Consider the following 227,531-nt stretch of genomic DNA (forward strand, 5'->3'; position numbering starts at 1 on the left):
CACTCCCACCCTCCCCCCCCCCCCCCACTCCCACCCTCCCCCCCCACCCTCCCCCCCCCCACAACCCCCACCCTCCCCCCCCCACACCCCCACCCTCCCCACATCCCACCCCCCCACCACCTCTCATGCTGCACTTGCTCAGTCTCCCTTCACCCGCTGTGCCTCGTTATTGTGATCAGACCATCAGCGGATCCCGTTTGTTCCCCTTTCCTTATCTCACCGGGAATGAAATAGACAAGGGGGGGTGGGGTTCCTGAAATTGACGGGTGTCGGTTTTAATTGAAACTGACTGAAGGTCTCGGCACAGAGGCAGCGATTGGAGGTGGTGATCAGGAGAGGGGGACAGGGTTCGCATCTCACTCATCTCTGAACTTACTCCTCAGCTCCGAACAAACTGGGTGTTTATTGAGACACTGCCTCTGTTCATTATACATTTCAAACACTCCCCCTGCCAGGAAAGCTGTCCTTTCCCCACTCTCGGGCTCCCGCTGACCCCATCCACAGTGATAGGTGAATGCAAGGCACATTCTCCCTCCCTCTCACATTCCCTCCCTCCCTTCATCTCACCCTTCTTCCTTCCTCACTCCCTCCATCTCTCCCTCCATATCTCACTCCCTCCCTGTCTCCATCTCTCCTTCCCTCCCCCTCCCTCCATCTCTCCTTCCCTCCCCCTCCCTCCATCTCTCCTTCCCCCTCCTTCTCTCCCCCTCTCTCCCCCCTCCCTCCCTCCCTTCATTCCACCCTTCTTCCTTCCTCACTCCCTCCCTCTATCCCTCCCTCCATATCTCACTCCCTCCCTGTCTCCATCTCTCCTTCCCTCCCCCCTCCATCTCTCCTTCCCTCTCTCACTCCCTCCCCCTCCCTCCATCTCTCCTTCCCTCCCTCCCTCTCCCCCTCCCTCCATCTCTCATTCCCTCCCTCCCTCTCCCCCTCCCTCCCTCTCTCCCCCTCTCTCCTCCCTCCCCCCTCCCTCCCTCCCCCTCCCTCCCTCTCTCCCCCTCCCTCCCTCTCTCCCCCCCCTCTCTCTCTCCCTCCCTCTCTCACTCCCTCTCTAATAGAAACATAGAAAATAGAAGCTGGAGTAGGTCATTCAGCCCTTCGAGCCTCCTCTGCCATTCAATATGATCATGGCTGATCCTCTATCTCAATGCAGTACTCCCGGTCTCTCCGCAAACCCCTTGACGCCTTTAGAGTTCAGAAATCTGTCCATTTCCTTCATAAATATTCAGTGACTTGGCCTCCACAGCTTTCTGTGGTAGAGAATTCCACAGGTTCGCCACCCTTTGAGTGAAGAAGTTTCTCCTCATCTCAGTCCTAAATGGTCTACCCTGTATCCTGAGACTGTGACCTGTGGAAAGCATTTGAACAGTTGGGAGCTAAATTATAAAGCAGAACCTCCAAGGTAATAATCTCGGGATTTCCACCTGAGCCATGGGCAAACTGGCACAGGGTAAATAAAGTCAAGGAGTTAAATGCGTGGCGCAGAGATGGGTGTGGGAGGAAGGGGTTTCAGTTCACGGGGCACTGGCACCAGTGCTGGGGTAGAAGGGAGCTGTTCCAGCGGGATGGGCTTCACTTGAACTATGCTGGGACCAATGACCTGGCGAATCGAATAACTAGGAGTGTAGAGAGGGCTTTAAATGAAAAAAAGGGGGGTATGGTTCTGGAGAGGGGGTACATACGCTCACAAAGCAAAAGGAAATGGCAGCCTTGCAGGGCAGCTATTTAGGTAATGATACCCAGAGTGTGACAGGAAGGGACAGAGTGTACAAACAAAAAAAAACAGCAGCAAATAGGGTCAAAGGGGGAAAATATGGTAAAAAGGCAAAATGAATGGCTCTTTACTTAAATGCACGTGGTATTCAGAACAAAATAAATGAATTAACGGCACAAATAGAGGTTAATGGGCGTGATCTTATAGCCATTACGGAGACATGGTTACAAGGAGATCGAAGCTGGGAACTAAATATTCAGGGGTATGTAACTTTTCAAAAGGACAGTCAGGAAGGAAAGGGTGGTGGGGTAGCTTTGTTAGTATGAGATGGAATAAGTACGATAGCAAGAAATGATCTTGGATCGGAAGATGTAGAATCCGTATGGGTGGAGGTAAGAAATAACAAGGGGAAGCAGACACTGGGGGGAGGATTCTATAGGCCCCTTGACAGTAGCTATACTGTTGGACAGAGAATAAATCAGGAGATAATGAGGGCGTGTGAAAAAGGCAGTACATTAATCATGGGTGACTTTAATCTTCATGTAGATTGGGAAAATCAAATTGGCAGAGGTAGACATGAGCAAAAATTCATAGAGAGAGTTTGGGACAGTTTCCTAGAACAATATATTGTGAATCCAACCAGGGATCAGGCTATTCTGGGTCTGGTAATGTGTAATGAGCAGGTTTAATAAATGATCTCAGAGTAAAGGATCCCCTAGGAAACAGTGACCAAAACATGGTAGAATTTAGCATTCAGTTTGAGAGTGAGAAACTTGGGTCAGAAACAACTGTGCTAAACTTCTTTAGAGCTTCTTTAAATATATAAAAAGGAAGAGAGAGGCCAAAGTGAACATAAGCCCCTTAGAAAATGAGGCTGGGGAAATAATAATGGGGAACCAGGAAATGGCAAAGGAGTTGAATAAATACTTTGCTTCAGTCTTCACGGTAGAAGATGTTAATAGCATTCCAAAAATACTAAATAATCAAGGGGCAAAAGTGGGGGGGAGGAAATAAATACAATAACTATCACTAGAGAAAAAATACTAAGGAAACTAATGGGGCTAAAGGCTGATAAGTCCCCTGGACCTGACGGGTTGCATCTTTAGGATATTAAAGAAAGTAGCTACAGAGATAGTGGATGCACTGGTAGTAATCTTCCAAGAATCCTCAGGTTCTGGAAACGTCCAGAGGATTGGAGAACAGCCAATGAAACACCCTTATTCAAAAAGGGAGGGAGACAAACAACAGGTAACTATAGGCCAGTTAGCTTAACATCTGTCATTGGGAAATTGTTGGAGTCCATTATAAAGGATGTAATAGCAGAGCATTTAGAAATGCATAATCTAATCAAGCAGAGTCAGCTTGGCTTCATGAAGGGGAAATCATGACTAACAAACTTATTAGAATTCTTTGAGGAGGTAACAAGCAGGATAGATAAAGGGGAACCAGTAGATGTAATATATTTGGATTTACAAAAGGTGTTTGATAAGATACTGCACATAAGGCTACTTAATAATGTAAGAGCCCATGGTCTTGCGGGTAGTATGTTAGCATGGAGAAAGGATTGGCTAACTAATAGAAGACAGAGTTGGGATAAGGGGGGCATTTTCAGGATGGCAACCTGTAACTAGTGGAGTGCCACAGGGATCAGTGCTGGGGCCACAATTATTTATAATATATATTAATGACTTGGATGAGGGAAGTGAATGTACTATTACCAAGTTTGCAGATGACACAAAAATAGGTGAAAAGGCAAATGGTGAGGATGACACAAAGAGTCTATAGAGGGATATAGACAGGTTAAGTGAGTGGGCAAAATCTTGGCAGATGGAATATAATGTGGGAAAATGTGAGGTTATGCACTTTGGCAGAAGAATAGAGGAGCTGAATATTATTTAAATGGAGAAAGGCTGCAGAAGGCTGCAGCACAGAGGGATTTGGGAGTCCTTGTGCATGAATCCCAAAAAGCTACCATACAAATTCAACATGTAATAGGGAAGGCAAATGGAATGTTGGCCTTTATTTCAAAGGGAATAGAGTATAAAAATAGGGAAGTCTTGCTAAAACTATACAAGGCACTAGTTAGACCACACCTAGAATGTTGTGAACAATTTTGGTCCCCTTATCTAAGGGAAGATATACTGTCGTTGGAGGCAGCCCAGAGAAGGTTCACTAGGTTGACCCTGCAGATGTAGGGATGTTTTTGTGAGAAGAGGTTGGGCCTGTACTCATTGAAGTTTAGAAGAATGAGAGGCGACCTTATTGAAACATATAAGATTCTTAGGGGGCTTGACAGGGTAGATGCTGAGAGGTTGTTTCCCTTGGTGGGGGAGTCTAGGACCAGAGGGCATAATCTCAGAGTAAGGGGTCGCCCATTTAAGACAGAGATAAGGAGGAATTTCTTCTCAGAGGGTAGTCAATCTGTGGAATTCTTTACTGCAGAGGGCTGTAGAGGCTGGGTCGTTAAGTATATTCAAGGCTGAGATGGACAGATTTTTAATCAGTAAGGGAATCAAGGGTTATGGGGAAAAGGCAGGAAAGTGGAGTTGAGGATTATCAGATCAGCCATGATCTCATTGAATGGCGGAGCAGACTCGATGGGCCGAATGGCCTACCTCTGCTCCTATGTCTTATATGTCTCCCTTGTTCCAGAGCCCCTGCCAGAGGAAATAACATCCCTGCATCCAGTCTGTCCAGCCCTGTCAGAATTATATATGTTTCAATGAGATTCTGAACTCCAGCCGATACAGGCCTAGTCGGCCCGATCTCTCCTCATACAACAATCCTGCCATCCCAGGAATCAGTCTGGTGAACCTTCGCTGCACTCCCTCTATGGCAAGTATATCCTTTCTTAGGTAAGGAGACCAAAACTGCACACAGTACTCCAGGATAAAAGCAAAATATCATGGATGCTGGAAATCTGAAACAAAAACAAAAATTGCTGGAAAAACTCAGCAGGTCTGACAGCATCTGTGGAGAGAAAGACAGAGTTAACGTTTCGAGTCCGTATGACTCTTCTTCAGAGCTAAAGGGGAGTAGAAATGTGGTGAAATATATACTGTTTAAGGGGGGTTGGAATAGGTAATGCTGAATAGAAGACCAGCGATAGGTGGAGGCAAAGGAGAGATTGCGAAAGATATCATAAACAAAAGGTCAAAGGGTTGTTAATAGTGGTGGTACTGGCTAAAGGAGGTTCTAATGGTGACATTGAGAATGGAAAGCAAAATGTGATAATGTCAGGACCAGGGTAAGCACTCTGGAAAGTGACAGATGGCCCTAGTGGGGATGGGGTGGGGGGAGGGGACGGTGGTGGGGAAAAGGATTGGAAAGGCTAAAAGCTGGGGTTAAACAATGAATAAAGATGGAAATAAATTTTAAAAATAATGAAAATAAGCAGGTCCAACCCTGACTTTGTTATCAAAGCTACCGACAAGGGTGGTGCTGTTGTTACCTGGTGTACTGACCTCTACCTCGCAGAGACTGAGCGCCAACTCTCAGACACTTCTTCCTACCTCCCACTGGACCATGACCCCACCACCAAAAATCAAGCCATTGTTTCCAGGACTGTCACTGACCTCATCTCCTCTGGAGATCTTCCCTCCATGGTTTCCAACCTCATAGTCTCCCAAACTCGGATAGCCCGCTTCTACCTCCTTCCCAAAATCCACAAACAGGACTGTCCCAGTAGACCCATCATGTCAGCCTGTTCCTGCCCCACGGAACTCATTTCTTCCTATCTTGACTCCATTTTCTCTCCCCTTGTCCAGTCTCTTCCTACCTATATCCCCAATTCCTCTGATGCCCTACGTCATATCAACAATTTCCCAGTGAGACCAATTTGTTCTCTCACTGAACAATTTCTCCTTAAACTCCTCTCACTTCCTCCAAATAAAAGGTGTGGCTATGGGTACCCACATGGGCCCCAGTTATGCCTGTCTCTTTATGGGGTATCTGGAACATTCCTTGTTCCAGTCCTACTCAGGCCACCTCCCACAACTCTTTTCTCCGGTACATCGATGATTGTTTCGGTGCCGCTTCATGCTCTCGTCTGGACCTGGAAAGATTGATCAATTTTGCTTCCAATTTCCACCCCTCCATCACTTTGACATGGTCCATCACTGACACTTCCCTTCCTTAACCTGTCTCCGTTTCTGGTGATAGACTGTCCACCAATATTCATTACAAGCCCACCGACTCCCACAGCTACCTCGACTACAGCTCCTCACATCCTGCTTCCTGTAAGGACTCCATCCCGTTCTCTCAGTTCCTTTGCCTCTGTTGCATCTGTTCTGATGATGCCACTTTCCAAAACAGTTCTTCTGACATGTCGTCCTTCTTCCTTAACTGGTGTTTCCCACCCATGGTGGTTGACAGGGCCCTCAACTGCGTCCAGCCCATCTCCCGCGCATCCGCCCTCACACCTTCCTCTCTCTCCCAGAACCATGTTGGGTCCCCCTTGTCTGCACTTATCACCCCACCAGCCTCCACAATCAAAGGATCATCCTCCGCCATTTCTGCCAACTCCAGCATGATGCCACCACCAAACACATCTTCCCTTCACCACCCCTACTGTCGGCATTCCGCAGGGACCATTCCCTCTGGGACACCCTGGTCCACTCCTCCATCATCCCTAACACCTCAACCCCTCCCCACGGCACCTTCCCATTTATTGCAGAAGGTGCAACACCTGCCCCTTTACTTGCCCCCTCCTCACCGTCCAAGGGCCCAAACACTCATTTCAAATGAAGCAGCATTTCACTTGCACTTCCCTCAATTTAGTGTACTGCATTCGCTGCTCCCAATGCGGTCTCCTCTACATTGGAGACACCAAACACAGACTGGGTTACCGCTTTGCGGAACACCTTCGGTCTGTCTGCAAGCATTACCCAGAGCTTCCTGTCGCTTGCCATTTTAACACTCAACCCTGCTCTCATGCCCACATGTCCATCCTTGGCTTGCTGCATTGTTCCAGTGAAGCTCAACACAAACTTGGAGGAACAGCACCTCATCTTCTGACCAGGTACTTTACAGCCTTCTGGACTGAATATTGAGTTCAACAACTTCAGACCATGAACTCTCTCCTTCATCCCCACCCTCTTTCCGATCCCCTTCTTTTCTCTATATTCATTTTTATTTATAAATTTTTATTTATTTTTTCTCACTTATTTTCACTATTATTATTTTTTAAATTCATTTCCATTTTTATTCATTGTTTTATCCCCAGTTTTTAGCCTTTTAGATCTTTTTTCTCACCTCCATCCCCGCCCCATGCCCCACCCCCACTAGGACCATCTGTCACTTGCTCATTCTGCTTTCCACTCTTAATGTCACCATTAGCACTTCCTTTAGCCACTATTAACAACCCTTTGACCTTTTTGTTTATGACATCTTTCGCAATCTCTCCTTTGCTTCCGCCTATCACTGGCCTTCTATCCAGTATCACCTGTTCCGCCCACCTTAAACAGTATATATTTCACCACATTTCTACTTCTCTTTAGCTCTGAAGAAGAGTCATACGGACTCGAAATGTTAACTCTGTTTCTCTCTCCACAGATGCTGTCAGACCTGCTGAGTTTTTCTAGCATTTTTTGCTTTTGTTTCACAATCCTCCAGTTGTGGTCTCACCAAGGCCCTGTACAGCTGCAGTAAGACATCCTTGCTCCTGTACTCAAGTCCTCTCACAATGAAGGCCAACATACTATTTGCCTTCCTAACTGCTTGCTGCACCTGCATGCTTGCTTTCAGTGATTGGTGCACAAGGACACCCAGGTCCCTTTGTATATCAACATTTCCCAATCTATCACCATTTAAATAATACTCTACCATTCTGTTTTTCCTACCAAAAGTGGATAACTTCACACTTATCCATGTTATACTGCATCTGCCATGTATTTTCCCACTCACTCCAACTTGTCTAAATCGCCTTGGGGCCTCTGAACATCCTCCTCACCACTCACATTCCCACCAAGTTTCGTGTTGTCAGCAAACTTGGAAATATTACATTTAGTTCCCTCATCCAAATCATTGATATATATTGTGAATAGCTGGGGCCCAAGCACTGATTCCTGCGGTACCCCACTAGTCACCGCTGTCTACCCCCTCTTTTCTCTATCCCTCCTCCCCTCTCTCTCCATTCTCCCATTACTCTCTCTCCCCCTGCCCTCTCCCTCCCTCCTCTCCCCCCTCCCTTCAAACCTCTTTCCCCTCTGCCCCTTGTCCCTCTCCCCCTTTCTCCCTACTCTGTTTCCTGTCTGTTAACCAATTCTCAATCCATGCCAATATATTACCTCCAATCCCGTGTGCTTTAATCTTACACACTAACCTCTTATGTGGGACTTCATCAAAAGCTCTCACTCTCTTGCTCCATCTCTCTCTCCCCCTCCCTCCCACTCTCCTTCCCTCCCCCCTCCTCCCCACCCTCTCCCTCCCCTACCCTGCTCCCTCCATCCTCCCTCGCCCTCTTCCCCCAACCTCCCTGCCCTCTCCCTCCCACCTCCCTCCCCCACCCTGTCCTTCCCTCCCCACATCTCTCCCTCCCTCCCCTCCTTCATTTGGTTTTGTGGAACCAGACAGTTAAAGTTGGGACATTAATAATCATGCATTCGGCTTCATTATCTTCAATAATCGGAGATTTTGTGACAATCTTTGGGTCAGAATTATTGGTTGATTTTTTCATTTGTTAAATTGAAAGAAACACACCTGTAATTTTTGTCACCCCAACAGGTGGGGATGATAAACACGGCATTAAACATGGGCCATTTCAAATCGGGACTAAATTAAACTCCTGGAAACCATCTACAATTTCACCTGACTCATCCCTGCAGTTTCAACTCCAGAGAAACAAACTCCAGTATCTCATCATCTTTGACAGCTTCACGTCTCACTCCTGTCCTATCCCTTACATTATCTCCCTCTCCCTTCCCCCCTTCTCCTCTTCATCCCTCCTCCCCTCTCTCTCTATTCTCCCATTACTCTCTCTCTCTCCCCCTGCCCTCTCCCTCCCTCCTCTCTCCCCCTCCCTTCAAACCTCTTTCCTCTCTGCCCCATGTCCCTCTCCCCCTTTCTCCCCCCTCCTCACCTCTTACTTCATTTCCTCTCCCTCCCTCACCTCTTACTTGCTCTGTCTCCTCTCCCTCCTTCAGTCACATCCTCCCCCACCTCTATATCCCTCTCCCTCACTCCCCTCTCCTCACACCTCTCTTTTTTCCCTCCCTCTTGGTCCTCTCCAATCTTCCCTCCTCTCTCTGTCCCCATCCCTTTCTCTCCTCCCTCCTTTCCCTGCTCTCACACCCCCCCTTTCCCGCTGTTGAAGTGAGTGTAGCTGCTTCTTGTCATTTACAGCCTGCATTTCACCACCAGTCAAGAATCTCTGTCCTTGATGATGTAAAGAGGTGAACATTGCAGAGGCCAAGGGCTGGGGGACAAAAATGGCAAGAAATGAGGTAAGTCAACAGTTAACAATGGTGATTTAGAGACTGCACAGGGAGGCGGCAGTTAAAATATAGGCAGAGGTTGCACAGATTGAGAGGTGAGATAAATGGAGCACAAACTGGTAACTAAGTGTAAATCTGGCAGGTGTTTGTCTCTGTCTACTGTTGCTAGGACTTGCATCTAATGATAGGAATCAAAAAAGCTTATCATAGTTCAGCAGCTTCACTGGGTGAGCAAGTTAATAGAGCTTTATTTATTAATTCTCAACATATGGGCATCACTGGCATTTATTGCCCATCCCTAATTACCCTTGAGTCTTCTTTTGAACCGCTGCAGTCCATGTGGTGTAGGTACACCCACAGTGCTGTTAGGAAGGGAGTTCCAGGATTTTGACCCAGTGACAGTGAAGGAACGGCCGATATATTTCCAAGTCAGGATGGTGAGTGACTTGGAGGGGAACTTCCAGGTGGTGGTGTTCCCATCTATCTGCTGCCCTTGTCTATCTGGGTGGTAGAGGTTGCAGGTTGGAAGGTGCTGTTGAAGGAGGCGTCGCGAGTTGCTGCAGTGCATCCTGCAGATGGTACACATGAGCTGCCACCATGCACCGGTGTTATTTTAACTCTGCAATTCACAGCTTTGGCTGCACAATCCTCTAAGATATCTGCGCTCCTCCAATTCTGGCCTCTTAGTTTTAATCGCTCTGTTATGAAGTTGTCATTTTGGTACAAAAGGATTGAAAAGTGTTTCATACTGTTACTCTGTATGGACCTTCTCATGCCTCCCCCTCAACACCGCCCCCCCTCCCCCCCAATACTGTACGTGATTGAGCATTGGCTCAGTGGATGGCACTTTTGGTTCTGGGTCTGAAGTTTGTGGGTTCAAACCCCACTCCAGCAACAGAAATTCTCAGCTGACACTCTAGTCCAGTACCGAGAGAGAGCTGCACTGCCAGAGGTGCTGTCTTTCCAAAGGGATATTAAACTAACTGACTAAACTCCCCCGACTGCCCCCTCAGGTGGGACACAGTGTTCCCTGTCCTCCTATGTTGTACCCTATATAAAGTTGGATTCATCCAAATCTCTGCTGCGCTTATCCTAACTCGCGCCGAGTCCTGTTCACCCATCGCCCCCGTGGTCACTGACTGTCTCTCATTATTTTTTTACCCCCAATGATCGCGTGGCCTCCGAGTGGGGAAATGTCTGCATTGTGACACACAAGACATCGCAGCGGTGTGGATCAGGCTGAATGGAGCGGAGGGTATTTTCTTGTCTTGCCATTGTTCATAAATCCAACCTGTGTTTGTGTGAAAGCCAAACAGGATTCCGACAAAAATAGCCCTCACTTTAAGGAGCACGAAAATTCACCACAAGAAAGAAAACTTCTTACAGAACGAACGCACTGTCGGCAACAAGAGGAAAGAGGGGGGGCTGCGGAAATGGAGACCGAAGCTGAAATGTGCGAGCTTGATTCGAAAACTTTATTCTGCAAAAACACACGGACGACCTACATTAGAAACACCAAGCGCTGAAATACTCAGCAAGTCGGAATATAAACTGCACGGCTGATTTAAAAATCCAGTTCGTTCAGTGCTTCCCTCTGGGGAACAATTAATAAACACGCCACCAAGGACCAGAAGTTAGGAAGGGGCCCAAACGTTTCCATTGGTGTCAGGAGCATGAAGGTATGGAATGTTCCAGATCCATGGCCGATCTATAAGAGAGAGAGAGAAAGTACAACCTCAGGGAGAGACCTTTATACAGGTCACAACGGACAAACAATTGGTGAAAAGATCCAATCTACTATTATCTGACCTGTTTCACACTCATCACTTAAAACTAAAGCACAATTATTGCTGGTAAATCTGAAATAAAAACAGCCAATGTTGGAAACACTCAACTGTGTGTTGACAGGAAAACCAACGTTTTGAGGTCAGTGACCTTTCACTAAAAATGGAAAAAGTTAGACAGGTCTGAGAGTTTATAAGCAGTGAAAAAGAGGAGGAGGAAATGGCAGGTCTGTGATAGGGTAGAAGGGATTAAATGACTAAAGGAATGATGGTGCAAGGCAAAAGGGGCTAGTAATGGGACAAGTAAAGAAATAGAGGATGTATCTAGAGGAGGTGTAAATGGCAACAGTAGAATAGTAGAATCATCACCAACAGCTGCTGTCCAAAAAATACGAAATCAATTGCTATGAGCGGAAGTTGTTGAAATCAATCAGCTCTGCCAAAAGGTCATGGTTCTGAAACATTAACTCGGTTTCTCTCCTCACAGAGGCTACCTGACCTGCTGAGTATTTCCAGCATTTTCTGTTTTGATTACACTTGTTACTTGTTTAGTTGGTAGCAGAGTCTGGGTCTCTGGGTCACTAATTAATGAGTTTGAGCCTCTTAACTAATGTTTGAACACCAGAATATAGAGTGCAGTACCGTGGGCATTGCTACATTGTCAGAGGTGCAGTGCCAACTGTGGTTCAATGGGTGGCATTCATGCATCACTGGGTTATAAGATCATGGGATCAGATACCTCCACAGCTTTGGGCACAGAATCTAGGCTGACACTCCCAGTGACACTCACACTGAGGAAGTGTTGCACTGTCTGAGGTGCTGTCTTTCGGATGGGACATTAAACTATGTAAAAGGTCCCATGGCACTATTTTGATGAACACAAGAGGAGAATTCTCCCTGGTGTCCTGGCCAACATTTATCCCTCAACCAATGTCACTGAAAAAGAAAGACTGTTCGATCATTCAAACCATTGCTGTTTGTGGGATCTTGCTGTGTGCAAATTGGCTGCTGCATTTCCTACAATTACAGCAGTGACCGCACTTCCAAAATATGCAATTGGCTGTAAATGTCGTCAAAGTGAAAGGTGCTACATAAACGCAAGTTCTTTCTTGGTGCTAAACTCTCACCAGAGAAGGACTTGGCAATGACATAGGGGAAAGCCTGAAATGGGTTTAGGGTTCGATTCCCCAGAGCTGTACCCGATGAACTCAAAATGCAGAAATAAAGCCTAAAGAAAGAAAAAAATCGAGGGTTCTTGCCCAGCAAAGTGGCAGCACAAAGCAAATTGCATGAAAATTATCAATTCCCACTTAAATGAACAGCTTCTGTTATTGTGGGTGGAAATGGAAATCTGTGCATGCAAATGGGTAATTGTGAATGATCTGTTGCCATGAGAATTAGAATGTTTTGTAATAAAGATGGAAGAATAACAATTTTCTCAAACACATTTATCAGGGTATGTGTCTGCCGAAAGTCAGCCATTCCCACCCACTCTCTATGACCTAGTTTAACGCTCTTCCACAAAAAAGGAAAGTATTTTTAAGCTAGATCTGAAGCGAGGATACATGTCCACACACATTGCAACAGACCCATTTTTGAACCAATCACTTGATGCAACTCGCGGACTGAGGAATGGAGTGGGAAACTACCAAGCTCCTTCAAACAGAGCTACCAATAAGGCCAGGGAATTCCCGTCTACTTCAATCAGACAGGGCTACAGAGAAAAAAAAAACGACTGTACCCCATCTCTCAGGAAACCTCTCCCTGCTCCTTTTAAGATATTACTTAAAACCTACCACTTTTTTTGATCATCTGACCTAATACCTCCTTAAGGTGACCAAATTCTGCCTGGCAACAAGGATGCTTTGGGATGTTTTTACTATGTTAAATGAGGAATGAGGAACTTACAGAATCATGGACATGGAATGTTGGACTAGGCACGACTGCTCTTTCAAACAGCTAGCACAGGCATGTTGGGCTGAATGGCTTCCTCTTGAGCTGTAAGTGTAATGCTGTGATTCTATCTATAATTCCACATTAACACAAGTTGCTGTTGTTTTACTGCAGCCAACCTCAACACTTGTCAATCCTCTAACCTCGCTATATTCCCACAGGCAACTGGACACCATTTAGCGTTGCTGGGTATTGTATGAGGGATTGGCCTCAGTCCCACAGACTGGCTTCGCAAGGTCAAGGCCCACAAATCAAAGAACGCAATGAGGATAGGAACACCAATGAAATTTCAAACATAACTGAATGGGGCTGAGTGTGCTAATACAAAAGCAAAATACTGCGGATGCTGGAAATCTGGATTAAAGAGCGCTGGGACTATTCAGCAGGTCTGGCAGCATCTGTGTAGAGAAACAGAGTTAACGTTTCATCAGAACTGAAGGAAGATAGTAACGCAAGAGTTCTTAAGGCAATGCAAGGGGGTAGAGGGGGCAGGAGGAACAAAAGGGAAGCTCTGTGATAGGGTGGAGACCAGGGGAGATTAAAAACAAAAGATTTCATGATGCAACAGCCAACGAGACTGGTAATGAGTTAAGAAACAAAGGTTGTGTCCAAGTGAGGCATGAATGGCTACATAAAAACCACCTGAATGCAACACGAAGGATGAAGAAACAACAAACAAAAAAAAAACCCACAGAACAAGATGGAGGCTGAGGTTATGATCTAAAGTTGTTGACAAAAGGTGCTGCTCCTCGAGCTTGTGTTGGGCTTCACTAGAGCACAGTAGCAGGCCAAGGACAGAGAGGTCAGGGTGGGAGCAAGGTGGAGAATTAAAATGACAAGCGACAGGAAACTTGGGGTCACGCTTATGGACTGAACGGAGATGTTCTGCAAGGCTGCGTTTGCTGCCAATGCTGTGCATACACAGTTGTATCCTGATGGTAGGCCTGGGTTAAAGGCCGCCATCTTTATAGGAGGCAATGTGCAGTAGGGTGTATGTGCAGCCGCCATCTTTATAGGGGGCAATGTGCAATAGGGTGTATATGCAGCTGCCATTTTTATAGGGGGCAATGTGCAGCAGGGCTCATGCATGGTCATAAAAACAAAAAACTACTGCGGATGCTGGAAATCCAAAACAAAAACAGAATTACCTGGTAAAACTCAGCAGGTCTGGCAGCATCGGCGGAGAAGAAAAGAGTTGACATTTCGAGTCCTCGTGACCCTTCAAAAAACTGCAAGGTTTTGATAAGAGTAGATAACGTTTCAACAGACAGGGGGGTTGATAATCAGAGGGAACTGATTGAAAATAATTGGCAAAACAAGTTAGTGGGGCATCTGAGCAGATTTTTTTTCCTGCAGCGAGTTGTTGTGATCTGGAAGACGCTGCCTGAAAGGACGGTGGAAGCAGATTCAATCAGAACTTTCAAAGGGGAACTGGATAAATATTGAAGGGGAGAAACATTGTAGGACAATGGGGAAAGAGTAGGACCATAAGATGTAGGAGCAGAAGGAGGCCATTCAGCCCATCGAGTCTGCTCCGCCATTCAATGAGGTCATGGCTGATCTGATAACCCTCAACTCCACTTTCCTGCCTTTTCCCCTTAACTCTTGATTCCCTCGGCTAGCTCTTTTGGGTAGCTCTACTAATTGGGTAGCTCTTTTAGAAAACCCAGCACAGGCATGACGGGCCAAATGGCCTCCTTATGTGCTGTAAGATTCTATGAGGCTTCTCCAACCCACACAAAGGGTATAAAAAACCCCACTCACAGAGGAGTATTCCAGCCCTTTCTCATTCAACTCAGAATTCAGTGGTTGTTGTCAGAGGGTGGGGTCAAACCATCCAATTTAAATACAAGGGAGGGCAGGAAAATTGTGCGTACAAAACCCGACACTATCTCAGGACGTCCCAAAGTGCTTCACAGCCCATGAACTCCTCGCCAGTAAATCTGTCTGTCAGCTATTGCCCAAGTTAAGTTTAATGTGCGTGACTCAGCAGCCTTCTGAAAAAGAGCAAGTTCTTAAAAGGGAGGGCACAGGATCGAGCCAGCAGCCCGAATAAGCTCCAGAATGTTCCGTGGATAAACATCAACTGCAGCTGGAGGACCATCAACGTGGTGAAAGAAGCTCTTTGGTCAGCCCAAAACTTGCTGGTCTCCCAGCGCAAAGAGTTGTTGCAGACGGGCGCATTCCAAGGTCCTGGACTACGTGCTGAGGGACGCACTAAAGCTTGGGGCAGCCAAGCAGTGGGGCCACTGTCTAAGGCCTCTCAGTCATGGTATACTGGAAACTAGGTAAAACCCCTCGGGATGTATGTTAGACATTGTGAGCTGTATTACTAAACATAATGAGTAACATACAGCAATGGAAGAAACCAATTTGGTTTTGCGCCTTCTGTAATGTCAACTTTGAACGGTCATGTAATGTACTTTTAGAGATTTTATGAATAAAGTATATTTTTGGAGAGGAGCGTTTCATGGACATGCGACCATTTTACTGAGACACTTGGACATGCTCTCTTGTATATATAAAGCTAAAATTATTCAGAGCAACAGAGTAAAGAAACAATAAAATGGAGCACAGGCCTATTGTTCACCCAGGATACATGGCTTCAGGTTGTCTTGTACACTGAGTTATCTTTTGGACAATTGGTCGGGAAAGAACACTGATTTTTTATGTTAAATACAAGAAAAGTATCCTGTCAAAGCACACAAAACACCGTCACTCATTGCCAAGTCCCAACTGACCCGATAAGGTGGCGCTGGCTACCTTCCTGTTTAAATACAACTAAGAGTCTTGCTGGGCCACTTCAGAGGGTAGTTAAGGTTTAACCACGTTGGTGTGAGATTGGAGTCACATATAGGCCAGACCGAGCAAGGACAGAGCATTTCCATCCCTTAAAGGAAGGACATCAGTGAACCAGATGGAATTTTTATAATACAACAGCAGGATGGGATGGAGTGGACTGGGTTAGCGTGGGCTGACGGTGGGTGGGGCTGAGTGGATGTGAGAGTGGGGTGGGGGGGGCGAGATCAGGGTTGGGGGAGGGGTGAGTTGTTGTGGGGAGCGTTGAGGCTGGGGTTAACATGTGTTAGGCTAGGATGGGGCTGGGAGTGGAATGAGACAATAGCTGGATTCACAGATCAGCCAATGAATGATTTCAAAAGGCAATTGGACGAGCATTTGAGAGAAATGGATGTGCAGGGTTACGGAGATAGAGTGGAGAAACGGGACTGACTGCATTGTTGAACAGAAAGCCGGAAGGAACTCGATGGGAGGAATGGCCTCCTGTGCTGTAATGACTCCATCAGAGACATTTGCTCGCACTGTTTCCATCTCCTTCTCGACTACATCCGACAGCAGCAGACATTTCATTGAATAAGTCATATTTCTTTAATTCTAGCCAACGCATGTGTGAGACAAAATTAATCTCCATTAAGACTCATGTGTACGGTTCTTCAGTCATTAATAGTTGTAATTATTGGAGCCTGAAGTGTGTAATTTCTTTGTCATTTAGTGAATGAATGGGCCATTAAGCAGCATCACCACACAATAGCTGCTGATGCTTTGTTTAAATGGAAGGCAATCCTGCCCACCTTTATCTATGTTAACTACCATTCCAAAGTGATGATTTGATGTGATTTTTCAAATTAGACACCGACCCCAATTTTAACTTGCGGAAGCCAGTCCCAGGGAAGGACAGGGAGCAGTTGAAACAGAGCGGGTCATAACTCCTCCCCGATCCAATTGACTGCAACCTTAAGGGAGAAGGGGGGCAGACAGTGAGAACAGGGAGGAGGAGGAGTGAGTGGAGAGGGGAAAGGGATTGGGAGGGTATGGAAGGAATTGGGTGAGGGACGAGAGAGAGAGAGAAAAAGGGAAATGGGGAGAGGGGAGAGATAGGAAGTGAGAGAGGGGTATGACAGGGGGAGGGGGAAAGTGAATGAGAGGAACAAGAGATGAGAAGGAAGAGCAGTGGTAGAGTTGGGGAAGAGGGGGTGGACAGGAGGAGTGAGAAATAGGTGATCGAGGGAGTGGGGAAGAAGTGAAAGAAAGAGAGAGAGATGATTAAGAGAGAAAGAGGGGAGAGAAATGATTGGGTGAAAGGATGGAGCGGTGAGAGGAGTGTGAGAGAGGGGGAGTAAAAGAGAGAGGTGGGGCATGTGGCAGAAGTTAGAAGGGGCAGTAATAAGATAGATTCATCAAAAAAGAGGGATGAGCAACACAAAGACAGAGCAGGCGCTATTCTGCTATAGAGAGCCAAGCGGTTATCAAACTCGTGATAATTGACACCATAAACCAATCAGTGCATCAGAACACTATGGCCAGGATTTTAGGGTCCCGCTGCAGCGTCTCTCTACCTGGCAGATGTGGTGAGCCATTTAAATCTCCATTCAGTTCAGTGGGACTGTAATATCCCACTGGGTGGGAGGGGCCATAAGATCCTGGCCTATGGGAACACCGATTATTATAACTACTACAAAAAGTCAGAATCTCAAACCATTTGGAAGATCGGACGTTTTAGGGTTTTTGGCAGGTGGGTCTAATTTTAACATAAATACCAGCCCATTGGTTGCTGTTATGCCAACAGGAATTCTGATTGACGTCACTCCAGTTGTGTGTCTGACTTAAAGCAGTAAAGGCGTTAAGATCATTCCATTTATATTAAATACTTCATAATAATTACCTAAATTTAATTTGTTACCTTATAAGAATGTTTTACTTTAAAAATATCGCTCTGTTTTCATTTAGAAATAAGTACAAGGTCCTGGGTTCTACCAGGGCCACTCAGCTCCAGACCTCATTATAGCCTTGGCCCAAACATGGACAAAAGAGTTGAATTCAGGAGGTGAGGTGAAAGTGGCTGCCCTTGATATCAAGGCAACATTTGGACAATTGTGGCATGAAGGAGCCCTGGCATTATTGAAGCAAATGGAAATCAGGGGGAAAACTCTCCACTGGTTGGAGTCATACCGAGCACAAAGGAAGATGGTTGTGGTTGTTGGAGGTCAATCATCTCAGTCGCAGGACTCCGATGCGGAGTTCCTCAGGGTAGTGTCCTAGACCAAACCATCTTCAGATGCTTCATCAATGACCTTCCTTGAATCGTACGGTCAGAAGTGGGGATATTGGTATAGAGCTCAGTACCATTCGCAACTCCTCAGATACTGAACCAGTCCATGTCCATGTGCAGTATGACTTGGACAACATTCAGACCAGGGCTGATTACATGGTACGAATATCACTTGCCTCTTAAGAGCCATGTAATGACCATCCACAACAAGGGAGAATCTAAACATCTCCCCTTGCCATTCAATGGCATTACCATCACTGATACCCCCATTACCAACATCCTGGGGATTCCCATTGACCAAGGACTTTACTGGACCAGCCATATAAATACTGTGGCTACAAGAGCAGGTCAGAGGCTGGAAATTCTGTGGTGAGCAAATTACCTCCTGACTCCCCAAAGCCTGTCCACCATCTACAAGGTCAGGAGTGTGATGGAATACTCCCCACTTGCCTGGATGTGTGCAGCTCCCACAACACTCAAGAAGCTCAACACCATCAGGACAAAACAGCCCATGTGACCAGCAGTCCCTCCACCACCGACAAACAGTGGCAGCAGTGTGTACCATCTACAAGCCATTCTGCAGCAGCTCACCAAGGCTCCTTTAGTAACACTTCCCAAGCCCACAAATTTTACCACCTCGAAGGACAAGGGCAGCAGATGCATGGGAACACCAGAACCTGTAAGTTCCCCTCCAAGTCCCACACCATCCTGACTTGAAAATATATCGCCGTTCCTTCACTGTCGCTGGGTCAAAATCCTGGAACTCCCTCCCTAACAGCGCCGTGGGTGTACCTACACCACAGGGACTGCAGCGATTGAAGACGACTCACCACCACCCTCTCAAGGGCAATTAGAGACGGGTAACAAATGCTGGCCTAGCCAGCGATGCCCATATCCTTCAACTGAATTAACAAAACAGCATATGAAAATGCAGAGTACTGTTTGCAGTTTTGATGAGCCCTTATAATGGATAGAACATCAGAGCCATGGGGAGTTGACATTCACTGGGGTGACAGAAAACCACAGCTACGAAGAGAGACTTAGGAACAAAAGAACAGGAAGCCATTCAGCCCCTCAAGTCTGTTTTGCCATTAAATGAGATCATGCTAATCTGTGACCTAACTCCATATGCCCGCCCGTCTCCATATCCCTTAATACCCAAAAACATACTGATCTCAGATTTAAAATTATTCATTAAGCTAGCACCTACTGCCATTTGGGAGACAGAGAGTTCCACATTTCTCCCACTCTTTGTGTGAAGATGACTTTCTGATTTCTCTCCCGATTGACCTGACTCTGATTTTAAGGTTATGTTTTGTTGTCCTGGACCCTCCCCAGTGGGAAATGTTTCTCTATATTTACCCTGTCAATTCCTTTCAGAATCCCAACAACCTCAATCAAATCATCCCTCAATCTTCTATATTCCAGGATATACAAACCTCGTTTGCATAATCTCTCCTCATAATTCAAATTGAGCTCCCAAAAGAATTGCATTTACATAGCGCCTTTCACAACCTCCGAATGCCCCAAAGTGCCTTACGGTCAATGAAGTACTTCTCGAAGAGTAGGCACTGCCGTAATGTAGGAAACTGGGCTGCTAGTTTACACACAGCAAGATCCCACAAATAGCAAAGAGATAAATGACCAGATAATCTTTTTTTTCTGATGTTGATTGAAGGATAAATATGGGGGTAACACTAGGGGTAACTCCCCTGCTCTTCTTCAAAACAGCACCATGGGATACTTTACATCCACCTGAAAGGGCAGCAGGCCCTCTGTTTAATGTTGCATCCTGGCAGTGCAGCACTCGCTCAGTACTGCATTGGAATGTCAGCCTCGATTTTAGTGTCCCTGCAGCTGGACTCGAACCCACAGCCTCTGACTCAGAAACAAAAGGTGGGTCCTCAGGCGGATGTAAAAAAAATCCCGTGGCGCTATTCAAAGAAAATCAGGAGAGTGCTCCCCAGCGTCCTGGCCAATATTTATCCCTCAACCAACATTGCGAAATATTACTGGTTCTGGTGAAAGGTCATCGACCTGAAATGTTAACTCCTCTTATTAATGCCTCAAGGAAGCCGTGGCTAAACCTTGGCGCTGCCGTCTTCTTCTTCTGCTGTGTGACCATAAGACATAGGAGCAGAAATTAGGCCATTTGGCCCATCGAGCCTGCTCCGCCATTCAATCATGGCTGATAAGTTTCTCAACCCCATTCTCCCGCCTTCTCCCCGTAACCTTTGATCCCCTTACCAATCAAGAACCACAGGTCTCCTGGAAGGCAGCTGGACTGGAGAGAGTGAAATGTGTGCGCTCGGGTGGTGTTTAAAGATGGCGCCCGGACCTTCGACCCCCATTAGGTAACGAGGGGGGGAAGCGGAGGACGAATCAGTTCCTCACCCGCCCTGTGACCCGGAGAGCTACTCGCCCATGCCTTATTAACGAGCTCCTGAGCGCAAAAATCAGGCGCGATTTCCCGCCAGTCCGGCCAATCAGAAAGACGCAGTGGAACTCTTTCAAAAATGGAGAATTCCGCCGTGTTGACTAACTAAACGGAAATAAAACCAGAAAATGCCGGAAACACTCAGCGGGTCTCTGACGGCCTCTGTGGAGAGGGAAACGCAGTTAATAGGAGAGCATCCACAGACGCTGTCAGACCCACTGAGTTTTTCCGGCGTTCCCTGTTTTTATTTCATACTTCCAGCATCCGCAGTATTTTGCGTTCGAGGAATGGAAAGTCTGCCTTTCGATGCTCGCAGGACATTCCTACTGCTTTTCGTACACATTCCTGCTGGGCTCTTTAATCCAACCTATGAGGCAAGAAATACCCGAATAAGCTAAACTTTGTATGTATTAGAAATAAAACTAGAAAAGGCTGGAAATGTTCAGCCGATCAGGCAGGGTCTGTGGACAGATGAAAGGTTATCAACCCGAAACGTTAACTCTGTTTTCTCTCTCCACAGATGCTGCCTGGACCCGCTGAGTATTTCCAGCATTTTCAGTTTTTATGTCAGATTTCCGGCCTCCGCAGTGTTCTTGCTCTTCAATCGCTGGAAATTACCTGGTTATTGTCACATTGCTGTTTGTGGGATCTTGCTGTGCGCAAACTGGCTGCCACCTTTCCTACGTCACAACAGTGACTACTCTTCAAAAAGTTCTTCGTTGGCTGTAAAGGCGCTATACAAATGAACGTTGTTCTTTTCGTGGGCGTGGCCAGGGAAGCTAGGACATGATCGCCAACCCGAGAGGGGAGGTCTCACCTTCAAATGTAAATACATTCAAAACACAAAAAAAAATCTTTTTGTAAAGGAAAATGAAAGGGTGTCATTGCTCTTTGACAAGTCTTTATTTTAAAAGCTTTGGGTAAGTAACGGATCAAGGGAAATAACAAACAGGAAATAAAAACAGCTGCGTGGTGATTAAAAGTGGCGTTCATAGATAAAAGGGACCAGTTGCTCCTGCAGCTCATTTGAGAGGGGGGCACGGGCCAGTACGCAGGCCTGTCATTGGCAGGGCAGAGTTCCAAACTTTTACCACCTTTTGCACGTAGAAGTGTTTCCCAATTTCACTCCTGAAAGACCGGACTCTTCTTCGGCTCTGTCCCCTAGTCCTAGACTCCCCCGACCAGCGATCTACTCTACTCGTCCTCCTTAATATTTTGGAAATTTCAATCAAATCGGCCCTTAACCAGAAAATACAACCCTAGTCCGTATTTTAGTCATTTAATCCTTGGATTCCAGCTGCTATTGTGTTTTTTAAATTCTTTCACGGGGTGAGGGCCTTGCTGGCAAGACTGGCGTTTTTATTGCCCACATCTAATTACCCTCGAGAAGGTGGTGGTGAGCTGCCTTCTTGAGCCGATGCAGTCCATGTGGTGTAGGTACACCCACTCCCTAAGTCCCCCTTAGGGAGGGAGTTCCAGGAATTTGACCCAGCGGCAGTGAAGGAACGGCGATATATTTTCATCTCAAGACGTCTTGTCGCTTGGAGGGGAACAAGATCATTTTAAAGTTTTATTTCCCCCTCTTAAGTATTATCGCCATTGCTATCCAGGCCCAGCTGAGTTCAAATCAGGGCATGCAAATCCACTAGTAAGCATTATTTTTATTCATTTAAGGGATGTGGGTGTTGCTGGCCAGTTTTAAAAGTTTATATCTATGGAAAGAAAGATTTTAAAAAATTATGCTCCAGCTGTGAATGATTCGATTTGTAAATGACAACTACTAAATCATTGCTTTTTGCTGAATACCAATTACGTTGAGGGGATGATGCAAAGGATGTTCAGCATCAGTTAAAATACATTATGAATGGACTAGTTTCCTCTATTCTAGTGTATTCATTCACTTCACAGTCAAATTATACCTCTCTAAACCGACAGTGTGTCAACTGTTGCATTTAATTCACACTGAAGCCTTTTGATCATTTCAGAATTTGTATTTTTCTATACAGTAATGTGTAAAGATATCTCTCATCATTGACACTGGCTGCATGCAGTGTTCAATGTTAAAAAAAAAATTACACTTTGATTTTGGAGTGAGCAGAGCCTTGAACAAATGTTCGGTTAGAGGGATATGGGAACATAGTGAACTTGCCTCTGATTCAGAAGATTGTGGATTCAAGTCCCCCTCCAGGATGTAAACACAGAAATTAAGACTGACATTCCACTAGCAGGGGAATGCTGGGTTGTCAGAGGGTGTTCACATGAACCAGAAACTGAACTGGACTAGCCATATAAATACTGTGGTTACAAGTGCAGGTCAGACGCTGGGAAATTAACGGCAAGTATCTCATCTCCTGACTCCCTAAAGCCTGTCCACCATCTACAAGGTACAAGTCAGGAGTGTGATGGAATACTCCCCACTTGCCTGGATGAGTGCAGCTCCTACAACACTGAAGGAGCTGGACACTGTCCAGGACAAAGCAGCCCGCTTGATTGGCACCACATCCCCAAACATTCACTCCCTCCACCACCGATGCACAGTAGCAGCAGTGTGTACCATCTACAAGATGCACTGCAGGAACTCATCAAGGCTCCTTAGACAGCACCTTCCAAACCCACAACCTCTACCATCTAGAAGGACAAGGGCAGCAGATGCATGGGAACACCACCACCTGGAACTTCCTCTCCAAGTCACTCACCATCCTGACTTGGAAATATATCGCCGTTCCTTCACTGTCGCTGGGTCAAAATCCTGGAACTCCCTCCCTAACAGCACTGTGGGTGTACCTACACCACATGGGCTGCAGCAGTTCAAGAAGGCAGCTCACCACCTCTTCTGAAGGGCAATTAGGGATGGGCAATAAATGCTGGCCCAGCCAGCAAAGCCCACTTTCCATGAATGAAAAATTAATAAAAATAAGATGAGATTATAAACCAAGGCCTTGTCTGTCTTCTCAAGTGTTCTTTAAAAACCCCATGGCACTATTTTGAAAAAGAGCAGGTGATCTCTCCTTGGTGTCCTGGCCAATATTTATCCCTCAATCTACATTACAAAAAGTAGATTATTTAGTCATTATTTGATTGCTGTCTTGGGAGTTTGCTGGGTGAAATTTGGCTATCACATTTCCTACTTTACAGCAGTGACTACATTGCAAATGTACTTCATTAATTGTAAAGCATTTTGGGATGTCCTGTGGTTGTTAAAGATGCTATATAAATGCAAATCTTTCTTGGACAAAAAAACGACTAAGGTCCATCCAAGGGTGGAGAGAACAGGAGGTTTCTTTTTATGCAGCGAGTGGCTATGATCTGGAATGCATTGCCTGAAAGGACAGCGGAAGCAGATTCAATAGTAACTTTCGGAAGGGAACCGGATAAATGGAACCGTTTGCAGAGCTGTGGGGAAAGGGGGTGGGGAGTGAGTAGGACTAATTGGATAACTCGAAAAGCTGGCACAGGCATGATGGGCCAAATGGCCTTCCCCTGTGATTTGATAGTTTGTCTTCTACCATCCTGGTGATGCGGCTGCATAACACAACGATAATGCAGTTCTTGACTAATCACGGTAATTAATTAGTTACAAAACAGGGTGACTTTTATTCCCCGACTTATGTTCCTGTCATGTGCCCAGAGTACTGCTCCTTCCGGGAACAAGCACTGACTGACCTGCCCTGGGTTGCGTGTGTCTTTTTGGATGAATTGGCAGCACACTCTGGTTCAGAAGGTTGTGGGTTCAAGTCCCACTCCCAGTTTAAGTGCTGGGTGGGCGGGGCTGTTCCTCTGGCTGGGGAATCTAGAACACAGGGTCACAGGCCTGGAGTAAGGGGTCGGCCATTTAGGAATGTCTTCACTTAGGGGGTTGTGAATCTTTGGAAATCTCTACCCCAGTGAGCCATGGATGCTCAGTCATCGAGTGCGTTCAAGGCTGAGATGGATAGATTGTTGGACACAAAGAGAAGCAAGGGGTATGAGGATAGGGTGAGAACGTGCAGAGTTAAGATAGAAGATCAGCCATGATCTTACTGAACCGGGGAGTTCTCCCTGGTGTCCTGGCCAATGTTTATCCTACAACCAACATCATTAAATCTGATTATCTAGCTATTATCACATTGCTGTTTGTGGGAGTTTGCTGCATGCAAATTGGCACCATGTTTCCTACATTACAACGCGATCACACTTCTAAAGTACTTCACCATCTAGGAAATGCTTGGAGGTATCCGGCTGTGGTGAAAGGTGCCATATACACGCAAGTACTTTTTTCCTTCTTTGTAAAGATCTCGAGGCACTTTACAGGATCATATTCTGACACAAAATCTGCCACCATCAACACACAGAGATATTAGGACAGTTGAGCAAATCTAGCGGAAGAGCTAGATTTTAAGGAGAGTTTTAAAGGAGGAGAGAGAGGTGGAGAGATATTGGGAGGGTAGGTGGGCTTGCAGCCTAGATGGCTGAAGGCACAGTTATCCATCACCTACCTTTACTGCTGTAACGTTGTGGTGGAAGGTCATATGGGACGGGGAATGACATCTCTGATACCTGGCAGTCTGGCAATCGACCTTGGTGTACTGAGAATCGACCAGTTTCTATCCCCTGGTGATTAAGACAGACAATGATATGAAGTGGCAACAGGCAATGTGTATATAATGGACAGTTAACCATGTCTTCACTGATCTTTCTGCAGTCCATCAGCAGCACTTTCCTACAACCATAACAACCCTCCTTGCATTTTTTGTCATTTATTTTCCACACACACACACATCTGGAGATAAAATACACAACAGCAGCAAAAGAATAAATTTGTTCCAAAAATATTTGGTCAAATAATTACAAAATCACATAAGGACAGGCTGGAAAATACTCAGCAGGTCGGGCAGCACTTGTGCATGGAGGAGCAGAGTTAATGGGCAGGGTTTTTATTTTGGGTTCAGGATCATTAAGAATTAGGAGCAGGAAAAGGCCACTCAGCCCCTCGAGCCTGCTCTGTCATTCAATAAGATCTGATCGTGGCTGCAACTCCACTTTACCGAGCACCTCCCCCACCATTGACTCCCTTGTCGATCAAAAATCTGTCGAACTCAATCTTGAATATCCTCAAATGACCCAGCCCCCATTGCTCTCGGGGAAGAGAATTCCAAAGGTTAATGACCCTCAGAGAAGAAATTCCTCCTCATCTCCTTCTTTAATGGGTGTACCTTTATTTTTAAACTGTGCCCCCTAGTTCCAGATTCCCCAAAAGGGGAAACATCCTCTCAGCCTCCAGTCTGTCAAGCCCCTTCGGAATCTTATATGTTTCAATAAGATCACCTCTCCTTCTTCTAAACTCCAATGAGCACAGGCCCAACCTGCTCAACCTTTCCTCATAAGACAATCCCTTCATCCCAGGGATCAGCCTAGTGAACCTTCTCTGAACTGTTTTCAAATCAAATATATCCCTCCTTAAGCAGGAAGACCAAAACTGGACACAGTATTCTAAATGTGGTCTCACTGATGCCCTTTGCTGTTGTAGCATAACTTCCCTAATTGTATACTCCATTCCCCTTGCAATAATGGCCAACATTCCATTTGCCTTTCCTAATTCCGACGATCCCTAATACCGAGATTACTTCCAGGTGCTGACCCCTTATGGTGGGTCACACCCATGGTGAATTTTGTTCGATTAGCCAATCAGAGGCCAGAGGGCACGCTCGCCGTCCAATTAAGGATGGCAGACGGGCTCCAAATGCTGGAGGCCTTCCATGGTCAGAGGTGGGAGCTGCTGAAATATGTAGAGCACATAACCATTCCCGATGTCAATCTTGCTTCTCCGTCATCCCTTGGAGCTGGTCAGCCTGGATTTTATTGGGTAATAAAGTTTACCAGACCAATACCTGGAATGGGCGGGCTGTTTTATGAGGAAAGGCTGGACAGGCTAGGCTTGTATCTGCTGGAGTTTAGAAGAGTAAGAGGCGACTTGTTTGTAATATATAAGATCGTGAGGGGTCTTGACAGGATGGATGTGGAAAGGTTTCCTCTTGTGGGAGAATCTAGAACTCGGGGTCACTGTTTCAAAGGGCCACCTACTTAGGACAGAGATGAGGGGGGGGAAAAATTTCTCTCAGAGGGTTGTGAGACTTTGGAATTCTCTTCCTCAAAAGGTGGTTGAGGCAGAGTCCTTGAATATCTTTAAGGCAGAGGTAGACAGGTTCTTGATAAACAAGGGGGTGAAAGGTTATCAAGGAAGGCGGCAATGTGAAGTTGAGGTTAAAATCGGATCAGCGATGATCTTATTGAATGGCGGAGCAGGCTCGAGGGGCCGAGTGGCCTACTCCTGCTCCTAATTTGTTCGTCCATACGTTCATATATTTCCTTCCCCGTTTTGACAAAGACAATTGATTCGTGTAGACAAACTAGCAATCAGTGTCCGACACTCAATCAGTCACAGGGAATTCACTGCATCATTCTGAATTACTAAATCTTTGGTCCTTTACATTATGACAGTGACTACATCTCACTGGCTGTAAAACACTTGGGCCAGGATATTTCGGATGGCGGGGTTTCCCGCCACCCACCCGAAGAGTCGGTGGGCGGAGCCATTTCACGCTCGAACGAGCGTCAATTGGCTGCAGACAGGGCTTCTGCGCCTCACTTGGGTGGAAGTCCCGCCTTAGGGAGCTGCTGCAGTGGACAGAAGAGGAACTTCATGAAGAAGACGCAGCCTGAGCCCCTGGACTGGACGGGAAGGTTAGTTTTCGGGGTCTCAGAGCGGGGAGGGCAGGGAAGGCCTGGGGATGTGGAAAGTGGGCGATTGGGGGGCCAGGGGGAGGGAGGCCCAGCAGCCACTGGACTTTAAAGAGGGGGCGCCCAAAGATAGAAAGGGGTTTTTGACGGAGACACCCCCCCACCTCCTTCCCACCTGAGGGCTAAACCTGGTCATTTTCGGTCTTCCCCCACGCCAAGTAAATCCTCCCGCCTGCCTAAAAATTGAGATTGGACGGGAAACGGGGCTCAACTGGGGCAAGGGCAGCCCTGTCCAATGCCCCAACATAAAATCGCTGAAAGATTGGGGTGGGCAGGAGCCCTGTGGGAAGCCCATTCATGCTATTTCATGCTCACCCCCCCTCCCCCCCCACCTCCCCCCCTAAAAACCCGCCGGCGGGACAGCACGAAATTCAGGCCTTGGGGGGGGACATTCAGACCGTGAAAGATGCTATATCAATGCAAGTCTTGCAATTTTTTTGGGGTAAAGATAGTTTCTTAACGCCACTGGGAGATTGACCATGAAGAGAATAAAGATTTAATGGCAAGCCATGAACTCATGCCACAATATCTTAAACATCAAACACCCATTTGTAAATGACTGGGCTTTGCAAAGACAGGTAACAATGACAGTGGTAGCGCAGGGTGGATTGATGCAGAGCAACCTTTTCTCATCTGAGGAATCAAAGCCCTCTTTTTCTCCTTTAAACATCCTAGTTTTTTTAGAAAACGTGTTGGGACGCTGGAGGTGAAAAAGTATCCCATTCAAATGATATGAAGTTTCCTTTGAGAACAATGGGAAAAACAAACTTCAAATCTGAAATGCAAGAAATGGCTTAATTTGCTCCAAATTGGTTGTGCCTCTGTTTTACCCACAGCGTTGAGGCTGTTTCAAACCCACTGGGGCCTTTGGGTTAAAAACCGTTGCCAAGCTTCCTACGAAGCAAGGCTGAAAGATAAGAGGGCACTTTCGTTGAGCGGTAGAGTTTACATTGCAGGAAAGCAGAGGCCAACTCCCACATGGTGATTACGCTCACTATCCCCATGAAGATGAGGGCCAATGATTTCCTTTCCCACCTCTCTAATCAAGGCAACGTTCGTCATCTTAATTTGCAAGGCAAAGCCGCATAAGTCTTCCATTTCCTGCTCTCATTCAGGGACCCTCTCCCCCAGTGATAGCCACTTTAATTGGTTCTGGTCAGCATGCTCCGAGTCACCCATTTAAGTTTCAGGGCTAGAGAAAGCAGGGTTGCCAATGGAAGGCAAACTGTCAAAACGGACTAAGATTTCGATCCGAGGACAAATCTGGGACTAGATTTTATACTAGCTCTACTCATCTCCCCCAGTAAGTTAGAGGTCTCAAAAAAAATACCAAGGCATCGTTAAATTGATATTTTAAAAATAAGAGGTTGTCCAATTAAAACGGAGATGAGGCAAAAATTTTTTCACTCAGAGGGTCGTGAGGCTTTGGAACTCTCTTCCTGAAAAGGCGGTGGAAGCAGAGCCTTTGAATATTTTTAAGGCAGAGGTGGATAGATTCTTGGTAAGCAAGGAGCGGGGGGTAATAGGTTATCGGGGGTAGGCGGGATGCAGATTTCAGGTTACCATCAGGTCAGCCATGACCTTATTAAATGGCGGAGCAGGTTCGAGGGGCTGAATGGCCTACTCCCGCTCCTTGTTCGTACGTAAAGACTGCTCCACCAGCACCACGTGAAGGAATCCTCGTGATCTGGACCTGGTAGCAATTCAGAGGAATGACACTCCGCTTTTAAAAACGGATTTCGCGAGCCACAGGCTTCATTGTTTAACACCAGTCCCTTTCAAAGATGACCAGGCTGCCATTTTAAGTCATGGCCACAAATCTACAGAATCAGCACGAGAGACTCTTCTGTTGGGAGTGCCCCACATTGGTCACGTTAAAACAGGAACGGGGTGGTGCAGCGCTTATGTCAGTTCAGTGATCCCAAAGCTGGGCCAAAGACCCGAAAAATGTGAGTTCAAATCTCGCTGGGGTAGTTTGAGAAACTGAACTCGGTTAAAAAACAAAAAAATCTGGAAATATATATTAAAAAAATCAGGTGTCCGTAAAAGTGATCATCGAGTGGTCGGATTGTTGTAAAAGCCCCAACTGGTTCACTAACGTCCTCTAGAAAACCTGCTTTCCTTACTCGGCCTGTCCTAGATGTGACTCCAGGCCCCACATGTTAAGAACATAAGGATGAGGAGCAGGAGTTGTCATACTGCGAGCATGCTCCATCGTTCAATACGATTCTGACTGACTCCACACTGAGCTGGGCTTCTGGGTGGTCAGGGGCATGCTGTGGTCAAGAGGGTGTAAGATCAGACAAATTGAAAAATATATTAGAAAAAAACAACTTTGAGGTAAAGACTTCAGGCGTTAATGTTTCTGGAAGGTGAAACTTTCTGAGAAAAGGTTAAGAGAATACATGTTTCACCTCACAGGTAATCCCCGTGTTTTATTTCTGCTCCCCCTCTCTCCGTTTTGCGGTCAGCAGTTTTGCCTTGCCCTGCTCTGGACTGGCAGCCGCTGGTGGATGTGGCGTAGGACCTGCCTTCTCAGGCGGGATTTTCCAGCTCCCGCTCGCTGCCGGGAACGTCCGGTCCCACCGACGGTCAATGGGCTTTTGGCCGGGCCCCCACAGCCCCTCCCCCGCCCCCATCGCCACCTCCTCCCCCACCCCGGGCGGGGCCAGAAAATCCAAACCTCGGTCTTAAACTCTGTGCAAAGGAAAAGGTGTGTGAGTGTGAAGCAAGAGCTGCTAGCTTTATACATGTTGGTCAGTGTTCAGCGTGGCCAGTCTGTGTGTTACTGTGTCCTCGTGCAGTCCAAACACTCCTGGTGAACAAAGCCTTCTTTATTTGCTGTTGTTATTCATTAGTTTAGTGGCTGATTTAGTATCACATTTACCTGTCTCTCAGCCACAATGTTTTATTTTTATGGCTTATATCATTTCATTTACGTTATAAACATTTTTTTTGAGATTACAGCTTTATTTCTAAAACCTTCACTAATACCATCGCTTTCTTAAGCTCCAAGGGATCAAAGCACAAGCAGACCCATGGCACTATTTTCCCTGACACCACTTTCCCGCCATATCCCCATATCCCTTGATTTCCTTGGCACCTTAATGATCTTTGTCCTTAGGCTTGAATACATATTTATCGACTGACCATCTACAGCCTCTTGAGTAAAAAATTCCAAGGATTCACAACCCTCTGAGTGAAGAAATTTCTCCCCATCTCAGTCCTAAATGGCTGACTCCTAATCTTGAAACTTTGACTGTCCAGTCAGGGGAAACAGCCTGTCAGTATCTACCCTGTCAAGCTAAGAGTTTTATACTTTTAGCGAAGGTACTCCCAGTGTTGTTTGATATGGAGTTCGAGGATTTAGCCTCAGTAACGATAAAGGAATGGCAATTATAGTTCCAAGTCTGGATGGTGTACGACTTGGAGGGGAACTTAAGGGTGGTGGTGTTACCATGTGCCCTTGTCCTTCTAGTTGGTGGTGGTAGAGGTCAGGAGTTTGGGAGGTGCTGTTGAAACCTTGGCAATGTGCTGCCCTTCGATCACCATGTTGGAGGGAGTGAACGTTTAAGGTGGTGGATGGGCTGCCAATGAAACTGGCTGCTTTGTCCTGGATGGTGTCCACTCTCGAGTGTTGTTGGGAGATGCATCCATCCAGGTAAGTGGACAGTATTCCATCACACTCAGCACACTGGGGTCCCCCCTGCTGTACTTCAAACGAGTGCCACGGGATCTTTTACATCCACCTGAGAAGGCAGATAGGGCCTCAGTTTGATGTTTCATCTAGAAAGGTGGCACCTCTGACAGTGCAGCACTCCCTCCGTACTGCCTGAGAAGTGTGAGCTTAGACTTTTAAAATTCTTTGATGGGATGTGGGTGTCGCTGGCAAGGCCAGCATTTGTTCCCCATCCTTAATTGCCCTTAAACCGAGTGGCTTGCTAGGCCATTTCAGAGGGTCAGTTAGGAGTCAACCACATTGCTGTGGGCCTGGAGTCACATGTAGGCTAGAGCAGGTAAGGACGGCAAATTTCCTTCGCTAAAGGGCATTAGTGAACCAGATGGGTTTTTACGACAATTGATGATAGTTTCAGGGTGGCCATTACCGAGATTGGCTTTCAATTTTAGATTTCATTAACTGAATTTAAATTCCATCGGCTGCCACGGTGAGATTTGAACCCAGGTCCCCAGTTCATTAGCCTGAACCTCTGGGTTACTAGTCCAGTGACATTATGACTACGTCACCGTAGCTGTGCTCTAGTCTCTGGGAAGGGGTGTGAGGGGGCTTTTGAACCTATAAACTTCTTACTCAGACAGCGGAGAATGCAATCCACCAAGCCAAGGCTGGCAACTGACATAAAATCATAGAATATTGCTTCAAAATGAAACATTCTGAATACAAAAAGGTGGGGGGGGGAATTCATTCTTCTCTTAAAGCAAAATTTGCCCCCCCCACTCATCCTCCTCCTCGGTCTCCAACGATACTGTAACAACAGGAGCGGAACCGAACTCCGGACGATCTGACAATTGAGGCACGGGCCATTATCTTCTGCAGACACAAAAGCATCTAACCCCGATCAGGCACAGGATACGATGCAGCCTGACAGCTGCAGCTTGAGGTAATACTTAGAGGAGCTGCACTGACAGTTAAGCAGAAGAACCTACGAACGGTGGTGGGCCAACAACATTCATTGCAAAAAAAAGGGTCTCCACTCTTTCAGTGGGGAACTGTGAGCTCTTTCTCGTTCATCCCTCAGCAAAACGAGCGGCAGCATTTTGAAGGTTGTTTTTTCTTAAGGTCCCTTGGAAACAATCCCCATTGGAACTGTAACTAAGAAGTATATTTTCTAACTTTTAGTATAAAAATTGTTTTAAAAAAAATTAAGACCAACTGGCACATGAGCCACCTTCCACTCTACTTCATCTCACCCCATCAACAGGTCTTTCCATTCCTTTCTCCCTCATGTGCTTATCTAGCTTCCCCTTAAATACACACATCTATACTATTCATCTCAACTACCCCATGTGGTAGCGAGTTCCACAATCTAACCATTCCCTGGCGACCAAGTTTCTCCTGAATTTCCAATTGGGTTTATTGGTGACCGTCTCTTTTACTTATGGCTAGTTTTGGTATCCCCCACAATTGGGAATAATTTCCCTATGTCTATCTTATCAAATCCTATCATAAGCTTATAGGCCTCTATCAAGTCTTCTCTTTTCTAGAGGAAAGGGCCCCCGGTCTGTTCAATCATTCCTGATAGTTATAACTATAACCTCAGTTCTGGTCTCATGCTCGTAAATCCTTTTTTTGCACCTTCTCCAGTCCCTCTATATTCTTTTTTTTGTGTGTCCTCGGTCTTCCCCTGACTCTACTCCGCTCCGGCAGAGTTCTCTGAGGGAATCATGTGCTGCGTATTCCTGTGAAAGCCGGGATAGGAAGACCCCGGTAGAAATACGCAGCAGGGTGGAGTCCGGGAACTTACACGCACAGCGGCGATCTGACAATCCCTGCCGCTGCTCAGAAGATCCAGGCCATCGAGGCAGCCAATTCGCACACAGAAAGCTCCCACAAACAGCAATGAGGTAACAACCAGAGCAATTTGTTTCATTTTTTTTAGTGATGTTGGTAGTAAGTTAAATACTGGCCAGGACACAGTGATAACAGCACTGCCCTTCTTTGAAACAGTGGCCATGTGATCTTTAGTACCTACCCTGGGAGCGCAGATGAGGACTTGGTTCAACGTTTCACACGAAAGATGGCACCTCTGGCAATGTGGCACTCCCTCAGCACTGCATTGGGGAGTATCAGCCTAGATTTTGACCTCAAATTTCTGGAGTGGGGCTGGAACCTGTAACCTTCTGATTCAGAGGTGAGATTGCTGCCCACTGAGCCATGTGACCCCTTCACCCACCCCTCGTTCTGCCTGGTCGACTTGACCCATCAACACCCACCTTCTGGTTTCACTCACAATAAATGGTCACTTGGCCAAGCATCGCGGCGCCTTCTGGGGGGGCTATCTTAAAGATGGTCAGTGCCTTCCGGTGAGGAGAGGGGAATTTGTGGTTTAAAAGAAAAACACAATATATAAAGAAAAGGGGAGCCAGTTTGTTAAATTGCAACTGAAACCTGGAAAGATGGTTCAAATCAGCCATATTTAGTCCCGAGATAATTTAAAAGACAAGTGGACAAACAGCTTAACGGAATGAACTTACAAAAGCCTTGGGCAGGTACAGGACTCCCAGTTCATACGAGCGGATCATCAGTTGAAAGCCATTTTTCTCCAGCATTCCCCAGGCAGCCTTTGACAGATTGGCACTAACACACAGGAAGAGACAGAAGAGCTATCAGAGATGGGACTCACTCAAAGTTGTGCTTATTAATAACTCATTACAAATGCAAACTCTTCAGAAAAACCGTCAAATTCCTTCAGAACTTGGGAATATAAATTCTACTTTGTCCCTTTCTCATCTAATCATTGTTAGGCTTTGCAAGCATCACTTCTGCGTCTTTAATCTATTGATATACTTAAAATCTTACGTAAGCTACACGTCCGGTCTGTGCCACCTCACTCCCTACCATCATATTTTTGTCACACTTCTTGCATCTGCTTTTTCCATCAACAGTTCCGAAGTCCTACTGGAGAACATCTCTGTAAACCCATCATGGCGACCGTGCAATCTGCTCATTGCGTTCCCACGATCCTCTCAAAATCGTAAAATCTTACAGCAAAGAGGGGGCCATTCGGCCTATTGTCTGTGTGTTGGCTCTCTGAAACAGCTATCCAATTAGTTCCACTTCCCTACCCACCACTCCCCCCATCCTTTCCCCATAATCTATTCTTATCTCTCATCTATTTATCTAATTCCCTTTCGAAGTTACTATTGAATCTGCTCCCACCCCCCTTCCAGGCCGTGAGCTCCAGATCATATCTTGCTGCGTATAAAGATTTCTCTTGATGTTGCCTCTGGTTACAGGCCCTTAATGCCAATAGAAACGGCTTCTTCTGCTTATCAAAGGGCTTCATGGCTTTGAAGGCTTTCTGAAAGTGTTGCCATTGTCTTGCCCTCAGTAATTGAACGGAAAGAAGTAAAATGAGCTCCACCAACCCTGCAGGGAGAATGAAAAGAGAGGTTCTCACCGAGACAAGACGGGTCTGCAAAATTCAGGTCAAAAGCTGATCAAAGGCATGAAGAGTGCCCTGGAGAGAACAAAGCAGCAGAAGCTAAAGGCAACAGTGAAAAATTATTTCAGTACCACAAGAGCAAGAAAGAAGCTGAAAATCACAAGAGTGCAGGAGATGGTGAGGTAGTGGTAGTGTCACTGGACTAGTAACCCAGAGGCCCCAGGCTAATCCTCTGGGGACATGTGTTCAAATCCCACCACGGCAGCGGGCGGGATTTAAATTCCATTAATAAATCTGGAATATAAAGCTAGTCTCGGTCACAGTGACCGTGACGGCTCTATCACTGATAGGTGAAAAAGCCCATCTGGTTCACTGATGCCCTTTCGGGAAGGAAATTTGCCGCCCTTACCCGGCCTGGCCCACGTATGGCTCCAGACCCACAGCAATGTGGCTGACTCTTAACTGCCCTCTGAAGTGGCCCAGCAGGCCACTCAGTTCGAGGGCAATTAGGGATGGGCAACAAATGCTGGGCTTCCCAGCGACACCCACATCCCGTGAAGGAATGAAAAAGAAAAAAAAGAACAGAAATCGAGGATGACGAAAATGATTATCGGCGTTGGGTATTGACAAGGCACAAACAAAATAATTGAGCCTTTAAGGTAGTAAAAACTCCCACAGTTTTAAGGAGAGAGAGAGGGATAGAATGGTTTTGGAAGAGAATTCCAGAGCTTTCAGCTGCCTGGGCCCTGATGACGGAGCAATTAAAATCAGGGATGCTCAAGAGGCCGGAATTAGAGGAACACCAAGATCTTGGCGTGTTTGTGGCTGCAGGAGGTTACAGAGATAGAGAGCGGACGAGGCCATGGAGGGATCTGAAAACATGGTTAAGAAATTCAAAACTCAAAACAGCTTTAAAGTCAGAAAAGTAGATATTGTGCGCGAGAAACGTGTGATTTAACTGAACAGGAATCCGATTTCTGGGATGAAAGAGTTTGCCTATGAGAGGAGATGAGTAGAAAAAGGCTTATATTCTCCAGAGTTTAGAAGAATAAGAAGTGATCTCATTGAAACATATAAATCCAAGCATATCATTCTTAGATGGCTTGACAGGGTAGATGCCGTGAGGTTTTTTGCCCTGGCTGGGGAGTCTAGATCACAGTTTTTGGCTATGGGGTCAGTCATTTTGGACTGAGACGAGGAGAAATTTCATCACTAAGAGGATTGTGAATAATTGGAATTCTCTACCCCAGAGGATGCAGATACTCAGCCATTGAGTATACTTAAGACTAAGAGCAATAAGTTTTTGGACGCCAAGAGAATCAAGGGATATGGAAACAGATGGAAAGTGGGGTTGAGGCTGAAGATCTTACTGAATGGTGGAGGAGGCTTGAGGGGCCGAATGGTCTACTCCTGCTTCTATTTCTTACGTTCTTATGTATGGAGCTCTGATCAGTTCCGACCTTGAGCGCTGGGTCCAGTTCTGGATGCCAAGGCTCTAGTGAGATATTGGACAATGTGTGCAAAGCAGAAAAACCTGGCTGGTCCCTCGAGTCAGAAGATTGATTCAAGAGAAAAGATGATGGGACTTATCAGTCCGGAATGACGGGCTGCACAGAGGGATATAAAAAACATAGAAGGAGGAAATTGCAGGGCACGAGTTCAAAGAAAACGTGACTGCAAGGCACAAGTTTAAACTGATGAGAGGCAGTGTTACAAAGGTTTTCTTCACACAAGGGATGGTTAACATTCCATCGGTGAGTTTACTCAAAGCCAAGACTTTGGAGTTGGCGACAAGGCATTTTACATTACTGCAACACACCAAGAAATAGATGATATCACAAAGCAATTTCCACACCAATAAATAAACAGTTTCAACAACAGGTCACCTGTCAGAAATCAAAACTAATTACAAGATGTGCTGATTCATTCTAATATACTTTTGTTCTGTTATGCTATTGTGGAGGAGTTTGTTAAAAGTAGAAATTGAGAGGTTGGTAACCAGAGGACTCAGATTTAAGCTAATCGGCAAAAGGAACTGGAGGTGAGATGAAGAGAATTTACATTACACTGTGAGTTGGTACGATCAGAATGCACTGGCCAAAAGCGCAGAGGAACCCAATTCAATTAGTGACTTTCAAACTGGATAAATACTTGAAAAGGAAAAAATTGCAGAGCTCTGGGGAGTGGGGCTAATTGAATAGCTCTTTGAAGGAGGCAGCTCTGCCACGATGGGCTGAATGGCCTCTTTCTGTGCTGCATCATTCGAGGATTTCCTTTTGTTTGAAATATTTTTGTCCATGAGGAAAAACTTCTCTGTAAAACTATATCGAGTTGGTAGATCGATGGGTGCTATTGTCCGCAGTCTGAGGGTGTTGACTGAGGAAAAACTTGAGGGAATTTTTTTTCACCCAGAGGGTGGTTGGAGTCTGGAACAAACTTCGTGAAAGGGTGGTGGAGGCTGGTTCAATCGAGGTATTGAAAAGATTGCTACCTGAAAAGAGAGAATGCGCAAGTTATGGGGATAAGGCAGGGGAGTGGGGGTAGGTGGAATGCCCTTTCAGAGAGCCAGTGCAGACTCAATGGGCCGAATGGCCTCCTTCTGCACTGTAAAGATTCTGTGGCACTGTGACTGATGAACTGAATTGTTTTCAATCGCTTCTCAACTGTAATGCAGTACATCATTTAAAACAGAGTAGGGGCAATTGATAGGAAATGTGACCAATCTCATTTAAACCCTAACCTCATTTAATTAGGTTTGATACCATCAAATGACTCAGTCTTTTACACAATATAACCAGCCTCTCATTGAATGCACTAAACCTAAGTCATATCACTTCACCACATTTAATATGATGCAGACACACTCTCACGGTACAAGCTGTTGCATCAGCACTCAGCTGTACTCTGGGTCCCTTACAGGTAGTAAATAACAGGGAGACCATTTGACAGTCATTCTTAAAGAGTGATACATGTTTATGGAGCTCAGAAACAAGATTACCTATTAAATTGGGGACCGTAAAATTGTGATTATGTGCGGGACTAGTAATCCAGAAAGCTGATCTAGAATTATGAGTTCCAACCCCAATACTGCACGGTGCAGAATTTCAATTCAATTAAATCCGGCACAAAAAGCTAGCATCAGTAATGGTAACTAAGTACTGTTGTAAAAACCCACCAGGAAAGGAAATCTGCCATCTCCCTCCCTGGTCTGGCCTGTACCACTCCAGATCTACAGCAACCTGGTTCACTCTTAGCTGCCCTCTGAAATGGCCCAGCAGGACACTCAGTTTTATTCATCAACATGACTCATCAACACCTTCTCAAGGGAAATTAGGCTTGGGCAATAAATGCTGCCGGCAACACCCGCATCCTTTGAGTGAACATATATATATATTTTTTAAAAACCCTCCTCTCCTAACGCTTCTGGGTTTTATTTCTTCCAGGGCGTACAGAGAGACAATCACAGAACAATACCAGCAGAGAAGGGGGAGATGGTAGCGTCATGGGAATGTTACTGGGTGAGAAATCCATTGACCCAGGCTAATTCTCTGGGGACATGGGTTCAAATCCCACCACAGCATCTGGTGGAATTTAAATTCAATTAATAAATCTGGAATTGAAGGTTAGCCTCAATAATGGTGACCATGAAACCAATGACGATTGTCGTAAAAACCCATCTGGTTCACTAATGCCCTTTAGGGAAGGAAATCTGCCGTCCTTACCCAGTCTGGCCTACATGTGACTCCAGACCCACAGCAATGTGGTTGACTCTTAACTGCCCTCTGCAATGGCCTAGCAAGCCGGTTCATGGGCAATTAGAGATGGGTAACAAATGCTAGCCTTGCCAGCAACGCCCACATCCTATGAAGGAATAAATAAATGAGGCCATTCAGGCCATCGTATGCGTGCTGCCTCTTTGAAAGAGCAATCCCAGTAGTTCTGCTACCGCCCCCTTCCTGCTCTTTCCTTGTACACTTGTTAATGTTCCCCTCCAATTATTTAACTAATTCCCTTTTGAATGCTTCCCTGCTTTCACCATCATTTCAGGCAATTGCATTCTAGATTTTCATTCTGGAGCATAACGGGTTTTTTCTGCCAGTATCCAGCCCTTCACAGAACATGCATAAGCTGCTGTATCAGAGACTCTAACCCAACCATTTCATCATCTGAGGCAAACGTCTGAAAAGAAACCAAAGGCGTCCAGATCACCATTACAGCTCACCTTATTCTTTAGCTTAACGTGCAAGTTATCTCTACAAAACCTGAGAAATGTCATTTATATAACACCTTTCACAACCTCAAGACATCCGAAAATGCCTCATTGGCAACAAAGTACTCTCAAAGTGCAGTCAGCCGTTGTGATCAAGGGAAATGCGGTAGCCAATTTGCGCACAGCAAGTTCCTACAGGGAGCAGTGAGCTAAATGGCCAGATAATCATTTTAGGGATGTTGGATTAAATATTTTACTTGCCTCACAAAGCCTCAGGCCGCTTTTGGTGTATTGTGAACAGCTCTGGTCTCCATATTTTAAAAAGAATATAATGGCACTGGAGAAGGTGCAGAGAAGATTTACAAGGATGATGCTAGAAATGAAAGGATATACCTAGCAGAAAAAGATAAACAGGCTCCATTCTCTAGAAGGGATGCACTGTCAGAAGTGCCGTTTTCTTCATATGAAACGTTAAATTGTGAGCCCCCATTCACCCCATCTGGTGGACGCGGGAAGAAAGATAGGAACAGGAGGAGGCCATTCAGTGCCATTCATTCAACAAAAGCATGGCTGAATTTTATCTCAACTCCATTCATGCATCTTAACAGGAGCACATCAGACACAAAATGATACTGAGTGTGAGAATGGATGTTATTTAAAAAATATTTTGGGGAATATTGTGTTATTCTGTAAAGAAGGCTGGATGTCTGTGTGTGTGTGTTTTAACTAAGATGGGCAAGAGTTTGATAGGAGTTGGGTTGTCTGGGGCTTTGGAAACATGAAAAGGACAGAGGTGTTAAGTTGAGGTACAAGTAAATAGGTTAGATCTAACATTTGCATTTTTAGATAAGTTGAGAGTTTGGTTGAATATCAAAGGGGAGTCAGAGGCGCAAAGGAAAATGTTTGCATCTTGCAATAGGTAAACATGTAGTGGGGATATAGGAACATAGGAATAGGGGAAGACCACTCAGCCATCGAGCCTGCTCCGCCATTCAATACAATCATGGCTGATCCAACACTTCAATGCCTTTTACCCACACTATCCCCATAACCCTTTACTTTATTGTTAATCAGAAATCTATCAATCTCTACCTTAAACATGCTCAATGAATGAGCTTCTGGTGTAGAGAATTCCAAAGATTCACAACCCTCTGAGCAAAGATATGATATGATATTTTATTGACCCAAAAGCAAAGACAAGATGGAAGCATGAAAGATCTTATGTTTGGAAGAGTTTGAGTTTCAAAGAAGTGTGTGAGAACAATGGAACGAAGATGAAAGGGGAAAAATGTATATTAGAGTTACTGTGGATAGCTGTTGAGCTGGAGACGGCTGGAGCTGTCTGAGCTGTTGAGGTAGCTGGAGCACTGGGCTCGAGGAGGATGCAGTTTAGATCGCCTATCTAGTCAAGCCAGAAAAGTCTTGGGCTGCAGCAAGCAGATTTATTCTGAAGTGGGCTACACCGCAGAGTGGAAGAGGGTAAAGGTCATGTGGTACACCTTTAGTGATGCTACAGCAGTTTGCCTTGTGTAATATTACTGGATTTCACAGTTAACATCTATAAGGAAGTGTTGCCTGTAAACTGGTTACTTGTGGGTCTGACCAAGTACAGAGTCGATTTGGGGAATTTTTTGTAAGACTAACCTTAGTAACCGTAATTGTAATCTTGTGTGCTTAAGTTTTCATTTAATTTTGGTTAAAAAAAACTTTTTGTTTCAATTTTTTAAATCCCAAAAGTGTTACTGGACCACTTGCTGCTGGGATCGATAAGTCGGTTTCGGAATACAACAAAAAAAGGGGTATGGCCCGCAAGCCAAGTTTCCCTCTGGGATTTGGTTGGCGCAGCAACTAACACCGGCTGTGGTCATAACGCCGGCTGTGGTCATAACACCGAGACACATCCTAAAGGAGGAGAGACAGGAGGGAGAGGTTTATGGAGGGGGTTTCGGAGCCGAGGGCCCAGACAGCCGAAAGCACGGCTGCCGACGCTAGAGTGAAGGAGGAAGGAGATGGACGAGAGATTCAAGGAACGCACAGGTACAAGGTACAAGGGAGGTGGCCTTTGACTGTCGCTTGCAGTTCTGGTGATCAACAAGAGATTTTTGTAATTTTAAAAGAAAGCGTTGCACAACTACAGGTTTTCTCGTGGGGTTTAGAAAATTGGCCAGTTAAAAGCCACTCAATGTTCAGATGTTTACTGACATGCTCTCAGCCCTCTGATAAGATGCGGATTTAGGTGAGCGCACGAGGGCTGGGGGACAAATAAACACTCGTTTGCTGGGGCTGCAGCAGAAAATTATAGTCCTTTGGTCTTGAGGTTAAGGTCAAAAAGCTCTCAGGTCTCCTTCTGCCCTGTCAAACAGCACTCCACACCTCAACGTCATAGTGAGCATTTGTACAGGGCTGTCAACTGGCAGGTTAATGACTGCTGAGGCAGGAGGAGTCTCCAGGATAATAAAAGTGAAAATCAAACAGCAACATCTTTGCAGTTCTCTATCAAGGTCAACATGCCACTGAGAATTGGATGTAAAGAATACTACACATTCCTTTGTACCAGCTCTGGTAGTTCCAGCATTTAGTTAAATCATATCAGCTGCAAGATACCATCTAATATTTTGTTTGGCGTGCGTGAGCCCTTTAATTTCTTTTGTGCAACTACACACACATGGAAACTTAATGGAGACAATGGGTGCATACACACTCCATGTGCAGTACTGAGGGAGTGCTATACTGTCAGATGTGCTGCCTTTTGAATGAGACATTAACCTGTGATCCTTTCTGTCTTCCTAGGTGTATATAAAAGATCAGGTGATATTACTTTGAATAATTCTCCCCGATCTCCTGGATCATTACCCCTCAACTAACATCACCCAAACAGATGACCTTGTGGGAGCTTGCTGTGCGCAGATGGTCTGCCTCATTTCCTACATTACAACAGTGACTACACTTCAAAAAATACGTCATTGGCTGTAAATTGCTTTGGGATGTCCTGAGGTTGTGAAAGATGCTACAGAAATGTAAACCTTTTTATTCAACAGCACATTTGGCACAGATGATGTAACTGCTTGCTCCATGATCGATTACTGTCCCTTCAGAGATTTTAATTAGTTTCTTTATTGAACAACTTTGAGCATTTAAGTTGAATAGATATACTGCCTGTCCACATGAATATAATCTACAGATGTCTTAATTATCACCTTCCAGTTAACAGATTCTTTTACAAAGGCAAACTGCTTAATGTAATTCATATTTGTAGCATCCTTTTGAATCTCTCACTGATGGTTTTTGACTTTTACATGGCAATTTCCATTATTCTATCTCAGAAAGGAGGTTCGTGGGATTAGCTAAACATTTAATTAAAAATTTGAAACAAAGTCAGCTGACATTAAATATTCAAAACCCTTAAGCGAAGAACTGCCATATGAATCGCAAACTGTTTCAGGCTTCATTGAAACTGAGACAAAGGAATATAGGATTAGGAGGAGGCCATTCAGCCCCTTGAACCTGTTCCACCATTCAATTAGAAAATGGCAGATTGGCATCTCAATTTCACGGAAATCATAGAATGGTCACAGCACAGGAGGAGGCTATTCGGCCTGTTGTGTCCCTGCTGACTCTCTGCAAGAGCACGTTATCTAGTCCCACTCCCCCCGCCTTTTCCCCATAGCCCTGCAATTTTTTCCTCTTCAGATAATTATCCAATTCTCTTTTGAAAGCCACGATTGAATCTGCCGCTACCACACTCTCAGACAGTGTATTTCAGATCCTAACCACTCGCTGCATAACCTTGTTCAGAGGAGGTTCACTAGATTGATTCCGGAGATGCGGGGCTTGTCTTATGAGGAGAGATTGAGCAGTTTAGGCCTATACTTGCTAGAGCTTAGAAGGATGAGAGGAGATCTAATTGAGGCATATAAGATGCTAAAGGGGATAGACAAAGTAGACGTGGAGCGGATGTTTCCCCTTCTGGGGCATTCTAGGCCATAGTTTTAGGCTAAGGGGTAGTAGATTTAAATCAGAGATGAGGAGGAATTACTTTTCTCAAAGGGTTGTGAATCTGTGGAATTCACTACCTCAGAGTGCAGTGGATACCGGGACGCTAAATAAATTTAAGAAGATAGACAGATTTTTAATTAGTAACAGGTTGAAAGGTTATGGGGAGAGGGCGGGAAATTGGAGTTGAGGCCGAAATGAGATCAACCATGATCGTATTGAATGGTGGGGCAGGCTCGAGGGGCTGAATTGCCTACTCCTGCTCCTAGTTCTAATGGTCTTAAAAGGTTTTCCTCACGTTGCCATTGATTCTTTTGCCAATCACCTTAAATCTGTGCCCGCTAGCTCTCGATCCTTTTGCCAATGGAAACAATTTCTCTCTTTCTAGTCCAGCCCTCTCCTGATTTTGAACACCTCTATCAAATCTCCTCTTAAATCTTCTCCATGGGAACAGTCCCAGCTTCTCCAATCTATCTACATAACTGAAGTCATCTGCCTGCATCGGTCTCTGTTATGTCGACAATTACAACAGACAGCTTGCACACAGGAAGGAGACAGCTTGCACACAGTAAGGTCCCAGGTAGCATGTTTTTCTGATACAAAGGACATGTTTTTCTGAAATAAAAACAAAAAAATGCTGGAAAAACTCAGCAGATCTGACAGCATCTGTGGAGAGAAAGAGAGAGTTAATATTTCGAGTCCATATGACTCTTCTTCAGATAAAGGAGGTCTGAAGCAGTTCTGGAGAAGAGTCATCCGGACTCGAAACGTTAACTCTGTCTTTCTCTCCACAGATGCTGTCAGACCTGCTGAGTTTTTCCAGCATTTTCTGTTTTTGTTTCAGATTTCCAGCATCTACAGTATTTTGCCTTTCCCCACATGTTTTTCTGATGTTGATCGAGGGACAAATATTGGCCAGGACACCAGAGAGAACTCCCCTACTCTGAAACAGTGCCATGGGATCTTTTACATCTACCTGAGGGGGCAGAGGGGGCCTTGGTTCAACACTTAATTCGAAATATGGTACCTCCGGCACTGCGGCACTCCCTCAAGTACTGCATTGTACTGTCAGCCGAGATTATGTGCTCAAGTCCTACAGTGGGGCCTGAACCCATTTTTTTGCCACCATTAAAATAAAAATGGACCCCTCTGCTTCAATAGCTGTTAAGAACAGGAGGAAGCCATTCAGCCCCTCAAGTCTGTTCTGCCACTCAATGATTTCATGGCTGATACATACCTTAACTTCACTTATCTGCCTTGGTTCTGTAGCCCAGTGACGGTTACACATATAAGAAAAATCTCTAAATCTCAGTTTTGACGTTTTTGCACTGACCCCAGCCTCGACAGCTTTTGTTGTAGGGGGTTGGCAGGGGGAAAGAGCTCCGGATTTTCACTGCCCTTTGTGTGAAGAATTGTTTCCTTACAGGGCTCAACCAGGATTAAGGGTCAGAAAAATAACAAGGACGAGGAAGGGGCCCTGTGCAGGTCACCTGTTGGGGCGGTTCTGGTTGATTCACAGGCCAGTTGGGGACACAGGTGAGTCCTGGATGGGGGGGATGGGGCAGAAGTGATGGGTGGGTTTTCAGAGCGAGCACACACAGACCCCACCCCCCCACCAGTTTTAATGTGCTCTTCCCAGCTTGCCATTGAGACCGTGTTACCCGCAGGTCTCGAGCTTCTTCCACACGATTCAGGAGCAGCCGCCTGTACCTCCTTTACCCAACACGCTTCCCTTTCTTAAGCTGAGAAACCTCGATGAAAGGCCAAGGTTCACCGTTCAAGACCTCACTGAAAGAGTTGGGAGGGGAGACAGGGGACTGGATTTTACGCTGCTCTCTCTCCTCCTCCTCCCCAGTTCAGGCGTATTTTCAGCAGGGTGGGAGGCAGGGCACGTAAAATACGAGGGATGCCCAGCCCATCACCTTCTCACCCACCCCCAAGCTGTCCCCCATAATACGTTGGGTGGGTGGGCACAGAAATCAGCGGCCCATATTTAAATAAATAATTAAAGGCCAATTGAGCTTGCGATCAAACCAATTAACTGGAATATTGTACTGCTCACGCCGCGATATGGTTGGCGTGGGCAGGCAGTTATTTGAGGCCTGTTTGTGAAGGGCAGGAAGAAAGGGGGGGGCACATCGTTCAGGTGGTGCCCCGTGTGCATTGGGGGCCCTCCCCCACCACAAGATGTCAACCCCCACTTCGTTCCTCACTGCCTACCCTCCAAGACCCGGCCCCCTCCCACCACCACTCCCTCTTTCCCCCTCTCTGGGCCCGCGGAACCCTCCTGTCTCTGGCAGCCATTGCTCTTCTTCCTGCACCCCCTTGTGATCTCAGCAATGTCTGCTGCTGGAGCTCTGGTGCTGGAGCTGCAGTCTAGGAGCACTCAGTGAGGGCGCGGAAGTCCCACTCTCGGCTAGTTTAGCCGGCGGCAGCGCTTTACGGTTGTGGGGCCGGCTTCTTTTCGGAGTGTGTTGGCTATCGGCCGATTTTCATTCCGGGTGAGGGGGATCGAGCAGTCCACCCCAACCACATCCCCCACTTCCTCAGCCCCCAAACCCCCACCCCGTAAAATCCAAGCCAAGGTAAACGGAGAGCTGGTGATCAAGCTGAGATTCACGAGCTTTCCGAAGAAAGGAAATTGGAGGGAGCTGAAGATTTTCACAGTTTTGAGCTCCCGGGAAAGAATGAAATATAGGCGGAGACGCATTATTACTTATTATATCAATACAGTGGAGATTCAGAGATGACACAGGAGATCAGGACAGTGTAACTCTTTTGAGTTAAAACAATTAAACTAAATTAACAAAATAAGGGATAAATCAAGCACAGCCCCTAAGTAAAATCAAGGAAAATTTTAAAGGAAACTTAAAAACATCAAACCAAATCAGGACAGTGTAGTTGGAGCTTGCGGTGTTATAGACTAAGCGAGATTGATGGCAACGACTAGTTAACACCTCCATTATAGCATCAGTGTATCATGTGATGACTAAGAGGTAACTCTTTCGAGTACATTCACAGTTCTTGACTTTTTTTTTTGTTCAAAGTTCTGGAGTGGGACATGAACCCACAACCTTCTGACTCAAAGGTGAGGGTGCTATGAACTGAGCCACAGCTGACACCTCTATGACTAAGAGGTAGGTGAACGAGATAGACTTTGGTTTTTCAAAGTTGAGTAATTCCTATGTTCCTAAGTGATTTATTTATTACTCTGACAAGGTCACAATGCACAATAAGGAAGGCCATTCCACCCATCACGGCTCATTCATCTGAAATATCCAAAGGTTCTCCATTCACAGAGGCGAATCCATTCAGAAGCGATTCCAGGACATTTCCCTTCACTCCTTTCCCTGGATGACCCCAGTGCTCCCACATCATTACTACCATCCTGTATTCCCAGATTCCCCGGTACTCCTATGTCATGCCCAGCCCCACTCCCAGATTCTCCAATACTCCCTATGCCATTACTCACGTCATACTCCCAGACTCCGACCCTCTTGCCATTCCGTCCATGGACACACGCCTCCCGCTTCTCTCATATACCAAAGCCCTCTCCACAATTCCCTTCGAATCTATTGTGCTCCTGTGGTACTTCCACGTTCCGAGATCTCCTCTCACCATCTTGTCACTCCATTACCCCATCCCCATTCCTAAACGTCAGGGGCAGGCTTTGGGTCAGGACCCCATTGTTGGGGTCAAATTGGGAAGGGCGGGGTCACTGTGTGTGTGAATCTGTCACCTGGCAATGGTTTTCCCAGAGTTGGCCAATTAATGGCCAGCGAGTGTGCTCACTGTCCAATTAAGGACAGCGGGTGGTCTCTCAAAACTGAAGGGCCAATAGGAGGCCCTGCAGCTCAGATGGAGCAACAAACCACAGTTCAGGTTAAGACCAGGGGAGGGTGCCTCCATCTTGAGGCACTCCCTCAGCACTTTTAAGACTTTTTAAGTTAAAAAAAAGTGGCTTCAGCAGCTAGACCACCATTGCGGAGGGGTGATCCTGTAGTGAGGCAGGGAGGGTCTGAAAGCCTGCCTACAGCACTGATCCCCTGCAGTGCTCTGCTATTGCAGAAGGACAGTCAGACCTAGTTCAGTGCCCTGGGTCTTACAATCACCGGACAAAAACCATCTAAACTCATCCCTTTCAGGATCAATCCAGCCAAACACACCGGACAGGATTTTATCCCATTAGTCTGGGCTGGATTTCAACATAGGAATTAGGAGCAGGAGTAGGCCACTCAGCCCCTCGAGACTGCCCCGCCGTAAGATCATGGCCGGTCTGACTGTATCCTCCTGCCTACCCCTGATGACCTTTCACCCCCTTGTTTATCAAGAATATAAAGCTTTCGCAAAGGCTTCGCACGCAACAGCTTCCATTAAAAGAAGATCAACAGATAAACTGAGATAAATTCAGGCGACCTTCAAAAAAGTACCCCGGTTAATTATCATATCTCGCTTTATAACATGACTGGGCCTACGTTTCTCCGAGTTAGCGCTTTTAATGATGATGCCATGAGCTGTCATGAAGAGGTCCTCGGGGTACAGTGGGTAATGTCCCTGCCTGGGGTACAGTGGGTAATGTCCCTGCCTGGGGTACAGTGGGTAATGTCCCTGCCTGGGGTACAGTGGGTAATGTCCCTGCCTGGGGTACAGTGGGTAATGTCCCTGCCTGGGGTACAGTGGGTAATGTCCCTGCCTGGGGTACAGTGGGTAATGTCCCTGCCTGGGGTACAGTGGGTAATGTCCCTGCCTGGGGTACAGTGGGTAATGTCCCTGCCTGGGGTACAGTGGGTAATGTCCCTGCCTGGGGTACAGTGGGTAATGTCCCTGCCTGGGGTACAGTGGGTAATGTCCCTGCCTGGGGTACAGTGGGTAATGTCCCTGCCTGGGGTACAGTGGGTAATGTCCCTGCCTGGGGTACAGTGGGTAATGTCCCTGCCTGGGGTACAGTGGGTAATGTCCCTGCCTGGGGTACAGTGGGTAATGTGCCTGCCTGGGGTACAGTGGGTAATGTCCCTGCCTGGGGTACAGTGGGTGATGTCCCTGCCTGGGGTACAGTGGGTGATGTCCCTGCCTGGGGTACAGTGGGTAATGTGCCTGCCTGGGGTACAGTGGGTAATGTGCCTGCCTGGGGTACAGTGGGTAATGTCCCTGCCTGGGGTACAGTGGGTAATGTCCCTGCCTGGGGTACAGTGGGTAATGTCCCTGCCTGGGGTACAGTGGGTAATGTCCCTGCCTGGGGTACAGTGGGTAATGTCCCTGCCTGGGGTACAGTGGGTAATGTCCCTGCCTGGGGTACAGTGGGTAATGTCCCTGCCTGGGGTACAGTGGGTAATGCCCCTGCCTGGGGTACAGTGGGTAATGCCCCTGCCTGGGGTACAGTGGGTAATGTCCCTGCCTGGGGTACAGTGGGTAATGTCCCTGCCTGGGGTACAGTGGGTAATGTCCCTGCCTCCGAGTCTGACCCTCTGGGTTTGAGACCCACTCCAGGACTTGATGGCCGCGGAAGGCGTCAACCGTAGGACCATAAAAGTTTAAAGAGCTTGAGGAGGCCATTTGGCCCATCCCACCTGTGCTTTGCTAGAGCAATTTTAAAACTAATCTCACTGCCCCGTTCTCTCCCCGTTTCCCCTCTGATAGGGAGGTGTCACTTCAAAGACGCAGTGGTTTCTGCCTCAGCCACTTCCCAGTGGCAAAGCGTTCTATATCCCGACAACCTCGAGGATATTTTCTGTTGTTGCCTTCAGTAACGGGAGTGGGGTGAGACTCATGCGGCGATATCGAGACAAGGATGAGGATTTAGGAGTTGGCATCTTTGGGGTTGGACTGGCACCGTCAGCCGCGGATCATTCCGGAAAAAGTCTTTTCTTTGAACTCCTCACACACGAGCCATAGACCATCTTTGGTGGGGGTGTCACTTGTCACTCCGGGCAGCACGCTTGCCTGTGTCAGGAGGTTGTGGGTTCAAATTCCATTCCAGGCCTTGGGCACAGAGTCCAGGCCGACACTCCCAGTGCAGCACTGAGAGGGTGCTGTACCATCAGGGGTGCCATCTTTCAGCTGGCGCGTCAAACTGAGGCCCCTTCTACTCTCTCAGGTGGGCATAAAACGTCCCATGATCATTATTTCGAAGGGGAGTACATCCTGGTCAATATTTATCCCTCAACCAACATCACTAAAAATGAGTTCTGACGAAGGGTCAGAAACGTTAACTGTTTCGCTCTCCACAGATGCTGCCAGCCCTGCTGGGTATTTCTAGTATTTTCCGCTTATATTGCAGACTTCCAGCAACCATAGCATAATTAAACCTGATTATCTGGTTGTCATCACATCGCTGTTGTGGAATCTTGCTGTGCGCAAATTGACTGCTGCGTTTCTTACATAACAAGAGTGACTAAAGTTCAAATGTACATTATTAGATGTAAAACAATGTGGAATCCACTAAAGCTGTGAAAGGCGCTACCTAAATACAAATACAATCCATTTTTTGACTTTTGTTTTCCCTTTGTCGAGTTACCTGGTCTAAGTTGACCGATTCCTGGGATGAAGGAAACTTATGAGGAAAAGTTGGACAAGTTGGGCCTTTATCCATTGGAGCTTTGAAGAATGGGAAGTGATCGTATTGAAACGTAAGATCCTGAGGGGACTTGGTAGGGTGGATCCCGGGAGGATGTTTCCTCTTGTGGGGGTGGGGGGAGACTAGAACTAGGGGGTTACAGTTTGAAAGTGAGGCTTCTCCCATTTAAAATGGAGATGAGGAGAAATTTTTTTCTCTGAGGGTCATTAGTCTGTGGAATTCTCTTCCTCAGAGAGTGGTGGGGGCTGGGTCATTAAATATTTTTGAGGCTGAGCTGGGGGAAAGATTCTTGATTGACAAGGGAGTCAAAGGGTTACAGGGGCTAGACGGGAAAGTGGAGTTGAGGCCACAATCAAGTCTTATCAAATGGTGGAGCAAACTCAAGGGGCCGAATGGCCTAGCCCTGCTCCTAATTCCTATGTATGATGTATACTGTAATAGGTTCCAGTGCCCTGGAGGACTTTTTTTAGCAGGTTGAGTCAGCCAGGTTTCCTGAAGCCAACTCGACATTGGGGTGAATGCCGCTGCTCCAGATGGTCAGGGTCTGGCTCAGATTCTGGTACAGTCAAAAAAGACAAACCATGGAAGAATTGGAGGGGAGTTCGGAGAACCATGGAACCGTGTTTAAACCGACCGGGCGCCTGAGGTGAGGGGTGGGGGGAGAGAAAGAATGGGGAAGGGGTGGAGATTCCTCCATTTTCAAATCTCTCTGGTCATCACGTTCTGAATATTAATCTCCCCCCCCACCCCGCCAACCGCCCCCCCGGAGTTGGCTGCACAATTTCCTTTCTTTTCACAAAACATAGTCTCTCCTGCAGTTTATTACTTTTTGATCGGTCATCATGAAACAATCGCTTCACCAACAGGTCGATGCTCTATTTCCAAGCGCTTTAAGTTGCCGTTGCTCAGCAACCAGTAGGAGCTTGCACTATGACCCCGACACAGTGCTGCAAGGTCGCACAGAGTCTGCTGAGCCGTGTGCACCGACACATCCACCCCCCGCCCCACCAATCTGAATGCAACCATTACAAACTCAAACATCTCTCCCTGTGTTGTGATGGCAGCTCAGAAATATTACCGTTTTCTATTTACAAAACATCCAACATACACAAGTTAAAAACAGCTCGCGTTAGCTCCACATTCTCTCCATCTCTAAGATCATCCAATTTTATCTCCCTAACATCACCCATAGCCATCTCTGCCTCGGCTGTCCCGCTCCCGAAATCCTCACCCACGGCTTTTTAACCTCCAGACTCGACTATTCCAAAACTGCCCTCGCCGACCATTAACTCCGCAACCCTCTGCAAACATGAGCTCGTTCAAAACTCTGCCGCCTGTACCTCATACCAGTGCTGCTGACCCCGTAACCAGCACCAGGAGTTTGCAACCATCTTCAGCCAGCAGTGCCGAGCGGATGATCAATCCCAACTCCTCCCTCGGACCCCAGCATCACAGATGCCGGTCTTCAGCCAATTCGATTTGCTCCATGTGATGTCAAGACATGGCTGAATGCAGCGGATACAGCAAAGGTTAGGGGCTCTGATAACATCCTGGCTGTAGTATTGAAGGTTGGTGCTCCAAAATTAGCCGCTCCCTTGGCCAAACTCTTCCAGAGCAGCTACAACACAGGCATCTTACCTGACAACGTGGCCAGACATGTCCTGTCCGCAAAAGGCAGGAGAAATCCAATCCGGCCAATCAGTGCCCCATCAGTCCACTCAATCATCAGCAAAGTGATGGAAGGGGGTCATTGACAGTGTTAACAAGTGGCACCTGCCCAGCAATAACCTGCTCATTGATAATCAAGGCCAAGGACTGGGTATTCTGCTGCGAGTAACTCACCTCCTGGCTTCCCAAAAGCATTTGCACCATCTACAAGATGGAATACTCTCCACTTGCCTGGATGAGTGCAGCTCCAACAACACTCAAGAAGCTGGACACCATCTAGGACAAAACAACCCATTGAGTTGCCACCCAGCCACCACATTGGATATTTAAATCCCTTCATGGCCTTGTCCCTCCCTGTCTCTGTAACCTCCTCCAGCCCTAACGTTGACGCTCCTCCGATCCTGGCCTCTTCGATGTCCCCGATTTGCATCTCTCCACCATTGGCGGCTGTACCTTCAGCTGCCTGGCCCCCTAATCTGTACAATTCTTTCATCCACCACCTCCACCTCCCTCTCCTCCTTTAGGATACGTCTTAAAACTTGCTTCTTTGACCGAGGTTTTGCTCATCTCTTCTAACACCTCCTTATGTGGCTCAGTGTCAAATTTTGTCTGGAAACGCTCTGTCGCAGCACCTTGGGACGTCTTACCATGTTTAGGTGTAAGGTAAAAGCAAGTTGTTGTTGCTTAGGAGCTTGTTGTGTGCAGCCTGGCTGCCACGTTTCCTACACACTACCACTGTGACAGACTTCAAAAGGGCTGAAAGATGACTGGAGGTTGTGGAAGATGCTTTATGAATGCAAATTCCTCCTTTCAAGGGGTCGTTCTGCGTGCAATGGGTCCTCATCAACTGACAACTGCCCCCAAACTAATTTCACACAAAGACTGCGGTCAAAAGCGGGATTCCATCCCGTCAGTCTGAGTTGCAATTGAAGCCAGGTCACAAATTTGATTTCTGACTAACTATAAAATAAATCAGTTAGAAGGCGCTACAGTGGAATGTTTAATATTCTATCATCATCCCCGCGTTCCAATAAATTCCTCCCAGCAGAGGGAAAGCTGACAGATCGTTCAATCATGCTTTCGTGGAAACAAACCACGCTGATGTGATTTGGAATTATTATTATTGCACATTAATTTACCACAGACGGCTGTTAGCAAGTTACAGTTTACTAATTTGATTGCCAGCTTCTGGTAATCTCATAGACAACAGGAGGAAAGTTGAAGGAGTTTCTGGGCAATCACACAACCCAGGAAGACTGGGGATTGCACTGCCTGTGAGAGCAATCCAATTAGTCCCCACTCCCTCTTTCCCCAGGGTCTGTAACCTTCCTCCCTTAAGAGCATATATCAAATTCCCTTTCGAAAGTCACTACCGAATCTGCCTCCACCACGTTTTCACGTGGGGCGTGCATTCCTGAACAAGCCACCCAGTTGTATAAAAAACCCATACAACCCGTTCACAAAGGCACCTACGCCAATCTCTATGGGCGCCCAGGGATGGACAATAAGTGCGATCATTTTTTAACTAGTGATGACCACATTCCAAGACTGAATTAGATTATTATATGAAAGGGAAGAATGTGCAGAGCCATGTGGAAAAGGCGGGAGAGTGGCACGGGGTGAATTGCTCCTTCAGAAAGGTCAGCACGGACATAATGGGCTGAATGGCTTCCTGTGCCGTAACCATTCAGTGAATAAATATTAACTTTTTTCCAATTGGCATCTGTGTGCACCACTGGACTAAAAGTAACTGTACCCAATACTTTGAAAAATGTTTAAAATGTGAAGGACAGTAAATGCCAGAGGGAAGGTGAAAGAGATGGAGAGAAAAGAGAAAGGGGAGAAGGGCTGGGAAAAAGGAGAGAAAGAAGAGCGGATAGAATAAAAAGGGAGAGGGGGATATCCTCTCACACGTACAGACAGCGTGAGGGAGCAGATAGAATTAAATCTTTTATTCATGGTTTCAAATTTAATTCTAGGAATGAGAGTTCTATTTTCACACTAGGACACCCACTCAAAAATCATGAGCACCTCTTCACATTCTTCCCACCAATTTCCCTTCCTCTCAACAGGGAAGGTGCTTTCCTCCCCCTGTCCCCCAACATGAGTTTCTGAACTAAAACATGATCTGTACTTTTAATTAGATCTGATTCCATTATACCAAAAAGATGCAACACTTCCCAATGTTCAGGAGCTGTCAGACATTCTCAATCTCATTTTCTCACCTCAACAGAATTGAGGCTTATATTTTAAGTGATCTGGTTTCCATTGATTTTTCAAGTGTGTCAAACAAATACATATTAACTCTGAGTTCTACCAAAAAATGTCACCAACTCCAAACTGGCCTGAAGCCTAAGAGTCAACATGATGGGTCTTCACTATAGACCTATAGAGTCTTTACAAGATATTGGAGTAGTTTGGCACATGACATGTGGTTAAGTGCAGCATGGTTGAGAGAAAAAAAATGACTCTGGACCTAAAGCTCTCCACCACTAAGAGTTTCCATCATCTCATGTCTGGGTTTGTTAGAGACTCATTGATGGAGGTTGATAGCTGAGATGAGTCAACAGCTCTGTTATTGTTGCCATCTGACTACCAGGATGGCATAAGGTGAACTGGATTTACCCTGGTCTTTGATCCAATGATCACCACCTCAGCTATGCCACAACAAAGTCAAGTGCAGTGGTCTTCAACTTCTTTTTTTAAGTTAATGATCTCTGTAATTTGTGAAATTCTGTAGAACCACAAACCTCTCTCTCTCCTTCCCTCCCACTGTATCCGAGCCTGCTCTGTTGTTCAATAAGGTCATGGCTGATCTGATTATCTCCTCAGCTCCACATTCCCGCCTACCCCGATCCCCATAGCCTCCCTTGTTAGTCAAGAATCTATCTACCTCTGCCTTAAAAATATTCATTGACTCTGCTTCCACTGCTCTCTGGGGAAGTGTGTTCCACAGGCCCATGACCCTCAGGGAAAAAACTTTCCTCATCTCCGTCTTAAATGGGAGACCATTTATTTTTAAACTGTGTCCCCTTGATGTCCCCTGAACATTAAGGAGCGATGGTTAGATCCTCTCTTGTTGGAGATGGTCTTGCCTGGCACTTGTGTGGCATGAATGTTACTTGCTTCATGTCAGCCCAAGCCAGGATATTGTCCAGGTCTTGCTGCATTTGGACATAGACTGCTTCAGTATCTGAGGAGTCATGAATGGTGCTGAACATAGTGCAATCATCAGCGAACATCCCCACTTCTGACCTTATGATGGAAGGAAGGTCATTGATGAAGCAGCTAAAGGTGGTTGGGCCTAGGACACTACCCTGAGGAACTCATACAATGATGTCCTGGAGCTGAGATGACTGACCCCCAACAACCAGAACCATCTTCCTTTGTGCTAGGTATGACTCTAACCAGCGGAGAGTTTTCCCTCTGATTCCCATTGACTCCTGTTTTGCTAGGGCTCCTTGATGCCACACTCGGTCAAATAATGCCTTGACGTTAAGGGCAGTCACTCTCACCTCACCTCTTGTGGAACACAAACTGAGAGTCAGTGAGCAGGTTATTGCTAAGCAAGTGCCACTTGATAGCACTGTTGATGACCCCTTCCATCACTTTACTGATGATCGAGAGTAGGCTGATGGGGCAGTAATTGGCCCAGTGGAATCTATCCTGCTTTTTGTGTTCAGGACATACCTGGGCAGTTTTCCACACTGTTGTGTATATGTCAGTGTTGTAGCTGTACTGGAACAGCTTGGCCAGGGGCACAGCAAGTTCTGGAGCACAAGTGTTCAGTACTATTGCCGGAATATTGTCAGAACCCAGAGCCTTTGCAGTATCCAGTGCCTTCAGCCATTTCTTGATATCACGTAGAGTGAATTGAATTGGCTGAAGACTGGCATCTGTGATGCTGGGGACCTCCGGAGGAGGCCGAGATGGATCATCCACTCAGCACTTCTGGCTGAAGATTGTTGTGAATGTTTCAGCCTTACCTTCACAACAATCGCAACAAACTGCTCCTAATGCAGTTATGTTCTTTCTTAAATAAGGAATTGAATGAATTAATGATTATCTTTCATTAAATGTAAGGACAACATATCTTGAAAAATTTGGTACCATTTTAAATGACCTGAAAATTTCGCAGTACCCTTTGGGGATGCTCGGGGAACCCTTTGGGGTTCCAGTAAACCCTGGTTGAAAAACTCTGGCTGAGTGCTTGCTTGTGCGTTTCTGGCCCTTCACAACACAACTAGTGATGAGGCAGGCGAGTGGGATCATCCTAGCTCATTCCTCTGGAACAGGAATGTTCGATCAGTTGGGTCCACCCAGCCCGTGTGCCCTGACAAGATGGCGGAGGAACATCAGGTTCTGATTACATTTACATTTCGATGGGCCAGAAGGCCAGTACGTCGCTCTCTCTCTTCATTGTTGGATAAAGCAGAACTTTAACATCCCTATTTCGAACCACAGAATCACAAAACGTTTACGGCACAGAGGGAGGTCACTCGGCCCGTCATGTCTGCACCAGCCCAAAAAACCCAGCCTAATCCCACTTGGTCCATAGCCCTGCAGGTTACGGCAATTCAGGTGCACATCCAGACACCTTTTAAATGAGCTGAGGTTTTCTGCCTCTACTACCCTTTCAGGCAGTGAGTGCCAGACCCTTACCACCCTCTGGGTGAAAAGTAAATGTCCTCATCTCCCCTCTAATCCTTCTACCAATCACTTTCAATCTATGCCCCCCTAGTCATTGACCTCTCTAATGGAAGCAGGTCCTTCCCATCCACTCTATCCAGGCCCCTCACAATTTTGTACATCTCAATCAAATCTCCCCTCAGCCTCCTCTGTTCCAAGGAGAACAACCCCAGCCTCTCCAACCTTTCCTCATAGCTGCAATTTTCCAGTCCTGGCAACACCCTAATAAATCCCGGCTGTACACTCTCGAATGCAATTACACCCTTTCTGTAACGAGGTGACCAGAACTGCACACAGTACTCAAGATGTGGTCTAACTCAATGTTGTATATAGCAATACGATAGAATGCAAATTAATGGGTCCATGTGAACTCCTCAAGGCTCCAACACACACTTTCCCAGCCACAATGTTTCCAACTGGAAGACCCCACCATTTGCATTAATACAGCTGTAAAAGGCCAGGTTAAAATTCAAATTTCCTGTTTTATAAATGATATAAAGTTAGATTACTCATGCTGAAACTTTGTGTCACCTTTAAATGACACATGTCCCTCAGTTGTGAAACTCCTGTTCTCTCTGCTAGACGGAAACCCGTCACAATAACCAACCATATATTTCAGGCTAAGCAACCACTCTATTTTATTGTTAAGATCTTAATTGCTACAGAAGCAAGAATAAATCCAGAGGTAAAGTGGTGACGAGGTGTTCAAGTCCCATCAACTGAGTAAATTATTTTTGCTTTGAGTCCAATTTAACACACCAGTTTGAGAAAACAAATCGATTTATGATTCCTTGTCTTGGATGAAGCAGATTATGGGTTCCAGTCCTCATGGAGACCTGCCGCTCTGCATTGACTTGATGTGGGAGTCCAACAAGTGAGCTCAAGAACCTAGAGCAGGCACTCAGACATTCCTGGCCCTGGGAACTTCTCACAACTCGGGGAACTAAAGAGAACTTGCTCCTCACGAGGCAAGTTCCTTTGAAGAGGCCACAAATCCCGCCTAATGTATAGGCCCAAACTGCTCACCCTTTCCTCACTAGCCAATCAATCCCTTCATTCCAGGAATTCCAGTTTGCTACCAGAGCCCAGTATAAATGCCTGGGTGTATAATGCCTCCAGACATGGGCGTATATTTACTTTGTATGCGGGATCGAAAGCTGCAAAACCAAAAACTAATTCAAAACAAGCCCCTGCCTTCCTGCGGTGAAGTCTCTGAACCTGTGCCTTGCTGGAATTTAACTGAAGATAACAAAGGGTATCACCTTGGCACAGTGACTTCAACTGCTACTCCAGGGGCTTGAGGGGACAACCTAGGCTGATGTTTTAGTGCCGTGCTGAGCAGCATCACCTGTGGAGATCTGGTTTTTTTTCAGTGCTCAGTACCTTTAACATTTCTTTTGTGTGGCTGTGCAAACTCGATATCTAACACAGAATGAGGCGTGCGCGGGATCTTCCAGGCCGCTGTGGGGCCAGCCGCACATGCGCACAGCTCAGCGGGAACACTGGTACTGAGGGAGTGCTGCACTGTCGGAGGTGCGAATGGGACATTAAACCACGGCCCCCTTGGGTGGATGTGAAAGATTCTGTGACATTATTTTGAAGAGAAGCAGGTGTCTTGCTCAGCATTTACCCCTCAAATAACATCACTAAATACAGATCATCCGATGATTTACTCTCGTTGCTGTTTGTGGGACCTTGCTGTGCGCAAATTGGCTTCTGCTTGTTTCTGCATTTCAACCGTGACTCATCAAAAGTACCTCATTTAAGTGTAACACGTTTTGGGATACTATGAAATGCTGATAGGGCAGAATTTTCTGCCTGTCAGGCGGGCTGCGGACCCGATCGCCCCCCCTCTGCTATTGAGTCTGTGCCGCCATTTTACGTGGGTGGGCCAATTAAGGCCCGCCCAGTGTGAATCGCAGCTCCCGAGGACAGTGGGAGCGGGCGGCAGGACTGCAGTGACCACCAGGTCCAATGGTGACCCGGGCGGCCTATTTTAAAAAGTTGCTGTGGCCTTTCCCAGGCTGTGAATCGTGGCCAGTGGAAGGGCTCCCCAGAACGCTGCTGGTGAGCAGGCCAGGCAGGAGAGTAGGGTAGGGGGGGCACTGTGCCCCTCATTTTTCTGATGATTGTCTCGCTGCCTTCCTCGAGGAGGTGACAGCACAGTGGGAGGTGATCGTACCCCAGGACGGGAGGAGGAGGCCCCCGTTGCCCCCCTCACATGACCAAACGTGCCTGGGAGGAGGTGGCGGAGATCGTGAGCTCCCTCGATGTGGTGCGATGCACCTGGATCCAGTGTCGTAAGCGCTTCAACGACCTGTTGCGCTCTGGAAGGGTGAGGGCAGTGTTGACATTGGTCACTTAACCCAGCAGGTCAGTTTTCCCCCCTGCTGCCCCCACCCCCCCCAACCCCCAAGTCTGAGTGAAGTGACTGCATTGAATCATTGACAGCATGTGTCCTTTGCTGGGTGGGCCAGCAGATATTGCCCATGCTGAGGTCAGCCTGAGAGGGTGGTGAAGAGGTGGGTTCTGCCCCCGCAGCATGTGGTACACTGAGACCCACATGACTGTTTTGGGGGCAACCTGGAGGAGCTGCACCTAGGCACTGTGCTGGAACTCCAGGACATGTCCACGTCAGGGTGATGACGTGCTGGGAGGGGAGCTTCAAGTTGGCGTGGCAACGAACCATCTGCTGCCCTCTGCGCTCCATGTCCTTGCACCTCCTTGCTATGGAAGGATATACCGTGTGGTGCCTAATGTGATGTAGGCAGCATGTGGCCGGGGGGGGTGGGGAACAGGCCTAGCATCTTTGTGTGAGTGTTTGGCAGCAGCGGGGTGAGGAGGCACTGGAGCCCTGCAATGTCCCACTCTGGTTGGGGTCTGCTGTGCGCGAAGAGAGTCCAGGTACAAATAGCGCTACTCAATGCTCTTCTCTCCTTCTCAGGAGAAGAATGCACATAATGCCGCCGAGCGGGTGAGGTCTGGCGGAGGGCCGGCCCAGGTGGCGATGCTTACCTGGTTTGAACAGGAGGCGCCATGCGTCTAGGCCCACCGGTGTCGGTGAGGATGGGGTGCCACGGGCAGGTATGTGTGTCCAGCAGTGAGGTCAGCATTGTTCTCCCAACAGCCCTGGCAGTGCTGAATGTTCAGTGATTGAAGTTTGCAACATGGCTTGACCATTGCTTATGGAAGGACGAGCACATAATGATCCGGGGGACAGGGATGCACTTTGACATTGTCTCCATGTTAACTAATTGAATGTCCTTGTTCTTCCTCTCAGCATCATCAGAGCAGGGCCGGGAGGAGGAGCAGCAGTGGCCCCCCTCTCACACCTGATGGGTCCTGAAGTCTCACCAGTGTCACACCACCTCTGCCAGGCAGGCACCAGCGCCGATACTAGCACCTTGGTGGGAATTAGAACATCGGCTAGTGTCCCGGGGCACAGCGGTGAGGGCACTTCACAGTCGCTGGAGGAGTTGGCAGAGACAGAGAGTGCCCATGGCGCCAGCAGTCAGAGGACTGCAGGGGAGCAGGCACATGCTCAGTCAGTGCCTGATGATGTGCCTCTGGAGTTGTCCACGATGCAGCAGCTGCAGGAAATGTGGCCGGGTGTGCGGGAGCATCTGGGGGAAGATACATGAGGCTATGTTTGGCTTGGTCTCTGTGGTGGAGGAGTCTACACGGACCATCGCCGATGCAATAAGCCTCATGTCCAAGCGCCACGCGTCCTCTATGGAGAGAGTGGTGACTCTCATGGAGAGGCTCCTCCAAGAGACCCATCAGGGCTTCCTGGGGATGCGCTCTGACCAGCGAGCCCTCACATCGGCATTGACCTCAGCTGGTCAATGCTAGTATAGGAGATGGTCTGGGCACCAAGTTTCCCAGCTTGGTGCCTATCCATCCACAGTGAGCAGGGAGGACCGAAGCGACCTCACATCGGCACAGCAGCTGCCCGTCGTCTCTATGGGCACCTCTCAGGGCGCTCCGGATGAGGGCGGCAGCTCCTCCGTCCCTCTCCCAGTGACCATAGCATCTGGTGAGGCTGCGATGACTGGGGAGATGCCAGCTGTGGAACTGGCAGATCCCTCCCAGGCGGGGCCAGCACAGGCTCCACAGGCCAGAGGACGACCGCCAAGGTTATCGAGGCCAACAGGACAGCAGAGTCAGCAGGCTATCTCAGATACCACTCCCAGCGATGGGGCAACACCAAGACATAGCACCCGGAAACGTAAACATAAGGCACCTTAGGCACACCACGGGTGCTTTTGTGCTGGCCTGAGATGAGGTCTTTATGAGTTGGTGTGATGTTTAACACCTTTGTCATTTTGTTTTCTTAAGTTCCTTTTGTTATGTCATTAAATTCAGACATGTCACCATGGCTGAGGGTGCATCTTTTCTTCTGCAGGTGGATGGTTACCAATAATATTATGAGTGCTTTGTGGGACATTCAGCTTTATTAACAAGGCCCTTAGTTACTGTTCCTAACCTGGCAAATTTTGCACTTAGGTATCGAGTATGGAGCCTACAGCCCAGGCTTGTCCTGGAGGTCCATATGTGCTAGCTGAAGGTTCATTGGGTTAAAGCCTCCCGGGTGTCCCTGCCTCCCTGCAGTATGCCCGGGTCAGCGTCTACCCCCTCAGCATTTCCCTGTGTGTGCTTATCCTCGGACTCACTGCTGGACTCATCATGTGCAGCCGCAGACACTGCGTCCGCCCTTTCCAGCGCAAGATTGTGGAGAGCGCAGCATGCAACCATTATCACCGACACACGATCTGGGGGGTACTGGAATGTGCCCCCTGAACGGTCCAGGCATCGGAAGTGCATCTTGAGAAGACTGATGGCTCTTTCCACCACAGCCCTCGTGGTGCCGTGGCTCCTATTGTACCGCTGCTCAGCTTCTGTTCTTGGATGGCAGAGAGGTTTCATGAGCCACCTTCTGAGGGGATAGCCCTTGTCACCCAGCAGCCATCCATCCAGCCGAGCCAGAGCACTGAAGAGCCCCGGCACCTGGGAGTGTCTGAGGATGTAAGCATCATGGGAGCTGCCTGGGTACCTTGCACAGACTTGTAGAATCTGCATCCTGTGATCACACACTATCTGCACGTTCATGGAGTGGAAGCCCTTCCTGTTGACGAAGGCACCGGGCTCACCTGCTGGCACCTTGATGGCCACATGTGTACAGTCTATTGCACCCTGGACACAGGGGAAGCCAGCAATGGCCGCGAAGCCTCTGGTTCGCTGTGCCTGACTTGCCTGGTCCTAACGGTAGAGGATGAAGGTCAATGCCCGCCTGAACAGAGCGTCTGTAACCTGCTTGACACAAGTGTGGACAGCTGATTGGAAGATGCCGCAAAGATCACCCACTGACCCCTGGAAGGAGCCAGAGGCATAGAAGTTGAGGGCAGCTATGACCTTCAGAGCCACTGGCATGGGGTGACCACCCACACAGTTAGCAGAGATCTCAGGTCCAATCATTTTTAGTTTAGTTGTCTGTCTCCCTTGAGAGATGGAGCCTCCTTCGGCACTGCACCTCAGACATATTGAGGTAGCTGCTTCGCCGCCTGTATACCCTGGCAGCAGGATAGTGGCATCTTCTGCGTCCCCTTCCACCTTGGACAACCTCTTGGCCCGGCGCCCCTTGTGCCTGCGCCTGTCCTCCCAAAGGTGGCTCCCGCGGAGGCCGAATGTGTACTCCTGGCCTCCTCCCCCCTTCTAGCCCTCCCTTCCTCCTCAGAGGAGGCGCCTTCAGTGGAGAATTCAACTCCAATTCTCGTGTTAACGGAAGGCTCCCTGAAACCTGCAGGCCCCAAAAAGATTCCTCACTGTAGAGTGCTGACCGGAAGGTTGAGAGTCCAGACCAAGCAGGGGGTATGCGTTTTGAAGTATTGCAGCTCACACAGGCAAGTATCAGTTACTTTCCAAATTAAATATTTGACAAAGCACACTCGCGACCCCACTGAGCCCTCTTATCCCGCCCGTGGATGAGGTTTATACAAATGTGTCCTAACCGCCTGCCCGTTGCGCCCGTGTGCCAACCCAAAGATTGCACAGGCCCCGAAAAATCGCCATTGATTGGTGCCTCAAGGGCCTTAAGTGGCCTGTTAATTAATGGCGGGCACGCATCGGAGATCATTGTGCGCCCGCCCAACGAAATATTGCGATGACGCGCGGGTGACATCGGGACGCTCGCCCAACATCACCGCGCGTCATTTTACACATCAGCGTGCGGGACCCACCCCTGCTCGCCAAGGGAAAATTCTGCCTACAGGTACTATGGAAGTTCTTTTTCTCCCCATTCCCTAGGCAGGTAAACTCTTATGCCTGACTGGACCTGACTCTCCTATCCTCTGCTAAGCACTTCCAATGTCATCCATATCCTTTCCCAACTGTAAGCCGGCTATAGGAGGAATGGGATTTCCCGGTGTTGCACATCACTCCTCTTACCATTTGGAAGCACATCCCCTAGACTGGAAATCCTTATCCTATTCTGACAGCATGAATAAAAAAAATTGCATTTATATAGCGCCTTTCACGACCACTTGGACATCTCAAAGCATTTTATAATCAATGATGTACTTTTGAGGTGTAATCACTGTTTATAATGTAGGAAACGTGGCAGCCAATTTACACACAGCAAGTTCCCACAAACAGCATTATGATAATGAACAAATAATCTGTTCTTGTGGGGTTGAGGGATAAATATTGGCCAAGATCGCAGGGTTAACTCCCTTGCTGTTCTTCAAAATACCGTCATGGGATTTTTTTTACATCTACCCGAGCAGGCAGAAGGGGCCTCGGTTTAATGTCTCATCCAAAAGATGGTACCTCTGACAGTGGCGCACTCCTTCAATATAGCACTGGAGTGTCAGCCCTGGTATTTGCGCTCAAGTCCTGGAGTGGGACTTGAACACACACCCTTCCAATTTAGAAGCGAGGGAGATATCATTTGAGTCATGGCCAGAAAATACAGGATAATAACGTTGGGATCAAATGTGCTGCCACAAGACAGGAGGAATTCTGGATAAAGGGAACGGATTAACAAGAAGTTAATGGAGGCAACGGGAGGAAAAAAGCAGAATTGTTCTTGCATTACATTTACACATTTTATAAATGAGATTTAAATTACCTTTGATTTCAGACTATAATAAATCTTTAGGGTGTTTAATGCTATGAATTTAGTTACTGTCCCAGAGATCAGGCTGTCAGTCAAACTAGACACAGACAGACAGACACAGACAGACACAGACAGACAGACACAGACAGACAGACACAGACAGACAGACACAGACAGACAGACACAGACAGACAGACACAGACAGACAGACAGACACAGACAGACAGACAGACACAGACAGACAGACACAGACAGACAGACAGACACAGACAGACAGACACAGACAGACAGACACAGACAGACAGACACAGACAGACAGACACAGACAGACAGACACAGACAGACACTCTGATGGTTGTAATGGAGTTCAGTCTCACAGAGCAGTAAATGAATAAGAGAGTTAATATGCTGAGTTCCCTGTTCAGCTGTCCTTCTCAGCAATCTCATTTCGCTTCCCATTGCTTCAAGCATCTGCTTGAATAGCGAGAACCGTCAGTTTGATTAGATTTGCATTGCGACTCAGCAATTCAACACCTACCAGAAGGTAGTGCCATACTGTGCTCAAATGACAGTGTGCAGCCTGAAAGGGGGAGAAATTTAAAGGTGCACTGAGGAGTCCAGGAAATATAAGTGGCTGGCTCTCCTTTCCCAGCAGCTGGGTACAAAATTTAAGGCTTATGCTTTGGGACCCCTGTTTCTCCGTGTTGTTTAGCTGATATGTTTCTTACACAGCCAGTTTTTTACTTTAAGCTATTTCGAAATGATCTCAACCACAGCAACAAGGGGTATAGTTCAGTGCCAAACACTTAAAATCCATCTTCATGCAGCCAGTTAAGATAAACCATCTAGTCACTCAGGCCGCCATAAAAGATCCCACGGCACTATTTCGAAGAACAGCTGTTGTCCTGGGCAATACCTATCCTTCAACCAACATCGCTAAAAACAGCTTCTCTGGTCATTTATCTCATGGCTGTTTGGTTGGGAGTTGGCTGTGTGCAAATTGGATGCCGGGTTTCCTACGTTACAACAGTGAGTGTTATACGTCAAAAAAGTACATCATTGGCTATAAAGCACTTTGGGATGTCCTCAGGTTGTGGAAGAGGTCACAGAAATGCCCAATCTTTCTTTCTCTTTTTAGCTTTAGAAAGCTGAATGACAAAAGAACAGAGAAACATGAACTATTCTGTCCTGAGAGGAGGCAAGGACATCCCTCAGAGAGGTGTGAAAATAAATGATATGGACTGAGTAAATCTACAACATTACTTGGAGGAAATGGTGGCGTAGTGCTAAAGCCACTGGATTAGTACTCCAGGGGGCCAGGCTAATCCTCTGGGGACATGGGTTCAAATCCCACCACAGCAGCTGGTGGAATTTAAATTCAATGAATGAAATCTGGAATTGAAATCAGTGATGGTGACCACAAAACCATCACTGATTGTTTGGTTCATTCATGGAATTCCTTTAGGGAAAGAAGGAAATCTGCCGGCCTTACCTGGTCTGTGACTCCAGACCCACAGCAATGTGGTTGACTCCTAACTGCCCTCCGAAATGGCCTAGCAAGGCACTCAGTTTAAGGGCAGTTAGGGATGGGCAACAAATGCTGGCCTTGCCAGTGATGCCCACATCCCATGAAAGATTTTTAAAAATTCAACAGTGACAGCAGGACAAAGGTCAACAAATTGAAACAAGTAAAAGACAGAAACTTAGAATGGAAGAGCATTCCATGGAATGGACTTCTAGCTAGGGTACTGGAGGCAAACACTTCAGGCTAATAATAACTTGCATTTATGTAACACCATTAATGTGGTAAAATGCTCCAAGACACACCATGGGAGCATTATCAAACAAAATTTGATGTGAGCCGCATATTGAGGGATCGGGGCAATTAACCAAAACCTTGGTTGAAGACTTTTAAGGAGCATCTTTAAGAAGAAAGCGATAGACAGGGTTCAGGGGGACAATCCCAGATCTTAAGGTCTTGGCAGCTGAAGGCATGACCGCCCATGCTGGAGCGACTGAAATCAGGGATGCTCAAGAGGCCGGGGTTGGAGGAGCACAGAGATCTCGGAGGGTTGTAGGGCTTGGAAGAGGTTACAAAAATAGGGAGAGGCAAAGCCATGGGGGTGGTGGAGGGGGGAGATAGCAATTCTCAGTGCAAAGGCCTGTCTGAGACAAAAGCACCACGATCAGTAACAATGTTTTCTGTTGATCAAAACAAAAGCTCCCTGGCCCCCTCCCAGTTCCTTTTTGGAGCAAAGTGAAAACAAAATCCTTTCCCCACAAAATATCACAACCACAAAGGGTCTTACATAGCGGGCTGTCCAGAGGCTCTTGTGGGCCCTCAGTGTATGTGTGGTGCGGCAATAACTTTTCTGCTCCTTATTGTGTCGGGTGAGTGAGTGATGTAAGCTTTACCCGCTCTTCGAGCTTTAAATTATAATTCAGCCCCACACCCGCGCTCTTCTACACGCAAAATGAAATCAGCTTCAGACAATCAGAAGCGATCGCTGTTTATGGTGCTTGTGACCTGCAATCTAAGAAATGTGTCATTTTCTCCAACATGTCAATAGTGCAGACAGAGGGAATAATAATATCAAGTGCTCCCGACCTAATCAACACTTGGAGATTTCACAACAACAGAAGCAGTCGGAATTATTGGCCCCTCCATCACACGCAGCTCGCACACAATCAATCTCCTGAGCCTTGCTGCTGTCTGCTGATTTCTTTTGTGCATTCTAAAAAGGTCATTATGGAACAGCCATAGGAACAGGAAGAGGACATTCGTAAGAACATAAGAAATAGGCCATTCAGCCCCTCAAGCCTGCCCTGCCATTCAATAAGATCGTGGCTGATCTGCCCCAGGCCTCAACTCCTCTTTCCTGCCAGCTCCTCATAGCCCGTAACTCCCTGATATTTCAAAAAACCTCCTCTTGAAATACTTTCAGTGATCTAGCCTCTCTGGGGTAGAGAATTCCAGACATTCACTACCCTCTGAGAGAAGAAATTCCTTCACATCACAGTTTTAAATGAGTGTCTCCTTATTCTGTGAATATGTCCCCTAGTTTGAGATTCCTCCACTAGTGGAAACATCTTCTCAACATCTACCCTGTCAAGCCCCCTCAGAATCTTATACGTTTTAATAAGATCACCCCTCACTCTTCTAAACTCTAATGAATAAAGGCCTAACCTGTTTAGCCATTCTTGATAAATTAATCCCTTCATCCCAGGAATCAGCCTAGTGAATCTCTTTTGAACTGCCTCCAATGCCTGTATATCCTTTCTTAAATACGGGAACCAAAACTGTACAAGTACTCCAGGTGCAGCCTCACCAACACCCTGTACAGTTGTAGCAAGACTTACCTATTTTTAACCCCCTAGCAATACAGGCCAAAATTCCATTTGCCTTCTTAATTACTTGCTGTACCTGCATGGTAGCTTTTTGTGTTTCATGCACAAGAACACCCAGATCCCTCTGTGCTGTATTTTTTTTGGAGTCTCTCTCCATTTAAATAATAGTCTGCCTTTTGATTCTTCCTACCAAAGTGCATGACCTCACACTTTCCTACATTAAACTCCATCTGCCAAACTTTTGCCCACTCACTCAACCCGTCTATATCCCCTTGCAGATTCCTTATGTCCTCATCACAACATGTCCTCCCACCTATTTTTGTATCATCAGCAAATTTGGATACATTACACTCTGCCCCCTCCTCCAAGTCATTCATATAGATAGTAAATAATTGAGGGGCTAGGACTGATCCTTGTGGCACTCCACCGGTTACGTCTTTGCAACTTGAAAAAGACCCATTAATCCTGACTCTCCGTTTTCTGTGTGTTAACCAAACAATAACCCATGCTAATACATTACCCCCAATACCGTGAGCTTCTATCTTGTGCAATAACCTTTTATGTGGCACCTTATCAAATGCCTTCTGGAAATCCAAATACACATCTACTGGTTCCCCTTTATCAACTCTGCCTGTTATATCCTCAAAGAACTCTAGCAAATTTGTCAAACATGATTTCCCTTTCACAAAACCATGTTGACTATGTTTGATTGTGTTAAGCTTTTCTAAATGTCCTGCTCTTTCTTCCTTAACAATGGACTCTAGCATTTTCCCAATGACAGATTTTAAGCCTATAGTTTCCTGCTTTTTGTCTCCCTCCTTTCTTGAGCAGGGGCGTCACATTAGTGGTTTTCCAATCCAAACCGGGACCCTCCTGGAACCCAGTGAGTCCTGGAATATTTCAACCACTGCCTCCACTATCTCTGCAGCCACTTCCTTTAAAACCCTTGGATGCAGGCCATCAGGTCCTGGTGACTTGTCTGCCTATAGTCCCAGTAGTTTCTCAAATACTTTGTCCATCGTGATAGAGACAGTTACAGGATCTTTCCTCCCATTAGCTCCTTGCTTATCTGATATCTTTGGAATGTTTACAGTGTCCTCCACCGTGAAGACCAATACAAAATATTGGTTTAAGTATCTGCCATTTCCTTGTTATAAATTTTCCAGTCGCATCCTCCAAGGGTCCATGCTCACATTAGCCACTCTTTCTTTTTATATACCCGTAGAATCTCTTGCTGTTGGTTTTATATTTCTTGCCAATTTACTTTCATAATCAATTTTCTCCCCCTTTATTACCTTTTTAGTCATCCGCTGCTGGTTCCTAAAAAATTTCCAATCCTCTGGCCTACCACTAGTTTTCGCCGCTTCATATGCCTTAGTTTTTGATTGGATACTCTCCTTGACCGCCTATGTTAACCACGGATGGTTCATCCTTCTCATCCAGTCCTCCTTTTTGACCGGGATAAATTTTTGCTGAGCGTTATGAAATATCTGCTTAAATGCCTGCCACTGTTCATCCACTGACCTTCCCCTTAGTCTATTTTCCCAGCCCACTTTAGACAACTTTTTCTTCATACCTCCGTAATTGCCTTTATTTAAGTTGAGGACACTGGTTTGAGACTCGTGTTGTTAGCCCTCAAACTGAATTTGAAATTCTACCATGTTGTGATCGTTACCCCCCTAGAGGATCCTTAACTACAAGGTTTCTTATTAATCCTACCTCATTACACATTACTAGATCTAAAATAGCCTGTTCCCGGGAAGGTTCTGCAACGCATTGCTCTAAGAAACAATCCCTGATGCACTCCACAAATTCACCTTCCATGTTACTCCTGCCAATCTGACTGGTCCAGTTAATATGCAGATTAAAATCACCCATGACAACTGTAGCACCCTTCTTACATGCCTCCATTATTTCCCGATTTATATTTTGTCCTACAGTAAGGCATCTCTTCGGGGGCCTATAGACGATTCCCACTGTGACTTCTTCTCCTTGCTCTTCCTTATTTCCACCCAAACTGATTCCACATCCCAATCTTTTGTACCTGTATCATTACTCACCACTGCACTGATACCGTCCTTTATTAACAAAGCTACCCCACCACCTTTTCCTTTTTTGCCTATTTTTCCAAAATGTCGAATACCCCTGAATATTGAGTTCCCAGCCTTGGTCACCCTGCAACCAAGTCTCTGTAATAGCTATCAAGTCATATCCATTTATTTCTATTTGTGCCATCAACTCACCTATCTTGTTACAAATGTTGCGTGTATTCAGATAAAGAGCCTTGAGCTTTGACTTTTTATCATTATTACTCATTCTGGTTCTAATTTCTGCTGCACTCTTCTGCTTATATTTTCTGCACCTTCCTGTCACACTGATTATCATTCGCCTCATCACAACCCTGCACCTCTGCTCTCTCGTTTCTTTTTGATTTTTAAAATTTCCCTTCAATTGAACCCTCCCTCCTCCCCACTAATTAGTTTAAAGTCCTATCTACAACCCTAGTTATACGATTCGCCAGGACACTAGCCCCAGCATGGTTCAAATGAAGCCCGTCCCAACGGAACAGCTCTCTCCTTCCCCAGCACTGGTGCCAGTGCCCCATGAATCGGAACCCATTTTTCCCACACCAGCCTTTGAGACACGCAATTACCTCTCTAATCTTATTTACCCTGGCCAATTTACACATGGTTCAGGTGGTAATCCAGAGATTATTGCCTTTGTGGTTCTGCTTTTTTAATTTAGCCCCGAGCTGCTCATAGTCCCTCAGCAGAACCTCTTTCCTGGTCCGACCTATGTCGTTGGTACCGACATGGACCACGACAACTGGAACTTTCCCCTCCTGCTCCAAGTTCCTCTCCAGCCCAGAAGTGATGTCCCTAACCTTGGCACCAGGTAGGCAACACAGCCTTCGGGGCTCTCTGTCTTTGCTGCAGAGACCAGTATCTATTGCCCTAACTATGCTATCCCCTATTCCTACATTTCTCTTTTCTCCCCCCACTTGAATGACGCTCTGTACCATGGTGCTCTGGTCAGTTCGCTCATCCTCCCTGCAGTCTGTGCCCTCATCCACACCCGGGGCAAGAACCTCATACCTACTGGGCAAGGGCACTGGTTGAGACTCCTCTCCAAAGCTTAATTCTGGATCCCCATACCTGCCTCACCCGCAGTCACACCCTCATGTCCCTGACCACGGTCCAAATTTGATGTAATTAATCTAAGGGGTGTGACTGTTTCTTAGAACAGGTGTCCAGGTAACTCGCCCCCTCCCTGATGTGTCGCAGTGTCTACAGCTCGGACTCCAGCTCATCAACTCTGAGCTAAAGTTCCTCGAGCAGCCAACACTTGCTGCAGATGTGGTCACCGTGGATCACACCAGCACCCACTAGCTCCCACATACTGCAGCTGCAACACATCACCTGCCCAGCCATCTCTATTCTATTTAATTAATTAATTTGGATGTTAATTTTTAAACTGAATTTCTTAACTGTACTCTTCAGCTGTAATAACGTCTCCTAATTTAAACCACTTGGCCAATCAAAAGAGATACGGAAGAGATACCCATCAATTTCCTTTGACGTCACACTTCAGCTCTGACAGGTAGAAACAGGTTGGAGGGGATCTCTGCCGATGATTTTTATCTCCCGCCGCCGCTGCCCTTCTCACGCAGGCTCACTCTCCGCTCTCAGCCCTCCAAGCCTGTTCTACCATTCAATTAGATCATGGTTGATCCCCATCATCCACCCTCTACCCGCCTTGGTTCCATATCCGTGAATATCCTTGCAAGAACCTACCAGTTGAAATTTTCAATTCCACCCCTTCCAATAACCCCACCTCCATCCTCGACAATATGTTATTGGGAAAGAGTTCGAGATTTACTCTAACCCTTTCCGTGAAGACATTTTTCCTGACATCACCCCCTGAACTGCCTAGCTCTCTTTTTAAAATTATGCCCCCTTGTGCTGGACTCTCCCACCAGAGGGAACAGTTTCTCTCTATCTACTATTTCTAATCCTTTAATCATCTTGATCACCTCAAATAGATCACCCCTTAATCTCCAAACTCAATGGAATGCAATTCAGGTTTATGCAATTTATCTTCATAACTTAATCCTTTCGTGTGAAAGTAGTTCACAGCCATGACAGGCTGTCAGGCATGGTAGGTTCCCTTCCTATTACATAGAATTTACTGTACAGAAAGGGGAATTCGGCCCAACTAATCCTTCCTGGTCTTTATGCTCCACACGAGCCCCTTCCCACTGCATTCACCTCACACTATCAAGATAACCTTCTATTCCTTTCTCCCTCAGCTGTTTATCTAGCCTCCCCTTAAGTGCATCTATGCCACTCACCTCAATCACTCCCTGTGGTAGCATGTTTCACATTCTCACCACTCCCTGGGTAAAGAAGTTTCACCTTTATTCCCTATTAAGAATAATTAGTGATTATCTTATATTTATGGCCCTTCGTTCTAGCTTCCCCCACGAGTGGAAATATCATTGCTACATTCAGCCTCATCAAACCCTTTCATAATTAGTTCTAGCTTCCCCCATGAGTGGAAATAACTTCGCTACATTCAGCCTTATCAAACCCTTTCATAATTTTAAAGACATCTCATTAGGCCACCCCTCAGTTTCCTCTTTTCTAGAGAAAAGAGCTTCAAGCTTGTTCAACATTCCCTGATGAGCATGCCAGTTATAGCTATCAGGAACAGAGACTTCAAACAGCTGCAACTGGTTCTGATGACACACAATCTATGAGGTACAAGTCACACAACGAGTACTGAATTCGATGATAGTACACGTCATCTCCGATAGTGATCGAATGCTTCCGCTGACAGGGATTAAGTATTGAATTGTACAGGAACACAAAGCCAGGCAAATGCAGGAGTATTTACTCAGTAACTTAGTCACGCACCAAGGGAGCGAGTGGCATTGAGCATTTCACATGGAGCGTGTTTGCATGTTTGACTTTAGTGTCTGCAGTTGCCCAGTTGGTAGCACTCTTGGCTCTGAGTCACAAGGTTCTGGTTTCAAGACCCACTCCCAGGGCTTGAGCATGAAAATCAAGGTCGACACTCCAGTGCAGTACTGACGGAGTGCTGCACTGTTGGAGGTGCCGTCTTTCAGTTGAGATGTTAAGACCGTGGCCTCACCTACCTGCTCGGGTGGACGTAAAAGATCCTGCGGCACTGTTTTGAAGAAGAGCAGGGGCATCCCCCCCGATGTCCTGGCCAATATTTATCCCTCAATCAACATTACAAGAAAACAGATTATCTGGTCACTATCACATTGCTGTTTGTGGGAGCTTGCTGTGTGCAAATTGGCTGCTGTGCTTCCCACACTACAACGGTGGCCACACTAAAAAAAAAACTTCATTAGCTGAAAATTGCTTTGAGATGCCCGGTGGTCGTGAATAGCAAAACATACGCAAGTCTTTCTTTCTCTGTTTCTTTCCAGCATGCAATGAGATCAATACTTCTCTATGGGTCACCACCCTTTCTTCACTCTCACTCATCCTGTTTCAAAGCTTTTCGAGTTATATCCCTACAGCCACCAGCATTGGCCAAAGCAGCTCCTGTTCATATTGGAGCCTGGGCTGCAGAGGGCATCATGGACAAGCTTGGTCCCAATTCTCACCCGAGGTGCCAGGGCTTCCTACTCCTTGTCGCTATTCAGTGAGGTGCACCACCCCCACTGGGGAGCGCACACGGACGGAATGTCGTGTGAGGAAAGATTTGAACTTGGGTTTGACCTCTCCTGAGAAATAGCGAACCAGCGTTCACTCTTTAGGTTCAAGGCACAAAGAATAGGCCTATGGGTAAGCAGAAGACATGGGATGAGGGCGTTGGGGGGGGAGGGAGGGACGGAGACTAAAGAGTCAATGGAATGTTGTTGCAGCACAACTCAGCCAGAGAAATGAATTCAACATTGGGTGGATGGTAGGGAGGTTTTTTTGGGGCAACTTGAGATGATTTAAGCAATTGGAAAAGGACTTGTCACAGCTTTCACAAAGCTCAGGATATGGAGGGTGGTGGAAGCAGAGATGATCAATAGTTTCAAAAGGAAATTGGATAGGCACCTGTAGAAAATAAACTTGCAGGGATAGAGCAGGGAATGGGATTGACTGGATGGGTCTGGAGCAGCAGCATGGACTCAATGGGCTGAATGGCCTCCTTCGGTGCCAAAATGACTATGACTTTAAGGCCCAAAGCACTAGACATTCAGTGAAGTTATACTGACGTGTAGTCAGTGTCATAACATATTCACCAATTTGCACACAGCAAGATCCCACAAACAATGTGATAAATGACCAAGAAATCCAATTTTAATGATGTTAGTTGAGTATTGTTGAAAAAAGAGACATGTTTAAGCTTTTTGTCTTGCACTCATCAGGACACTTGGCAAGAACACCTTTTCCTTTGTGGTATTCGTGCAAAGTGTCCTGATGAGTGCAAGACAAAAAGCTTTGACAATTCTCTTTTTTCAGCCATACTCAAGTTCTGTACTACCAAACGACTAGCTGTTGGTTGAAGGATAAATATTGCCCAGGGCACCAGGTGCCACGAAAAGGTGCCGTGGGATCTTTCTTGCATCTAGCTGAGAGAGCAGAGAGGCGCTTGGTTTAATGTCTCAACTGAAAGACGACACCTCAGACGGTGCAGCACAGAGCATCAGCCTGGATTACGTGCTCGGGTCTCTGAAGTGAGACTTAAACCCGGGACCTCCTGACTCTGAGACAGGAGAACTGCCCCAGCGAGCCACAACTGACAGAAATGCCACTAATAGGAGCAAGAGGAACAATGTTCTAGCATCTTCTGTTGACGTCGACCAGAAAGGCCTCTCACCTTGTGACTACAAACCAGGCGAGCTCTCCAAAGTCTGGCGAAGCCCTCATGTACGTCTTGATGTGGGGCATGGCATGGCTTCGACCCGTCAGTTTGGCGGACCATCGACTGTGGAAGACACAGGGGAGGGAAAAGTAAGTTAATCCTGCGTCCACTGAAACACAAACTAGTGACAGCTACTTGCAAGAGGCGGAGCATCGGATTTACTGTGGAGCTTAAATAATAAAAATCGCAAAGCTCTAGTGAGCTTTCTTCATAAAGAAAGGAATCATAGCCACTTACAGCACAAGAGGAGACCATTCAACCCATCATGCCTGTGCCATCTCTTTGAAGGAGCTAGCCAATTAGTCCCACGGGCCGGTACTTTCCCCTATATCCCTGCAGTTTTTTTTTCCTTTTCAAGTATTTATCCAATTCCCTTCTGAAAGTTACTATTGAATCCGCTACCACTGACCTTTCAGGCCGTACATTCCAGATCACAACTCGTTGTGTATAAAAATTTCTCTGTCAGTGGTAACAGCTTCTACTTATTTTGAAGACTTGTATTAAATTTCCCGTTGAACTTCTCTGCTCCGTCTGAACACATGAATTAGGAGCAGGAGTAGGCTGTTCAGCCCCTCGAGCTTGCTCTGCCACTCATGGATGCTCTGATTGTGGACAAAACTCCACATTCCCACCAACCCCCCGGTAACCTTTGGCTCCTGGGTTATACAAGAATCTATCTGCCTTAAAGGTATTCATTGACTCTGCCTCCACTGCTCTCTGGGGAAGAGAGCTCCAAAGACTCATGACCCTCTGAGAGAAAACATTTCTCCTCACCTCCATCTTAAATGGGAGACTCTTATTTTTAAACTGTGTCCCCTAGTTCTAGTCTCCCCCGCAAGGGGAAATATCCTTTCAACATTCACCCTGTCAAGTCCCCTCAGGATCTTATATGTTTCAAAAAGATCGCCTCTCAATCTTCTAAACTCAAATGGATACAGGCCCAGCCTGTCCAATCTTTCCTTGTAAGGTAAACCCCTCCCATTACAGGTATCAGTTGAGTGAACCTTCTCTGAACACCTTCTAACACAATTATATCCCTTCTTAAATAAGGAGAGCAAAAGTGTACACAGTACTCCAGATGTGGTCTCACCAATACCCTGTACAACTGGAGCAAAACATCTCTACTTTTATATTCCATTCCCCTTGCAATAAACAACAACATTCTATTTGCCTTCCTAATCACTTGCTGTACCTGCATACTAACTTATTGTGATTCATGTACCAGGACACCCAGATCCCTCTGTAACACTGAGTTTTCCAATCTCGCTCCATTTAAATAATATGCTGCTTTTCTAGTCTTCCTGCCAAAGTGGACAAGTTCGCATGTTCCTACTTTATGCTCCATCTGCCAAATTTTTGTTCACTCACTTAACCGATGTCCCTTTCGAGTCTCCTTATGTCCTCTTCGCAACTTACTTTTCTACCCATCTTTGTGTCATAAGCAAATTTAGCAACCATACATTCAGTCCCTTCATCCAAGTCATTGATATAGATTGCAAATTGTTGAGGCCCCAGCGCTGATCCCTGTGGCACTCCACGAGTTACGCTAGCCAACTCAAAAATGATCCCTACTGTTTCCTGATAGCTAACCAATCCTCTATCCATGCTAATATATTACCCCCTACATCATGAGCTTTTATTTTGCAGTGTTATAATCCCAGTTGATGTTACTGCTGAACAAGTCAGATCTCAGGGTGGAACCTGGCTTGATAGATCTGAACTTTGATTTTTTGTTTAGATATGTGGAGAGTGGCTACCAAACAGCTGATGAACTTTTAACAAAAGAATAAAACATTTATTAAACAAGAAGAGATGAACTATCTTACAATGCTCCTCCACCCACAACTATACGTTCACAGATATCCACAGATTTGTAAGGATAACAAAAGATACACAAGCTATCTTATACTTTAAAGTTCACAGTAAGTACACAGTCAATGTAAACCAATAGGCGGTTTGTGGTCAGGTACACCACACTCTGAAACCAAGTGAAGGGTGCCACCCAAACAGAATGCGATGGATCCCTCATCAACTACCCGCCAGACACTTGTCACACCGTGAGCCAACCATTCTCACTGAACGCCCTCTTTCACACGAGGGTTTCCAATCTCCACTCTCGAAGAACTCGCTTTGGAATCTTCTCCCAGATGACGCTGTCTCTCAGACACCGTCCACAAGGATTCACCTCCAGGGTTTCGAACTCTCCTTCCAATGTTCCTCTCCCCTGAATTGGCATGTGCACTTCCATGCACTCTCTCTCTCACTGACTCAGCCATGCCAACAGAACACCACTGCTCCACATTCCCAGGGTAAAGAGTTACAGACCTTGGACCTTCTGGTTTCTCACACGCCTATATCGCTTTAACTTTGCATCCTGCAGCTTTCTTCTCTTTAAGCTTGGCACTCTTGCAACCCTCCTCTCTGCTCCTTACTTTCACTTCCACAGAACAGAACCTCTTCCAGATTCCTGCACTTGTTCTCTGACTAGACTGTCCTGTTGGGACCTTTCCTGTTCCACTCCCCTGGATTTGGGGACTTCCTTGTTTGGTTTCTGGAACCTGCTTCTGCAGCTTCCTCTCCTGTCCAGCCTCTCTTGGCAATTGGTGTCAACTTTAGTTTGGGACTTGCTATCCGTTCCTCTGTTGTCCAGCCTTTCTGGAATCCTGGCCTCAACTAAACTGATGGTTGGTGTGTGTGTGTGTGTCTGTCTGTCTGTCTGTCTGTGTGTCTCTGTGTGTGTGTGTGTGTGTGTGTGTGTGTCTCTCTCTCTGGGCCCCTTTGCTAGGCAACAGCACAGTTTTTTTCTACTCTTGTTTGCTTTAACTCCCCTTCAAGTGCCATAAGATCTTCATTAAATTGCAGGCATCTTTTAACCTGAAGCTAAAACTCAACTTCCCCTTTTCTTAACACAAATACAAAATTACAAATTAAACTTAAAGATATACCTTTCTCTTAACACATTGGAAACTAGGGGCAGGAGTAGGCCACTCGGCCCTTCGAGAACTCGGAGGTGGGTGCACACAACCTTGTGCAGTGCTTGCAAACAACGCCGGGGACACAGGCTGGTCGCTTTCAGTGTGGTGCCGGGGCAAGGGTTCCAGTGCGGGTCAGGCTGGGGGGAGGGGGGGGGGCAAGGCAGCACAGACTGAAGGAAATACTCAAACATATGCTGGGGGGTGGGGTGGTGTTGGGGTGAGGGAAGCGGCCACGCACTTGGAAAAGCTTGTCAAAAGTGAGCATTCTCCACAGCTGAGACCATTCAGCTGCAGCTCCATTGACCTGCTGGGAGTCAGGCCTCTGAAGTTTTTCTGCCCACTCAAACAACGCAAAAGCTTGGAAGTACCGTCAATGCTCCAGAACCTTTCACCCCTCGGGCACAGACTGCAAATTAATGTGCGTTTTAGGGGGGGCAGCAGAGCAATTGGCCAATTGGGCAAGTTGGAGAATCCTATTGCGTCAGGTGGCCGTGGTGCAGGCGCTGGTGGAGGATCTCACAGCTCCCTGCAATGTCTTTATTAAGGTTTGGGCCAGTATCCATTATGGTTCAAGCTAACAGTGCAGCCTTGCAGTGCGGGTTAGGAGAATGCCTGTGCCTGAGCTGAGAGCACAGCAAACAGCCCAATGGCCAAAGCTGCCGCCAATCGGACAAGTGGAGTGGAGTTTCAGACAGCCAATAAGCGCACTACACACTGACCATCCAAGTGGTGGCCAGCACTCTCCTTAATGCGTGAAGGGGCCTTCAGACTTAACCAGGAGAGGTTCTTAGTACACCCATGCTAACCCATGCATCTCTCTCTTTGATCCTGCAGGAGGTGAACGTCAGGATCATGGAGCCTGGCGATGGTGATTTAGCGATCTACCTCATGGCCGACAGAGACCGGAGGAGAAGAGGAGAGCGGCGGAGGTGCCTGGTTCGGCAAAGGGAGGGGCATCTCCCTCCAGATGAAGGGGCAGCAGGGCCTGCTGTGCAAGCAGCTGAAGATCCCCAGTGTGCTGTCACTCGTAGACACCTCGCTAGACCCAGGGTCTGTAGACGGTGCCTGTCATTTCTACAGATGACAGATAACCAGTGTCGCCGAAGACCGCCCATGTCTAGGGACTGGTCGGTCATGTGTGCCATCTGCTGCAGGATTTGGTGTCACAGGGTCATGGAGGGCATCCACTGCCACTGGCTGTGAAAGTGACCACGAAAGTGAACGTGTTCAATTTTTATGCCAGTGGCTCCTTCCAGGGCTCCGCAGGTGACCTGTGAGAGATCTCACAAGCCTCCACGCACAAGTGTATCCAGGAGGTCACGGACACCATCTTTGCAAAGGCACAGAACATTGCGCTTTTCACCCGGGATCAGGAAAGCCAGGAAGCAAGAGCGCTGGGATTTGCGCAGATCACAGGTTTTCCATAGGTGCAGGGTGCCAGCGACTGTGCTCAGGCGGCACTTAGATCTCCATGGCAACAAGCAGTCAACTACCTCAACCAGGAGGACTTCCGCTCGCTGAATGTTCAGCTGGTGTGCGGCCACCACAAACGCATCCCAGGGATCATCCACGACGCCTACATCCTAAATAAAATATTCTGCGGTGTTATTAAAAAAGCAGCAAAACTGAAGGAATTGGCACAGAGACTGTTTAGCTTCCATCCAAATTTACCAGTGTTATCACCCTTCCAATAAAACACGATGAAAGATGCTGCCCAACGAGAACTGCAATGGGGTCAGAACGAAACTTTACATCATTATTTCATAGACGTCCACCTACAAGAAAAGACACCTGATCTCCGGCCAAGGACTCTTGCGCTAGCGCCCCAGACAGTAAGCTGATTACTGCTGCCGTCACACTCGACCAGACAGCAGTGAGTCAGAGCCGACTATCAAAGGCGGAATAGGTGAGTGTCCCCGCTTTCTCTGTTTGAGTTTACATCATCAGAGACAGACTGGAATGTGGCACTGACAGGCTATTAAATTTATAACTCTACGTCCAGTGAGTCCGTCAGACAATTATCTTTCCTTTAATGTTGCAGCTATCTGAGATTTATGGGGCTGTACCAAGGATACTTGTTCCTTTTATTGCTCTCTGCTCTCCCCAGCTAATGGTTATATTCCGTGGGCTGAGTTTATCCCACTCCATTTGTTTCTTATGCCCCGCTAGGACTTGTCATTAAAGCATGTAACAAAAAACAGCTAGTTTCTGTCTACCTACTTATTGCCATAATTTATCTGTGGCGAGGACTTGGGTGAGGGGAGCACCACGGCGTAGGAAATCACCATGGTTGCAAAGAGTAGGATAGCTGATGAAGCAGGAGCTGAATGAGCTATCGCTGCATTCCTACAATGCCATGGCTGGACACTGTACTTAAATCATAAGACAGCAGCTTGCATTTCTAAAGTGTCACGGCTCAGTTGGCAGCACACTCGTCTCGGAGTCAGGAGGTTGTGGGTTCAAGTCCCACCTCCAGGACATGAGCACAAATATCAGGGCTGACTCTCCAATGCCGTACTGAAGGAGCGCCGCACTCTCAGAGGTGCTGTCTTTCAGACAAGGTCTTAAACCGAGGCCCCTTCTGCCTGCTCGGGTGGACGGGAAAGATCCCGTGGCACTGTTTCGAAGAAAAGCAGGGGAGTCACCCCAGTGTCCTGTCCCAATACTTATCCCTCTATCAAACATCACAAAAAAACGAATTATCTGGGCATTTCCAACATTGCTCTTTGTGGGAGCTTGCTGTACGCAAATTGGCTGCCAAGTTTCCAAAATCGCGATACTTCAAAAAGTACTCCGGCTGTAAAGCCGATGGTCATGTAAATGCAAGTCTTTCTTTTTTTAAAACATAGCGAGGAGCTTCACAGGGGCTGACTCTGAGCCGCATGGCAGCGTTTGGGCAAACGACAAAGAGCCTTGTCAAAGAGGAGGGTCTTAAAGGATGGAGAGTCAGGCGGGTTTAGGGAGGCAATACCAGAGCTTAGGGCCTGGATGGCTGGGGGGCATGGCCAGCAGGAGGGGAATCTGGGTTGCTCAAGAGACCAGAGCTGGAGTTGGAGGAACCCCAAGTTGTCGGAGGGCTGCAGGAGGTTAAATAGACAGGGAAGAGTGAGACCATGGAAGAATTTGAACACAAGGAATTTGAGAGAATCTTAAATGTGGAGCGTTTCTTCCCTACGGCTCAGCTGGTCAAGTCGGTCAGTAGCTGCGTTATACACAGCAGGATCTCCTCAAGTTTAACTGCAGACTGTGCTGAGATAGGTGACTCGGCCGGAATGGTTACTGAGCTGCTATAAATCCTCGCTGCCTCTTGCTTTTAGTTGGGAAAGGGTATCAAAGGTATTAAAGTGGGGGGGAGGGGAATGGGGTTGAGGTACAGAGCAGCCATCAGTAGGCCTTTTAGCCCCTCAAGCCTGTTCCGCTATTTAGCGTAGATCCCAACTGACCTGTATCCTAACTCCATCTGCCCGCCTTAGTGGTGTACCCCTGAAACACCCCTGTCCAAAAAAATTCTCTCAATCTGAGTTTTGAAATTTCAATTGACCCCCAGTCTCACCAGCTTTTTGGGGGAAGTGAGTTCCAGATTTCCACTGCCCTGTAATATAAAGAAATGCTTCCTGATTGGCCGAGCTCTAACTTTGAGGTTATGACCCCTTGTTCTGGACTTCCCCACCGGAGGAAACAGTTTCTCTGTATCTACCCTAGCAATTGTTTTAAACATCTAAAACATCTCAATTAGATCACCCCTTAATCTATCCATGAGGGAATGCAAGCCCATGGTTGAGTAGGTCTGAGGGGCTGAATGGTCTACTCCTGTTCCTAATATTCATATAATTAGGTGGTTGGCTGGGGCGGCGGGGGGGGGGTAGAAAATCACTCAGGGATTGCCTCTTCAGTCCATCGAGGGACTGTCTTGTGGAAAGTAAGCTGCTGGGACATGAAGTGTGGATGAGACTGGGTTCAATGATAACGCCCACTGTGATCAATAAGCTTGACCACCATAAAAATTATATTAGCTTGACCATCATGACTGTCTGGGTTCTACATAGCAACAACAGCAGAGTACAGTAGCATAGTGGGGACATTACAGGACTGGTAATCCAGAGGCCTTGACCAACACACCCTCTGAGTTTCTTTTTGGTGTGTACGAGCGATTCAAGTGCGTGGCCCCTTTAAATTTTTTTGTGTGCGCGCGCGGTAACTTAAAGAGGCAGTTTCGTGCATGGCCTGCGTGGGAACTTGTGTGTTGCTGTGTGGCTGCTAAGAGGGAACATTGGCCTGGACTACCGATCTGCTGAAATGAGTTCAAATCCCATCGCTTCAGTTGGGGAACTGAAATTCCATTAATTAATCAGGTGGAAAAAGCCAGGTAGTGACGACTTTCCCAAAAAAAGCCCTTTTTTTCCAATTCCACCCTTGCTGATTTGTTACAGAGCTCTGTGAGACTGTCGCGCATTATGCAGGCAACAGCTATAATTTACAAAGTCGTCACAAAACGTTCTCCACTATAATTCTCTAAATGCAGAAAATATTTACCTAGTGGATTTTCAACAAGTCGTGGCACAGAAGGAGACCTTTATTCTCTGGAGTTTAGAAGAATGAGGGGCGATCTCATTGAAAACATACAAGAGTCTGAAAGGGGTTTGATAGGGCGGTGGCTGAGAGATTGTTCTCACTGGCTGGGGGCGGTCTAAAACACAGGGGCACAGACTCAGGATAAGGGGCCGATCGTTTAGGACTGAGATGAGGAGAAATTATGTGAATCTTTGGAATTCTCTGCCCCAGAGGGTTGTGGATGCTCCATCACTGAATACATTTAAGGCTGGGATGGACAGATTTTTGGTCTCTCAGGGAATTAAGGGATATGGGGAATGGGCAGAAAAGTGGAGTTGAAGCCCAAGATCAGTTGTGATCGTGCTGAATGGCTGATCTACTCCTGTTTCTTGTGCTCTTGTGCCATCCTCTTGAGCCTATGCTGGCTTTGAAGAACCTAGCCAATCAGTCCCACTCCCCCAAAACCCTGCCATTTTCATCCTTCCCAAATAATTATCCAAGTTCCTTCTGAAAATTACTAATGAATCTGCTTCCGCCACCCTTCCAGTCAGTGCACCCAGGTCACAACAGCTCACTGTGTAAATAAATTTCTCCTATCTCCCCTCTGGTCCTTTGGACGATTATCTTAAACCTGGCAACCGAGTTACCCACCCTACGGCCAGTGGTAACAGTTTCTCCCTTTCTACTCAATCAAAACCCCTCATCATTTAAACTTCTCTCTGTTAAATCGCCCGTTAACAATCTCAACTCCAATCCCAACTTCTCCAGCCTCTCCACAGAGCTGAAGTCTCACATCCGTGGAGAAATAAATCAGTGACTAAACAAAAAGAAAAAATCATTTTATAACCACCAGCATAATAATTTGCATTTATATTGTGTCGTTAAGTATAGAAAACATCAATGCAGATTGGACACTAAAAAGCTAAACAGGAATAAAGAAATGATTGCTCAGCTGTGTTCAACATGATGAAGGGCTTGACAGAGTAAATAGGGAGAAACTGTTTCCACTGACAAGGGGCTCGGATAAGCAGAGGGCACAGGTTTAAGAAAATTGGCAAAACAGCCAGCAGGAAGAGGTGGGAAAAATATGTACCAAGTTGTTGCGATCAGGAAATGCGTTGAGTGAAAGGGAGATGGGAAGCAGGTTCAAAAGTAATTTTCAAAAGGGGACTGGATAAATACCCGAAAAGGAACATTTTGCAGGGCAATGCAGGAAGAGCGAGGGAATGGAATTAATTGGATAACTCTATCAAAGAGCTGGCGCAGGTACCATTCAGGTCTGAATGGCCTCCTTCATTGCTGTATGACTCCAGGAGCTGTGGAGCATGACAAAAACAAGGATACCTGGAAAAACTCAGCAGGTCCGGCAGCATCTGCGGAGAGGAACACAGTTAACGTTTCAAGTCCGAATGACCCTTCAACAGAACTAAGTAAAAATAGAAGAGAGGTGAAATATAAGCTGGTTTAAGGGGGGGTGGGACAGGTAGAGCTGGATAGAGGGCCAGTGATAGGTGGAGATAACCAAAAGATGTCATAGACAAAAGGACAAAGAAGTGTTGAAGGTGATGATATTATCTAAGGAATGTGCTAATTAAGGGTAGAAAGCAGGACAAGCAAGGTACAGATAGCCCTAGTGGGGGTGGGGTGGGGTGAAGGGATCGAAAAAGGCTAAGAGGTAGGGATAAAACAATCGCTGTGGAGCATGAGTTCAGGAAATTGAAAGTTTGGTTTTGACAATAACAAGGTGCATGTCTTGTTTTCTGATTTCGTACTGGTAAAGTTTCTGGTAACTTTGGAATGTAAGGCTATAAGAACATAAGAGACAGGAGTAGGAGCAGTGAATTCGCACCCCCCGCCCCCCCCCACCCCCCCCCAACCCCCGCCAACCCCAGCTCAAGCCCGCTCCACCAGTCAATACAGTCATGGCTGATCCAGTCTGAAGTTATGGGTGAATCGTCATTTCTGTCGCACACTGTGTTTATTTGTCAGAATGCTTCGGAAATGTTAGGCGGATTTACTTAGAAGGGTTAATTACTCAAAAGCAATTATCCGCTAAATGTTGGGAAGAGACGCAGAATGCATGTTGCTAATTTCACAGAAAGCCCTTCAATTCTCAGAGATAAAAGCGGGAAATGTATCCACCGGAAAGCCGAGTTTCCATGACAACCAAGAAGCAGCCAGTTTCATGGTAACCCAATTTGTGATGGTGATTGAGGGCTGCTGATTGGCTGATTTTTTTGGTTGGGTTTAGTCACACATGTCAGCTGTTATTTCAGAAAGTTTGACCCATCATTACTTGCACTCCACGCCTGATGCCTTGCTACCTTGTACTACAATTATGAAGTCTATAAGATTATTAAATTTTGGGACTATATCCTTAAATTTAGGGTAAATGAAGAGGTCACGTGACCTGTGCCGAAGTCTGCCTGACACTAAGCCTAGATAGTTTGATTGCTAGAGATCAAAAGAAGGCTTATATTGTTTCACTGAGGAGATGGTGCAAGGTATTTATACTTGGAGACAGTGGCAGCAGTCGCTGAGTTTATGATGAATAGACTCTTGAGTCTCCCAAAGTCCCAGAAGGGTGTTGTAGGTATTAGGTTGTATCTCCCAAAGTCCCAGAAAGGTGTTGTAGGTATTAGGTTGTAAACAGTTGTGCTGTAAACTCTCCATTTATTTCTAGATTAAAGGGAGTTGAGATCAAGGGTAGCTAGTTAGCATTTCTACCTGGATGTACGATAATGTGTTTCATGTTGCCTTGGGGGAGAGGGCAGAGGGAGCCATTTTTGAGATCAGGTTACAGGCTTCCCTACAATCAATGAATATCACAGACAGGCAGCAGTTCTATGTGGTCACCAAAGAGAAGAAGCTGCTTGGCTTTGCGAGCTACCACATCCAGGTGCAGGAGGGAGATAGTCTCTAGTTGAAGAGACGCATCCTGCAGCCTTCTAAGGATTCATGGGATTTGGAAGGAGAATCATCGGAACAGGCTTTACTGCTGCTGGTGGATTTAATAAACTCTCTAAAACCTGTGGAAAGCACCTGGAGACAGTAACTTGAAGTTATTACTCAACGGAACAAGGATATGGAAACCTGATGGATGTGGGCTGCTTACCATAAGGACTGTAATTCTGTCAGGAGTGCAATGTGTGATATACATAAAAGGGGAACGTTTCTCTGTAGTTTACTGTACAAATTGCCTACAAAATGAAAATAGTTTTCAGTCAACAGTGTTTTTAGTAATTTGTTACAGTAAAAGTTTTAAATCATTAAGTCTTGTTATGTCATTCTTTCAGCTCATAATTGGAAGCTAAATCTCTTTTTTAAAAGTTATCCACGAGGTTTGTAACATTCGCCACAGTTAGTTTTGCTCTTGTCACATGCTGTCTGCGGTCCTCACAAACACACTGTGGTTCTGTCAGCCATGACACCAGTGGGAAGCATTCTTACCTCTGAGACATAAGGTCGTGGTTTGCATCCCACTCCAGAGACTTGAGCACAAAACTTAGGTCAGTATTCTCAGTGCAGCACTGTTGGAGATGCCATTGAAACATTAAAACAATGCCCTGTCTGCCCTTTCAGGTGGATGTAAAAGATCCCATGGTGTGCTGTTCAAACAGACTCTGAAGGCTGCTATTTAAATAGACTCTGTACACTGTTTGCTGTAGTGTATGGTTCAAATAGATTCCATTTTCTATTTAAACAGACTTTGTTTGCTGTGAAGTAGACTGTTTGCTGCAAGTCCTATTGAAAATCCCTCCCCGGCCTCCACCTCACTGGCTGACACAGTAGCGTCAATAACTTAGAGTGAGTAAGATGCTCATGGGTCATAGATGCCCAACCGTTCTGCCAGTGCCATAACCCACAAGGTTAAATTTCGGATAAGGTTGATTGTAACTTACCAGAAGAATGAGGACAGCCAAGGTTGTTTCTGCGCTGTAACAATGGCGTATGGTAGTGAGCCCCCAGCTAATGAAGGAAAGAGAGTCTATTAGAAGTGATGTTCTTTCATGGGGGGTCAAAGGGTTAGGGGATATTTTTTTTTAAAAATCGCCTTTAAATATCTTTAAGATATTTATTAAGCACTGGCGACACTTCTACAAACAAAAATAACTACCTTTACAATTCAACTGATATATTATTGCTTTGGTCTACAACAACAATTTGCATTTATTTAGCACTTTTAGTGTAGTAAAAATGCTCCAAGGCACTTCACAGAACAATTTTCAAACATAATTTGACACCGTGCCACATAGGGAGATATTAAGCGCATACACACACGCGCACACACGTACATACACACACACGTATGTACACACACACACACATACGTACACACACACACACGTACATGCACGCATGCGCGCGCACACACACACACACACACACACATGTATGTACACACACACACGCACACACATCCCCCCCCCCCCGCCCACCAAGGAGAATTTAAGAACATACCCGGGTATCCTTCTAAACTTGTTCTGACGTTCTCAACAGTTGGATAAACCTATTCAAAAAGATGATGATTGACAAAAAAAATTAGATTTATCTGTTTCATTTTGTGTGTTTTATTTAAATTTAAACACAACCGTTAATAATGACCCACTGGCCAATGGTGGCATGGGAGACGATGGTCAGGGAAAGGTTCTACATACATGCTTGATAGCAGCAAGTTAAGAGGGCCTTTATCTCTCAGTTCTGCTGCAAGGGTCTGTCTGTTACATTAACACTGCTAAATAGTCCATTCAGTGGCATTGCCACATTCAGACTCACCACTGATAGATTCTTATAAACATAGTTAAATCATACTTTTATTATGTATAAAAAGGGAACATTTTTTAATTCCTTATCCAGCATTACTGTAAACAGAATGAAACCTCCACAAATGTAGCCAAACACCAAACAGTGAGATACCTGCGGCCTGCTCGTGGATCATGGCCTTGGCCTACAGTTACAAGGCTCTCCTTAAACTCAACTGGTCAATAGGCCGGGAGCCAACATTGACCAATAAGTGACGAATCATAGGACCTGGTGCAAGTTAAGGGACAGGCAGTGGAGTTTTGGATGAACTCAAGTTTATGGAGGGTGGAAAATCAGAGGTCAAACATGAGTCAAGTCTGGAAGTAACAACAGCACAAGTGAAGGGTTTATCTGAACATAGGAAGCACAAGTAGGAGTAGATCATTCAGCCCCTTGAGCCTGCTCTGCCTTTCAGTAAGGTTGTGGCTGATCTTCCACACCAACTCCACTTATCCCTTGATTCCCTTAGTGCCCAATAATCGATCAATCTCCGAATATCATTAACTGAATATCCTTATCCCTCTGGAGTAGAGAATCCCAAAGGTTCACAATCCCGTGTGAAGAGCTTTCTCCACCTCTCAGTCCGAAATGGCCGATCCCTGAGACTGAGATTGTGACCCTCTAGTTCTAGACTCTCCAGGTGCTGGGGTGGGGGGACGGCGGCTTTGGGCATCTACCTTGTCAAACCTTCAAACAATTTTATATGTTTCAACAGGATCATCTCTCATTCTTCTAAACTCCAGCTAGAGATGGAGAATGGTGATGCTACGGAGGTTGGAGGTAGTTAATATTGGTGATGGAGAGGATATGGGGTCAGAAACTCACAAATAAAAAGTAAGATTCCAAACGGTCTGATTCAGCCTGCAACTGTAGCCAATATAACAAAAAACAATTCAGCTTCTTTTACAAAGCAGGGTCCACATTATTGTACTTGTTTATAAGGAGTATAGAGTCACAGAGTTATACAGCACAAAAACAGGCCCTTCGGCCCATTGTGTCCATGCCAGCCATCAAGCACCTACCTATTCTAATCCCATTTTCCAGCACTTGGCCCGTGGCCCTGTATGCTATGGTGTTTCAGGGCTCATCTAAATACTTCTTAAATGTTGTGAGGGTTCCTGCCTCTACCACCCCCCTCAGGCAGAGAGTTCCAGATTCCAACCACCCTCTGGGTGAAAAAAACTTTTCCTCAAATCCCCTCTAAACCTCCTGCCCCTTACCTTAAAATCTATGCCCCCTGGTTACTGACACCTCCGCTAAGGGGAAAAGTTTATTTCTATCAACCCTATCTATGCCCCTCATAATTTTGTATACCTCTATCAGGTCCCCCCTCAGCCTTCTCTGCTCTAAGGAAAACAAACCCAGCCCATCTAGTCTCTCTTCATAGCTGAAACGCTCCAGCCCAGACAACATCCTGGTGAATCTCCTCTGCACCCTCTCCAGTGCAATCACATCCTTCCTATAGTGTGGCGGCCAGAACTGCACACAGTACTCCAGCTGTGGCCTAACCAGTACGTGCATAAATTTTTGAAGATGGCTGAACACGTTGAGAACGTTGATTAAAAAAAGACATATGGGGTTTTTGACTTTTTAAATAAAGGAATAGAGTGTAAAAGCAAAGAGGTTATGCTAAACCTTTATAAAATTCTGGTCAGGCCTGAACTGAAGTACAATTCTGAGCCCCACGCTTTAAGGAAGGATCTCAAGGCCTGGGAGGTTGTGCAGCAGAGATTTACCAGGAAGGTACCAGTCAGTGGAGAGCCTGTGAATTTTCGGGATTGTTCTCCTTAGAGCAGAGAAGGTTTAAGGAGAGTTTTGATAGAGTAAGGTAAGGAGAAACTGCTTCCATTGTCAGAAAAGCTCGTAACCAGAGAGATTAATTTGGCAGAAGAAGCAGAGGTGACATGAAGAAACATTTTCTTATGCAGTGAGCTGTGATGATCTGGAACACATGGCCTGAAAGGGTGGTGAAAGCAGACTTAATAGTAGCTTTCAAATGGGAATTGGATAAACACTTGAAGGAAACAGATTTACGCGGGATTGGGATTAATCAAATAACTCTAGAGCCAGCACAGGTTCGATGGGTGTAATGGCCTCCTGGCGCTGTATGATTCTATGGGTATACTCACCAAATGAAGAGGCACCTGCTGGCTGCTCAGGGACCTCTGGCTTTTGCCAAGTGTCGCAAGGCTCTCCCTAAATTCCGAGCACAGCCATTTTGTTTCGTCAGCTCCTAAAGAGCCGATGCTGGAAAACTGGCCAATAAGAGGCCACGATTCCGGATTCGCCACAGGTGACGCGCGGTCACTCAAGATCTATTGGGGGGGGGGAAACAAAACTGGATCAACACCTTAGGTATAAGCGACTAATCCATCAATCTCAGGTTTAAAAATCCAGAGAGTCCCAAACTTCTAGCACCCTCTGCGTGTAGAAGTGACCCCTAATTTTACTCCTGGAAGCCCCGATTCTCTGTAGACAATGTTGTCTAGTCCGAGGCTTCCCAGCCCGTGGAACTAGTTTCCCTTTATCTAGCCCAGTAGTTTCCCTTAACATCTCAAAAACTTTGAACAAAGCACCTCTTAATCTTCTAAATTCCAGGGAACACACAGCCAGCTGGCGCAATCACTCCTTATAATTTAAACCTGGGGGTAGAGTGCAAACAGGGCAGCAAAATGGGTCCGGATGAAGGCAGCTCTTCCAGCGGCTTGGAGCTCATCCATCGACGCAGCCCAGTGGATGTCAAGGCCCTGGAGAGGCTGCAATAGGAGATCTGCTAGAACGGTACCCAGGATGAGAGAGTCTTCAGTTAGACAGAGAGACTGGAGAAGCTGGGGTCACTCTCCTGACAGCGGAGAGGGTAAAGGGGAGATTTAACAGAGCTGCTCAAAACCATCAAAACCTTTGATGGAATAGAATCACGGAAATGTCACCGCGCAGAAGGAGCCCATTGTGCCTGCACCAGCTCCTCAAACCAGCTAATCACTTAGCGTCAATCTCCCGTGACCCTGCATATTCTTCCTTTTCAGATTAAAAAGAAAGATAGGGAGAAACTCTTTAAAATGACGGAAGGGTTGTTCACCAGAGGGTACATATTTAAGGTTTGACAAAGGAACCAGATGAGGAGGGGAAAAAAAAAAAATTGGACGGCGAGTTTTTATCTGGAACGCACATCCCCGTTAGTAACATTCCAAAAGGGAATTGGATAAACAGTGAGTTTAAAGGTGCCTTTGGCATTCTGTCATACAGAAGCTCGTCAGGTGGCATAAGAGGAAAGTGCAACTTTTCACAAGCTCTGAATGGAGTGAGATCGATGGGTTGAGTAACCTCATTCTGCATTTCCCAAAATCCTTATTCTCCACAAGTCAGGGCTATGATTCAGTTTGGAGCTTGAGGAATGCTGGAAGGTAATATGATCAGCCAGAGATTGGAGAGAGAGGGTGGGAGATGTGAGAGGCAGGGAAAACTAAGTCTGTCCTCAAAAGAATACTTCTAAAAGGTAACTCATTCACGGTACGTGGGCATAGCTGGCAAGGCTGGCACTTATTGCCCATCCCCGTTTGTCCTTGAGAAGATGGTGGTGGGTTGCCTTCTTGAGCTGATGCAATCCTTTTGATGAAGGACTAAATCGTTCTAAAGAGCCTCGCAAACTGGATGAATGTAGCACTAATGAAGATGATCCACACCTCTAGAGCAAGAGCAACAGATCATGGACGTCCATGGTCGTCAACGCCCTCTTAGAGCATGGTACTTGAAGAGAAAGAGAGAGAAAGAGAGCACGAGCGAGACGGAAAGAGGGGGCGCGTGAGACAAAAGCAAGAGAGACAGAGAGAGTGAGTGACAGAGAGAGAGGGGGGGAGGCAGAGAGGGGGGGAGGCAGAGAGGGGGGGAGGCAGAGAGGGGGGGAGGCAGAGAGGGGGGGAGGCAGAGAGGGGGGGAGGCAGAGAGGGGGGCAGGCAGAGAGGGGGGGAGGCAGAGAGGGGGGGAGGCAGAGAGGGGGGGAGGCAGAGAGGGGGGGAGGCAGAGAGGGGGGGAGGCAGAGAGGGGGGGAGGCAGAGAGGGGGGGAGGCAGAGAGGGGGGGAGGCAGAGAGGGGGGGAGGCAGAGAGGGGGGGAGGCAGAGAGGGGGGGAGGCAGAGAGGGGGGGAGGCAGAGAGGGGGGGAGGCAGAGAGGGGGGGAGGCAGAGAGGGGGGGAGGCAGAGAGGGAGGGAGGCAGAGAGGGAGGGAGACCGACCGAGAGAGAGAGAGAGACCGAGAGAGACCGACCGAGAGAGAGAGAGAGACCGAGAGAGAGAGAGAGAGACCGAGAGAGAGAGAGAGACCGAGAGAGAGAGAGACCGAGAGAGAGAGAGACCGAGAGAGAGAGACCGAGAGAGTGAGAGACCGAGAGAGTGAGAGACCGAGAGACCGAGAGAGAGAGAGAGAGAGACCGAGAGAGAGAGAGAGAGAGAGACCGAGAGAGAGAGAGAGAGAGACCGAGAGAGAGAGAGAGAGAGACCGAGAGAGAGAGAGACCGAGAGAGAGAGAGACCGAGAGAGAGAGAGACCGAGAGAGAGAGAGACCGAGAGAGAGAGAGACCGAGAGAGAGAGAGACCGAGAGAGAGAGAGACCGAGAGAGAGAGAGACCGAGAGAGAGAGAGACAGGCAAACAGAGACAGAGAAAGAGAGACAGAGACAGAGGAAGAAAGAGACAGAAAGAGAGAGACAGAGGGAGAGGGAGATAAAGAGAGAGAAACAGAGAAAGCTGACAGGGAGAGAGTTCCAGGGCTTTGAACCATAGAGCAACAGAACATTTCTTGCTGCTGTCAAACAGTGGAACTGCACTTATCTGGAAAGTTGCATTAATGGACTCTAAGTGTTATGTTAGCACTGGGCTGACGTGTTTGTGCCCATGTTATAAACATTTAAGATTCAACAGCGTAGTAATTAATTATGAAATATAATTACTTGTTTAAAATGTCATGGCAAACCTCTGCCACCTTTAATTCTATTGATCTCACAGATGCTCAAGGTTTTAATATGCACCATTATGCTAATTTGCAAAGATATTTTCTACTAGGGATAGTTCCCTTTAATTTGCATGAAGGAAAAGTCAGATTTACATACCCTTCCAAGTTTTAAGTGTCCCCATTTTTGCTTTTCGTTTCCTTGGTGACGGCCTGGAGTGGAGCCAATGAGATAAACTCTGCCGAGAGAATGATTTAAAAAAAGTAATTAAATATGAAATGTTTTTAACCTAACGTCAATAGAAAGATAAAGGACTTGCATTTATATGGCACCTTTCCCATACCTCAGGGCATCCCAAAAGCCTTACGGCCAATGAAATACTCCCTGAAGCATAGTCATTGTTGCACTGTAGGGGAACGCAAAGCAAGATCCCACAAACAGCAATGCGGTAATGGCTAGATTATCTGCTTCGGTGACGTTTGTTGAGGGATAAATATTGGCCAGGACATTGAGGAGAGCCCCCCTGCTCTTATTCAAAACAGTGCCACAGGGTCTTTTACCTGCACTGGCCAGGACAGACGGGGCCTGAGTTTTATATTTCATTCAAAAGATGGTACCTCAGACAGCAGGGGAATTAGCCCCCTTGTACTGGCCAACACTTACTCCCTCAATAAACTGATAATTGGATCCCAAGCCAAACGGTGAAGTAAGAAACTAGATGCAAATTATTTTCTTGATAGTTTGTTTATTTACAGGACGCAACATTACCAATGTCAACCCCCTGTTTACGAACTCAGTGTCCTGGCAGTCCCTCTTTATATGTGCTCAATATACTTAATCAATCAATCAATAGCGTCCACCTGTTTATCTTTAACCTTAACAATACAATTAGCATAACACTAATGTCAACCTCGCTAAAAACAGATTATCTGGCCATTATCACATTGTTATTTGTGGGAGTTTGCTGTGTGCAAACTGGCTGCCACATTTCCAACATTCAAACAATGGATACACTTCAAAAGTACTTCACTGGACTTTGGGATGCCCCGGGGATGTGGAAAGTGCTGTACAGAAACCAACTGAAGGTTTCTGGGGGTGATAGTCTCTGACAGAAACAAGTGCTTGATAACTGGATCCAAGTTAGTTGGTGAAGTTAAAACTAAGACACAGCAGCTTTCTTTGCTGGAAAGAGTTTATTGACTTAGTTCACAGTCAACACTACTCCAACACCACCCAGCTATCCCCACTTATATTCTTTTGAGTATATCTAATGAACTGAAAGGTGGTAAATCAACAAATTAAATTAATCAATTTAAGGGACCAGGCTCTTAAGGGGGCACTGTAACAAAAGGCAAAAATCTGAAAGGAAACTTAATAAACTAAATCAAAATGTTGTTGTGGGGGTCATCAATGCACCCCAGCCCCCGGGGTGCCCACCGGTCACAGGAACACCGCACGCTCCCTCTCCAAGCACACCCAGCCCGCCAACGTAGCAGTAGAAGAGGGGCAGACAGTCAGGTCAGAGGACACCAGTGTACAAATACCCATCTCCTGTTTAATAATGTGATTGCCATTAAACCTTAAAAATGTAATTAATAAGACATCGACACTCCTTTCACTTTGGTTCTGCAGTACACTACAGGCGTTCTCTGCTTTATAGCAAATACCAGGAAAACTCACTTACCATAAAATAACGCAAGGCAGAAACCCAAATAAACAGAGCAACAAAAATGAACAGCGATGATGAAAATTCATGCCAGAGCCACTGAAACCCCTGAGACACAAACACCCAGTGCTGAGGTAGTGCGGGGCGGTGGGGGGGGGAGTCTGTGAACTTAGCTGTCTACATAATCATCATATTTTTCTTCAACCCAAGCAATAGTCACCTGGCTTCAACACGCTCCAAGCAGCATTTTAGGAACATTGGATCAGGAGGAGGCCATTCAGCTCCTTTGAGCCTGTTAGCTGATGCCTGATCTGTATTTTAACTCTAACTACCCTCAGTCTTCTATATTTAATGGAATACAAGCTTAGTCTATTGACCTGTCCTCAAAGCTCTTATCATTCCTGGGTGAGTTGCAAAGAGCCCGCTCCATGGCCAATATAATCTTTCTCGAGGTGCAAAAGATAGTACTAACTTTAAAATTATACTAGGCTACTCAAATACTTTTGTCATACTAGCGGACAGGAATCTCAGACCGACATATTCATTGTTGATTACAAACACCTACACAAATGCATTCTGTTTTTTTACGTATGAGATCAGGAGAGATGATGATGTTAAAGGGGATATATAACTTGCAAGGAACATTGTGACATTGTGAAGGATCAATAAGACACAGGCCGTACTCTCCACTAAAGAGCCAAGCCAGACCCTCTGTCATACCCACAACAATCTGATCTCACTGCATCTGTATAAAACATATCAAATTGTCTGTAGAACACCAATCCTGTGACTGTGGGAACATTAAAAAAAATTTGTAAAAAAACACTCGTATGCAAATATCCCTTTCAGTTCTCTTAAAGTGCTGACCCCGCTGTGTCAGCAAACACAGCAGCCAATTCATGCACAGCAAGATCCCACAACAGCAAACGAGATGCTGCTGAACCGGCTTTAGATGTTGGCCAAAGAATGAATGTTGGCCCAAGACATCAGGGAAAACTCTCCCCCACCTCCTCCTCCTCCTCAGTGTAGTGCCATAGAATATTTTCCATCCTCCTGGGAGGGCAGACAGGGCCTCAGTTTAACGTTTTATCCAAAAGATGCCACGATGACAGTGCAACACTCCCTCAGTGCTGATGCTGCAAAGTGACAGATTGGATTCAATGCTAAAATTTACAGCATGAGTCGTGAGCCCAGGACTGGATGATCCAAAATCTGTCTCTCTTCTGCAGTGCACTTCATCCTCAGAAGAAGGAAGATAGGATTCCTGGCACAGGGCTCCAGATCCCACATCAGGAATGATTCCAGAAAGTTTTAATCCTGACTGCCAATATTCTATTCAGGAAAGCCAGTTGGTGAAGGATAGTACTAGAGTCTTACATTTGTTTGCAGGGTGAAACGTTAGAAGCATATACCTCCTAGCTCAACTTCACACAGTCTCATTAACTGTCACTTTATATGTGTTCAACTGAAACTCTAATTAATCCCCACCGAATGTATATCACTAAGCACAATTAATATACAATTAACAACCAAATCATGTAAATCCAAGCAAGTTGTCCCCATTCCCAAATCCTCTTGTCACCTCCTGACTCTGATCTACATGAAGACTTTTTTTTAATGAACTGTTTCAACAAAGATCAACTTGCAATCTTGTTTGGAATTTTTTCTTTGTATTTGTCTCCCCAGCTGACTCTCCAAAGCCTGTCCACCATCTATAAGACTCAAGTCAGGAGTGTGATGGAATAGTCTCCACTTGCCTGGATGAGTGCAGCTCCAACAACACACAAGAAGCTTGACACCATCCAGGACAAAGCAGCCCACTTGATTGGCACCACATCCACAAACGTTCACTCCCTCCACCACCGACACACAGTGGCAGCAGTGTGTACCATCTACAAGGTGCACTGTAGCAACTCACCAAGACTCCTTTAGGCAGCACCTCCCAAACCCACGACCGCTACCATCTAAAAGGACAAGGGCAGCAGATAGATGGGAACATCACCACCTGGAAGTTCCCCTCCAAGCCACTCATCATTCTGATTTGGAAATATATCGCTGTTCCTTCATTGTCGCTGGGTCAAAATCCTGGAACTCCCTCCCTAACAGCACTGTGGGTGTACCTACACCACAGGGACTGCAGCGGTTCAAGAAGGCAGTTCACCACCGCCTTCTCAAGGGCAACTAGGGGTGGACAGTAAATGCTGGCCCAGCCAGGGAAGCCCACATCCCCTGAAAGAATCAAAAAAGACCTGATTTTTTGCCTCCATCTTATTTTAAGCAGCCACTGGTGACATTTGGCAATTGTCAACCGTGCATACATTGTTACACTCAATTGCCTTAACTCTCAGGAAAAAACACTGTCCTAATAGTCAGAAGGGTCCAGCGCTGTAACCTACTGCCTGGGTGTTTCGAGGACGTACAGTCATTGACGGGGTCCATATTACAACGAGTCTACAGCACAGAAAGAGGCCATTTGGCCCAACTGCTCTGTGCTGGCATTTCTGCTCCATGCTAGGCCTCCTCCCCCTCCTCTTCATTTCACCCTATTTGCTTAACCTTCTATTCCTTTCTCTCTCACGTGTTTATCCAGCTTCTGCCCAAGTTACATCTACGCTGTTCACCTCAATCAACTCTCTGCGGCAGCGAGTTCCACATTCTGATCCCTCTCGGGTTAAAGTCCAGTTGGATCGCGACACTCAGAACAAAACGGACGATTACCTGGTTTCCGATAAGTCGTGCTGCTTTACGTGAGTGATCCATTCGCCAAGTCCAGCCGATCGGTAAGACGTTAGGTAATCAACCAAGTCACGTTTGAAGTTAGTCATGGATTCACCCGCTGATTCGGAACTCCCTTCCGGTAGCCGTGGATACAGAGGGCTCAGCCATATCCTAGCAACAACCAGGAAGGAAAATGGTTTTATTTGCATTTTTATAGCACCTTTTACTCGGGGCTTCCCAAAGCGCTTTAGGGCCAAGGACGCATTGTGAAGTATTGTCACTGTCGGGAAACATCGCAGCCAATATGTGCACAGCAAGCTCCCACAAAACACCAATGCGATAATAGTCGCATCATCTGCTTTTGACTGGTGTTTCTTGAGGAACAAACGTGGCCCAGGGCACAAGGGGAGAACTCAGCTGCTGCTCTTCTTTGAAACAGTTGCTGTGCGATATCGTACAACAAACCGGGAGAGTAGCAGCGAGGGGCCTCAGTTTAACATGCCGCCTGCAAGTTAGGGTGAGACTTGTCGTGTTGCCAAGCTTCACAGTTACAGGAAGGGGTGCGACTGGAGCCCTGGTTCGAGGTGGTGTCGGTGGGAGAAACAGCCTGACAGTAGTTTGACAACAAGGATGGGGGGGGGGGGGAACGCAAGGTACCAGCCCGGGGTCCTGCCCAAAAGTAGGGAGAAGGTCGGCTGGGAGCAGCGGCAACTACTGTCTTCCTCCTGCTGGGGTCCCCAAGCACTCAGCTGATACAAATAACCAGCAAGTCTCACTGTCTATGCCTGATCAGTTATTGTTGCCGTTTTACAGTTTTAACAGCCCCTGAGGCCGTTATATACATCGAGGCTACAGCATAGGTACAGGCCATTGGTCCCAACTCCCAGTTCATGCTCCACATGAGCCTCCTCCCACTCTAATTCATCTCACCCTATCAGCATAACCTTCTATTTCTTTCTCCTTCGTGTACTTAGCTAGCTTCCCTTCAAAATGCATCTATACTGTTAGCCTCAACTACTCGTCGTGGGAGCGAGTTCCACATTTTAACGAATCTTTGGGTGAAGAGGTTTCACCTGAATTTCCTATTGAATTTATTAGTCACTCTCTAATATTTATAGCCCCTATTTGTGGACTCTCTGTCACAGGTGAAAACATCTTCCCTATGTCGATCCTATTAACTTGTCTTTCTGGAAGTCCTCTGTCCGGCTACCTCTCAGTCTTCTCTTCAAAAGCCCCATCCCTGTTCAGTTTTTTCTGACAGTTATGGTCTCTCCGTTCTGACAGGCTTTTCCCATGCCAGTTTGACTGAGAGAATTGGAAAGGAAGAAAACCAGCACAGCTCTGCCGCACAAAATATTTGACTTATGTGTCTCTCGAAGGTCACCCATTTCCACCTCCGCATCATCGCCTGACTTCGACTCTGCCTCAAGCTCATCAGCTGCTGAAACCCTCACTCACGCATTCGTTACCTCAAGACTGGACTAATTCCAACCCACTCCTGGCGGGTCTCGCAACATTCTGCCCTCCGTAAACTGAAGATTATCCAAAACTCTGCTGCTCAAGTCCTGTTCACCCTTTCCCCTTTGCCCTCGCTGACCTGCATTGGCTCTAAGCAATGCCTCAGTTAAAATTCTCATCCTTGCTTCCAAATCCTTCAACAGCCTTGCCCCTTCCTATTTCTGTCACCTCCTCCAGCCCTCCGAGATACTCTGTGTCCTTCCAGTTCTGGCCTCTTGTACACCTCAGGTTTTAATCGCTCCACGATTGGCTGTACCTCCAGCAGCCTCGACTCTAAGCTCTGGAATTCCCCCCCTAAACTTCTCCGGCTTTCTTCCTGTCCCTCTCTCTTCCTTTAAGGTGTTCTTTAAAGCCTATCCCTTCGGCCAGCTGTTGGTCACCTGTCCTAATACCTCCTGTGTGACTCAATGTCAAATTTTGCTTTATCACGCGCCTGTGAAGTGCTTGGGACATTGGATTAAAGGCGCTATGTAAATGCAAGTGGCTGTGACTAACAGCAGAAATTACGCTTGCAGCCTGGTGTGCAGTGGTTGCCACGAAGAGGTCTACTTTCCATTTGGTACTAATAGCTTACTTGGAGCTCCATTTGAGCAACAGCGCTGTAATGGAAATCCTACAGGAGCAGAGCCGGGGGGAAACATTCAGTCCGTATTATAAAAAGTAATCAGTTGAGCTTTTATTTGCAAGCAAGTTTGAGAGGGCTTTCCAACAACTGAAACATGGTCCAATTACAGTAACAAATTTTCTCTGTTTTGAAAGTAATTGGGGTGCAATTGTTGGAATTAGCTGATGTCGTTAATTGCAAGTGGCTGGTTCTGCAGACAGGAATACCTGCTGTTTGCGTTGACACAGTGAGTCCCGTCAGAGTTGGAAGTTAGGAAAGCTAATGGTCACAGGAAGGAGAACGCAATAGAAGGATTCTTTGCTGGGGTGTGAAGAAGAACGTGCTCTAAGTACTTGACAATACTTTGTAACATTGTAATGAAAAGAGACATGCTGTTGGTGCTTTTCACCCTATATTCATCAGGACAGACACAAGAATGCCAAATTTCAAAGGGAACGTATACCGTGTGAGAAACGAGTGTTGACTGGATGACAAGTCGACTCTGACTGTCGATGAGTTGCCATGGAGAAGGCACCAGGGAATTATTTTCCCCACATACTTCTGTTTCATTCAAAAAAGGTGCAATGCCTGGACATATTCCTTTTGCCTGCAAAGGACAGACTCCTGTGTACGAATAGCTTCTAGCCATGAAAAGTACAGAAAGCTTCCAGCAAGCATAAGTGAACCATGTTGTGAACCCGACTGATAGCCTTAAATTGGTTGTCAGTGTAATTCTTAGCACACTTGTGATTGTACAGCAAGTGCTGTCCATTCACGGATGGACATCTTGGGCAGAATTTTACGTCCCGCGGGCAGGCGCCTGCCCAATCTGATCGGGGGTAAAATAGCCACGATGACGTCAGGTGAGCGTCCCGCTGTCACTGCGCGATATTTCGGTCAGCAGGCACGAGCGGGTGACAGAGCTGCACCCGCCATTAATTAAGACGCCAATTAAGGTCATTAAAAAGCCGACTGATGCTGATTTTTCACTGCCCGTGCAATCTCGCACTCGTCACATGGGCAAAACCAGCAGGGGGCCAGCCAACATTCTCATCCACGGGCGGGGTAAAAGGGGTGAGCAACATTGCCAGTGAGTAGTGAGGAATCTGGTACATAGTTTGCTGGTGGTGACTTATTGGTACTTGGCAGCTTCATCTCTGTTCGGAGCTTCATTCTTAGCATCTCCTGGCTTCATTTTAGGACTCCTTGGTGTTTCCAGGGCCCCCGGAGGATTCAGATCATGTGGACCTTTCCAGGTATCAGGCAGCCTCCCGTTACCCTGGTAATGGGGATTGTGGTCTCCGCTGGTGGCACCTCCTTTGAGGAGGAAGAGAGGGGCAGAAGGGAGAGGAGGTCAGGTGTCCCAATGCAGCCTCCAGGGGAGGGACCTGTGGGAGGAGAGGTGTAGGCACAAGGGGCACAGGGCCAACAGGAAGTCCAAGGCGGAAGGGGCCGCAGAAGACGCCACTATCCTGCTGCCAGGGTTTACAGGCAGCGATGCAGCTACCTCAATATGTCTGAGGTGCAATGCCGAAGGAGGCTCCGTCTCTCGAGGGAGACCATGATGTCCATTTGTCAGATGATTGGGCCTGAGATCAGCTCTGACTGTGTGGGTGGACACCCCATGCCAGTGGCTCTGAAGGTCACAGTGGCCCTCAGCTTCTATACCTCCGGCTCTTTTGAGGGACAGTGTGGGATGTGTGGAGTCTCCCAGTCAGCTGTCCAAAGGTGCGTCATGCTAGTGACAGAAGCAGTGTTCAGGAGGGTACTGACCTTTATTCTTTACTGTACAGACAAGGCCAGCCAGGCTGAGCGAGCCAGAGGCTTCACGGCCATTGCTGGCTTCCCCCGTGTCCAGGGTGCAATAGACTGTACACATGTGGCCATCAAGGTGCCAGCAGGTGAGCCCGGTGCCTTTGTCAACAGGAAGGGCTTCCACTCCATGAACGTGCAGATAGTGTGTGACCACAGGATGCAGTTTCTACAAGTCTGTGCAAGGTACCCAGGCAGCTCCCACGATGCCTACATCCTCAGACACTCCCAGGTGCCGGGGCTCTTCAGTGCTCCAGCCCGGCTTGATGGATGGCTGCTGGGTGACAAGGACTATCCATTGAAGAGGTGGCTCTTGATGCCTCTCCACCATCCAAGAACAGTGGCAGGGCAGCGTTGCAATACGAGTCACCCCTCCACACAGGTGGTGATAGAGAGGACAATAGGTCTTCTCAAGATGTGCTTCCAATGCCTGGACCATTCAAGGGGTGCACTACAATACCCCCGAGAGCGGGTGTCACTGAGAGTGGCTACATGCTGCACTGTCCACAATCTGGCACTAGCCAGGGGGGGCCCAGTGGAGGAAGAGGATCTTGATGCAGCTGCAGTGGCCACAGAGGATGAATCCAGTGGTGAGCCAGGAGAGAGGCATGGTAAGGAGAACGCTGAGGGTATGGAGGCAGGCCTCGGTAACCTCCAGGGAGGCAGGGGCACCAGGGACGCCTTGATCCAACGCTCCTTCAGCTAACCCACCAAAGATCAGCTTCCACCACAGGCCAGGGGTGCCACCTCCATCCACAATGTCTGAAATAACCCTTTCATTTGAACCCAAAGTCCACTCAGTGCCTGTGCAATAAAGTTTAGAGCCACTCATGTCCAGCATTACATACTGGCATACCCTGCACCAAAAAAATAAAAAGGTGAAGCACACTCAGGCCATTAGGCACCATATCATGGCTGCTCACCAGCACTGTCACCTCCTCCCATGCCCTCTTGGTGAGGTGCAGTGGCCTCCCACTCCCATCTCTCGGGACAAGAGTGTCCCTCCTGACAGCCACCTCCTCCAGCAGGCTGGTGAGGCACTCATCCGAAAAGCAGGGGGGGTCAATTGCCCACCCGATCTGCCCCCTCACCTAGTGTCTCCAGCCACACTCTACTCCATAACTTGAATGTTGAAGAGGCAGAACAGACATCCTTCCATGGCAGCCTTCCAGGGGCTACCTGGGCCATTTTTAAACCAGCCGCCATTGGACCCAGCAGCCGACAGGCACCTGGCTCCACTTGGCCCTTCCAGGCCAGTGATGGGCCGCGTTTCACGCTGGACAGGCCTTAACTGACCCGCCAGCATGAAATCGCAGTCAGGAGCCAATCGTGGACGGCAGGCTGTTTCCTGGCCGCTCCCAGGCCCGCCCACCGCTCCCGCCCAACAACCTCAAAACCCGGCCCTGAATGTTGGACATTATGTTCCGTGTCTGACTGCACCCAACCAGCCTGCGCTTGCAAGACTAAGTAAAAGTATGGGGGCCAATAGTTTCCTGGTACATTCACCATGGCAACGCCTGGACCAGAGTCGACTTGCCAACGAATCAGCTCCTTTTCTCCGGCGTATAAATTGTTGCTCCTTTTGAAATTTGGCATTCTTGCATCTGTCCTGATGTGAGCGAGATGAAAAACTTCGACAATGTCTCTTTCTTCAGCCATAGTAGAAAGACCTGCTTTTATATAGCACCTTTCATGATGACAGCACATCCCAAAGCGCTATTAAGTACCTTTGAAGTGTAGTCACTGTGGTGATGTTGTAACTGATTTGCACACAGAAAGCTCCCACAAAGCAGCAATGTGATAATGGCCAGATAACCTGTTTCTGGTGACTTTGATGAAGGATAAACACTGGTCAGGATACCAGGGATAACTCGCTACTCTTCTACCAAAGTGCCCATAGCATTGTTTTATGTCTCATCTGAAAGACAGCACCTCTGACAGCGCAGCACTCCCTTGGTACTGCACTGGAGTGTCAGGTATAGACTCTTGGGCTGAATGGCCTGATTCTGTGCCGTGAAACAGTTAAAAGTTGTTGTCAAACTTGAGCAGAAACCTTCAGAGCACTTTGACAGACATGACTGGCAATCTTAATACCTCCCGAGCAGGGCAAGATGATGCTGCTGGTGGGAGTAATGCAAGCGCATATTTTCATTATCTTGAATTCTCTGGGCTTCTGTTAAACACTTCTGTTTAATCATGTACTTAAATAAAACCTCGTCAAGACTCTCAGGAATGGACCCAAGTGCTCCACAAACGGTGAATCATGCCCACCTGAAAGAGCAGGAGGTGTCTCATTCAACAACAGCAATTTGAATTTCTATTGCACCTTTAACATCGTAAAGCATCCCAAGGTGCTTCACCGACACAAGAACAAACAAAACAACAACGGCTGAGTCACATAAGGAGATATTAGGTCATGACCAAAAACTTGGTCAGAGGCAGGTTTTAAGAAACATCTTAAAGGAGTTGGGGTCGGGGGGGGCAAGAGGGGAGAGAGATAGAGAGAGACAGAGAGTAGAGAGACGGAGAGGTTTAATGTGAGAATTCCAGAATACGGGCTCCAGCCAGCTGAAGGCACAGCTACCAATGGTGGAGCAATGAAAACTGGACCTGCACAAGAAGCCAGAATCAGAGGAGTGCAGAGATCATGGAGGGTTGTAGAGCTGGCTGAAGTTACAATGACAGGGATTGGGGTACGAACATATGAATTAGGAGGAGTAGGAGTAGGCCACTCGGCCCCTCGAGTCTGCTCCACCATTCAATAAGAACATGGCTGATCTGATTGTGACCCCACATTCCTGCCTACCCCCGATAACCTTTCACCCCCTTCGTTAATCAAGAATCTATCCAGCTCTGCCTTAAAAATACTCTGCTTCCACCACCTCTTGAGAAAGAGAGTTCCAAAGAGTCACAACCCTTACAGAAAAACTTTCTCCTCATCTCTGTCTTAAATGAGCAACCCCTTATTTTTAAACAGTGACCCCTAGTTCTAGATTCTCCCAAGAGGAAACATCCTCTCCACACCCACCTTCTCAAGACCCCTCCGGATCTTAAAGTTTTCAATTAAGTCACCTCTTACTCTTCTAAATTCCAGTGGATACAAGCCTAACCTGTCCAGCCTGTCCTCATAGGACAATCCACCCATCCCTGGTATTAGTCTAGTGAACCTTCTCTGAACTACTGCTAACACATTTACATCTTTCTTTAAGTAAGGAGACCAGTACCGTACACAGTACTCCAGATGTGGTCTCACCAATGCCCTGTACAACTGAAACATAACCTCCCTACTTTTGTAATCAATTCCCCTCACAATAACTGATAAACATTCTATTAGGCAGACTGACTCCTGGGATTAGAAGCTGACCAATGGGCAAAGATTGCTCAGAATGGGCCTATATGAGTCTCAACGGGATCACTCTCATTCTTCCAAACCTCGGAAGGCTTGACAGGGTAGATTGAGAGGATGTTTCCCCCAGCTGAGGAGTCTAGAACTGAAGTCATAGCCTGAGGATAAGGGATTGACCATTTAGGACCGAGAGGAGCAGAGACCTCATAACGACTGTGATTTCTCATTCATTATATTCAAGACCAAGATCAATACTGTTTAGTTCATTAATTAATCTTAGTGTAATCTAAGAGGTCCAAGGGGTCTGGGGATTAGGTGGGAAAGTGGAGGTGAGGTAGAAGATCAATATTGAATGTTACAGCAGGCCTGAGGGGTGAATAGCCTATACCAGTTTCTATTTTTTTTATATGTTACCTGGATTTGTTTATATTGTCTTTAACTGATCAACATTTCAACTGCAGTAATGTACAACAAGGATACACTTGAATTAATAGGACCCTTATCGAACCTCAGGGCCTTTTTTTTTTAAAAAACATTTTTTTAAAAAGGTGAGGAACTTGTAAGTCTTGATGTTCAAAGAGAAATGGGTGTGCGGGTAGAAGGAATGCAGAAAGTTAGCACGTAGGTGCAGTGAGCAATTAGGAAGGGGAAAAAGCACACAGCCCACAACCTTCTAACTCAGAAACGAGATTGCTATCAACTGATCAACTTTCAACACCAATTAGTGCCAGGAGAATGACCAAAGACCACAGTCAAAGGGGGAGGTTCTGAGAGAGTCACTGAAGCTGAAAAAAAGACAGCAAAATATCTTTGTCCAAAGAATATTAATCGTGTTCAATTAATGGGCATTAGGGTATCGCTTGTGCCCCTGTAAATAGGAACAGACTGAAACTGTGGTTTGAAGAAGGGTCATACGGACTCGAAACGTCAACTCTGTTTCTCTCTCCACAGATGCGGTCAGACCTGCTGAGTTTTTCTAGCAGTTTCTGTTTTTGCTTCAGGTTTCCAGCATCCGCAGTATTTTGCTTTTATCCGGAACTGTGGTTGTTAGATTTAGAAGGGTATGCTGTAATGTGCACCTCGGTAAAGAAATGCTTTCAAAAAGCGTGTAAAGCTCGGCTCCAGTTCCATCCTTCACCACCTGAATTTCTAGAGCGTAACGAATGAGGAAGAAATTCCAGACACCAGAGTCCAGATGGCTACCATCAACGGGGAGAGCAAGAGGGAGGGGGAGGGGGAGATTTCATATGGGGCCAGAGCTGGAAAGTTGAAGGTGCAAGGGGGTCAATGATGAGCATGGGCCTCTACTGAGGAATCGGAGTTGCTTCGGAGCAACTCAATCCCAGGGGACATTGGTCGGCGCTGTCAAGAGGGCGGCCACAGAAAAAAAAAACCTACAGGGAAGAAGAGAGATGCCTTCCATTTCATACAAGGGGTAAAAGACAGACAGAAAGGCCTGTGTTTATCAGAGACAAAAACAGTCTCTTTCCAGTGTGGGCCTTGTGATTAAAGTACAGGCACTCAAATCATCACAGTCCTGTTTTCAGACAAGATTTTTGGAGTAGGAGTTGGTGGAGGAGGGAAATTGCTGTTAAGAGCTGCTTTAAGGGCAGACAAGGTGGCACATCATTATGTTCCCAAGCAGTAAAGCTCTGAGGGGAACATTAATATTTAGCTCAGTGACGCAATATAATATCTAAGAACTTGTGCTCAGCCTCATCAGTTCCGTTTCTCCAAAGACATATCACTCCCTGCTCTCCTCGGCCACCATTTTTCTCCTCCTCCCCCACCTGATCCTTAAAATGTCTGCTCCTTGCTGGGACACAGTTCTGGGGTCACAAGGAGACTATTTGGTAACAAGCAGCATCACTGCCAGACCCGATCTAGTCCTTGGCAAGACTCCAGATGACCGAGACCAGTCTAGGAGGTCACTGTAGCCCTGAATTTCCTGCAGTACTTACCCTTTTGCAACAGGAGATGGTCCACCCCAGTCAGAAACAGATCTAGCGCTTACTCAGAGGAATTCAGAAAATTTGTGTGCACCACACATGCCAGAGGCTGTTCCAGAAGTTCAGTATTCTCTGGGCAAAGAACCACCTCCTGACATCAAATCTAGATCAGTCCTGAAACAACCTAGAACTGTCTCCTCCCTGACCTATTCAATTGGGACATCCAGTAGGAGAGAATTAGCCCAGTATTCTGACAAAATTCTTGTAAATCTATTTTATTGCTGAAAAGAGAGACATGTTGCTGAAGCTTTTCATCTTGCACTCATCAGGACAAATGCAAGAATACCAAATTTCAAACAATCACAAGCCTGCCGGCCAATCAACACCCTTCTCTCCTGGGTTTGTCCTGACAAGGGTAAGGCGAAAACATTTGGCAACATGTCTCTCTTTTTAGCAATGAAACAGGCCAGGTAAAGACGACAGACATTAGTGAACTAGATGGGTCTTTACAACAATGATAGTTTCATGGTCACCATTACTAAGGCTAGCTTTCAATTCCAGATTTATTAACTGAATTCAAATTCCACCAGCTGCCTTGGTGGGAACTGAACCCATGTCCTCAGAGCACTAGAGCAGAGTATTAGCCTGGGCCTCTGGATTACTAGTCCAGTGGTATTACCACTGTCTCTCCCATCTAGCTCATCCTTCCATATCAGCCTATCACTCTTCTCAGTCGGAGCATTTAAATGCCTCTCCAATGATCTTTTGTGACTCATAAGTCAACTAGACAGAGGAGCTCTCCATTAGCTGCCACCTTGACGGAGTGTCAGCTGTGGCTCAGTTGGCAATACTCTTGCCTGAGTCTGGGGTTTCTGGGTTCAAGCCCTACTCCAGAGACTTGAGCACAAAAATTCAGGCCGACACTCCCAGTGCAGTACTATGGGAGTGCTGCACTGTTGGAGGTGCTGTCTTTCAGGTCAGCTCTCAAAGCGAGGCCCTGCCTGCTTTCTAAGGTGGATGTAAAGACCCCATGGCGCTATCAAGAAGAAGAACAGGGTAGTTCTCCCCAGGTGTCCGGGCCAATATTTATCCCTCAACCAATATAACTAAAAAGTCAGATTATCTGATCACTATCACATTGCTGTTCGTGGGAGCTTGCTGTGTGCAAATGGGCTGATACGTATTTCTACATTACAACAGTGACCACATTTCATAAAAAACAATCACAGGATTACAGAATTGTTAGTGTAGGAGGCCATTCAGCCCATCATGTCTGCACCAGCTCACGAATGAGCATTATGATTTAGTGCCATTCTCCTGCCTTTTCCCCAAACCCCTGCACATTGTTTCTATTTAAATAATTGTGTGCAGGGCGATTAAGAGAAAGCTTATCTGAGCTGAGGTTGGACAGACGCTGAAAGCACTCAAAACTTCCTGGGTCAACCTATCTGCAAGATCGCTCATGGCTGCAGCTACAGAACAGGGGCAAGGGTAAAGAGTGCTTCTACTGGTGGGAACAGGAGTTACGTGTAAACGAAATCAAAACCGATGGTGGCGATTGAAGGGGAATGTCAGGGTTGGGAAGGCGGCAGAGATGGATTAGGAACAAAGAATTCCGAAGCATTCAAAAACCGGATCTCAAACCGTGAGCCATCTTTGCGATTCTTCATTTTTTTGCCAGAGATTCAGAAAGGCAAATCCCTGTAGGAGAGCCTCTGCTGATAGACGCGGGTGCTCTATGGAAAATTGAAAACTTCTGGAAAAGGCTCCTGAGAATCTGACTACCAGAAGTAAAATGAACAGACAAGGGCCAAAAATGATCAAATTAACCCCTTAATTGGACTCAGTGCCAAGCAATTCCCCCCTCCCCACTTGCCCCAACAGCAATAGACTTTAATTAATTTTGTGTCCTCCAGAGAAGGCAGACTGGCCCTCAGTATAACACCTCATCAGAAGGATGGCACCTCCAACTGTACAGCAATCCCTCAGTACTGCACTGGAATACCACAATGTTGCACAAATAAGGCCGTCAAAACATCCTCGCAAGTGGTACTGCAACAAATCTCTCACTCCCCACACAATCCTTAGTCAACTCTGTGCACCAGGCACGACAACCAGAGGTGTATGTGAGGGTGGCAGTACAGTCCATGAGCCCTGGTTCAGTATTTGTGGACACTGTAGTGGTTGACATAGGGACATCTTGTGGTGCAGTGGGTAGTGTCCCCGCCTCTAGGCCAGAAGCTCCAGGTTCAAGTCCCACTCCAGGACTTGATGCTCATGGAACATGCGTTCATAACGCGGCCAAACAGGTTGATTATCGGCCTATAAATCCTTCCAATAGGCCCGATGGCAAACGGCAAGAAAGGGAGAGTTTCCTCGTCAGCCGGACTACAGAAGGCAACGGCAAATCACTGCGGTACTTTATCAAGCGTAATCATAGACCAATCCAATGGAAGCCCATGGACACCAACCCCCCTCTGTGGGCCATGATACCTGAGGAGGGGGAGGATGCAATGCAACATTGGGTGGTTCATTACAGGAGGTTAAAAATCAAAGGCCAGATCTGATGAATATTTCCAGCATTTTCTATTTTTATTTAAGGTTTCCAGCGACTGCAGTATTTTGCTTTTGTCTCAGAGGTTTGAGAGTCTTTGGAACTCTTCCTCAGAAGGCAGTGGAAACGGATTCTTTGAATATTTTTGAGGCAGAGCTGGATAGATTCTCGATAAAGAAGGTGGCGGGGGTGAGGTGAAAGGTTAAGAGGGGTAGGCGGGAGTGTGGAGTTAAGGTTATAATACTGAGTGGTGGAGCAGGCGCGAGGGGTCGAGTGGCCTGCTTCTGCTCCTAATTCGTATGTTCGCGCGTCTCAGCTTCTGACCTGCAGGGGGAACCCTTGCCCAGCCCACCAAATTTCACTGGGCGGGCTGGGCACTTGGCGCCTGACCTGCCCCAGCGGCTGTGAGGGGAGGTCCTTGTGTGCCCACTAAATTAGCTACTTATGGGCCTAGTGGTCCACGGGCAGGCAGGCCCCTTTAATGCCTTCCCGGCTGCGGGTAAAATTGCAGTGGGGGAGGGGGGGGGCAGGGCAGCCGGGTAGGCATCAGGAACAGCACCACTGGCACGGGGTATAATTTCACCTCCCCCGCTGCCTGCCATCCTGCCCCCAGGATAGGCTGTAAAATCCAATGCTACATAAAGCCACAGGGCGATCTTGAGGCGCACTGGGTAGCGTCCCCGTCTCTGGGCCAGAAGCTCTGGGTTCAAAGTTCCCCCTTCAGGACTTGATGGCCACGGAAGGTGCCTTCATAACGTGGCCAAACAGGTTGACTATCAGCCTGTAAATCCTTCCAATAGGCCTGACGGTAGGTGTTAAAGAGTGGGAGAGTTTCGCGGTCAGCCATACTGCAGTACTTTACCAAGCACAATTATGGACCAATCCAATGGAAGTCCATGGCCACCAACACCCAGTTAGGTGCCTAGAGGAGGGGGGAGGGTGGAGGTGATACAGTCACAGCAAATTATAATCGAGCTTTGCTCCCTTCGGCATTGGGAGCGTTGACCTGGATTACGGGCTCACGTCTCTGGATAGGGACTTGAAACCAACCACCTCCAGACTCCGGGGCGAGCATGCTACCCACTGAGCCACAGCTGGACACTGCAGATTGGACTGGAATGCACCAAATCGAGTTCCAACACACGCTTCCTCCGGCAAATCGAGGGGCTGGAATTTTCACCCGTGGATGCGATTGTTTGCGATCTCGGTGCCGACTGCAGCCTTTGAGGGGAAGAGCAACGAGAGTCTTACCCTTGCGTCTTTTGATGCCAGTCATCGCGGATCAAGTTGGAGGTGTGGATCACAACTCGAAAACCCTCTTCGTACAAAAGTAACATCATTTTCCTGCAGGGGAAAGAGAGAGAGAGAGAGAGAGAGAGAGAATTGAGCAGGGGAAAAAATAAAACAAATTGACATGCAGATCCTTGGGCCTGAGATAAAGCGACCGTGTTAATTTTTGTTCAGTTAACAACGAGAGCTTATGTTTAAGGCGGCGGCTGAGGGTTTGGTGGTTGCGGGGGGTGGCAACCTGGCAAGAGGTTTTAAAATTATAAAGGGGTTTGATAGGTCAGATGTAGAGATATTCTCACTTTTGGCAGAGTCAAAACGCGGGACCCTCAGTATAAGTTAGTCATCAGTAAGACCAGTAAGGAATTCAGGAGGAACTCCTTTGCCCAGGGAACTCGCTACAACAGGGAGTTGTTCAAGTGAATATACATTTGTAATTAAGGGGGAGCTAGGACATGAGGCAGAAAGGAATAGGAGGGTATGTTGATGGATGGAACAGACCAGGAGGAGGCTTGTATGAAGTATAAACATTGGCATTGACCGAATTGGGCTGAATGGTCTATTCCTGTGTTTAAATTCAATGGCTCAGGTCTTGTTGTTCCTGGACAGTTGGAGATCGGAGATGCCCCAGTGGATGTGCTACAGGACAACGCAAAGGCTGCGCGGGAACTGCCCAGGAAACTCCTTATGGGCAATTCACCTGCGTCCGGAACCCTCTGAAAAAGTCTCCATCTCTGAGTGAGAGTCGGAGACTTCAGAAGGTTCCGGCTCACTCACCTGGACAGTTACCCAGGAAATGCTAGACAGAGAAAAAAAAACCACGGCTAACGCCTGGACAACTATACAACTGACCCCAATGCTCCCCACTGACCCCCCCCCCGACCCTCCAATTCCCCCAATCGTCCGACGTCCCCCAACCCAATCTTACCACCCTGCCCACCTGTCACCCACCACCCTCCCGCCCTACCCACTTACCTCCTTCACACTCAGTGGAAAGCTGTTTAACTGTCCCAAAGTTTTTTGCGGTGTTAGTGAATGAAGACTTGACAAAATAAGGTAGCTGATGCCGTAAAAAGGGGGCGTGACTTGGCGTCGCGCGACCACCCTGCCCAGCGAAGGAGGACTCCGAGAACAGGTCCACATCTCTGAAGAGGCCGGTTTGGAAATGTAAAGCAATAAGAGTGGAGCGGAAATCTAACGGTGATCGGGCCCAGAGTAATTCTGTGTTAACGATGGGACACTAACTGGAGCAATCCATACAGCAGCAAAGGCAGCAGGTCCAGGAATCTCTCGCCAGTAAGCTCTGTAATCACTCTTTGGAATTTGTCACGCAGTTCAGGTGAGCCGAAGTGATATCTGTATTCCGAGTGCGTCTTCATCAAGTTAGAAAAGAGCCACTTTGGATGTGAAGTGATTGTCATATTCGTTTGCCAACAGTAATATTCTCACATGAAATTACACAGTCTCTTATTTCAACAGAGCCATTATCTACTCAATGGATTAATGACTGTGTTATGACAGCAAAATAACCGCATGCAACCTGCATCTTCTGCTACCTTTCACTTACCATCTCTAACCCTTTACAGTAGGATCATTAACGGAACTTACATTCCCTCCACCCGCAGTAGCAGCAGTATCTACAAGATCACCAAGCTTCCTTAGACAGCACCTTCCAAACCCACAATCACTGCCATCTAGGGCACATGGGAACACCACCACCTGGAAGTACCCCTCCAAGTCGCCCACCATCCTGAATTGGAAATATATCGCCGTTCCTTCACTGTCGCTGGGTCAAAATCCTGGAGCTCTCTCCCTAACAGCGCCGTGGGTGTACCTACACCACATGGACTGCAGCGGTTCAAAGCGGTGGCTCACCACCACCTTCTCAAGGGACAATTAGGGATGGGCAATAGGTGCTGGCCTAGCCAGCGATGCCCACACCCTCAGAACTAATTTTGTGAAAACCCTGCAAGCAAGTGATGTGAGACCACCACCGGGGGCTGGGGGGCAGCATCACACCAGCGGCATTGCCATCGGCTGAATCTCAATAAAACTTCTATTTTCATCCTATTTAATGTTAGAGAGCAGACAAGTGTTCCCAATCTTAAAACAGTAATCAACACTTGGATGCTGGTGTCCAAAAATCTTTCCATAGCCAGATGGGTGTGCGGAGCTGGCAGTATAACTCTGGAGCACCTGCTCACCATTGCTCTACTGACATTTCCAGTGCAGTACTGAGGGAGTGGCTGCAGTGTCCGAGGTGCCATATTTCAGATGATCGTCCTCCCATGTGGATACCATGGCATGATTCCAAAGAAGAGCAGGGAGTTCTTCCTGGGTCTCTGGCCAATACTTATCCCTCAACCAGCAACACTGAAGACAAGTTGCCTGGATGTTATCACACTGCTGTCTGTGGGAGCTTGCTGTGTGCAAATTGGCTGACGTATTTCCCTACAACAAGTGACCACACTTCAAAAGTACTTCACTGGGCTGTAAAACACTTTGGGACATCCAGAAATTGGGAAAGGCGCTATATAAATGCAAATCTTTTCTTTTAAAGCATGTGCCAGCATCTGAACTGTAACAGAGCCACCACCTGCTCCACTGCACCCCTTCCCACTTGCCGCTGCTCCCCCCCAACCCCACCCCACCAAGATTTATACATTAATCGAAACTAGGGACCAAAACAAATGCCAGACTTTGCTTGGGGGCATTCCACAGTTTCGTGATCCTGAGGAAGAACGAGTGAGTGTTGCAGGTGTTTAACGGGATTGAGGCTGACAAGCTTTGATTGTTCCAACATTCTCCCAGCCATCCTCCCTAAAGAGCTCAGCCATAACTCCGCTGCCCATTTCCTGACTCACACTAAGTTCTGTTCACCCATCACCCTTGTGCTCTCTGTCCTACGTTGGTTCCCAGTCCAGCAACAGCTCCATTTTGAAATTATCCCTGCTTTCAAATACCTCACCTCCACCAGCCCCCAATCTCTGTAACCTCCTCCATCCCGACAACCCTGCATGATCTCTGCTTTCCTCCAATTCTGGCCTCCTGTACAACCCTGATTTTCATCACCCCATTACTGGTGCTCATACCTACAGGTGCCTGGGCCTAAACTCTGGAATTCCCTCTCTAAACCTCTTCTGCTCCCTTTCCTCCTTTAAGGCGCTCCTTAAAATCTATCCCTTTGACCAAATTGTGGGTCATCCGAGCTGATATCCCTTTATGTGGCTCAGTGTTAAATTAGGAACATAGAAAACGGGAGCAGGGGTATAGCATTCAGCCCTTCGAGCCTGCTCCGTCATTCGATATGATCATGGCTGATCCTCTATCTCAACGTCGTACTCCCGCTCTCTCCCCATACTCCTTATGCCTTTAGAGTCTAAAAACCTATCTACTTCCTTCTTAAATATATTCAGTGGGTTGGCCTCCACAGCCCACTGTGGTAGAGAATTCCACAGGTTCACCACCCTCTGAGTGAAGAAGTTTCTCATCTCAGTCCTAAATGGCCTTACCTCGTATTCTGAGACTGTGACGCCTTGTTCTAGAACCTCCCTCCCACCGCCAGCCAGAGGAAACATCATCCCTGCATCCTGTCTGTCCCACCCTGTCAGAATTTTACACGTTTCAATGAGATTCCCTCTCATTCTTCCAAACTCCAGCGGATATAGTCCTAGTCGGCCCAATCTCTCCTCATACGACTATCCTGCCATCCCAGGAATCAGTCTGGTGAACCTTCGCTGCACTCCCTCTATGGCAAGTATATCCTTTCTCAGGTAAGGAAACAAAACTGCACATACTACTCCAGGTGTGGTCTCACCAAGGCCCCATACAGCAGCAGTAAGACATCCTTGCTCCTGTACTAAAGTTCTCTCGCAATGAAGGCCAACATACCATTCGCCTTCCTAACTGCTTGCTGCACCTGCATGCTTGCTTTCAGTTTGATATTTCTGTTCGCTATTGCTCCGGTGAAGTGTTCGGCTACATCAAAGGTGCTATATAAATGCAAGCTGTTGCTGACAGCAAGGTGAAATGAAGGAGGTCCATTTTTAGCTCATCGATCTGTAGGAAAACCTACAGCTCCTCTTCTCAAAAGTCAAAGAGCCCAATGGCCTCCTAATAAATTTGCCTCTCAGGTCCCCGCTTCGGGTTTTCACCATTTTGTTGTGAAGCCGATTTGAATTTCCTGCCCTTTTGTGGACAGCTATTACTTTGGGCAGTGGGGTGGTGAAGATGGTGTTTACCGGAGTAAAATTGGGCCTACAGTCTCCGGAGCTGAGAAGAATGAGAACGTTGACAGGGTACGTGCCGAGAGGCTGTTTTGCCTGGTCGGAGAGTCTAGGATCAGGGGTCAGGGTCTCAGGCCGACCCAGTTTGGAGTAAGATGAGCAATTTCTTCACGCAGAGGGTTGTGAATCTTCGAAATTCTTTACCCGAGGAAGGCTGTGGGGTCCTCAGTCATTGAGTATATTCAAAACTGAGATCAACAGATTGTTGGGCACTCAGGGAATCACAGGAAAAGGTGGAATCCTGCAGTTGAGGTAGTTGATCAGCCACGATGTTGTCGAAAGGCACTGCAAGCTCCAAGGGCCGTATGGTCTACTCCTGCTTCCATTTTGTACGTTATGTTCTTTACAATGGAGGGACCCACTGTCTGATCACACGCTCACAATATGGGATTGATCTATCACTACTGATAAGTTAAAGCACATCGCTATGGTAACTATTACCCCCAATGCCATTTTGCATTACATAGAAACAAAAGTCATCTACTTACGTGTGATGTGTTCCATAGGCAATCTCCAACTTGGCCTGGAAACATTAAAAATAGGCTCCTTTGCAAATGTATCAAATTATTGATGAACAAAGTACAACACAATAACCTGAGAGCTATTATCTGAAAGATGTGCAAAAATAGGCCCTCTTACTTTACCAAGCTGTTACAGTTCCTGTCTTGGGATCATTTGCCCATCAGGCATTCTAACAGTTAACCTTCAACCGTAAGACCATCAGACATAGGAGCAGAAATTAGGCCATTCGGCCCATCGAGTCTGCTCCGCCATTCAATCATGGCTGATAAGTTTCTCAACCCCATTCTCCTGTTTTCACCCCGTAACCTTTGATCCCCTTACCAATCAAGAACCTATCTATATCGCTCTTAAATACACTCAATGACCTGGCCTCCACAGCCTTCTGTGGCAATGAATTCCATAGATTTACCACTCTCTGGCTAAAGAAGTTTCTCCTCATCTCTGTTCTAAAAGGTCTTCCCTTTACTCTGAGGTTGTGCCCTCGGGTCCTAGTCTCTCCTACTAATGGAAACATCTTCCCCACGGCCACTCTATCCAGGCCTTTCAGTATTCTGGAAGTTTCAATCAGATCCCCCCTCATCCTTCTAAACTCCATCCAGTATAGACCTAGAGTCCTCAAACGTTCATCATATGTTAAGCCTTTCATTCCTGGGATCATTCTCGTGAACCTCCTCTGGACCCTCTCCAGGGCCAGAACATCCTTCCTGAGATACGGGGCCCAAAATTGCTCACAATATTCTAAATGTGGTCTGACCAGAGCCTTATAAAGCCTCAGCAGCACATCCCTGCTTTTATATTCTAGTCCTCTCAAAATAAATGCCAACATTGCGTTTGCCTTCCTAACTACCGACTCCACCTGCAAGTTAACCTTAAGAGAATCCTGGACTAGGACTCACAAGTCCCTTTGCATTCCAGATTTCTGAATTCTCTCCCCATTTAGAAAATAGTCTATGCCTCTATTCTTCCTACCTAAGTGCATGACCTCACACTTACCCACGTTGTATTCCATCTGCCACTTCTTTGCCCATTCTCCTAACCTGTCCAAATCCTTCTGCAGCCTCCCCGCCTCCTCAATACTACCTGCCCCTCCACCTATCTTTGTATCATCTGCAAACTTAGCCAGGATGCCCTCAGTTCCTTCATCTAGATCATTAATGTATAAAGTGAAAAGTTGTGGTCCCAACACTGACCCCTGCAGAACTCACTAGTCACCGGCCGCCATCCTGAGAAGGACCCCCTTATCCCCACTCTCTGCCTCCTGCCAGACAGCCAATCTTCTATCCATGCTAGTACCTTGCCTCTAACACCATGGGCTCTTATCTTACTGAGTAGCCTCCTTGTCAAAGGCCTTCTGGAAGTCCAAGTAGATAACATCCATTGGCTCTCCTTTGTCTAACATACTCGTTAGCTCCTCAAAGAATTCTAACAGATTTGTCAGGCATGACCTCCCCTTGATGAAACCATGCTGACTTTGCCCGATTTTATCATGCACTTCCAAGTATTCTGAAATCTCATCCTTAATAATGGACTCTAAAATCTTACCAACGACTGAGGTCAGGCTAATCGGCCTGTAATTTCCTGTCTTTTGCCTCACTCCCTTCTTAAACGGGGGGGTTACAATTGCGATTTTCCAGTCCTCTGGGACCCTCCCTGACTCCAGTGATTCCTGAAAGATCACCACTAACACCTCCACTATCTCTTCAGCTATCTCCTTCAGAACTCTGGGGTGTAATCCATCTGGTCCAGGTGATTTATCCACCTTCAGACCTTTCAGTTTTCCTAGCACCTTCTCCTTGGTAATGGCCACCATACTCACCTCTGCCCCCCGACTCTCTTGAACTTTGGGGATGTTACTCGTGTTTTCTACTGTGAAGACTGACGCAAAGTACCTATTCAGTTCCTCCACCATTTCTTTGTTCCCCACTACTACTTCTCCAGCGTCATTTTCCAGTGGCCCACTTTTGCCTCTCTCTTACCCTTTATATATCTAAAAAAACTCTTGCAATCTTCTTTTATATTAATGGCTAGTTTACCCTCATATTTAATCTTCTCCCTCCTTATTTCTTTTTTAGTTGTCCTCTGTTGGTCTTTGTAGGCTTCCCAATCCCCTGGTTTCCCACTGCTCTTCGCCGCATTGTATGCTTTCTCTTTAGCTTTTATGCTGTCCCTGACTTCCCTTGTCAGCCATGGTTGCCTCGTCCTCCCTTTAGTATGCTTCTTCTTCCTAGGGATGAATTTTTGCTGTGTCTCCCAAATTACTCCCAGAAACTCCTGCCATTGCTGTTCCACTGTCTTTCCTGCTAGGCTCATCTCCCAGTCAATTCTGGCCACCTCCTCCCTCATGCCTCTGTAGTTGCATTTATTCATCTGTAATACCGTTACATCTGATTCCAGCTTTTTCCTCTCAAATTGCAGGGTAAATTCTATCTTATTATGGTCACTTCCTCCCAACAGATCATCAGGCCATTTACCACATGAGGGGACTATCCTGGCATGTTTAAGGTGTATAACTAAGACATCACGAGAGAGGAGATTAATCCATTATATTTAAGGTGTAATTGATACGTGGCAAGAAGAAATCTTCCCTCCCAACTACTCAGTCAAGGTATACCAGCGGAAACTAACACAGAATCGGTACTTTGCACTGGCTGGTTTGGAATCCACGCTCTCAAAACTCTCTAATGCAGTGTGGTTCTCTGAGCCTTCATGTCAGAGACCCAACACACTGACTGAGCAATGATGTGATTCCACTGGGAGCTTGAAGTGAGGGAGAAAATTCTACACACCAGGACGTGTCGGAGCGTACAGAGTCACTCAGCGCACTTCTGTCCATCTGATAAGCCCTAAATACGAGGGAGTCTCGAATTGCCCCACTCCCTCCAATTCACCCTCACATTCTCCCACACTCTGCGTTCCCCTCAACATGCAAGGAGCCAGAATTGCAGGTATCTCGGGGGGTTGTAGGGCTGGAAGAGATTGCAGACGTAGGAAAGGGGGGCGAGGCCATGGAGGGCTTAAAACAGAAAGAAGAGAATTTTAAAAATCAAGACATTGTCAGTTTGGGAGCACAGGGATGACAGGTAAACAGGAGTTGGTACGAGTTAGGATAGGGGCAGCAGAGCTCAGGAGTTCCAGTTTACAGAGGATAGTGACAGGCTGGTCAGAACACTGGAATTGCCTGCAAACGCTAAGTCTGTTTCGGTGAATTAAACCCTTTAAATGCAAAAAGATTCTGCAAATAAGAATGCGTTTGTTGCTTAAATCCATGTTACTACAGAAATTAATAGCATTGCTGTAAACCTGACATTCAGTGAGTGGCACTCACAGGCAGGTAACAGTGCCCTCTAGAGGACATATACAGATATTCAGAAAGGAAGACTGTGCTTCACCCTGATGGATAGGGTTACTCTGATGGACCTTTCAGAAGGCACTCAATAAATTTCCCCACCAGAGATTATCAGAAATAATTTTGTGACACTTCCTCCACCACCACCACACATGATGCATTGTAGCAATTCACCAAGGCACCTTCGACAGCAACTTACAAACCTGTGACCTCTATAATCTAAAAGGACAAGGACAGCAGACACATGGGAACACCACCATCTGGAAGTTCCCCTCCAAGCCACTCACCATCCTGACTTGGAAATATATCGCCATTCCTGCACTGCCGCTGGGTCAAAATCCTGGAACTCCCTCTCTAACAGCACTGTGGGTGTACCTACACCACATGGACTGCAGCGGTTCAAGAAGGCAACTCATCACCACCTTCTCAAGGGCAACTAGAGATGGGCAACAAATGTTGGCCTAGTCAGTGATGCCCACATCCCGTAAATGAATTTTAAAAAGTCAACAATTGGTTTGGACGCAGGGGATGGAGAGTGGGGATAAAAGAAAATTACTCTGGTTGGTGGAACGTGACAAGTGGTGTTCTCCTTGGTTTGGTGGACTTGTACATTGATGACTTTGATGAAGGATTTGAGAGTTGTAAATTCACGTTTTTAGGTAACACCTAGGAGGCAGAGGGAAGTTGTGGAGATGGAAGAAGGAAATTACAAAGAGAGAGCGAGGAGGATGAAGCAAGTGCACAAAACCGAAGCAAATATGGGGGATAACAGGAGGTCTTAAGAAAGGTAAATCAGAATATTTTGTTAATAGTGACGCACTAGTGGCTGTGAAGGAGCAAAGGGATTCGAGTCTTCATGTACAGAAGTTACTAAAAGATAGTGCACAGGTTCAAACACCCAAATATATGAATTAGGAGCAGGGGGTGGCCACTCGGCCCCTCGAGCCTGCTCCGCCATTCACTAAGATCTAATTGTGGCCTCAGCTCCACTTTCCGCTTACCCCCCAATAACCTTCGACTCCCTTGTCAGTCAAGAATCTATCTACCTTAAAAATATCCGTTGACCCAGCCTCCACCGCTCTCTGAGGAAGAGAGTTCCACAGGCTCACAGCCTTCACAGAAAAAATCTCTTCTAAACTCCACCTTAAATGGGAGACCCTTTATTTTTAAACTGTGTCCCCAGGTTCCAGTCTGTCCCACAAGGGGAAACACCCTCTCAGCGTCCACACCGTCAAGTCCCCTCAGGACCTCATGTGTTTCAATAAGATCCTCGCTCAATTTTCTAAACTCCAACGGATACAGGCCCAGTCTGTCCAACCTTTCCTCCTAAGATAAACACCACCCACTCCCCCATGCCCCACACCCCCATCCCAGGTATCAGTCAAATGAACCTTATAAGGGACCAAAGGGGGAAATCTATGGGTGGAGCCAAAGGACATCACTAGAGTGTTGAATGAATACTTCACGTCCGTCTTCACCCAAGAGAATGTGGATGAAGGTATCGAGCTCAGGGAGAGAGAATGTGAGGTCCTTAAGCAAATTGATATAGGGAGTGACAAGGTATTGGAGGTGTTGGCAGGCTTAAAAGTGGACAAATCTCCAGGTCCAGATGATTTGTGTCCCAGACTGCTGAGGGAGGCAAGGGAGGAGATCGCAGGGGCTCTGACCCAAATTTTTAATTCTTCTCTGGCCACGGGGGAGGTGCCAGAGGACTGGAGAACAGCTAATGTGGCTCCGTTATTTAAGAAGGGTTGTAGAGATAAGCCAGGGAACTATAGGCCAGTGAGTCTCACGTCAGTGGTAGGGAAACTATTGGAGAAAGTTCTGAAGGAGAGAATCTATTTCCACTTGGAGAGGCAAGGTTTGATCAGGGATAGTCAGCATGGCTTTGTCAGAGGGAGGTCATGCCTAACAAATTTGAATTTTTTGAGGAGGTGACTAGGTGTGTAGATGAGGGCAGTGCAGTTGATGTAGTTTATATGAATTTCAGCAAAGCCTTTGACAAGGTCCCACATGGGAGACTTATAAAGAAGGCAAATGCACATGGGATACAGGGTAATTTGATAAGGTGGATTCAAAATTGGCTTAGTTGTAGGAGGCAGAGGGTGATGACAGAAGGACGCTTTAGTGACTGGAAGCCAGTGTCCAGTGGCGTACCACAGGGATCTGTGCTCGGTCCCCTATTATTTGTCATTTATATAAACGACATAGATGACTATGTGGGGGGTAGGATTAGTAAGTTTGCGGATGACACAAAGATTGACCAGGTGGTTAACAGTGAGGTTGAGTGTCTTGAGCTACAGGAAGATATAGACGGGATGGTCAAATGGGCAGATAAGTGTGAGGTAATACATTTTGGAAGGACTCATTTGACAAGGAAGTATTCAATGAACGACATGGCACTTGGAAGTTCTGAGGAACAAAGGGACCTTGGCGTGTGTGTCCATAGATCTCTGAAGGCGGAGAGGCATGTTAGTGGGGTGGTGAAAGTGGCATATGGGACACTTGCCTTTATCAATCGAGGTATAGATTACAAAAGTAGGGAGGTCATGTTGGAGTTGTATAGAACCTTGGTGAGGCCACAGCTGGAGTACTTTGTGCAGTTCTGGTCGCCACATTATAGGAAGGATGTGATTGCACTGGAGGGGGTGCAGAGGAGATTCACCAGGATGTTGCCTGGGATGAAACATTTAAGTTATGAAGAGAGGTTGGATAGACTTGGGTTGTTTTCGTTGGAGCAGAGAAGACCTAGGGGTGACTTGATCGAAGTGTACAAGATTATGAGGGGCATGGACAGGGTAGATAGGGAGCAGCTGTTCCCCTTAGTTGAAGGGTCAGTCACAAGGGGGCATAAGTTCAAGATGAGGGGCAGGCGGTTTAGGGGGGATGTGAGGAAAAACGTTTTTACCCAGAGGGTGGTGATGGTCTGGAATGCACTGCCTGGGAGGGTGGTGGAGGCGGGTTGCCTCACATCCTTTTTAAGTACTTGGATGAGCACTTGGCACGTCATAACATTCAAGGCTATGGGCCAAGTGCTGATAATGGGATTAGGTAGATAGGTCAGGTGTTTCTCACGTGTCGGTGCAGACTCGATAGGCCGAAGGGCCTCTTCTGCACTGTTATTCTGTGATAAACCTAAAAGATAATCAAAATTATTAATGGGCATTGCCCTTTATCTCGAAGGGTTGGAGCACAAAAGAGGAGAAAGTTCTACAGAACCTGGCTCAGACTCCATTTGGAGTGTTGCATTCAGTTTTGGACTTGGTGCCTTTCAAGGAGTACAGTGCAGGTTCACAAGAGTTAAACACCGGTTTAAAACACAGGTTGCACAAACATGCCTCATGTTCCCTTCAGTTTAGAAGGGTGAGATGCGATCTAATCAAGAGTACTGGAAATTATAAAGGGACTGGATCGGGTAGATACTGGGAACTCCTTTCTTTGGCAAGGGAAGTCCCAAGCGAGAGAATCAGCTCGTTATTAATTTAATTTAGGAGGGAGAGGAATGGATAGTTGTTGGGCGAGGTGCCAAGGGATAGGGAACAATGGTTGGGGTTCAGGTACAAATCAGCCATAATCTTATAGAATGGCCGAACGCCTGCTCCTAAGTAGATGATTAGGGATATTAAATTAGAAAGAGCGTGAAAAACTGAGTTGAAGGCTGGTCAGAATGGAAAGCGGATAGATTAGATTGGGAGAAAGTATTTCTGCTGGGGAGTCTGGAACTAGGGGGCAGAGTCTAAAAATTACACGAGTGAAATTAGGAAACACTTCTTCACTCAAAGGCTGGTAGAAGTTTGGAATTTTCTTCCGCAAATGGCAATTGATGCTATAGATCAATTCTTAATTTTAAAACTGAGATTGTTAGATTTGTGTTATTCAAAGGTATTAAGGGATATTAGGCAAAGGCAGGTAGATGGAGTTAGATCGCAGACCATGATCATACTGAATGTTGGAATAGGCTTGAGGGGCTGAATGGCCTCCTCCTGTTCTTATGAATAGGAGTTAAAGGTCATTTTGTAGGGTCGTTAGTACGACGTAGAGGAGTTTCACAGGGTTCTGTTCTGTGACCATTTCTGTTCACTCTGCACAGCAATAAATCGAATATATGTCTAGAGAGCGCAGTATCTACATAGGAGGAATGGCAAATAATTACAAGAGCCCAAGGAGGCAGTGACGTGATGGCGGAATAGGCAGAGGTGACAGAACATTGGTGAAAAGAGAGACACGTTTCCAAAGTTTCTCATCTTACACTCAGTAGGACAAACACAAGAATGTCAAATTTCGAATGATCACAATTTATACTGCAATGATCATTTATACTGTGATCATAATGATCCTTTCTCCATTTATATTGTTGTGAGCATTTGAAATTTGGCATTCTTGCATTTGCCCTGATGAGTGTAGGACAACAACATTTTCTCTCTTATCAGCAATATTTAAGCTTTGTACTACCCAGCGTCTGAAGGAATTCAATGTCAGTGTCGGGTGTTGCATTTCGTTCGAGGTTAAAAGAAATAATTCTACCCTGAATGGAGGAAGACGGGAAGATGTGGAAGAGTTAAGGGATTTATGGGGTCCAGGTTCACAGTAATAGCAGCAGCTCAAGAAGACAAGGCCGTGGGACAAAGCAAATGGAACGCAGACCCCACTGCCCACAGCAGCTGTGTCTGTGCAAATACAACTGAGATACATTTGGATAGCTGAAAGGGGCAGCATTATTATTACTGAACAAAGCTAATATTGAAGCTGTAATCCCTCATCACTTTCAGGTATTCGGTAATTGGAAGCACTATTCTCTTATTACACTGAGAACTGATGCCGGATCCCGTTCACCTGTCACTTCTGTGCTCGCTGACCTAAACTGACTCCTGGTCCATCATCACATCAGCTTTAAAATTCTCATCCTCGTTTTCAAATTCCCCCATGGCCTTTCCGCACCCCGTCCCTCTCCTCCCCTCCCCCATCTCTGCAATCTCCTCCAGCCCCTACAACCCCCCCCGAGATCTCTGCGCTCTTCCAATTCTGGTCTCCTAAACGTCCTGATTTTAATCACCCCACCATTGGTGGCCAAGCCTTCAACTGCCTGGGCCCCAAGCTCCGGAATTCTCTCCCTAAACCTCTCTACGTCTCTCCTCCTTTACGACGTTCCTTAAAACCTTCCTCTGTGACCAACGTTTTTGTCGTCTGCCCTAATATCTCCCAACATGGCTGGGTGTCATATTTAAGCACCTTGAGACGTGTAACCATGTTAAAGGTGCAAAACAAATATCATTGTTGACAGAATATGCTAAACGATACAGTACAAAGGACTCTCTGACTTCACTATATAGTGTGTATACTAAACTATAGGATGCAAAGAACTTTCTGACCTAACCCTATAGAATATGTAGTAAACTATAGGAAGCAGAGGACTCCCTGACTTCACTCTATAGAATATATGGGTTGCCCATCCTGCTGTACATTCAGTTTCTCCCTTACCTGGCAGAGACGGACGTTGGGATATGGATGTGCATCCCCGTGTAGTTCTGCTTTAGACTGACGCTGCTCACCGTGAACAATCAGTAAAGGCTTTGTCCTGAAATTCAGCAATTGGGAGAGTGAAGATTGATGAACTGAGTTTTCCTGCTTCTTGACTTTTTACTCTTCTACAGTTCCAGCCACGGTTCAATGGGCAACACGCTCCCATCTCTGAGTCAGCAGGTTGTGGGCTCAAGTCCCACTCCAGAGACTTGAGTTTAAAAATCTAGGCTAACACTCCCAGGGTAGAACAGAGGGAGTGCAGCACTGACAGAGCTAATGTGTTTCTGATCCAAGGTCCTCTCAGGTGGATGTAAAAGATCCCACGGCACTATTTCGAAGAAGAGCAGGGCCATTCCCCCCTGGCCAATATTTATCCCTCAACCAACATCACTGAAACAGATTATCTGGCCATCATCTCATTGCTGTTTGTGGGAGCTTGCTGTGTGCCAACTGATGCTGCATTTCGACATCACAACACTGCTCTTCAACATGAACCCCCCGCCTCCCCGCTCCCCGCCCCCCCCACCCCCATCAGCTTGTGTCTATCGATGAGGATAGCAATTACTGCCAAGAGGCATAAGTCAAAAAAGCCTCTCTAGGTAGGTAAAAACGAAGGGATAAGTGAAATCAAAACTTCCTGAGGCAGAGACAGGGGAAATTATAATGGGGAATAAGGAAACGGCAGAGACATCAAATGAATACTTTGTACCTGTCTTTAGAAGATACAAAAACTAATGGAAACCAAAGGTCTAGTGAGATTGAGGAACTTCAAAAGATTGATATTGGTAAAAGAAATAGAATTGGAGAAATTAATGGGGTTATAAGCCTTCAAATCCCCTACATGTCGGCCTGCTGAGGGGATGTTTCCCTTCGTGGGAGAATCTAGAACTAGGGGGCACAGTTTCAAAATAAGGGGGTTCCCATTTAACAAAGAGATGAGGAGGAATTTCTTCTCTCAGAGGGTCGTTAGTCTTTGGGAATTCTCTCCTCCAGAGAGCAGTGGAGGTTGAGCAATTGAATATATTCAAGGCTGAGATTTTTGATCTCAAGGGTTATGCAAGGCAGGCAGGAAGGTGGAGTTAAGTTCACAATCAGATCAGCCATGACCTTATGAATGACGGAGCAGGGTTGAGGGGCCATATGACCAATGTCTGCTCCTATTTCTGATGACCTCTTGTACATCCTAGTGTTTAAAAGAGGTAGCTACACAGATAGCGGATGTATTGGTTTTGATCTTTCCAAATTCCCTAGATTTTGGTATCATCCCAGTGGATTAGTAGGTAGCAAATATAATCCCGCCATTGAAGAAAGGAGGAAGAGAGAAACCGGGGAGGTGGGAGTGGGGAAAAATAGGCCAGTTAGCCCAATGTCAATTGTCAGCAAAATGCTGGAAATTATTATTAGGGATGTCATAACAGGGCACTTACAAAATTGTGATATGATTAAACAAAGTCAACATTGATTTATGCACGAGAAATCTGTTTGATAAGTCTGTTGTTGTTTTAAGGATGTAAGAAGCAGGGTAAATAAGGGGGAACCAGTAGATGTAGTGCATTTGGATTTTCAAAAAGGATTCGATAAGGTGCCAGACAATAGCTAATTTCATTAAATTAGGATTTATGGGATTGAGAAATATAGTAGCATAGATTGAGGATTGGTTAACAGACAGAAAACAGACAGCAGGATTAAACAAATCACTTTCAATTTGGCAAGCTGTAGCTGGTGGGTTACCACAAGGATCAGTGATTGGGCCTCAGCTATTTATAATCTATATCAATGACATAGATGAAGGGCCGAGTGTAATGCATCCAAGTTTGCTGATAACACAAAGTTAGGTTGGAAAGTAAGTAGTGAGGAGAACACAACGAGGGATAGAGACAGGTTGGGTGACTGGGCAAGAACATTAAAAGGTAAGAACTAGGAAGTCTTGGCTTTCAGGGGGACCTGGGTGTTCTTGTACTCAAATTCCAGAAAATTAATGTACAGGTACAACAAATAATTAGGAGAGCAAATGATATGTTAGTTTATATTACACAGCACACCACCACCTGGAAGTTCCCCTCCAAGTCATTCAGCATCCCGACATGGAAACATATCGCTGTTCCTTCACTGTCGCTGGGTCAAAATCCTGGATCTCCCTCCCTAACAGCACTGTGAGTGTGCCTACACCACATGGACTGCAGCGGTTCAAGAAGGCAGCTCACCACCACCTTCTCAAGGGGCAAGTAGGGATGGGCAATAAATGCTGGCCCAGCCAGCGAGGCCCGAAGAGTAAAGAAGTCTTACTGCAATTGTATCAGGCCTTGATGAGGCCACACCAGAGTATTGTGTGCAATTCCTGTCTCCTTATCTAAGGTAAGATATATTTGCCTTCGAGGGAGTGCAACAAAGGTTCACTAGGTTGAGTCTTGTGATGAGGGGATCATGCTATGGGGATAGATTGAGTAGACTAGGCCTATATTCCCTGGAGTTTAAGAGGGTGGGAGGATATCTCATTAAAACATATAAGATTTGAAGAAGCTTGACAGAGTAGATGCTGAGTGGCTGTTTCCCCTGGCTGTGGGAATCTAGAACACAGGGTCACAGTCTGAGAATAAGGGTTCAGTCATTTTGGATTGAGATGAGGGGAGATTTCTTCACTCGGAATGTTGTGAATCTTCGAACTTGCCCACCCCAGAGAGCAGTGGATGCTCATTCAGCAAATATATTCAAGGCTCAGACCCATAGGTTTTTGGACATTTATGGATTTAAGAGATTCGGGGGATAGTTCGGAAGGTGGAGCTGAGGTAGAAGATGAGCCATGATCTTATTGAATAGTGAAGCAGGCTGGAGGAGCTCCTATTCTTATGACAAGGTCATAATGAAGTTGGCTGAGTTTATGATATTTATTTGCAAGATTTAAAATGAGAAGACTTGTATTTATATAGCGTCTTGCACTACTACCTCAGGACATCCCAAAGGACTTTACAATGACATGCTTTAATAGTCACAGTTGTAATATAGGAAATGCAGCAACCAATTTGCACACAGCAAGCTCCCACAAACAGCAATGTGATAATGACCAGATAATCTGTTTTTGTGATTGATGGCCGTGTATTGGCCACAACACTAGGGATAACTTACCCTGCTCTTCTTCAAAATCATGCCATTACGTCCACCTGATGAGGCAGATGGGGCCTTGGTTTAACATCTCTTCTCAAAGACAACATCCCTGACAGTGCAGCATTCCCTCAGTACTGCACTGCAGGGCTACAATGTTGTGCACACAAGGCAGTCAAAATGCCCAGCCCCAAGCAGATCTGGGTCGAAAAAGATCACGCACTGCAACAAAATCTTGTGCCTTGGCAAAGATTAGTGAGCACTGGGATAGCAGACAAGGCAATCGAGGTGTGTGCAAGGGTGGCATGGGTTCCATGAACCCTGGTTCAGTATTTATGGGCACTGTAGTGATTGGCACAGTCACAGCACCCAATTAAAAGCACAGGGCTCTGCAATCTTCACGAGTTTAGTTACTTCAGCAGAGAAGCAATTGAGACTCACCTGAATTCTTCTGGGTATTGCTTCACCAACCAAGGAATATCAATGCAGTAATTAAACTGAAATAGAAAAACATTCATTATTGGTTTTATTTCTTTAAACAGCAAACAAGTCCTCCTGCAAAGCAGCAGTCCTTGGTGTGTGGGTGTCACTGGCTGGCCCAGCATTTATTGCCCATCCCTTAATTGCCCTTGAGAAGGTGGTGGTGAGCCGCCTTCTTAAACCGCTGCAGTTCATGTGGTGTAGGTACATCTACAGTGCTGTTAGGGAGAGAGTTCCAGGATTTTGACCCAGCGACAGTGAATGAATGGTGACATATTTCCAAGTCAGGATGGTGAGTGGCTTGGAGGGGAACTTCCAGGTGGCGGTGTTCCCATCTATCTGCTCCCCTTGTTCTTCCAGGTGGTGGTGGGTCATGGGTTTGGGAGGTTACCAACATACGCATTAGGAAAAAAGTCAGAGGCTGTTGGCGAGGGAAGAGCCACGAGGAGTAAAGTTCAGGCACATCTGTCTTAAAGAGCTGCATCAAAGGGAACCTTATGAACTCAGAGAAGATACTTTAAGCCAAGTCAGCATGGCTGACCAACAGGGTCAGGACTGGAAAGGACAAGTTTAAGACAGATGTTGGACAGAAATTGTTTAATCAGAGGATTACCATTGGCTGAAACAGGTTCTTACAGCAGGGGAGGCCATTCTGCCCATCTTGCCTGTACCAGCTCTTTGGAAGAGCCAGCCAATTAGAATGTATCCAATTCCCTTTCGAAAGTCATCATTGAATCTGCTTCCACCATCCTTTCAGACAGCGTGCTCCAGATCATAGCAACTCACTGTGTAAAATAACGTCACATCTCCCTCTGGTTCTTTTGCCCAGCACCACTGGTTACGGACTTTTCTGCCACCGGACACAGTTTCTTATCACTTATTCTGTCAAAACCATTCATCATTTTGAACACCTCTATTAAATCTCCCCTTAATTCTTCTCTGATCTAACGAAAACAATCCCAGCTTCTTTTCCCAGGTTGTGCGTGACCTCAGTCTGGCCCCACGTTGTGAGACTTGTACCTGACAGGAATCTTCTCACCTGAGCGGAAGCTTTAATCGTCCCAAACAGCGGAGATAAAATATCTGCAAGAAAGAGTGTTTAAAAAAAAACTTGGCATCATTTTGGGTTCTTCTCTGAGCCACAGTCTAACAAAGAGGCAATTAATAAGACCAAAGAAAAATGAAGACACACTTAGAAAGTTCTGCAAACTTGGGCTGAATGGCCTCCTTCTGTGCTGTAATGACTGTAAAAGTGCACAAAAATGATGATTATTATTTCCTGATCAACGCCCCTGAAATATATTCATTAGAATTCCAATTTTTAATCATCAATGACTTTGCTTTCTGAAACCCAGCGGGAACACCTCAGCTGCATCAGGTGTGTGGATCTGGACCACAAATTGGAGCAAGACGTGGCCTCTACAGTCAACTACCGCTTTCTTCACCCAGAGCCATTTTAATTTAGCTACGAAAAAAAGGCTTTTCAGGGACTCATCATTGGCTGCTTTCACCCCCCACACCCCACCCCACCCCACCCCCCACACCCCACCCCACCCCCCACACCCCACCCCACCCCACCCCCCAGCTCTGGAATTCCCTCTCTAAACATCTCTGTCACTCTCTTCTCCTTTAAGATGCTCCTCATAACCGACTTCTTTGACCAAGCTGAATGAATATTTTCTTATGCGGCTCAGTGTTCTTCAATGACGCTCCTGAGACACGCCTTGGGACTACAGTTTACCATTTTAAAGATGCTATATAACTGCAAGTTGTTGTTGTTATTGGTGAAGTGGGAGGAGTTACCACATTTGTAATCTTGTCTACACAAGGTGAGCAGGGCACCAGGCTAATCGCTGCAATGTGTAAAGCAGAATTTTTGAGTAATTAAATTACCTCTCTACATTAATGACTAATGCTACAGGAGAAAATGGGGGGACGATTGGTTGGCAAGTCAACTCTGATTGGCCGGCAAGTCAACTCTGATTGGCCAAGACATTGCCATGGAGAATATGGGGTGGAATATGTGGCTGGCCAGGTGTGGGTTGATATAGGAGTTTTTCGTTTTGGTAACATTCATGGACAGACCAAGTTTCTTGAATGCAGGGTTGAGGAGATTGGGAGCGATGACACTGCAGTCATCCACCAGTCAGTCAGTCTTAAACGGGACAGTAATACATGTGCTACCATTGGGCTCAGTGCCTAAGTCTGGGAGTGTGGGGCAGGGGAAAAAGGCATTTTTATAGCGTCTTCCGTGGCTTTTTTAATTTATTCTTTCATGGGATGTGAGCGTTGTTGCCCATCCCCTAACTGCCCTTGAACTGAGTGGCTTGCTAGGCCATTTCAGAGGGGCAGTTAAGAGTCAACCACATTGCTGTGGGTCTGGAGTCACATGTAGACCAGACCAGGTAAGGGTGGCCGATTTCCTTCCCTATGGGGCAATAGTGAACCAGAAGGGTTACTACGACAATCGATGGTAGTTTTCATGGTCACCGTTACTGAGACTAGGTTTATATTCCAGATTTTATTAATCTAATTTAAACTCCACCAGCTGCCGTGGTGGGATTTGAACCCGTGACACCAGAGCAACAACCTAGTCCAGTGACATCACCACTTTGCCACCATCTCCCCCTGCAGGGTATCCCAAAGCATTTCACAGCCAATGAAATACACTTGAAGCTCAGTCACTGTTGGAATGTAGGAAACACAGCAGCCAATTTACACACAGCAAGACCCCACAAACATGTGACAATTATCAGATTTATTTTTTTTAAAAAAGTGATATTGGCTGAAGGATAAATACTGGCCAGAATATCAGGGAGAACGCCCCAGCTCTTTTTCAAAATAATTACATAAAGCCTATAGCACAGAAACAAGCCATTTGGCCCAACGGGTTTATTTCTGAGTTTCTGTTCCACATGAGCCTCCTCCAACCTTTCTTCATATAACCTTACCAGGAGATCTTTCTAATCTTTTCCCCTTCCTGTGCTAATCTAGTTACAGAGTATCTCATGTCCAACTGAGAGGGCAGATGGGGCCTCATTTTAACGTCTCATCCTAAAGGCGGTACCTCTGACAGTGCAGCACTCCCTCAGTACTGCACTGGGTGCATCAGACTAAATTTTGTGCTGAAGTCTCTGGAGTGGGGACTTGAACCCCAAAACCTTCTGACTCTGAGGTGAGAGTGCTACCACCTGAGCCATGGCTGAAAACCAAACAGAATAATATCAATCATCGTTACCCCTCAAGACTACACGGTGGTGACTGCCGCCAAGTGCCAGAGCAGGATGGGGAAATCACGCCGTGTCTCCCTTTGGTCAAACTGGCTGCTACCCGATGCCTCTGCAGGCCAAGACGGTCGTAGCTAGTGGAACCATAGATCAGCATGAGTGGAGGGAGTGGTTGATAAAATCGAGGATATAAGTTCAAACAATGCCTTGTTTTTCTCTCGCCTCAGCTAAACATAGGATGGGAGAGTGGCCTCAGCTAATTGGCCCAGAGAATTAGCTCTGATCCAAAAACACTCCAAAGCATCAGCCAATGCCTTACCTTTTATATGAAGTGCTCCACAGTTGTCCTTGGCTGGGATGCCAGAGACTTTGGTCAGATAAAAACCGAAGGACTTGGCTTTCTCCAGCACGTCCCACTTGTCTAAGGTCTCACCGTCGCTCTCCGGTTTGGGTGACCAGGCAGCTGCTGAACTCGCCGAGGGATAATGATGGTCCGTTCCTTCCGGGCGCTGTTTCTTCTTCATCGGACCTGGGCTCCTCTGGTCGACCAGCTCCTCCTTGACCTGTCGCGCCTCGGCTTTGGTGTCAGGCTCCTCGTCGCTGCTGGAGACCCCCCACCCCGATTCAGATGACGGTCTTAGCCGTTTGAGCGCAAGGGAGGGCTGCCTGCCGGGGTCGGGCGCTTCAGTTTTAATCGGGTTTGAGGCAGGTTCCTGCCCTATTTTCCTCGCTGCGGATGCACGAGGGCTCGGGGGGGATTCCCTGGAATGACCAGATCCTAGAGGCCCATGGGTGCTGGAAGCGGTACTCCCCTGGCCAGAGTCCGCAGCCCCAAATTCTTCTTCATCCACCACCGTCTCGTCTGAATCTGATACATAGTCTTTCCTGACAGACTGTGTAAGTAGGAAGGGGCCTCCCGTCTGTCGAGCAGGCTCAGCATCTTCCTCATCGCTGCTCGACACTGTCCATCTCCCGTGCTGACTCTGAACTTTGCTCACTCCTCCAGACATGGCCTCTGGGGTGGGGGGGAAAACAAAATAAAGTCTTGAACTTATACAGCGCCCTTCCCAGCCTCAGCACGTCCCAAAGCCCTTTACAGCCAGCCAACCACGTACTTTTGAAAAAGTAGTTACTGTTGGAAAGTGGGAGATGCAACAGTCAATTTGTGCACAGCAAGATCCCACAAACGACAAATGTGACGATGACCAAATCATATGGCGGTTGAGGAATACTGACAGGTAAAATAGCTCTCTCATTCTTTCATGGGATGCGGGCATCGCTGGCAAGGCCAGCATTTGTTGCCCATCACTAATTGCCCTTAAACTGGGTGTCTTGCTAGGCTATTTCAGCCTGTTGTTGATGTATGGGTTTTGGGAGAGTACTGCTGTCACTTCCTGCTCGACTCCAGGTCACCCTGCAAATTAGCAGCCTGGTCCGGAGTCACATGTAGGCCAGACCAGGCAAAGACGGCAGATTCCCTTCCCTAAAAGGACATAAGTGAGCCAGATGTGTTTTTACAATCTGAGACTAGCTTTCAATTTATTAAATATTCCACCAGCTGCTGTGGGATTTGAACCCTTGTCCCCAGAGCTTTGGGATCACTAGTGCAGTGACATGACCACTATATTGCCATCTGCCTATCCAATCTCATTATTCGCCCAACCAGGCCGCTCATTATCAACCTGGGGTTGTGCAGGAAGTGCCAGCTGTACTCTCCAAAACCTATACATCAACAACAGTTGCCCTGAAGTACTTGCAGGACAATATTCAACCTAACCCCATGGAATAACCCTCTCCTACCTTTTCTGCGTCCCTCTCTCCAGGAAAGGTCACCGCTGGACAACTGACAGGCCCTGGCTGGGCAGCCTCTTTACTGCCTTGAATTGGAAAATCTCCAGTCAAGGATGCATTCGCTCAGAGAGCATCAGTCCAACATCAACCATAACGAGTAACACCCTCCTCAAGTCTGACCTGACGTTTGTAGGGTTTCACAGGGCAGCTCATCTGCTGATAGGTGCTGCCCGTTGGGAGGGCAGAGGGTGGCCCTGGCTGGACATACGCAGCAGTGACCCTCAGTCAATTCCCCACCTCCCCAGTCTTAGCCAAGACAAAGCAAGGCAGCGCTGAATGGCACGTTGTAGAGAAAAAATAACGTTTGGGATGCGCAATGGGTCAGAAAAAGAAAAGCAGTGCATGCCTAAGCAAGATTGGAGAAAAGCCATTGTGCATACAGACTTGGGAGAGGAGTTTGATCTCCTATATGTTGAATTGCATTTATTTGACCGTCTGGTATTACCGTCACCTACTGTAGCCACCTTGAACGAAACTGTATCTAATCTGCAGCCGCTCGACACAACGTATCCAAGCCGCTTTAGAACGCGGCCCGGGAGCACGAGCCCATTTTAGAACGCGGCCCGGGAGCACGAGACCACTTTAGAACGCGACCCAGGAGCACGAGACCACTTTAGAACGCGGCCCGGGAGCCTTACTGCCCGGTCCGCCCGCACTCACTCACTCACTCCCCCGGGTCCTACTGCCCTTCGCACCAGCTTTCTATCTACGCGACCAGCAACCTTACAACTAATTAATATTCAGGGTCCCGGCTTCTCTCATTTGAAATTTGACCCGCCGGGTTGTTTCAAAAAAAATTGCTGTTTTGATCTCTTGCTCTTGGGGAAATCCAGCCTATGGCTCATTCGGTGGCACTGAGCTAGTGTTGCCAACTCTCTTGGCTCGATCTGGATTCTCCAAGAATTGAAGATCAATCTCTAGGACACTGTTGTGCGCAATCCTGGAGAAAAATCACTGGGACATTTAAAAAGATTGTTTTTTTTTGTCAATTTCTTTGAACATTTCTCTTGCAGATATAAAAATATTGAAAAAAGGAAAGAAATGTGTGTTTTGCCAAGAGCCTAGCATCGTCCAATTGGGTAATCAAGTCTTTTTCCTTTCCAAATTGCATTGGAAAGCAGTACATCACAAGGGTGGATGTGTTGGCCAATGAATGGCAGAGTATGGGGGCAAGTCATGTGATGAAACCTCCAGGAACAAATTTAATTGCAGTTGGCAACACCAAGGTTCCAGATTCAAGTCCCACTCTAGGTCTTCAGAGGTCAAAGCTGACAGTGCAGTGTTGAGGGCATGCTGCACTGGTGGAAATGCTAACTTTTGGAATGAAAAGTTAAACTGAGGCTCCATCTGCCTACTCTGGTGGATGTAAAAGATCCCATCACACTACTTTGAAGAACAAGGGAGTTATTGCCAGTGTCTTTGACAATATTTAGCCCTGCATCAAAATCTGATAATCTGGTCATTCTCACTTTGTTGTTTGTGGTGTTAGAATAATGCCTCTCAAGACTGAAGTTTTGTTTTACAAAATGGAAGGACCTGGCATGATCTGGTCATCTGGATGCTAACCTGGGATTTTTTTTTAAAAAAAAGATCATAAATTCACCTCGGGACTGTCAACACACAGGCCTTTTCCAAGAAATCACCTGACCTATATGGTACTTGAGGAGGAGAAGAAGTTGTTTGTTTGTGTTGAACTGCAAAACACTTTAATTAATGAAGCTGGGAGACAAAAAAAGCAATCACATAGCAGAGGGAAAAAACTTAAGTTGTGAACCTGCTTGTTTTGAAGGCAGTCTTGTTGGAGAATAAGGTGAGGAAAGGCAGCTACCTTGACTGGCTCTGTCTCTCTCTACCTTTCATAAAATTATGTGTAGCTATCAACCTGTAGCCAGAGAACCCTCAACTGATTGTAGCTAGTCCACGTTTGGACCTGCAAAGCTGTACTAGTGGTGAGAACTTCCAGGCATCCACGGGGCCCAGCACACGAGAGGACTCCAGGTCCAGACCTTTGAGACCCTGTGGACTTTATCCTTTATCTTATAACGCATATCCTCCAAAGCCCATCTCTGCAGAGAGAGTGTGTGTGTCTGTGTGTGTGTGTGCGTTGGGGGAATTCTTTAGGAAGAGATAGATAGTTATACTTCCCGATTACAATTGTGTGTTAACCAATATTTGCGACTTGTTAAAGTAAGATTTGTTTTAAAAATAAATTAATCATTCTGAGTGTTTGAAAGAAGCCTGGTCAGAGCGTCTTCTGGGCACTAGAGGTACACAATTAGCCATTTCGGTGAGAAAATTAAACATTTAAATTAATGGTACAGCCTGTGGAGTAAGTGGGGCTTGATAATTCACATGCTCCTCCCATCCCAGTCGTTAACAGTGGGACTTGCAATGTGCAAAATTGACTGCTGTTTTTCCTACATTGCAACAGTCACTATACATCAAAAACTACTTCATTAGCTGTAAAGTGCTCCTGAGATAGGAAGGTGGATAGGTAAATAACAAGGAGGTTATGCTTAATTTACATAAGACACTTGTTAGTCCTCAGCTGGAGTATTGTGTGGAGTTCTGGGTGCCACATTATAGGAAGGATGTGAACATGTTGGAGAGAGTGCAGAAGTGGTCCAAGAATGGTTCCAGGGATGAGAAACTTCAGCTACGCAGATAGATTGGGGACTGTTCTCCTCGGAGAGCAGAAGGCTAAGAGGAGATTTGATAGAAATGCTCAAAATCATGAGGGGGCTGGACAGAGTAGATAGGGAGAAGCTGTTCCCGTTCATAAAATTATCAAGAACGAGGGGGCACAGATTTAAAGTGATTTTCAAAAGAAGCAAATGTGACATGAGAAAAAACTCTTTCACACAACGAGTGGTTTGGGCATAGGCTTATCAGATCAGTCATGATCTCATTGGACGGTGGAGCAGACTCGATGGGCCGAATGGCCTACTTCTGCTCCTATGTCTTATGGGTCATGAATGCACTGCCTGGAAGTGTGGGATGCAGGTTCAATTGAGGCATTCAAGAGGGAATTAGATGATTATTTAAATAGAAACAATGTGCAGGGGTATGGGGAAAAGGCAGGGCAATGTCACTAGGTCATAATGCTCATTTCGAGAGCTGGTTCAGGCACAATGGGCCAAATGGCCTCCTTCTATGCTGTTAAAATTCTGTGATATCTGGTAGTTGAGAAAAGTGCTTTATTTTTATTTATATTTTCGAAGCACTCCCCTCCCCCCATATGTTTAAATGTGTTTCTATACCCCCCCCAGACTCTTTAATTCTTTATAAATGATTTAAAGGAAGGTTTGCATTTCTATAGCACCTTTCATGAACTCAAGACATCCCAAACTGCTTCTACGGCCAATTAAGCACTTTTAAAGCACAGTTACTGTTGTAAATTAGGAAACACGACAGCTGATTTGTGCACGGCAAAGTGATAATGGCCAGATCATCTGTTTTTGTGATGTTGATTGAGGGATAAACATTGGGTAGGACATTAGCGATAAGTTCTACGAAATAGCCCCATGGGCTCTTTAACATCAACCAGAGGACAGGGCCTCGGCTTAACATCTCACCAGAAGGACAGCACCTCTGACAGTGCAGCACTCCCTCAGTACTGACCCTCTGACAGTGCAGCACTCCCTCAGTACTGACCCTCTGACAGTGCAGCACTCCCTCAGCACTGACTCTCTGACAGTGCAGCGCTCCCTCAGTACTGACCCTCTGACAGTGCAGCACTCCCTCAGCACTGACTCTCTGACAGTGCAGCGCTCCCTCAGTACTGACCCTCTGACAGTGCAGCACTCCCTCAGTACCGACCCTCTGACAGTGCAGCACTCCCTCAGTACCGACCCTCTGACAGTGCAGCACTCCCTCAGTACCGACCCTCTGACAGTGCAGCACTCCCTCAGTACTGACCCTCTGACAGTGCAGCACTCCCTCAGTACCGACCCTCTGACAGTGCAGCACTCCCTCAGCACTGACCCTCTGACAGTGCAGCACTCCCTCAGTACTGACCCTCCAACAGTGCAGCACTCCCTCAGTACTGACCCTCCGACAGTGCAGCACTCCCTCAGTACTGACCCTCCAACAGTGCAGCACTCCCTCAGCACTGACCCTCTGACAGTGCAGCACTCCCTCAGTACTGTACCATGTGTGTCCGCCTAGATTTTTGTGCCCGAGTCTCTGGAGTGAGACTTGAACTCACAACCTTCTGACTGAGAGACCAGTGCTGCCAACTGCTGGCACTTAACCAAAAACAGTTTAACACTTTAAACTTTAATGTGCTTAATATATTTCTCATCTCTTATTGATGCTTCAAATGTCACTGGACAGCGATACATCAACAAATATTTTGGCCTCAAAATAAGTTTTTAACATTTTTGTAACGTGCCTTAAATTGGGAAGGAATTTGATGAAAACAATAAATTTCTCTGATTAGAAAAGCGCAAAATCCCGGGAAAATTGTTCATCTCGAGAGAAGATCATTTAAAACTATTTTTATTTTTTGCCGGGAAATTACACATAAGTGACGACGCCCTTTAAGAACACGACGATCCCTTTAAGAAGGACAGCCAATCACTGCGGCTGATGAACGTTAGTGGAAGGTATAACCCAATGAGAAATTAGATTGTGGTCGCGCGGAAGTTACAAAAGCAGAAGCTTCAAACAGCAGAGACTGAGAGAGAGCAACAGAATAAGAGTATCAGTGAGAGTAATAGAGTCAGTGAGGGTAACAGAGTGAGTGAGAGTAACAGTGAGGGTAACAGAGTGAGTGAGAGTAACAGTGAGGGTAACAGAGTCAGTGAGGGTTGGTGAGAGTAACAGTCAGTGAGAGTAACAGAGTCAGAGTATCAGTGAGAGTAATGGAGTCAGTGAGGGTAACAGAGTGAGTGAGAGTAACAGTGAGGGTCAGTGAGAGTAACAGGTCAGTGAGGGTTGGTGAGAGTATCAGTGAGAGTAACAGAGTCGGTGAAGGTGAGTGAGATTAACAGTAACAGTGTGAGTGAGAGTAACAGTGAGGGTCAGTGAGAGTAACAGAGTCAGAGTATCAGTGAGAGGAACAGAGTCAGTGAGGGTCGGTGAGAGTAACAGAGTCAGTGAGAGTGGGTGAGAGTATCAGGGAGGGTCAGTGAGAGTAACAGTTTGAATGAGAGTAACAGTGTGAGGTTCAGTGAGGGCAAGAGGTCAGTGAGAGTGTGGGTGAGGGGTCAGTAACAGTGAGAAGGACAGTAACAGTAAAGTGATCTGATCCATTACAGCTGCCAGACTGGTCACTGTCTGGGTGTTCGATGCTCTATCAAGCACAGACTTACAATGTTGATGAAGAGAGGATTGTCACTGACTCAGACAAGAGCCACTTTGTTACGGTAGGTGACACTAAACCTAGGGGCTGGAGAGGGACCACTTCATTGTTACTGTCAGGATCCTCCCACATGTTCCCTCCAGAACAACAGCGGGGCTTCCTAGGTACTGGGAACAGGTTGTTTTAAATTTTGGGTTTTGTATTGTGGGGTTATGGGTGATTCAGTAAAGCAATTGTGAACGATCAGAAGAAACTTGTCTCGCTGGTCATTCTGTTCGAGCCATAAACTTGTGAATCTGGTGTCACGAACTTGAGTGTGGGGAAGGTCTCCGAGGAAAAACGGGGACCCCCTACAGGCGACTTGATTGAAACAAACGAGATCTTGAGGGGTCTTGACAAGGTGGATGTGGAGAGGATGTTTCCTCTTGTGGGAGAATCTAGAACTAGGGGGTCACTGTTTAAAAATGAGGGGTCACTCATTTAAGACAGAGGTGAGGAGAATTTTTTCACTGAGGGTCCTGAGATTTCGGAACTCTCTTCCTCAAAATGCAGTGGAAGCAGAGCCTTTGAATATCTTTAAGGAGAAGTAGATCCTTGATGAGCAAGGATGGTGAAGGGTTATTGGGGGTAGGCAGGGATGTGAGGTTGAGATTACAATCGGATTAGCCAGGATCTTATTGAATGGTGGAGCAGGCTCGAGGGGCTGAATGGCCTACTCCTACTCCTCCTAATTCATATGTTCAAATGTACATGGGTAAGGCTGAAATGTTAACCCCCTACCCACCCACCCCCACCAAAGTAAAGCATAGAATAGTACAGCACAGAAGGAGGCCATTCACCCTATTGAGTTTGTACTGGCTCTTTCAAAGAGCAATCTGGTTAGTCCCACTCCCCCACTCTCCCCCACATCCCTACGTTTTTTTTCCTCCTTCAAATATTTATCCGATTCCCTTTTGAAATTACCATTGAACCTGGATCCAACCCCCTATCTGGCAATGCATTGCCAATCCTAACAACTCATAGTGTAAGGACGTGTGTCCTCACGTTGCCTTAAATCTAAAGCTCTAAACTCTTCATGATTTTGAGCACCCTCAACAACTCTCCACTAAACCTCCTTCGGTCTAAGGAGGGCAACCCCAGCTTCTCCTGTCTGCCCGTGTAACTGAGATATCTAATGTACATCATGGAGCAGCTGAGATTTACAATGCTGGCTTTCTCCGTGTGCAGAAAGCAGCCAAACACAGACCCAGACACACAGGAATCGCCTGGAGCAAAGGCTGTTTCTGTCCAGTTTAACTCTTTAAATCACATCTTTGAGCATGCCCAAATTTATTCTTTCATGGGATGTGGGCTTCGCTGGCTGGGCCCAGCATTTATTGCCCATCCCTAATTTTCCCTCGAGAAGGTGTTGGTGAGCTGCCTTCTTGAACCGCTGCAGTCCATGTGGTGTAGGTACACCCACAGTGCTGTTAAGGGAGGGTTTTGATCCAGTGACAGTGATATATTTCCCAGTCAGGATGGTGAGTGACTTGCAGGGGAACTTGCAGGTGTTGGTGTTCCCATGTGTCTGCTGCCCTTGTCCTCCTTCTAGATGATAGCAGTCCTGGGTTTGGTGAGTTGCTGCAGTGCATGTTGTAGATGGTATCCACTGCAACAGCGCTACACAAACCTGCACTCATCCAGGTAAGGAGAGAGTATTCCATCACACTCCTGACTGGTGCCTTGTAGATGGTGGACAAGCTTTGGGGACTCGGGGGGGGGGGGGGGGGGGAGTTACTCTATGGGACACTCTACACATGGCTGCTTATTTTACTGCTGACAACATTAAGGTCATTTAAAAATAAATAAATATCAAATAGATTAAATCATGGTAACGTGGGAATAAAATTAACAAAATTCAATCATTAATAACAACTTGCATTTATATAACAGCGTTTAAAATGTCTCAAGGTGCTGAGGAGAAGGAAGGTTTTAATATAATTTTAGAGCTGTAGAACTAAAGGAATTCTTTAAAAACGTGACTGGTTTAAATTGTATATTGTGCTGTAACAAGCCATTGTTTTAGACAGAAGTTTGATGTTGATAGTCGTTGAAAGTGCACACAGGCTCCACCCAGTGGCCATTGTGTGTGCTTTCACCCTGGCATTATATTTGGAGAGGCCTCAAGAACTCACGTGAGACAGTGGTTTTGTGGATAGTGTCCTGGCCTGAGCAGCACCTTGAAGCTGCATTCAAATTGGATTTGATGGCTCCTTGAAAGAGGAACTAGAAACAGGCAAACAATCCAATCCTGTACAAGCTGTGAATTTGAGCTTCGTGCTTGGGGTAAGACTCAATTTTTTTTATCATTCTCAGAATGATTAGCTTCAGTCTAACCGCCCGAGCCCTTGCAGCCCCTTCGCTATGTAGACTGTAAGGTAACAATAGTTTGGAAACTGTGAGCACTCACTAAGCCCCCGGGCTCTGTGAAATTAACAGCCCCTCTTGACACCTGGCCGCTGTTTCAGAAAGAGAATTGGATGTATGTTTAAAAAGGGGAAAAGATTTGCAGGGGTTGTGAGAAAGTTGATTGGAGGCAGTGGGACTAATTGGGTAGATTTTTCAAAGAGCCAGCACTGGCACAATGGGCTGAATGGCCTCCTTCTCTGCTGTGTGATTCCTATAGTTGAGACTCTTGTTCAAAATGGACCTTCAAAGATACCTGAAACATGAACCAGTTTTTTTATATTTGTTTTGGTGGAGAGGGCGGGTGGTGGGGAGGTCTGGGGGTTGAGTGCCATGTAGTTACTTTCTTCTCTCTCTACTTGAAGAACATATTTGTTGTTCCTTTACCAGGTTTTTCGAGAATGTGATTTGGGTCAGAAAGGCTATCTGAGCAGAGAAGATCTCAAGGTTGCAGTGGTAACCATGTTTGGATACAAACCTTCCAAGGTAACAAGTGCTGTGTTTTAGAGGTTCACACTCCAGCTCATTGAAACCTGGCCTTAAAAAGCTACTTTAAATCTTAATCTGCGGAACTTGGTCTTGAAAATCTTAATTGACCCAAATTAATTGGTTGGGCATCTCGCTCACACCGCACGTGTGCCATGCAGCGACCACCACCCACCCATCCCCCCTTGACATGCAATGATATTACCATCGCTGAATTCCCCACTTGCCAGCGACGCACGCATCCAAAGAAAGAATGGGGAAAAAAAAACTATTGTTTGAAGACCTAGAACTGCATCGCCTCCCCCAACTCTTTCCCCCTCCCCCTCTGCCCCCTCCCCCTCCCCCTCCACCCCCACAGTGACTGTGCTTGCTCTGAGATGAGGATTGTCTCAGCAGTTTTCAGACTGAAGAGCGCGGCCACCTCATAATCAAGAGAGGACGTTGTGGTCGGATGCTTCAGATCATTTTAAAATCTATCTTTGCTAAGTTAACAAGGATAATTGTGTTTTTTTTTAAATAAAGCTTTCCAGAGAACTTTAAAGTAATTGGCAAAAAGAGCCAGAGGGCAGATGAGAATTTTTTTATTTTGATACAGTGACTTGCTACGACCTGGAACGAAAGCGTGCCGGAAACAGGCTCAATATTAACTTTCAAAAGGCAATTGGGTATATATTTATAAAGGGGAAACAGTTGCAGAGCTATGGATGCGAATGTTGTAATCCTGCTACAATGGAGTGCATGCTGTCTAGTTTGCAATTGAGAGCAGCTGCTACCGATTGGGGAAAAGATTAGGGAATTATTCCAAGTGCGTAAAAACCAGTTTACACCAGGTGTTTTATGGGGGGTGGGGAAGGGAGTCTGTGGCTTTAATCTTGTGAGTAAACTTGGATTAAGGAAAAGACTGGCTCCAGATTCATTCCTTCCTCAATGTATGAGCAATGAATTTAACAATGGGGGAAGAGCAGACTGGAGTAGGACGAATTGGATACATCTTACAAAGGGCTGGCAAGGTAAAGGTGGCTGAATTCACTGTTGCTGGATCAAAATCCTGGAATCCCTTCCCAGCAGTACCTTGGGTGTACCTACACCACAAGGACTGCAGCGGTTCAAGAAGGCAGCTCACCACCACCTTCTCAAGTGCAATTAGCAATAAATACTGGCCTTGCCAGTGATGCCCACATCCCATGAAAGAAATTTTTTAAAAAAAGGTCTACTTTGGAGATGTTTGAATTAATCTGTACAGGTAAGATTTAAACCACCTGCTGTTACAGGGTCTGAAATGTTCCAGTCTGATTTGGGCGTGAATCATATCCATCTAGCGAGGAAATGAGGAACAAAATCCCAAAGTGCAGGGGCTGCACGTGTGATCATGGCTGGGGAAAGTCAAAAAATGGTTGAGATGAATGGAAGGAAGACTGGCAGTGTGGTGAAGAGAATAGAGAGTTCAACAGAGAGAGGGTTCAGTTGAAAAAGGAAAGAGCTTGCATTTACGTAACACCTTTCACAACCTCAGACATCCCAAAGCGCTCGGTGCACTGTTGTAATGTAGGAAGCAATAACCAGTTTGCGCACAGGAAGCTCCCAGAAACAACAGTGTGATAATGACCTGGTAATGAGTTTTATATGTTGGTTGAGGAATAAATATTGTCCAGGACATGGTGAGAACCCACCTGCTCTTTAAGCTAGTGCCATTGGATCTGTTGATTTGAGTACTCCACTGGGAGTGTCAGCCTAGGTTTTGGTGCTCAAGTAGGACTTAAACTTCGGACTCTGAGGGGGAACGTGCTGCTCACTGGGACACGTCGAGGGGAAGAATGATTGTTGATTGTAGCAGACGCCCTCCCGCGACACCCCACTACCCACCTCCCCCACGAGCAGCTGACCCACTTGTCCTGGGTTAAGCAGTAGCACTTTAGGGGTGAAGGCCATGTTGAGACCCGGGTGATGTCCTGTGAGTGAAGGAATGATACAAAGCCGTTGCTGACAGGGGCAGCTGGGGGAAACCCGCAGCTGATGCGTCAGATTGCCCACGACACCAGGAACGATCAAATTCTGTTTTTCTCGCCACCTTGAAGGAGGAGAGAAAGGTTAGGGAAGCTTCACGAGGGAACGGCAGAGCTGGGGGCTGAGGTGGCTGTAAGAACGGGGCTGCCGATGGCGGAGCGATTAAAACCGGGAATGCTCAAGAGGCCAGAATCGGAGGAGTGCAGAGGTCTCCCAGGGTTGTGGGGCTAGAATGAACGCAGGGATCGAGAGACCCAAGGTGAAATCTGAAAACCAGGGTGAGAATTTTAAGATTGAGGCATTGCCGAATCGGGAGCCAGTGTAGGTCAGCCGGCACAGAGCTGACAAATGTACAGGGCTTGGTGCGAGTTAGTGTGCAGGTAGCAGAGTTTCAGATAGCCCCGAGTTCATGGAGAGTAGGAGTGTGTTAAAATGGTCAAGTCTGTTGGATTGGGATTGCCGAGGCTCTTTGTTTCCATGGGGCTGGATTAGAGCCCGGGTCACAGAGGTGGTTAAGTGGTTTTTATGACTTGTGCTGAGTGGAACTGGGCATGAACTGTTTTGAACAGTAGGTAGCAGCCTTGTACTTCATCAAACTTGGAATTGGGCAACAAAACCAAAAAATAGCTGGAAAAACTCAGCAGGTCTGACAGCGTCTGCGGAGAGGGATACAGTTAACGTTTCGAGTCCGTATGATTCTTCTTCAGAACTCGAAATGCTAACTGTGTTCCTCTCTGCAGACGCTGTCAGACCTGCTGAGATTTTCCAGCTATTTTTGTTATTGTTGTTTCAGATTTCCAACATCCATTTATGTAGCACCTTTCACCTAGTAAAATATCTCGGTGCTTCACGGGAGTGTTATCAGACAAATTTTGACACTGAGTCACGTGAGATATTAGGGCAAGTGTCCAAAAGCTTAGTCAAGACGGTAGGTTTTCAGAAGTTAGGGACTCGGCAGCTGAGTGCGTGGCTGCCGACGGCGATACAATTAAAATCGGGAGGCTAGACTTGGAGGAACCTTGAGATCTCAGCGGGCAGGCCATAGGGCTGCAGGAGGCCCCAGGGATTGAGAAGAGCAAGGCCAACCAGCGATTTGAAAACCATGATGAGGATTTAAAAACTGAGCTGTTGGGAGCTGGTGCAGTCAGCGAGCACAGAGGTGATGTGAATGGGATTTGTGCGATTTTAGGAATACGGGCAGCAGAGTTTTGGACAAGAGGCAGGCCAGGAGGGTTTTCTTTATTCATTCATTCATATGTACGGGCATTGCTGTCTAGGCCAGCGTTTGTTGCCCGTCCCTAACTGCCCTTGAGAAAGTGGTGGTGAGCTGCCACCTTGAACCGCTGCAGTCCATGTGGGGTAGGTACAGCCACAGTGCTGGAGTACGGGCAGGGAGGAATACCCGAGTCCGAAATAAAAAGCAGTAAAATGTTGGAAATACTCAGCAGGTCAGGCAGCTCCTGCAGAGAGGGAAACAGAGTTAAAGTTTCTGGCTGATGATCTTTCATCAGAACTCAGAAGCGTGAGTTCGCTTGTTACCCTGGAGGTATTGCTGTTCACTCAAAACAAGAGTAAAGTCACAGGACCAGATGTTGGCAGTGAGGAATAATTTAAAGTGTAAAGACAAAATCCTTAAAAACAACTCAGCAGATCAGGCAGCCTCTGGGAAGAGAAAATCAGTTCATTTGACATATACTTTTCATTGGAACTGGCGACAGAGAACAGCAACTTGCATTTATATAGCACCTTTTTAATGTAGTATAAACCATCCCGAGGCGCCTCTCACAGGAATGTAATTGGGCGCAGTTTAACACTGACCCAGGTAAAGGAGATATTGGGACAGGTGCCCGGAAGAGGTGGTATTTTTAAGGAAAGGGGGAGAGAGGCGGAAGGGTTTGGAAGGACTATATTTGTCTTAAGAAGAGGTGCAGCTAGGTTGGTTCCTGGGATGAAGAGATTGTCTTAGTGAGGAAAGATTGAGCAGGTTGGGCCAGTACTCATTGGAGTTTAGAAGAATGAGAGGTGATCTTATTGAAACATATAAGGTGAGGGGGCTTGACAGGGTAGATGCTGAGGGGGAGGTGGGGGTGGAATCCAGAACTAGGGGACATAGTTTCAAAATAAAGGGCCTCCCATTTGAGGAGGAGATGAGGGGAAATTTCCTCTGAGGGTGGCTAATCTTTGGAATTCTCTTCCCCAGAGAGCAGTGGAGGCCGGATCATTGAATATATTCAAGGTTTAATTGGGCAGATGTTTGATTAACAAAGGAGTTGAGGGTTAGGGGGGGCGCGAGTTAGGCAGGAAAGTGCAGTTAAGGCCACAATCGAATCAGCCATGATCTTGGATAAAAGCAAAATACTGCAGGTGCTGGAAATCTGAATCAAAAACAGAAAATGCTGGAGAAACTCAGCGGGCCTAACGGCATCTGTGGAGAAAAAAAACAGTCAACGTTTTGAGTCCGTATGACTTCTTCGGAGCTAAAGAGAAGTAAAAGTGTGATGATAATTTATACTGTTTAAGGGGGTTGGAGCAGGTGAAGCTGGACAGAAGGTCAGTGATAGCTGGGGGCAAAGGAGAGATTGACAAAGATGCCATGAACAGAAGGACAAAGGGGGTGTTAATAGCAGTGGTAAGGGCTAAAGGAGGCGCTGATAGTGGCATTATTCTGCTTTCTTACCTTAATGTCATTATCAGCACCTCCTTTAGCCCTTACCACTACCATTAACACCCCCTTTGTCCTTTTGTTCATGGCATCTTTGTCAATCCCTCCTTTGCCCCCAGCTATCGCTGACCTTCTCTCCAGCTTCACCCGCTCCAAACCCCTTAAACAGTATAAATTATCATCACAGTTTTACTTCTCTTTAGCCCTGAAGAAGAGTCATACGGACTCAAAACGTTAACCGTTTTTCTCTCCACAGAGGCTGTTAGACCTGTTGAGTTTTTCCAACATTTTCTGTTTCTGTTTCAGCCATGATCTTGTTGAATGGTGGAGCAGGCTCGAGGGGCCGAGTGGCCTCCTCCTGCTCCTATTTCTTATGACCTTGAGCATATAAAATTCTGAGTGAGCGAGATGGGTTTGATACTGAGAAAACGTTTCCCCTGACTGTGGAATCTGGAACCCAAGTCACAATCTCAGGACAAGGGGGTCAGCCTTTTGGGATCAATGTGAAGAGAAATTTCTTTACCTGGGGCTGAGCGCTAACTGTGGTCTGGAATGTTATAAATGCTGCTCTGATTTTAACGTTAGCACCTTTGAAATAAAAACCGTATTTTTATTCATTTTTTGGGGATACATGTATCGCTAACAAGGTTGGCTGTTGCGATAGTGGTGAGCCATCTTCTTGAGCCGCTGCAGTCTCTGTGGTGTAGGTACACCCACAGTGCTGTTAGGGAGGGAATTCCTGTTTCAGACCCAGTGACAGTGAATGAACGGCCGATGTATTTCCAAGTCAGGATGGTGAGTGGCTTGGAGGGGAACTTATAGGTGGCGGTGTTCCCATGTGCCTGGTGCCCTTGTCCTTCTAGATGTTAGAGTTTGTGGGTTGGAAAGTGCTGTGGAAGGAGCCTTGGTGAGTTGCTGCAGCGCACCTTGTAGATACTGGCACTGTGTGTCGATGGCGGTGGGAGTGAATAAGGTGGCGAATGGGGTTACCGATCAATTGGGCTGCTTTGTCCTGGATGATCTCACAGAATCACAGTGCAGAAGAGGCCCTTCAGCCCATCGAGTCTACACCAACACGTGAGAAACACCTGACCTACCTACCTAATCCCATTTCCCAGCACTTGGCCCATAGCCTTGAATGTTATGACGCGCCAAGTGCTCATCCAGGTACTTTTTAAAGGATGTGAGGCAACCCGCCTCCACCACCCTCCCAGGCAGCGCATTCCAGACCGTCACCACCCTCTGGGTAGAAACGTTTTTCCTCTCATCCCCCCCCTAAACCTCCTGCCCCTCACCTTGAACTTGTGTCCCCTCGTGACTGACCCTTCAACTAAGGGGAACAGCTGCTCCCTATCCACCCTGTCCATGCCCCTCATAATCTTGTACACCTCGATCAGGTCGCCCCCTCAGTCTTCTCTGCTCCAACGAAAACAACCCAAGTCTATCCAACCTCTCTTCATAACTTAAATGTTTCGTCCCAGGCAACATCCTGGTGAATCTCCTCTGCACCCCCTCCAGTGCAATCACATCCTTCCTATAATGTGGTGACCAGAACTGCACACAGTACTCCAGCTGTGGCCTCACCAAGGTTCTATACAACTTCAACATGACCTCCCTACTTTTGTAATCTATGCCTCGATTGATAATGATGCTGGGTTTCTTGAGTGTTGTTGGAGCTGCACACATGCAGGCCAGTGGAGAGTATTCCATCACGCTCCTGACTTGTCTGTGTGCCGATATAGTTGCCATTTGAGAATTACTACATGTCATACCACCTCAGTAAAACCAAGCTTTTTTAAAAATCATCTGTTACAGATGGAGACAGATATGATGATGGCTGCAGTGCTGGAAAACCATTTGCCAGGTATTGCACCTCCCAACACTTCCTGCTTAAAGGGAAAGAGCTGCAATGGGCAGAACGTAAAGATGACTAGACACCTCTGACAGTGCCGCACTCTCCTGGCGCTGCCCGGTGCATGTTAGTCCAGATGATGCAATTGAGGCAGAAATGTTGGCCAGAATGCCAGGAAGAACTTGCCTGCCCTTCCTTTGAGTGAATGATTCTATGGGAGCTTTTACCTACACGTGGACGGGGAGATGAGGCCTCGCCTCGATTCAATTTTTAAGGTATCATCTGAAAGATGGCACCTCTGACAGTGCAGCATTCTTTCAGTACCACACTGAGTGTTGGTTTGAATCCACGACCTTCTGATTCAGAGTTGAGTGAGCTGGCACTGAAGATAGTGATAGCCATTAAATGTAAGATGTTTGTATTTATATAACCCCTTTATCACCTCAAGAGATCTGTGTTTTCATGCAATATTTAACTTTTTTCAGTGCATTGCTGATATTTCCCTCAGAACCGATGTGCTCTTTTAGCATTCCATCAGAAACCTTTTATCATTTTATCACGCCCAGCATGTTAGGCAACTAGTACAATCTCCAATATCCTTCACCTGTCCACTGACAGCCATAAGCATCTGCCCTAAGTTCTGGAATTGCATCCCTAAACCCCTCTGCCTCCCAAAGAAGATCAGGGGAGTTATCCCCCTGTGTCTTGGCTGACGTTTATCCAGCAGCTAACGTCACAAAGACGAAATCATTACCACATTTTTGTTTGTTGGAACTTTCTGTTCTCTGACTGGCTGCTATGTTTCCTACATTACACCAATGGCTATATTTCAAAAGTATTTCATTGGGCGTAAAGCATTCTGATATGTCCTGAGGTTGTGAAAGGTGCTATAGAAATGCAACTCTCTTTTTACTTCTCTCTCTCTCTTTTAATACACTCCTTAACTCTTTGACCAAGCTGTTTGCTTCCTGTCTGAATGTGGCTTGGTGTCACATTTCAACTGGTGTTCCTGAGAAGCACCTTGGAATGTTTTACTCTGTTGCAGGCACTATATAAAAGCATGATGTTGTTGTTGTAGTATCCTGAAGGCGCTCACTTGGGCTGGGACATGATACCACAAGTGATTTCTGCTTTTTGACCCAAGCAGTCCTTCATGTACGAGCCCCAGACTGAGTGTGCTGGCTGCCTATTTAACTGCAGCAGCCATCACAGCTGTGCTGCTCGACCCAACACACGCCCACATTTGAGCTGGAATCTCTAATTTGACCTGGAGTGGGGTTCCCCCCTCCTGATCTTTGACACCCCCACCCCCACCACAAATGTCAAGAGGCTGATCATCACCATCACAACTGCGATTGCAATCGGCTAACTAATGCCAGCTGCAAATTGAACTTGGATCTTTTCTGATATCAGTGGAAATTAATGGGACAAACCTTGCTGGAAAAATAATGGCTGTGTTAACCGCGCATGTCATTATTAATGTGAAAATTGTTCAGCAAGTAGAGATGCCATGGATTGTGAATCTCTGGGACAGATAGCCACAAGCTTGGTCAAAGAGGGTAGGCTTTAAGGAGCCTATTAAAGGAGTAGAGAGAGGTTTTTTTTAAAAAAAAAGAGACTTGCATTTCTATAGCACTTTTCACACCCTCAGGACATACTTAAATGCTGTAGATTTACAACATAGCTATTGCTGTAATGTAGGAAACGTGGCAGCCAATGTGAGAAGAGTAAGCTCCAACAAACAGCAATCTGATAGTGACCTGTTATCCTGCCTTAGTGATGTTAGTTGAGGTATTCAAGCAGATCATCTACCTCTTCACCATTTTCCCCCACTATCCCTCGATGTCATTCTTATCTGGAAATCTATTGAACATGCTCAATGACTGAGCCTCCGCAGTCCTCTGGGGTAGAGAATTCCAAAGGTTCACCACCCTCCTGAGTGAAGAAATTCCTCCTCATCTCCGTCTTAAATGGCCCAGCCCTTATTCTGAGATTGTGCTCCCTTGCTCGAGACTCACCAGCCAGAATAAACATCCTATCTACATCTACCCTGTCACGCCCTGTAAGTTTCAATGAGATCACCTCTCATTCTTCGAAACGCTACACAATACAGACCCAGTCTCCTCAATCCCTCCTCATAAGACAATCCCGTCATCCTAAGGATTAATCTGGTGAACCCCCCCATTGCACTCTCTCTGGCAAGTACATCCTTCCTTAGATAAGGAGACCAAAACTACACAATATTCCAGGTGCGGTCTTGCCAGGGCTCTATACAACTGCAGCAAGACATCTTTACTCCTGTACTCAAATCCCTTTGTGATGAAGACCAACATACCATTTGCCTTCCTAATTGTGTGCTGCACCTGCATGCTAGCTTTTAGTGGCTCATGAACAAGGGCACCCAGGTCTCTTTGGACACCCGCACTTTCCAACCTCTCTCCATTTAAGAAATACTCTGCCTTTCTGTTTTTCTGCCAAAGTAGATGACCTCACATTTGTTCACATTATACTCTCTCTGCCATGTTCTTGCCCACTCACTTAGCCTGGCTACTCCTGCCCATATGTTTCTATAAATATCAGCCAAGACACGGGGGATAAATCTCCTCTTCTCTCCGCCTCTCTTCCAGAGGCTAAGGGACAGAATTCCAGAGCTAAAGCAGATGCTTATGACCGTTAGTGGTGAGGTGAAGGAAATTAGGGGTACACAAGTTGACTGGCTAATTTATGCCCCTCCTTTGTCTCACCCCAACGGTATCTCACATGAATCCCCCCTGTTATTTTTCAGAACCTGCTGTATTTGTACGTTACCATAAAATTGCCACAGAAAGTTAGGGATGGTAATCAACAGTGTAAGCACCCTTTCAATAATGTGGTCATCATTAATGCAATACCAATTAACCTCTCCGGCCCAGAAAGGGAACAATTTAAACCGTGGAGTCTCATTCCTGTATGTAGTAAATTCTTCTTTGAGATTTTAACGTTTTTGTTTTATTTCTTGCTTTTCCTCTTATTTTTTATTTATCTTTTAATCCAATCTTCTTCCCCTCTATTTCTCTCTGTCTCTGATTTGACTTATATTTGACCTTAAATTAGCTCAGGGGGTAGCACTCTTGCCTCTGAATCGCTAATGTTCCTGGTTCAAGTCCCACTCCAGAACTTAAGCACAAAAATCTACACTGACACTCGAGTGCAGTGCTGAGCGAGTGCTGGAGGTGCTGTCTTTCAGGATGAAATGTTAAACTGAGACCACATCTCCTTCCTCAGGCAAATGTAAAAGATCCATTCGCCCTATTTTGAAGAAGAGCAGAGGGGTTATTCCCTGTGCCCTGCCAAATGTTTATCCCTCAATCGTGATCACAGAAAAATAGACTATCTGGTCATTCACACAGCTGTTTGTGGGAGCTTTCTGTGTACAAATTTGCTGCTGTGTTTCCTACATTACAACAATGGCTACACTCAGAAGTAATTAATTGGCTCCTAAAGTGCTTTGACAAGGCCAGTGGCTGTGAAAAGCACTATATAAACGCTAGACTCTTTTTTTTAAATTCACCGTTTTTCCTTCTCTTGCTTTTCCTCTCAACCCTTAAATCTCTCTGGTTAAGGAGATAGACTGTTGGTTTCCCCACCATTGCCTGAGGCGCCAGATGCCCTGTTGCCTTTGCCATGTCACTATTAGCTCACGCTTCTAGCAAAGCCATTTTGAGCTGAAGGATGCACAGCTAAGTAACAGCGCACAGCGTACACTGTCCTAGCCTGTAAATGATATGTTAATTGTATTATCAAGGTTAAAGGTGCACAGGTAAAGGACATTGATTGATTAAGTACCTTGAGCACGTATAAAGGAAGACTGACCCCTCTTCCTTCAAACTCTGGAAGACCCTGCTGTCCAATAAAGTCTGTCCTGGAAATCCTATAGAGAAAGACTTCCTGATCTTTGGCCACCCGGTAGGGAGGGGGGTGAGGAGGGAGGAGGACCTCCTCGTTAGCCTGCTCGTGGGCCTGGCCAAGGTGGCCATCAACAGGCCCAGGCAGTGGGCAGTCGAGGAGGCCATCTGACCCAACTGTCTGCCCCTCTGCTGTGGCTATGTTCACGGCTTGGTGGCCCTCTCCAGGGAGCACGTGGTGTCCACTGGTACACCAGAGGCTTTCCGCAATTGGTGGGCACCGTGGGGGCTGGGGTGCATCATCATCCCTGGAAATGAAATTTTGATTTAATTTTGTAAGTTTCCTTTCACGTTCTTGTTTTAGTTACAGGTCCCCACCAGGGACTGTCAATCTCCCGCCCACCCGATTTATTGATTCTTCAAGAGTCTATAAAGAAAGATTTCCTGATCTTTGGCCACCCGGTGGGGAGGGAGGAGGATCTCTTCATTAGCCTGGGCCTGGCCAAGGTGACCATCAATAGGTCGTCTAGGTAGCGGGCAGCCAACTGCCTGCTCCTCTACTGCAGCCGTGTTCAGCTGGGTGGCCCTGGAGAGGGGGCACGTGGTGTCCATTGGTAACGCTAGAGGCTTTCTGCAGTCGGTGGCCTGAGGTGCATCATCACCGCCACCCCCGGGAACGATATTTCGATTTGATTTTGTAAGTTTCCTTTGACGTTTTGATTTTTGTTACTGTGCCCCATGAGGGGCTGTCTCACCGCTGCCCCCACCCCTTTTCGTTAGCTTGATTTATTGATCATTTGTCCTATTCAAAAGCGACTGTAACAAAAGCCTACAATGTTTTAATTTAATTATATAAGTTTCCTTTTGGAGATTTGTTTCTGTTACAGTGCCCCTTTTAGGGGGCTATCAATTTGATTGGCTTATTTGTTACCCATTTGTTTAATTGTTGTACTCAAAAAAAAATAAATAAATAAAATAAAGAGAGAGCCTGCTGGGACAATGGGTTGGTAGGTAGGAGGCAGACACATGTAATGCTGCGTCCTGTAAATAAGCCTATTTCCAACAAAAGGATTTGCATCTAGTTTCAAACTTCACCATCTGGCTTGAGATCCATGTAACACGCTCCATCAAGATTTGGGCAAATATTTTGAACTCGGTGGTGGGGGGGGTGGGGCGCAGGCCAGGAAAGAAAATGACACCCGCAGTGGAGGGTTGGAAGAATAAGCTTGCACGCAGGGCATTAACCTATCACGCACTGTGTCCCCTTTTCCAGGCTTACCCCTCGAACAATTCACGAACCTCATGAGCAGGAAGATGGCAGCCCAAGACCGCTACGACCAGATAAGGCAGATCTTCTCGGCATTTGACGCACACTGTAGGTTTTACCGCCTTGTCGCACAGTGGCAATCCCTGCTAAGTATTGGTAGCGCTTTTACTGTCCCTGCCCAGTAACAATTTAACAGGTGCTGGGCAAGAAGCTGTTGGAGCGAAGCAGCTCATTCTCACTTGTGTCTCAGATCAAAACTACAGCTGCCTTGTGTCTGGAGGCAAGAGACCAGCTTTGTACTGTATGTCTTCCCCTTCGTTGAGCGGAGGAGACTTGATCGGGTGGTTTAAAATGGTGAAAGGCTTTGATGAGAGTAAGTAAAAGAGAAGCTGTTCCCAATAGCTGAAGGGAGGCACAGATTGAAGACCATTGGCAAAAGAACCTAAGGCAACATGAGGAAAAACATTTTTATGCAACGAGTGGTGAGGATTTGAAGTGCACGGCCTGACTAGGAGGGCAATGGATACAGATTCAACAGGAGTTTCAAAAGGGAATTGGATAAATAGTTGAAGGGAGTTTTTTTTAAAAAAAAACCAACAAAATTGTGGGGAAGAAGGGAGCGAGTGCATGTGTGGGACTAAATGGATTGCTCTTTGAAAGAGTCGCACAGACCCGATGGGCCGAATGGCCTCTTGCTGTGTTGCACTATCCTGTGTTGTGCCAGATGATTTCCTGTGCCTCCATATTTTGATTAAGCGCGACCTTCACATGAAAGTGGTTATAGGGAGGCAGATTAAAAACATAGAAATTACAGCACGGAATCGGGCCATACGGCCCATCTAATATATGCTGGAGTTTATGCTGCATAAGGTCCCCCCACCCTTCCACCTTACTTCATCTCACCCTGCCAAAGCCCTAAGCTCTGCAACTCCCTCCCTAACCTCCACCTCACTACCTCTCCTCCTTTTATAACACAGGTGTTTGACCAAACGTTTGGTTTTTGGTCAGCTGTCTTTAATATCTCCTTGCGCGGTTCAGTATCACATTCTGTCTGATAACACTCCTGGGGGATACTGGTTCTCACCTTCACTGTACTTGCTGGAAGCTTTGAAACCTTTTCAAACGCTCCGTATAAATCTAGCTTTGTTTGCTTTTTTTTTAATCCCACTCTCAGGCCGTGGCTTTTTGACGTCGGAGGATTTTAAAAGGGCGTTTGCCGACGTTACGCCCCACCTGCCCGAGCAAACCGTGCTTGAAGCTTTCAGGTAAGTCGCTGCAATTAAACTGGGTGGAATAATACACATTCTCGGCTTGGAACGGACTAAAACCTGTGTCTGTCTGGCTCTTCCTCGGGGACAAACCAATTTCTGAATGAACAAAAGATTGAGATCCATCTCATTCGCTTCCTGTCATCCTGGTAGCCCCGTGATAGAATGATAATGTTGTTGTTGACAGATCATAGCCATCGATCTCTATCAACGAGTCTACGACAGACCCAAACGTGAGGAAGCCCTCAAGGGTGGAGAGCTTTGGGAACCAAAGGTCCAAAGTCAACCGTTCCTCCAAGCCTTCCATAGAATTACGTAGGATATACAGCACAGGAGCAGGCCATTCGACCCAGCCACTTATGGTCCACTCAAGCCTCTTCCCAACCCACTTCATCTCATTATCGACATATCCTTCGATTTCTTTCTGTTTTTCCAGCCTCCCCTTAAATACATCAATGAACACACACACACACAAGAATTAGGAGAAGGAGTAGGCCATTCAGCCCTGGAGCCTATTCCGCCATTCGGTAAGATCGTGACTTCTCTGACTGGGGCCTCCACCACTTTCCTGTCTGCGTCATAACCCTTGACTCCCTTGTCAATCAAAAATCTATCTAGCCCCTGTCTTGAATAAATTCAATGACCCAGCCTCCACTGCTCTCTGGGGAAGAAAATTCCACTGACTAACGACCCCCTGAGAGAAAAAAATTTTCCTCATCTCGGTCTTAAATGGGGGACCGCTAATTTTTAAACTGTGCCTCCTAGTTCTAAACTCTCCCATAGGGGAACCATCCTCTAGGCACCTGACCTGTCAAGTTCCCTCAATACCTCTATATTTCAATAAGATCACTCCTCATACTCCTAAACTCCAACCTGCTTAACTTTTTCTCATAAGATAACCCTTTCTTTCCAGGAGTCAGCCAAGTGAACTTACTCTAAGCGGCTTCGGATGCAATTATATCTTTAAGTAAGGAGACCAAAGCTGTACACAGTACTTGAGTTATGGTCTCACTAAGACCCTATACAGCTGTAGCAACACTTCCCTACTTCTATAGTCGACTTCTCTTACACTAAACACCAACATTCCATTTGCCTTCCTAATAACTTGCTGCACCTGCATAATAACTTGTTGTGGTTCATATACCAAGATACCCAGATCCCTCTGTACCGTAGTGTTCTTCATGCTCTTCATCTGGATTATCCATGTGGTAGTGAGTTCCACATTCTCACCACTCTCTCTGGGTAAAGCAGCAGCTTCTGCATTCACCGATTGAATCTCTCGGTGTCTGTCAGATTGTGGGCCTCTACTTTTTGCCCTTCCTCATTGAGCTGGATCTTACATGCCCCAGCCCCAGCGTGTTTTTGGCGGGGTGGGGGAGGAAGGGGCATGTAAAATAATGGCGGGGGCAGGGTAACCACCCCACCACCTTCCTGCTCACCCCCACAATACAGGAGTGGGCGGGTACCAAAGTCGGCAGCCCACCTATGTTTAAATAAACAATCAAGGGTCAGTTCAGCTTGTTAACAAGCAATTTGACCCAGATAGTACGCTGCCCACACCATAACACGGTTAGCATTGTGCAGGCTTTTTAAAAAAAAATATTTTTCAAAGAGCGGAAAGGAAGGGGGATACTATCTTTGGGGGGAGCCCATTGCATATTGGGGGTGGGGGGCAACTCCCCTAAGATAGTTTCCCTGTCTTTCTTTCTTACCCACCTGCTCTCTATAGCCAACCACTGCACACCCTCTCTAAGCTGGCCAAACCCTCCCCACCCAATATTCCAGACTTGCCTCACTCCGGGATCCATTGGGCCGCCTTGTTCTTCGTTGCTGTCCCCTCAGCACCCACTGATGAGCTCTTGGCGCTGCCGGGGCTGCTGGCCAATCCGATTGGTCGGCAGCTCCCAAGAGTGGGACTTCCTCCCCGGTGAGGGGGCGGACGTCCCACTGGTTGGCTACGTAGTCTGCCCACAGGGTGTTGTGGCTGAGGGGGAAGGCTGGTGTGCAGTGAGTTGACTTCACACCGACTGCTTCCTGATGTCTAGTTAAGTGATGGCATGGCCACAAACTACGACAATAAGATCTCACGTTACGTGAGTGTTGGATTCTCGAATCGTCTGGCACCATGTGTAGTTCTCTTATCATCCAGGAGGTGGGGCAATCACTCAAGCAATGTGAAACCAATAGTGAATTGGTAAACTAGTTTATTTTACATGAAATACATGAATGGGACAGTTTTCACAATGAAATTTTCCTATTAGCCCTTGAAACATCAAAAAAAAACAAATTATGCAAATTTTGACACGGCTAACAGTCTGAACCAACACCCTGAATAACTTCTGTGTTCCCAGGAGTTAACTTTTTTTTTTCAAACCCTATTTAATTTCAATGCATGATAACGTGGATTAATCCCAAAACCTGAGGTCTTGAAATGTGACACTGAAGTCTTTGCCAGGGTTTCGCCAAGTCATTGAGGGGTCATGAGGTTTCCTTTTCTTTAATAGAGAATGGAAGAATGTCTGTCACTCTCCATCCCTGATGCACCCATTCCCAAATATTACTTTTGGAAACAAAAACCCAACTTTAATGCCACTGCCTTCCTGCAATTCTCTGAGAGAACCGTTAATTTCGGAGAAAGGTGGACAATTCGGCCTCCGCCTTCGTCACACGAGATCTATTCCTGGTTTGTTTTTTTTCGCTGCCTCACCCGGAATACCAAATAGATTAAATTTGCTCCACTTAACGTTGCTGTGGCTGTTTATTTTTACAGGGCTACTAATTTGTGGAGCCGGGAATGGCCAAAAACAGCTTATGGTTTATCTCTTGCCTGCGCTCAACTCAGAAACCTAGATTTACCAGTGGGTGTTGGTGTCGGATTTTAACCTCAGGCCACTGGGTAGGCCCGGCCGCCTGAGGAGGTGCTTTGATTGAATGGTTTAAAGCGATGAAAGGATTCAATATGGCGGATGCAGCAATGTTTCCTCCGGTGGATAATCCAGAGCAAGGGGGCAGGGATAAGCCTTACAATTAGAACTAGATTATTTTCGGAGCGAAATGGAAAAGGACTTTCTCCCCCACATAAAGGGTCGTGGAGATTTGGACCTCACTCTCTTTCCCCCACCCCAAAAAGCTCCGGATGCGTGGGGGTGGGGGGGTGCTGGGTGGCAGGGGCTGGGGGTGGGGGTGGGGTAGTGGTGAGATGTAGTTGGTTGAAAATTTCAAGACCGGAATCAATGGACTTTTTAAAAAGGTTTGTCCCTGGGAGGTGGGTGTCTAAGGCTAGGCCAGCATTTATTGTCCACACCTAACTGCCTTTGGGAAGGTGGTGGTGAGCTGCCATCTTGAACCGCTGCGGTCCATTCTTATTCTTTATTCTTTTCATGGGATGTGGGTGTCGCTGGCAAAGCCAGTATTTGTTGCCCATCCCTAATTACCCCTTGAACTGAGTGGCTTGCTCGGTCATTTGCAGGAGGGATGTTCCCAATGGTGGGGGAGCCCAGAACCAGCGGTCACAGTCTGAGGATATGGGGTAGACCATTTAGGACTGAGATGAGGAGAAATTTCTTCACCCAGAGAGTGGTGAGCCTGTGGAATTCGCTACCACAGAAAGTAGTTGAGGATAAAACATTGCATGTTTTCAAGAAGGAGTTAGATATAGCTCTTGGGGCGAAAGAGATCAAAGGATATGGGGAGAAAGCGGGAGCAGGATATTGAGTTGGATGATCAGCCCCATGATCATAATGAATGGCAGAGCAGGCTCGAAGGGCCAAATGGCCTACTCCTGCTCCTATTTTCTATGCATGTTTCTATGTATTTCAGAGGGCAGTTAACAGTCAACCACATTGCTTTGGGCCTGGAGTCACACGTAGAGCAGACCAGTGTTACAAACGGTCCGCAGGCAAGGTTCCCCCAATTTGTTATGATCCTGGAGGAGGTACCCCATATTGGTGTGCTCCCAGATGTGGAGGGATGAACTGGCTCCCCTTCTTTATTCAACCCCCTTGGTTGGTGGCAACAAGGTTAATTTAAAAAGGATGCCTTCCCTCGTGGATACCTTTTCCCAGCCCAAATGTATTCGCGTTTTAGAAGGAGCCAATTTAACCAGCTTTCTTGAGTCAAAGAATTATTATTATTATTATTATTATTATTAGTGCCTAAAACGCAAGAAAAAAATAATAAAATGCAACGCACATGCAGGTTAGAAATGAGAGGTGATTCCAGAAATAAAGATTTTGAGTAAAGGTACACAAATCAGTCTTTTGGCTTGTCCGTGAGGAGTAGATGTCGAAACGTTGCGGCTGTTAAGTTGGGTGATTCCGGTGGTGCTGACTCTCAGTTAAGCAGTGGGCTTGGAGGTTCTTAGTTCTGCAGGTTAGCTGAAGTGAGTTGTCCTGTTTCCTTTTCGACTGTGTTTTTGCTGACTTGTGACTTGCCTCCAGCAATAAGAGAGAGAGGACTTTTTAATCTTGCAAGTACAGGGATTCCTAGTTGATGTCCTTCAGCTGTGATCTTCATAGCACACCCTTGCACTCCAGACCTGGAACACCAAAACTAGCACACGCAACTAGGGTTGCAGTTGGTTTTTAATTCCTTTTCTTGTGTATTCCTGGAAGGGAAAAAAAAAACAAATGTCATTCTCCCAGATCTACTTTCTTTTCAACTCGCATCATGTCCATAGTCTGGCATATAACTCACAGGAGATGGTTTCTGCTGGTGGTAATCAGCCTTCGTTATCTCCGCAACCACAGGAGATTACAGTTCAGCTTTTGCATTGCATCTTTTCCTTTTGAAGTGTCTCTGTCTGAAGTAGGCCTTGACACTTTTTAGGTGCAACATCCCGTTCTCTTTGGATTAGTTGGTCAAGTGTAATCCATTTAGGAATTTTTCAGCAAGTGGTTACTTTACAGTCTCAGCCAGCTTTTGCTTGTATGTCCTTTCTTAAAAAAATGCATGTCTGTCTTAAGGTCAAAATGTCCATACTATTCAGGACTATGATCCGTGGTCATGACATCAGGTAAAAATGGCTGATTTCCTCCCCTAAAGGACATCAGCGAACCAGATTTTACGACAATTGATAGTTTCATGGCCACCATTACTGATACTGGCTTTGTATTCCAATTTGTTTTTTATTAATTGAATTTCCACCAGCTGCCGTGGTGGGATTTGAACTCGTGCACCCAGAACATTAACCTGGGTCTCTGGATTCCTAGTCCAGTGGCATTACCACTACACCACCATCTGAGATTGATGGACTTTTTAAAAAGATTTTGTTCCTGGGATGTGAGCATCACTGGCAACGCCAATTTATTGCCCATCCCTAATTGCTCTTGAGTAGCTGTTGGTGAGCCACCACCTTGAACTGCTGCAGTCAGTACACTCTCAGCGCTGTTCGGAAGGGAGTTGCAGGATTTTGACCTAGTGACAATGAAGGAAGCCGATTGAGATGCAATTTAGTCACAATCTGATTAAATTGCAGAACTAGGTCCATGGGATTGAGTGGCTGACTCCTGTCAGATGTTTCATATCTGATGTTTTTATGCTTATTTTTGCTTTAGGCTGATGAAAATAATGCTTCTGTGCCATTGAACCTGCCTTATTGTCCTGGAGTCTAATTAGGTGCCTAGGAGATGCTTCTTGAGGGTGGGGGGTGAGGGTGGGGTTTGGAGCGTTTTTTCATTCATTCACAGGGTGTGGGCTTCGCTGGCTGGGCCAGCATACATTTCCCATCCCTAGATGCACTTGAGAAGGTGGTGGTGAGCTGCCTTCTTGAACCGCTGCAGTCCACGTGGCGTAGGTACACCCACAGTGCTGTTAGGAAGAGAGTTCCAGGTTTTTGATCCAGCGACGGTGAAGGAATGGCGATATATTTCCAAGTCAGGATGGTGAGTGACTTGAGGGGAACTTCCAGGTGGTGGTGTTCCCATCTACCTGCTGCCCTTGTCCTTCTAGATGGTAGTGGTTGTGGGTTTGGAAGATGCTGTCGAAGGAGCCTTGGTTTATTCCTGCAGTGCATCTTGTAGATGGTACACACTGCTGCTACTGTGCATCAGTAGTGGAGGGAGTGAATGTTTGTAGATGGGGTGCCAATCAAGCAGGCTGCTTTGTCCTGTCCATTGTTGTGGGAGCAGCACTCATCCAGGCAAGTGGATTCCATCACATTCCTGACTTGTGCCTTGTAGATGGTGGACAGGCTTTGGGGAGACAGGAGGTGAGTTACTCGTTGCATGACTTCTGGTCTCTGACCTGCTCTTGTAGCCACTGTATTTATATGGCTAGTCCAGTTCAGTTTCTGGTCAATGGTAACCCCGAGAATGTTGATAATGGGGGATTCAGTGATGGTAATGCCATTGAACATCAAGGGATGATGGTTGGATTCCCTCTTGTTGGAGATGGCCATTACCTGACACTTGTGTGGCGTGAATGTTACTTCACACTTGTCAGCCCAAGCCTGGATATTGTCCAGGTCTTGCTACATTTGGACATGGACTGCTTCAGTATCTGAGGAGTTGCAAATGGTGCTGAACATTGTGCAATCATCAGTGAACATCCCCATTTCTGACCTTATGATGGAAGGAAGGTCATTGAAGTAGCTGAGATGATTGACCTCCAGCAACCTTCTTCCTTTGTGTTAGGTATGACTCAAGCCAGCGGAGAGTTTTCCCCCCTGATTCCCATTGACTCCAGTTTTGCTAGGGCTCCTTGATGCTACACTCGGCCAAATGCCTTGATGTCAAGGGCAGTCACTCTCACCTCACCTTTGGAGTTCAGCTCTTTTGTCCACGTTGGGGATACAAACCTGGGGACTTTCAGGCCTACTTCCACTTGCTTGTAGTGAGCGATGAGGAAAATTGACACTAATTATCTTGACATATCCCTGTTGATCTAACACGTGATAGTGCTTTCATTACCTTTGCCGCTTTCGAGGAATTATGCGGTTACACCTTTTTTTTAAAAAAAAAAGAAATCTAAAGAATTAAATGGATGGATTAAGACCAGTGTGGAAGTGCTCACACTTGCACTCACATGCACCTATATTAAACAAACCTGAAACATTTTAGTATACTATTTGGGGGTGCGCCCAGTTAATCTGTTAACTTGACCTGCTGTAACATTTATGTTGAGAACACGCACCAAGGCTACTTCAGAAACAGTGTGACAGCTTTTCTTTTTTTTTCCTTAAATTAAGATGTTGTAAATTTGCCCGCACTTGGGCCATTAGTTGCTAAATGGTCATAATTAATCCTCTTTCAACTGTGTAATTTACCTTTGTCTGTTGAAATAAATTTCTTTGGAGAAGGATGGGGTGGAAGGGAACTGAGATAATGCTGCAAATGGGAAGAGACAGGCACCTCTGCTTGGTTGCTGTCATAGAACCTAGGAAACTAGGAGTGGACCATTCAACCCCACGAGCCTGTTCCACCAGTCAGAGCATGGTGGATCTGTTGTTCCAAAATTTTAATGTGTTCTCGGTGACACTGCCCCATCCTGAGACGGGGAGGTGATGAACAACGTCCTTCAGTAGCAGCAGCAGCAGCACGTTCCTGGAGTTGCTTCTAGGATTGAGCAGCATGTTGGACAATTTTTCTTTTTGAAGGAAATTGACAGTTGGATGGATTGGAGTCACGTGAGCGGTGAGCGAGGCCTCACGGCAGTTACTTTACAGCAGGAGTGAAGAACACACTTCATAAGTTTCTAAGAACTTGTAATTCTGTGTTTGTACTTAGATTAGGAGAGATAAACACGAGAGGACATGGCTTTAGGGTGAAAGGGGAAAGGTTTAGGGGGAACATTAGGGGGAACTTCTTCACTCAGAGTGGTGAGAGTGTGGAATGAGTTACCATCTGACGTGGTAAATGCGGGCTCACTCTTAAGTTTTAAGAATAAATTGGATAGATGCATGGATGGGAGAGGTCTGGAGGGTTATGGACTGGGTGCAGGTCAATGGGACTAGCGGAATAATATTTCAGCACAGACGAGAAGGGCCGAATGGCCTGTTTTTCTGTGCTGTAGTGTTCTATGGTTCTAAGGGGAAAGGACTGACCAGCAGATTTTTCTTTTATCATCAAAAGAGCCTGCTAGCACAGGCTTGTCCATGTGGCAAAGACTCTACTCACTCACCAGCGTGGGGAGAGATGGCCGCAGAAGACTGCTTTCCTCTCTGCCTTTGTGCAATGAGCTATTATGTTGGCAGATATAGTACAAGAAACGGTGGATACGTAGCAATGGGCTGGCTCTTTACCAATAATAGGTTGTGAGTCGTCCAGGAGGTCTCCTCAGTTTCCCAGCCAATATTTGTCCCTTGGCCGACACCATTAAAACGCATGATGTGATCATTATCACTTTGCTGTTTGTGGGAGCTCGATGTGCGTGCAGATTGGGTGACTGCTTTTCCTATGTTTAATAACAGTGACTGCCGCTCAGTTTGTGAAAGACGCTACAGAAATGTAAATATTTTTCTTTCACTTCAGAGTGGTGGTGTGTGTTTGCACAGTCTCCTCTTCTCTGTCAAGGTCCAGCCTGAAGCTAACCATTAAAATAGCAGATCATAGGGGTATGCAGGACCATTACTTCTGATGCTTTGTCTTCGCTATTCATACGTTATTGTACACATGCGGGTTAGACAAAAGCATGCAATCTGTCTCTTGAGTTTTTTTTCTGCCTGCTATGAATAACCTGTTCACACGTTTTTTTTTGTTTGTTCTTTTTCCCTCTCCGTTTTTGTTCCTCGCTATGTTTTCCTGCCAGTGGGAGGGATTGGTAGAGGAATGTGATTAACAATTTCATTCTTAAAAGCAATAGATTTTATTTTCTTAAAGGATAATATTTCCCAAATCGGAGCGTTTCAAAGGACGAGTGTGCAGCTGTGGCTCAGTGGGTTGCACTCTCGCCTCTGAGTCAGAGGGTTGTGGGTTCAAGTCCTGCTTTAGAACTTGACCATAAAATTATAGACCAACACACCGAGTACTGAGGGAAGGCAACTCCCTCTGAGGTAGCATCTTTCAGATGAGGCACTAAATGGAGGAACCAGCTTGTGTTCTCAAGTGGATTTGGAAGATCCACCTTCACTATGTGAAGAAGGACAGAGGTGTGTCTGTCGTATTAGGCCAATATTCATCCCTCAACCAAAGTCACTAACAGATTACCCGGTCGTTATTGTAAAGGAAATTTCATTATTTTCCTAAAATTATTGTGGAATACTGAAGCAGGCTTGTGGGGGTTGTGTGTGTGTGTGTGTATGACTAATTTAATTAAACTGAAGACAGTCAGACTGCAAGGTTTAAATCATCAAAGGGGTTAGGTGTAAAAGCAGGTAATGGAAATGGATGAGCTAGCACTTGCATTTATAGATAAGTTGAGAAGCTGTATGAGTTTCAAAGAGACTTGACCAGAAGTTTTATGGCTGACAAAATCGTAAATAAATAAGGCAAAGTTATTAAGTTTATTTTTCCTGAAAGAGCTGGCACTGTGCAAAGTAATGACTGAAAGATTTTCATATTCTGACAAAGGTAACTTCCAAAGAAAGTTTAAAACAATGGGTTTTAAAGATCAAAAGGGAGAAAATATATTTTAAGGAAAGATTGAAAGCTATATGGGGAGTGGCAATGTGAGATCTTGAAAGGTGGGCTGTGCGAAGACCGACTTGTGAAAAGCAACCTCTAGCCACCCTAGAGAAGTGTTTACTTGTTCCAGAAAGCAATGTTTTGACAAAAGCTTTGGAATTTTCATTGTCGAGTGAGAGGAAGAGAGAAGCTATGAAATACCTCCTTTATAGCAACAGTGGGTGCCTTGTGGTAATATTACTGGATGTTTTATAGATTAATAATCTATTTGGGCTGTTGCCTGGGAAGAGGGTGTTTATTTGAGAGTCTAGCTAAGTAGAAATCTTTTGGGAAATGTTGTAAGACTAAATTTGACTGTGTAACTGATCTTGTGTGTTTTCTTTTCTAAATAAATGTTTTAATTTAATATTTAAAAGCTCCAAAAGTGGTAGTGGACTCTTTGCTTCTGACTTAAGTGCACATACCTTCTTGTAATAAAAATGCAAATTTCAAATGTTTGAGAGAGCTTGGCCAAGTTTCCCTTTGGGGATTTGCTCAGCCCAGCAATTACCACCTGCCATATCATAACACAACATTATCCACATTGCAGTTTGTCGGGGATCTTGTTGTGTGCAAATTTGGCCGCTGTGCTTTTCTACATTACAAAAGCGGCCACACGTCAAAAAAAAAAGTACTTCATTGACTGTAAAACACTTTTTAAGGCCCTGATGGATACTATGATAAATGCAAGTCTTTTTTTCTATTTGATGGCAGGATAATTATGAGGGAATTTATTTTTAAACTGTTGAGCCAACGATGATGGCGGCTTAATATTGGCGATTTGTTGACATATATTTAAAGGGATGCAATTGTGATGCAGTAATTGGTTTCCCCTCCCCTCAGATTGACCTACAGTAATACTCAAGTCCACCTTGGCGTCAGGAATCTTTCAAAATTGCGCAAAGACATCAAATAAATATTGCTTTTATAAAAAATAAAAAGAACAATTGTGTCCCGACCTCATCTTTAGTCTGATGTTTCTGTGGTGCACTTTAAGTCAAAAAGAGAGGTGTCAGCTGTGGCTCAGTCCATAGCACCCTCGCCTTTGAATCAGAGGGTTGCGGGTTCATGTCCCACTCCCGGAAACCAAGAACTGTGATTGTACTCGAAAGAGTTGCAATCTGTGACTGTTGATAACTCGAAAGAATTTTTTTTTTAAGTCAAAAAGAACTCCACTGGTCTGTCTCTCCCTTTCTTTCTCTCCATTTTGCCCTCTCTTTCCGCCCCCCCACCCACCCTTTTTTTCTCTCTCTCTCTCTCTCTCTCTCTCTCACACGTTCTCATAGTATGAGTAAATACGAGTTTCCTTTTATGTCAGATTTCTGGAGTGCAGTTTGCATTGATGGTTAAAACTCTGCATTTGTACTCTGCAGCTGAAGTGAAGTACTCAAATGGATAATAAAAACCCTTAATGAGATTGAAGTAGTGTTCCCTCGGAGGATTTATTACTGTCTTTGACCCTTCCCTTTGAAAATATTACAGTTCTTGTAAGCAGGGGCGCACTTAAGGCAGATTAAAATCAAGAAGAGTGCTTTTTCCTTCAAAGAATTTTTCTGAAGAGCTTTAATGCAGGTTATCGGGAAGCAGGGGAGTCTATAGACTGTGTTAGTGAAGGGAGAGTTCAGCTACCAAGTGATAAATGAGAGGGTGTTCTCTCCAGCCTGGATAAACAACATCAGTGTGCAAGGTTCACCTGCAGGAGAGCATGAGTGCGGCTGTGATATGTAATTTTTATTTTGTCGTCTTGTTGCAGTAATTGAAACAAAAGCTTTGGGTTTTTTTTTCCCTGCCTGTTTGTTAACAGTTACTGTACGGCTGTTTAAAGGCTTCAGGGAGTGCTGGTACTGTGTAGCCTGTTTATCTGCTGCTGGCACATTTAGATTTATGAACATGTGTCTGGAACTTGAACGAGTACAATGGATTCATCTTTTTTTCTGTTACTTGTTGCCGTGGCAACCCGATACACACACAGCACCGCTGTCATCTCTCCTCTGGTGATGGCCTGCAGGTTTAAAGCCTTTGTGACTATTTTGTTAGCAACTGTGTAACCCCTCCCCGACTCCTCAGGATGCATTAATTAAATTAACAAAGAACATCTGCTGTTTAAAAACCCGAGCCGTCTGTCCTCCAATAAACATATATATTGATAGTACGGTGGAGTCTTTCTGTGCAGTAGCCTTTGTGAGATGTACGTTGAGCGCTCTCTTTATGGGGAGGGCATTTTGTGGGGCTTCTACTACTGAGGGTGTACAAGCCATGTCCTGTACTGTAGTGAAGAGCTATGTGTGCACCTGTGTGATGTCTCATGTCTAGCGTGTAAGTGTGATGTCTCATGTCTAGCGTGTAAGTGTATGTGCCTGATTGTCGGATGTTTAAAACAGCAACCACTCTTAGCTGCACAAATCTTCGAGAAAGGTTAGTCATTGCCGGCTGGTTTCTGTTGACATGGGTCTCTTCCCCGTCATTCGAGTCTAGAGTCGGAGGAAGCTGATGATCTACCACCTTGTGTTGAATCACTCTTTGACGTTCTGCAGTCAGCTTTCCGTCAGCAACATCCCAACAAATTGACCTTCAAATCGCCCTGGTTAGAGCACTTAGGAACACTTTGCTTCAGGCCCTCGAGCTTGTTCTGCCATTTAGTGAGATCACTGCTGGTAAGAACATAAGAAATAGACAGTAGGCCTTTCAACCCCTCAAGCCTGCACTGCCACTCCATAAGGTCATGGCTGATCTGATTGTGACCTTTTTTCCACTTTCCTACCTGTCCCCCATTGTCAATCAAAAACCTGTCTAACTCAGCCTTGACTATATTCAGTGACTCTGTCTCCAGCGCTCGCTGGGGTAGAGAATTCCAAAGGCTAGTGACCCTCTGAAAAAAGAAATTCCTCCTCACCTCCGTCTTAAATAGGAAACCCCTTATTTTGAAACTGTGCCCCCTAGTTCTAGATTCCCCTATGAGGGGAAGCATTCTCTCCGTTTCTACCCTGTTAAGCCCCCTTAGAATCTTCTATGTTTCAATAGGATTACCTCTCATCCTTCTAAACGCCAGTGATTATAGAGCACAACCCGCTCAACCTTTCCTCCTAAGACAATCCCTTCATCCCAGGAGTCTGCCTAGTGAACCTTCTCTGAACTGCTTCCAGTGCAAGCATATCCCTCCTTAAGTAAGGAGATCAAAACTGTACAAAGTACTCCAAATGCAGTCTCACCCAATGCCCAGTACAACTGGAGCAAGACTTCCCTACTTTTATACTCTATCCTCTTTGTAATAAAGGCCAGCATTCCATTCACCTTTCTAATGACTTGCCTGCTAACTTTTTGTGCATCGTGTACAAGGACGTCTCGATCCCTCTTGTACTGCAACATTCTGCCAGTCTCTCTCCAGTTTAAAAAATATTCTGCTTTGCTATTCTTCCTGCCAAAGTTAACAACCTCATATTTTCCCACATTACAATTCATCTGCCAAAAGTTTTGCCCATTCATTTAACCTATACATAATCCCGCTGCAGGTTCTTTGTATCCTCACCACTTGCTTTCCTACCTATCTTTGTATCATCAGAAATTTGGCTACAGTACAGTCTGTCCTCTTTATCCAAGTCATTAATGTAGATCGTAAATATTTGAGGCCCCAGCAAAGTTAGCTCCCATTTTATACATGAGCGAGAAGCAGACATTAAAACGTGCACATATCGGAAAATTCTTAGGATTGTGCAGTATTGGCTCCAGTTCTGGGCACCGCACTTTAGGAAGAATGTCAAGGTCCTAGAGAGGGTGCAGAAGAGATTTACTAGAATACCGAGGGTGAGGGACTTCAGTTACCGGGATAGACTGGAGAAACTGGGATTGCTCTGCTTGGGGCACAGAAGAAGGGGCAATTTAATCGAGGTGTTCAAAATCTTAAAGCAGTTGGATAGAGTATGTAAAGGAGAAACTGTTTCCACTGGCAGAAGTGTCAGTAACCAGAGGACACAGATTTAAGGTATTCTGCAAAAGTGGAGATGAAGAGAGACAGACCTGGAATGTCCTGTTTGAAAGGTGGAAACAGATTCGACAATAAATTGCACAGGAGAATTGGATAAATACTTGAAAAGGAAAAATCATCATGTCAATGGGGAAAGAGCAGAGAGTTGGACTAATTTGGATAGCTCTCTCAAAGAGCCAGCACACCAGCATGATGGGCAGAATGGCCTTTCTCTGTGCTGTGTGATTTTAGATATTTCTGTATGCCTCTGACATCTGTCAGATATCCTATAGGTTTGTAGGTATGCGTCTGGTTATAAGTCAGTGGATTTTAAGGATTTCACTGCAGGGAACTGTCCCATCTTGCACATATTTAGACGGTCTGAGGCAGTTTGCATTCAGATTCCCCAATGTAGAGGAAAAGATAGAACAGGAGGGCAGAGATTTAAAGTAATTTGCAAAAAGAGCCAGAAGCGAGGTGTGAAAGAACATCTCCAGGCAGCGACTGTTTAGGGTCTTGAGTGCACTGCCTGAGCATGTGGTGGTGGCGGCAGGTTCAATCGAGGCATTGAGAAGGGAATTAGAGTTTGAAAAGGAACAATGTGCAGGGTTGCGGGGAGAAAGGCGGGAGAATGCCACGAAGTGAATTGCTCATTTGGAGCTGGTGCAGACACGATGGGCCAAATGGCTCCTTCTGAACTGTTTAAAAAAAAAAATCCTGAGATTCTGATTCGGTCTCTGCAAACAGTCACACTCCTGGTGCTCCTTGAAGCTGAATGCACAAAAGATCACGCCAAGTAACCTGAGGGAAGGCATTTGTTTGCTCACAATGTCATTCTGGAGACAATACCAAATTTTCCCACCAGCGTGCTGATGGCAGTCGAAATCTGTTAACTCCTCGCTCCCTACACCCTTCCTAGTATTCTGCCACATTGAACCCCGTTTAGAAAACTATGCTTAAAACACCTATTGTGGCTAAGAATGAATAATCAAAGCTGCATTTTACCACCGCACTCATTTTTCTGCCCTGCTGTACATTGTTTTTAATATATACTGTCTGTTTCCTGTGGAAAGGATGTGTTGTTTTTAGTTACAACTTTTTGTCTTTTACTCCTCGTCGTTTTCCACGTTGATGTCGAAGGGTACTGAAGATTGCTTTGTGTTCTTTGTAAGGACACAGCACCCCACCCCTCTCCAACTGCACCCCTGCAGTTTTATAGCTGGCACATTTAGACACTGCAAGTCAATAAATCCTGCAAAGTACCTTCGCTTGACGTGGTTGCCTCCCATAAAGTCTTGTAAGTGATGCTCGATCTGTAAATGTCGAGTTCCTGAATGAACTGACACCGAGTAGCTGATGGCCTTCATTAATGGGTTTATAATTAGTTGGCGTATGTTCTTTTATCTTTCTGGTGGGTTTAATTTTTTAAATGGTTCCGACATTCTTCTATCCAGTGATGTACCGGGACACTCTACATGCCTGGCAAGCAGCTAACGCTGTCTTCAGTTCTCCAAATTTCCATTCTGCGTTATTTCCACTTCCCCGCACCCCCCCCCGCCCCCCCAAACCAACTCCCCAGTGAAACTGGAGATTCCCTCTGAGAATCAGATGGAGGGTTCTACCCACTCATGGAGTATGGGTGTCACTGGTAAGGCCAACATTTATCCCCTCGTCTCTGGTCTCCCTTGTGAAGGAAGTGGTGGTGAGCTGCCTTATTCTTGAATCACTGCAGTATGTGTGGTGAAGCTGCCCCCACCAAGCTGTTAGGTAGGGTCTAGGTCAAAGTCGAGTGGTCCGTCTGTGTTTTATTATTTTCTTTTGTAGTAATTTTGATGCAACTGAATGTCCTGCTAGGACATCTTACAGGGCATCTAAGTGTCAACCATGTTGGTGTGGGACTGGAGTCACACACACAGGCCTGACCACATGACAATAATGAACCAATTGGGCTTTTGCAATAATCTGACAAATTATCAGCTTATACCTTATTTAGGTTATTTTTCGTAGCATTGTGAAACCGTTTTAGCTGAATTACATCTTCCAAAAATCTTTACGGGTGAACATTTTATGCTTATCAATGTTGCAAGAGGTCATCTGCATTTAGGACCATGCAGCCCTCCCAACACTGAGTACAGCGCTGGAGAATAAAAGAGTCCTTGGCTCTACATAAACAATGTGCCTGAGGTCTAACCACTCTTCTTAAGAGTGTAAGTGTCGCATGCTAATCGCTTGTACCACTGAACTGTAAGGACTATGCCATCTGCAAGATGCAATGCAGCAAGTTGTCAAAGCTCCTTCAACAGCAGGCCTCCAAACCCACGACCTCTACCACCTGGAAGGACAAGGGCAGCGGGCACATGGGAACACCACAACTTGCAAGTTCCCCTTCAAGCTCCACACCACCCTGACATATAACTATATCACTGTACCTTTATTGTCGTTGGGCCAAAAATCCTGGAACTCCCTCCCGAACAGTACTGTTGGTGTACCTACACTAGATGGATTGCAGTGGCTCAGGAAGATGGCTCACCGCCATCTGCCCAAGGGCAATTAAGGATGGGCAATAAATGCTGACCTTGCCAACGATGCCCACATCCATGAACGAATGAGAAAAGGAGCTAAAACAAACGATCCGGTTATTACTACATTGCCAGCAACACCTACATCTATGAATGAATTTTTTAAAAAGTCATTACACCAAGGTTTAAGAGCACACCGTCAGCAGGTGTCGGAGCCGTGCGCTAACCCACTGCACCTCCAAATGGCTTTGCTAAGTTAGGTTGATGAAAAGTGCAGTAAAGTCCATGAGCAACCCTCCCGTGGCATTACTCACCAAGTCAGATAGTACGCTGGTTTATAAGGACATCAGCATTAGGTCATGTAATATACAATGTATTATTCTGTCACAGAGAGTGAAAAGTGAACTGGCTTGGCTGCTAAAGGCCTTGTACTGTAAAAGTCTGAGCTGAAGAACAGACTAATTGAGGCGATTGGGCAGAAGACATTTTCTGTTCCTGAGGAAATCTGTCGATTTTGGAAATACTTGTTCTTCCCACTTTTTAAAAAAATATATAAAAGGGGGAACATGCTTGTGTAAGACACCTGAAGTGTGACAGACAGATCAAAACTTTTATATGGATTGATTACAACTCCAAACTTAAAAAAGAAATTCTAAGCTGAGTACACATTTCTAGGTCAAATGTGGCAGTGCTCTTGCTTCTGAGTTGGAAAGTCGTGGGTTCAAGTCTCATTCCAGAGGCTTGAATACAAAATCCAGGTTGACACTCCTGGTGCAATACTGAGGGATCATAAGACCATAAGAAAAAGGAGCAGAAGTAGGCCATTCGGCCCATTGAGTCTGCCCCGCTATTGAATGAGATCACGGCTGATCTAATAATCCTCAGCTGCACTTTCCTGCCTTTTCCCCATAACCCTTGATTCCCTTACTGATTAAAAATCTGTCTAATTCAGCCTTGAATACACGTAACAGCCCAGCTTCTACAGCCCTCTGCGGTTAAGAACTCCACAGATTGACTACCCTCTCAGAGAGAAGAAATTCCTCCTCATCTCTGTTTTAAATGGGCACTTCTTGGAGGTGCTGTTTTTCCAGATGAGATGTTAAACCGTGGCTCTGCCTGCCCTTTAGCTGGACACAAGGGATCCCATGGCCAATATACAGGATGAGTAGGGGAGTTTTTCACTGACCAATTATTTATCTATCAACCAATATCACAAACAGATTATCTGGGCATTATCGCATTGCTGTTTGTGGGGCTTGCCTTCATTACAACAGCGACTGCACTTCAGTTGTACTTTATTGGCTGTAAAGCACTTTTGGACTCTCCGATATCTGCACTCCTACAATTCTGGCCTCTTGCACATCCCCGATTTGAATCGCTCCATCATTGGCGGCCGAGTCTTCAGATGCCTGAGCTGTGAAAGGTGCTATATAAATGCAAATCTTTTTTCCATATATACAGGGCTCTCACATTTCCCCCCACCCCTCCCATCAACCCGTCAAGAGTGAAAAGAGTAGATGTAAATCAAGAAGAGGTAGAAGGGGTGGTTAAGTGAGACCAACTATAGGTTTCCAACTTGTAAGAGTTTAGGATTGTAGGAATGCTACGAGTCTCTCTCCCTGTCTCTCGCTCTCTCTCTTTCTTTCTCTCCTCTCTCTCTCTCTCTCTACTCGAGGTGCAGAAGAGGTTTGTCATTTGCACGTTTGAATTTCCATTAGGATGGCATTAAAGTAAATAAAATAGAACAATTTCCTCACTGGCAATTTTCTGTTGAAATCCATTTTATCACTTAGATTCAGCATAATGAACTCTCGTTTGCGATGTGCACAGCATGTGCATGGTAATCTGAAAACTGATTATTTCTAGAATGTACTTTGTAGGATCTGTTTAATCTGATCAAATAAAAGCTTGGGCTATGAGATCTTAAGTATGGATCAAACTGCCATTGCAGATAATTGAACAGGAAAACTTTAAAGAGGCTCAGTGGGCAGCGTTCTTGACTCTCGAGCCAGATGGTTATGGGTTCAAGTCCCATCCCAGATACCTGAGCATAAAATTCAGGCTGACACTCCAGTGCATTACTGAGGGAGCACTGCACTGCTGAAGGTGCTGCTTTCCAGATGATGCCCTCTCTGCCCTCTCAGGTTCATGTAAAAGAACCCAAGGCAATTCGAAGCAGAGCAGTGGAGTTCTCCCAGTGTCCTGGCCAACATTCACCCCTCAAAATTTATGCTGTTTGTGGGAGCTTGCTGTGTGCAAATTGGCAGCTGTGTTATCTGCATTGCAACATCTGCAGTGACTACGCTTCAAAAGCACCTTATTGGCTGTAAAGCGCTTTGAGACGTGCTGAGATCGTGAAATTTGCTATAGAAAGACAAGGTTCTTATTTTCTTCTTTCTAATACCATGTAGAATGTTGCATTTATCTGAAGTTTTTGTCGGGGTGGGGTTTGGATTTGGTTTGTCTTCCCCTTCAGCTTATCTCTACTGATACCCTTATCCATGCCTTTGTTACCACTGGACTTGACTATTCCAATTCTTTCCTGGCTGGGCTCCCATTTTCTAACCTGAATAAATGTCCAAAACTCTCTGTATCTTAACTCACATTACATCGCCGCTCACCCATTGCCTCGCCTCACCAACAACACCCCTCCCCCCCCCCCCTCCCCCATCACTTATTCCTGTAGTCTCCTCCAGCCCCACAACCCTCCAAGATCTCTGCACTCCTCCAATATTCTGGCCTCTTGAGCATCCCCGATTTTAATCGCTCCACCATTGGAGATGCCTTCAGATGCCTGAGCCCTAAGCTCTGGAATTCCCTCCCGAAACCTCTCCACCTCTCAAACTCCCTCTCTACCTGTAAGTTGCTGCTTAAAATCTACTTCTTTGACCAAGCCTAATGGTCATCTGCCTAATATCTCCCCAATGTGGCTCGATGTCAAATCTTCTCTGATTACATTCCTATGAAGTGCCTTGGGATGTTTTACTACCTTAAAGGCTCTACATAAATGCCAATCGTTGTTCTTTCTGTGGCTGCCCTTACTGCAGTCCTTGCGAGTTTTATATGCATGTCCAGTGCCATTGTTGCTAAGAACAGCATAGCAACGTGATGAGCTGTTCTTCACAGCAATTCAGTCTGAAATTTGAACATGAGCTGCTTGTAGATGGGATTTGGAGGTTTTACAATGGTTCTTGACCAATTGGAAACATCATTCATCTGCACTGATAGATACTCACTCAATTCTAGGGATATAGATATACACTTGGACAAATGAAAATTGGACTTTTTCAAACAAGGGGAAAAATGCTAACGACGTCCAATGAATCATTTACCATTTGTGATATCGCCCTCGTGTTCATCCTTCCCTTTCCCCCTTTCTCTTGAGTGAATCTTACTCACGTCTTTAAAATTTATGCTTTGTTTCCAGGTTCAAGTGCTTCCATATTTGGTAAAAGCCACAGTAAAGGAAACCATACAAACTGATGCACCTAAGAATAAAATTGGGCCACTCTTGACCTCTATTATTTTTAGTAAATCTTCTGTACTTACTGGTTGATACTCTATACGCACTGGTGAACGTAGGTGAACTGATGATTTAAGACTGTATGTTCACCCTGATTAAAATAAAAGCCAAATACTGCGGGTGCTGGAGGTCTGAAATAAAAACAGAAAGTGCTAGAAGAACCCAGCAGGTCTGGCAGCAACTGTGGAGAGAGAAACAGTTAATGTTTTGAGTCCAATATGACTCTTCTCCGGGGTCTGCGTCAGTTTCGGAGTCTTTATTATAGTCGGACGAACAAAATCCCGGAAAATCTGAAATCCGGCATTGTCTTGGTTCCAAGGATGCTGGATTTAGGACATTGTTCCTGTAGAATCAACCTGTGCAGGCACATTATGAGCCCTGCTTTTGTGTTTCTCGTTCCAACTGATGCGATAATGAGGGGTGAGGGAGGCCATGTAATGATAGCAGTGAAATTATCACTTCAGATAACCTCTGAAACGGTATGTTTCTGTGTCGCTAACTGCTTAATAGAATGAAGTAATTCTCCCGGAACTCCAAAATAACAAATATAATTCAGCAGCTCTGTGGAGCTCATTAAGTCATTCGGTTGTCCAGTTCACAGGTTTAAAAGCAGCTGGATATATCTTGTCTTCTGTTCTGTCTGGTGTTTTTTAAGAAAAATTTTTCACAGGATGTGGGTGTTGCTGGCCAGGCCAGCACTTATTGCCCATCCCTAATATCTGTACCTATTCTCTGGAACTTGCCTTTTGGCTTTTCTCAGTTGAAAACAAGAGACGTTTGTTTAAACATTCCGTCTATAACTGCAATTCGTAAGCTTTTTGGAAGGTTTCAGCCATGGCTCATGGGGTGAATTCTCAAACTTTGAGTCAGAAGCTGGTGGATTCAAGTCCCAACCCAAAAATTAAAGAAAGGCTTTCATGACCTCAGGGCATCCCAGAGCGCTTTACAGCCAATGAAATGTATTTTCTGTTCTAGCGTTGGAAACACAATCCAACTTAGCCTTTGAACAAAAGTAAATGTCATTAGTAATAGGTTTGAAGTATCTTTTTAGCACCTGTACCATCAGATGAGGGCTGGACAAATAGGGTTGCCAACTCTGATTGGACTCGTTCCAAGAGATTTCATGCATGACCTCCAGAAACAGCCTTTTCTTCTACCCCCCCCCCCAATATTTATGTAACTAATAAACAAAAGTGTCCAAAGAAAATTTTAATAGAAACAGACCATTGTTTTAATGTCCCTGTGAATTTTATTTATCCTTGGTTTCTCACGGCTGTGCCTAGGAAATTAATCTTTAATTCCTGGAGGCTCCAGGATGATCCTGGAAATTTGCCCACCTTAGGACAATTAACCTGGAAGGGATGAATCATTCAAGTGTCACGCCGATTGATTTGACTGCTTCTTCCCTACAGTACATCCTACTGAGATGTCCCTGATAATAAACAAGAAAAGTGGCCTTTCAGCACTCTGACCAATGTTTTTCCTTTTTTTTGTGTGTGTGTGTGTGTTCAGTTCATTCACCCTTTCACCGAAGCAAACTTGGGTCAAAACAACCTTCTCGGTAAATAGATACAGAAGAAATATTGCAAACACGCAGCACATCTGTAAGTCACAGATAGGGGCAAGTGAAGTTAAAGTGTCAGGTGTGGAGCCTTTGTAAATTCTGATATGAAGAATGGTTTAGAAAATAACTTTAACTCTGGGCAAGGTGGAAATCATTCCCCATGGACTCGTTGTCCTCAGAAGGTGTCAACAGACCTTCTCCTCGGAGCTATTACATTCCAGTGGCGATGGTGCACATAGAATGGTTTTAGGGAGGGAAAATCAGCAGGATGACTGTGAGGACAAAGGAACAGCACTGTTTGTCCGGAACAGGAAGGAATATCTTCACCCAGATGGTGGTTAATTTTTTTAAAATTTATTCTTTCATGGGATGTGGGCGTCATTGACAAGGCCAACATTCGTTGCCCATCCCTAATTGCCCTTGTGCTGAGTGGCTCGCGAGGCCATTGCAGAGGGCAGTTAGGAGTCAGCCACATTGCTGTGGGTCTGGAGTCACATGTAGGCCAGTCCAGGTAAGGATGGGGGATTTCTTTCCCTAAAGGGCGTTAGTGAATCAGGTGGGTTTTTATAATGATCAACAATGTTTCATGGTCAGCATTATTATTATGTATGACTAACTTTTAATTCCAGATTTTATTAACTGAATTTAAATTCCACCAGCTGCCATTTGAACCCATGTCCCCAGAACATTAGCCTAGGCCTACTGGATTACTAGTCCAGTGACATAACCACTACACCACCATCTTCCACTCATAGAATGTAGAACTTGCAACCATGTGGATGTAGTGATTGTGGGTAAAACCTTTCCTACTGTTTGGGGGGTCACGTGATTGTACTGACGAATCAGCCCTAAGCGTGGGTAATTTTAGGGGAGGAGCTTTCTAGTCGTGGGCCTGGTTCAAGCGTGTAGCTTCTTCAAGAGCTCTATGAGTAAAGTTACCTATTTCAAATAAGAAACCTGTCCGATACACCAAGTTTATTATAATTGGCCATGAGGATAAATAGCTCCGATGCTGCACCTCGCCTCGTGAATGTGAGTACATCAATTTTTAAGGAAAGAAAGAAAAGTATACTCACCAGTCACGCCACTCTTCTGCAGAATCGACCCTCCATGGAAGTCTGGAGCCAGTACATAGAGCATCTCGGTTTTTATTTTGTGGCAAGTGAAATAACAACGGAGAAGCAGAAAGCAATTCTTTTAAGTGTCTGCGGGAAGAAGACATATAACCTTGCCCGCCGTCCCTGAACGTGCCCAATTCAAATTCTTTTAACGAGCTGGCAGACCTCGTGAAGGCACATTTTCAGCTGAAGCCTTCGGTGATTCTGCAGAGATTTAGGTTCAACTCCAGAGTAAGGGCCCCAGGTGAGTCAATTGCAACGTATATCACCGAGTTAAAACAGTTGGCTGAGCGCTGCGACTTCGGAGATGTACTCAATGACATGTTGTGGGATTGTTTGGTCTGTGGCTTACAAGACGACGCCGTTCAGCGCTGCTTACTTGCAAAAGGTAATGTTGATCTGAAGCACACCATGGAAATAGCACTAGCACTGGAGAGTGGTGAGAGGGACTCATAGGCTTTGCAGAGTGTCGAAAATGGCGCCGTTCTTCAGTTGGGGTGGGAACCTACCACCGGGAGTGGCACGAAAGCCAGAGAGAGACAGCAACGAAGTGGGAAATAGTCTCTACTGCTCAAAAAATGAAAAGGCCTTGTGGAAGCATCTCACCAGCAATTCAGAAATTAATTTATTACCGATGTGGGAGTAACCATGTACCAGAAACCTGCAGATTTAAAGAGGCAAAATGCTACTACTGTCACAAATAGGGCATGTAATAAAGTAATGGAGGGCGAAATCAGACAGCAGGCCAAGATGATTGAAATGCACAATACAACTGAACCAGAAGCTGCTGATACGGATATCTATTCCCGATACAATGTCAAAACAGTAAAAACTGAACCAATCAGCGTCACCTTCAAGTGAATGGGAAGCATGAAGCATCGACCACAGCGGGGGGAGAACACACATTTAAATACCTAAGTAAAGGTGCGCAGTCACTGAACCTGGAGCAAACCATAGCTCAGCTGAAGACATACACTGGAGAGGCAATAGAGGTAAAAAGTATCGCCACTGTACCTGTGCACCACAGGCAACAGACAGCCCAGCCGCTCAGACTTTTTAAAGTGAGAATCAGAGGAAACCCTGAGTTGATTGTGGAATACGATAGTGCATTTTGGAATGAGATAAGAGAACCGAAGGACCTTCGCAGGATGCAAGGTCAAAAGGCACAAGTCAGAGTTGGTTTCATGGGAAAATCACGAAAGAAGGGAAACAAATATAGTGGTACTCTGAACAAACCAAAGAAACAGTTGGCAGAAAAAACTCAAGAATGTTCAATGTTCCAGGAGGAAGTCAAAAGATACAAGAGGGAGGCAGAAGAGCTGAAGAATCAGCTGAATGAAACATAAGAGGCAGTAGAAGGGGAAGTCATGGAACTTTCCAAGATGCAAGTGGGTAGCGAAGCCAGGGGTAGCTCAAGCACCAAACTGAACTAAGTTAAGCTTTCACCAGAGAGAAATTTGGCCGGCTGTGAAGTCAAAATGAAGGATAAGACAAAACTCTGCGGCAAACAGAAGAAGAAAAGGCAGAAATCAATTCCGAGAGGCCAATCGTCTATCCCTCCAGAACCCTTTCTGCAGCTGAGAAGGGTTACTCACAACTTGAAAATGAAGTAATATTTGGAGTAAAGAAACTTCATCAATATTTGCATGGTCGATATTTCACCATAGTGTCAGATCATAAGCCACTCATGGGTTTATTTAGTGAAGATAAAGCAATTCCGCCGATAGCCTCTGCCAGAATTCAACGATGGGCCTTGATTTTGTTGGCATATGAGTACACCTTTATGCATCGTCCGGGTGTGCATATAGCAAATACAGACGCTCTCAGTTGTCTTCCGTTACCAGATAGCGTTGTACATGCTCCAGTGCCACAAGAAGTTGTACTTGTGTTGAATTTCCTGGACTCTTCGTCAGTCTGTGTGAAGCAAATAAAGAATTGGACAAACCGGGATCCAATTTTAACAAGTCCAAGTCCGGGTAATGCAGGGATGGTCAAATGCACTTATCTCTGAAGAGATAAGACCATCCTATGCCTGTAAAACAGAATTAAGTTGTCGAGATGGAATCTTGTTGTGGGGATCAAGAGTCATCGTCCCTTTGCAAGGAAGAGAACCACTCTTGACAGAGCTGCATAGTGCACATCCAGGCATTTTCAAGACGAAGATGCTTGTGCGAAGCTATGTCTGGTGGCCAGGCATAGACAGTGATGTAGAAAAAATGGTTGAACACTGTCTCCAGGGTCAGCAACAACAGAAGTTGCCCGTCTTAGCTCCACTGCATCCATGGGAGTGGCCTGAACGACCCTGGGTTAGACTACATACAGTCTATGTAGGTCCATTTTTAGGTATCTTGTTTTTATTGATCATTGATGCGTATTCTAAGCGGATGGATGTGTATGAAGTTAAATCACTGACACCGTGTGCAACTATTGAAAAGCTGCGCCAATGTTTTAGTGTACATGGCCTACCAGAAGTCATTGTTTTGGATAATGGCACTGCCTTCACTAGTACGGAATTCCAGAGATTCTTGAGTTTAAATGGAATTAAACATATTAAAACAGCGCCATATCATCCCTCACCCAATGGGTTGGCAGAAAGAGCAGTGCAAACTTTCAAAACAGGAATGAAGAAGTTATCCGAAGGAACGTTAGAAACTCATATTTCACGTTTTCTTCTCAACTAACGAACGACTCCTCATGCAACTACGGGTTCAGCACCACCTGTGAATTACTGATGAAACGCCGTCTTTGTACACAGTTGAGTCTGGTGTTTCCAAACCTAGAGGGGAAAGTAGAGAAGAACCAGAGTAGTCAGAAATTGAATCATGATATTCATAGCAAAGCTCAAAAATTTACTGTGGGAGAGACAGTTTTTGTGCAAAATTTTGGAAATGGACCATTTTGGGTTCCTGGTATAATTGTGCCTGAAACCGGACCTTTGACATACCAAGTGGAAAACTGAATGGTTCGAAAACATGTGGATCAACTGAGCAGTAGAGAGACACTCCAACAACCAGTTATTCCACCTGTAATTGATGTCGAACCTTTAATCCCTGAGGTGACAGATCAACCTAGAATAGACATACCTGATGTCTCTGTTGAATTAAATAATCTTGGAACTACCGTTGTCTAAGGATGTCCCTGATGCTGCGGTTCCTGATCATATAGATCCAGTGGGAGAATTTCAAGTCATAGAGCTACGTCGCTCTAACCGAATTAGAAAACCACATAAGGAACATAATCTACAATCTACAATCGCATGACCTGTGTATATATGTATATGTTGCAGATTAAGCTTTTCTTGTAAATAAGAAATGTAAAAAAAAAATTTAAAGGGGAGGAATGTAGTGATTGTGCATAAAACCTTTCCTACTGTTTTAGGGGTCACGTGATTGTACTGATGAATCAGTCCTAAGCAGGGGTAGATCTTAGGGGCGGGGCTTTCTAGTCACGGACCTGGTTGAAGAATGTGGCTTCTTCAAGAGCTCTGTAAATAAAGTTAACTGTTTCAAGTAAGAAACCTGTTCGGTACACCAAGTCTGTTACGGTGGAGTAGTTGAAACAGAGATGCATTTAAGGGGAAGCTAAGTAAATATCTGAGGGAGAAAGGAATATAAAGTTATGCTGACAAGTTAAGCTGAAGTAGTGCAGGAGGCTGGTGTGGAACATAAAATAAGGCCTTCTGGGCTGCGAGGCCTGTTGCGATAATTTTATAGCAAAAACTGTTGATGGACTGCTGTTTACTTCCAACATTTTCTCTCTGTTTCACTCAGTTTGAACTGCATGGCCCTGGCTTTTACATTTGTGCCTTCTTTGCACTGATTTTTCTGCCCATTCGCACTGGCAAACACACAAGCAGACCCTGTCATTATTTATTTCTATGTCGATAAATGTTTATGTCTCTGTCATCCCATCAAACGCACTGGAAACAAGTGCAGTTCAATGTGGAGCTTCCCTTGCCAGTGATCAGTACTTAAAATGCTGGGAGAATGTTTTCCCATGTGGGAGAGTCTAGAACTAGGGAACACAGTTTAAAAATTAGGGGGTCTCCCACTGAAGACGTAGATGAAGGGGAATCTCTTCTCTCAGAGGGTCGTTAGTCTGTGGAATTCTCTCCCCCCAATGAGCGGTGGAGACTGGGTCATTATAAATAAAATTCAAGGCTGAGTTGTGCAGATTTTTGATTGACAAGGGAGTCAAAGGTTATGGGGGGCGCAGGCAGGAAAGTGGGATTGAGGCCAACATCAGATCAGCCATGATCTTATCGAATGGTGGAGCAGGCTCGAAGGGCCAAATGGCCTCCTCCTGCTCTGAATTCTTGTTTCAGTTAATGTGCAGTTTGGGGATAGCTTTGCCACAAGCTGGTATTTAGTGCTCTTCTGAGAGCTTCCATATAATCACAACTGGCCAGTGAATAGGAACAATCCGGATCAAAACAGGACTTGAGATTAGTTATGGAGTAGCACAAAAGTGCATCAATAGGCAAATCAGAATGAAAACAATGCATTTTAAAATTTTGTTTAATTGCTTACTATAGAATCTCTGAATAGTAAACGTGGCCATTCAGCCCATCGTGTCTGTGCCACCTCTTTTTGAAAGCACTGCCTAATTAGTCCCACTCCTCCCTGACCTTTCCCCAGAGCTCTGCAATTTTCCCTTTTCAGTTATTTGTCCAGTTCCCTTTTTGAAAGTTACTATTGAATCTGCTTCCACCATCCTTGCAGGCAGTGCATCTCCGATCATAGAAAACATTTTAACCTAGCAATTAATGGCTGCAACCTAGGTTCTTGATTGAATGTGTACCAGAGGCACATAAGCCAGCCAAACATAGGTAGACTCAGGAGCAGCTGATTCTAATTTAATTATTTAGTTCCTGTTTTCATGCCTAGAGGTTCATTATTGATCCTACACGTGAACCTATGATAGTTCAGGAGCTTTCTGAAGGAAGCCATTGCTCAGATCACTTATCTGTTGCCTTTAGAATAACATGATTCAGACTGTTAAGGTCTTGAGTAGCTGCTATTTGTCAGGCTATTGTTTGATGGAGCAGGCAGTTTCATATTGTATATATTGCTAATGCTCGCCAATTATGCACAATTGACTGTAATTGATATCTTCAATTACAGTATACTCTTAGTGTCTTAAGGTCAGACATTCCTCAGGTTTCCCTGCTTGAAAGAAAGATGTGTATTTCAATAGCAGCTGATCACATCTCTCAGAAACATCTCAAAGAGCCTCGCAAACAATTAATTACTTCTAAGTACGGGGACTGTTCGAGCAGGAAATGTAGCGGATGATTTGCCTGCATCAAGATCCACAAACAGCATTGAGAGCTCTGATCGTTTGCGTGTGGGCCAGGCCCCGGAAAGGGGCATTGAGGGACTATGTCGATGAGTGGCCGTGGGTTCTTGTGCCGCAAATGATTGAGGGAATTTGTGATGTTTCAGCATCAAACCGGCATGAATCAGTCCAGTGTGAATTTCCCTGGGGAACCCTCTCCTGTGCCGAAAAGTTCCAGGAAATTCCTGACCCATTCGCTGTGATACAGTAAATATGACTCCCTGATAGCTGTGTTGAATATTGTGCAATAGTGTGCACACAGCCTGCAGCGCATGTATCTACAGCGTAACCGAGATCATTCAGTGAACTCTTTCTGTGTCAACTGGTGCTGAGCAAATCAAACAATTTCAGAACTGAGCTGTGTTCCCAAAAAGATTGCACTGCAGTTTTTTTCCCTGCTTGTGTTGATGCAGATTGACTGGAGTATGGTGAACAACTGTAACTTGATTCAGTGCACTTGGGCTAATCCATCGCAGCGTGACCCTGATCAATTGGATTATGATTTCGATAGCGATCAGCTTCAAGTTTCACGCATCCAGCCAGGGAAAGTTCACTTAACCTTTCATTAAATTTCTGGCACCTATAATTATTTTGACTGCTCCATCTACAAGGCACAAATCAGGAATGTGACGGAATATTCTCTACTTGCCTGGATAAGTGCAGCTTCAACAATGCTCAAGAAGCTCAACACCACCCAAGATAAAGCAGCCCGCTTGATTGGCGCCATCTTAAACATTCACTATGATGCACAGTGGCAGCAGTGTGTAGCCACCAATAAGATGCATTCCACAGCACAGGATGTGACGAGTGGAGTCCTGCAGGGGTCTGTACTGGGGCATCAACTTTTTACAGTTTCTATCAATGACTTGGATGAAGGGAGCGAAGGCATGGTAGCTACATTTGCAGATGACACGAAGATAGGTAAGAAAATATGTTGTGAAGAGGACATGAGGTTGCAGATGGATATAGATAGGTTGAGTGAGTAGACAAAAATCTGGCAGATGGAGTATAATGTGGGAAAATGTGAAGTTGTTTACTTTGGCAGGAAGAATAAAAAAACAGACTATTATTTAGCAGAGAACGGCTGCAAAATTCTGAAGTGCAGAGGGATCTAGGTGTTCTAGTTCATGAGCCACAAAAAGTTAGTATGCAGGTACAGCAAGTAATTAAGGTAGCTAATGGAATGCTATCCTTTATTACTAGAGGGATTGAACATAAAAGTAAGGATGTTATGCTTCAGTTATACAGGGCATTGGTGAGACCCCACCTTGAATACTGTATGCAGTTTTGGTCTCCTTATTTAAGGAAGGATGTAAATGCATTGGAGGCGGTTCAAAGGAGGTTTACTAGATTGATACCTGGAATGAGTGGGTTGTCTTATGAGGAAAGGTTGGACAGACTGGGCTTGTTTCCACTGGAGTTTAGAAGAGTGAGGGGTGATTTGATTAAAGTATACAAGATCCTGAACGGCCTTGACAAGGTGGACATCGAAAGGATGAGTGGGTGAGTCCAGAACAAGGGGGCACTGTTTTAAAATTAGGGGTCTCCCTTTTAGAACAGAGATGAGAATTTTTTTTCTCTCAGAGGGTTGTGCAATTTTGGAACTCTCTGCCTCAGAAGGCAGTAGAAGTGGGATTGAATATTCTTATGGTGGAGGTAGATAGATTCTTGTTAGGCAAGGGAATCAAAGGTTATTGGGGTTAGATGGGAATGTGGAATCGAAACACAAGAAGATCAGCCATGACCTTATTGAATGGCAGAGCAGGCTCGAGGGGCCTACTTCTACTCTTATTTCATATGTTCTTATCCCCACCTCCCATAGCAACATGATTCCCTGGGAGAGGCAAAAATTAGAGAAAAGAAACCGAGCCAATTAGGCAGAAAAACATCTGGAAAATTCCTTTCTGATCTCCTCAGGCATTTGAAACCAATGCAGGAAATCACATGGACCAAGCATTATCTCTATAAAAAAAACTTGCCTGCGTTCTAAGCAAAAGAAGCTCCTTAAAGACTTTTCCTTTCAATACACCTTTGGTTATCTCAACAACAACAATTTCATTTATATGGCACCTTTAAAGTAATGAACTATCCTAAGGTAGCTTGATAGGAGTATTATTAAACAGAATTTCACACTGAGCCACATAAGGAGATGTTAGGACAGATGACAGATAATGTTGTTCGGAGGTAAGTTTTAAGGAGTTTCTTAAAGGAGGAGAGTGAGATAGAGAGGCGGAGAAGTTTGGGGAAGGAATTCCAGAACTTGGGGCCCAGCTAACAGAAGGCATTACCAACAATGGTGGAGCAATAGACATGGATGCACAGGAAGCCAGAACTGGAGGAGCGCAGGGATCTCGAATGGCTGTAGGACTGGTGAGGGTTACAGAGGGGGATTCTAGGGAGGAATTTGAAAACAGGGATGAGGATTTTAAAATTGAGGCATTGATGGGCAGAGAGCTAGTGTAGGTCAGCAAGTGAGTACAGGGATGATGGGAAAACAGGATTTGGTGTGAGTTAGGATTCTAAGTCCCCTAATTCTTTTTCCACTCTGCCTCCACCCCGCCCCATTCAGAGTCCAAAATCCCACATATGACACGGAAGGTCATGTCGTTGCCGCTGTCGGCTACTTGTTAAAAGACATGGAACTGATTCCTGTGGCAACACTGTGAGGGACTGCGGTGGTTTAACACACATTCCCTTTGCTCCAGCAAAAAAGCCTGTAACATGATTAAAAAGGCTCTCTCTCTCTCTCTCCCTCTCTCTCCTTTCTGTCTGAAAGGTTCCAAAAATATGCCTGTTTGTCGTCAGTTTCTGGAGGTGCAGGTCTACGGTACAAACACATAAATCAGTTCAAATGTAAATTCACAATCTCACTCAGACTCTTGAATTGGGAAATGGGAATAGCACCTTGATGCAGTCGGGGTGCATCACTGTTGGGGGAGAATAGAGGGGAACATTACTATGTGTCTACCCAGGACAATACCATCCGAGGAATGCTAACAATAAGTGCTGTTATGACACAGCAGTTGGTAAAGGCTGAGTTATTTAAAATCCCAGAGGGAAACTTCAAACAACTGTCATAACCTATATTTTCAATTGGTATGCTTGAGATGCAACTCTGAATTCAGAAATTAAACCACCAAGCCTCCAGAGGTTTTTTATATAAATTAAATTAGACATTTATTAATTTTACAAGGTATTAAACACACTCACATATCTACAAATTACTACCATAACAACTATTAAATAAGTCCCCAAATTAATCACTCCCAGGTAATCTTCACCAAGGCAACAATAACCCATAGATTTTAAACAGACATCAGGCAAGGCACATTTTATCTTACGAATTCAAAATGAGGTTCCTTTCAATCTGTTTCCTTTGCAGATGGCTGTAGGCTTACTTAGATATCACATGCCTCTAACTTCCACACACAAAACTCTTCTGCATATACCTAGCCTTCTCTTTGACTAAATTCTCATTGTATCACCAGGCCCTTTGAACTCCACCTCTTCTAACAATAAAACCCCTTTCATTGTACCAATTTTATTAGTAATATAAACATATTGATTGGTGTCTCCCAGCTAGGTGCAAGATTTCACCCCCCGTCTTTGAATAGTTTATTCAACAAAATGCAAATACACCCTTTACCTTAGATAAAAACAAAAAACTACTGCGGATGCTGGAAATCCAAAACAAAAACAGAATTACCTGGAAAAACTCAGCAGGTCTGGCAGCATCGGCAGAGAAGAAAAGAGTTGATGTTTCGAGTCCTCATGACCCTTCAGCAGAACTGAGTATAGTTAGGAGAGGGGTGAAATATAAATATACCCTTTACCTTACTGTTTACATCTCAAAACTACTATACATCAAAGCATCCAGACATACTGGCTTTAATCCAATTAACACACACACACACTCTCACAGACACAGACCCTATTACAAGTCCAATTTAAAATAATTTCCAATAACATTATAGACAATGTCTTTTCATGAAAGTGCTAAAAGTACAGAAGAGTTCCCCCTGTATCGGGCAGCTTTTATCTTAATGAGAACAAGCGATTTGCCATGATAATTCTAAAGCAACAGCATGAATAGTTTATACAGGATTACTTAGTTTGTTAAAAGCACAAAAACCTGCCTACATAATATATGAAACATCTTACATCTGCATGTATTTCCTGTGAGCTTTGTCATTACAAATTCCGACATCCACATTTATATTTTACAGTAGGTGTGCAAACTTGTTACACTGTAATTATACGCTGCTGCCTCCAGTGGTGGTGGGGTGCAATGACCGGTATGATGGGTATAAATACGCACAAGATGTATGTCTGACTGGTTTACATAGTACTTGTGTTGGTATCCTTCCATCTACGAGAGATGATGGATGTGCAGCAAACAATTTATTTAAGAGGGGAGGGGGCAGGTCTTGATGGGGTGCCCCTTGGCTGATGGCTATGAAGACCTATGCTTAAGAGGCAGGTTTAGCCACAAGCACTACACATGAAGCTGCCAAGTGACGTTATGGGTTGTTGTTTGCGACGTTGACGCCTGCTGCCAAGCTGCTCTAATAACTGGCCATTGTGTTGGTGTATGCCAGTCCACAGGAGGTGTCACCATTTCTCTCTTTTGCCAGCAGGTGACTCCCTAGTTGATGCTTAGGGCCTTCATGTCGCACTTGCAAACATCCTTGAAGCAGAGCTTTGGGTGTCCACCTGATCATCTGGCTCTGGCTACCTCACCATACAGAAGGTCCTTGGGTATGCAACTGTCTTCCACGACATAACATAAGAAATAAGAGCAGGAATAGACCACAAGGCCCATCAAGCCTGTTCCGCCAATCAATACGATCATGGCTGATCTTGGGCTTCAACTCCATTTTCCCACCCTCTCCCCATATCCCTTAATTCCCTGAGAAACCGAAAATCTGTCTATCCCAGCCTTAAATATATTCAACGATGGAGTATCCACAACCCTCTGAATTCCAAAGATTCACAACCCTTTGAGCGAAGAAATTTCTCCTCATCTCAGTCCTAAATGATCGGCCCCTTAACCTGAGACTGTGTCCCTGTGTTGTAGATCTCTCAGCGTCCACCATGTCAAACCCCTTCAGAATTTTGTAGCTATCAATGAGATCACCTCTCATTCTTCTAAACTCCAGAGAATATAAGCCCAGTTTACTCAGTCTTTTGTCATAGGACAAACCCATCATCCCAGGGACCAATTGAATGAGCCTTTGCTGTACCACCTCCAATGCAAGTATATCCTTTCTTATCTGTGGAGACCAAAACTGCACACAGTATTCCAGATGTGGTCTCACCAAAACCCTGTGCAACTGTGGCAAGATTTCTTTATACTTGTACTGCAATCCCCTTATAGTATTTACAGCACAGAAACCAGGCCATTCAGCCCAATTGGTGCATGCTAGTGTTTACATGAGCCTCCTCCCAACCCACTCCCTCTCATCCTATCATCATATTGTTATATTCCTCATGTGTTTATCTAAATTCTCCTTAAATGCAGCAATGCTATTCGCTTCAACCATTCCTTATAGTAGCAAGTTTCACATCATCACCACTTTCTGGGTAAAGAAATTTCTCCTGAATTCCCTATTGGATCCATTGGTCACTGCCTTACAATGATGGCCCCTAGTGGAATTGATCCAATCAATTCCACACCCTCTGACCCCATAATCACCCGAAGACTGAACTTGATCTTGACTCCTGGGGGGGTGGGGCTGTAATCTTAACTTGGGGTGATCATGTAAACATAGGAACATACGGAAACATTGGAACAGGAGTAGACCAAGGTTGCATTCGCCTCCCATTCGATGTCCTGCCTAATTTTTCTGTTCCATTGAAGTCAATGGGAGAATTGGTGTCGGAGTATAGTCGGGCAGCCAAATTCAATGGAGCACATTTTACACAAAATCTCCCCCTCCCCCCCGATGTAATGCATACATTTAACAAAGCAGGTCTGTATTTTTGCTGTTAGTATGTGTTGCTTCAATATGAATCCCTCCCTCAGTTTTAAACTCGCATGCCACTCTGCCAGGAAATGTATTTCAAAGGCGATTTTGGATGAAACAGCTGGTGCAAATTTTATTGCATCAAGTGCAGCACTTGATGTGAGCTGAAAGTGTTGTTGTTAGAAATACCATTAAGACCCACAATCTGTTCAGACATCTCCACTGTTCTGAACAATTTGCTTATGAATTGGTTCATACAACAAGGACCTCTTTAGCCTCTTTGAAGATGTGTAATTCAATGCATTAAATAAAAAGTGGAACAATGGATCAAAGTAAGATGAGAGTAACCTGTTATTGTAGCAGTCAAGCTGCCCTCTTTGTCAATGGTATAATAGGGCCAGACCCAAGTGGTGGCAGGTACTGGAATTAGTTTAGTGAGGTGTGACACATAATCTGTGCCAGGCAACATGCCCCAAGCTCCTTATTGTCCAGCAAGATTTGATGATCCCTGTGAAAAGCGAGGAAGGAAAGTCTTGCATTTATGTAGCACCTTTCACGTCCATGGGATGTCCCAGAGCACTTTCAGCCAATTAAGCACTTTCAGCCAATTAAGTACTTTGAAGTCCAGTCACTGTTGTAATGTAGAACAGCCAGTTTGTGCACAGCAAGCTCCCACACAGCAGTGTGATAATGACCATACAATCTTGCCTTTTTTTAATAATGTTATTTGAAGGATAAATATTGATCCAGGTTACCAGGGGGAATTTCCTTGCTAAATAACAACCTATATACCATCTTTAACATAATAAAATATCCAGGGTGCTTTACAGGAGCATTATAAAATAAAGGAGAAGCCACATGAGCTATTAGGTCAGATAACCAAAGGTTTGGTCAAAGATAGCAGTTTTAAGGAGTGTCTCAAAGGAGGAAATCAAGGTAGAGAAGCGGAGAGGGGTAGAGAGTGTATTCCAGAACTTAGGGCCTAGACAACTGAAGGCGCAATAATGAAGTGTCTAAAATTTGGGATACTCAAGGGGCCAGGACTAGAGGAGCACTAATATCTCAGAGGATTGTGGGGCTGAAAGAGATCACGGAGTTAGCGGGGGAGAGAGATGAGGCCAAGCAGGGATTGAAAACAGGGATGAGAATTTTAAAATCAAGCCGTTGCTTGACTGGGAGCAGCACTGGTCAGCGAGCACCGGGGTGATAGGGGAAGGTTATTTGGTGCGAGTTAAGCGATGGGCAGCAGAGTTTTGGACGACCTCAAGTTTGCGGAAGGTAGGAGTGTGTTGAAAGAGGGCTTCAGCAACAGATGAACTGAGACGGGCGATGTTACAGAGGTGAAATAGGCTGTCTTATTGATGGCACAAACATGAGATTGGAAGCTCACCAGGCTTGTGAACAGACATTTATTTTCAAAATGGAGTCGGTATCTGGGAAACAAAGTTTGAAATGGAGAATGAAAATTAATTTCCCATTATTTTAATTAGAGGAAATTTCTGCTCATTCGGTACTAGCTAACTGATAAGCAGTCGGATACTTTAGCAACAATCGAGGAGTTGAAAGAGGTGTTTTTATTCGAAAGAGCACCGTGGGATCTTGGCACGTCCATCGAGAGCGATTTAATATAAAAGCAAAATACTGCGGATGCTGGAAATCCGAAACAAAAACATAAAATGCTGGAAAAAACTCAGCAGGTCTGACAGCCTCTGTGGAGAGAGAAACGGAGTTGACGTTTCAAGTCCGTATGACCCTTCTTCAGAGCATTGCACCTTGTGAGGTACGGTCTCGAAACGTCAGCTGTGTTTCTCTCTCCACGGATGCTGTCAGACCGGCTGTGTTTTTCCAGCATTTTATGCTTTTGTTGTGGAGAGATTTAATGTCTGATCCAAAGTTAAGTGTGTCTCAGCACAGCAATTTCAGGCGAGATTTTATATGGAAGTTGGCCTAAAACCCACAGCCTTCTGGCTCAAAGTGTTAACAGTGATCTTGCACGTTTTGGAGTTTTTCCCACACTAAGTCCCTGAATGTTTCTCAAGGCGGAAGGCAGTAGATGGGCACTCCTAAAAGGGAGTGGATAACCTTTTTATTTTAAGTGACTTTGGTTAAGGGATCAATAACTTAGACGCAGCAGTATGAATGAGTTTTCTTGTTAACACATGTTTCATCTTCACAAAATTACTTCTGCCTGTTGTTCTGACTGCAGCAGCAGCACAAATGGACAGGAGCTCTTTGCTATCAACTGTCCCCGATGTGGCGAGCTTCAGCAAGGTGCCTCACCGGTTGCCATTGCTGTGGAGGCACTGAAACATAAAGGTGATTTGTTTGGCACAGTGCTCAGCAACCCCAGCTGGCAAGTGTCACTGCATATCCATCAAAGGGAACATGGGAAAAATGCAAACACCAGATTTCTGTGTGAAGCGTCAAATAATCGGGTATCCAGAATCAGCTGAGGCAATGAGGCGGGGGTAGGGGGTAAGGGGGGGGTGGAGGAAATGTAACATTTGCTGAGAGTCACTTGGCAGCAATTTGAGGAGGGGAGCACTGCCAAAATACCTGCTTCGCAGCTGACTTCAGGTTGTGAGTTAGGCAGGTTGTGACTGGGGGGGCTCTGCTGTTCAAAGCATGATTAAACACAGGCTTGCGTTTATACAGCACTTTTCATTATCCCGGGTTGTCCCGAAGCGCTTTACGGTCAACGAAGGGCTTCAAAAGTGTATTTGCTATTGTGGGAAGCATAGCAGCCAAGCTGGGCACAGCAAGCTCCCACAAACAGCAATGTGATATTGACCGGATAATCGGATTTTTTTTTAAATGATGTTATTTGAGGGATAAATATTAGCACAAGGCACTAGGGTGAACTCCCTGGCTCTTTTTCAGATTTTACAAGAGGGCTCAAACCTTCTGACTCAGAGGTGAATGTTAGCAACTGTGCCATGGCTGAGAGCCATATTAAGTGGTACAGTGGAAGGTGAGCGTGATGACGAGAATTTTAGATGAGCTCATGTTTACAGTGAGAGATTGAAGTGGATAAATTTGTCTTTTTAGGACAAATGATAACAGAAGATGGTAGACGCAGTGCCGAGGTCAGAACGATAGCGGAAGGCAGCAGTAATTTTGTGAAGATGAAGCACATGGTTAACAAGAAAACTCAAGCTTGGAACAAGGAAAAAGCTCATATGTTCAATCCACTTTCCTGTCCGCCTCAGAAACCTGGACATTAAATAAAGATCAGTGGAAGAAAATAGAGGCCTTTGAAATGTGGATGCTGACACGTATGCTAAACATTCCATATACGGACCATTACACCAATGAAGAGGTGCTTGAAATAGCGGGAGTAAAAAGTGACATCCAGAAAAGAAAATGTCAGAATTTCAGCCATTTGATCAGAGCTGAAAAGCCGCAGAGATCTCTGCGAGAGGGCAAAGTGGAGCGCAGCAGAAAGAGGGGTCGGCCTAGGTGTAGTTGGATGATGGACGTCACAGAGCGGTTGCAGACGAGCTACAGCGGATGTGTGAGGATGGCATAAGACAGATGAGCGTGACATACCCTGCACAGCAGATCTCCTGGCAGAAGTAGCTACAAGCAGGGAGAGAGAGAGAGCCAGTTTATGGAGGGTGCAAGGCGGGAGAGCATCAGAACAGCCCAGTCTGGAAGAAAAACATGGACAAGAGACTAAGAGTGAACATGGTACCTGTATTAGCCCTTGTGGCCAGTTTAACCACTGGATGAATTAACGAGATCCATCATAATGGGTAGCAGTGGCAGGGCTAGTATTGAGAATTTGGCAATATCGCTGCAATCTGTTATTGAAAGTTACTGGAAAACTCTGGCAGGGGGGCTTGTAAATTGACTTGCATAAGTAGAACCTTCGCACTCACTCACTCATGTGCACGTACCCCTCGTCCAATTGAAATCAGAAACAATCTTCAACCCAAACGGAGCTTTCCAGTAATCTTTCAAAAATAGAATGCAGCAACAGTGCCCAGGTCTCAAGGCTAGTCCTAATGTGGGAACTGTATCTTCCAAAACATTTCCTACCTCTGTACAGTGATATTTTCCAGCTGAACTGTCCCACAGTGGAGCTGTGCTCATTGGAGCTCATGCCTGTAAATTGTCTCAGCCACACGCTGAGATTTTATCATCCAGTAAAATTAATGGGCAGAATTCCCTGGATGGAACAGTATTGTTTTCCATATACATGTTCACAGGGAGTGCAGTTCCTCATGGGGACAGGGAGAGGCAAAGCAGAAAATGTCACCTCTATTTGTCTTACAGCATCATCCCTTTTACCATTTAATCACTCCTTTGTACCCCATCCCTCCTGCTCTCTCCTCTTCCCACCCACCTTTCCCCAGCTCTGTATAAATTCTTAACTGTTAAATCTCTCAACTTCTTTCAGTTCTACTCATCGACCTGAAACGTTAACTCTGCTTCTCTCCCTCCACAGGTGCTGCCTGCTGAGTGTTTCCAGCATTTTCTGTTGTCCAGTGTCCGCAGTATTTGGGCTTTTGTTTAAATGTCACCTCTAGTTCCTCTGTGCTTGCACTCTCTATCTGTCTCACCTTGTGTGTCTCTTTCTCTCTCTCTCTCTCCCTTCTTCACGTGCCTTGGTCTCTCAAATTGTTTAATTACATTCAGTTAACTCTTACATTTTTCCCCCATGGTTTATAATTAGTCCCTGAGAGAAGAGAAAATTACCTAACCAACAGATGGCTTTTGTGAGGCAGAGGTGTGTGCCTTTTACTCAGCTGGCTGGCTTAGTCCCATTTGATTTTGTTGCAAGTGACGAGCAGAGTGAATGCTGTAATTAGCCAATTACCACAGCACTTGAAACAGTGAGTGTAGATACTGTAATAAGAGCAATAGGCATCCCCAGGAAATTGGTGCCCTTGTAGTTGCAATGATAGAGTGAGAATGCTATTACATGAAGCAGACATTCAGCTCAATGTGGCCTGTAACCTGTGTTTTTTTTAAACCCCACAGCCCATTCACCCATTACCCCTGTATTTCCAAGTCCAACACCTCGATTTTAGTATTCTCATCCTCCTGTTGAAATCCCGCCATGTGTTAGCCATGGCGCAGTGGGTAGCTTTCTCGCCTTTGAGTCAGATGGTCATGGGTTCAAATCCCACTTCACAGACTCGAGAACGATACCTAGGCTGACACTCGCAGTGCAGTTACTGAGAGAGCCCTGCACTGTTACAGGACACCGGGAGAACTTGCCAATGCTTCTTTGAAAACTGCAGATAATGAGATGTTAAACCGAGGCCCCATCTGCCCTCTCAGGTGAACGTAAAGGATCAAATGGAACTGTTTCAAGGAAGAGCGGGAGATTTTGCCCCAGTTGGCTGAACAGTGTTGATCTCTCAACCAAAATCACAAAAAACATATACCAGGTCAATGCCGTTGAACCTAAGAGCATGAGAAATAGGAACGGGAGTTTACAATATGACCATTCGAGCCTGCTCTGTGATTCAGTAAGATCATTGCTGGTCTTCTACCTCAGCTCCGCTTTCCCACGCAATCCTCATATTCCTTGATTCCTTTAGTGTTCAAAAACCTATCAACCTCAGCCTTGAATATATTCAATGAGAGAGCATCCACAGCTCCCTGGAGGAGAGAGACTCTCTAGGTTTTCCAGCCATGGGAAAGAGCTTCTCAACGTTTACCTTGTCAATACCCTCCAAGAATTTTGTACGTTTGCTTGGGGAACCCACTGTGTGTAAATTGGCTGCCACATTTCCTAAAACAATGACTACACTTCAAGAAGTAATTCATTGGCTGTAATACATGAAGTTTTGAAAGGTGCTATGCAAATGCAAGTTTTTCTTGTATCTTGTAATTGTGCAAATTTTATACCACAGTGAGGGAGTTTCCTGTTTAAGTGGTGGATGGCTGAAGTTGCAGAGAAGGACAGTCCAGCAAATACTGGCTCCAGTTGAAGTTTCCATTGGCTTCAGGGACACTGCTGAAATGAGTTGGCCTTGAGTCAGTAAAATGCTGGAGCTGTGTTCCCTTCAGCTCAGTCTCCAAGTAATTTTGAGATCTTTCTGTGTGAGTCACACAATCAGCAATTAACAACGCAAACCACCAATTATATGTGGCAAGGCAACATCAGTCAAACTCTTGGCTCTAATCATTTGCAGTCACAGAGTTGATTGGTAACTTTCCCTTGCCCCCCACCGCCCTCCAGCCCATTCACCCTCCCCACAATACTGTCATTGTGACACAGTTGGTAGCTCTCTCGTCTCTGAATCAGAAGGATGTGGGTTCAAGCCCTACTCCAGAGACTTGAACAAAAATCTAGACTGACACTTCATTGTAACACTAAAGGAGTGTTGCGCTGTCAAAGTGCTGCCTTAGGCACCAAAGCCCCATCTGCCCTTTCCAGTGGATGTAAAGGAATCATAGTACAATTTGAGAGAAGAGCAGGGAGTGCTCCCTGGTGTCCTGGCCAACATTTATCTTTCAACCAACATCATAAAACAGGTCATTATCTCACTGGGGTTTGTGGAAGCTTGCTGTGTACAAATTGGCTGATGCATTGCAGAAATGGCTACATTTCAAAGTACTTTATTGGCTGTAAAATGCTTTGGAATGTCCTGAGATTGTGAAAGGTACTATATAAGCATAAGTCTTTATTTTCTTTCTCCCACCCAAGTTAATTTGGACCTACCTGTCTGGGTTCAGCCATGGTTTTGTTTGTGCAGCAGGATGTACTGTACTTTCCTACACATGTGAATAGTGCGGCATGAATCACGTCTGGCCAAACTTGGCTCCCAGTGTCTGGGATCAGTATCTTACCTTGGGGAATGGTAAAAGAGTTGGCTGAGGTCATTGGATCTTTTATGTCTGTACAAATAAAATAAACTAGACCCAGGAGAGCGTTGTACCATTCTTGAATGTCGAACAGCATTGTTTGTAACCCTTTAGTAACTTTGCAACCTATTAACATTCAATTAAGATTCTTTCAGCTGTGAGAGGGGGAAGAATGCGATTGCTCATGAGAATGGGGAGAAAAGAAATGGAGGGCGGAAGATGGAGAGGACATTGTGGGAGAGTCTATATGCCTACCAGGATACAACATGCTAGCTTCACTGGAGATGGTAGTACTTGAGGTATCAGCCATGGTTCAGTTAGTAGCGCTCTTGGCTTTGCATCAGGAGGTTGAGGGTTCAAGTCCCACTACAGCTGCTTGAGCACAAAACCTAGGCTGACATTCCAGTGCAGTGCTGTACTGTTGGAGGCATTGTCTTTCAGATGAGACACTAAACCAAGGTCCAGTTAACCCTTTCAGGTAGACATGAAAGATCCAGTGGCACTATTTTGAAGAGTAGCAGGGGAGTTCTCCTTGGTGGCCTGGCCTATATTTATCCCTCAAACAAGATCTAAAACATTTATCTGGTCAATAGATTTTTTTTTGTTGTGGGAGCTTGCTGTGCACAAATTGGCCACTATGTTTTCTACATTATAGCTGTAGCTACAATTCAAAGGTAATTCATGCGTTTTAGAGAGATTTGGGACATCCTGGGGTTGTGAAAGTTACTATATAAGTGCTAGTTGAAGACCATGTGCTAAGAATATGCACTCTCGGGTCAGGCATAGCATGGACAAACTGAAGAGTAAGGCTGTTTCAGCTCTGCTTGAACAGCAGAGTAACTCTCAAATGCACAAACTTTATCATCAGGGGTAACAGCATCAAGTCTATCCTTCTTGTACATCAGCCATCCTTAAGACCCCCTCCGAGTTAGACTTACAATTTGCTGCCAGTTAAAATCAAATTAAGGGACAGCTCTATGTCAGTGGCCTCTGTCTTTTAAGGGAAAATTCGATCTAGAAGTGTGGTTGACCGTGAAGGAATGATGATATAGTTCCAAGTCAGGATGGTGTATGATTTGACGAGGAACTTGCAGGTGGTGGTGTTCCTATGTGCTTGATGCCCTTGTTCTTCTAGGTTGTAGAGGTCGTGGGTCTGGACGGTGCTGTCAAAGGCCACATCAAGAATGACCAAACTCTGCACCAAGGAAGGAGGAGGAATATCCATCAGGATTTCCAGCCTTCTCAGTTATTTAGTGGCCTTCAGTGGCACAAGTCATCTGTCCTAATATCTCCTTATATGACTCAGTGTTATACTTTGTTTTATAATGGCTCTGTGAAGTGCTTGTGGGGCTTTATTACGTTGAAGACGCTATATAAATACGAGTTATTATTGTTGAGTCATACCCAGCCCAAAGGACGTTGGCTGTGATTATCTGAGGCCAGTTACAACAGCCCCAGGACATTGAGTTCCTCTTGGTCAGAGGCCTCAGCTCGAACATGGTCACCTTCTTGGACAATAATTCTGCTTTCCATCAGTAGGTGACGAGTGAGACTCCTAACTAATGATTCTACAGTGTTATCTCTAGACTTGACTATTTCAGTGCTCTCCTTGCACCCTCTGTAAGCTTTAGCTGATCCAAAACTCTGTTGCTCACATCCTAACTCGCACCGAGTTCCATCCCTATCCTCGCTGATCTACATTGGCACCTGGTCTGGTAATGCCTCGACTTTAAAATTCTCATCCTCATTTTCAAATCCCTCCATGCTGTCGCTCCTCCCTATCTCTGTAACTGTCTCCAGCCCAACAATCTCCATAATCTCAATGCCTCTCCAGTTCTGGCTTCTTGCGCATCCCCAATTTTAATTGCTTCACCATTGGTGGCTATGCCTTCTGCTGCCTGGGCCTTAAGCTCTGGAAGTCCCTTCCTAAACTTTCTGCCTCTCTCCCTCTCTCTCTCCTCCTATAAGACGCCCCCTTAAAACCCATGTCTTTGACCAAGCTTTTGGTCTCCAGGCCTAACGTGGTGCCAAATTTTGTTTGATTTTTGTTTGCTAACTGTGCTGTGGAAGCGTCTTGGGCTGTTTAACTAGGTTGAAGGCACTATGCAAGTTGTAGTTGCACCACATCATATTTTGCAGCGCCTCCTCATTCAGAAATAGGAGCGGGCTTATCTTTATTTACTACAGCTGAGGTTTGCATGTTCATTCTGAGATATAAATGAATGTTCAACACCGAAACACATTGTTGTTCCGTGTTCAGATGTGTTACCATGGTGACCAAAAGAACATTCAGTCTTAAATTATAAACTGTCAGGGCTCAATTCTAATTATGTTCAATGCCAGCGCTCACCATTTGCACAATGCACCTGAAGGAAGCAGAGGCTGAGCTAAATTTGTTACCATTATTGCAGTCTGTATGATAACATTTGGGTTTAGAATTTGATATTAAAATAAATTAACATCTTAACCTTCTTTTGATATGAAACTAGCAGTTTTAAAAGATTTATATAGACCCTGCCAGCTCATGTCACCTGGGACAGTGCACACAAGCATGCATTAGGTATCTGTCAGATGTATTATTCATGCATTAAACATTGCAATTAGTTTCTTATGCAGCAATATTTATATGTAAAAAAATAAATTTTAGTTCCTGCTCCATTGATGGTGCTAACTCATTCTGGCATATAGTTTCTTTGACCCTCACACCCAGCTCTCCACCCCTGCAACCTGCAGGTACCTTGCCCGAGTACTTCTGCGAGCCTCGACAGTGAGTGGGGACTGGCTATTCTACCTTTGGGGCTGCAGCCAAACCCAACTCAAACCAAATTCAGCATTATTTAATGCCGTGGAGTAGGCACCTGCCAAGTATGGTGGCTGGACAACTTTTGGGAGTAGGAACCCTGGTCAGGATGACCAACCCTCCTGGAATTTAGGGGATTGTCCTATAATTGTGGCGATTGTCCCGTTTCCCGGGCTGTATGTATGTTGCTGGGATGCTAGTTTTTCCATAATTCAGACCTTGAAACTGCCTCCCCACCCCCAACCTCCGCTCTTAAGGGTTCACCAGCAACCGACCAACCACCACCACCACCAACCCCCCCCCCCCCCCCCCCCCACCCCAACCTCACTTCAAGGGTGTGCCAGGCCCCTGCTTTCACACATACGCCAGCATTCCCTGCCACTCATCTGGCAACGACCCCACCTCACATGCCAAAATTATTTTCCTTAATTATTTTCCCTGAGAGTTGGTCTCACCACCCAGAAGAACAAGGTGTAATGGAGATGTGCTTTATGCCAAATAATGATTTTTTAATCCATCGGCTAGAAACCTGAATTGAACTTTTAAAACAGATGTTTCAAAACCCAGAGACTAAAGTCGCTTGTCTCACAGTCCAAGATGGCTAACCCTAATTTCCATTATGTTACATTCCACATTTTAATTAATTGGAGTAGAGTCAGTCTGTCTGCAAAACTCATCAAACAGAGTGACTTCGATGAGTGTAAAGGACTCGCATCTCATGTCTCACTGGCAAGGCATCTAAGGCAATCCCCTGAGGTATTCAACTGTTGGGGACAGCCCCATTGAGACTAATTGCTTGGACAACAGGACCCTAGCTAAGTTAGCTTCCAGGCATGAGCCAATCCAACCTGTGGAACACAAACAATGTCTTTTTTTGAATCCCCCTGGCAGTTGGAGAAGGAAGGTCACATGACAGGTCGACCTTTGTATGTTTTAAGCACATGTTTTCTCAGCAGAACTGAGGAATAAAAGCTTGGGGAGAAAACCCCCAAGTGGGGTCCTTCCTGCCTCCTTTATCCTGCAACCCACTTGGTAAGCTTCAAGCCCTGTTTTCTGACTGTGATCATCTAGGGACTCCCTGCGGCAGACAGAGGTTTCTTTAAAAAAAAAATCCAACCCGGCACTACCATCTCCAGAAGGACAACCAACTAATTTTTCTACATCTTTAACTCGGAAGCATTGAGACTATTGAATTCAGCCTGAAGCTTGCTGAGTTGCCAAACTACAGACTGTATACTCTTTTACTTTCTTTATGGACTCTAATTTGGCCAACCTATCTTTCCCCACTCGGTAATCTGTATTTGTGTGTGTGAAAACTCCTAGTGTGTGTTTGTGTGTGTGTGTGAAAGTCGGTGCGTATTTTATTATTTTACTTAGGCTGATTTGAGTATTATACAACTAACTTCTTTCTTTGTTAAACTCAAGAAAACCTGTTCTGTTGGTTCTTTTATGGTCATGGTGTGTAAATGGTTAAGTACTCAATGAATTGGCAAGGATATCTTTTTCAAAAAAAAACTGCTATGATCAAACGAGGAGAGGGAAAAGTGGAGAGCCATTCGACCCCTCCTTACCTGGCCGTAATGAAGAGTAGCAAATGCGTGGGAACACCACCACCTACAAATTCCCCTCCAAACCATACACCATCCTGACTTGGAAATATATTGCCGTTGCTTCACTGTTGGTGGGTCAAAAATCTGGAACTTCCTTCCTATGGGCACTGTGGGTGTTCCTACACCATAAGGACTGCAGTGGTTCAAGAAGGCGACTCACCACCACCTTCTTAAGAGCATTTAGGGATGGGCAATGATGCCCACATCCCATAATTGAACATTTTTTTTAAAAAGCCTGCCATTTGTTTCCTATCCATTCCTCGTTGCCCTTGAGAAGGTGGTGATCGGCTTTCTGGTTGAACTGCTCAGTCCATGTGATGAAGGTGCTACCAAAGCACTGCTGGTTCAGGAAGATCCAGGATTTGGACCCAGCCACGGTGTTTATGTTTCCGTGTTGGGATGGTGTGTGACTTGGGAAGGGAATCTCTGACAGTTGCTGAAAACCAGTCATACTACTACATCTTCCACCATCTAATCCCAAGTTTTGAGAAGTCAAACCTGGCTTCTTTCCGGCCTGTGTATTTCAGTCCCATGCTGAACCAGCGGGGGTGAGTTCAACAAGGCATCTTTCTGAGACTGAAAGCCTTGAAATAAATACCACAAAAAAAATGAAGGCGGTAGCCCGAGAGCGCAGCTGGTTGGAGCATCAACATTTGGTGCATTGACATGGTGGAATATGATTTCAGAAGCACAGCTGCTAGCTTGAAATGCATCACCATGGGAGGTTCAGTTTTAATGTTACGATGCATATTCATTGCAAGCCTGTGTTATAAAACAAAGTATACCAAGCCACACCAGGAGGCGTTAGGGCAGATGGCCAAAAGCTTGGTCAAAGAGGCAGGCTTTTAAGGAGAGTCAAAGGAAGAAAGAAAGGCAGAGAAATGGAGAGGTTGAGGGAGGGAATCCCAGAGCTTAGGGCCCAGGCAGTTGAAGGCATGGTGGCCAATGGTGGAGGAATTAAAATTGGGTATACTCAAGAGGCCAGGATTACAGAAATGCAGATGTCATGGAGGGTTGTTGGGTGGGAGGAGATTAGTTAGGGAGTGGCAAGGCCATGCAAGGATTTGAAAGCCAGAATTTTAAAATCAAGTGTAGGTCAGCAAACTCAGAGATGATGGGTGGACAGGATTTGATAATCGTTAGGGCAGAGTTTTGGATGAGCTCAAGATTACAGTGGGTAAATCATGGGAGGCCAGCCAGCAGTGCATTGGAATTTTCAAGTTTAGGGGGAAACAAATGTGGGTTTCAGCAGCGGCTGAGTTAAGGCAGAGGCTGAGTCGGGTGATGATAGGAAGGTAGAAACAGGCGGCCTTAGTGATGATGTGAAAATGTGGTTGAAAACTCATCGCGGGATCAAATACAACACCGAGGTTGTGAATAGCCTGGTTCAGCCTCAGCAGTTGCCATGTAGAGAGCAGCGGTGTCGATGGCGAGAGTTTGTGGCCGGTACCAAAAACAGTGGATTTCAGTCATCCCAGCTTTTAACTGGATGAAATTTCTGCTCATCCGTTACTGGAATTCAGACGAGCAATGTTGACAAATCAAGAGGCAGTGGACGGGTCAAGAGAGCTGATGGTGAGGTAGAGCTGGGTGTTGTCAGTGTACATACGGAAACTGACGCTGTGCTTTTGGATGATGCCACAAAGCACTTCATGGGAACATTATCAAACAAAATCTTACAACATGCTGTGGTGTTTCCTACATTATAAAGGTGGCTATTCTTCAAAATATACTTAATTGTCTGTGGATTGCTTTGGGAGGTCTGCAGTCGTGAAGGGTGTGATATAAATGCAAGTTCTTTCTTTCCTTGTGAAATAAAGTTAAACGTAATCTGTTGATTTGTAATGTATTGCATTCTAATTCTAATTTGACAAGGGTGACCATCTTTGAATACAGATCAAGAAAGACTTTCATAACCACACTAGTTTTAACCAGCACTCTGCAAACTGGAACAAAAACAGAATTACCTGGAAAAACTCAGCAGGTCTGGCAGCATCGGCGGAGAAGAATGAGGTTGACGTTTCGAGTCCTCATGACCCTTCAACAGAACCAGTTCTGTTGAAGGGTCATGAGGACTCGAAACGTCAACCTCATTCTTCTCCGCCGATGCTGCCAGACCTGTTGAGTTTTTCCAGGTAATTCTGTTTTTGTTTTGGATTTCCAGCATCCGCAGTTGTTTTTTGTTTTTAACTCTAGTTTAGTCAGTTAGCATTGTTCTGCCTCAGTTCGCCTTCACATAATAATAGAATCTACAGCACTGAAGGGGGCTATTCAGCCTGTTGTTTCTGTGCCAGCTCTTTGCAGGGACTGTCCCGTTCGGTCCCACACCCCAGTTTTGTTTCCACCCATAACCCTGCAAACAAGTTCTCTTCAAATACATGCCCAATTTGCCTTTGAAAGTTCCAACGGAATGTGGTTCCACCACCCTTTCAGCTAGCATGTTCCAGATCATAACCACCTTCTTTGGGAAGAAATTTCTCATTTTCCCTCTAGTTCTGCCAGTAATTTTAAATCTGTGACCCCTTGCTTACTGACCTACATGCCAGGGGAAACAGGTTTCTCCCTCCTTGCCCTGAGAAAAAACCCCTCATAACAGTAAATACTTCTGTAAAGTCACCTCTTAATCGTCTCTGCTCTAAGGAGGACAATCCTAGCTTCTCCAGTCTCTCCACATTTCTGAAGTCCATTATTCCTGTTGTCATATTGGTAAACCTGTTCTGTACCCCTCCAAGGCCTTGACAGCCTTCCTAAAGTGTTGTGCCCATAATTGTACAGTTAAATTAGTATGACTAATGATCCAAGCCACAGCAAATTCTGATGAGGGTAATCTTCAGGCAGGCTGTCCCTTTAAGAGTGTATCACAGCATTCTGTCATACGGCTTCCCTCTTCCCTCTGTGTCCTACTGAGTGTCCATGTGCTGTCACCTAATTGTTCTTCTGAGATGGGCTGAATGGCATCATACTGTTTTCATTCAAGTGACAACTGCGGTGCATCTATTATTTATTCATTTATATGAGTTTCAGCTGTAAACGCTTCTTTGCATATTTTTTTGTTTCTATTAAATATCATGGAACTGTGCAGGCCATGATGTAAAAAGGCAATGCAGGCGTTTGAGCTGCCCGTGTACTGTGCTGCTTTCAGACAATCATTAGTCATGCAGTACGCAATCAGTCAGGCAACCCACAGGGACACAGTCCGTGACACTAAAGAGCTGATGTGAGGGGCACTTGGGGAATATGGCTCTCTCAGAATCTGTGTATCCTTTCCCCGGTTACAACAGAGCTTTTGGGGTGAGGAGTGGGGGTGAGATTTGGGGGAAGGTATACCAAACAAGCACAGAACCATACCAATCTCAACAACAAATTGTATTTATACAGCACCTTTATATTAGTTAAATGTCACGAGACGTTTACAGGAGTGTTATCAAACAAAATTTGACATTGAGCCACACAAGGTGACACATGTCACCTGTCCTGATATTAGGACAGGTGACCAAAACATTAGTCAAAGGAGTAGGTTTTAAGAAGTGGAAAGAGAAATAGAGGTGCACTTTATAAATTCAAGTTGTTGTTGATGGTCTAGAGCTGTTTCCGGCAACGATAGAAAGATACCAGGTGCGTTTGAGCTAAATTTATCTTCGAGCAGATGGACATGTTGCTCCACACAGTTTAACACTGCAGCTTCTTATCAGATGGTATGCAAGTTGCCAAATCCAACGTACAATTTGCCCGTGAACATTAAAGTCTGACCTGCCTTAAGATGCTGGCTTTTCACAGAATTTGCTTGGTTAACTACCCTTGACGTAGCCTCACATACATTAAAGGGAATCTGAGATGTCCTCGAAGCATGACTGAAGGGATCAAACGTTCCCGCCGATTCATCGGAATCCCTGACTTCTGACCGACCGCGGTGGAGAAGGTTTACTCTGGAAGGCGCACCGAACACATTGAGAGACTTCATTGGGAACACACAGAAGTGAAGTCGAGGCTTCGGGGAGAGCGCACAAACCTCCAAAATCCTCATCTACCCCAACCTTCAGGCACCATCTGCCCTGCATGTGGCAGTGTCTGCAGATCGCACATTGGACTTATCAGCAAGTTATCCTCAATCCCGAGGACTGCCTAAGAAGAAGAAGGAAGAAGAATGGGAATCAATGTATAAGAAAGAAATAGCATTTTATAGCGTCTTTCACAACCTCAGGTCATCCCAAAGTGTTTTACAGCCAATTGACTGTCACTGTTATAATGTCGCAAGCGGAGCAGCCAATTACATACAGCAAGGTCGGACAAACAGCAATGTGATAATGTCTAGATAGACTGCTTTGATACTGTTTGGGGGATAAATGTTGGTCAGGACCTTATGCTGTTCTTCAGTCAATGCTGGTGTGATCTATTATTTCTACATGAACAAGCAAAGAACCTCATTTTAACATCTCATCCAAAAGACAGCATTTTGAACAGTACAGTGTTCCTTCATGTTATATCCTGCAGTGACACATGAATCTACAACCTTCTGACTCAGAGACAAGAGTGCATGTAACTGAGCAGGTGTATACTTATGCGTGTTTGTGAACATCTGGGTGTACATGTTCACAAACACAAAATAAGTTACCAGGGTCAAACCCTGCATCCTCAATCATCTTTGGCAGACTTCTTTTTGTTCTGATACCAAACTCTATAAGATGAAGAACCTTACATTTGCGTTTCAGCAAGTCACGGAACAGATTCCCTTAACACTTTGAAACCAGTAGTAAAAGAAAGACTTCCATTTATATGCCTTTCCTGAGAACACCCCAAAGCACTTTACAGTGAATGAAGTACTTTTGTAGTGCTGTCACTACTGTAATATAGGATATGGGTTGGCATTGCAGGCAAGGCAACATTTATTGCCCATTCTTAATTGAGAAAGTGGTGGTGAGTCGCCTTCTTGAACTGCTGCAGTCCATATGGTGTAGGTACACCCACAATGCTGTTCAAGAGGGAGTTCCAGGATTTTTACCAAATAATCAGGGAAGGAATGACAATATAGTTCCAAGTCAGGATGGTGTGTGACTTGCAGGGGAACTTGAAGGTGATGCCGTTCCATGTGCCTGCTGTCCTTGTCCTTCTAGGTGGTAGATAGAGGTTATGGTTTTGGAAGGTGCTGTCGAAGGAGCCTTGGTGAGTTGCTGCAGTCCATCTTGTAGATGGTACACACTGCAGCTATTGGACGGTGGAGGGAGTGAATGTTTAAGGTGAAGGTTGCTTCGTCCTGGATGGTGTTGAGCCTCTTGAGTGTTGTTGGAGCTGCACTTATCCAGGCAAGTGGAGAATATTTCATCTTGCTCATGACTTGCAACCTTATGGGAAGCAGCTGAAGGTATTTTTGGCCTAGGAAACTACCCTGAGGAACTCCTGCAGCGATGTCCTGGGGCTGAGATAATTGGCCTCCAGCAACCACAACTGAATCCTTTGTGCTAAGTTTGACTCCAATCAATGGAGTTTTCCCCCAATTCCCAATGACTTTGCTTTTATTAGGGCTCCTGGGATGCCACATTCAGTCAAATGATGTCTTGATGTCAACCATTATCCTTATTTATGCAAAGGGCATAATTTAAAATTATTCTTCCAAGAATACCAGTGATGGCAATGCCTTGAAAAACATACTGGCAAGAACTTAAAAATTATGACACATAATGTGAAAGATGCTTGCAGCTTCATTAACTTTGGAACTTATTAATGTAAGAGCACAGTGGTTAGGAAGGTTCGGCTTTCTTTGAGATAGAGTGAGCAAGGACAAATTTCTAAGGAAGTGGTAAAGTGGATGTTGGAGTAAGAAAGGTTGGAGAGATAGGGGTTGGGTCAGAGAACAGATAGTATGTGATGGATACTATCGGGTGCTGAGAACTAATTAAAGTAAGAAAGCAGAGGCTGGGACAGATCTGGGGGTGGGAAATATGAAACTTAGTTAACAGAGAATATTGGACCCATTGGAGATAGAGGTTCTTCACTAAAATCATCAAGATTGTATTTGGAAGCAAAATGTGAGGCTACAGAGGAAGCTGGAAGAGGGGCAGGAAGGAGGATTCATATAATCAAAGAGAGATAGCAGAAGAAGTGGCTACTGTTGTGATCTTTTGCTCTCAATTGCATTCATCCTTCCATTATCATGCAGGAAAGGACATTAGAAGGACTAAAGGAGAATATAAAAAAAGATTGGGAGATAAAAGGGCACTTTATAATTGCAGGTATATGAGAATAAGGATGTAGTTAAGGTCAATAAGGGGTGAAGGCAAATGTGTTGTTTTGGAGGAGGACATTATGGCAGAGATATGCATAAAATACTTTCCAATAGTGATGGTGAAAGTGAGAATAAATTGAACTAGAGGAGGATGTGTAGCAATCATTAGAGATAATTGGAGAAAAGGAATTGTTTCTGAACTAAACTAGCAAAATCTATTAGAAGCTAATAGCCAACTCCCAGAAGTTCTGAAGAGATGTTTGTCTCAGGATGCTTCACATTGATTAAAGACTGTAAATCCTGCGATGAACTGAATTTCCTATTGAGGAAAGCCATTTGCAAAAATATTGAATGCTATGCAAACTGAACTCCAGGTAGAGCTAGTCCCACTAGGAAGAGGGCTGAAAATTGGGGTGTGGGGGGGAAATATTGGCCCAGAAATTCCGATCCCCAGGGGGGTCATACCCCGGAGGTACCCCAGAAGATATGCTGGGGGACCACAACCCCACCCCAGAAGGCCCCAAGCAAGGACTGTACAGGAATTGCCTGGGAGGTTTAAACTTCCGATGGGCAATTACCTTGCACTGGGAACCGTCCGCTACTCCGATTTAAATCAGAGGACTTTGGATGGTTCCGACTCTCTTAGCAGTATAGTTACTCTGGAATAGTTAGAAGGATTTAAACCACTTTAAATCCTGGGTATTTATAGTACTGGCCGACCACACCACTGTCCCACCACCCCCAACGACTGACTACTCCCCTTGATTCCCTAACGGAACCCCTGACTATATCCCCGACTAACACCCCCCCAGAACCCCTGACCACCTCCCCACCCCTCCAACTATGCCCCCAACCCCCAACTACCCTCATGATCCCTCGACCATCCCCTGAACCCCCGACTACCCTCCCAAACCCGCCAAACTACACCCCCACTCCCCTGACTACCCCCCACACCCTGATCACACTCCCACCCTCTGACTACCCTTCCACCCTCCCAAGTATCCTCCCCACCCCACAGCTAATCCCCCACCCCCTGACTACCCGCCTCCCCTCCGAATACCCCATCTCCCCAACTACCCTCCCATTCCCCCCCAAACTACTCCCCCCACCCCGCTAACCGACTATCTGACCCCCCCGCAACCCATACTACCCGCCTCCCAACTCATCCGACCCCCGAACCATTCTGCCCTCTCACCATACCCCCCCCATCCTACCCACTTACCTTACACACTTACCTTCTCCCTGGCTTCTCAAAGAGCCTGGGACCTTTAAACTTACCTGGTTTGCAGCAGCTAGTGCCTCTCCCCAACATTGCCGCGCTAGACTGGGAGGATTCCTGAATAGCTGCACTGCACTTTTCTCACCTGGCCTGAGTCAGAAGGTCCGGTGAGAAATGTGCAATCCGATTCCAGCATAAGTGAAAAGGAGCAGAGGTCTGGCACATTACCTGCAGCAAAGTAAATATTCCAGTGAGTTCCCTATATTGGCCATTTAGTTCAGGCAGTTATGTCTAGTTGAATTGATGAGATTAACTGAGTAGTTAGTTAGTTAGTCCTGCTGGACTTCATTAACTTTTTTTAATATTGGTTCAGAGGAGAGAGATTGGGGGATTTATTTTTAATGCAGTGAGTTATGATGATCTGGAACACACTGCCTGAAAGAATGGGGTCAACTGGATTCAATCTTAGGTTTCAAAAGCGAATTGGATAGTTACTTGAAGGGGAAAAGTTTTTTGGGCAACGGAAAAATAGCACGGAGCTGGATTAATTTTTCAAAGAGCTGGTATGGGGACAATTGTCCGAAATGGCCTCCTTCTGCACGGTTTCATCCTGTGATTTCTGGGCTTTGGGTGACTTGGGCAAGGCTGCATTTACCGCCCATGGCGATGGTACCTTTCTCCTTGCACTGACCCAGGCCGTGTGGTGATGATGTTGCCCCGATGGTGTCAGGTAGGGAGTTTCATGCATTTTGGCCCAGTGATGGTGCAGGAATGACGATCTGTGTCTAAGTCAGGATGGCATGTAACTTGCAAGATGGCGTTGCAGCTTTGTCCTGCATTGCGAGACTCATAGAGCCAGGAGGTGGTACCTCCTGACGATGAATGACGGTGCGGAGCAACTCAATAAAGGCTAACAATATTAACTCTTCTAACTTCAGCATCCAAACATGCAAAGTAGCAAAATGCTTCCAGTAGCGAATGTTTTAATAATTGAGGTGTAGCGCCTCACTGTCTCTTTTAGCAGAAGACACCAAAAGCACCAAAGACAACTATCATCTGAATAGTAACAACTTGCATTTATATAGCACCTTGAACAGAGTAAAACATCTTAAGGTGCTTCACAGGATTTAACAGCCAAATACACCAGGTGATGTTAGGACAAGTGACCAAAGGCTCTTTGGTTTTCAGGAGCATCTTAAAGGTGGAGAGGTGCAGAGACAAAGAGGTTTAGGGAGGGAATTGAATTTCAGAGCTTAGGGCCTAGGCAGCTGAAGGCACGGCCGCCAGTGGCAGCGCAAAGGAAATTGGGGATGCTCAAGAGGCCAGAGCTGGAGGAATACAGAGTTCTCAGAGGGTTATAGGATTGGAGGACTTTACAGAAATAGGGAGGGACCGAGGTCATGGAGGGATTTGAACACAGAATTTTTACAGCACAGGAGTCCATTCAGCCCATCGTGTCTGCACCAGCTCTCCGAATGAGCAATTTAGTTAGTGCCATTCTCTCGCCTTCTCCCCATAACCCTGCACACTGTTCCTTAAATAAAAGCCTAATTTCCTTTTGAATCCCTCAGTTGAACCTGCCTCCACCACACACTCAGGCCTTAACCACTCATTGAATGAATAGTTTTTTTCATATTGATTTTGCTTCTTTTACGAATTTCTTTAAATCTGTGCCCTTTCGTTCTCAATCCTTTCACAAGTGAGAACAACTTCTCCCTCTCTACTCTGTCCAGACCCCTCATGATTTTGTATACCTCTATCAAATCCACTTTCAATCTTCTATTCTCAAAGGAAAACAGTCCCAACTTCTCCAATCTGCCTTCATAAATGAAGTTCCTCATCCCTGGGACAATTTTCGTGAATCTTTGCTGCACTCTCTCCAATGCCTTCACATCCTTACTAAAATGCGGCACCCAGAACTGTACACGATACTCCAGCTGAAGCCAAATGAGTGTCTTATACAAGTTCAACATAACCTCCTTCCTCTTGTACTCTATGCCTCTATTAATAAAGCCTCGGATACTGTACACGTTATTAACCATGCTCTCAACCTGTCTTGCCACCTTCAATGACTTATGCACATTTATATCCAGGTCCTTCTGCTCTTGCACCCTCTTTAGAATTGTACCTTTTATTTTATATTGTCTCTTTATGTTCTTTCAACAAATATGAATCACTTCACATTTCTCCATATTGAACTTCATCTGCTACCTGTCTGCCCATTCCACCAACTTCTCTATGTCCTTCTGAAGCTCTACACTATCCTCCTCACAGTTTGCAATGCTTCCAAGTTTCATTTTGAAATAATGCCCTGCATACCAAGGTCTAAGTCATTTTAATCAGGAAAAGCAAGGGTCCCAACACTGATCCCTGGGGAACTCCACAACAAACCTTCTTCTAGGGGAGGAGGTGGCGTTGTGGTATTGTCACTGGACTAGTAATCCAGAGACCCAGGCTAATGCTCTGGATACCTGGGTTCGAATCCCACCAAGGTGAAATTTGAATTCAACCTGGAATTAAAAATCAAACGGTGACAATGACAATGTTGTCATAACCCACTTGGTTCACTAATGTCCATTAGGGAAGGAAACCTGCCGTCCTTACCCGGTCCGGCCTACACGTGACTCCAGACCCACAGCAATGTGGTTGACTCTTAATTGCCCTCTGAAACGGCCTAGCAAGCCACCCAGTTGTGTCAAACTGCTACAAAGTCTATAAGGAATGTACCCGGCACTCAGCATTGACCTAGGCAATGGAAATGACAAACACAAACTCAGCCCTGTCGACCCTGCAAAGTCCTTCTTACTAACATCTGGGGACTTGTGCCAAAATTGGGAGAGCTGTCTCACAGACCAGCCAAGCAACAGCCTGTCAAATAATAACCCAGACACCACCATCACCATTCCTGGGTATGTCCTGCCCCACCGGTGGTGGCACAGTGGTATACAGTCGGGGGAGTTGCCCTGAGAGTCCTCAACATTGTCTCTGGACCCCATGAAACCTGCTGATTACCACGTACTGCTCCCGGCACTCCCAGCTGATGAATCAGTACTTCTCCATGTTGAACACCAATTGGAAGAAGCACTGAGGGTGGAAAGGGTGCAGAATGTATTCTGGGTGGGGGACTTCAGTGTTCATCACCAAGGGTGGCTCGGTAGCACCACTACAGACCAAGCTGGCTGAGTCCTATAGGACATAGTGCTAAATTGGGTCTGGTGGTGAGGGATCAAACAAGAGGGTAAATCATACTTGACCTCATCCTCACCAAACTGCCTGCCACAGATGCAACTGTCCATGACAGTATCGGTAGGAGTGACCACCACACAGTCCTTGTGAAGATGAAGACTGAAGACTGGCATCTGTGATTCTGGGGACCTTCATAGGAGGCTGAGATGGATCATCCAATTGGCACTTCTGGCTGAAGATTGTTGCAAATACTTCAATCTTGTTGTGTGGCACTACCAATGTGCTAAATGGGATAGATTTTGAACTGATCTAGCAACTCAAAATTGAGCAACCGTGAGGCATTGTGGGCCACCAGCAACAGCAGAATTGTACTCAACCACAATTTTAACTTCATGGCCCAGCATATCCCCCACTCTACCATTACCACCAAGCCAGGGGATCAACCCTGGTTCAATGAAGAGTGCAGGAGGGCATGCCAGGAGCAGCACCAGGCATACCTAAAAATGAGGTGTCAACCTGGTGAAGCTACAACACAGGACTACTTGCATGCCAAACAGCATAAGCAGCAAGCGATAGACAGAGCTAAGCGATTCCACAACCAACGGATCAGATCTAAGCTCTGCAGTCCTGCCACATCCAGTCATGAATGGTGGCGGACAATTAAACAACTCACTGGAGGAGGAGGCTCCACAAATATCCCCATCATCAATGATGGGGGAGCCCAGCACATCAGTGCAAAAGGTAAGGCTGAAGCATTTGCTACAATCTTCAGGCAGAAGTGCCAAGTGGATGATCCATCTCAGTGAAGGTCCCCAGAATCACAGATGCCAGCCTTCAGCCAATTCGATTTACTTCATGTGGTATCAAGAAGTTGAAGGCACTGGATACTGCAAAGGCTATGGGCCCTGACAATATTGCGACAATAGTACTGAAGACTTGTGCTCCAGAACTTACCACACCCCTAGCCAAGCTGTTCCAGTACAGCTACAACACTGGCATCTACCCAGAATGTGGTAAATTACCTGGGTATGTCCTGTACACAAAAAGCAGGACAAGTCCAACCCGGCCAATTACCGCCCCATTAGTCTACTCTCGATCATCAGTTAAGTAATGGAAGGGGTCATCAACAGTGCTATCAAGTGGCACTTGTTTAGAAATAACCTGCTCGCTGACGCTCATTTTGGGTTTCGTCAGGGTCTGTCAACTCCTGACCTTATTACAGCCTTGGATCAAACATGGACAAAAGAGCTTAACTCCATAGGTGAGGTGAGAGTGACTGCCCTTGACATCAAGGCAGCATTTGACCAAGTATGGCATCAAGGATCCCTAGTAAAACTGGAGTCAATGGGAATCAGGGGGAAAACTCTCTGTTGGTTGGAGTCATGACTAGCACAGAGGAAGATGGTTGTGGTTGTTGGAGGTCAGTCATCTCAGTTCCAGGACATCACTGCAGGAGTTCCTCAGGGTACTGTCCTAGGCCCAAACATCTTCAGATGCTTCATCAATGACCTTTGCTGACTTTCCTTCCATCATAAGGTCAGAAGTGGGGATGTTCGCTGATGAATGCACAATGTCCAGCACCAGTCACGACTCGTCAGATACTGAAGCAGTCCATGTCCAAATCCACCAAGACCTGGACAATATCCAGGCTTGGATTGACAAGTGGCAAGTAATATTCACACCAGACAATGACCATCTCCAACAAAAAAGAATCTAACCTTCTCCCCTTGACATTCAATGGCATTACCATTGCTGAATCCCCCGCCATCAACATCCTGGGAGCTACCATTGACCAGAAACTGAACTGTACTAGCCATATAAATAATGTGGCTATAAGATCAGGTCAGAGTAACCCACCTCCTGACTCCCCAAAGCCTGTCCACCATCTACAAATCACAAGTCAGAAGTGTGATGGAATACTCTTGACTTGCCTGGATGAGTGCAGCACCGACAACACTCAAAAAACTTGGCACCATCGAGGACAAAGCAGCCCATTTGATTGGCACCCCATCCACAAACATTCACTCCCTCCACCACCGACGCACAGTGTCAGCTGTGTGCACCATCTACAAGATGCACTGCAGCAACTCACCAAGGCTCCTTAGGCAGCACCTTCCAAACCAACGACCACTACCATCTAGAAGGACAAGGGCAGCAGACATATGGGAACACCGCCACCTGGAAGTTCCCCTCCAAACCACTCACCATCCTGATTTGGAACTATATTTCCGTTCCTTCACTGTTGCTGGGTCAAAATCCAGGAACTCCCTTTCTAACAGCCCTGTGGGTGTACCTACACCACATGAATTGCAGCGGTTCAAGAAGACAGCTCACCAGCACCTTCTCAGGGGAAGTTAGGTATGGGCCCAGCCAGCGACGTCCGCATCCCATGAATGAACAAAAAAAAAGCCTGAAAAACATCCATTAACCACCACTTGCAGTTTGCTATCACTCAGCCAATTTCATACCCATGTTACTACTTTCCCTTTTATTCCACGAGCTATAGCTTTTCTCACAAGTCTGTTGCGTGGTGTCAAATGCTTTCTGGAAGTCCACATATACCACATCAACGGCATCACCCTCATCAACCCTCGCTGTCGCCTCTTCAAAAAAACTCCAGCGAATTAGTTAAACATGATTTTCCCTTTAGAAATCCATGCTGGCTTTCCTTAATTAATCCTCATTTGTTCATGTGAGTATTAATTTTGTCCTGAATTATTGTGTCTAGAAGTTTCCCCACCACCGAAGTTAAAATGACTGGCCCTGTAGTTGCTGGGCTTATCTTTATACCCTCTTATGAACAAGGGTGTAACATTTTTAATTCTCCAGCCCTCTGGCACCACCCCTGAGTCTAAGGAAGATGGAAAAAGTAAGAAAATGTTAAATTAGGGCTCACTTTCAGGATGGGTCATCTTCAGTTGTACAAACTACAACCTGTTCCTGCTGCTCCCCAGCTTCACAGCAGGGGGTCTGAAGTATTCATAGTTAAACTAAACAGGCGGCGGCATCAGAGTTTGTTACAGCCCCAACCTTGCCCCCCCCAAACCAACCAACCCCCCCCCCCCCCCCCACCCCCACCCCACCCTCCTCCTTCTAAGCTCTCCCCTGGTGTTATTTTAGACTGATCCAGATGGTCCCACAGTTTAATGGGTTCCATTTCTCAGGTTGGTAAGGAAGAAGAGGCTGTGATTAAAAACTGTGAACGGAGCTGCTTAAAATCCCCACGTGGTTGCCTTCTGCCAGAGTAACAGCCTCTTTCACACACGCTGTATAGTATTTCTCTGGTTCAGTCATTATCCTGTCTTTGGTAGAAGGGAGATTAAACAGTCAGCCTTCTGCGTGTGACTATTATGCGAACATTATAGTCTATGGAGTGGTTTTAATTGAATGGGGTAATGATATAAAATGTTCACTTCTAATTTGGTCGCCTCTTCGATTTGAAGAGTTTGAAAATAATTCTTTTCTCCTCCATTATTTTTACTCTTCCCTTTTCACTCCTCTCTCTTTCTTCTGGAAGACACTGATACACCCTGGGGTGCAATTCCACAGGCAACTCGACCAAGTAGTCATTCCTCATGTGTGCCTAGATGAAGATTGATAGCAGCCTATTTAATTGTGAGGGAATCAAGGCCAACCCAAAACCTGCCCTCGTCCAACATCGGCACTTTCTAACAGAGGCCGCCAGATAAAAAGAAAGAACTTGCATTTCTGTAGTGCCTTTCACAACCCAGGATGTCCCAAAGCTCTTTACAGCCAATGAAGTGCTTTATTCTTGAAGTCTATTGAAGTGTAGGAAATGCAAGAATATCCCACAATTAGTGCTGTGATAATGAGACTAGGTGATATACCTTTTTGTTAACTCATGTCGGTTGAGGGATAAATATTGTCCAAGTCACTGGGTAGAACCCTCCTGCTCTTCTTCGAAATAGTGCCACAGGATCTTTTACATTCACCTGAAAGGGTACCTGGGGTCTTGATTTAAAGCCTGATTGAAAGTTGGCACCTCTGACAATGCAGCACTCCACCACATTCATGTTCAGGTCTCTGGATTGGGACATGAACCCACAACCTTTTGATTCCAAGGTGTGAGTGTTACCCACTGAGCCATGGTTGGGAATAGGGACCCAAATTGTGTTCTTTTTTTCTTTAACCCTCCCTCTCCCTAGCACAAGGGTGCTGAAGAAAATTCTAATGCACCTACTACACCTTGGCTGAGAACAGGTAATTCGGTACCGCAACCTGGGTCATTCCTGGGTCTCTATAACCACCAGTCCAGTGCATTTAGCTGAGGAGAGACCAGTGGTGAGACTGCAGAAAATCATTGTCAATTAACCGTTTTTAGAAATCATCCTGTAACTGAGGCTCATTAACAAAATTGTCAGATGTGTGGCTGTCAACCATTTCCTATTAACACACTGGCAGTGAACTGGATGTTCAAAGTGTGCCAGGTCTGTGAGTTGCAGCTGCAGGCAATGGAAATTATCTGGATTTGTTCCAAATACGTTGTTCTGTTTTTGAATTGGGGGCAGATGGTGCAGCAGTGGTAAGGTCACTGGCATAGTAATCCAGAGGATGCTCTGGAGACAAGGGTTCAAATTCTGCCATGGCAACTGTTGGCATTCAAACACGATCAATTGATTAAAATCTGGAATTGAAAGCTAGTCTCAGTAATGGTGACCATGACACTATCATCAACTGTTGTAAAAACCCCATCTGATTCACTCATGCCCTTTAGGGAAGGAAATCTGCCATCCTTACCCGGTCTGGCCGACATGTCACTCCAGACCCACAACAATGTGGTCGAGCCTTAACCGCCCCCTAAAATAGCTGAGCAAGCCACTCATTTCAAGGGAAATTAGGGATGGGGAAACAAATGCTAACCTTGTCAGCGACACCCACATCCTATGAAAGAATAAAAAATGTTTCCTCTTTGCCATAAGTATGAGCTGAGAGAACGCTAACTTGTAACAGTTTACAGACGTCCATTGAGAAATTCGTTGTAAACAGCAGGACAGGGTTGGGGTTTGCTGGGGATGGGGGCAGAACGGAAGCAGTGGAGTGCCCACGGAGAGAAATTGATAGTCAGATCTTGTAGGCGACAGGTCACGTACACCGACCGCACTGCTGAAATTCCAGACAGTGTCGCACTTATCCCGAGACCTGGGCTATAGTCCAGCGCGCATAAGTTAAAATCCCGCCTTAGGCAGTTTGAGAATTTGAATTTTCCTTGGAAAATCTATCAAGACAAAGTTGGTGTCAGTAGAAAGTGACTGTGCAGTTGTCAGATTGTCATTTTAAAAAACTCAACTGGTTCACTTAATGTCCTTTTGGGGAAAAAAACACTTGCTGTCCTTGCCCAGTATAACCTATATGTGATTAAAAGGGTTTTATTTTGAAAGTTAGGATCTAAATTTTGACAAGTAATTTTAATAGTAAACAAAACAAGTACTAATGTCACTGTGACCCCGGCTCAGTGGGTAGCATCCCCTCCACCACAGTGGCAGCAGTGTGTACCATCTACAAGATGCACTGCAGAAACTCACTGAGGCTCCTTCGACAGCACCTTCCAAACCCATGACCACGACCATCTAGAAGGACAAGGGCAGTAGGTACATGGGAACACCGCCACCTGGAAGTTCCCCTCCAAGCCACTCACCATCCTGACTTGGAAATATATCGCCGTTCCTTCACTTGTCGCTGGGTCAAAATCCTGGAACTCCCTCCCTAACAGCATTGTGAGTGTACCTACACCACATGGACTGCAGCAGTTCAAGAAGGCGGTTCACCATCATTGGCAATAGGAACAGGGTGGGCCCACTGAGAGCCAGCCCCCTTTCCTTGCTGCCAACACCCCCCCTCCTCCATGTGGCCCCGCCCTCCGCCATCATCTCTAGCTTGGGATCCAGCGACAATCCAAGCCTTGGTTGGGTTTCATACTGGCAGCAACCACCTCGCCTGCTGTTCAATAGAGCTGATTCACTGGCAGCTCTCGGTGGATGTGACTTCTGCCCCCAGAGCCCTTGATCACAGGGGAAGCCCCACCATTGACCTGTCAAGTGCCTAGGTGGTACAAGATGGGATGGGTCTTTCTGAGGCAATGCAAGACTCTCAATGGCCTCACAAGCCGATGGCCAATAGGTCAGAGGACCAAAGAGGTAGGTTTAAGGAGCGTCTTAAAGGAAGAAAGTAAGGTAGAGAGACAGAAAGTTGAAGGAAGGGAATTCCAGAGCTTGGGGCCTAGGCAACTGAAGGTACAGTCACCATTGGTGGAACGATTATAATTGGGAATCCATAGGAGGCCAGATTAGATGAGCACGGATATTTCGGATGGTTGTGGGGCTGGAGGAGATTGCAGAGATAGGGAGGGCCAAGGCCAATGGAGGGATTTGAAAACAAGGAGGAGAAATACAAATGCAAGTCTTTCCAGTTCACAAACAATAGTGGCACCCTAGTTAGACACATGGTCTCGGAAAACCCTGGAAGCCTTTCAGCTGTGCTTGCTTTGGCTTTAATTATTCCGAATCTATTCAATAAATATGATGGCCACTTAGCTCACTGGCTCTATACTTTTGACTGCCTCTTTGTTACAGTTTTGAGGTTGCTAAAGTTGCTCGGTTTTGGTTCTCTCATGTCTTTCACAATTCACTGGGTTTTCCCTAGTAATTCCACTTGCCCTGGCTTTTCAGTGGAATTTCTGAATGGGACCATGTTAACAACCAGAGAACCTTGTTTTAGATTGCTTTTTCTATTAGTTCTATCCTGCATCTTCACAAACTCCTCCTTGAAATTCTCATCCATGTGCTCAAATCCCCCTATTCCCTACCTCAGCAACTTCCCCTAGCCCTACAACCCTCTAAAATCTCTGCGCTCCTCTGATTCTGGCCTCTTGTGCATTCCAGGTTTTCATTGCTCCACCTTTGGCGGCCATGTCTTCAGCTGCCTAGGCCCTAAGCTCTGGAACTACCCCCCTAAATCTTTCTCGCCTTTCTATCTCTCTCTGTTCCTTTAAGATGTTCCTTCAAACCTACCTCTTGACCAAGCATGTGGTCGCCTCATGTGGTTCAGTGTCAATTTTTTTAAAATAAAACACCTTGAGGTATTTTACTATGTTAAAGGCACTATAGAGGGGAATTGAATACAAAAGTTATGCTTCAGTTGTACAGAGCACTGATGAGATCACATCTGGAGTATTGTGTACAGCTTTGGTCTCCTTATTTGAGGAAAGATGTTAATGCATTAGAAGTAGCTCAGAGAAGGTTTACTAGGCTAATACCAGGAATGGACAGGTTGTCTTATGAGGAAAGGTTGGACAAGTTAGGCTTGTATCCACTGGTGTTTAGAAGAGTAAGAGGTGACTTGATCGAAACCTTTAAGATCCTGAAGGGGTCTTGACAGAGTAGGTGTGGAGAGGATATTTCCTCTTGTGGGAGAATCGAAAACCAGGGGTCATGGTTTAAAAATAAAGGGGTCGCTCATTTAAGACAGAGATGAGGAGAAATATTTTTTCTGTCAGAGGGCTGTGAATTTTTGGAACTCTCCTCCTCAAAAGGCGGTGGAAGCAGAGTCTTTGAATATTTTTAAGGCAGAGCTAGATAGATTCCTGATTAACAAGGGGGTGAAAGGTTATCAGGGGTAGGCAGGAGGTTATAATCAGATCAGCCATGATCTTATTGAATGGCGGAGCAGGCTTGAAGGGCCGAGTGGCCTACTCCTCCTAGTTCGTATGTTCGCATATCAATGCAAGTTGTGTTGTCTTCAAAATTGATGTAAAAACACAACATTCTTTTGGAATTTAACTGCCAAAAAAGTTTATTAAGCAGTAATAGAAGAAGCAAAGAATAACACAACCATATTTATATACCTCTGATAAAAATCTTACCTCTCATGGACTTCCATGTTTTTGTCACACTTCTTGTTCAACGTTTTTCAATTATCAATTTTTTTTGCCCCCAGTTATAATGTGAAATATCTCTGTAGCCTTGTCTCTCTGCACCATGTGGCTACACAATTCCTCAGAAATATTCTCTAGAGTTTAGAAGAATGAGAGGCGAACTCATGGAAACCTACAAAATTCTAGATTGCTTCCGCAGGTCGGGGAATCTAAAACACGGGGGCGCAGTCTCAGGATAAGGAGCCCATCATTTAGTTACTGAGATGAGGAGGAATTGCTTCGCTCAAAGGGTTGTGAATCTTTGGAACTTTCCACCCCAGAGGGCTGTGGATGCTCCATTGTTGAATACAATTTAGACAGATTTTTGGTCCCTCAGAGAATTAAGAGATAGGGAGAACGGGCGGGAAAATAGAGCTGAAACCCAAGACCAGCAGTGATCATATTGAATGGTGGAGCAGATTCGATGTGTAGTTTACTCCTGCTCCTATTTCCTGTTTTCTTGTGAAAGTTTTCTGGAATCTTCCTTCACCCAATATTTTTCTGCTAGGCAGCTTAGATTTCTCAATAGCATGATGGCATTTACTCACAACATCATCTTTTGTGCCTAGTAGTACTTTCATTATGGTTTTTGCATGAAGGCTTGTTCTCCCAATAGCTTAGATTTGACATTTTCGCTCAGAGCGGTGGCAGTGTGAAGGGAATTTAGATTGTACAGCCTGCACATTTGCAGCATACCTAATTCCCCAGGTTGCATCAGTCGCCTGTGCTGATGGGATATTTTGCCTCAGCCTCTGAAAGTTTCTGCACAAAAAGTTTTCAAAATTATTTGAAAGTAAGCTTTTACTTTTTAAAAAGCGTGGAGGCAAAATTCACATGGAGTGCTTTTATTTTTCAAAAGAACAAGGAAGTTATACTTGGTTCTATCTACATGCAAAAGAGAGAGAAAAAAAATAGCAGTATTATGATCACACCTTTTTGGAACTCTTTTTGTGTTCATCAATCTTTAGAAAGTGAATGAGAAAGAGTGTGAGGGAAATCAAAGTATAAACAGAGTTTAAAGTGTAATGTTACCTCAGTTTTCATAAATTTGGATTCTGAAGCCAGCTCATTGCCTCACCTGTGCCTTGTCAATGTTAGAAAAAGTCAATGCTAATTGCCCCGTACATGGGAGACAGAGGGAGAGAAAGATGTAAGTACACAGAGAAGTTAATTCTTTCCTCAACCTAATTGGTTACCTTTTTGAACAAAGTAAGTATTTTATCACAATCACTGTTACTTATGGAATGCAGTAGCCATTTTGCGCACAGCAAAAATAACAAATGCAAATCTATTTTCACTGGTATTGGCTAATGTCTTCAGCCTCCAACATAAACTCTGTACCCTTACCATTGATTCCTTTCCCCTACCCGGCCACCGTCTCACGTTGAACCAGAGTGTTTTCAACCTTGGCATCCTATGTGATCCTGAACAGAGCTCCTGATGCCTTATCTTCACCATCATCAAGATCGTCTACTTCGGCAGCATTGCCTGTGTCTGCCCTTGCTTCAGCAGATCTGCTGCTGAAACACACATCCATGGTTTTGTCACTTCCAAACTTGACTATTTGAATCCATTCCTGGCTGGTCTTCTATCCTACGTAAACCTCAGCTCTTCAAAAGGTTTGCTTCCTATATCTTAACTTGTATTAACTCACCTTCACCACACCCCTGTGTTCACTGACCTACATTGGCTCCCAGTCTCCCAGTTCCTGAAATTTTCCACTTTCATCCTTGTGTTCAAATCCCTCCATAACCTTCTCCTCCCTATCTGTGCCTTCCAGCAGCCATACAACCTTTCAAGATCTCTACATTTCTTCAACAATGGCCTTTTGTGCATTGCTCACTTTCTTTGTCCCACTATTAGCGGTTCTAAGCTCTGGAGGTCCCTTCTTAAAGTCTCTGTCTCTCTACCTCTCTCTTCTTCTTTAATATGCTCCTGAACTACTAAAATCCACTTTGAAGGATATGATGCTTTTGAATGACTATTCTATATTAGCCTCTCAATGCCAGCATCAAACACTCACATATTAGGTAGCGCATAGGCTCAATGTGAAGCAATGGTCTCTCAATTCTACCCCAACGACCTACCTGCAACATGAATTTCACTGCGCCAACAGTGAGATTTTTTCTTTGACCTGCAACAGCTTCTAGGCTTTGGATCTTTTTTTTAACTTTAGGTATTTTTAGCTTCTACGTATCTAAACTACTTTAGTGGAGCAGACTTGAGGGACCGAATAGCCTACTTCTGCTCCTATTTCCTATGTTCCTATGTACTTCAATGAGTGAGCCTTCATTCCACACGCTCCAGAGAGCTTTAGATGCATCTCGGTAATTTCCTGGAGTGCTCAGACAGTCCGCGTCATTTGATTCCAACTGCTGTTTTATCATGCTGTCATAACTTGATCCACCTTGTGGTGGTTAGCTCAGGGTAACACGTTCTAGTCTTGATGTATCTGTCACGTTGTGTTGTCCACCTGTGGAAGTTAGCCTCCCTGAAACCTAAGACCTGGAATTCCCTCCCCAAACCTCTCAGCCTCCACCTGTCCATCCCCTTAAGATGTTCCTTAAAACCTACCCCTTTGACTATAAGTTTATCCAAATATATCTGGCTTGGTGGCAAATGTTCTCTGTTTACAGTCCTGTGAATGGGGCTTGGGACATTTTACTACGTCAAAGCTGCTGTGTGGATGAACTTGTTGCTGTTGTTGCTACTCAGCAGCTCTTCCTTTGAATCGCTTGAGAGCATTTGCCCTCACTGCTACCAGCAGCATGGTCCAAAAAAGGATGTTTATTGATGAAGCATTCCATAGTTCTGCTAAAAAAATGTAATAAATAATGCATGACATCCCACCCTTAGCAAGATTTATGAAAAAGACTAAATGAGCATCTGTGCTTTGTTTCTGAAAACATTTCCATTTTGTATAATTCAAGAATCTGCTAGTTTTTCCTCTGTTCTCACGAACACTAAAATAAGATTCTCACTGATTTTTTTCATTCTTTCATGGGATGTGGGCATTGCTGGCTAGGCCTGCATTTGTTGCCCATCCTTAATGTCCCTTAAGAAGGTGGTGGTGAGCTGCCTTCTTGAACCACTGCAGTCCATGGTACACCCACAGTGCTGTTAGGGATGGAGTTCCAGGATTTTGACCCAGCGACAGTGAAGGAACGGTGATATATTTCCAAGTCAGGATGGTGTGTGACTTGGAGGGGAACTTCTAGGTGGTGGTGTTCCCATCTATCTGCTGCCCTTGTCCTGCTAGAGGTTGCAGGTTTGTAAGGTGCTCTTTAAGGAACCTTGGTGAATTCCTGCAGTGCATCTTGCAGATGGTATACACTGCTGCTACTGTGCATCAGTGATGGAGGGAGTGAATATTTAAGGTGGTGGATGAGGTGCTAATCAAGCGGACTGCTTTGTCCTGGACAGTATCGAGCTTCTTGAGTGTTGTTGGAGCTGCACTCATCCAGGCAAGTGGAGAGTATTCCAGCACACTCCTGACTTGTGCCTTGTAGATGATGGACAGGCTTTGGGGAGTCAAGAGGTGAGTTACTCGCTACAGAATTCTCAGCCCCTGACCTGTTTTTGTAGCCACTGTATTTATATGGCTGGTGCAGTTAAGTTTCTGGGCAATGGTAATCAGCAGGATGGTGGGGGATTCAGTGATTGCAATGCCTTTGAATGTCCAGGGGAGATGTTAAGATTCTCTCTTGCTGGAGATGATCACTGCCTGGCACTTGTGTGGCGTGAATGTTTCTTTCCAATTGTCAGCCCAATATCAGTGGTACATTTATAATGATGACTAGCTACTGTGAGCCAAATTCATAAGTAACTTTCAAGTGAAGTCGAGATGGAGAGTAGGGGATAACTGCACCATTGCACATGGAGGTAATTCAATCTCCATTTCAAAGTCTATATATTCTTTGCTTATTTTTATAATCCCAGTAGAAAAGCCTAAGTTAATGCTTTTGAGGTTTCTTGCAGTGACATAGCTATTCCTGGCCAGATTGGTACTGATTGGTTGCTTCCCCCATCAATCAGCTATCCTCCACTTGCCGCATGTTTTCTGGAGAAATAACCCTGCTTTTATCGGGATCCTCTGTACAAGAACCTCTCCCTCCAGTGAGTTGACAAACAAACTATCCTTTCCCACCTGACCTGGCTGCAAACCATGTGCCCAGTGACCCACCACATGCAGATTCCAACCCTATACTAGCCTCTAAGATATGTGCAGTGCCAGTACCTGAGCTGAGGCTGAGAGTGTCAGCTCAAGTGATGGGGCCTCTTTAGCAGCACTGTGCTGTTGCTCGTCCATAGGGCTCAGGACATTCAGTGTTCCTTGTCCTCCACCAACTATGCTCTGTTTCCTCCTGTTGTGGGACACCTTGTCTTGCAAGAGAGATGGAAGTTTATCAATGATTGTGTTTGAGTGATGTGCCTGCCACAGCTGATTAAGCTGGTGGTATGTGGAGGGAGTGAGAGGTGGATGTGAGGCTGGCATCATTGGTAGGTGTGTGAGGGTGAGCTGGAAATGTTAGGCGAGAGTCCCAAGGGCCAGGGAGTGCTGCTGAGTGAGTGATGGAGGTGTTGTGTTTTGAGCAGTGTGAGAGGTTGGTGGCATGGTGAGTAGATGTCATGTAAAGATGCATTCATTCATGTGAGTTCATTTCACTTCTTGTGGCACTGCTGCCAGGTTCTCAGTACTAGAGTCCAGGAGTTAACCTCTACAGTAACCTCCTATTCCTTTCTGAGGGTGGTATTAGGGCCTTAGGGCCTTCCTGGCCTTCAGTGGAGTCATGGCACCTCTCCTCCTGTCAACCTCCACCATTAAGGCATCCAGTGCCACCACATCCCTGACCCTGGAACCCTCTCTCTACCTGGTGTTTCCAATTTCCTTGTTCACAGTTGCAGTAATAGTATAATTAATTGCAGCTTTCCTTTAAAAGGGACAGACTACCTTTAAGAGCATAGAGGGTGGCTGCGCCATCTTATTAGCAAACACTACTTGCTCCCTGCTGAGTGCACAGGCAACCATCAGGACTCGAAATACTTAGCCCAACACTGCAATCAGGGAACTGAGGTGGCAGCACCAAATCTGTGTGCTGCCTGCCTCCACCTCAATGGGCCCAGGCAGGTGGCGAATTGCAGCCCTGAATGCTATAAAATAGACTGCTCATTGTGAGTCCTGCCCTGCCTCCAACCCATTGACTGACACGGAGGAGTAAATAGAAACTCTGCACTTTTGATATAACTGCCAATATAAACCTGCAAAATTGTCATTCTACCCTCCCACCAGTGACAGCTGCAGCCTGTTCACCTGGGGGGGGGGGGGGGAAAGAGTACATTCACCTGAGGGAATAGTACAGACACATTGCAGACTGGTGGCAGCTGTTTGCTCGCTCACTATACCCCACAGCGTCTCTTACCATGAAGGTGGGCAGCAGATCAGTTAGCGGCAGCTCTTTAACCACCCCACCCCGAACTCTCCACTTCCTCCACACCCCCAACCCCCGCCCCGGTGAAGTTGAAAATGAATCCCTGCCAATTTCCGTTATCAATTTGGACTGAGAAATTCAGACTGAAAGAAAAGCGATGGGGAAGCATGTGCAGATGCAATGCTTTCAATAAATTACAAGGATCAGCAAAAGCAATGTCCATTTTTATATAGCACCCTTAACATTCCCAAGGTGCTTCACAGGAGAAAAGTTGACACTGAGCCACATAAGGAGATATTAGGACAGACGACCAAAGGCTTGGTCAAAGAGGTAGGTACTTGGAACATCTTAAAGGAAGAGAAAAGGGAGGTAGATATCTCGCTAATTGCCCCAGCTCCACATTCCATCCCCTCCCCCGCACTCTAAACCTACTGCCACAAAGCAAAGAGCTCTGCTGCTTCTATTAATAAATGTAGCAGTTCCATAGCAAAAGACGCACTGCAAAATTATCCTGCAGATTTGCTTTGAAATCACCAGAATAGCAATTTTGCTGTCTGGGAGCCTGCTTGATGAAGGGAAGCTCCATTAAATACCAATTAGGATCAGATTGTTTTGGCTCAGTGTACTGCCAGTCAGTCCCCAAACACACAAAAAGACATTCACTGATATGGGAATTTAATAGGTGTGCGCCACAAGAAAGTTCTTTTATTAACTCCTAATTTATCCCTGAGTAGTGGTATAATCAACCTCATTGAATGCAAGCCCATGTTATCTGCATATGCAGTTTCTACATGACAGGATCCTACTGTGTAATGCCCGATTTGTACTTGCCTCATGCTCTTTATGTTGCTTATTTCATTCTTCCTACCCCTGTCCCTGCCCTCCAATTCATACCAGGCTTAAAGGAAACGGCTTGTGTTTCTGCAGCACCTTTCATGACCTTAGGACATCCTAAAGCACTTTCAGCCAATTTTTGAAATGCCGTCGCTGTTGTAATGTTGAGAAACACAGCAGTCAATCACAGTACAGCAAGCTCTCACAAACAGCAGTAAGATAATGACCGGTTAAACTCTTTTTTTCGTGATGGTGATCAAGGGATAAATATTGACCAAAACACCGAAGAGAACTCTTTGAAACAGTGACGTGGGATCTTTTGCGTCCGCTCGACAGAACAGATGGGGCCTCAGCTTAACGTTTCGTCTGAAAGAAGGCACCTCCGGCAGTACGGAACTCTCTCAGTACTGCACTGGGAGTGTCAGCACAGTGGAGGTGGTCTTCAATAAAATGTATTTCATTGAGTGTAAAGCGCTTTAGGATGCCCTGGGGTTGTAAAAGACGCAGGTTCGACCTTTCACTGTCCTTCTCTCTCTGATACCACACGACGCCTTTACAAATGAGCCAACACAGCTTGCAATTTGTGGCTTCCAGTCACTCCCAGTTGAGTTGAGTCCGTCGACGAGGTTACGAAAACTAGCCTTCTGCCCCCAGGAACAGATTTGCTCTATGCTTGGAAAAGAGCAATGAGAATTTGTGAGGGATCTGCTGTTTGCGCTGTATCTGAAATGTTGCCAGCGCTACAATAACAAGTGGAGATCACTCAGATGGAACTCTCTGTTGTGCTGTCCTTACTTTTGAGTATCAGGTATCAATATAAGTTTAGCTTTGTGAAAGAATATGGCATGTTGCCTTTCATGCTTGTTGTGTACTTTATCTCTGCCGGTGAGAGTGATTAAATCCAGGCTAGAAATCTACCCAAATAGAAGTCATTAGCATGGAACAAGAAGAAGAGATTCTCAACTCACTGCCTTCCGAACATTGTCTTAATTTTACTCCCTGTTGCTACCAAATATTATGCACATCTGCCAGTCCCTGACTTGAAGGGCCCAAGGCAACACAGAGTGGAGAGCCACACCCTGCAGAGCGACAGCTGACTAGCTAGGCAAAGAGTGGCAGAGTCTGCACAAAATTATTAATAAGCACTGTAACTGAATCACTTTAGATACTGCGGGATTTTAAAAAGAGCTGCAGTTGCCAATTAATCAACAGCAATCTTATTGCAATCAATAAATAACAAAAACTTACATTTACATAACACCTTCAACATAGTTTAAATGTCCCAAACGCGCCATTGATGCATTATCAGATAAAGATTGACATCGAGTCATGGAAGGAGATGTTAGGGTGGGTGACCAAAAGCTTTGGTCAAAGAGTTAGGTTTTAAGGAACATCTTAAAGGAGGAGGAAGTGGTGTAGAGGTTTAGGGAGGGAATTCCAGAACTAAGGGTCTCTGCAGCTGAAATTGCAGCTGCCAGGCAGCCAGAATTGGAGGAGTGCAGAGATCTCGGAGGGTTGTAGGGCTGGAGGAGGGTACAGAGAGAGGGAGGGGAGCGAGACCATGGAGGATTTAAAAATAAGGGTAAGAATTTTAAAACTGAGGCACTGCTGGACCTGGAACCAATCTAGATCAGTGAGCACAGGGGTAATAGGTGAACAGGACGTGGTCCAGGCGAGGATACAGGCAGCAGAGTTTTGGATGAACTCAGGTTCTTATTCACTAGTTCTTGGAGCTGAGGTCCCAGCTAATAAAAGCTTTGTCTGAATAGCGTCTAATCTTCCCTCTCAATTAGCGTGGTAGCTTCCTGTCTTTGATGTTGTGTACACTATAAGGGGTAGAATTTTGCCCTTGGCATGCAGGATCAACAGGAGCAGGCGGGAAGCCGACCACCGCCCGCGATCGGCAGCGCTTCGCGATTTTAGGCGGGTGAGCCAATTAAGGCCCACCCAGCGTGACACACGAGAGGCAATGCTGAGTGCTGCCTGTGCGGGCGGGGGGAGGAGGGTGAGCTGCATGCATGCGATAGAGCGCTGAATAATCTCCCTGAAGCATAGAGCTGCCTCAGGAAGATGAAGAATATATTGAAAAAATTATTAAACAACAGAAACGTTTAATGGAACACGTCCCCTCACGTGACTCTGTCACATGAGCAGGGACATGTTACGAAAAGTTAAAAGTTTTTATTTCATTAGTATTTGATTTTGGAAACCTCATCCCGCCCGCGAATGAGGTTTCCAAAAAAATGCAAAGGTCACGTGGCCTTTTTGCCTGCCCGTCAGCCGTTAGGTTGAATGGGCAGTGAAAAATTAAGCACGATTGATTGTTTAATGGCCTTTACGGGCCTTTTAATAGTCAGCGGGAGCGATGCTGGCTCCGACGCACACCTGCCGACTGAACTATCACGCGACTGCGCGTTGACGTCGGCACGCTCAGCTGACATCATCACGCGTCATTTCACACATGGTCTGGTCGGGCATGTGCCCACCCGCCGAGCTAAAATTCCTGGCCAAGATGTCTATTCACAGGATACCTATTGGTCCAGACATACTCTAGGCGGTAATTTCATGGCTGACATTTCTCTCCAGTTTTCACCTTTGTGTTGTTTTCTGCTATATCGTGCTGGATGACTCCACAAGCAGAAACCATTTTGCAATCAGCAGGATCTCACAAAGACGGATGAGGTGAATGGCCAGTTACAACAACAACACCTTGCAGCCATATAGCACCTTTACAGTAAAACGACCAAAGGCACTCCACAGCAGTGTTATCAGGCAAAAATTAATACCAAGTCAAAGAAGGAGGTATTAGGACAAAAGCTGAGATAAGTTTTAAGGCGCATCTTAAAGGAGGAGAGAGAAATAGAGGGTCAGAGAGGATTACGGAGGGAATTCCAAAGCTTAGGGCCTAGATGGTTAAAGGCAATGGTAGAGATGAAGGAAGTATGAGATGGCTAAGAGGCTAGAGTTGTAGAAAACGCAGAGTTCTCCAAGGACTGTAGCACTAGAGTTTCAGCCTTAGCTTTGTGCTCGAATCTCTAGAGTGAAACTTGAACCCAAAATAATCTGACTAAGAGAAAAGAGAAATACTCACTGAGCTACGACTAGGACTCCTGAGGTTACAAAAGGCACTATATGAATGCATCTTCTTTCTTTCCCTGCACTATTGTTTTAAGACTTCTCCTGTCTTGTCTTGCAGGGAAGTGGATCGGGATTTGGATGGCCATGTCAGCTTCAAAGACTTTGAGATCGTCATGCACCATGAGTAAGAAGCTAACAAAACCTGGAGTGAGGAAAGATATTTCAGCTCTTTCAACCCAACTGCTCCATAATGTATGGACAGTGATCTTGGGAGGGAAGCCATTGCTCAGCCAGAAGTGTCATTAACTGCAGTTTATATACTTCATATTCTACATCTGACTGGAGGGATGATTGATGCTACAAATGGTACTTTCAGGAGGGAGTGACACTCACAAATTGTGTATTGCCAGGAAATCATAGCTTTGTTGCATTGAATACAATAAACATATGATTTTATATATTCCGTACGTCATATCCCACAGTATTGGTGGTGGATGCAAAGTGAATGGTTTACCTCTTATACCATCTACAGTCTCATGAAGCCCCTACACCCCCTACCCCCCGTCCAGGCTATATTACCCAGTCCCAAAGCCCAACTCCTCTCCCACCTAGTCTCTCTCACAACCTTCAACCTCCATTCTGACCCCAGTACCCCACTGACCTTAGTCTTTTTCCTTAATCCCAGACTGTGACAAAGCCATGTTTGAGCTGGCGGTGTGAGTTAAATGTTGCAGGCAAAATTAGATGTTCTGTTGGAACAGTGAGAATTTTCTGGCAAATTGCAACCTTTCATGTATCTATAATTGAGTCATAGAATCTTATTTTAAAGTGACATGTGTAACATATACATGTCTGACAGGCAGTCGTGAAAGTGCGAAACAGATTTAGAAGGATGATAGTTGCTTGGTAGTACAGAACTTGAATATTGCTGAAAAGAGAAGACGTGTTGCTGAAATTCTTCATCTTGCACTCATCAGGGCAAATGTAAGAAGGGCGGATTTACGAGAATGCCAATCAGCAATCTTGTAGATAGGGTCCTATCCATTTGCTCACCTCGCAAGCTTTATGCAGAAATAGAGCAGATCAAAGCTCTCCTGTGGGATAATGACTATCCTGATCAGATCATTGTTCGTCGTATATTGTGCAAACTGGCAAATGGGCCAAAGGCCCCCACTTTTGGGCCTGAAAAGTGCCCGGTCTACCTCAAATTACCCTGGAAAGGCAAAGTATCTCAAAAATTTGAACAAGTTAAGCAAGCCATTTTATGCTACTACTATGCAGTGATTACACGAGTGGTATTTTCCACTAACAGAATGCTGCTGAGAGTCCATAAAAACATTCTGCCTATCAGGACGTGTATGAATTTCGATGCTGGTGTAATGACAGGTACGTAGGCCATATGTCCCAACGATTGGATGATGAAATCAAACAGTATGTTTTTTCGGTTGTTCGTAGTAGGCAGAATACAGACCATGGTCAACCAGCCCTCGCTTGCTAAATGCAAAACAAAAAGTCTACTGTTAGATGTGATTCTGTGTTTGTGCAGCACTTACTGAACAATCCTGAGTATGCTAATAGCCACACTAACAACCAATTTATGATAATCAGGCGAGCTTGTAACTTGGCTGATCTATGCTTGCTATAAGTGACAGGGACCCATTCTCTGGAAACAAAAGGAATATGCTCAAGCTTTGCACCTTTTTTAAATTCCCCAGGAGCGTAGGGAGCCTTTGTTCTCCATTGTTATCTCCATGGCAACGCCTCGGTCAATCAGAGTCAACTTGCCAACCAATCAGCACCCTTTTCTCATGTAGTATACATTGTTGTGATCATTTGAAATTTGGTATTCTTGCATTTGTCCTGATGAGTGCAAGATGAAAAGCTTCAGCAACAGTCTCTCTTTTCAGCAATATTCTAGGATAATACTCCAAACTGAGAGGCAGGAAAGGCTGAAGAATCTGGGTACTTTTCTCCAAAATAAAAAGCAAGAGGCTGAGGAATGACTGATTGAGGTCTCCAAAATTCTGAACAGTTTGATCAGATAGACGTAAAGAAGATGTTTCCTCTTGAGCTAGGGCCGTAAGTATAAGATAGTTGCCAATAAATTCAATAAGGAATTCAGGAGAAACTTCTTATCCAGAAACTGGTTAGAATGTGGAATTCACTACCACGGAGTAGTTGAGGTGACTAATATGGATATGTTTAAGGGGATGCTAGATAAAACGCATGAGAGAGAAAGGGATAGAAGGTCATGCTGATCGGATAATTGAAGGGGAGGAGTGAGAAGGCTGGTGTGGAGCATAAATGGCAACAAAGGCCTGTTGGGCTGAATGGCCTATTCCTGTGTTGTAAATTGAATTACATTCACTGGCAGAGAGCTGTTTATTTTATTGGAGTGAAAACATTTTAGCCGCGGTGAATGAATGCAGCTTCAAAGGACAGAGGTGACAGGCCTGTCAAGCTCAGTGTTTGTAACAGATTCTGAAAATTACACCATGCTCTGAGACACTGTGTGACAGCAGTGCCTTATTATCAATTCAACCATCTGAGATCTCTGCACTCCTCCAATTCTGGCCACTTGAGCATCCCTGATTGCAATTGCTCTACTATTCGTGGCTCTGCCTTTAGCTGCCTGAGCCCCAAGCTCTGGAATTCCCTCCCTAAACCACTCTATCTCTCTCTCTCTCTCTCTCCTTTAATATATTTATTAAAACCTACCACTTTAACCAACCCTTTGGCCACCTGTCCTGACATCTCCTTATGTGGCTCAGTATCTAATTTTGCCCTCTGAAGCATCTTGGGATGGTTTACTATGTTAAAGACACTATGTAAGTGCAAGTTGTTGTTGTTTTTCAAATAAGTGTTAAAAATAAAACTTGTTGAGAACAATCCAATCTTTTTGTCAGTGACAGTTCAATTAAGTTAAACACCCAGATGCTATAGATGCTTATCTGATAATAGCCTCTTCATACAATATAAGGAGGTACAAGTGCAACTTAAAACTAATCTGCTATGCATGCTGATGTTAATATTGCACTTTATAGACCTAGAGGTATATAAATCCTGGTATTAATTATCGTATTATTGCAACAGTACTCTGGAGAGATGGTGATTTGTACTGGGAGGGAGTTACTTGAAATTGTACCTGCAATTTACTTAGTGATATTCAATTGGCTCTCCCACTTGACAGAGCAAATTTTAGATTTGCTTAATTAGTAATTGAATGATATTTCAACTTCCACAGTGGTGCTGTCACAGGTAGGACTCCACAGAAAACACCAAACCATGAGCAAGCTGAGAAATCTGAGTGCGTTAAATGAATCAATGTAAATTACTTTGACTTCATTATTTCTGAAATTCAGTGTGACAGCTGTCGTCTAATCTAAGTACATGTGTTGCATTTCATTACAGGCTCCGAAGCTTAATAAAATAATCGATGCATCTGCCCATATTAAAATCTACCCAGATCTGCAGATAACTTAATTAAAATAATTTCCTTCAATGACCCTGTGCAGTTGGAATGGGCCTGAAAGATTCATGTGCATCTCAGAAATGGTTCCAGGAATGTGAGGAATAATTCCTGAACGTTGGAACTAGCAGGGTAGAGCAAAGTTACATGAATTCAGATCATCCTCAGCCTGATCTCCCAGAGGTTAATAAGCTTGTACAACTTTAATTGGAATGTGCTAAATTCCTCTCCAACCCGCTTTTCGCTGTTACCTGGGTTCTGTCTTTAGGGAGCTGAGAAGAGTCAGCAGCTGGCAGGCAATAATGCCAGTGATTATGCCATATTTGTATTTATTAACTC

The 227,531-nt window shown here is 45.8% G+C and overlaps 2 protein-coding genes across 8 annotated transcripts; one reads left to right on the top strand and one right to left on the bottom strand.

Annotated features, from left to right (window-relative positions):
• Window positions 1–10,608: 10,608 nt before the first annotated feature.
• Window positions 10,609–130,637, bottom strand: tdp1 (tyrosyl-DNA phosphodiesterase 1). 6 transcript variants are annotated; one of them, XM_078562035.1, is made up of 16 exons: window positions 130,300–130,631; window positions 128,304–128,999; window positions 125,797–125,840; window positions 124,719–124,774; window positions 121,137–121,233; window positions 112,279–112,313; window positions 107,469–107,561; window positions 94,435–94,605; window positions 90,210–90,288; window positions 87,236–87,421; window positions 84,765–84,813; window positions 84,206–84,272; window positions 72,733–72,840; window positions 33,380–33,482; window positions 24,865–24,979; window positions 10,609–10,855 (listed from the first exon to the last, which is right to left on the bottom strand). In XM_078562035.1, exons 2-16 carry the CDS (start codon window positions 128,992–128,994, stop codon window positions 10,782–10,784), a joined length of 1,968 nt encoding a protein of 655 aa, XP_078418161.1. In that variant the 5' UTR covers window positions 128,995–128,999; window positions 130,300–130,631; the 3' UTR covers window positions 10,609–10,781. The 6 variants fall into 6 exon arrangements, with proteins under 6 accessions (XP_078418161.1, XP_078418160.1, XP_078418159.1 ...); XM_078562034.1 differs by having other exon boundaries at window positions 130,287–130,631; XM_078562033.1 differs by having other exon boundaries at window positions 129,785–130,631.
• Window positions 130,638–134,842: 4,205 nt separating this feature from the next.
• efcab11 (EF-hand calcium binding domain 11) lies at window positions 134,843–226,617 on the top strand. Of its 2 annotated transcripts, none has more exons than XM_078562040.1 (6): window positions 134,843–135,204; window positions 137,976–138,071; window positions 144,553–144,601; window positions 149,747–149,848; window positions 150,915–151,005; window positions 223,842–226,617. In XM_078562040.1, the coding sequence occupies exons 1-6, from the start codon at window positions 135,127–135,129 to the stop codon at window positions 223,909–223,911; spliced, it is 486 nt and encodes a 161-aa protein (XP_078418166.1). In that variant the 5' UTR covers window positions 134,843–135,126; the 3' UTR covers window positions 223,912–226,617. The 2 variants fall into 2 exon arrangements, with proteins under 2 accessions (XP_078418166.1, XP_078418167.1); XM_078562041.1 differs by lacking the exon at window positions 223,842–226,617 and adding an exon at window positions 170,515–170,644.
• The last annotated feature ends 914 nt before the right edge of the window (window positions 226,618–227,531 follow it).

The sequence above is a fragment of the Cetorhinus maximus genome, chromosome 18 (assembly GCF_964194155.1).
Source record: "Cetorhinus maximus chromosome 18, sCetMax3.hap1.1, whole genome shotgun sequence".
Classification (NCBI taxonomy): Eukaryota; Metazoa; Chordata; class Chondrichthyes; order Lamniformes; family Cetorhinidae; genus Cetorhinus; species Cetorhinus maximus.

What these genes read in the sequence shown, in the direction of transcription:
- efcab11 (XM_078562040.1), top strand. Translation starts at nt 135,127, where the DNA reads ATGCTCTATCAAGCACAGACTTACAATGTTGATGAAGAGAGGATTGTC. An exon ending in CTCGGCATTTGACGCACACT is followed by an intron (nt 149,849 to 150,914) that starts GTAGGTTTTACC and finishes TCCCACTCTCAG; the next exon opens with GCCGTGGCTTTTTGACGTCG. An exon ending in ACCGTGCTTGAAGCTTTCAG is followed by an intron (nt 151,006 to 223,841) that starts GTAAGTCGCTGC and finishes CTTGTCTTGCAG; the next exon opens with GGAAGTGGATCGGGATTTGG.
- tdp1 (XM_078562035.1), bottom strand. Translation starts at nt 128,994, where the DNA reads ATGTCTGGAGGAGTGAGCAAAGTTCAGAGTCAGCACGGGAGATGGACA. An exon ending in TGGCTGTCCTCATTCTTCTG is followed by an intron (nt 72,841 to 84,205) that starts GTAAGTTACAAT and finishes TGTCTTCCACAG; the next exon opens with TCGATGGTCCGCCAAACTGA. An exon ending in TGTACCTGCCCAAGGCTTTT is followed by an intron (nt 24,980 to 33,379) that starts GTAAGTTCATTC and finishes CTTAATCACCAG; the next exon opens with GGGATAGAAACTGGTCGATT.